The 263,575-nt window shown below is 48.4% G+C and overlaps 12 protein-coding genes and 1 long non-coding RNA gene across 24 annotated transcripts; 3 read left to right on the forward strand and 10 right to left on the reverse strand.

The window, feature by feature from the left end:
- Positions 1-11,647: 11,647 nt before the first annotated feature.
- On the reverse strand, positions 11,648-11,957 carry LOC306804937. The gene is made up of 2 exons (XR_013775073.1): positions 11,880-11,957; positions 11,648-11,788 (listed from the first exon to the last, which is right to left on the reverse strand). It is a non-coding gene; the product is annotated as an uncharacterized lncRNA (long non-coding RNA).
- A 3,743-nt stretch (positions 11,958-15,700) lies between these two features.
- URB1 (URB1 ribosome biogenesis homolog) lies at positions 15,701-55,236 on the reverse strand. Its single transcript, XM_079321237.1, has 39 exons — positions 55,104-55,236; positions 54,765-54,904; positions 53,317-53,468; positions 51,955-52,087; positions 49,978-50,074; positions 48,775-48,860; positions 47,657-47,782; positions 46,847-46,977; positions 46,358-46,553; positions 45,776-45,913; positions 45,228-45,401; positions 44,495-44,630; positions 42,126-42,248; positions 39,936-40,048; positions 39,004-39,123; positions 36,673-36,789; positions 35,905-36,043; positions 35,040-35,210; positions 33,923-34,119; positions 33,154-33,378; positions 32,448-32,627; positions 31,421-32,282; positions 30,332-30,533; positions 29,965-30,142; positions 28,784-28,842; positions 28,446-28,639; positions 26,935-27,045; positions 26,782-26,845; positions 25,832-26,003; positions 25,208-25,310; positions 22,283-22,443; positions 21,797-21,908; positions 21,401-21,507; positions 20,782-20,925; positions 20,049-20,158; positions 19,274-19,450; positions 18,705-18,946; positions 17,103-17,702; positions 15,701-16,515 (listed from the first exon to the last, which is right to left on the reverse strand). The coding sequence occupies exons 1-39, from the start codon at positions 55,231-55,233 to the stop codon at positions 16,304-16,306; spliced, it is 6,834 nt and encodes a 2,277-aa protein (XP_079177363.1). The 5' UTR covers positions 55,234-55,236; the 3' UTR covers positions 15,701-16,303.
- Positions 55,237-63,679: 8,443 nt separating this feature from the next.
- EVA1C (eva-1 homolog C) lies at positions 63,680-81,635 on the forward strand. Of its 6 annotated transcripts, none has more exons than XM_079317425.1 (8): positions 63,680-63,831; positions 68,743-68,966; positions 72,259-72,382; positions 75,160-75,312; positions 78,962-79,105; positions 79,573-79,644; positions 80,264-80,356; positions 81,186-81,635. In XM_079317425.1, exons 2-8 carry the CDS (start codon positions 68,868-68,870, stop codon positions 81,578-81,580), a joined length of 1,080 nt encoding a protein of 359 aa, XP_079173551.1. In that variant the 5' UTR covers positions 63,680-63,831; positions 68,743-68,867; the 3' UTR covers positions 81,581-81,635. The 6 variants fall into 6 exon arrangements, with proteins under 6 accessions (XP_079173551.1, XP_079173549.1, XP_079173550.1 ...); XM_079317420.1 differs by lacking the exon at positions 63,680-63,831 and adding an exon at positions 64,139-64,576; XM_079317421.1 differs by lacking the exon at positions 63,680-63,831 and adding an exon at positions 64,139-64,576 and having other exon boundaries at positions 68,743-68,948.
- Positions 81,636-86,172: 4,537 nt separating this feature from the next.
- Positions 86,173-92,718, reverse strand: LOC306807908 (cilia- and flagella-associated protein 298-like). Of its 2 annotated transcripts, XM_079317946.1 has the most exons (7): positions 92,358-92,718; positions 91,172-91,339; positions 90,023-90,090; positions 88,390-88,548; positions 87,923-88,054; positions 86,521-86,616; positions 86,173-86,432 (listed from the first exon to the last, which is right to left on the reverse strand). In XM_079317946.1, exons 1-7 carry the CDS (start codon positions 92,494-92,496, stop codon positions 86,322-86,324), a joined length of 873 nt encoding a protein of 290 aa, XP_079174072.1. In that variant the 5' UTR covers positions 92,497-92,718; the 3' UTR covers positions 86,173-86,321. The 2 variants fall into 2 exon arrangements, with proteins under 2 accessions (XP_079174072.1, XP_079174073.1); XM_079317947.1 differs by lacking the exons at positions 87,923-88,054; positions 88,390-88,548.
- A 1,088-nt stretch (positions 92,719-93,806) lies between these two features.
- On the reverse strand, positions 93,807-137,656 carry SYNJ1 (synaptojanin 1). Of its 4 annotated transcripts, XM_079321296.1 has the most exons (30): positions 137,511-137,656; positions 131,839-131,925; positions 131,190-131,457; positions 128,714-128,939; positions 127,397-127,480; positions 126,783-126,844; positions 126,401-126,497; positions 125,034-125,203; positions 124,132-124,213; positions 122,824-122,976; positions 119,660-119,825; positions 115,363-115,554; positions 114,874-114,958; positions 113,730-113,870; positions 113,235-113,427; positions 111,939-112,097; positions 110,394-110,550; positions 109,993-110,110; positions 109,669-109,884; positions 108,999-109,077; positions 107,816-107,978; positions 106,972-107,175; positions 106,102-106,212; positions 105,502-105,540; positions 102,502-102,549; positions 101,239-101,277; positions 101,107-101,147; positions 100,093-100,201; positions 98,976-99,187; positions 93,807-95,887 (listed from the first exon to the last, which is right to left on the reverse strand). In XM_079321296.1, exons 1-30 carry the CDS (start codon positions 137,632-137,634, stop codon positions 95,042-95,044), a joined length of 4,671 nt encoding a protein of 1,556 aa, XP_079177422.1. In that variant the 5' UTR covers positions 137,635-137,656; the 3' UTR covers positions 93,807-95,041. The 4 variants fall into 4 exon arrangements, with proteins under 4 accessions (XP_079177422.1, XP_079177425.1, XP_079177423.1 ...); XM_079321299.1 differs by lacking the exons at positions 101,239-101,277; positions 105,502-105,540 and adding an exon at positions 97,382-97,405; XM_079321297.1 differs by lacking the exon at positions 105,502-105,540.
- Positions 137,657-143,761: 6,105 nt separating this feature from the next.
- On the reverse strand, positions 143,762-146,270 carry LOC306800505 (dicarboxylate carrier UCP2-like). Of its 2 annotated transcripts, none has more exons than XM_079302709.1 (7): positions 146,149-146,270; positions 145,733-145,871; positions 145,451-145,661; positions 145,071-145,314; positions 144,829-144,930; positions 144,570-144,750; positions 143,762-144,448 (listed from the first exon to the last, which is right to left on the reverse strand). In XM_079302709.1, the coding sequence occupies exons 1-7, from the start codon at positions 146,244-146,246 to the stop codon at positions 144,170-144,172; spliced, it is 1,254 nt and encodes a 417-aa protein (XP_079158835.1). In that variant the 5' UTR covers positions 146,247-146,270; the 3' UTR covers positions 143,762-144,169. The 2 variants fall into 2 exon arrangements, with proteins under 2 accessions (XP_079158835.1, XP_079158836.1); XM_079302710.1 differs by having other exon boundaries at positions 144,199-144,448; positions 145,071-145,265; positions 146,149-146,269.
- A 2,024-nt stretch (positions 146,271-148,294) lies between these two features.
- On the reverse strand, positions 148,295-182,086 carry C2CD3 (C2 domain containing 3 centriole elongation regulator; the record flags this gene model as incomplete). Its single annotated transcript, XM_079316202.1, has 32 exons — positions 181,707-182,086; positions 181,237-181,394; positions 180,509-180,693; positions 179,997-180,199; positions 179,200-179,332; positions 178,370-178,498; positions 177,128-177,272; positions 176,591-176,745; positions 175,692-175,898; positions 175,122-175,234; positions 173,502-173,620; positions 172,770-172,892; positions 171,665-172,024; positions 171,257-171,408; positions 170,685-170,931; positions 169,802-169,985; positions 168,576-168,756; positions 167,365-167,537; positions 166,684-166,804; positions 165,123-165,391; positions 164,701-164,790; positions 163,314-163,895; positions 162,256-162,561; positions 161,060-161,198; positions 160,314-160,378; positions 159,597-159,775; positions 158,796-158,896; positions 157,826-157,966; positions 156,485-156,693; positions 154,772-155,738; positions 154,032-154,134; positions 148,295-148,423 (listed from the first exon to the last, which is right to left on the reverse strand). The coding sequence occupies exons 1-32, from the start codon at positions 182,053-182,055 to the stop codon at positions 148,295-148,297; spliced, it is 6,717 nt and encodes a 2,238-aa protein (XP_079172328.1). The 5' UTR covers positions 182,056-182,086.
- Positions 182,087-182,252: 166 nt separating this feature from the next.
- Positions 182,253-200,503, forward strand: PPME1 (protein phosphatase methylesterase 1). Its single transcript, XM_079300429.1, has 14 exons — positions 182,253-182,442; positions 187,616-187,709; positions 189,226-189,318; positions 190,301-190,358; positions 190,838-190,889; positions 193,366-193,520; positions 194,124-194,214; positions 194,563-194,628; positions 194,833-194,968; positions 195,399-195,528; positions 195,952-195,996; positions 196,761-196,825; positions 197,866-197,933; positions 198,416-200,503. The coding sequence occupies exons 1-14, from the start codon at positions 182,345-182,347 to the stop codon at positions 198,432-198,434; spliced, it is 1,170 nt and encodes a 389-aa protein (XP_079156555.1). The 5' UTR covers positions 182,253-182,344; the 3' UTR covers positions 198,435-200,503.
- A 3,296-nt stretch (positions 200,504-203,799) lies between these two features.
- P4HA3 (prolyl 4-hydroxylase subunit alpha 3) lies at positions 203,800-208,503 on the reverse strand (the record flags this gene model as incomplete). The annotated part of the gene is made up of 14 exons (XM_079316218.1): positions 203,800-203,887; positions 204,050-204,146; positions 204,350-204,418; positions 204,629-204,691; positions 205,150-205,309; positions 205,401-205,465; positions 205,993-206,169; positions 206,242-206,399; positions 206,589-206,640; positions 206,734-206,883; positions 207,323-207,537; positions 207,788-207,930; positions 208,050-208,306; positions 208,405-208,503. The coding sequence occupies 14 exons, from the start codon at positions 208,501-208,503 to the stop codon at positions 203,817-203,819; spliced, it is 1,776 nt and encodes a 591-aa protein (XP_079172344.1). The 3' UTR covers positions 203,800-203,816.
- Positions 208,504-209,037: 534 nt separating this feature from the next.
- NEU3 (neuraminidase 3) lies at positions 209,038-211,565 on the reverse strand. Of its 2 annotated transcripts, none has more exons than XM_079305172.1 (4): positions 211,509-211,565; positions 210,887-210,942; positions 210,561-210,800; positions 209,038-210,473 (listed from the first exon to the last, which is right to left on the reverse strand). In XM_079305172.1, exons 2-4 carry the CDS (start codon positions 210,911-210,913, stop codon positions 209,502-209,504), a joined length of 1,239 nt encoding a protein of 412 aa, XP_079161298.1. In that variant the 5' UTR covers positions 210,914-210,942; positions 211,509-211,565; the 3' UTR covers positions 209,038-209,501. The 2 variants fall into 2 exon arrangements, with proteins under 2 accessions (XP_079161298.1, XP_079161297.1); XM_079305171.1 differs by having other exon boundaries at positions 210,561-210,803; positions 211,509-211,538.
- Positions 211,566-212,102: 537 nt separating this feature from the next.
- Positions 212,103-215,612, reverse strand: SPCS2 (signal peptidase complex subunit 2). The gene is made up of 5 exons (XM_079302567.1): positions 215,508-215,612; positions 214,703-214,786; positions 214,304-214,464; positions 213,195-213,350; positions 212,103-212,929 (listed from the first exon to the last, which is right to left on the reverse strand). Exons 1-5 carry the CDS (start codon positions 215,544-215,546, stop codon positions 212,743-212,745), a joined length of 627 nt encoding a protein of 208 aa, XP_079158693.1. The 5' UTR covers positions 215,547-215,612; the 3' UTR covers positions 212,103-212,742.
- Positions 215,613-220,419: 4,807 nt separating this feature from the next.
- RNF169 (ring finger protein 169) lies at positions 220,420-235,783 on the reverse strand. Its single transcript, XM_079315426.1, has 6 exons — positions 235,426-235,783; positions 228,525-228,601; positions 224,171-224,317; positions 223,370-223,482; positions 222,632-222,731; positions 220,420-221,781 (listed from the first exon to the last, which is right to left on the reverse strand). The coding sequence occupies exons 1-6, from the start codon at positions 235,757-235,759 to the stop codon at positions 220,591-220,593; spliced, it is 1,962 nt and encodes a 653-aa protein (XP_079171552.1). The 5' UTR covers positions 235,760-235,783; the 3' UTR covers positions 220,420-220,590.
- A 5,384-nt stretch (positions 235,784-241,167) lies between these two features.
- On the forward strand, positions 241,168-257,933 carry CHRDL2 (chordin like 2). The gene is made up of 11 exons (XM_079321723.1): positions 241,168-241,280; positions 246,027-246,139; positions 246,805-246,898; positions 247,768-247,907; positions 248,966-249,059; positions 249,331-249,386; positions 250,180-250,348; positions 251,221-251,415; positions 253,459-253,629; positions 256,282-256,374; positions 257,720-257,933. Exons 1-11 carry the CDS (start codon positions 241,199-241,201, stop codon positions 257,797-257,799), a joined length of 1,287 nt encoding a protein of 428 aa, XP_079177849.1. The 5' UTR covers positions 241,168-241,198; the 3' UTR covers positions 257,800-257,933.
- Positions 257,934-263,575: the final 5,642 nt, after the last annotated feature.

Consider the following 263,575-nt stretch of genomic DNA (forward strand, 5'->3'; position numbering starts at 1 on the left):
GCAATGAAACCCACTTTGCCAGTTTTATTATGTCTATATAGAGGGGGTGACTGACATACAATGCACAGCCAGGGCTCTAAGTGGGGCCAGCTTGCATTTGCCAGACTTGCTGCACTGCTGGGAATTTTAGGAGGAGAAAGTCCAGTCTCAGGCACAAGGCCCTGTACAGGAACACTTTTGCAAAAACACACTCACCCTCCCAGGTTCCTATGAGCAGCTAGAAAGAAGTTGTTGTCACTCCAAATGCAGCCAGCCTTTCTCCTGGTGGCAGCTGGGGTTTTGGAGAAATCCTGAGTTGGTCCTGCTGGAAACAGACAGAGCACATTGTCAGGCGCTGAACCCTGGATACAATCAGAGGGCTATTTGTCTCAGAAATGAAACCCACTTGATCAATATTGTTCTGTCTATTTACAGGTGGTGCTTGGAACTCAAAGAACTGCCAGAGCTCTAAGTGGTGCCAGATTGTACGTGCCAGAGATATTCCACTGTTTGGAATTTTACCAGACAGAGCCCATTCTCAGGTACAGGGCCCTGCACACAGACAGGGGTCTATTGCTCTCTGAAATGAAAACCACCTCACCAGATTAATAATACCAATTATAGGAGGAACTTGGCACTCATAGAACTGCCAGGGCTCTAAGTGGGGCCAGTTTGCATCTGCCAGAGTTCAGGCACTGCTGGGAATTCTAGCAGGAGGAAGCCCAGTCTCAGACACAGGGCCCTGTACAGGAACACTTTTGCAAAACACACTCACCCTTCCATTTTCCTGTGAGCAGGTAGGATGAAGTTGTTGTCACTCCAATTGCAGTCAGCCTACTTCCTGGTGGCAGCTGGGGTTTGGGAGAAATCCTGAGTTGGTCCTGCTGGAAACAGACAGAGCACATTGTCAGCAAAAGGGCCCTGGAAACCATCAGGGGTCTATTTCTATCTGAAATGAAACCCACTTCACCAGTTGTGTGATGTCTATTTAGAGGGGGAGACTGCAACTCAAAGAACAGCCAGGGCTCTAAGTGGGGGCACTTTGTATGTGCCGCAGATCCTACACTGCTTGGAATTTTAGGAGGAGAAAGCCCAGTCTCATAAACAGGGGCCTGGACACAGGCAGGGGTCTATTTCTCTCTGTAATGAAACCCACATGACCAGATTAGTTATATCCATTTATAGGAGGTGATAGGCCCTCAAAGAACTGCCAGGGTTCTAAGTGGTGCCAGTTTGCATTTGCCAGACATGCTGCACTGCTGGGAATTTTAGGAGGAGAAAGTCCAGTCTCACACACAGAACCATCCACAGGAACACTGGCCCCTTTCCTTTTGCATAAAACACTCACCCTCCCAGGTTCCTATGAGCAGCTAGGAAGAAGTTGTTGTCACTCCAAATGCAGCCAGCCGTCTTCCTGGTGGCAGCTTGGGTTTGGGAGATATCCAGAGTTAGTCCTGCTGGAAACAGGCAGAGCGTATTGTCAGCAAAAGGGCCCTGGAAACCATCAGGGGTCTATTTCTACCCGAAATGAAACCCACCTCCCCAGTTTTGTGATGTCTATCTAGAGGAGGCTTTTGGCAGTCAAAAAGAGCCAGGGCACTAAGTGGGGGCAGTTTGTATGTGCCACAAATCCTACACTGCTTGGAATATTAGGAGGAATAAGTCCAGTCTCAGATACAGGGGTTAGACACAGGCAGGGGTCTATTTATCTCTGAAATGAAACCCACCTCAGCTGATTAATAATACCAATTATAGGAGGAACTTGGCACTCATAGAACTGCCAGGGCTCTAAGTGGGGCCAGTTTGGATTTGCCAGAGATCAGGCACTGCTGGGAATTCGAGCAGGAGGAAGCCCAGTCTCAGACACAGGGCCCTGTACAGGAACACTTTTGCAAAAACACACTCACCCTTCCAGTTTCCTATCAGCAGGTAGGATGAAGTTGTTGTCACTCCAAATGCAGCCAGCCTTCTTCCTGGTGGCAGCTGGGGTTTGTGAGAAATCCAGAGTTAGTCCTGCTGGAAACAGGCAGAGCGCATTGTCAGCTACAGGGCCCTGGAAACCATCAGAGGTTTATTTCTACCCGAAATGAAACCCACCTCTCCAGTTTTGTGATGTCTATCTAGAGGAAGCTTTTGGCACTCAAAAACAGCCAGGGCGCTTAGTGGGGGCAGTTTGCTTTTGTCAGACTTGCTGCACTGCTGGGAATTCTAACAGGAGAAAGTCTAGTCTCACACACAGAACCGTCCACAGGGACACTGGCCCCTTTCCTTTTGCATAAAACACTCACCCTCCCAGGTTCCTGTGAGCAGCTAGGAAGAAGTTGTTGTCACTCCAAATGCAGCCAGCCTTCTTCCTGGTGGCAGCTGGGGTTTGGGAGAAATCCTGAGTTGGTCCTGCTGGAAACAGACAGAGCACATTGTCAGCAAAAGGGCCCTGGAAACCATCAGGGGTCTATTTCTATCTGAAATGAAACCCACTTCACCAGTTGTGTGATGTCTGTTTAGAGGGGGAGACTGCAACTCAAAGAACAGCCAGGGCTCTAAGTGGGGGCACTTTGTATGTGCCGCAGATCCTACACTGCTTGGAATTTTAGGAGGAGAAAGTCCAGTCTCAGGCACAAGGCCCTGGACTCTGTCTGTCTATTTCTATCTGAAATTAAACCCACTTTGCCAGTTTTCTTATGTCTATTTAGAGGGGGTGACTGACATACAATGCACAGCCAGGGCTCTAAGTGGGGCCAGTTTGCATTTGCCAGACTTGCTGCACTGCTGGGAATTTTAGGAGGAGAAAGTCCAGCCTCACACACAGAACCATCCACAGGAACACTGGCCCCTTTCCTTTTGCAGAAAACACTCACCCTGCCAGGTTCCTGTGAGCAGTTAGGAAGAAGTTGTTGTCACTCCAAATGCAGCCAGCCTTCTTCCTGGTGGCAGCTGGGGTTTGGGAGAAATCCTGAGTAGGTCCTGCTGGAAACAGACAGAGCACATTGTCAGGAACAGGGCCCTGGACACAGGCAGGGGACTGTTTCCCTCTGATGTCAAAGCCAGTTAATCAGATGAGTTATTGCCATTGACAGGAGGTGATAGGCACTCAAAAACTGCCAGATTTCTAAGTGGGGCCAGACTGTACGTGCCAGAAATATTCCACTGTTTGCAATTTTAGCAGACAGAGCCCATTCTCAGGCACAAGGCCCTGCACACAGACAGGGGTCTATTTCTCTCTGAAATGAAACCCACCTGACCAGATTAATAATACCAATTACAGGAGGGACTTGGCACTCATAGAACTGCCTGGGCTCTAAGTGGGGCCAGTTTGCATGTGCCTAAACCCAGGGCCGTGGTTCTCAGACCATGACTCTGGCTTTGGGATTTTGTGCTCAGCAGTGCTCTAGCAGCTGATGCACTGGACTAATGGAGCTTTAACTCCCACACTGGACTCACTGCAGAACAGGTGGATTCAAGGGGCAGCAGTGGAACCAGTTCAGACTTTGTTTCCTCCCTGAATAAAGCCCTGACTGGGGAGGCTCAGCTGGGACTCTGCCCAACGTGGGCCACACTCCCTGTGCCAGTGACATCTGTTATGCACCAGTGCAGATAAAAGTGATGTCCTGCCACTGAAAGCAGCTTCATCAATAGAATAAAGTCTCTCTGTCACTGGGCAGAATTCTGGAAGGACAGCAAGAATCACCTTGGTTATGGGCACAGCTGAACTTGCACCACTGTCATGGTGAACGTTCCTGGATGGAGGGAACTGCACATTGTTCAACTCATCTCTGTTCTCTGACTGAATTCTTCATCTTTCAAAGCCAAAACCTTTCTCGGAATATGTTCCAAATGTTTGGAACTGTACAAATCACAGCAACTGGGCTGTGATCACCCAGAGGGACAAGCCAAGTCCCAAACAATTCCTCCACAACCCACTCTGGGGGAACACACCCTGTGCCTGCCAGGAGCTCTGACTCTGCTTTTGCCACCTGAGCAGTGTCAGGGCCACCATGAGGGCTTGGAAATCCAGACACACCCCAAATCCCACTCAGTGACTAACACAAATGAAGAACTGCATCGTTGTCATCAGAACTCTGGTATGAGTTCTATGAAAACAGTGTAATGGAGTCCCACTTACCTCATTCATGCTCTTGGTTTCATTCTTGTGTGTTTTCAATTGCTCATCTGGCAGCTTCTGAAACTGATCCAGGAATGCTGAGTGAATGGCATCAGCTGTGCCCAGGGCTCATCATTCACCCAGCCCAAACCAAGAGCAAATGCTGCTAGGGCTTGAAGAACTGCAAGCAACTTGGAAACAAAAGTAATTACCTTTTGCTTCTGCTTCTTCTTTTTTTCTTTCAGCTGCTGCACTTGTCTCTGTGCATGTGTGCTGAGCCCTCGCTGCAGGGGACAGTCAGGCCTGACTGGCTGGGAGTCTGTTCTTCTCACTGGGGAAACAGAAATTATTGTTCATTAGACCACAGAAATGTTTTCTGACCCCTTTCCCCTTCCCTGCCCTTTGCTGGTAAATCTTCTCTTTCTGCCTTTACCTTTACAGCTGTTCCCTGGTGTCATTTCCCCTGCCTGACTTCAGTGCAGCTCCTAGCTGGGCAAAACTGGGATAACTTACAGGGGACACAGGTGAGACTTTTAGCTGGATGTTTCTACTACTTTCTAAGGATACTGAAATTATTTCCAATTGCCCCAGTGAGAACACCAAGTCACAACCGTAACAACTCAAAGCTCAGTTAATTGAGGCAGGTCCAAGGAAAAATCCAGCCGTGCCAGGCTGAGGCTGGAGCCCTCTCATAATTCATTGCTGGTGTCTGCTGCAGTCTAGGAATAGCTCTCCCATTCTTCACTTGCTTCATCTGCTTTTATATCCCTGATGCAAATGGAGTTAGGCAAACTTCACCTTTGCTATCAGGCTGTGAAGAAGCCTATTGGAAGCAGCCTGTGCTTTCCTTAGATGTAAATGTGCCTGCAAAAGAGAAAGAGCTTTGACACTGAGATTTTGTACCCCTGAAGTTCAAGTATTTTATCATTTTAATAACATTCCAGTTTGCTGTTGCACTCATTTTTACAACATCTTTTGCATTAGCTCTGAGTGTTATAATCCCTCCCAAATTCCTGTGGAGGGCACTGTTACCATAACTGTGCAATTGGCTACAGCTGGATGGAATAGAGATGGACACTAAATAGCTTTGCTGGCAGGAGGCAGTGTCTTGTACCCCAGACAGCTTCTTTACTGCTGTCTGCTTTGTTTCTCTGCTTTAGGGAGAATGGGCAACCTTAGATACAAAGAAGAGATTCACAAGTTATAACTGTGCAAGTTTGTTATGCAAAAAGCTGCTGGGGGTTTCTTGTTCCCCCCCCCCCCCCATATCATTATCTTTGTTATCCAGTACTAGAATTTGGTACGATCACCCCAAGGCTTTGTACAAGTGATATTTCCCCAGAGCCAGGATGATCTGGGATGTTTGGGGAGGGATGGAGGAGCTGATTACCTTGTGCACCCTCCCTGCTCTCTTGCTCCTGTGAGACCTGTGCTCCATTCCCTGTTCCTCAGGGCACAGCCAAGGCATCTATTCCCCCAGGATTCAGAAAAGCCAGCACACCATCCAGTGAGGGAAGGATAACAATGCGGAGCCAGGAAACAGACTGGGACTCACCAGGGTTGCTGAGAAGCTCCATGGTTTTCCAGAAGGGAGAAGGAAATCAGAAGTGAGCCTTGCAGTGCATAGGAAAACTTGTTTGAAGCAGGAGTGAAGTCCTGGAGGCTTGGAAAAGTCCAGCTGGAAGTGAAGGATCTGTCAGATCTGGCTGCCCTCCTGCTGTCCCAGAGCAGATTGCAAGATCATCTCGTCTCAGTGCCCAGAGATTGCTGGAGATGACAGCAGGGATGAGCTGCAATCCTCCAAGGGGCTTTGGCTTCTTTCAGGGGGAGTGGCTTGTGTGGGGTTATTCCCTCCTGCATTTTGATGGGAAGCATCACAGTTAGGTAAAGGAAAATTTCTTACCTTTGATTTCACTCCTTTATCTTATTCCTTTTTCTTTTATGACTTGCACACATAGTTCACCTATGTTCCAATTAGAATAGAAATTATTTGTGAGAGTTATGAGGCTCTTAGGATATTATATCATAGAGAAAAAAATACACACTGTGGTTTTACTTAGGCTGTCAAACAAGGAGAAGGAGGAAGGGTGTATTTCAGTTATGGCAGGAATGATGCACAACAATCTACTATTACTGAGAAAGCACTGGTAGAACAAAAACAGCTAGAATAAAAACTATTAGAATGAAAATAAACAGAGGTTTTGAATTAGCTTGTTGTCAACTTGGTTCTGCATTGGTATTTTCAACTAATGAAAACTATCTTTGCTCACTTTTGTGGATTTCTTCTACATTTCAGCCTCAACTCTCATTTTCTCCTTCTCACCTAATTCACAGACAGTCCCCATAGCAGTGTTTTGTTTCAGGCTCTTTCCTCACTGACAGATCTGCATTGCCACACTGAACACTCACAGCCTCTGCTCTCAATCACTGCCCTCCCAGAGCAATGGAAGCATCCTGGCTTAGATGAAAGGATTGGGAAAAGCAGAAAAGTGAATGACATCAACTCTGCAAATAGGGGCAAGGGGGAGGAGAAAAAAACAAGGGGTGAGATTTTGGGTAGACCAACCTTGCCATTGTCCTTGTAAAGCATTCCCCAGGCAACTTTAACTTGTGCCAGCAGCACTCAAGCAGCCTCTCAGCCCAGGGCCCAGTCATCTTGGCACAGGACAGAGGCAGCATTGCACAGCAATGAACAATTTCTCCAGGATATAAGGTAAGCATTCAGCTCCCTCTCTCCCTTTTCACCTCTCTTTAAACTGGGACTAGCACAGCTCCTGTGCACAAGACAATGAAAATCCTTTTTTCTATTATCCCTTTGAACCCTCAGGACAGGAGTGACACCCTCAGAGCTTGAAACAGAGACAGGAGGCACAGAAGGGCTCCTCTTTCTGTCCCCCCATCCCAGCTTTTTTTCCCCCCTCCATGTAGTTTCCCTTGCAAACAAACCCCCCAGTGCCTCCCTAACTCAAAAAATCTTGCAGAGCTTTCCAAGGGTGAGCACGTGCAGGGGGGCCAGGCAGGTGCAGCACCCAGACTCACTTTTTGGATAACACATTTCTGTCTGCTTCAAATGGGACTGGCATTCTAATCCAGGCACCAGGCAACACACCTGGATCTTCAGCAGCTCCAAAGGGTCACAAACCTACAAGCTCTAATCAGGAATTTCACTCCTTGGGCCTGAAATCCAAGAAACAAGCATCTTACCTGCTATTGCTTGGATGATGCAGGTGGGTATGGAAGCCCAGTTCTCTGCCCAAATTCTCTGCACAGCTCTTAGAATGCAACCTCTGGGATTTGCTTGAAGCTCAGTCTTGGAGTAAACTGGAAAGGAGAAAGCAGAGGGAATTCTGGATAAGGAAAGCTGCACCAGCTTTGTTGTGCTGTTACATAAGCAGTCACCTTCTGCAGTTCTAAAATTCCAAACTCAGATCCCATTTCTCTCAGTGGGGCTAGCTCTGCTTTAAACTGGTGTGCAATTTTTTAAGGGGGAAAAAACCCCTAAACATTCAGCAACAAATCTTTTGGCACCTATTAAATAGAAAATAACAATTCAACAAGATTTGATGAACAGATAGTTCACACTTGGTGGACTAAATTCCAAGGAATTGAGGGAAAAAAGCCACCCCCCATGGCCAGTGCCACTGACCAGCACAGCAAGAACATCAGCTGCCCCTCAGTGCTCTGAGCCTTTCTCTGGCCCAGCAGGATTTCTCTCCTCTCTGCTTTTCACCAACACTTTTGCCAAGCTCCCTTTACCTCCTTAGCTGTCTCCTGCCTGTTTCTCCCTTTGCCCCTCTCCTGTTTGCTGTTTTGCACCCTGATTTACAAGGACAGCTGCAAGGAGTGCCTGTTTCCATCCAGCAGGGACTGAATGAAGGGTGACAGCACAGCCACAGAACTCCAGAACTATTCTCATGGAAGGAAAGTGCATCGAGGAGAAGAAAAGAAGCCAAAAAAGGTCAGTGCAATTCAATATTTGGAAGGGAGTTCAGGGAGCTGCTTCTGCAGAGCAGGCCCTTGGCAAGAGCTCTTCCCGTGCATTCTTTGCTGTAGAGAAAGGGAAGCAAACCTGAGCTGGAGCACTAATGAAGCACTTCAAGCATTGATGGTGTGCTGGGCTGAGAATGACAGTGAACAGGTGAAATGTCATTTATTAGAGCTCCTGATTAGCAGCCATCCTGCTAAACCCAGGGCCGTGGTTCTCAGACCATGACGCTGGCTTTGGGATTTTGTGCTCAGCAGTGCTCTAGCAGCTGATGCACTGGACTAATGGAGCTTTAACTCCCACACTGGACTCACTGCAGAACAGGTGGATTCAAGGGGCAGCAGTGGAACCAGTTCAGACTTTGTTTCCTCCCTGAATAAAGCCCTGACTGGGGAGGCTCAGCTGGGACTCTGCCCAACGTGGGCCACACTCCCTGTGCCAGTGACATCTGTTATGCACCAGTGCAGATAAAAGTGATGTCCTGCCACTGAAAGCAGCTTCATCAATAGAATAAAGTCTCTCTGTCACTGGGCAGAATTCTGGAAGGACAGCAAGAATCACCTCGGTTATGGGCACAGCTGAACTTGCACCACTGTCATGGTGAACGTTCCTGGATGGAGGGAACTGCACATTGTTCAACTCATCTCTGTTCTCTGACTGAATTCTTCATCTTTCAAAGCCAAAACCTTTCTCGGAATATAAAACTTGCTGAGCTATTCGTTCCATCCCAAAAGTCCCCGGCTTCTATGATGGTTTTCCTTGTCCAGACCCAAACCAGCCTCTCTTTGTGCAGCCCTGCCAGCTCAAGCCCCTGGGCTGGGGAACTGTGGAGTTAAATGTTTGGAACTGTACAAATCACAGCAACTGGGCTGAGATCACCCAGAGGGACAAGCCAAGTCCCAAACAATTCCTCCACAACCCACTCTGGGGGAACACACCCTGTGCCTGCCAGGAGCTCTGACTCTGGTTTTGAATGTCAGGGCCACCATGAGGGCTTTAAAATCCAGACAGATCCCAAATCCCACTCAGTGACTTATCCAAATGAAGAACTGCATCGTTGTCATCAGAACTCTGGTATGAATTCTATGACAACAATGTAATGGAGTCCCACTTACCTCATTAATGTTCTTGGTTTCATTCTTGTGTGTTTTCAATTGCTCATCTGGCAGCTTCTGAAACTGATCCAGGAATGCTGAGTGAATGGCATCAGCTGTGCCCAGGGCTCATCATTCACCCAGCCCAAACGAAGAGCAAATGCTGCTAGGGCTTGTAGAACTGGAAACAACTTGGAAACAAAAGTAATTACCTTCTGCTTCTGCTTCTTCTTTTTTCTTTCAGCTGCTGCACTTGTCTCTGTGCATGTGTGCTGAGCTCTCGCTGCAGGGGACAGTCAGGCCTGACTGGCTGGGAGTCTGTTCTTCTCACTGGGAAAACAGAAATTATTGTTCATTAGACCACAGAAATGTTTTCTGACCCCTTTCCCCTTCCCTGCCCTTTGCTGGTAAATCTTCTCTTTCTGCCTTTACCTTTACAGCTGTTCCCTGGTGTCATTTCCCCTGCCTGACTTCAGTGCAGCTCCTAGCTGGGCAAAACTGGGATAACTTACAGGGGACACAGGTTTAGCTGGATATTTCTACTACTTTCTAAGGATACTGAAATTATTTCCAATTGCCGCAGTGAGAACACCAAGTCACAACCATAAAAGCTCAAAGCTCAGTTAATTGAGGCAGGTCCAAGGAAAAATCCAGCCGTGCCAGGCTGAGGCTGGAGCCCTCTCATAATTCATTGCTGGTGTCTGCTGCAGTCTAGGAATAGCTCTCCCATTCTTCACTTGCTTCATCTGCTTTTATATCCCTGATGCAAATGGAGTTAGGCAAACTTCACCTTTGCTATCAGGCTGTGAAGAAGCCTATTGGAAGCAGCCTGTGCTTTCCTTAGATGTAAATGTGCCTGCAAAAGAGAAAGAGCTTTGACACTGAGATTTTGTACCCCTGAAGTTCAAGTATTTTATCATTTTAAAAACATTCCAGTTTGCTGTTGCACTCATTTTTACAACATCTTTTGCATTAGCTCTGAGTGTTATAATCCCTCCCAAATTCCTGTGGAGGGCACTGTTACCATAACTGTGCAATTGGCTACAGCTGGATGGAATAGAGATGGACACTAAATAGCTTTGCTGGCAGGAGGCAGTGTCTTGTACCCCAGACAGCTTCTTTACTGCTGCCTGCTTTGTTTCTCTGCTTTAGGGAGAATGGGCAACCTTAGATACAAAGAAGAGATTCACAAGTTATAACTGTACAAGTTTGTTATGCAAAAAGCTGCTGGGGGTTTCTTGTTTCCCCCCCCCCGCCATATCATTATCTTTGTTATCCAGTACTAGAATTTGGTACGATCACCCCAAGGCTTTGTACAAGTGATATTTCCCCAGAGCCAGGATGATCTGGGATGTTTGGGGAGGGATGGAGGAGCTGATTACCTTGTGCACCCTCCCTGCTCTCTTGCTCCTGTGAGACTTGTGCTCCATTCCCTGTTCCTCAGGGCACAGCCAAGGCATCTATTCCCCCAGGATTTAGAAAAGCCAGCACACCATCCAGTGAGGGAAGGATAACAATGTGGAGCCAGGAAACAGACTGGGACTCACCAGGGTTGCTGAGAAGCTCCATGGTTTTCCAGAAGGGAGAAGGAAATCAGAAGTGAGCCTTGCAGTGCATAGGAAAACTTGTTTGAAGCAGGAGTGAAGTCCTGGAGGCTTGGAAAAGTCAAGCTGGAAGTGAAGGATCTGTCAGATCTGGCTGCCCTCCTGCTGTCCCAGAGCAGATTGCAAGATCATCTCGTCTCAGTGCCCAGACATTGCTGGAGATGACAGCAGGGATGAGCTGCAATCCTCCAAGGGGCTTTGGCTTCTTTCAGGGGGTGTGGGTTGTGTGGGGTTATTCCCTCCTGCATTTTCTGGGAAAGAATACAATTTCTATGTATGTTCTAGGAGCCAAGGAATTCATTGATGCCAGGCTTGACAGGATAGCACTTCTGGGTCCTCATGCTCAGACATCCTTCTGTGTATTTGTATCATACTTCACTGCAGCTGTCATCTTTCCAAGCACCATTCCAAACCTGCAATTTCAGTTGTATCACGAATTAGATTCATAACACTTCGCAATTTTTACTTGCAGCATCATCCCCAAAATACAAGCAGCAATATTACAAATAAGTGAAGCTCATTTTAAACTTTCTACTGTTAAAACAAAACACTACATTCCATTTCTATTCTCACCTCAGAATGAGCCAGGACTGTACCAAAGTCTGACTTTACCTGTTCAGAATTATTTCTAAGGGAGTTCAGTTCAGCAGCAACTCCACTATCACAGCTAGCTCTTTTGCTTTTATTCTTGGATTCCTTAGGTGAAAATAACATTTGCTGATAACTACAATGGGCTTTAAGCAGAAGACTTGAGCAATACCCATAACTATAAGCAAGCACAGATGCATTATCTGGCTACCATGGCTTGGGAGGATGCTGATAAAGCCTCCAGATGTGACTAAGGTAACACAGCTGGACACAAACGACAGAACATAGACACAGATTACATAAGAGACGCCAGTTATTTACCCAGAGCTGGAAGGAACTGGAGCAGCCATCAAGTGGAGCATCTCAGAGCCAGAGCTGGAATGAAGAACGTGCCACAGTCAGAGCTGGAGGTTCAGCAAGCTGGGCTGGGAAACACCTGCAAGTGGAACAAGCAGAAGGAACAGAAATCACCTCAGGTATCCTGAGCAGTAAGTGAGCAAGGGTCCAGGAGCAGGAGCTGTGAGAACCAGGAACAGCTCTCGTGCAGAGGCTCCATGGGCTGGAGCTGTAACAGGCACAGGTGTCCCAGAGGGAGAGCTGAGCTCACCTGAGCTGCAGCAGGAACACCTCGAGGCTGGATCTGAAATGAGTGCACCCTGGATTCCGAGCCAGGCGCAGGAGTGGCTGTCCCTAAGCAGGAGCACTGAGCAGCAGGGAGCCCAGCCTCTTCCACTGGGGACTGAAGCCATGCCGAGTGCCACTCACTGTGTGGAGGCGTCTCCCAGTCCCAGCCCTGAGAGCAGAAGGGAGGCAGGGGCTCTCCTGGGGACGTGGTGCAGCAGCATCTCCTCTGTCTCTGCACAAGGGGGTCAGTCAGCATCCCCAGGGTGCACAGCACAGCCCCACATAACCCACAGTAGACGCCTGTCACCCTCCCAGGCAGGGGCAACCCCTTCCCTCCCTGCTGCCCCTCGCTTTGGGCACAGATTGACCAGTGTTGTGCACTGAGGACAGGGAGGGGAGGGAGAAATGACAACAGGAAGGCTCAGTATTCAGCCAAAAAAATGCACGTTTCCAGCCAGAAGAGCAGAGGAGGAGACACAGATTGCTGCACTCCCACAATCATGGGGCACAGCTGAATCCCAGCCCCAGCTCCTGTCCTGATACCCCTGCAGCCAGGGCCCTGTCCAGCAGCACTGCCAGTGCAGCCCCAAACCACACCACAACAGGACAGGCCACACAACCAGAAACCACAAGCACAACCCTTCTGTTCCCGAGGAACAGCCAGGCATAAGGCAGATGCTGGGCACTGCCCCGACCCTGGCCCTGCTGCTGCCTGGCAGTGGCGCCAGCCCCAAACTGGCCCGCAGCAGGGCCAGCACCAGGAGCCACCGGCACAGCGCGTTCTCAGCCACGGCCAGGCACAACTTCCTCAGCTCCTGAGCATCTGGGCATTCCCTCCTCCCTGCCTGATCCTGCCACCTGCCCCAGGCGCACGGCAGAGCTGCCCAGGCCAGAGCACTCACCTGGGCTCACTGTCCCGTGCCAGCCTCTCTTGGTGCCAGGCTGGGGCCGTGCTCCCCACCTGGGCTCATCCTCCCGTGTCAGTGTGCTCAGGGCTGCTCCTGCTGGGGCCGTGTCCCAGCCCGAGCCCCTCGGCCAGTCCCCTGTGCTGCTTCCTGCACGGAGACGGTCCCTGGGGAGGAAGATGCTGCAGCTTTGCCTCTTGGAAGATGAAGCTCCTGCCCCAGCAGGAGCTCCCAACCCTCACCACAGATCCCTGCGGGCAGCAAAAGGCAGTGGTGAAAGCAGACCCTGCTTTTAAGGACTGCAGCCAACCCCTGTGGGCCATTATCCCTGTTCCCTGCAGTGCTGGGTCACACCGCCGAGCTCTGCCCCCACAGGTTGCAGCTTTCCGGGCAAACGAGAGCCCCCGGTGCCTCTCAGAAGCTTCTCCTGGGCAGGCTGGGCCCAGGGCTGGTGGAGAGGCTTAGCCTCCTGTCCTTCCCCCTGCTGTGGCTGCAGGCCGCACCTGCCCCTTTCCAGCCTGACACTTTCCTGGTTCTGCATCCCTCTGGTGAGCCCGGAGAGGGAATGGAGCCCAGGCAGGGCTTCTGGACAGCAAGGCACAGCTTGCTTGGAGACAGGGACAGTCAGGAAACCCCTGCCCAGACTCAGCGAATTTCACAGCAATGGCAGGGGGCTGCACCTGCCCCATCCTCTGTGGGAGCCCAGAGGGGGAGGCCCATTCTGGGGGGCTGTGCTGGGCAGCCTTCTCTGCAGCTTCCCCACAGCCGGATCTCTGCAAACACATGTGGAAAATATTTGTGTAGATTCTAAGTCCCACAGCACTGCCTGGCTCCCTTCTCTACAGTGTCACACTCACCTGGCAGGAGAGGCCCCAGGCTGGGGCCAGCCCTGAGCTCCTGGGCCAAAACAGAGAGCCCCAATCCGAGATGAATGCCCCCAAAAAAGCCCAACCACATCTAAAAAACCCCCCGCCCCTAAACAAAACCCCTTTAGATATAAATTATACCTATTTTTAGTATTTAATTTCTACTCATAATTATATTTGACATTATATATATATTACATATATTAAATATATTTTATACAATTTAGAACATGTACACTACACTTTTATTATATACATAATTTTTATACTACTAAAATTTCTAGTTTATGTACATGTGTATCTTTACATATATTTGTATGTTTCTATTTTTAAATATTATTTATTAAAAAGCTCTGCCTCTAACCAAATAGAAACAAAAAACCCCTTTATTTTAAACTATATTTATATTTCCCTATTTATATTTCTCATATTTATTTCTATTATGTATGATACACTATAATATATATTATTTATATTATATCCTACATATATACTTCTATTTGTTTATCTTTTATATTTAAATATATTTATACATACATATATTTAGAGATGCATATATATTTTTAGTTTTGCTTGTATATATTGTATATTTATATTTTTTTATGTTAATTATATTTATATTATTTATTAAAACCTCTGCCTCTAACCAAGTAAAACCAATAAAACATTTATTGTAAACAGTATTTAGGTATTTTTTATATTTATATTTTCCTGTCTTCTCCACCCAGCCCTCCCTGTGAGTGTCCTGCACCCTCGGGTCCCTCTGGGAGAGGGCACTGGCACGACCCCCCCATTCCCCACTCAGTTGCTCCTTCGCCCAGCGTGGCTCCCTCTGCCAGGACCTTGGGGTGCCCCGAATGACATCGGAGCCCCCGAGTCTCCCCCCAAAGAAGGCACAGAATGGCTCCAGCTGCCCCGGGCAGGAGCACGGGGCTTTATTCGAACCCTTCCCCCGGTCCATCCCCCCAAAAAGGGACTGTGCTCACACAAGGAAGGGGGTACAGCCCCCAGAAGGGCTGAAGTTCCTCCTCAGCCCCGCAGATGCAGGCGAGGAGAGGCAGAAAAAGGGAGTGACAGCAGAGAGGACACAGCAAGAAAATTAAGATCAAGGCGCAGGATGAAATGGAAAAAAATAAAAAAAACAAAAACCAAAAACACCTGGGATGGAGAATGGGCCGTACACAGAAAGGGATTAAAAAGAACAGGGACAACAAATGGGACACGCCCATGAGAACCAACAGCACAGGGAGCTCCACAAAGGCACAGAGAATAAAATAGAAACACGAGTGAGGCACGGAGAACAACGCAGGAAGAGACACAGTGCCAAACACACAGGACTGAGGGATACAGAGACAAAGAGGGAAACAAGAACACACAGAGGAAACTACCACAGCACGTGGGGGGTGGCAGGCAAACACGGCCAAGGAGCAGCACAGGGATGGAGACAGAGGCACGGCCAGCAGGACAGAGGCTCCCCAAGAGAGGGGACAGTCAGGGAGGAGCACTGGCCAGCAGTCAGACTGGGCAGGGCTCCTTTAGCACAGGAATATTTACAGGTAGAAGCAATTCCCTCCTTTGCATCTCCTTTTCATTTAACCCCCCCACAACTCAATTCCTATCACAAGGAATGTGCAGTCCTGCCTTTTCCCTGCACAGTGTTTGTACAGAGGATCTGGGCCCAGCAGGCACCCGTGAGTCATTGAATAAATCCAGGTTTATATTTCAAAGGTTCTCCTTCTGGCACTGCATGTTTGGAGATCTGGGCTGGCATGTTCGACTCCCCTCATGGCCACAGCCAAGAACAATTGATCAGATTTTGCAGAGAATTCCCATTAAAACTGAGGTACAATCATTGAGCAGAAAATCCTTTGGGGTTTAGCTCCATCTCTCACCTGTTCCAAGTGGAGGGAAGATGGCCTTTTGTCACACATCACAGCAGCAGTGACGGATCAGGGCTTTTTTCTTTTTTTTTTTAAATAAAAGGGGAATAAAAATAAACCAGATCTGATATAAATGTCTCCAAAACCTATTAAAGCTTTTTAAACCCAAGGAGGTCACCATGATTCCCGAGTTCAATCTTCCATTAATACTGCTTTTGCTATCATGAAATCAATCAGGTTCTTTTAAGAAATAGTAAATCATCATAACTAAAGCTCTGGCTCCTCGTTATTTGCACTTACAGCCCCTTGTAGAAAGCTCTGCAGCCTTTTTTCCCGTACTACACTGGAGAGAGGATGGACATTAACGACACACATATGCACAAACAGTCTTTCTGGTTTTTCAAGAAGTTAAAAATGCCTGTAATAAAAATGATATAAAGTAATATTGTGTCTCAGACCGTTCAAGAAAAGGGAAATTGAAGCTTTAATGTCCCACTGAAAGATGCTGAATAATATCTCCCCCATGAGTTTCCACACAGTAATAAGTTTTTTTTTCACCAAACAAAAGTAAGATTTTTTTTTTGACCAAACAAGTTAGGTCTGTATGAGAACAGCTCAGGAGGCTTTCAGGGCTCACAGTGAGGATGGCAAAGCACAGAATGTTAACGATGAAGTGTCAGTGTCCTGAATTATTGCTCTGATGCAGCCAAATCTTTTTGCAAAGAGACACAATAGTTTCTTCTGCTTGTTTCCGAGTTCCCAAGCCATCCTGCAATTCATCACCTGCACTAGTGCAGACCAACCTGGCGTGGGTCAGTAACATATCCGGCTCCTGAGCTCCAAGCCACACGTCCCCGATGTAAACAGAAGTCAGGAACACAGAAACAGCTGTAGGAGAAGATGAGAGAAAAATCAGAAGAGCTATTCTTCTACTTCCACACAGAAATACCAAGCCAAGGCTGTTTACCTCCAGGAATACATTTTAAAATAGTTCCCTAACTCTTTTCCTGGGTGGAAAATGTGCAGTACCTTTGCCCATGCAAAGCCAATGATCCTGCCCACAAGAAGGAAAAAAACAGATTCCTATTACATAAAACAGCTTGAAATCTGACCTGTCAGATGCTGCCATGGACCAGCAATGGGGATCAGCATCCAGGCCCATGGGGACTTGTTTTTTGCAGACTATTTTCCCTCTTGGAATTACATTTCTTTCATACCTTTCTTTTCATTATAGTCCTTGAAAGGGAAGTTTCTTAAAGGGAGTGTGAGTGCAGTGTCAGAAAAACTCCCAGTATCAGCATGCTCTGTGCCGCCCCACCCCTGTGCCCATCCCACCAAAGACAGCTTTGTTTTGGGAAGCCATGAGCCTGGGTGGGCAGGGGAAAACTGGTTTACTGGATTAAAAAAGCTGTGGAATTTCCTAGTTCCTCCCACTGCTGCCTCATAACTCGAGTGCTAAGAACAAGACAAGTCACCTCTCCTGTCCTCATCCTCTTCTGTTGTTGCTGATAGGCAAAGGGATTTCACCAGCTCGTGGAAGGTGCTGGACGGGCCCTGCTCCTCCATGAGCTGGAGCATGATGGAAGCCAGCACACCGAGCTCCCTGGAGAGCCCAGCTGAGGAGCTGCTGGCCTGGCAGAGCCGGCTGTAGAGCTTGAAGAGGTTGTTCCTCAGTGTCTCGTCCCCAAGCATCTCCCGCGCGGCCGCCAGCTGCGGCAGGACACGGTTCCGCAGCCACCTCAGCACTGGGGACACGTCCTGCTCCCTGAGGAGGCTCTGCCCAGCCAGGGACCTCACCAGCCACTTAGTAACAACGTGAATGGATGCACAGGTGACAGCCACTGCCTCGCCCCCACCTTCACTGGCCCTCAGGGTCTCCGCTCCCCCTGTGCGGGGCGCTGCTGGAGAAACAGGGTCCCAATGGGCAAGGATGGAATTCAGATGTTCTCTGCACTTCTCCAGCTCGGATGCTTCCATGTCTACAGTAGCGTCATCTTCTTCAACCTCATTCTTTTTCCCAGTGTGACGATGCACACGAGATGAGGCCTGAGGTTTGCTCTTGTTGTTAACATTTTCTGTAAGAAGAAAACCAGCAAAATAACCATCAGATACTCCAAAGGATTTTCCTGGTACAAAACTGTGCAAGTAAGGTGCTCTCCTGTGCTGACCCCATTGTTACAATGGCAAGTACCAGCTGCCTTTAGCAGCCTCATGGAGCCTGCGCCGTTCCAAGGGGCTCTGGGAGCTCCCAGAGACTGCGGGCTGGAATCTTGTTCCAAACTGGATCACCCAGCCTGGAGACGAGAGAAGCTCCTGAAGCCTGGAGCAACACAACCCATACATACAATAAGTTACAGGCATCACTCCTTCATGTCTTCCTGAGGAGTTTGAAAGGGTGAGAGAAACCTTTGAAAAGCTAAAGCTTTTACAGCATCCCTTAAATACAGGACACTTTCTCAACTGATACAAAGCAAAGGTACAGAAGCTTTAATGTGCACCAAAAGCAGTTGCTCCTGCAGGAAACCAGGGTTGTCCCAAGACCTCCCACTCCCAAGTTCCTTGTGCTTTTTGTTCAGTGAACAAGATAAGTTACGCAAGTCCTGATATATTTTTCCTTTCTTCAAAACTGATGACAACAAGAAAAGTAAACTATTTAATTTTCTACTGTTTCATTTATTTATTGGTTTCACTTCCACGTCACTCTAAAACCCCCACCCACATCCAGAATAATTCAAACCTTTGGGCTCAAAGCCTCCAGGCACTGCTTTTTCTTTTAAGGTGTCATTAAACAATACTATTTTGCAAAGCCTGATTGGAGATTTGCAACTAAGTTTCATTTTAAAATGAACCTTTCCCTTTTTAAATTGCGCTTCTCAAAAGCTTACAAGTTGTGTTCAGGTTAGAAATCACAGCAAGGAAGATCTGAAAGATTGCTATTTCTTTGCCTCCTCCCTCCAGCTACACCAGTCTGACAGAAGGTATTACTACTATTTCCAGAGAAGTGTGCGTCACTCCTCCTGTTGGGCTGTAACAGCTGCAACAAAATAATGCCTTTCTTGAAGTATTTTAGCACTTACTGGGCAATTCTGTATTTTGGCACTTCTGGGCCAGGGCCTGCAGCTCCTCCTGCAGCTGCAGGTCTTTGCTGACAAGGCTCCACTTGTGCAGCAGCAGCAGCAGGTCCCTGCTGGACAGGACGCTGTCGTTGGCCGTGAAACGCCTCATCTCCCTAAAAGCCTCCACAACAACAGCACGGTATTCCAGCACAGAGCTGAAGGTGCTGAAGAACTCTGTCAGCTTGGCCACATCTACATTAGTCCTGCCAAAAGAAAACACAAGAGCCATGGACTTTCCTGCATACTAATTAATAAGTGCAATTTTTAATCCTTACTGTCAGAATGGCTAGGAATTAAGGACTTGAAAGCAACTGTGCATCACATTTTTATTTATTCCCCCATGTATTCAAACACCTATACCTTCCTGTCAAAGAAATCTCATCCAAATTCACTGTTCAACAGAAACCAAAGGCAAAAAAAGCCATTCATCTACCAGAGACAAAGAAATCCTCCCAGCCTCAATAAAGTTCCTCATTAAAGTGGATGAAATGCAAAGCGACTGAAACAACAAAAAACAAAACAAGACTTACCCAATATGTTTGATCAACGCGACCAAAACATACAGAAATTCATTTACAAGCTGAATGGGAAGAAGTTTCCTCTTCTCCTGGGATTGATTCTTGTTTTCTCTCTTGTCTCCTAAATTTGTTAGCCACAGTGTATGGAGTAAGGAAATAATTTTATTTATCACCTTGTTTTCCAGAAACCTGAAAAATAAACCAAAACAAGCAAACAAGCAAGTAAACAGAAAAGGAAAGAAAACCGCATTTGGAAGGCAGATCCTCAGCAGCAGCTGGTCCGTCACGTACAGGGGATCATCTTCTAGTGCACTTTGGGTGCACTTGCCTGAATCTGTCAGGGCACTCCAGGCAGAAGAGATATTTTTTTTTGTGTATGTGCATATACGTGAGGGGAGGAGAAATGTTCTAGACAGCTCAAATCCATTCCTGTGCCACTTCCTATGCAGGAGGTCCTGTGACAGGATGTGAACTGAGGGTGCTTAAGATTTAGAAGTAAAGACACCAATACAAGGTGCCATTTTCTTTCTTGGTTTTTCAAGGAAGTGTTTCCCAAAACAACGAGCCCCCCCACCCCCACCACCATCATCCCTCCTACTACAACCTGAAAGCCTCAGTCCTGTTTTACAAACTGCAAGGGACACCTCAGAGATCAGCAAGTTCTGCCAGTACACCCCTTGGTGCCCCTGTGTCCCTGTCTGCCACCCTTGTTTTCAAACTCAGTCACAATTATTCTACTGTGGACAATACAACTGTTCCCATTTCTCCTGTATACTTCTCTGTTCACCTTTTCTCTAAGCTGTGCAGGAGCCACGTGAGGAGGCTATGATCCTGGATCAGCTCATAGGCTGCTCTGGTGACACGGGCAGCACTTTGCAATATCTCCAGAATACGACTCTGAAACAGAAAATGTAACTTGTTCTTTTACAGTCAAGATCTAGTGATCTAACTCAGAATTAGCAGTTTCACTGCTATCTGATCAACTTCCAAGTGAAATGAACACCACATGTTCTCAGCAACTCCAGGGAAGGAGAGACGTGCTCCCTTGAAAGCTTCATGCCACAGCTGCTACTCTTACAGGAACTCCCCAGGTAGGAAGACAATTTTATCTTCCTGTCACAGGTTTTGACAGCTGGAATGCTAAGGGTGGATGCTCCCAAACCTGAGAGCTCCTGGCGCACGAGTTTCCCTCCTGCCGAAGCAGGAGGTAACAAATGTGCTGGCTGGGGAACAGAGACCCCAGAAAAAGAAAAGGCTCTGACCGTAGGAGCAGAACCTCAGCACCTGCATGAGGCTCCATGATGGCAGGAACCTGTTCCAGTTTCAGGGGATAAGGACGGGACTGGTTTAGACACAAGCAATTATTTCCCCCTCCACACATACACAAAGTCAACGAGAAAAAGATTTTCTAGAGGGCAAAGGCAGAGTCAGCTGCTCCTTTCTGTTTTGTACTTGAGATCTCAAAGCCATGCAAACTTCTGTGGTTTGGGGTTTTTGGTGCTTTCTTTTTAAACTCTTACCTGGGAGCCCCCATCACATAAAGGACTGTTGAAAAAGGAAAGAATGATTTGGAAAATCCTCTGGTAGTCATAAAGCTCATAGCAATGCTTGTCACGCAGCCCCTCCCCAAGAAATCTGAGGATCCACTCTCGCTCTGTTTTGTACTGGAAGCCACAAAGAAAAATACCACCATCAGACATTTCGACATTTCCAAGCAATACCTGCTCCTAAGAGCACAAAAAACTGGTTCCCTGTGAGAGTCAGCTCAGGGCTTATCAAAGCTGGACTTCTCCATTTCCTGTCCTATCAAATTCAATCACTAACATCCATCAGGAACAGTCAGCCTGCAGCCCAAATATGCAGTGCAAATGGAATTTTAGAAGTTGCTCCTCCTGAAATACCTCATTTGAACTCAAAGATACTAATCTAAACTCAAAGATGAATGTAGCCTAGCTGGGGCAGAATATTCTGACTACTGTGCTCACAGAGCATACACAGCAGAACTCACCGGGTGTTAATATTAAGAAGACAAAAAAAAAGATGCCGCCACCTTTGGAGGAATGAGATTTCATTGCATTCTTATGGCTCTTTTCTATACATTTCTGAAGAACAAATGGATACCTAAACTGGGACTCTTACCTCAAAATCAAAACTGTAGAAAAGCTGGAAAAAATCCGGTACCTTCCTCAAGTCCAAATACTGGTGTGACAGAAGGAATCTGTTTAACTTTATGTACATGTGCTCCTCTGTGAAGAGAAAAAGCTGGCACCGTGAAAGAGGACAATGTTCCCAATCCACAAGCACAGACAGCAATAAATAGAAGCTGCACTGCACCGAGTTCCCAGCTGGGAGAACAGCCCAGGAACTGCAGAAGGCCTTTGCTCTGAGGCTCATTACATTGCTGGCCATCCCTCCCCTTCTCTTCCCCAGAATGAAAAGCTCAGAGTGCATGAGCACAGAGCAGCTGAGGAGATCAACATTGCCCAGGGCTCCGTTTTCCACCCCAGCAGTGGCACGCGCAGGAAATTCCTGTACCTGGCTTCAGCATCTGCTGTGCCACACGAGCAATGTAGAGGGTCAGGGAGAAGGTGAACCTGAGGTTTGGCTGCCTGATTCCATTCTGCACAGCATCCAAGAGATACAGCAACTGCAAGAGTCCAGGGAGAGAAGCCTGAGCCACAGCCCAAATGAACACAACAGGAGCATGAACGCATCAATCAGCTTCTGGGACATTTCACAGGCCATACAGGTCAAATATCAATTCCATCAGCATTTCCATTCCTACAAAATTCCCAAGAATTTCTACAACACATTTCCCACTTTCTCTGTCCAAAGATTGCACCAGGAGGAAACATGAAGCAGCAGAGGAGAAACAAGGGGAGAGAGCGATGACAAAAAGCTTCTTTTAGCTGTCTCACCACACACACACAGGTGGATGAGCAAGGCAACATCTCTCCTACACAGGTCCGTGACCTATAAGGTCCCACCTCCTGCCAAAGTGGCCACGGAGCTGAGCCTTACCTGGCTCTTCTCTCGAAAGCGAGCCCCTTCCAGATGGGAGCGGAAGGAAGCCAGGACAAAATACGCAGCCGCTCTCATGTTGGGGTCATAGCTGCTCAGGGCAGCCACTGTGAGACCCAGGGCATGGACTTCCACAAACTTGTGACATGCCACCACACACTCTGTGAGGGGACAGGAGAAAAGAAACAGAAAGCACCGGCGTGTGTTAGCACTGCCATGCCCCAGTGTACGCAACAGCACCGTCATCATCCTTAACATTTCTGGGCACGAGCACCCATTTCTGGCTCTATCCCCACAAACTACGACCTCAGTGCACCAAGGCTCCTCCAGCTGGCAAAGGGCTTCAGCAATTCACTCTGAACAGAAATTATTTACCTGGGCTTGTTTTTATTTCTTTATGCAGTATTTATGTGAGACAGAGATGATCCTGCTCGCTAGGCCATGCAAAGCTAGGGGTAAATTCTGTAGACATGGATGCTGAGTACAAAGAACAACAAGAGGGAGAATTCATCTCTCCAGAGCATTTCTGGGTGCCTGAAACACCAGCACTAAATAGCTTCTGTAACAGAAAGGAGCCCATAAATAGCCCATAAACCACGGCAGTTGCCCCTGTGCAGGCACAAGTGACTCTGCTGCTAAAGCCTGTTCTGAGCCAAGTACTCAGCTGCACCCCTGAACCCTTCTGGGTAAAATGAAATCCAGCAATGACCAGAAATCAGCCCAACAGAAAACAGGAAACACACCCTTCAATCTAGCATTTATCTTCCACAGCATTTTGCCATCAGGATTTGGAGTTTCTCCTTAAAGGGTGTGTGTTCTGTGTGTTTTGAAGGGTTGCTGCCATTTCTACCCACCCATGGCTAAAAATGACTTGGCGTGAACCTTCCATCCGACCTGCAGGAATGGAGCACATATATACCACCTTAGTGGTATTTAACAGCTACAAATGCACTATGAATTTAGCAAGAAGATTCCTGTTATTTTCTTGCCACTCACACTGAAGGTCAAGAGGAAGTTTCTAGACACAAGTATTCCTATTTAAGAAGGGGCTGCAACCTTACTGCCAAGTACCTACATTTGGTCCAATGACTTCCTCCCCTAACACTGCCTAGACTAGTGTGTGTGCATGTGTATATATGTGTGTATATATATAATATCATGTTTTTTAAAAATTACAGATTATTTCTGTCCCTGCACCAGCTATTTCTCTCATCTTTTTCTCAACTACTTGAACCAGTAAAACTTTCACACCTGGCAGTTTCTTATTGCCAGCTCTGCTGGTTATGGGCCAGGTAAAGCAGGGTCTCCTCCTCTCCATCAACCACTGCCATTTGTCCCAGAGCCACCACTCTGCTGTCCTTCAGGCAGCAGCTCTGGGGAACTGCTGATGTGCACTAACCATTCACACTGTGGAGTGGTGCCACAGGATGAAATCCAAGGCTCTTGCTTCAGCAGTCCATAGGAAGATTTATTTGGAAAATTTTCCTTAACTGAAAGCATGTAGTGGTAATATTTTCCATCCTGCTGACCCTGGAGAGTGTGTTCAACAACTAACATAAAGTAACAAGCTCTTATTAGAAAAGCATCCTAATTTAATTCTATGTCTGACATACAGCTTGTTTAAATTACCTTGAGAACCAGGATGGAAAAGCTTTCCACAAAATGTTTATCAGAGCTAAAGGCAGATCTGCCCAACCCCAGACTTACTTTTTTCCTCAGTGAGCACTCAACACTGTGCAAGAAGTCCACGTTTATGTATTCTGAGGGCACTGTGCACCCAGGACAAAGAGCAAATAAATAAAGAACTGGGAATTCCAAGAGCAGCTGACATGGTTTACAAGCACCATGGGACTGGGATTCATAAATCACTTGGGCCCTTTAAAAATGCCCCTCTTAGGACACAGATTCTCAGTCTGTGTGGAGAAGCTAAGAGGGCTATTTTCTCCTCTCCAGGTTCAGATTCAGGACAGCCACTGCCTTTACAGCTCCACAAGAACATCATGTACAGCAATTCCCTCAAGCTCGGCGCGTCCCACAGCAGCAGCCAGCGCCTGGCTGCAGTGCTGCTGGGGCTGCCACAGACACCCATCCCTCCCTCCTCGGGGCAATGCCCTTTTTCCAGCTATCAACACTAGGTTCCAAAGATTGACCAGATGCCCATGCTCTTTGCCCCTGTGCACCTCAAATGCCCAGCATCACCTGGATGGTCTAAGAACCCTCCAACTGCAAAATGCCAAACACTTCTGGTACTTTTTCTCCTTAGAGGACTTAAAGACTGCTCTTTTCCTGCTGCCAGGACTACACAGAACAGTTCAAACTATAACTAAGGACAGGCTAAGCACACCCAAACAGGGGCTATACTTGCAGAGGTCTGTCTGGGTGAACAAAGGAGTGTGTGATTGCACTGACACCAACAGCCTGCCAACTGCTTCTAACATTACTGCTGTGGAAAGCCAAATCCAGCTGTAACTACACCATGCTCAACTATAACTAACAGAGAGAGAGAGAGACTGAGAGAGAGCTGGTTAGGAAATCCCTTCGGCTTCTTATCTTCCTTTGACCTCTGAGGGCTCTCTCCACAGAAAGTGTGTCTGTGGAGCACAACAGGAATATGCAAAGTGCATGTGCAAAGCCCAGTCGTGTCAGACAAGAAACTTGTTGACCGTTTACAGCACCAACACACTGGCCTTATGCCCATCTGTCTGGTGGAAAATGAGTTGGCTGAAGATATAACCACAGCCTGTGACAAGCCCCATCTCCAGTCAGGTCACTCACAGCCCTCACAGTAGCTTGTTTCTTCCCTCTAAAGTCAGGCACAAATTCTTTGCAGTACTAGCTCTTGGATCAGGGATAGCAGAGCTCCAGGTGCAGCTTCTGCAGCAGAGCAACCTGACACTACATACCAAAGAAAAACGCTCATTTTACCTGGTCTCATCAGTTCACTGAAGAGCTGAAGTAGAAAACAAGGATCATAGAAGTCATCAAGGCTCTTGACTGTTCCATCTTTATATAGTGACTCTTGTATCCCCTGAAACCAGATCCAAACCAGTATTTGTAAGGAACAGCACCAATTTCAAGCTTGGTTTCAAACTTCCACAACCACCTCATCCCACTACAACCCACTTGATACCACACCTTGTAAAATACGATGCAACACGGGGTGATACAAGCCTGTGTTTAAACCCAGCTTTCACCATGAGACTACATCCACAACTATTTCCCCTGACCAGCACCAAAAGCTACATAAGCATGGCCAGCAAACTGTAAGGAAGGCTGGAGCGCCCATTGCCAGTGGATGCTTGGGCTGCCCAATCCTGGTCTCACATACGTGACAACCTCTGCAACGCACAGTTATCCCTGCTGACAAGACGTGGCCCGTATTTTGCAGTGAATTTTGAAGGGTGCTCCTAGAACTAATTCCAGTCCTCCTATGAATTGAAACTACTCTCCCAATGGAAATAAACCGCATGAATGCAAGAAATGAATGGCTCAAGGCTCTTTCTGTATATCCAAGGAAGGGTAACCATATACAGGCTGAAGCAAAAGCACCTGTGATGGCAGCAGCCGGCGATGCTGAGGGAACGACAGAACCGTCTTCATCATCCTCTCTCGATCCAGCAGACACAGAATCTCCTCCATGCTTGGCTGCTGCCACAGGGACTTCCCCAGACTCCTGCAAGTCTTGTGATGCTCCACAGCAGCTGGACCCCACAGCAGGATCCTTAAACATTATTAAAGGTAACTGCATTAAGCAACAGAGCCAAAAGCAACTACAGAGGAGATCAATTAGTATTGAAATTTTGTCTTCATTTGTTGTTATTACCTTGTGGGACTTGAAATTAGAACTTGTTTCCCTGGCAACACCTTTTCCATCCATCCCAACACTTTTCAAATTTAGTCTGAGGGTCTCTCATTCACTCTGCCCTCCCCCGTCCATCCAAGTCAGAACATACCCACCTAGAGGCACCGATGGAATTAAGCTTTCAGTGCGGGTAAAAATGACAGCAGCTGCATGAAGGGACAGGGATCCAGACCTGCCTCAGCCAGTGCTAGTGCTCTTGCACTGCTTCTGGCCCTTCTGCTGCTACCTCCAGGACAGACAAGCACACGTGAGGAAGGCAGACAAAACCACAGCTGTTGGCAGCAGACTTTCCTGTTGACTGCTTGGGCACAGGAAAGGGAAAAGTCAACTAGTGACTTATGTTTCAGCCTGCCATCTGTGAGGAGACCCCTACAGTGAGTCCTAATTATGGAGAGTGAGTGACTCCAGAAATGAAACATTCCCTCATCTAACCCACAGACACACAGAAGTCTGGGCAACTAAGAGAATTACACTAAAATTAGGAAATAAGTAATAAAAACGTTTACAAATGCAACATTCACCTTTAGGTTTGATCTCATTCACCGTCTCCTTCATCTAAAAATGATACCCTGGAAAAATACCCATTGTGAGACTCTCTCTGTGTAGTTTGCCCAACAAAGTAAGGTGCTCGGCTCACCTGGAGTTTATAAGACTTTGATTATTCTTCTCGTACAACTGAAGCAACAGCAGTATCTTCTGATCTAGAAGCCAAGATTGAACCCAAAGTTAGTTACCGGTGGAGACAAGAACAAGATGTAGAAGGAAGTGCCTTTGCCAGGCTGACACTCACCCACGGTGCTCAGCGTGGCCCCGTAGGCTCCCAGCAGCACTGGGAGGTGACTGCTCCCACAGAGAGAGGGGCTGAGCTGCACAGCTGTCAGCAGAATGTCCACCAGCGCCTCTGGAAGAAGCACAGCTTGAGCCCTGCAGCTCTCAGGCACACAAAGCACAAATAAAGACCCCCCAGACCCACTCCACACAGATGCACGCACAGCACTGGGCATTTTGCATCAGGACCTATCTCTGGAGATACCACAGTCCATTTCCCCAGTACACATAAGGGTGATTATGATGCACTGAATTCAAGGGAACATCTTAAAACAGTACTCCCAAGCTGAATACACAAGCCACTTGGCCAGGTGAGGTCCCCAGTGTGGAACATACCACCCTGCAGAAGCTTTCCCTGCGTCACACGGCTCATGAGCCACAGGAACTCTGTCCTCTGGGGTACAAAAATTATCCACCTCTGCTCTGTAACTAACTGAGAAACAGAAAATAGAACTCATGGGGTTCCTCAAAAGCAAACAGGCTGGCTGTAGCACACTCAAGACTCGACTATGGATTTCTCTGCTTCCAGTATCTGAAAAGGCCTGGGTTTTGACCCTAGTTATGTGCAGGAATAGAAAATGCACGTTAAAACTGAAGAGCTCCTGAAGCACCAGCTTGAGTGAATGCACTTGTGACACCAAGCTTCTGGAATACTGCAGCTGGCCTCAAAGAATCCATCCTGCCGATCCACAGAAATACACTCTAAAGGTAACACGCGTACAGTAAGCAGAGAAATTTATTCCTTATTTTTCATGTCACTAAACTGGTGATTTCACAAGATTTTCTCTTTTCAGGTGTTTTAAAACTTGAAAGCTTGTTTATGTGGTGCTCATCAAACCACAAAATTCGTTATCAACATGCTGCCCTGAGAATTTTTCCCCTTTGTCTTTCAACTACTGCATCTCAAACCCCTGTACAGTGGAGAAAAGATGAGGTCTATGTAGAGTAGATGTGGCTCAAGGTCAGGCAGGATTTCAGCTGCCAGTGAAGAAGAAACCAAGCCACTCCCACAAATGAACTAGCATTCAATTTATATTCCTCGGGAAGGATACTCCTCATGAAAGGTTACAATACGAAATACACATATTTTAAATTGTCATTTCTGATAAAACTTGCAGAATCAAACATCACAGGACCCATGTGCATTTCAGTGATCTTACACCAGCTACCTCAGAGAAACCCAAAGCATCAATCCAAGATTCCAAGTGGGTCAAAAATACCAGAAAAACAAACAAAAACCCAAACCAAAATAAAAACCCAAACCCACCTTTCCAGTAGTTTTAAAAGCAGCATGAAATGAATGTAACATTTGGATCCAAGCAGAGGTAAAATTTAAATGCCAATATTCTGGAACAGTTAATAACTCTGCAAGTATTTACATAAGTGGGTGTGTTGCTGGATGGAGAGATCACAGCCCAGAAAAGACAAGATTGGCTGTATTTAGTATAGGAAGATGATGATATTAAAAAATACCTCTTGTCTGGATCTTCGCACCATCTTCTTCTACTGACCTCAGGATGGTTGACAAAAATAGAGAGTGCTGTGTGACCATCATGTGAAGTTTGGAGAGCCTGACTAAGCTCTGGCTAAGTGAGGACTCTTTCTTGTATAGTAACTGGATGGCAACGTTCAGGACCTTCAGAAATGTTTCATCTCTGTAACGGTACCTTTGGGAGGAGGACCACAGAGAAGTCAGGTCCCAACCAAACCCAAGGAAACCTGCTTGAAATTAAAAGCTGTTTAAGAAATGAGAACTTGGCCAAGAAAAGGAACTCAATAAAACCAAAACAAATGAATACGAAAACACTTACTTGAGTCCTGTCTTCACAAGGCTGCACCAGTCATCTGGGTCCACTTCTTCAACCACACACTGTGTGCAGCAAGGAAAAGCAGGTGTTGGTTCACATTTGGCACACGGAGCCTCTACAGCTCAAGGGACACACTAAGAACATGCAAGCCAAACACTCATATGGGATGACTGGAGGTTAACAGGGAAAAAAACTCTTGGATACAACAATCCTAACTCCTGCTTCAAAGGAAGCTGCAAGCGTTTTGCTGGTCTGGGAGCAGGGGAGCAAATGAGCTGTATGGAACTAGAAAGCAAGCTGGGCTGTAGGTTCCAAAAACCCAGTGGCTCAATACTCTTCAAACTCCCAAAGTGTGAAAGGAACCACAACTTGACAAGTCAAAGCAAGACTGGGTACCAGCTTTTTGTGTGGTTTAACTAACAAAGCTTTGCAGGTGGCAAACAGTGGCTGGGGTAGGTGCTCCTTACAACTAATGAGCTCTGAGGAGCTGGGAACCACAACAAACCAGTCAGGCTGGAGAAGACTGACAGCTGCACATATCAACAGTCCTGGGAATGCAGGTACTGACCTCACCAGGCTGGAAACACCCTCAGGATGGGATGGACACTGTGAGGTGGCCCCAGGACCTGCAGAGTCAGACAGGTCCTATAAGGGAGTCTCAGCAAAAGCCAGTGAGAAGGCAAAGGCATTCACTGCTCAGAGACCTTCAGTATTATGTGTCATAGGGATTTGTGTTTACTGAACTCAAACCAAAAGCACAGTACAGAGGGAGCAATCAAGTAGTGTTCCTCAAGATCTATGTCTGTATTTCTGTTTATGATCAACCACATTTTTGCCCCAGACTTCAGACGGCATGGCAGGTGGGTCTTGGCAGAACTATCTCTATCACCTTTTTTTAATTAAAAAACATAATAAAACGTAATGACTTCTTACTCCTAAATACCTCAAACGCCTGTCCTTAAAGCGGATTCTTACCAGAAAGCCATCATCAAGAGCATGAAACTGCTTCACATAAAAAAAGATTCTCAGGACTAAGTTAACTCTGCAAAAGCTATTAAAAGCCCATGGAGACCAGATTCTCTAAAACACGAAATCAAGCCCAATCTATATTTACAAAGTCTGCAACTGTCCAATCACACATATGCATACAGTCCCACTGTGGCAAAGCAGAGAAGAAGTCTCACCAATAATTCCTCTAGCCTCAACAGCATGGACCTCTCCACTTCTTGCCTGCCTTCATCTCTACTGCTGCTGTACATGGCAACTAATCCCTTCATGCAAGCTGACAAGAGACGTCTCCTCCAGGAAAGCAGCTCCTCTGGGTTTTTAAGCACTCTGGATATGGCATCTGCCACAGCCCAACTGCAGAGAGATAATTATTGATTTTTTTATTAATATTTTAACTTGCTTTTGTGTATGTTAAAGATGTCTTGCTGCCAAAGTGTAAAGCAACAGATCCTCTGAGGAGAGGATGTTGTTACTGCCCCCATTCCCATCACAGTGCTTCCCAGGACAAACGTGCCCTGAGGGAGGCAAGCACACACTTCCCACCTCTCTTCATTCCCTGCTCTCTCCAGAGCAGCAGGAAGCAGGTCCATTAGATTGTGCAGCCCTTTGCTTTCCAAAGGTGGCAACAACTTAGAAAGAACTTGCAGTTTCACGGAGGCCTCGTGTGATGCTGCAGCGTCCTGAACCGCAGTGCAGAGCTCCTTCCACAGGGCTTTCCTCAGGACAGGCGTGACAGCCGAGACAACTGATGGGAGAGCAGAGGGCACAGGTTCCACCAGCTGCAGCTGCTAATCAACAACACACTAATCCCAAATCACTTTCTAATCCAAGCAGTCTACTCAGTTTGTAGGAAACGATGCTACGGCAGCTCCTAATCTGTTACGGAGAAGTGCTCCAGAGAGGCTCACTTCTTTAACATCTGCTACCTCCCAGGCTGCTGACAAGGTCTTATCACTGCTTGACCTTGTAGGTAGAGCTACAGCCCCAGTCAGCCCATTTCCATTGCTATTTACATTTCTGGGCAACAAGAGAAATGAAATTCAAGTGATCCTGTTCTATTTAGTTGAATCCTAACTCATCATTTGCTGGTAGAGAATTTAACACACTTGTACATAGCTGTAATGCTGCTGTGGGTTTAGAAAGTTCTGGACTGCCAGCTTAGCACAGCATTACTGTAGCCAGCCCACTGTTGGATGTTTGTTTTAGAAATAAAATTTTTGGACTCTGCAAAAGTGAAAGCTCAGGTTCTGCAAAAACCATCCGGCTGTGGCATTGCACACTCCAGACACTGTTCTATCCATGCCTGAGCGAGAGGTTTTACCTCCTCTACTGAATGAGGAGAAGCACAATGACAGATTCCCACATTCACTAAGTATTAAATAAGGGCTTTAAAAGAGAAATCTGGGCAGCAGTAACTGTAAGAGCACTTGGCTTCAGTCTAACAGGCAAGCCTCAGAACAGCTCTTCACCTTTAGCGCTGCAGAGGTACGTCCAAGACAGTCACTAGAGGTCAGACATCCAAGTCTTATCACCTTTATCTGTGCTGTGAAGATTGCCAGCCCTTAAGGCCAGCAGATCCTGCACAGGGAATGTGGCTCCTGCATCACTGGCAGGGCTCAGAGGTGCCTTTACCTGCGGAAGGTCGGCTGAAACCATCCAGGTCTCTGCACTGCAAATACACGTGAATGAGCGGAAGAAAGCTCTCCATGTGCTTCCTCAGGTACTTCCCAGTGGCACTGCTCAGACACCAGAGCTCAAACTGCAGCAGGTGAGTCCTGGAGTGCTGGATCAGCATGGCCACAATGGCCAGGGAGGTGTGTGAGCACTGGGCAAGACAGTGAGCCTGCACCTCGACACCAACTGCGAAAGCCAGGACTGGCTCACTCTGGAGAGCCTGAAGGAAAACTCGCTCCAAATCTTTGCTGGCCGATGCTGACATCAATTTCCCCAAAGCCTGAACGTGCTCTGCGGACAGCAGAAGTTCTCCTTGCTGGGGATGTCTTTGGTAGCTGTCTGTAAGGAGCTGCACCAAGATTTGTCCATAGAAACTTAACTGTTTCCCTATTTTAGGGGATTTTTCAGATTTCTGACAAGTCAAGCTGTTCTCAGGAAGTTGCAGCATGGTTAAAGTGATCTCCTTCAGCTGAGCTGCAGTCATGTACATGTGCAGCTCCTCCAGAGCCTGCAGCTGGTGAGACTTCCTGGGATAGACCTGGCTTCTGTTCTGCCCCACAGTCTGCAGCTCTTCCAGGACACTTTTGGTGATGGCTTCGAAATACTTGGACAAGACGTGTCTGTGATCCCTCGTGATGCTCTGCAGGACGGGGGCGCCTGTTTTCAGCAGCTGGAGCACCCCAGAATTGAGGTGAGCTGACAGGAGCTTCACAGTGACAGGGTTCAGACCAGGCTGAGGAATAGAGCGCAGCTCCAATGCCAGGAACCAGCTCTCCAGTGTAGGATGTCTGAAAATCGAAGTGAGTGTATCCTCCAGGGTCTGCAACACACAGAGGTAACAGTGTCACTGAATGGATAATCAGGGTGCAGGGTAAAAAATAAACTCTTTCATCTGCCTATTTTCCACAGTTTATCAGTTACAGTTACTGAACATGAAATTGTCTACTAGCTGGCCAGAGGATAAGAAATACTAATGAATTGGTACCTTGTCATTTGAAGACACTTCTGTCATCAGAGACTCCTCATCCACAAAGAGATCCACATCAGCCTGATGCTCTTCCTGTTCCTGCTGCTGCTCCAGCTTTATTTGATTGGCCCGGCACAACAGAATGCACAGCAGGTCCACACAGAGGTCAACAAGTTGAGGACCCAAAGTTTTACCCAGCTATAAAAATAAAGACATCTTGGAAGTGTAGAAAAGAGGATGGGAGCAGAAGGGCAATTGTACAACAGGAATAGGAGTTTAACTAAGAATTACTTAGATTACAACCTCTTCTGGGAGAGGGAACCACTTCCCTATGTAGAAACCTGATTCTAAGAGGCCTCAGGCTGTCAAATAAATAGTGATAGAATTTCAATTATATTGTGACATTTGGAGGTACACAGGCCAGCGAATTTTACTCTCTGCAAAGGCTTCTTAGGGAGACCCAGGAGCTGGACTAAAATCTCGAGTTTATTTGCACTCACACCGATCAGCAAGGCGACCCATGCAAAGTAAATCCTCAATGATTAGAAACGACATTTGTTTACAAACTAGGTGCAGTTTTGTATGGTGCTGTGTAGCCTCAGAGACAAGTACAGAAAAAAGAGCTACAGAACTGGAACCTAAGTTTTAACAGGCAAGTCATTTGTACCTTCTACATGAAAATAAAGCAAACATAACCATAATATTATTACAGTATTGCTCTTACACTGCTGAAGTTCTCCACTGTGGATTTCAGGTACAACAGCACGTGCTTCACTCCCAACAAAAGCTGGTCAGGTGGGAGCCAGGAAGCCAAGTCTCTCAATTTTGTCTGAACACCACCTTCCAGTAGGGTATTGCTTCCTCTCTCATAGGCTCTCTTTAGCAAAGTGGTAAATACAGAATCCAGGGGCACAGCAGGTTCCTCGTTTACCTCCTCGTGATTTGTAAACTGTTTAAAGTGAAAAAAGCAAAAGAGAAAAACGATGAATATGAAACAAAAATCTCCTCAGCTACCCATGTTTTGAGATGAGCTGTGGGCTGAACCCAGGGCGAAGCTCCAGGAGCGCAAGTGTGCAGTCCTGCTAGAACAGAGCCATCCAGCAGTGCCCCCAGGGAACCTGTAGTGTTCACTGCTGGCCTTAGAGAAAAACACCAAAGCCAGCCCGGGGGGCCTGTGATCCCCAACCCAGCCAGGGGCAACTCCAGGCACTCTGAACTGAGGCCACTGTATGCAGCAGGCTCTGCTGTGCCCGGTGAGGAGCCTGTGTACGACCCACCCCTGAGCCCTGAGCCACCTCCCAAACACCACAGAGACCTCTTGTGTCATCAGAGAAAAGCCCTGCAGCAAATCTGTGTCCCAGCGTGATCAACAAGAAATACAGAATTAGCTCGATATAGAAATGCTCTTTCTGATGGAAATGTGACCTCTATTAGCTGTGAGGGTTTTATAGGAATACTGGCTCAAGAATGCAGTGACTTCAGGTATTCCATACCACAGGTTCCTGAGATTGCTTGGGTATCCAGAGTTTATAGTACTGGTTAAACTGGTAGAGCTGAGGATACTTAGCAGTTTCCAGGGACTCAAGATCTTTATCATAGAGCTGGAACATCAAGCAAAGAGCAAGGGGTTCTCTCTGAGAGTGCAGGAGCTCAGTGAAAACAGCAACAAGGTACTCCACTATGTGTGCTCCTAGAAAAGCAAAAACAAATTTAGCTATTGACCTGAGCAGACACTGGGGCAAGCCTCCTTACCTTGGGCATTGGCAGCAGCCCACAGAGCATCATTCAGAAAAGTACTGAGTAAGATCAAGAAGCGTTTGCAGTGACCTAGACAAGAGTTCCTGACCACTGAGGAATCTGAAAAAGCCTCCACACATTAGTTCATGCTGAAGTAAATAACCCATCCTCACTGTGCTGTGCTAAGCATGCCTGTATTTTAACAGGAAAAGCCCCCTGCCAAGCACCACCTCAGAGAAGAACTGATGTGTCATGGGAGGGCACACACGCCAGTTAACACATACAAGTTTGACAGAATTTTCTTTCAGAACTGGGACTTTCAGTCCATCCCAGGTGCTACTCGACCGCCAAATACACGCAGAGAACTTAGTGAGGTTCTGTGGGGTTGGCAAATCCTGCTCCAAGCCCAACTGATGCCCCTGTGACTTTCTCAAGGAGCTGGTAGAACTTTGCAATATTTGCCACCAGAGCTTCATTGCTGAAGAAGCTTTCTCTGGAAAATGCATCCATTTCCTACTTAACAGCACAGTCCTCACTCCCAGATCTCAGGAAGAGCTGCCCACAGCCACTGAAACCACCTTCCTCTCCTGATCACCTCACTGTCCTAAAAACACTGTGACAGAAGCCAGGTGGTCCATGCAGGAACAGTGTCTCTTCTCTTTAGGGTCAGGGAAAAAGGGCAGAAGCACCTACAGAGCTTCAATGCCTCTTTTGAGGAGGAAACACCATGGATCTGCACCCCCTTCTGCTTGCAGGGAAAATTTCACCTCAGGTAAAAAATTATAAATGGTAACAAAATTACTAAAAATGGGTAAAAACGATGCCCCTTTCACTCCACTGGTAGAAATGACAAGACACCAAAAAAAAGGGTACCTGTTCCATTTTCAGACTGAAGCAACAGTATATTCCTGGCTTCTAATGCAGCAGGGACAACAGCACTGAAGGGAAATGTCTGGATAATCATGTCTTCATTTAAAGAGAACCCAATTTCTTCATCAAAGCCATCACTACCCTCAATCAGGACATCCACCATATCCAGGACATCTAATAAACGAAGAAAAAAAATCTAAACAGAGGATCCAGACTAACAGGAAAAACAGAGGTAGAATGCAACACTGCAGGAATACAAGGTATCTTTTCAATTTCTCAAAAAAGAAAAAAACAAAAAAAGGATGAAAGCCACATTTGTCACACAATACAATGCTAAGTGCAACACAAAAATCACAGCTGAACCTTCACTCTGCCTTTCAATGCTGCTGTCCAGCACAGCACAGAGAAGCTGTGGCTGCTCCTGGACCCCTGGAAGTGTCCAAAGCCAGGCTGGACATGGGCTTTGAGTATCCTGGGCTACTGAAAGGTGCCCCTGTTCATGGCAGGGGATGGAACTGGACGAGCTTTAAGGAGCCTTCCCACCCAAACCATTCTGGGGTTCCATGATTCTGTGAACAGTCCCAGGCAGAAGGACTAAATTTCCATTTTAGTTTGAAAACCCTGCTGCAAGAGCATGAAGAGACACTGTTAAAGTGGCGTGACCACATCAGAAATTACTTTCAGGGGGAAAGCGGCTACTTTGCAATTCTGACTTCTACTTCTGATACCAAGTACAAGTGGAGGGCTGAATCCTGGAGGGTCCTTACTTAACAGGATTCCTACAGTTACCCACCCCCAGTTTGCTGATTAGGGCCAGAAAATGCAGCCTCAAGTGATGGAATTCTGTTGCTGATGGGTTACCACATACCATCAATGTGAGAGACAGGGATGCTGATGTTGTCGGAGTCCTGTTTAAACACAGCCACCTGGAGCACGCTGGCTTCCTGAACCAGGTCTGCTGCCTTATCCGTGTAGGGGTAGGGGTTTGTCACCAGCTTCAGCAGGATCTGTCAGCAGAGGTGGAGACAAAGGTAAGTGCCCCGGCTGGCAAGAGCAGGGGAACCACGCGCTCCTAAGAGTGACCATGTGCTAAAAGGGGTTGGAAGCTGGGCAGCTTTTAGAAGGACAACTTCCTTATCACTTCTGCAGGATTTTGTCTACGGTTCCTGCTCTACACGGGACACTGTAGAAAAAAAACAGTTCACTGCAATTTGGCATCTAGATTGCTACCACCAACTGAGTAACTGGGGAGAGAACACTGGAAGTGAAGCACTGACCAAAGAGTAAACAGGAAGTGTCACCTTTCCTTGTAAAAAAAAAAACATTTACTGAGGTCTGATAATTCTGGCACCTAAAGAGGAGATAAAAGCTACCCACATGTACAACAGTCTACCCTTCCACCAACAATGCTGTAATAACAGCTGATCTTTGGACTTCTTTTTCCTACAAATGATTTTGCTGTCCTCCCATTCAAGACAAGAAGGATGCCACCTCTGCATCAAGAATCCCAAACAAGGCTTTTCTCAGAATTCATTCGCTTGTCTTTGACAGGTTTCTCAACAATAGCAACAAAATCTCTAGTTTCCACTAACACTATTCTTTGCATTGTTTATCCAGTTAATTTGAACACTGTTACCCTTTCCAAAAACTGAATCACTGCTTCCTTTTGGTCTTCTTTTGTCTTATCTAGGTGTTCCAGCCAAACTGAAAGTTCCTTCCACGTGTACTCAAACACTCCACTGTCACGTAAAACCTGTCCAGGAAACAAAGGAGGTGTGCAAATAAACCTCAAAACAGCTAAAAGACAAAACCCCAAGAGATCAGATCTTTTTGTATAGTAACTTCATGATTCCTTCTTTTGGAAAAGAAGAGCAGGTTGATGAAAAGAAGTGTCTGCTACTCTCCTCACCCCCTCAGCTCAAGAGGCCATAAAGGACAACAAAAATCCCACTTCTATAATTTTTGGAAAGCAGGTTATACTGCTTTCAGAGGGTTGTACATATTTATATCATCACAGGCAGTAAAACAAAACAAACAAAAAAAATGGCACCTTAAAATAGCCTGTAGGGGAGTTTTAGAAAACTACTGATCTAACAAAGGAAAATAATTGCTAAATTAAACCTAAATCAGGCTACTTGTACTTAAAACAATCAGGCAGATAGATAAACAGACACATAAATGAGCAGTGGGTTGTGACCACAGCAAGGTCCAGGGAGAACTGCAAGTTGCTGGGGGTGGTGAGGTAGACCCAGAAGTCCCACAGCCAAGAGACAGGCTTTGCCATATCTAGAAGTTTCCCCCCACTTTCCTGCTCTCTAAATTCAGGCCCTGAGCGAAGCACATAAACTTACCGACCCTGAGCTCCAGCTCTACAAGGAAGAAAGGAGGAGGGAGCAGAGGAAGGAATTGTAGTGACACCATGGTTAAACTCCCTGCCCCCAACTCGCAACAAGAGAGGAAACCTTGCCCAGCTTCCTGACTCTGACACCGACTCTGAACGACTGCCCTTACACAGGATGAACCTGTGCCTTTGCTCCTCTCCACACACAAAATTAAAGGAAGCTATCACAACTCGTTTGTTCTACATTTACTCTGTGTACAACACCAGCAGCTCTAAAAATAACTGTTGCTTACAGCAATCTGACAGGGTAATTCATTCAAATGAAGAAAAAATGAAGGAAAAAGGACTCATTATAATGTAAGTGACTATTTTTGGCACAGTCCTGAAATAGAAATGCACTTGCAGCTCTCACAAAAACAGGCAGGAACAGAATGTGAAATCCAAAAACAAACCTTCAATAACATGGCACTGTGCAGAAAAATAAGTCTTTACCATTTATTTTTGGCAGCCTTTCTGCTGACATAACTGCCCTAACTTCCCTGTTCCTGCACTCCCTTCAGCGAAAATGCAAAGGACTGAAGTGGAAAGTGGACAGAAGAACAAGTCAAGCAGTTCACGTTCCCACCTGGCAAAAGAATCCAAAACAACCAGAAAAACAGCACATTTTGAGCAGCTTTTGCTTGAGACATTCAGCACTGGGAGACCAAGTGAACCTGCCTTTAACCCCTTGCAAGGATCAAGGGCAACTAAACCCAAATTCAATCACTGTAACTTTGGTCCGGACTGAGTATTACAATGGCACTCTGTGACTGGAGCTAAATGCAAAGATTCAATGCACAAAGCTGGGTACAAATTTGTGTGCCATGAATACTGCAGGACACTGCATGAGAAGCCCCGTCCAGGGCCAGTTCCCAGTTCTTGGGTTTTCTCTTGGCAGGAAGGTTTGGCTGCATTTATTCCTAATGCAAATCTCTACCCTTTCTGAGATAACTAAAGGATGTCCTCTTTTAATAAGGTGCTAAAAACAGCAGCCTCTGGTGTCTCGTGGACTTGTAGCTGACCAGTTTTTCTGAAAGTCAGATAACTAATTTAAATATACAGAAGGGGATTTTAATTAATTTCTAAGACAAAAGCACTCCTTGCATCAAAGTTTGTATCAGACAGTGACAGAGAAGACTACTCTGCAGGGCCAGAGCAAACTAGGTAAGGCTTATGAAAGGCTGCAGTGCTGAAGCAGAGATTAAATAAACATTGATAAAAAATAAAAAGTAATCTCTTCTTGATCAATGTCAAGACCTTTGCAGGCACAAACTGCACTGATTTATTACAGTATCAGAATTAATTCAGCTTAGGGGGGGTGCACCAACATTAAAGACATTTTCCTTACTCTTCCATCATCTACTGCAGGGAAGACAGTTCACAGCATTTATTTATGTAAAATATTTCATTAATAGCCAGTCATCTGACAGCAAATTCTGACAAAGTCACAGGAAACAGGAAAGGAGACTCTGTTGACCACACAATCCTGCAGCAAAGGTAACTGCTTTAAGAAAAAAATTTACAATCCTGAAATTTCAGACCGGTGGGATACAGTGAATATCCTGATATTTCAATTCAAAATCTTACCTTAATGATTAATTTTTTGGTGGAAATTTTCAGATGAGAATGGCTAGTTGTAACAAACATTTTCATCAGTAAATAGAAGACTGATTTTTCACCAGATATCTTCTCTGTCTCAGAGATATCCTACAAAAAAAAAATTAAATTCTTCTGTTACAGAAACACTGTACAGGACTATGTTGCACTGAGACTGGTATGTAAGATAAGAATGTTATTTTATAGACCTGCCCAAAAATCCCAAGGCCAGAAAGAAATGGGATAATTTGCACTACTCTGCATTCAAGGAGCCAGGATCATTGTACTCACTCGTGACACACTTTCCTGGAAAGTGGAAGAAACCTCAACAACTACAAGGGCCCAAGACAAAGCCACTTCTCTCATCAATCATGTTTTACCCCCCAGTCATTCCACACCTGTCCCTGTTAACTACACTTCATGGGTATTTCCTTCTCCTCAAAGCCAGGTCCACTCCTTTCTCCTGATATATCAAGCAAACTCTTGACAGAGCTCTTATTTTACAAGCCTGCAGTAAAAAGGAGAGCTGGGGTCCTGATGGTTTCTACTAATTATGGAGAATACTAAAAAATGTTGGAGTCTTCCTTGGGAAGAAGTGGGACGGCTCCCATTAGTGGCTCATTTCCCTGGTCTACAACCTCAGGCTTTCCAGAAAAGTGGAAACCAACATATCCTCACTTGTGCTCCTTTCCAGAAACACAAAGAGCCACAGGAACCTTCTCCCGTGTTCATTGGGGAGGCAAAAACTGTTGTCCTTGTTCAACTGAGAAGGGATTTTCACTACTGCTAAAGACTGCAATTCCTGTTGCTTTTACAAAACTGTCACTGCCCAAAATGAGTGGACTAATTTAAAACTAGCCAATACCGGATGGAAAGATTTGAGAACAAGAAGCCAAGGAAACAAACTTGAATCAGTCTCTTACCTGTACTCTGAACCAGGCAAATTTGTTTGCAGGAAGTTCCAAAGCCACTTTCAGGATATGGTGCTGCAGAAGAGGAGGGACCTCCTCCCGCATGCCCTTTTCAGTGACTATACCTGAGGGGTGAAAGCAAGAAACCAACTTCAGTTTGGTCCATCTTCCAGAGAGCAGCAGAGCACTCGTGTTCTATGGTTTAAAACACAACCGTGAGACAAGCTGGCAATTGGCAGATCTTCATATCATGGGATCTCCAGACACACTTCGACCAAGGATGGACAACCCAAGGTGGGAATCCAGCCCTCAGAGGGAGACTGCATCACCTGACCCCAGCAGAAACCATTGGTCCTGCACAGGAACATATAGTCTCTTCTGTCAGTATCAGCAACCCTGAAAAGCTGTGATCTGCAGGCAGCACAAAGGATGTAATAATAAACTGGAGAACAAAATATAGAATTGAAGTCAACAGGAAATCTTAGTACTTTTACCACGACGATATTTGCTCCAGACAACGGAACTTCACACTCATGTCTTTCCCTGCATCACTGTTATCACCAGCACAGGCACAATCACTTCTTTTCTCCTGTCACAGGTGAGGGAGGTCTTGCACTGCAATTCAAACCTGAGCTGCCCACCCATGACCTGCACTGAGTTACACAGGGACATCAGCTGTACAAAGCACTGATGCCTGAGCAGGATCTTTGGGGTCCACATTACAGAAACAACAATTTAATTTTACATTTTAAACAGTCACCACCAAGGCAGTCCAACCTTAAGTAACACCAAACAATAAAATTTCACCAGCTATTTAAAGAACATGTTGCTACAAGGTAGAAAAACATGATGCCTTTGATTCATGTTTCCATCCGAGTGACCAGAAGGAGCAACAGAACTCTTACACTGACACATCTGAGAAAACAAAGCCTCGTGATTCTTTTACACTATAATCATCATCTCTCTTCAAAATCAATACCCAGGCTCACTTCATTTCATTTCGTTGAGAATGACACTTTATATTCCAGCCTGTTCAACTTTATTACTCCATAATGTACCCAACAGACCCACGAAGAGATTTCTGCCTCACAAAAATGTGTCCTGCCTTTTGTCCACCTTGCAGTAAGCAGACAAGTGCAAGAAATAAAGGGATAAACAGGGTATGGGACCTGCTGAGTCACCAAGAACAAAAATGAATTAAGTATGCTTTGACAGAGGGAGAAAAACCTCACATGTGAGGCCGTTGATTTAGAGAGAGATTTTGGTTAAAGTCCCTTTTTCTCTAATTGAAGTTAATTAAGGCATTTACATAAATCCCACCCTTACACATCCCAGGCCCTGCTTAAAACACACAGATGGCTGCTCAAGCCAGGTGGCCCACAAGCCCTGGTGGCCCACAGAGAGCAGTGGTGCCCAAACAACCCTTTGCTTTCTCCCTTGGTCTCAGCTGTACATGGCTGTACCAACTGGACCACAAGCAGCACTGGGGGACCTTCCCAAATTTGTCAGCTTCTTTTTTTTTCCTGTGATTTTGCTCATCACCTCCTTAATCATCCATGGAAGCCTCCTCGCACTTTTTTCCTATTTCTTCCTCTTCAGAACTCACAGCTTGGAGGAGGTGGTCCTTGGATATCAGCCAGCACTCTAAGGCCTCTCTGCCCTCCAAGGCCCTGTCCTATTGGACTCTACCAAGGCCAAATCTCTATTACAAGATTTTCAGAGGACACTGGCAGACTGGGAGGTGCTGTTCTTCACGCCCACTCCCAACTTTCTGTGAGCCATTATGTTCAAAAAACTCTTTATCATTGCAGATAATAAGAGTTTGGAAACAACTTACTGACAGTGGGTTGACAGAGGGGTAGAAGAAACCTCAGTAAGAGCTGAAGATAAGTGCTCCTCAGAAAGATTAGAATTCAAAGTCCATGAAGACCAAACACTTCCAAGACTATGACACACAGAGAGGAAGACTGAAGGGAAACTTAGTGCTGACAGCTGGGTGTGGCAGAGCAGCTATGGAATTTAACAGTGCCAGAGCACCACAGAAACAGCAACAGTAAATGCCAACACAATGGAGAAACTAAAATGGGATACTTTTAGAAAGCAGTTCTTTATCTCTACAGAAAAGCAAACATTCCCTTCTGCTATGGAAGTGGTAAACAGCCAGAGAAAACAGTGGAGGAAATACAAATACCCATCACATACCTTTTAGCAGCTTGCTAAAATCAAAGTTGCTCCTTGCTACCAAGTGGGGCACGACCTTCTGATAAAGACATATGACCTGAAGCAGTGCAGCTTTCAGAAGTAGCTTCTCAGCATCATCTGAACCTAAACAAATTGTTTTCATAATTAGTTTCTTCTCCCTTCACAGCAAGGGTGCACAGTGTGGCACCTCCGTTACCCAGCATGAGAATTACTAACTGCATTTCCAGCAGGCCTGACTAGCAAATGACCTGCTATCTTCCCAACAAGAAGAGAAAGACACCCAGTGCATCTCCAGTTCCCTCCCCCAGCACTCCTGTATGAACGCATTCCAAACTAAATCCACTTACTCAGTGCTTCGACTGAGAGCTGCCGTTTCCAATTTGACTGAGAAGTGCTCAAATGCCTGGAACCCAACCTGAACATCTGAATGCTCCCTGTAAAAACTGCACCAGTCCCGCTGCTGTTTAATTTAAGGCTGAGTAACAGGAAAATGTGAAGGATGCTGCTGATCTCTGGGGACACTACTTTTAGCTAATGTCAGGTAGGCTTAGCTGGGGAAGTGCAGTACAGCTTGTTGCAAATTTATTATTTCAGTTAAAACTTTTTTTTTTCTTTCCTTTTCCCCTTTCAAAATAATACTTTCTCAGTGTAAGCTCTTGGCCAGAGCCAGATAACAGATGATAGCTGTATGAGAGAAAGCTACTTGTTACCCAGTCATTAATGAAAGGAAGCAATGAAAGCACAGGCCAGAACATTTAACACTTCATTTTTTCCTGTTAACTTGGTCTCCCTTTGGGAGTTAGGAAGTAGTGAATGAATACCACGGATAAACTTTGTTTGCCTGAGTCTCAGCTGCCATTAGAAAAGAATTCTCTAGTGGGCACTATGCAAATAAATCTGTAAAAGGTAAACAGGGAGTGACACAGCATTACCACCTCAGAATGCTGAGGAACTACAGCTCCACTCCTACAGAAACTAGCTGCTCCACTGGTTTCCAAGCTTTGGACTGTCAGTGCTGACAACATTTTGCTGCCCAAAGGGAGGCACAGAAGGACATGCACTGAAAAACCTTTTGCTCCAGGAAGTCTCTCTGTGGAATAGACCCTGTGAAGATTTATCTCTAGCCTACAAAGAAACCTTCAAAGGCCATGGGCCAAGATGCAGACAACCCTGAAACTTCCCATTCCCTGCAATGGGACTGTGGAAGCAAGCCCTTCAGGGGGGACACTGGGTTTGAGAGAGGATAAATGAAGCCTACACTACTTCCCTTTCCCCCTCTTCCAAAACTCAAAGCTCCACTACTACCTTACATCAATACATGCATTTGGGTAGCTACAGCAACAAACAGCTAAAAAAATTACCTCCTGGTAAAATAACTTGAACAAAAATCTCTCAAAAAAATTATTTTTCAGGCTTATCAGTCTCCCTGCCAGTTTTTATTTTGTGGCTGCGAAACAACTACTAGCATGGAAAGAACAAGGGCATGAGGGCTGAGTTCTATAAGAGGAACAGCAGAGCCCTGCACCTGGGAAGGAACAGCCCCCTCCACCAGTACATTCTGAGGGCCACCCAAGTGGAGAGCAGATTTCAAGGGAAGGCTCTGAAGGCTCTGGAGTCCTGGTGTCAGGAAGCTGCTATTCCCTTTTTCTCAGCACTGGGGATGCCAAACCAGCAACGCTGTGTTCAGGTCCGGACTCCCCAGAACATGGAGACATTGGATAGAGTCCCAAAAAGGCTCACAAAAATGGTGAGGGGACTGGAACATCTCTCCTGGGTGTTCTCACTGGAGGAATGGCTGAGACAGCTAGGGCTGTTGAGAGGGCTTAGGGGCATCTTATCAACGCCTATGAACACCTGAAGTGAGAGTGCAAAGATGACTGGGCCAGGCTCCACCCAGAAGCACCCGGTGGCAGGAGCAGAGACACTGTCACAAAGTGGAGCACAGGAACACTCTGAGCACCAGGAAACACTTTTTGACAGTGAGGGTGATCGAGCACCCAGGCAAGGGGTCCCAAACAGGTTCTGGAGTCTCCATTCTTGGAGACGTTCAAAAGGTATGGACATGGAACTGGGTAACCAGGTTCAGGCAGAGACGATGTACAGAGATCCCTTCCAACCTCAGCCATTCTGATCCTGGGACATAAAAGTCAAACTGCTAAACCTTCTAGTAGCAGTGGCAGCCTATACGTTAAGCAGTATACTCAGGCAATTCTAGCAGCCTGAAGAACTAAACAAAGAAAAGGTGAGTAGTAAATATGCAAGTGACACCTTGATTCGGCTCAAGTTCGGGGGGGGGGGGGGCGGGGATGAGGGTTTTGCAACCCATTCCCACAGAGATAAGAAGCTGTAACTCCACCTGCTTTGCCTACCATGCTGGTCAGCAACTCCCGCTTCAGTCATGGAGACATCACCTTCCTTTTTCTCTGCTGGGCCATCGGTATGTTCTCTCTTTTGCTTCAGAAGGGACTGCCAGACAGCCACTAGATTATTCATGTCTGGTAAAACCTAAAAGCAGAAACAGTAAATTGCAGCAGCTCTCCTTTGTAAGACAAAGCTCCTGTGATAAATACAGCCCCAAACACCCAACAGGAAGATCTGCTGCTCTTCACAAATGTTGCATACAAGGTCAGTTCCAACCAGGGAATGACCTGAAATCAAGCATTCTATTTCCGCTTCTGCGGAACGCAAGTACTAGAAAGAGCATCTTACTGTAAAGGTTTCCTGTGAAAAACTTGAGTTTTCTTCTTCGTGGTATATTTTCAACTCAAGTGCTCTTTAGTCTAGTAACTTCTGAGTAACCTCTGCTGGCTGCATTGATTTGAACCAGGAAGAAAACTTGCTTCCTGCTCTTGGAAGTAATTTGCAGCACAACAGCCATTAATGTTACTAATCTGCCTCACCACAGAATTTTATTTGCATGCCATCAGACAGACATGTCAGGAAATGTAGGCTCCTACCTCACCATTTAATTCACAGCCTCCCCAGGATACCATCTCCTGGTTCCTGGGCTGGAACCACATGGGGAAAAAGTACAAAGGAGAGCAGTTGCCTACTGCCTGTAAAATGCCTCCTGTCAGCCCCCAATTGTCTCTTTCTTTCTACCTTGCTGACAGCTTCTCTGTACAGCTGCACAAACTCCTGCATTGCTGGTAGCGTGTAGATTTGTGACCTTCGCCAGGTGTCTTCACACAAACAGTGCTCAATGTTCCTCAGGGCTCTTCTCAGCACCATGGATACCAGTGACAGGATGCTGTGCTTCACCACTGTGCTGGGCAACTAAAAGAAGGAAGTGAATTAATGACATTTCAGTGATTCCTGTTATGCTTTGCACAGAATCTGTACTCTCCATGTGTGTTAGAATTGGTCAATGAATTAATTATTTGCTAGATCTTGGCTAGCAGTAAAGAATCCACAGATTACCAGTGTAAACCACTAGGGGACAGTGGCAGAATTGGTGCTTGTGAAAGGCACCTGGAATCAGTACCCATACTCATTTTCCAGTGCTTCCCAAAGCCAGATTTATGCCAGGGCAGACACTAAAAACACAAGCAATTAATCAACTTAAGAAATTTCTTAAACGATCACACACTAAAATCAAACAGTACTAACTGGGATGAAAAAGTCACTGAAATATTATAGATTGCTCGTACATTTAACCCTTTGCTGAGCATTATTTTATTGCACACTGCAGGGACTGTTGTTACCATCACCATAGACAGCAATCTGGGAAGAGGAATAAACTCTGAGCTCTTAAAAGAATTGGAGACATCTGGTTGAGCCTCATAGATCTGAAAGAAAAGAAACAAACATGTAAGCCCCATTGCAACAGCCCTGGAGATGACAGCTTTTTCTGGTGAGCATTTTACAGAAGGATTTGGACTTGTTGGAAGTAATGGCAACACTAGATGACAATTTTTATGCAAAAATGCTACTCAGCATCTGCCAGATCCTACTCAACTCAATGGACTCTCTGTACGCAACCAGCATTCTTTTGCAGGAGATTACAGATCCTACTTGCCCATTTTAAGCTAAACAAAGAGGCAGCGAAACACTCACAAAGGACAAAAGGTTTTTCTACCTGAGCTTTGATGTTGCTGCATCTCAAAAAATATGTCACTGATGTGATGTTTTCCACTGTTTCTTTCACCAACTCCTTCTTTCTCAGTTTAGTTTACATGTCTATAGAGCCTCCTGCTCTGAGCATGGCATTTTACCACCATCCATACTCTTACCTTCTTGAGTAACTTCATGTTGTCCATCCAAGCAGGTGCCACTCTAGGAACAAAGGAGTAATGGGTCTCCTTGAAGTATCTATTCAATAAATCTGGGCATACTTTGAGAATATTCACCAGGAGATCAGCAACCATTTCATCTTCTGTTGCAGTTCTTAAACCGAGCAGGAAGTGCAGAAGTACCACATTTCCTCCCCTGTTGAACACACAAAAAAAATATTTTACATAAGTAATCCTTATTTTGATACTTTATATGAGATGTGAACTCTTCAGATTGTCTAGCTGTTAATTGAAGGCAATGCCTCTCACCCCCCCTGGAATAATTCCAAGTGTATACTCAGAAGTAAGACATTAATTTACCTCCACGTTTTCTGCATGACAAACAGTGAATTACTACCACACATTTCAGGGCAGACACAGTAACTAGTGAGGGCTCTTTTGCTTCTAACAAAAAAATCCACATACAATCCCAGCTGCCCAGTGACTTACTTGCCAGAAGTTCCAAGACTTGGATCATGGAATGTTATGCCATGTTTCAGAGAGCAGCAGAGGTCCATCAAGAAACTATGCACAAGTTCTCGCACCACTGCTTTTCCCACCTCTTCAGAACCTTGAGCTACCTAAAAAATCAACAAGGAGTAAAAAAGTCATTTGAGATTTCCTATCACAGATATCAACTTCACTCTACATTTTATATGGCCCCTCTTAGAGAAATAGTATAAAAAAGTTTGGCTTTTGGTACAGATTAAGAAAAGGAGCTCAGGAATTGAAGGTCCCTTCCAACCCAAACCATTCTGTGATTCTACGGTTCCGTTCACCTTCTAAATCCAGAACAACTCAAGATGTTTATAGATGAGAAGACTCTTGACAGCTGTGGCTGGGAAATCATGAAGCTCATGACTTACAGGGACAGTCAGGAACTCTAAGAACTTAAAGATATTCAGAACTGAAACTCATGCTTAAGAAAGGGGTTTGGAGATTCACACCGCTCTAAGCGGACATGTACTAGATCTAGAAACAGATCTCCTCCAAAGGGTGTACGTCAGGATGGGAGTGGCAAGGTTGTAAGCACCTGGCAGAGGAATACAAGAGGGTAGACACAAAAGTGAAAAATCTGTAGCCAAAACCCAGTGAGAAGCAGTAGAAATTTGGGGGCTCACTTTGAATAGGCTCAGTAGATTCCTCTTTTTGAGCTCATCAAGCTCAGAGCAATTGGGAGCTGTTTCAAAAGCCATTGGCTGCAAGAGGAGGGGGAAAAAAGGCAGCACAAGGACTAAGCAAAGAAAGAAATGAGCAGACCTTTAAATCCTCAGGGCTGACATCAGTAATCCCATTCCAACGGTACAGTGAAGCAATGTGAACCAACACTTCTGCAGTGAAAAAGCGCACCTTCTGAGTTTTGCTGATATTTTTGTTATGAACCACCTGAAAATGAGAAAAAAGCCAACTCTTCTATTCATTGCAAGTTATCACAAAATCATGGCAAAATAGCAACACACTTCATTCTTCTAGTACACACAGAGCTGGGTCTCCTCACCAGGGCAGAAGAAAGGCTCAGACTGTGCTGTCAACACTTCTCATATGCTCCTGGCTCCACCTTGACCCTACACCAACCTCTGCCTACTGCAAATAAATTCTGAATGAAATGGAATAGACAGCGGAGGAAGTTTCTCAAAAGTTCTTCAGCTGTGTTTTACTGCTGGCTTTAATTCTCATTTTTCTTGCTAAGCTGAAAGAGTCATATAGTGTGCTGGGGTCCACCAATAATCTAACAACTCATGATGTATGATGCCCACACAGGAAAAACTTCATTTGAAAAATAAGTTTCAAGGAGGTCTATTTTACATGTAAATGGCAGCTTTTTTATTCTCCTCTTTTTGTGTTATTGCAACAGCAAAATGAAAGGACATTTTTGGCTTTAATTGGTTATTAATGAAAAGCCCGAGCTTGAGGCAGGCTCTAATGGCTACACCCTGAATTTGAAACTATTTTTTCTTCATTCTCTCAACTGTTCATCCAACAGCTTATGCAACATCACTCAGAACAGATATTAAAAAATCATCAATACTGGAGTCTAAAACATTTTAGAAGAAATAAAACAAAATACATCTCAGTTGCAGACACTCTACAAGCAAAAAGTGCATCTCAGGGAAGAGGCCGGGCTCAGAAGGTGACAGAGCACAGGAAAGGCAGCCACCACGACTCCCACACCTTTCAGCAATTCCTGCCTCCCTGTTTTCAATCCTGAGACAGTAACATAGCCAAGCTACCAACCTCCAACACACGTTATCAGTGACAGACACTACAGCAGCACACTGCCAGCAGCCCTAAGAACTGAACAGTGTGTGAGAAATCACTGCAGAACTGTTTCCAGCAGTGAGGAAAACAGAAAACATGAGACAACGGGTGTATCATACCTTAGTTCTCAGTGTGGAAAGTAGAAGATTGACAGTAGAAACTCTGTCTTCCTTTATTTCAGAGCGAAGAATATCTGGAATGAAATCTTAAAGAGGATATTTTAAATTTAAGTCAAAATGTGAAAGCTCTTTTCATACTAAAAGGCTTCAGGGAATTCATACCTATTCTTCTTCCATGTCACACTACTTATCTTGCTGTTATATTCCAGGATGAACCAAAAGGCAGCAGAGTTCAGAAGAATGATGTGCCTGTGACTGTGGTGATGAGCAAGTGATGCTGCCAAACCTACTCTGACCTTGACTGGCTAATTTGCCAACCTGCTGATTAACACTGCTACAGCATCTGTCACCTTTCAATACACTTTGGGCCCTGAAATACCATACTAAAATTCAAGTAAATTCATATTCTTCCCATTGAATTTGTATTTGAATTTGTGAACTTGTATTTGTTTCACTGAGTGATTCCCAAATGTTTGGAGGTTCCATCTCCAACCACATGCATCATCTTTTGGCTCGAACTCGGGGCTCTTACAGGGGAATATAAAAGCCAGCTGTACTGACTGGGCCAGGGTGTGCAATCCACGGCCTGAAAGAACTAAACCATTTCCAGCACCTAACGAAATCAGCAGCCCTGGGACAGCAGGAACTAGAGAAGTAAATAATTACAGCCAGTTCTCAGTCCCCTGCCAAAGGAGAAATGACCTGCTGCCAGTTAATGGCTTAAGGACTTTTCTTTAAGCATTTCTAGATCCCTTCTGAATTCTCTCATAACTTTACCAAGGGTCACAATGCACAGGGCAGAAAGGCAACTGAAGTACACCCTTTCCAAAAGAAAATTAATGCAACATATCCACTGTTAGTGTCTTATGAGCAAGCCTGGAGGCCATTCATTGCCTTTATGTATATTGACTCTATGACCTCAACCTTTTATATTAGATTTACCTTTTTTTAATCTCTTGTCACCAAAAACTTTCTATTTTTGCAAAGTTTTAGCAGATGGCATATTGTTCTCAAGCAGAAGAGGCTCATTTACTACCCTACCAAAGAAGTTCAAAGCTTTTCAGGTAATAAGATGAAAGAGATTGATTTTGCTCCTTATTAGTGGTCTCTACGTGATTTACATTTTTGACTAGGTCTTATTTATTATCACCTATAAATGTCTGTGCCTTAAAAACAAAAACCCAACAAGCAATTATGCAGTACCTTTCAATTCCAGCACCTGTGCCAAGAGTGCATTGTCACCAGCAATGAGAAAGGAGAGAGCGAACTGAATATAGGCCATGCGGACATCTGTACTTCCCTGGAAACAAAAAGGTAAATACAAAAAATGTTGTTAGCACACAGCTTGTGCCCAATTGCAGAATTGATAGCTGCTGATTATCCCTAAGAAACAACTTCCATAAACATGCTGCATGCAGCTATAGACATACATTTACATGTAAGGCATACAGTGTATTCAGCTAAAAAACTTCTTGCATTAAGCAGATCACTTTTACATAAAAGAAAAATATACTAATTCACTTCCCAGTATATGAGATCAGGCCACAAATTTAAGGAAAAAGGAAACACTAACAGCAGTTTCATACAAAATCCTGCATCATTGAACTTCCCTACTTGTGCACTGCTTGGTCAGTTCACAAAACTGCCATAAAAAGAGGCAAATATAAAGCTACCAACTCAGGAAGCAGCAAAAGCCTGCTGTAACAGCACCACAGGATATGAACAGTGAATCACAGAATGGTTTGAGTTGGAATGGATCTTAAGGATAACCTCATTCCGCACCCTGCCATGGGCAGAGTCGCCTTCCACTAACCCAGGTTGCTCCAAGCCCAGTCCAAGCCAGCCTTGGACACTTCCAGGGATGATGGGGCAGTGACAGCTTGTCTGTGCACCCTGTGCTGGACTCTTGTCTCATCACCTTCATGGCCAAGAATCTCCTCCCAATATCTAACGTAAATACACTCTCTTTCAAATAAAAAGTCACCCCTCATCCTATCACTACATTGACACGATTTGCAATTTTTTTTTAAACCTGCTGTGCAAAATTAGGCTGCATGTAAAGAAGCCTGAAAGAAGATTCTGAGTAGGCAAAAGGTAAAGCAGCAGAGACTCACGAAAGGGTTAAAAGAAGAAATAAAGAGAAACAGGATTTTGATGTAAGCTTTGGGCCTGGTATTTTTATGTTGCAAGCTCACCTCTGATAGCCAATTGTGACATAATTTCACTGAAAGCTGTACAACAGTAAGACCCTTTGGATGCTTCCTTCCTTGTACCTTACTCCTGTATTTAAGGAACTTGTGGTGAAAAGACTACACCCAAGCACTTAAAATCAAGAGGGAGCTACTCCTGCAGACAACTCCTGCAGTGAGGTCAAAACCATGGAATCTGACAATTCCGCAACTATAAAAGGCGGTTCCGCAGAAAAAGAGATGTCTTTGGTTTTTTGCCTTTCATTTGATTGCTTTATAAAGAAAACCTCTAAAATTCCATCTGAGATGGCACAAATCCAACACAAACGGACACATTCTCTCTGCAAGTAATCTTTAAAATCCAGAAACGTTGCAATGTCAACATTGCAAACAATACTGGATTTATTATACACTTGCATTTGGAATGATGAATAAATATTCTTGTTCTAAAGACTGATTTGGGTCAATCCTAACTATTTTTAGCAAACTGGGAGGCAACAAGAGATAGTTTCTTCTGGAAAAAGAGGAGTGATCTTTTTCTCCTCACTCATATATTCTCAAGAATTTCCAGCTAGAGATTATTCAGAACTCTTGTTTATGCTTTCAAACACAATTACTCTGTATTAGTATTGGGCAATATACCCTCTCCAACTTCCAACTTATTTCAGTGGGACCAAACTGCAAAAAAGACTGATTAGTTTTCAGGAGCTTACTATCAGTTTCACTATTTTAGACACTAGAAGGACAGTTCACAGAAACTGCACATTTATATTTCTCCACAGCATGCTGGAAATAGATGAGGCATTTTCTGTAACTAGTTAGGAACAATCAAGGACTTCAGCCTGACAAAGGACAGGAAGGGAGAGTTAAGTTCTTGCAGATGTAAATACAGCAAACACCGGCTACAACTTTGTTCTAAGCAGTTAGCTCAAATAGCTGGTGGAGCCATAACATAGCATTTCATGGCATTTCATGCAGGACCTTAATTTACCTTTTTAAATCCTTTTTTCAACAATCCAGGCAGGTATTTGTTATTGAAATCAAAATGACTATATACATCCCTTGCTGAATCTGGGCCCTGAGCCACCATTGCTGACAACAGTGTAAGGCACCCTCGGCTCATCCTAAAAAGACAAAGCAGAGGTAAACCTGCAGGTTATTGCCTTGAGGATGGTTATACAAACCACCAAACCAAGAGATTTAAACTTAAAGAGAGAATAGCAGGGAAGTTAAACGATCCAAGTAACTATTTCAGGGAGTAATAAGAGAAGCTGGGAAAGAGGGGTGAGGCAAGAAGGGAGAAGGAAATGCCTTTTTATCCTCTTCCCCAAAATTAAGCCGTAATGTGAGGCAGAATATTCCCTTTATAAAGTGGTTTAGAAGGGAGAAAGAGCCAAAATTAACAATCGTTGCAGTGGGGTTGGACTAGACAGTTCTTTGTTATTCTCTGATTCTTTGAACTCACAAATTTATAAATGTTTTCCATTTCAACGGGAATGTGTCAGGGCCACTATGCACAGGACCTCCATCATCTGAACAGCCACTACCATGAACAGATTGGAGATTCTCAGTCCAGTTAAAATGCCTGGTGCAATAGGACCAAGTGTACAGTGCAGGAAACACAGCTGTGTGTCTATGAACTGGGAAAGCAGAGAAAGCTTTTCCAATTCTACTCAAAGACTGAAATATTAGTCATTTGCCTTGGACAAGCCAATTTCAGTTTGTTTTTTTCTCTGCTTTCCTCTTCCTCCCAGGTTTGTACTGAAACGTCTCTGGCATTTGCAACTTCTTTCCCCTATACACATGAGCATGAGAAACTGTTTGGTCTGGACTATATAACACAGTTATCTAGCAACCTAAAGTCACCTCAGATTTAAGTGCCTGGAAAAATTAAAGAAGAAAAGCCAGTCTGAAAGAGAAAAATGCATTATAAACATGGAAACCAGACTCCAAAAAAATACAGGGAAATAAAGCACTCAAGAGCAGCTCTTGCCACTACCACAGGAAGACTGTCCAGCCCTGTTCCACACAGTATACTTCACCCAAAAAATCAAGTAGCATTAACATAACAGGACTCAAGGTACCATCCATGTTAGCTCTCAGTAGAGCTGACAGGCACAAGTGATGAAAACTACAGTTTCAGGAAAGTATCCTACAGCACTGGATTGCTTGATGCATCAGAGCTTCCACTTTGCAAAGACTCCCACAGGCAATTATTTTATGGCAAGTGGAAAAGGATTACTAAATGAAAGTGGATTATTAGCAATAAGTCAAGATTAATTTTGCAATGCCTAGCACAATCCCTCCAGACCAACTGACAGAGATTCTCCACCAGAGCACCAAGGAGACTTACCTGTAATTTTCAGAATACAATGCAGCATAGACCAGTTTCATATAGGAATGTATCAACTTTTTGACAATGTTCATTCCCACAACAGAAAAATGTGAGAGGTCGCTGGCTGTCCTCAGTAAAATGGCTTCTAGAGCTTGAAAGATTAACAGCATCTGCAGGATAGAAGAAGAGTAAGTTATTATCTAACTTGAAATTATTAGCTGCACAAACATTAATAATAATCACTAATAAAGAGAGTAACCCCACTCCAAGAGGACAGCGACATCATTAACTTCTAGATTCTCTCCCAAATAAATGCTTCCTCTCCGAAAAAATCACTTCTGAGAGCATGTAGTTTCAAGAAATCAGTGCTTCAAGAGACAACTGCTCCCAAGTGAACAACAAAAAATGAAATGTGCTGGAAAAAAACATTGGGGCTGTTCCAGTCTTGCAGTTAATTCCTTCCAGAAGAATCCAGAATCCATACAGCACTGGGGCTGTGTCCATTACAAACATCAGCCCCTGTCAGCAATGGGATGTTGAGGAAAGGCTGTCACTGCCACTGTCATCACTACACAGACAAAAATGATACTGAAAGGCAGAGAACAGCAAGTGATGGTTAAAAAGCCACACAATGCAATACTGCATTGTAAGCAGTTAGCAATGCTGCACCAGGATTCACAGTGAAAAGCTGTTGAACTCTTTGTTCATTCATCATATTCTGATGAGGATAAATTATGTCCAGATGAAATAAGAAAAAAGAGGTCAATTTTACCAGTGGCTTACTAGAAATACTGATATATTAGAGATATCTAAAAACATTTACTTTCACTAGATTACTTATATTTTGTGTTCTTAACTGCTTCTACTGATCCCCTGATTTCCTAAAAGGTTTTTGATAACATTTAAAGAACCTCAAGAGCTTGATTTGGACAGTACTATTGGTTGTGTGTGTCATTAAATCCAGGAACACCTATAAACTGAAAAAAAGCATCTGCCACTTAGGTGCTTCTGCCACTGCTACTTCCAGGAAAAAAAAAAAAAAAACAAAAAAAAAAAAAAAAAAAAAAAAAAAAAAAAACAAAACCAAACAAAAAAAAAACAAAACAAAACAAAACAAACAAAACAAAACAAAACAAAACCAAAAAAAAAAACCAACCAAACCAGAGTTAAATTATCAGAGTTACTTACACCACAAAACATTTCTTCACCGAGTCACAGAATACACAGAATATCCTGAGCTGGAAGGGACTCAAAAGGATCATCCAGTCCAACCCCTGGCCCTGCACAGACACCCCAACCATAGCACCCTGGGCACCCCTGAGAGCATTGTCCAAACGCTCCTGGAGCTCTGGCAGCCTTGGGGGCTGTGACCATTCCTTGGCGACCTTTTGTTGGTTCTTTTTCAGGGTGGGATTATTGGGATTGTAGCCGCCAGCCCCTGAATTGCAACCCCATGTCCAACTTACTTCACTTTCAGGCTTCCTTTCTCCATCGAGAAGCTTGAATATCTCAGCACACTCCATGGAAATTTTCACGTATCCCTCCACGACATCGTACACTTGGGGCGATGGCAGCGTCTTGGCGACGGCCACGAAGGTCTCCAGCCCTGCAAGGCCACAGCGTCACCCCGGGCACCAGCGCCACGTGTGGGGCCCGCTCCGGGCGGGACCCCGAGGCCAGCGTGCGCCGTTCCCAGCCGTTCCCAGCAGCAGCGCTGCCACCACCGCCATGTGCCTCAGCCCCGGGGAGGGGAACCCGGCCTCAGCCCCCCGGGCAGGGTCTTCCCGCCCTGCAGAGCCCCTCACCCTTGGCGGCGGTCGCGGGGTCCCGCAGCAGCGCTTTGAAGCGGGCGCCATTGAACTCCTCGTCGCGCGGCCCACAGGCGCGCTTGGCCGGCGGCGCCCCGCTCGCCTCCCCGCTCCGCTTGCCGGCCATGCCCGAGGCCGCGCCGCGCCGCGCCGGAAGCGCCGCCTCGCCCGCAGGAAGGGGCGGAGCGGGCCCGGCCCCCGGCAGCGGAAGGACGGCGCGGCGTGCCGGGGAGAGGGGAGACCTGCCTCAGGTACACCCCCCGATCCGGGAGAGGCCTCGCGGTGAGCCAGCTGTGCTGTTCCAGTGCCTGGAGCGGCCCACGGTAAAGGTAGAGGGGGACTGTGTGCAAGGGCAGGAGTGACAGACAAGGGGCGCTGGCTTCCCACTGCCAGAGGCCATGCTGAGATTAATTACAATCGAAGCTCTTCCCTTGCTTTTAGCAAGAGTTATTCCAGGACAAGCATAGTGATAAGGAGGAACGGAAAAAGCCTTATTCCAATAAACTGGTACGTATAGAATGACAACAGTTGAAACAGTAGTGGAAGATAAAGGATACTATTTCAGTAAGAAAAAAATGAAAATAAAGATCTGTCTAAATCCAAACCGAACTTTTAATCATATGTGTAAACAATAAAGGCAACGTTACTATTTTCCTGGGCTTTTTCACACTGGGTTGTTGGTGGTTTTTTTTTAGCAAAATACCCTTAAAAAAAAAAAAAGGCAACATACAGAGCCATTCTAATACGGGATGAACAAATGCTTTAATGCTTTGACATGGATGGAAGACACTGCAATGTTTTGAGAACAGATGGCAGAACAAAATATAAGAAGGTGATGTTAGAAGACAGAAAAGGATAAAATGAGTAAATGAGACTAGGGGGGAAAAAGGAAATGGGAAAATACTAATTGCTACATATTAGGTACAAGGGCTTTTTACAAATAATTTATGAGAACAAAGCTAAAAGCATCTTACTGCTGCTAGTGACACCCTGCCCCAAGCTCTGCTAATAATTCCTATTTCTAGCAATATTTAAATTTAACTCACTACATTCCAACTATTTTTCTGCTTGTTTAGATGGCAGTTCCATTTGGAATACACCTTAGTATAGCAGATTATGCACAAAGGTAGAGACTCTTCAGTTCTTCCATTAAAAATTTTTGGTGTTTCTTCTGGATGATGGGAATCCTTTGTTTTAGCTTTACGGCTTTCTTGAAATTTAAATTTATGCAGGTATCCAAATGTACTTGCCATTCCAGAAATTGGTGGGTGCATAATATGGAAAGTAAATAACATTCTCAAGAGGGAGTTGCTTTGTTACTGAGGGCATGAAAAGAAAGGCTAGAGCTAGTAGAATCACACATGAAAAAAAAAAAAAAAAGGAAATAAAAAAATTAACACACCTTTTAAAAGACTCAAAGTACCCATACTAAGGTCTTCAAGGTAGAAGTCCAGTTACCAGACTTACAGGCCTGATGGTTATCATCACATCATATTTCATACTTCTATTTGTTTTTAAAGTACTGCAGAATGCTACTGAAAATTATTTTGAAGTACAATATTCTCTCCCTCACTGTCTGTGCAGCTGTTAGAGGCGTCCAGGAGGTTGAGGAAGCAGACTGCTGGTTTCACTTCCAGACAGGTCACTTCAGCGTTCTGCTGGAGTGCACTTGAAAGCTCATGTCCTTTCCTTTCTCTATGATATCTGATAACTTTCCTCCCCCACGTCTGTTTTTTGGCAAGGAGCATTTATGGAGGGCCAGTCAAAGACCTCAGGCTCGGACAAAAATCATCTGTTCTGTTGTGCTTATGTGTGCAACAGATGGGAGCAGTGAATGAGTCAAGTACTAACTTCTGAGCTGCCCAGTTTTCAGTAAACCAAAATATTCTTCTATGATTCTTGACAGATGAACATATCATCATATCCAAGTTAGACACTGCCCCTTTGGTATTTTAAAGTCTGAAAAAGAATTCCTGGTCCCTTGCATGACCATTGGCTCTCTGCCTTGTTCAAGGAACAGTTCTGGATACAAGGCTCATTGAGCCAGCCACCCTTTCCTGCCCCAGCTACCTGTAAAGCCTTTACTGCCCCGAACTGGATGCAAACAGCCAAGCCCCAGCCCTGCAGTCCTGCCTAACTTGCTTTTGCCTCCCAAACCTGAACCTTTTCCTCACTCATGCAGTCCTGAAGACAAAAATCTGATTTGGCATATGAGGCCATTTCTAATGCAAAAGCTTCACCAAGGTTTCTCTTCAGACTTCAGCTTTAAACAGTACTGTCCTTCTCAGAGAGAGCCCCTATCTCCAGCCTTTAGCTAGAGATACTTGCTCTTGCATAGCTAATACTTGCCACCCCTCAAGATGAAATCTCTTGATATGCATTTACATCACTCCCTAACCATGTCCTCATGACCCTTCCCAAACTCCATCTGATCTCCAGGCCTACAGCCTCTCCCTGCAGATGAAGGGCTATCCCTGGGTAGGACTGCTGACAGACCTGTGCATGAGCCCAGCTATATAGTCCATGCTAATCCCGGCCCAAATATATCCTTTGAACCCACTGGTATTTGGGTACTGGAGCCCCAGTTACAGTAACCCCTGTGGCAGTTTCACTGTCAGGTCATCTGTGAGTTGTGATCCCCTACCCTACACTACTTTGGTGAGAAATGCATTCATTTCTTAAAATACATTTTTCATTTTATGTCTAAATTAACTATAGAAAGCATTCAGAGGAAACATGCAGTAGTTATGTCAAGACAGACATGACTGGCACCAACACCAGTCTGTTATTAAAAGCTTTGCATACCTTCTCTCAGGCAACTCTGACTCCTTTTCTCACAGGCAGCTCCACACAGCACTGACTCCTTCTCTCCTCTCTACAAGTTTCTTTTTTCCTCCTGCATGACTGGCTAAACCTCATTCTGTCGCTTTCCCGGCTGCCTAACTCTGTCTGTCCCTCACATGAACACATATTCCTTCCTCCTCACAGCACAGCCAGAAGACTCCATCCTGAACTACAGCAAACCCTGCAACTGCAACTCACTCTCACCTAGCTGACCCATGCTCACTGGACAGGCAAGGCTGTTTCCACTCCTGAGTAATCAGTACAGCTGTAACTCATTGGGAAAGATTGCCTTCTGCACTATCCTTACAAACTATTCTCCTACAGAAATGCATTTAATCTAAAATCACATATTCAAAACTGCAGTTCTCAAATGTTCCCTCTTAGTTTATGCAATTATTTCACAGAAAAGTTTCCTCCAGTTTTCCCCAAAATTTCCAGTGTGATTTCAAGCTCTTTGTCAAATCTTCCTGCTTTCCAGCCTTTGATACCCTGAGGCATGGGATCACCGAAGGAGAGAGGGTGGATGGTGCCAAGAGATGGGATATCAGGACCACCTCCTCAGCACAGCCTCCCCAGAAGGGAATATTCCCAACACTACCACTTCTTTGTTATCATGTGTGAATGCCCTGTGGCCCATAGTCCCATGACCCCTGCTTGGATCAGCCCTGTGTGCTATCTCACACGCAGTCATGGCAGAGCTTGAACTCCAGAAGTGTGGCATGGAGAAGTCCAGACGATGTCCAGTATGGGCACAGGAGACGAGTGGGCTGGCAAGGCTGAAGTAAAACCACATTTTTTTTTACTCTAGATCCTGTAAAACAAAATCACTTCTCCACTTCTTCTTCCTCCTCCTCCAATCCCATAGTTACTTCAGCTGGAGTGAAGAGACTGCATTTTAAGCCTGACTAATTGCAATTTATCTTCCTCCCATGAGGAATATTAGAGCCTGTCGATATGGAAGGATGTGCCAGCAAGGCACTATGAGCATCAGGGGTTTGAGTCAGAGCATGGGGCGAGTCTGGAAATGGGTTGCTTGCCCAGGTGATGGAGAAGGGTGGAAAGATCAGAAAAGAAGGGAAGAGGACAGAAAAGTGGGGAGGTGAGTGAGCAGGCTGGGAAGATCTGGAGGAGGCATGTGCTGAAAGCATGTCTGAGTATCTACTGTGATACTGGAAGTATCTTCTGTGTACTGTATCCTTCCCACCTTCTACACATGGAATAATCTTCAAGCATCACCCCACTCTGAGTTAGTGACAGAATTTACCAGGGAGCCCTTACAGTCCTGATGGGAAAAGCAGGAACTTACAAACACTGCAATATTATTTTCAAATTTCGTTATTTGCTTCTAATTTCACAGTGCTCAGGTCTGAGGTCTGGATCTCAAAACTATTAACTTTCACCAATTAGGTATTGATATGGGCTACTCTTTTCTGGAAGACTACCAGTTTTCCATGTCTTTGCTTACCTAACTTGAGAGACCTTGAAGCCTGATTTTTTCAAGGGTCTTGAAAAAGCCACAGTTTTTTCAGTGTTTTGACATTGATTTTGTGGCTTTAAAAAGCTTCAGTCTTGAATTTCAAGTACATAATTATTAGTAATTTTGGAAGATCTTAGCTTAAATACTTAATACTTAAAGGGGAACAGTGACAGCAAGCCATCAAAAGCAGGCTCATAAAACCATAATAGAGCACTTTCACAAAGAGCTTGATTTCCAAGACCATGGTCTACCCAGCAGCTCTGTCCTAATGTCCTTCCTAAACTGAGAGGCAAGACACATAATCTTTCCCAGTGTGTCTTTCAAGCATGATGTCAGGAACTGACCAGGGAGGCAAAGTGAAGAGGACAAGAACAACAAAGTCAAGACCTTTTCCTTGGTGCATTTGTTCTGCCTCCACCTTAGGTCATGTTTTCTCTTGTTTCCAGCAGTAACCTCTGTAAGATGGGACATGCCTCTCTTACTTCATGTCTATACAAGTGCCAGGTGCACTGCTAGAAAAAATAATCTGTGTACAGGAGTTCAGCAAGACTGGCAGCATTCAGGAAGGTGAGGAGTGGGGACTTTCTGTTGTGCCTGGTGAGGAAATGGAGTGAGGTTTCATTCCAAATGAAACATGAGATTGGCTTTGCAAACTTCATGGGTCACATCTTCTGTCTTGTGAAGTGGTCAGGGTCTCTATGGTGTTATGACTAGCTTGTCCAAGGAGCAGCTCATGACCACAAAACTCAAAACTTGTTTAGCTGAGTTTGCTCTCTCTGAAGCGAGTCAATAAATAGCAGAAAACAGCAAATATTTTCCCTCCTTCTAAAGCTGCTAGGTGGAGTACTGCACTCAGTGTTCATTCAAACTTCTGTTTACACACACCAGAATGCTTCCTAACTCTGGCTCACAGAATTGGTCCTCTCAAGTTCAAATTACAGCACACTGGAAGGTCTTGTTAGATCTTACTATCCATAGTACCTTGTGAGAACTTAGAGCATCCAAAACACATAGAGAATTAGAAAAAATATCAAACAGGCTTCTCTACAACTATTTTCAGCTTGTATCCATAGAAAGAGAGGTTGGATTGGGAAAAACACGCTCTGGTTATTTTAAATAATCGCCATATAGTGATTACTGTAAAGTATGTGCTTTGTTTTAACAGGTCTGACACTCATTTCCATAGAAACAGAGGATAGCAACCCACTTGTTTGAACTCACCTGTAGATTATGTCTGTGTCAAAATGCAGGAATAGAAAACTTTTTAAAATGTGGGAAAAGCCCAGGTTTTTTTGGGTTTTTTTTTTGTTTTGTTTTGTTCTTTTTGGTTTTTGGTTTTTTGGTTTTTTTTTTTTGGCTTTTTTTTTTTTTTTGTTTTTTTTGGTTTTTTTTTTTTTTTTTTTGTTGTTTGTTCTGTTTTAATTCTCAAAATCCAAAAAGAACATTAGGGAACTTCTTGGAAACTTTATTCTGGGAGAATAGAATGAAAATGACAAGTATCAGCTCTTGAAAAAATTATAGGGTAGAAAGCAGGAAGAAAAAGCAGTAGGGGGTGTAGTGGGGAGAAATGTACACAGATGTGTGTGTGTGTATGTGTGTGTATGTGTGTGTGTGAAAAAGCATTTCTGAGATCTTTTTCTGATAATTTTTGTTACTGTATAACAGATCTAACTGGTTTTTTCGCTAATAGAAACATTTAGGCCATCTAACTCAACTGTCTATATTATTTCACATTCCTTTTTTCTCAATCACTTTCTTTTATTTCACATTGTTTACTTCTTAACTGGCAACATAAATTTTATTGGAATTTCCATGTACTAAGCCATGATACGAGTTTTGAATTGGCAGTTTGGCTGAAGTTCAGAAGAAAATGAATAATATGGAGAAAAAGAAGTTAAGTGCTCAGATTTTGGCTTTGCTTTTGCAAAGCTTCCATATAACAGCACAATTCTTGCACTTCTGGCACTGAAATTATTTCCTTTCTCCCCGAGTCCAAAAGAGAGAAACTGTCTAAAGCAGATGTGATCTCTCTCCTGGCTTCTAATTTCTGGACTTTCATGTGATTTTTCTCTTTGGGGGAAAAAAAGGAATCTAATTCCTGTTGCCTGTGAGGAAAGGACAAGGCTGAGATTCTGGAATTCTACTTGCTGAACATGTCTGGATCAGTTATATTGTCTTCCAGCAACAGAGCATTGCCAGCTATTAGGAGCTGCTTTCAAGGCTGCAGCAAAGAGACACATTCTGAGCATCATGATAAACACTTTCTCCTTTCCTGCCTTTCTGTTTTACACTACTGTCTCCAAGTTTACTATTTAAGTACTGCCCATCACAGAGAATAATGGAGATTTGCAAGAATACTTTTTATATTTTAGCTTACTTAGTTTTAGGTTAATGTTGAATAGCAAAGTAGCCCCTATTCAGAGGGAAAATTATATATATATATATATATATTAATGCCATTCTACTGAAAGTATGTCATTTACTTGTCAGCCACAGTGTCCATTAAGTTTCCCTCCTCCATAAGAAGGCTTCCCTTGAAGGCAGATGTGTCCAATCAGGAGCACCCAGCTGCCTCTTGTGCTGCCTTTGCCTTTGGGCTATACCTGCAGAGTGCCAAAAGCATACCAGGCTCATTCCTGCACTTGGGGACAGTCTTTTGCTTACAGCACCACCAGGCTAGAAAAAGCTATGTTATCTCATTGGGAAGAGAAGACACACAAGTGCTCATCAGGCAACAGCCCTGGCAGACCTTCTGATCCAGAGCCTTTCGAGCACAGGTATGGGATACTTCCCAGTTATTTTTGATGCTTTATATATTCTTCTGCAGTGATGGTGATTATGACATATTGTCACAGGTCCACTGTCCACTCAGTCACTCACAACAGACTGAGCGATCGTTACTGACATCGATGTTCCAGGGATCAATGAGCAGATGTGAGAGAAGGAGGTGCAACACTTCCCATTAGAGCTGTAGCAGGTGGCCTGAATATGAGTTCTCTCTGTGTTGGCTGTATGGGGAGTGGAGGTTTGGCATCCTGAAGCCACAGATGGTCTAACTGCACTCACCTGAGGTTATGGCAGATACATAATTATGGCAGTTAGGAAGCTGGGATAGAGGCAAGTTCGCCCTAATCAGCTGAACATCATGCTAGAGGATCCAAGTAGGGCTTCCAAATGCTTTCTTTATAAAAGTCTGTGCTACTTGTTCCCCAGCATTCATTTCTGCCTTTGCTGGTACTGACCTGAGACAGCAAGTGCAGGAAGTGTCACATTGAATGACCAGGTAAGGCAGAAGGTAAATGACTGAGGTCAGAGGCAAACACTGTCCTTATCTGAAGCAGCCAGAAGCAAAGGGCTTCACCTGCAGAGCCACTGCTCTCTCTTCCCAACTGTTTGCAGTTGCAGACATTTCAGTGATTTTATACTGTTATTTCGGCATCTTTGATCCCTTTTATCTTTTATATTATTTATATTTGAGTTCGGTAACACTTGATGGAATGTCCCTGACCTCAGACGGTTCAAGCGAAACCTGTTTTGCTCTTATCTCCCCAAGACTAAGGAGATATATATGTTACCCAATTGTTTTTCTGTGTGTGAAGAGGGAGAGGGTGAGGAACAAAAGTGGATTCAGATTCAGACATGAAGACCAAGTTGGTTAAAGTTCAGTGTAACCTCTGAAAACAGGTGCCAAACTTTGGAAATTCAAATCTGGATGCATTCCAACTTCAGTTGGAACAGGAGGAGAGGAATAGGTTTAACACAATTATTTTGGTCCCATCATCCTTCCCCTACTCACTCGTGTTTTGGTTTTTGTTTGTTTTGTTATTTTTTTCTGGAAGAAGATCAGTGTGAACATGCATGGTAGGATGTAAACAGCTGGATATTCATACTTACCCACTTTATGCCCCAGCACAGCCCCAGGAAAAAAGATGTTTCCATGCCCCATTTCCAGTGTTGGTTCTAAGCTCTCTTTACCGAGGACAGCTCTTACTGGGAACTGGGAAATGAGTTTACTGATTTATTCCCTTGAGCCCCTCATACCTTCAAAAAAGCACCAAATTACATTTGAAGGTAGTTTAGCAGGTAGTAATGACAATTCGTTGGAACTTCTCACTGGCTCACTTTTCTATATCACAGAAGATTTCAGGGAACAACTTGAACTCTCTCAAAGTAACCTCAAGAGGTTTCCTCACCTCGCAGTGAAAGGCACGCTGAAGTAGCGTCGTAAAGCTGCTGGGCTGCGGTGAGGCGGCGACACGCACCGCCAGCGTGAGGAAACGGAGAAGGTCCTTTCGCAACATGGCACAGTCGGTGCTTTGCCCACTGAAATCCCGTATGCAGCGATCCTGCCAGGCGTCGGTGCCTGCTGGATTCCCTCAGAGACCCGTGAGCCGAGCTGTGAGGGTAGGAGCGGCTTGGCAGGGTCTGGCCGAGGGCAGAGGGCGTCTGGAGTAGGGAATGCGGGGGAGTTGGGCTGCGGGGCACAGGGAGTGATGGGCAGCACCTCGCACCTGTCTCGGGAAAAACACAAGCGGGGAAATGTGGTCGCGGTCTGTGTGCAAGTCAGTATCAGTCCTCCAACCGCTGCCAAGCAAGACTGAGGAGGGCATTCGGTGACATGGAGCCTCTTGACCAGGAGGGAGGCGCGAACTGCTCGGCGAGGGGTGGGGAGAGCCGGGGAGGGCGGGCGAGGCGCAGCCGGCTGAGTCAGGCCGGCCGCACGATGCGCGCCGAGGGCAGTGCCCGGCACGGCGCCGCCGGGAGCCCGCGTCCCTCCCCGTCCCTTCGCCGCCGCCCCCGCGTCCCGAGCGCCCGCGCCGGCCGGACCCGCTGCCGCCGCGGCCGCTGCCAGGGCTGCTCCGCCCTCTCCCCCTTCTCCTCCTCCTCCTCCAGCCGCGCGGGGCAAGGGCAGCCCCGAGGGCGCCCCGCGGCCCGGGGGGGGCCGCACCGCCGGCCGGGACCGGCTGCGCCATATGAAGCGGCGGGGCTGCCCCCCCGGGCCGAGCCGCCCTCTCCCGCACCATGAGGGACGGGGATGCGGGGCGGCAGCCACGCCGCGCACAGGTAGAGCCCGGGCGGCTCCTCCGCCTGCTGTCCTGCGTGGTTCTTGTGTGCGGGGCGGAGGTCGCGGCTCTCGCCGACTTCTCAGGTAAGGGGCGGGCGCCGAGAGACGGGCTGCCGGGTGCGGCGGGCTGCGGAGCTCCGAGGGGCGGGCGGGGGCGGGCACGCCGCAGGCAGGGGCTGGCGGGGGCTGTCAGCCCCCCGCAGTGCCCCGAGGGGACCCCCGCAGCCTGGGCCGGAGCACCGCCTATTCCCCGCGGCGGGGCCGTGTCCCGGCCCGCGCCCCGCCGAGCGCGGTCCGTGTGCCGTGAAGAAGGCAGCAAGCAGGAGAGAGAGGGTTAAGGGCGTCCAGAGGGGCCGCGTGGGAAGGGACGCGAGGAGCCGAGCTGTCGCTGCGCGGGGGGGACGCGGTGCGTGGATCGGCCAGGGCCTGACCAAAAGTGCGTGGAAGTCCCTGGAAAAGTTCCCACTTCCTCCTGGAGACTTGGAGTCGAGCCCTGAGGGAGCGAACAAGTGCTGCGCTTCTCTGCTGGGAGGCAAGGCTTGTAGCAGCGGGATGAGGGGAGTCCCTTCCCAGGGAGCAGAGGCACCAGCTGTCGCCCAGGAATCACAGCCGTGATCCCGGCAAGGGCGCTGCATCATTGCAAAGTGAAGTGACTGCAGGAACCGGGAAAATATCCTTGTTTCCATCGAGACAGTGAAGCAATCTGTATTCTTTGCTTGTGAAAACTGCACTCTTGTACCTTTTCTAGTGCTCCAGGACATCCCGCTGCTGTTAGACAGTTATTTAGAAGAGCTGTTCCTCTCTTTTCTATGTGTCACAGTGAGCACAGCATATTCCGGGCAGCTGGAAGCTTAAGGAACTGCCTCTAAGGCAGAAAGCAACTTCACCCGTATTGAACAGAGAAGAACTTCCCAAACGCCAGTCGAGTGCACTGGAACAAAGTTAATATATAATTAATAGCCTAAATGTGTTGTTATGCATTTTAATATAGTTCGTGTCGATACAGTTCAGAATGCTGGTCATGGTTCTGTAGAAACTACTTCCTCAGCATCAGAAAAATACAGTTTGTAATTTTAAAAATTGTGTCTGGCTTCACAAGCCTGAAAATTTCTAAGCAAGCAGCCACGAAATATAAAAACCAGAATTTACATACTTGGAAAAGCTACATTTCTCATATTAAATTCCTCTCACATGTAAAAGGCTTTTAAACGCTTGCTGTCTCATTTTTTGGTGGTTTTTTTTTGGGTTTTTTTTTGGTGGTTTGGGATGTTAGTTTTGGAATCACATGGTGGTTCTCCACAATAACATAAAACAAATGTTCAAAATTTACCTATCAACTCACCACTGAGTTAAAAATTATCCCTTTATGTAGGAAAGTTCCTCTCACAAAAGTCCGTTCATTTTTCAAATGTTATTTAGATAAGGCAATCCAAGATTTATTTCAGAAGTACTGCTGCCTTCAGTATTCATTGTGCACTGAGCTTTCCAGGTAGGTAGAATGACCAGAGGAAAAAAGCTATCTCACCCCAGAGACCAGTATTAAACATGACATGCAGATGTTTCAGTAAATAAGATGTAGAAAAGGAGAGCAGATTCCAGAATTCCTACCAGACTGGGAAGTTCTCAGGCCTCAACAAATTCTGATCACATTTTACTTTTAACATGGAGATCTAATCCAGAATGACAGAAAAGACAAAAATGTTACTGTAACCTTAAAAATTAAAAAAAAAAATTCCAGACCATAGGGAAAAGTTTTTAGCTACTTCAAAAGCAGCTGCTGTGGACTAGTAGTTACCAGAGATGAGAGGTGTGAGAGGATGTCGTGTTTCATGTAGAGGACACCCAGCAGTGCCATCCCCAGGCTGTTTAATACTGTTAAAGAATTACAAGCTCCATAACAGAGGCTGTGAGATGAGTTTATGGAGTTGCTGATTTCCCTTATTTGCTCCCTCCCTTGGCAGGAATTCTGGTTGAATCTGCTCCCTCTGGGAAAATGTGTTTCTGGACAGAAGTCAGTACACAATATAGGGATACTCACGGTCTCAAGAAGGTGAAGCTTCTAGCAGGGTGACTACAAGCCACACTTCCCAGGAAAGGAGAAGCAGCAGCAGCAGCTGAGGAAATTGCTGAGTGCAGGGCAGACAGTGCCCAGCTACAAGGAGAGGGCCAGCATAAGGACAGGAAAGAACCTGGAGTTTTTCAGAGAAGGGTAAGAGGACATAATGACTTTTGGAGCAGGAAACCTTCCTCAGCATGGGCTGTGAGCTGCAAAGGACTGACTGTTCCACATGTCTTTGTGTGTAGTAATGAAAAACACAGGTTAACGTGCTCTGCCTTGTGAGATGAGCAATTTAGATACTATGTCACCACTCCTCTTATCAGAGAACATTAGGCTTCAGCAATGTCCATTACTATTTTTATCCTTGATTGTGTGCAAATTCACAAGGATTTTACTAACAGCAGAGTCATGTTTAAGCTGCTTGGAAGGCTGGAGAGCAAGAAAATGAATTATGATTATTTTCACCAGTCCATCTAATGTCATTTTTACAAGCGAACTGTATTGCTCCTACAGAATCAGAGCAGGTATTTTTAATAAAGACATTTTCTTAAAGGATTGAATGGTTGCAATTGTTGGAGAAAGGTGCTTAGATTGTGGATTAGGAATTTACAGGATCAAAGTAGCAGTTAAGATGCCAGGGAACTCATCCAAATCGCAGCATAGCTGATATTCTTTAGGGAATACTGGACTGTTTTGTATACAGCACTCTTGGCCCCAAGTAACTTAAAACCTGCAGAATTGAAATGATGAAGAATGTCGGGTGGTACCTTTGAGGGTCGGGCTGAGTGCTCTGCCACTGTGGCCCTTCAGGAGCCCTGTGCAGCAGTGAACATTGCCAAGTCCCTGGGGTGCAGCCGGGCACTCGGCCTCTCTCGGGAGCGCGCTGGCCCAGGAGCGGCTCTGGCAAGGAACCGCGATAATTTCTGATCTCAATTACAAAGAAAACGTAGGGGATGGACTTGCTCGTGGGCTTGGTTATTCTTTTTAACCTGTGAGAAGTGGTGGGGATTGCTGCTGGACTGGTCTCCTTGAGATCCAGAGTGCAAATGCAGGGCATGACATTTTTTCTGTCCCGGTCCCAGTGCCCGTGCTTGGACTGAGGGCAGTGAGGTGGGGAGCTCACCTGCAGCTCAGCTGTGCTGGAAGGTGCATCTGCCTGACTCCTGTCCTCCCCTGGGCTCTAGACAGGAACAGTAAAGATAACAATGGAGCAAGTGGAGCAGGCTTCTCTGTCCTCCAGGCTTCATAACTGATAGGGAAGCTGATTTCCATTATCCAGATGCACAACTGAAGCTAATAAAGATGCTGGAGAACTGAAATGTTTGACCCATCCCTGGAAGTATTCAAGGCCAGGCTGGGTGGAGAGCTGAGCAACCTGTTCTAGTGGAAGGTGGCAGGAGATGGAACTCGGAGATCTTTAAGGAACTTTCCCTCCCAAGCCGTTCTATGATTATATGATTTTCCTATCTTTTGCTTGGAGTACTAAAGTGTCTATTTAAAAACTTTTTTGAAAACTGCTTGTCTTTGGGGAAAGTTTATGAAGGGCACAAGTGTGAAAATTAAATGTCACACTTTAAATAAAGGGCAAAATTTTCATTAATTGAAAGGAGCAAACTCTTTTTCAATATTTTCTTTGAGAAAACTGTTCTTTGTTTTACTGATACAAAAAAAGCCCCTGATTCAGCCTCAACAAGAAAAAGTTCCCACAAATAAATGTGAGGGGGTTTTTTTCCCTTCATTATACTTACCAGTATGTGAAACACAGTTGCCCACGAGCCCAAAAGTGCATCACATCCTTTTAACCAGATGTATAAGGAATACCTTAGGCAGCTGGAATGCAAGAACCTGGCCCAGAAAAGCCAGTAATACCCTTCTGACTGCTGCAGCCACACCCTGGGATTGTGAGCAGCCACGACTGGCAAGGGCCTGAGACACGTACTGTCTGTCCAACACATCCTGGTGCTGCTGGGCTGCTGGGAGGGCTCGCACTCCCTGCCACGAGACCTCGTGTTTTCCAGCCCTGAGTGCTGTGAGCACGTAAGGGGTGGCCCATTCAGAGACCTGGGTGGCTGCAGGCCAGACGTATAACCTTGACTACAATGCCCTTTCCAGCAACTGACTGTGGCTTTCTTATTATCTAACAAGCTTGTCATTTCCTGTGCTAGTCGTAACAGAGCCGAATATTTTCTAGGTTACCTAACGAAGCTCCTGCAGAATCACACCGCCTATGCCTGCGACGGGCAGCACCTGAGCCTGCACTGCCCTCGGCACTCCACCATCAGCGTGCAGTCAGCATTTTATGGGCAGGACCCCCATATGTGCAGTGCTTGGGAGCCTGAAGCCAGGATGACAGAACCCAGGAACTGCGTGGCACCCACCTCTTTGCAGGTACTGCAGGTTGTAAAGGTCCTTAAGGTACAGAATGGCTTTGATGGTTTCCCTGCCCTTTCTGTGCAACTGTTCTCAGCCTCGAATAAGACGACACTGTACCTATGGTAGTTTACCACCAAAAGTGCTACAGCTGCAAGGGTTTGTCTGGACAGCAGGGTGTTACCAGAGCATTTTGAGAGCTTTAAGATTGCATTCTGTTGTGATGAATCTTGCTTTGGAAACCCCATGCTGAAAGTTCCCTAAAACAGTCTATTCCTTTCCATTCAAAGGCTGGTCATGACTGAATTGACCAGTCAATCTATCATACAGGCCCTCCTTGATCCCAGGGGAGGATACAAGCATTGGACAGAGCAGGGTTAAAAAGCCAGTGAAGGAGATGACACCCTGGTTGGGATTTGGCTTGTTGCATGCCTGTCATCCCTCACTGAAAAGGCACAGCAACAGCTAAACAGCAAATCCCAAGAATCCCTGCAGATACCTGCATTTCTGTGACTACCTGCTTTGTGTCAGCAACATCCCATGGCTTGTTTGCTAGGCCTGCTTCAGTATGGCTTAAAATTATTTACACTTCATCAATTATTACTTTCTGCTTTTGTAACGAGGTCTGACTTACACTGCTGTCAAAGGCTTGTTTCATCTTAGTGAACAATACTCAGTGCTGTTCCAAATTCAGTAAATCATTGCAAAAATGAATAGTGGAGTCTGAACATGTCCTGTTGGTTAAATTTGTAAATGCTCAATGGAAGTTTTGATGGAGTTTGCAATATTTGTGTCTCTAGACCACAGGTTCCTTCTTGACATCAGGGAATATCTGTTCCCACCACTACTGAGTTGAAGGGTATTATGAAGTGGTTTGGCAGTAATATCCTCTCTCTAGAAACAGTATTAGGGCAATTTTAGAAGTGTGACTTGCCCATGATGTACTGCAATTTTTGAGGACATTCCAGACATGACCTATGGGCCATGTGAAAGTACATCTCCCCGCCAAAAACAGCAGGGCAGATGCATCCTTAATGTTTCACTACTGACTGCAGCAAAGCGGCACTGATGATTATTTTGGGCTTGTGAGTGCCTTTGTGAGGTCTCCATGGGCAGGTTTTTTTCCTTGAATATAATAAGCACAGCACAGGGTAACTGTTGTATAAACTACCATCTTCATTTGGGCACTGTGACTGATCAAAGGCATGAAAACATTTTGGCAAGACCATGAATTTGTGTGAGATACAAATGGTCTGCATCTGAGGGAGCTCAAGTTCTGTTAAGGAGAAGGGACACATTTTATAACCTGATTTTTTCTAAAAGAGCACCAGAGACCTCATCCCTCCTCCCGTTCCCTTTGGAAGTGGATCTGCAGTCTGCACAGGCAGGAGAGACAATGCCCTGTAGCTGGGAGGAAGCATCACAGGCACCTATTACAGAGAGCTCCCATCAGGGGGATCACCACAAAGCTGCATCTGGCTAGAGACAGTAACTGCCCGGTGCTATTTTGAGTATTGTTGCTTGCTTTGTGGCTGCGTGCTTTAGCACAGCATCATGACAGAAAATGCAACTGCTGTTTATATTAGGCAGGAGAAAATACAAACAGATGCACAGGAGATGATTCAGCTCAGGTGCAAACAGAAGGTGACTCAGGAGGGGGCAGCTGCCTCTATTTATTAAAGACGTAACTGTTTCGTGGTCCCTTCCAGAACTATCCCAATTAAGGAGGAGTTATTTGTTTGACTTGCAACTCTGTAAAAGGAAAGTTGACTGATAAAATTAAGTCTGCTGTGCTTTCCTTGCCTTTTAAACTCTTCAGAATGCATTTAATGCTCAAAAAGTGTTGGATGCATGTTTGCTTCCCTGCCAATGGGAGCTGTAGGATCACTACAGTGTGCTGCCAATGTGTGTCATTGCTGCTTGGGCACAAGGTTTCCAGTTTCCAGTGATGACAGAGATCCAGCCACTGCCAACTCTCTCAGCCTGGAAACAGGAATGCAGCTTGTGCCACCCCAGTGGTAGATTTGTGATCTGGTATGACTGACACCTCTTCTGATGAGAAACAAAGCAAAAATTCCCATACATTTTGAGGGACTGCCTAAAACTATCAGAATGGTTTATTACAGTCACTCTTGTTAAGAGTGGGGTGACTTGGAGATAACACCCTTCTTTGTCACAGCCTGCTGTGATTTTAAACATCATTTTAAACAACATTTTAAATCATGAATCCTGTGCACAACCACCCAGACTATACAAAAATAGTGTCAGAAAAGCCCTCTCTTAACTGAGTTTTGGAGGTGAATAAGAATTTCCTAAATACACTGCTGCATTTAAACAGGTTACTTTCAGGTGCTTTGGCTTGTGACTGTGTTAAAAACAGGACAGACTGGCCCTGGCAATGTCTTCATATTTTCTGCAGCTACAGTTCCAAGAGCACAGCTGGAGTGGGAGCACCAGTGTGAGCACTCAGGCCTTTTCCAGACTGGGAGAGAGCCCACATAACCCTTTGTGTATAACACTACTGACCTGTTTGTCTTCCTTTGTTGCCACTCCCAGGGAAGCTGCACAGTAAGAACCAGAATAAATTTGGAGTAGATATGCCCTTAGAACCGCATTAAAAAACACCCCACAACACAAGACAAGAAGGCTAAGGATAGACTTGCACATCTGTGGTATCCAATCAAACCAATTCTGACATTCGCTCGTGGCAAGTCAAGTAAATATCTGAAAATGTGAGTAACTGCAAGCGAGAAGGAAGTGTCCCTTAAACAAGAGGTCCTACACATGGCTTAAAGCTCGAGTGGTGCTTGTCATTACTCAGAACTCTTTCAAGAGAAGACTATATACAGAGCATGCTCAGGTACACACAAGCAGACAAGAAGAAGTGGTTAAAAAGACATCTCCTGGACATTGCACTGCCATGAATGTGCTCAGGAGTGTATAAATGCCTCAAGCATATCAGTGAGACAGCTGGGGCTCAGTGTGCTCCCACGTGCCCTGGGCTCTGCACCACCGAGGCTGTGGTGGCACTCAGGGGAATTGGGCCAACCTCCCCAGGCTTCCCCAGGGCCAGAGGGAAAAGGGACAAACAACAGCAAGTTGGTAACATTCTAATTTGCTGTGAGCACGGCTGTGATGCGTTCCCTTAAAGTTGGCCATGACTTCAAGTCCAGTGGAGCTATGGTCTAGATCCAAGGATACAGATGTTTCTTGCATGTTCAAAGCCAAAAAGCTGTGATTTCTCTCCTGTGTAGAACAAAGTGCAAACTAAGTGTTTTCATTGCTGCATAGCTTCATACCTTGTTGTCAAGACTATCCTTTTTGCCCATTGTTCTAGAAAGTACTGGATGAATGCCAAAACCTGAGATCCTGCCAACTCCTTGTCAATAGTCGGGTTTTTGGGCCTGATCTGTGTCCAGGGACCACTAAATTCCTCCTTGTCTCCTTTAAATGCAAACCTAGTAAGTAATCTTTATCAGGCAAATGTGTTTCTCTGCGTGTTTTGTTGCTTGTTTTGGTTAAAATGCCACTGCACAAGGGTTTGCATAAATCCATGTGAAGTTTTGGGGCTCTTGGATTGATAACAAATTGTTCTTTTCTACTTTACCTTAGCTCTCCATTGTGTTTGCAGCTTCAGTGTGCTTGCTGTCAGTTTCATGACCAGTGTAGTTTGGCGGGGGCAGATGTCAGACATCAGACTAGAAAGGAAAAACATTATGGAAATTATTTTTAGTGAGATAGCAATTAAAATGTCCTATTAGAAAGAGCTGAACAGCAAAACCAGGTACTTAGGCTAAGGATCCAAATGAAGAAGATATCCTAGGAAGGAAAGGAGCTGGGCCCAAAGCTTTTAAAGATTCAAAAATACCTCCTGTTTATGGAATAGTGGCCAGAAGATACACGTGCTGACTTGATTAGAGGCTTTCACATTAGAATTACCTGTAGTCTGTGCAGGTGTTCAATGCTGATATGTGAAGGGACAAACCTTGCCTCAAAGAGAATCCACTCGGTAAACATGAGAAAGGGGAAGAATGATGAAGACAGTCCTCATGAGGTTGCCTCTATGGGTGATTTGTAATCATTCTCCTTGTTGCTGTGGTATATGAGAACAAGCTTCTGTAGCTTGGGGGCTCAGCTCTTTAGGCACTGAATTCTCAGAGTGGCTGAAATAGGTCCCAGAGAAGACAGGTGAATGATGATTTATGGGTATGTTCACCAGCCAACACAGAAACATCAACTCACAAGCAAAGGAGAATGCACTAAGATAGACATCAGTGGTAGAACAGGAGTAAGTGGCAAGCAAACTGAAAGGCCAGCTCACACTGGAAAGTGGAAGTCAGAGCAGAGAGATGGACTGGAGTAGGAAGATGTTACCTTTGGTAAAGCACTGATTCAAGAATTCCAGGGAGATACACTGGGCCAATCATTAGGGAAAATGTCTGAAATTGCAAATTTTCATTATCTGTTTTATTAGATCAACAGTTTAATTCTTTTTGCTAATCAAAAGTGGATTGGGATCCACTTTTGGAAGCTACTTAATATTTTTTCCCATGGGAGATGAGCTTCGAGTATATAGTATTTTCTGTGATCTGAATTTTAAAACAGCTGGCAAAAGCATATTCAACAGCAACTGCTGCCTTCAGAATTGAGGAACAGTCCAATTCCACTGCAAATGACATGATTTCTGGTGACAGGAAATTTATATTTGTAGATAAGATACCAATATTGTTAGTCTTGGCAGTGGAAAAACATCCTTACTCAGGAAATCACTTCAGGATAACTCCAAGTATATTTTGCAGTCTCCTTGCCTTCAAGTGAGCACTTAAGCAGTTGCCTAAATCCCTGGTTTTTCATGTATTTAGAATTACTGCTGCCGTACCTTTGCAGAGGTTCATGTTGGGCACTTCTCCTTGTCTGGTACCACTTGGGGTTCAATGTCCTTCCACAGCCTCTCCAGCACAGCCAGGCAGACACAGAGTCCAGCCGCAGGCTCACAGTCCTTGGGCACAGACCCCAGGTTTTTGGCCTATTTATGTGTGCACAGCATGGGAGGTGCTTCAGCAGAAGTCACAACCTGCAGTAGGTTAAGTATTTTTCAAAATGTTTTCAGAAATGTTGTCAAAATATTTTTCAAAATCACTCTTTTTTACACTTAAGCTTGTGACTGTTACCAAGAACATTAACCCATTGTTTTATCTGTTCTGTTTTGAATGAAACAATAATGTTTTCATTCATGAATACATAGGAGGCTTTTCTCTCTCCAGTTCCCGAAGAACTAGCATTTACCCTCCACTCACAGGGACACCACTCATAAACAATAAGGTTTCCCTTTTCTTCTGCTCAGCTCAGGAATCTCCTTCTCCTGTTTTCACATTTTTGAGAACAAAAAAAATGGAGGAGAATAAGCTCTTCTCCCTGGCCTTATCTGCTAGAAAAAGGTTTGGAACTACAGCTCAACCAGGTAAACTTAAAAAGGTAAAAGGCCATGAACAGACCAGCTGCTTAGGCCAGGTGACAGACTTAAAGGACAGATAAGGACATGAAGGACAGATAAGCCATGAAGATGAGCTCAGTGCCTTCCCCACACCTGCTGAGGGAGCTGCCAGGGTGCCTGTGCCAGCTGAGCATGGGAGGGGGGGATTTTTCTCAGACTCCTAGCTCACACCACTTTGCCAGCCAAACTTTCAAAGGAGCCCTTGCTGCATAGTGCTGCCTAGGGAAACCCACTGACCTTGGTGGAGCAATGCAGATGCAGCCGAGAGCGCTGGCTGGCTGGCGTGGGCACCCCGTCCTGCCTTCTGTCCTCCCTTGGTCTGTGCCTCAACCATGGCTGTCACTGAGCGCTGCCAGCCCTGCCCCGGACTGATGAGCGTGCAGAGGCAGCTGGGGCACGTGTAGAAAGCAAAAGTGTCCTGGAGCAGACACAAAAAGGAAGGATGAAGCTTCTCTCACTGAGCAGGAGAGCAGGGAGGCTGTTCAATTGGGAAAGGAGATTGGCAAAATCAGAGTTTTCTATTCTGTTCAAAATGGAGCTATGGACTCTAGACTGTCACTTGGGCACAGTTCATTTGGAAGAAGTACTCTGCTCTTGACTTTGTGTCTGGCTGCACAGATGCTATGCGTCACTTGCAACAGCATTTGCAGGAAAGCTGGTTTCTGTCCTGCTGCTATTTGCTATTAACAGTCCAGCTACTTAAATTGCCTCACGCTATCATATTGCTGTTTGCTTCTACTTCAGCTGAATACAAAACCAAATCAGCATGTGAAAACCAGGAACTGAAGCTCCACTGTCAGGAATCCAAGTTCCTTATCATCTACTCGGCCACCTACGGCAGATGGGCACACGAGGAGAGCGTCTGCTCAACAAAGGTGGAGCACACACCCCCCTTTGGTATGTTTGGGCACCACTGAGGGACCTTCTCTAGGCAGGAGCACAGGGAAGAGAGGACACAGCTGGGGAGAAACTTCAGGTGTAAGAGCAATGGTGTTTTGAAAGCATCAGTGACAGAAATGTCAGAGAGATTATTTCTGAAACTCAAACAAATATTATTTCTCAAACTCAAACATATGCCAAATATGAGGGAGTTATACCCTTTGCCCCAATAAATGTTGTCAAGACAACCCCCTGAATTTTGTCAAGACAAAACTCATGCTTGGAGCATGCTGAGACACACATCAATTCAACCAGTAATGTTTTCTTTACCAACAGTTCAGGGGTTTCTTGCGTCAGTTTTTTCATGCCTCACATTTGTGGAAGGTTTGGAAAAGTACACTTGGCCCTCAAGTCTAGAAAGAGCCAAGGAATTCCTGCCTGTGTACATGCAGGAGCAGGGAATCTGCTTCCTGCTGTCAGGAACTGGAGAGCCACACTTGTCTCTTGCCCCTCGTGTTTGGTGGGATGGATCCCCCCTCTACACATGCATGTGCAAGGAGGAGAGAGAGACCAAGTTTAGGGTGTTTTTTTGTGCAAAAGTGCTGCCGATCACATTGTGTGTTTCTGCTGGAATCAGCAGTCCAAGTGGCCCTTTTCTGATGCATAGGCAGTACCCTGTGTGCCATGCTCTTGCATAAATTACCATAGCAAAGTTCTTTAGGAGTCGGCAGCCTTAGATTGCTCCAAACTCCCATTTCCCCTTGTCAGTTCTTGTCCCCACAGTGGCTATCTGGGCTCCACAAAGCACAAGCCATCCTGATTTGGAGGTGTGAAATCTTTGCTTTCAGCTGATTTTAAAAGCAAGCTCCTTATTCTTCTGTGGGTGGGTGCAGCCCAGAACACATAAAGCAGTAAGAGGCAGTTGGGGATGAAAGCAGCTGGAAACATTTGGAGAGGGTGGGACAGGATGCTGTCCCCAGAACCTGGCACAAGATGCTCCATCACCTACAAGTTTTGTGTGGCAGGCTGGAAAGAAAGGGAGGGAAAGCTCCTCCTGTCTGAATTGAGAAAAGCTTTAAGAAACCAGAAGACAAATTACTTCTCATTAAAGCCATCGTGATTTATGGCATGCTATTTGTATGCCAAAACTTTCCCAAACAAAGCTAATTAGGGAGCTGAAAGAGCCTTTCCTTCAGAAACAAGGCCTTCTACTCCAACTATTAAAGAGCTGCAGTCAGATTGGATAGTTATTACTGCATTAAGAACCTCATCTTGACACCCGTGTCCCTGTGCCATCCATAGCAGTGTCTGGTACAAAAGATCCACCGACAGTCTTGGTGTGTAACAAGCAACTCTGGGAGAAAGGCATGGAGAATGGAGTGTTTTCCCAGCCACACACTGCTGCCTTGTCTGCCACTGCTGGATGCCAGCAGCCTTTTAGCACTCTAGCAATGTGCCTTTCCAGAGACAGGTTACTGGAAACGTGTAGTAGCAGTCTAACAAGCCCTAGGGATATCTCTGTAGACCAAACAGCACTCAGTCAGAAAGAAGCCACATTGCATATTTATGTTCATCTCCCAGTTCATGGTTTCTCTGGGGCCATTCCATGGGATTCCTTTACTCAAACACTGACCTCTCCTCATCCAATTACTGGAAAAAGGTGTTTGACCGGGAGGAGGGTAAGTTATTTGAGTAAAACCCATCATAGCTGCTGGGAGAACTAGTGGGAAGGTAGCAAGGCCACATGTAAACCAGAGAGGATTTTTTTACTGAATCACTAAAGCACAAAATCTTTTCACAGAATGCAAAAAGTTTTAAATAGGGCTTTTTATGTTATATGACCTTCCAGGTACCATCTGTCCTGTCCTGCAGAAGAAACAGGCCACAGTTTGCATTTATTCACCTGTGGCACCAGGAAAGCCTTGGGAGGTTCTCCAAAAACTGGCCTGACAAGAACTTGCAGGCATATGATGACTGGCTCCTCAGGGAGAGGAGTCAAACCCAACATGGATAGAAATGATAAGAAGCTATTAAGTCCCACAGAAACATGAGCAAAGGCAAAATGAAACATAACATTTTTCATGTAGCCATATCCCTGAATATGTAGAAAACCATTAGCACAGCATCCCTCCTGGGAGCTACTCCTCTGAGAGTACCTCCCAGGGCAGGAAATTCTATAGAAAACATAACTCAGTTTGCCAGTTTGCTGTTGTGCTCCCAATCCATTAATTTATGAATCACTTGACAATTCCTCCTGATGCTCTCCAACTGTTTCTGTACTTGCCAAAGTAAGCTATTGGCTGCCTAAAACATCTATCCAATGATATCCTTACTCATCTAGAATTACCAGGGAGAGAAACTACAACTGCTGAGTTACTTAATCAGAACTACCCAATGCTTTAGGTCAGCCCTTCCTTCCATTTCCAGCAGTCTCTCGGACACACAGGTATTGGGATTTTAGGTCTCTGAAAAGTCAAAGAGCTCTCTCCTAAAATCCATGTCCAAAGCAACCCACGAGCCCTTTGCCACACAGATCAGCCCAGTATCTCCTGATGGCTCTGTCCATATATATGACTTATTTAGTGATGGTGTCAGGGAGTTAAGTCTAAAAATCACAAATCTGCCCCATTTTCACACATTAAATGTCAAGAACTCAGTCTCAAACCTCCTCCTTTTTTCAAACAGATTTGGGGAACCTTTGGAGCGTCTTTGCAAACAGTGTTTGTCCTTCATCTAAAGAGGCACAAATGAACTTCAGCAGTTAGGCAGGTGACTGGAGGCTATCCTTCAGACCTCTAGAGCTCCTTTGCCTCACAAGCCTAGAGTGAAACATATCTGTCATACACAGAAAGCTACAGTGTGTAGGGTGATGCAGAAAGATTCAGAGGAGGATTACTTGCTCCTAACTTGTCCTTTCTGCATGCTTTCTGTTTAGAAACCAAAAGTACAGGGTGCTTTTTGCTCTGTGGCTTGGAGTTTAGCACATACGGATACAGAGACCTTAATCACATTTAGAGATGTTCTTTTTTTTCAAAGAAGAGTGTGACTCACACACTTTCCCACTCAAATAATTTCAGCTCCAGTGCAAAACCCATTTTTGGAAACCACATGTTTCCCTGGTTAAATATTGAGCTCATTTTGACCTCTTCATAGTAAATCAAAAGCTACTTTTTAATACCCTCAACTTCCCTGTTGCAACACACAAAAATTGATCTCACCTGACTTGAGCTGAATTTGGAGATCCAGTCGACTCATGCCAGTAACCCGAGGCTGAGAAACAGACTTGGAGAAGCACTTCATCTCTCTTGAGTTGAGATGGAATAGATAGAGAGCTATTTGGATGTGCTTATTTTTTCCCAAGACATCTGAGTGGCACACTGAGACCTTGTATTGGGTTCCTGTTTGCAGCTTAATGAGACTCTTCCTGCACCCTTAGTGTGCACCTGTAAGGCAACATGGGAGAGTTACCTCACTGCAAGTTCACATTTTTATTGCAGCTGACTTCCTTGCATTTACACATCTTAATATTTAACTCTGAAATCCTGCTAAGGCAAAGTTACACCTGAGATCAGGTGCAGATTTGTATCCCTAGTATTTGCATCCAGCAGGTCTCACTTCAGATAGCATCAGGGTGTTGTATATTTATTGTATGTATTTTTTCTTTTAGACTGTTTGTCTTACACAGCGCTGGGAGTGTTATCAAAGAGATGTTACGGGAAACAGAGATGCAAAATCATTGTCACTAGCCGGGATTTTGGAAGTCCATGCCTACCTGGAGTGACAAAATACCTAAATGTCAGCTATGCATGTGGTAAGAGCAAATGCACAGCCATTTTCAAGCCCTCATTTCTTCCTGCAAAGACACATACAAGTCCACATATGGGCACCAAGCTTTCCTAAATGTCACTTCTCTTTAACACAGGAAGTTTGTGACACAGTCATATAAAATATAGGAGTAACCCCCTGGGCACAGCAGGACCATCCACTGGTTGGCACACCCTTGAGGGGTTGAAAACAAGGGGCAGGTTACCAGGCTGCATGGAGATGCACTGATGTTCCTGGAGCAGGCTGGAGTGTGAATCCAGTTACAGGCCCAGAGCTGCCCTGACTTCCCAAAAATCACACAATCACTAAGGTTGGAAAAGACCTCCAAGATCAAGTCCAACCTTCAATACCACTGTCAGAAAGCCAGTTAATAAACCAAGGGTTAGCAGTGGGATTCATAATTAACTGAGGAGAGCGTTCTTAAAACTAACAGAATGCAATTTGTCTTTTCAGTTCCTAAATTTATCCTCACAGCTGTCAACCCCCTGGTCCCTGATAACAAGTCTTCCATCAAACAGAACGATGGTATGTACCACCACAGCCACAGGGTTTGGGAAGAGGTAGTGGAGACCCTGCTGAAAGAGCTGCTCTTCCCTTTGGAAGGCTGGGAGTGGGATGTGAGCACAGTCCTGCACTCACAGCAATGCTGCGGGAAGAATGGCCTGCCCAGCCTGCCCAGAGCCAGCGTGCTGGGAAGAGTAAAAGTCAAAAGTGTAGCTGTTTCAGGGTGAAGAATCTTTTACAATTTATGCCAACACCAGTTATTCTCAAAGGCCACAGAGTTAATTGTGTCCCCAGTAACAAGAGCACACAGCATGGTTGGGCTGGGAAGGCCACTGGAGAACTCTGAAGCTTCATGAAGTAAAACTATTTCAGAAACCCCAATGGGAATAGGCACAAGGGGTTTCACTTAGCAACAGACTCTTTTAAATGAATTTACCATTTTCTAGATGTCTGGTATTTTCAATAATTTGTTAATTATACTTAATTTAACTTACCAGTCATTGTTTGGTGTAGCGTTCTGCAGCTTCTTCAGCACGGCACTGGCCTGCCTGTGTTTTGGGTGGACTTTTGGCTGAGAAGTTACTGGGTGAATATCAGTTTAGTAGCTTCACTGAATTTGCTTTACCTCCTTGTGCCACAGGTGTCGACCTTGATCCAAGGGAATCGAGACTTCCAAAGAAAGATGGAGCTATTGTTAGCTCTAACTACCTGGCTACATTTGCATACATTAGAGGTAGGAAAATGAGGCTGAGATTGTTTGGCTCACCAAACCGTGGCATTGTGGGAAAAGGCAGGATCAACTCTGATTACAACTAGTAATCTCGTGTTTATGGTAATGATATTACAATATAATCACAATCTTGTGGACAATCCCAGCATAAATGATATTTAAGGAATACTCCTTGCCTTGAAGGATTCAAACCCTCTTAGCAACTGCAGCCAAGACATTTTTAAATTTTCTATGGGGACTGTTGGTTGTTCAGTAGCTCTGAAAACCTGGCCCTGACCTGTGATGTGAGAGAGATCACTGGAGCCATCCGTCTTTGGAAATGTTGGGGTGCGTACATACACAGATCATCAAGGAGTAATAAAAAAAAGCCCCAAAAGCCATCCCAAACCCAGCCATCTGTGCTGTGAGACGAAGCAGGTTTTGTGACTTAGCAACACTAAGTGCAAAGGAAGAAAAGTGCTCCCTACGCAGCCTGGCCTGGAGTTGCTGCCGAGGCCCTGCAGAGCCCAGAGCTGCTCTTCTCACGCCCGTTTGCGAGGGCAAGGCTCGTTTTGGCAGGATGGCTGGAAAGACCAAACAAGGTGTGCAGAGTTCTGCTAGCTGGTTGACAACAGCACTGAAGTGCTCATAAAGGGCTGGGGCCACATTGTTATTTTACAGTGTTTTTTAGAGTGGATTTTTGCCCAGCAGTTGAGAGAGGCAGAGCTGGCAGGGGTGGCCTGTGAGTGTCGGGAGGTTTGGGTGCCCTATAGCTACAAGAATGGCAGCTGGGGGTTTGTAACCAGCCTTGGCAGTTAGTAAAGTGATTAAGCCCTGGCTTTCTTACCTGCAGATCACCCTGAGAGAGCTGCTCTCCTGTTTGTGTCCAGCGTTTGTGTGGGACTAATCCTCACACTATGTGCCTTGGTGATCTGCGTGTCATGTCCCAGGGACATCCAGAAACTGCACAAGAAGAGGGATCAGCTGGTGCCAGAAAGTGCCAGAGCCTACCAGACCAGTGAACAGGAGGAAGAAGAGGAGGGGGAGGATTCCTCCCTTTCAAACAGCCAGGATGAGACAGACAGACTTTACAGACCTTCTTACTTGGGTTATAACTCAGCAGAGGCAGCGGAACTGGCCGAAAGGATTGAGCGCAGGGAGCAGATCATACAGGAAATTTGGATGAACAGTGGTTTGGATATGACACCCCCTAGAAATATGAATACATTTTATATTAATGAACAATAAATGGCTTATTTTGGATGACACCTATTACTTTTTAAAAAAAAAGACAAAAAAAGAATGTACCTTCTGTGAAGGAACGTGTATCAATGAATATAATGATTTGTAAAATAAAAAGAAATATATGCAATTAAAAGAGGTTTTCATGTCCTTGACTGTCTACAAATCCTTCTGTGAAAAACACTCTACAGTTTTAACTCATGGTATGGATTACTTTTCACTGTAATTTGGGATCAACTGCCAAATGCATGTTTATGATAATCAAAAAAGAAAAAGTGGAAAATATTTAAGTAGATGTGTTTAACCATCAGAACAGACCTGCTCAAGATGCACTCCTGCTGCCACCTGTGCTGGCAAATCTGTGAAGGACAAGCTCCAAAATGGCTGCTGCTTTCATAAAAGAGTCTTGACATTGCCACATGCTAGGAATACTTTACTTAAGGGAAACACTGTGTTCATTTTTCTGATCCTAAAGCAGGGTTAGAGCTGGCACCTGAATGCAGGTCATAGCCTCAGGATTTTGTATCAGTTCCCAATCTTCACTTGAAAATTGTAAGACTAGTCAGATTGAGTTTCAGTTGGAGAGAAAACAAAATCAGTAATGTGTCTAAGCTGAGACCACAGTCTTCCTGTCTTAAAAATGTCTCCAATATTTTAGCTGCAGCCCACAGGGAATTTACTGAACAAAAGGAGGAAAAATGTCACTTCCTATTGGTAATACTTCATGGGTTCACTGTGCTTCCCCACTCAGATGCTGTGTGTCCAGGTAGAGCATAGTATGAAACACTTGGAAAGAAAACAGTGACATGACTCATCATTTCCTACTGATACAAAGTCAAATTAATTCTGGAAAAACTTTAAAGGGAGGAAGGGAGCTTGCTCAGATGACTAAAGCGCAATCCTCTGTTCAACTGGAAAAATCTCACCAGCAATTACCATCCTATCAGGGGAAGGAAGAGAGGTTAAGGAGATGGACGGAAGGTTGAGGTCGTCCAGACCACTGGGAAACTGCAGGAAAGGCTGTGCACAGCCCAGGAGCCTGGCTGCAATCCCGCGGGGCCACTGCTCTCCCCTTTCCAGCAGGAAGTTGTCACAGCCTGTGCTATGCACAATATTGGTTCATAGCTTTAGGGCTGGACAAGCCCATGCCTTGGTCCTGAGGCTGGAAAAAGGCAAGTTTGCCTTTGGGGAGGGCTCTGGGCCAGAGCTGACTCCCTCCTCTTGACTGATGGGGCAGGTGCCACCCATTTCCCAGTCTGATACAAAGGCACTGATCTACATCCCAACAATTCCTCCTGCTGACAAACCATACCATTGGAAAAAACCTCATCTTCTTTTTACTGGAGCAGTCTGGGTTCTGGCCCACAGGGCTGAGGGCAGGGGCTCCAGGGGCCCCTGCTCTCATGGGCTCCCCAAAACTCTTGAGTCCTGGTGAAACTGCCTTCTGGAGAGCCTGGGGCCAGCTGATCTGTTTTGGAAGTTACCTCTCTGGCAGTTAATGTTAATAGTCACAAAAATTTCTGCATTTTCTTCCCTCATTTTTTAGTGGGAAGCCTCAGTGGGGTTTCAGCACATAAGCTGACATCCTAACAAAAGCCAGGACTTGTCTTTCCTTCAAACTTCATTTTGCTCAAGACTAGGTAAAGTCAGCATGCCCTTTGGGGTGGCCCCCTGGAGCACACCTGCTCCAGCCAAAGGTGGGACTCCACAACCTTTCTGGGCAAACTGTGCCAGGGTTCAGCCACCCCCACAGTGAAAAAGTGCTCCCTGATGTTCAGAGGGACGCTCTTGTGCCTTTGTGCCCATTGCCTTTGCTCCTGGCCACTGGGCACACAGGTCCCTTGCCCACTTTGTCCGCTTCCTCCACACATCCAGCCATCTGACACCCCTTGTTGGGACTGCTAGCTGAAACCAGGCTCTTCATTCCTGGTAGCAAAAGAACTGCAGTGGTAGCAGGTCAGCAGAAACCAGTTTGCAGCTTACAAGTTAGTCCCTTCCTTGGGGCAAAACATTTCTCTTTTCCCAATTCCTAGTCTTCTCCTTGCTTTTACAACCCTAGAGGAAAAAGACCTTCTGTACTAAAACAGCAATTTAACTGATGACCTGAACTCCTTCTGATTTTTCTGCCTCCCATATACTGGCAGGCAGACAGTAAAAAATTCCTGCAGGTGCCACTGAAGTGGCTGCTCCCCAAGATGGAAGCTTTTCATGTGCTTTGAGAGGAGAAAAAGAAAAAAAAAAAAAAAAAGTGCAGCACTTAATAATGCATACCTGTTTAAATGGATTCTCAAACACAGTGACAAACCCTGTCAGGAGCAACTCAGCAGGGCAGGGGAAGCAGCTTTTGCTCCAGGCTGGGAGGTCAAGCCTCACTCAGAAGCTGTTCCTTTGACTGAACTATTTATAGTCTGAATTTTGATTGCTATTTTATTCTTTTTGCATAAACTTTCCAGGTCTAATTGGGGAAAGCCGTCAATCAGTGGTTCACCTCATTTCCAAATGTACACTGCTCGCAGCAGCCTGAGAGTCAGAATGAAGACAAACATGGAAAAACCTTACAAACAGACTTTGAATTATCTGGATCTTTCTGAAACGACATCACAAGTATCCAGTAGACAAAACAGGAAAGTAATGAGGTATGCTCTTAGCTGTCCCAAGCCCTGCTGTCCCAAACAAGCAGCTGAAGTGCCACAGTTGGAACCTCTCCAGGCTGAGGTAGCCACAGGGAGGGTGCCACAACACAGCAGGAGCAATGCTGTGGGAAGGACACTCAGGGCTGGCAGTGGGATGGAGTTTCAGCAGCACAATCCCTGCAATTTCCCAGAAGAGCAGCCTAAGGAGAAAATACTGCAAAGGAGAGCTTGCAAGTTGTTTAGACTACTTGTTTCATGCCCCACACAAGGCCGTGGGCATGACACACATAAAATTGTATGACTCAGCATCAACATCTAAACTTGCTGGAAGGCAACACGCAGTGCCGGCTGTTTGAATGTCACACTCCTGCCTTGAAATTAGCCCCAAGCTTGTTGCCAGGAACACTGGGTGAGGTTGCAGGAAGCAATAAATAAATCCTTCCGAATCCTGGGTGAGGCAGAGAGTGGAGCAATGTGGGAAAGCAAAACCATGAAAAGGAGAAAAGGAATGAAACCAGGCGTGGAAACCATTTCCATTCATCAGGATGCTGATATGAAGATATGCTGATATAAAGAGAAATTTTAGCAATGTTCTGCTGTGTGTCTCCTTTGAGAGAGAACATATTTTTCTCCTTGGCAGGGCATGGCTATTCTCAAACTTCCAGAAATAAGTGGTTTAAAAGAAAGACAAAACGCTTTTGCAAAGTTGCAAACCTATGTCTAGTGTTTCTATCTCATTATCTCTTTGGATAGTTAAATACCCACAGGCTTTCCTGGGTTCCAGTACTCTTCAATCATTTCCCAGTGAGTTCATTCCATTTCAGTCACAATAAATGAATCCAGCAGATCCACAAACACAGTTGGGAGAATTCCAGAAAGATCAATGCTATGGAAAATCTGCTCAGATAAAGAAAAAAATCCACCACCAATTTTAACAGAGAACAGCGGTCAAAGGGGTGCAGAATTTGTGTTAAGTATTTCCTAAGCCTGCTTTTCCCTTGCTTTCAGAGAGGAAATGAGAATATTATAAGTTCCAGGACACCGATTTTCCTCTTAGGAAGTGGTAGAACAAAGTGTTTTGTTAAAAACCTTTTTTGCCATGTGAAATAATTCCAAATAAATTTAAAATAAAAAATATTTTAAGTTTTTCAACTAAAAAATGCCAGTTTGTATTTTTTTTATAGTCACGTTACTGTAAAGCTGAGACTATAGAAAAACTGCCAGACACCAAACTTCTCTAAAAGTAAAAAAATAGGTGATTGAAGTAAAACCATCATTAATAGTTCACTCACTGACACTAATTATCTCTTCTGCATCCAATCTTCATGCTGCAAGTTCAGCAAACACTTGACTTTCAACTTGATCGGTGTCTCTTCAAGCCTACTACTATAGAAATTTTCATGACTTTTTTTACTTCCATCCTAAGACATCTGGTCCTATTAAACCTGGGTTTATCCAATTTACCTGCAAAGGATGCAAATGGTACTGTATACTTTGCGACACTATACACATTACTGGCAACTTCTACATCCCAGCAAGAAAAACTAAACCTGAAGAATGAAAATGAAGCATTTCACGAGGATGTTAATAATGTTTATATAAAAGCCACTTCTTTAAAACAATTGGTAAGAGGTTAACTCATTTCAAAATGACAGTTTGGAAACAGCTATGTTGAAATGTGAACAAGCACACAAAAAACCTAAGTTCTCTCTGGATTAGTTGGGGGAAACTGATTTCCTATAAAATAAATTACCTTCTCCAAGGACACCATCTAATAGTAATGCAAAAATGAGAAGAGAGTATAAAGACCACTCCAAACAACACCAAACATTCCAGTGCATACTTACTACATCTCTTACCTATGAAACAGATTGACATTTCCATATCCAAATTACAAGTTTCTAATAAAATACCAAACTTCAAGAGAATTTGTTCATTTCTTTGCAGAGAAAAGTGCTGCTGCAGTCACAGAGAAATACGAAGATTTATTGAACATCTAAGGCCACAGAAGTGACAATTTCAGCTGCCGTCAGAAGAATCTACCACACACAACACAACTCCTTGCTGCAAACAAGAGCATCAACCGAGCAGCTTAAGAAGGGGCTTGCAGAGCTTCATCTTGGACCCCATTTGATGTCTTTGACACCATGAAATTGCCTTTTCAGAGCATGGTTGTCTGCCCACTCAGCATCTAGAAATGAGTCGTCGTCCTCCTCCTCCAGTTTCTGTGGCAGAGAGGGGAGGGAGGTGGTGAGGGACGCAGCCTGAGCTCTGTTGGAGCAGCCCAGCTCTCGGGCACCACAGAACACCTACCTTCAGCTCCTCCTGCTTCCTGTAGTAGTACAGCATCATCTCTTTTTGCTCTTCGTGACTGATCACGGGCTCCCGCCCCGGAGCTCCTTGGCCTTTCTGAAAGGGAAATTGTAAATGTTGCTGATGGCATTTGTGAGACAAAGGATAAGCTGCTACACAAAGACATCAAAAACCTTTCTTCAGACAACTGGATTAATCGAATTTAATAAGGTCCCTCAGACAGGAAAATAGATGCTGAGAAACTGTGGCTGCATTCATAGAATCACAGAATGGTTTGGGTTGGAAGGGACCTTGAAGATCATTTCATTCCAAGTGCCTGCTGTGGGCAGGGATGCCTTCCACTAGCCCACTATGCTCTAAGCCCCAATGTTCAACCTGGCCTTGGACACTTTCAGGGAACTAGGGGCAGCCACAGCTTCTCTAGGCAGCCTGTGCCAGGGCCTCAGTACCCTCACAGGAAAGTGAGGGTTATTTATTTAAGTGAGGCTTGCTGTTTCATCTCTGTATCTGAATCATGCTGTCAATTTTGTGGACATCGATGGAAGATGCAGAGAGGATCGAGTCTATTTTACCTGAATTTCCACTCTTAAAGACACAGTAAATCTGTTTTAAGACCACTCTAGGTATCTCAGGATGGGCCCATATCTTTAGCTCTCCAATTAATACAGACACAGGATGGCATGGGATTCAGTAAAGCAGGAAAGTAAGGGAGTTACAAACCACTACAAAAGAAAGGAAATTTCTCATCCAGGTAACTGTGCTCCTGGAAGAAATGACGGACAAAGCAGCAAACACCTGCTGTCAGTAACTGCAAACCCAGCATGGAGATGGTGGGTGCTCTCGAGAACAAACTGGGTCTGAGGTGGTTTTGGCAGAGAGGAACCCTTGTACTGCTCTTGCTCTATGAGAAACTCCTTTAAGTAATTAAACAGACAACACTCCTGGGAGCCTACACTTCAGTGGCTATTGACATGCCACAGCACTTCCCAGTGACCGTGAAAGAGAAAGCAAATCTGGTCTTCTAAGAGACAAACACACAAATCACCTGAATTACCCGTCAGAGAAGCACTGCAGAACCCACTGCAGCTGGCAAGATTTTCCATACAACTCTGCAGTTTACATTTCATCTATTCTTTAAATACCTCTTTGCTGCACTTCACAAAAATACTATGGAGCAAGAAATACCAACTACAGTATGCAACTGACAGGCCAAGGAATTACAAAAACCCCCTCAGTGTATAATCCATTTAAACCTTAAAATAAATGCACAGTTTTAAGATGCTCAAGCGGGAACTAGTCTAATCCATTTTATACTCCTATGGCTAGCTGGCTAGCTCTTGTCCACAGAGAACAAACAACCAAGGGTGAGGAACTTGTAGAGCAATCTCCCAGAAACACTCACTTTCTGGATCTTGACAATGATGGTAGTTTTCTCATTTTTGCCTACATAGTCAGAGAGCAACTTTGTTTCTTCCAACTGCTTTCCTGCCCACCATAACTGTGCTTCCGATTCCTTTACAACTTCAATTCCAGCCTGTGACAAAATAAACAAGGTGAAGAGCTGGGGTTGTTTCTCTCTTTTTTTTTTTTTTTTTTTTTTTTTTTCAAAACCAGATTTCTTTCTCTGGGGAAAAAAATAGCTTTCTGGAATTCCTAACATGAAGTGGAATTTTACACTCTACTTCTACATCTTTCTCCTAATCTATGGCATTTTAACGTATATTCCATTCAGTCTTGATCTAATATAAGCACTTTGGACAACAAATTCTTCATACTGGAGGTGAAAACAACCTTCATTGATAAGATGAAGAACAGCACAGCCCATGTTTAACCAAGGACAACATATAATGAGAATACATTACTGCATACATGAGTTCCTGACAAGTCTTCTTTGTCTTCCAACTCCATCCTAATTGGATCATGTGGAGGCAATCCCATTGGATACACAATCATCACAGCCCCTCGGAGCTGCTCCAATGCATCTTTCACCATCTCCATAGTAACACACACATTGGCCTGAATCTGTTTCTGAAATACAGACAGGGATCATTGGCAATACAAGCAAACCTGCAGAAAGATTTTGCTTTGTGGCCAGTTCAAAAGTTAAGTGATGGGACATCTCAGCAGAGCTAAGAGGCTGCACAAAGCTATTAGGAGTGCTAACTTCCTTATTGAAATACTGACTTGGGAGTACACCGCTCACCGTTGGCCCTGCTGTTCAGCCTGCTTACGTGGGGTGGGGGAAGAAACAAAGGGAGACCTCCACTAAACCGTGCAGGAGACAACTGCCTGTGGAACACAGGACTCAAACCAGGACACACATGACCACAGACACCAGACAGGGATGATTTAGCTCCAAGCACTTGTGATTCATGAACATGATTCAAGCCAGCAAAATTCAAGTAAGGGATGGAGAAGGGTCTTAAAACTTGAGAAAAAAATAGAGCACATGTGAGCCAAAGAGTAAAGCTAGGCAAACTTCATAGCTCATGTAGAGATCTGTAAGACCAAGTACTTGGGATCATTTCAAACCCACTTCTGGAAGAAAAGAAATAAACGTCTTCCCCACAGATTTAACACTTTTCTTAAGTACCAAAGTAAGGAAATGCTGCCTCCTTGTGGATGCTCTTGATCTGATTAACTGGCGTGTACAACCTCAAATACACACGGACATTTCTTCTTTTTTGCACTATAAAGTGGTGAATCAAACAAACCACTTCCCAAACTATCCATTCATAAATATCATTAAATTTGTGTTTCAAAGTCATACAAAAGCTGAAACACAACACAGAGCACCGACAGACTTGGCAATGTGAATCTGAATGCCTGAGAGCACCATCCCACCAGAGAAAACCTTGTGCTTGTCTTTAAACACACACACTCAGGACTGAGCATGAGTCCAAGTGCCTGTCAAACCAAGGCCTAATCCCTGCCCCAACCCTGGAAGTGCTCAAGGCCAGGCTGGATTGAGATCTGAGCAACCTGGTCTAGTAGAAGGTGTCCCTGCCCATGGCAGTGGGGTGGGACTGGATGAGCTTCAAGATCCCTTCCAATCTAAACCACCAGTGATTCTGTGATAATCTAAGAGATTAGAACACATTTTTCACTTAATTACACATGAAAGTCAAAAGGCTTCATTAACTCCAAGAATAGCACAGAATGCAGTTAATTTTTCACCAGAAAGCACAACGAGCATTCACCCAAAGAACACATCAATAGCAAATGACAAGGATAAAACTGAATGTGATTTAATCGTTCCACATGGGTTCGGCTGCCAGCATTCCCTTGGAGTTTAGTATCTGGTTCCTTAGCTGTTGAACCACTCGCCAAAATCCTTAAAGAAAATAATTAACCAAAATGTCAGGTATTATTAGACTATTCACATGACTTCATGGCATTTCTCAACAACTGTCAAGCCTCAGACTACAAAAAAAGTCTGATTTTATTTAAGATGCCAAACTCCACAGCACTTACTAGGAAAGCACCACTTAAGGAAACTTACCTTAGAGATTAATGCCTTGGCTTCTTCTATTGTCTTCTTTATAACCTGCTGCATTTTTTCATTTGGAGCTAAAAGTAAGAGACATATTTCATAGTCCATGCTTACTGTAAAGAAACCAAGCACACATCCTGCCCTAACTCTACTATGAGCAAATGAAACAGTATTAAATCATAAAGCAGTAAAAACACACTAAGCTGCAGCCTATTACCAGTCAGACAGGACAAACAAACTTACTTTTCCCAAAGACATGAGTAGTATTTGTCCCATCCCTGGAAGAGTCCTAGGCCAGGTAGGACAGGGCTTGGAGCAATGGGGTCTAGCAGAAGGTGTCCTTGCCCATGGCAGGGGAGTGGAAGTGGATGAGCTTTAATGTCCTCCCAAACCCAAACTAATCTGTGATTCCATGATTCTATGATCTCAAACTTCATTTGGGACAAGGCAACAACCATAATCCCATACCCTCCACAATAAACCAAGGCTCCTTCCCTGCTGGTCTGCTGTGGGCTGTACTGGCAGAAATGCTTTAACTAGGCATCTTGCAGTTTTCTGATTTTTCTTTTCTAATTAAAAATCTCAATCTTACAGTGAAGGCAGTTTTGCAAATACACTGCACATTTCATAGCACAGTTATCTATTTTAATTGCTATAAAAAACCTGTCCTCAAAAACAAAAACCCAGCTAAAGCATACTCATCCAGCTTATGTCCCCCTTGAGTGCAACATTTGATGGTACTTGGCTTGCATACACACACTGTTCAATTCTAACTCTGTCAATATCACAAGGCTTACAAACACACCCTCCGTGAACCTGAGTACCAGTCAATGTGAAAAAAGGAGAAATACTAGAAAAACAACCTGTTAATGGATCTTGGAGTGCCTGGGAAAGAACAGCTCTCAAGTGTACATTTACAAATGGGAAGACTGGAAAAGTAAAACTTGCTCCTGGTGATTGTTTATGTGCTGAAGGGAGATTCTGCTCTTTAGGCTTGCTCATCAGCACTATACCCAGGATTATAACCCAAGACAATTCCTGTGTGTGGAACTTATAGTCTGGCTATTCCATTCCAAAATTAGGGATTTGATGTCCCCTGTTATATTATGGATTGTGTGTGTCTGAATGGAAAGAAACAAGCATTGACATTTGACTTACCGAACCCATTTCTTCGCCCCATTTCATCCTTCCTGAAGATGCTTCCACCGCTTGGGACACACTTCTCTGCCCACTCATCCTTTAACTTCAGCTCTTTGATCTGTTCATCTGTCAGTCCTTGCATATTGTAAGGTAAGGAAATACCATGCTCTGCCAGCTCCTCCATCTCTTTAGAGTGTTTAGAGAACAAGATTAAAAGTCTCTGTTACTATGGCCCATTTACAAAAGTTTTTCACACGACGTACATGCAGGTAAACCTCACCCCTAGCTTTCAGTTTTTAAACAGGTAGGTACAGCAAATAAATAATAAGGGATATAAGCATGCATATATAGATACAGATGGTTCAATTATGTTGAAATTGATACATTTTCCATACCTGTAAAACAACATAACTCATGGCCCCTGCAGGGATGCAAACCCTTAAGGTTACTTGGTGGCCATAAACCTTTTCTTTTTGGTATTTCCCTGGTGTGATTTTTTAAACTTTAGAGCAGCATCACTATGGCCTCAGACAGCCCACAAACACTATGGGTGGGCTGTAGCTCCAGGTCATGCTCACCTGAAAGGAATCTGTGCTCTGACAGCACCACGGTGGAGTGGGTAATGCTTTATAAAGCTGCCTCAGAATTAAAGTCAGCACTAATTCATACATGTCAATGGCTGCACTGCAAGGCAGGGCATGCTGGTGGTGGCCAGGGTAACCTCACACACACGTTGGGGCACTGCTGGTCCCGAGGGAGCACTTCACAGTACCCTGAAGGGCTTTGGACAAGGGCCTAGAGCAACAAGACAAGGGGGAAGAGCTTCCAACCGCCAGAGGGTAGGGCTAGATGGGACTCTGAGGAGAAATGCTTCCCGTGAGGATGGGGAGGCCCTGGCACAGGGTGCCCAGAGAAACTATGGCTGCCCCTGGATCCCTGCAAGTGCCCAAGGCCAGGCTACTCCAAGGACGGCGCTTGGAGCAAGCCGGGCTAGTGGAAGGTGTCCCCGCCCGTGCCTGGGGGTGGAACTGCGCCATCTTTAAGGACCCTCCCACACCAAACCATTGCGCGGTTCCCGGTGGCGACTACCGGCAGACGCAGCGGGAGGCGTCACGGCCGTGCAGTGCCCCCACGGAACGGCAAGGGCGGGCACGGACACGCGGTTGCGCTGCGCCGCCACGGCCCCCGCGGCCCCGAGCGCTACCTGAGCACAGGCGCTGCACCTTCAGCCGCCCATTGTGGATGCGCGCGGCGAGCGGCGCCAGCTCGGCCAGGCGGGCGCTGCCCGGCGCCTCCAGCAGAAACTGGCTCTCGCCGCCGCGCTTGACGTGCAGCCGCACCATGGCCGCGCCGCGCCGGCCCCTCAGCAACGGAGTAGAGTCCCTGGATACCGGCGGCAGGGAGGGAGCGCGGGGGAGCGGCCGCGCCCGGCGCTTCGGGAGGCCCTGAGAGCGCGGGGGAGCCGCTGCCGGCCCCGCCGGTCGCACCCGGATCCTTAGGGACCCGCCGGGACGCTCCGGTGCCGCCGCAACGGCGCCTCCGCCGGACCGCGACCGCCTCCACTTCCGGTCCCCCGTGAGGGCCCGGGAGCCGCTTAAAGGGCCCGCGCACCGCGCGCGGCGCCGGACGCGCTACAGCGCCTAGAGCTGCAGCTAGAGCTTAATAACTCTGAAATTAGTTGTTTTAATTAATCATCACCCACTCGAATATAAATTATAAATAGCGCCAATTCTTGTATTACTCTCAGCCACTATTTAGCGAAGTTGTTATAAGCTACTATTGTGGGCACAGCTTAGGAAAAGTCCTGAAACATTCCGTTTTGATAAGCTAATTCTGATATGTGCAATGAACAAAGCCCAGGAGAGGAATAGGGACTGGTGAGGATGTCCAACCTCACCAACCCCTATTCCTCTCCTGGGCTTTGTTCATTGAACATATCAATCTAGATGCAGAAGTTATGGATCACAAGGACACTCTACAGAAACTACCAGATAAAAACTCACTAATATGCACTGGAAATTCCCTACTAAAGGGAAAGATATAAAAAGACTAAAACTATGGACTAACTAGCACAAGAAATGAGAACTCAATAACCAGTAAATGACAGAACACTAACTAATGAGCAGTCATTACGTAATTTAGAACCAATGAATATGAATATCTTTCCTTAATAAAAATAAATAAGTGAAAAAGTTTTGTATCAGTGTCTGCGTGGATGCTGGAATCTTGTCAGCCACACAGCCCCTGGCCAATAAATTTAAAGAATAAAGCAATGCATGACTTGCTGACACTAAAAGACAGCAGGTTTTGTTTATCCTGACCATTTAGGAGGATTCGGTATTATGGGGGCACAGAGAAAGAATGATCACCCAGACCGTAAGGGCAGAATACTCCACACATACCTGGGTGTCCCGGGGGATACAGCCGTGGACAGGTGACGGAACAGCGGGACAGAACACAGAACCCAGGGACATGGGGGGTGGGTCTCACCTGCATCCTGCTTTGGAGCATCTGCTGCTGCTCACTGCTCCTGCCAGCACGTGGCAGGCCCTTACCACAGCTGTACATATACATACACACACACACAGGAATTTTGGAGCACTCCCTGTGGTCCCCAAAGTCCTGTGAAGTGCAGAGGTGTCACACACCAGCGTACAGTTCAGACAGATAGCTTTTAATCACTGCAATTAAATATTCGACAACATATTTATCACGTGACTCCCACTAGCAAAAGTTCCCCCCCGAATTTGGTTTGCTAATGTAGGGATATTGCAGCACATCAACCACAGAGATGTTTGCAGCAGCAGTGCAGAACAAGGTGACTGACACCGAAACACAAGCGGCAGCACTGCTGTTCCCACGGTACAGCCCGAGGAGCCCAAGGGAAGGAAGCACAAGGGAAAACTCACTATCACCCCTCTAGGCACTGCAGCTCGTGGCTGAGCAGGGGCTGTCCGAAGGAACAGAGAGGATTCAGGGATCATGTTGTGAGAGCATGTCAGGATACTGTGGGATATTACCACTCTAAATACAATCCAAGCGTGGTGTTTCACCCCCTGGCTGGCAGACCACATAGTCTGCAACTGGTAAATACTGCTTTGCATCTCAAAAGCCAAGGGGACTTTTTTCCAGAGGTTGAGGGAAAGCTTGTTGTATCAGCTGTTCCCAATTTGTGGAAAAAGGAAGTACAATTAAAATAGTGATGAATAAATGGATTATATGGAACAATTATTCTGAATAAGTGCTAACGAGTGTATGTCACAATAGGATTTAGTAACTGAAATGTACTGACACAGGATATTAATTGACTATATTAATATGCAAAGCTTTGTTTCTATTTTGAAAGTAAACTATTTTTGTTGTGCCTCAAATTCAAATATAAGCCTTACAAATATCCATAGCCTCTGTTATAAATTAAACGGCTTCTAAACAATACTTGCCAACATTCAAATCTCAAACTTTGGCAGCTCTTTGGTAAATACTTATAAATATCAACTAACAAAACAGTCAAAAGAGAGGGGGGAGGCTACCAGCAGGGAGCCTCTTTTTGTCAAATTCCACAAAGGAGAACAGAAATGAAAGAGCTCCCTAAGCAAAATCTGTGTCCAGGATTGATAGGTTTTAGTGAGACAGTAGCTCACCCTTCCTTCTCTTTTTGGCTACTCAAATACTATTACATTGAGATTTGAATAAAGTTCAGACCATTTTTTGTGCTCTACCATATATACACACTCAAAATTTATACACAAGCAGAAGTGGCTGTTTATGAGCAGAGTTAAGTTTCAGTGCATTTAACCATTAATTATTGCACACAGAATAATCTCAAATGCCCAATTATTCTACTGGGTAAATGTAGCAACAAATATAGCCTTTTGTATCTCTGACCATCTATCTTTCTGTAAAATCAGGAGCTGGTGACACCCTGGGTGCCGGGGAGTGGAAGGGATCTGCAGGGGACCTGTTGCTGGTCGCTCTGGATGGCACGGGGGGTGCAGGTGGTTTTCTTGCTGGCATTGTACAGAAGCAATCCGTTGAACTTTTATTCCAGTCACCAAAGTGAAAGTCTGAACTGAGGAAAGCCTCGTGTTGGGTTCCCAGCAAACCTGGGCATGCAGCTGATTTCCCGGAGCCGAGTTGCTGAAAGTCCGGCACGCTCACAGACGGCTTCAGCTTCGTGCTGAAGTTCTCGTCCTCATCAAACGTCACCCACCCTCTGGGCTGGACCTTTTCTACCTTAAGAGACTGGCCTCGCAAGCAAAACGTGCCTTCAGCTGCACCCAGAGGAAATGCAGGCTGGCTTGTGCTACTGGGGGCAGGTGGAGGAGGGAAGGGGTGGGAAGCAGCAGGTCCTGCCTGTACCTGTGAGGTTACCCTGGACTCCGGCGTTTCCGTCCTAAATGGGTTCCCAGTGCCAGGAGCTCTTTCCGTGAAGGGATTTGAGCAGTTCAGCCCAGTAATAAATGGATTTGGAGAGCTGCGCTGATGTTCCTGGGATGAGTGAAAGGTTGGAATAGGAGGCATTGCTGGCATGCAATTTACAGCACTCAAATTATCAGCATTTCTTTGCCTTGCTGAAGGCAACTGTGCCAATTCCTTCTGGGTTAAGGTTGGAGCAGGCGATGTTCGGACAGACATCTGCATCTTGGACACGAGCAGCTGAAATGACAGGGCTTCGAAAGGGTCACTGCTGAGCTGGGGTTCAGGGTGAGTGTCAGGTGTCCCGTTGGGGTTCAGCTGCAAAAGAAACAATGTGCTCAGCAGCTGTGCCCACCTTACTCCTACTGCCCCCTGCTCACTCCTCCACTGAAACTTCAACCCAGTTCTCTTTTAGCTAGAACATCAACAACAGCCTGCACCCCTGCCTGACAAGCAGCCAGTAGGTCCTTGAACACCACTGCCCCTCCTGACACAGCTGGGAGCTGCCTCCAGCAGGTCACAATCCCAGGAAAAACCAAGTGAGGTTGGGTAAGAACCTGTTTGGAAATGCTACTGTATTCTAAGGGAGGGGTAGCCCAGCACAACTATGAAATGAAAAGCTCCAGGTCACATTGCTTGGGAGTTTATCATACTGATGTTACAAGCAGCATTAAAGCACCACAATGAAAGGAAACATTAGTATCATTAGAATATGCAGGCAGACATTTCTATGTAGACAAGCATCCGTTGGCATCTCCAATATTTTCTGGCGTGGAAAGGGACAATCACTGGTTCCATAATTAAAACAACAAGTTATCCTTGGAGAAAACCATTTTCTCCACAGAATTTCTCAGCTTTTAAAACCAAAATATTCCTGTTTTTATACACTGCTTCAAGCAACAATGCAGCTTTTTTACCTTGTACAAACTGTCCAAAAAGGTGGAGTATCTGCTTTGTTCAGTGTCCACACTGACATAACAGACTTTGGAGCTTCCCCTTACCATATGAATTGAGCTTAAGTTAAAATAGCTTCTAAGAATTCAAATGTCACAAAAAGATTTTATGATTTTAACAAATAGATTTAATATACCCAAACAGCTGAATTGACCGTCATTAATTGAAGTTTTTTGCAGAATAATATTAAAACAAAGGCATTGAGTAACTTAGGGGAAAATGTGAAAAAACTGAACTGTAGAAGGAATAGAAATCAAATGCAGCCAGGCACCAGCTGGTTTAGTCCTGTGGTCATTTAAAAGTGATCCCAGAGATCTCAGAGAAACTATGAATCCAAATTGCTCCTTATTCTAAGTAAAAATTTGCTTTGAGTAATTCTGGAACCAAATGTTTTTAAAATTTTAACAAACAGTTTGTTTTACTTTTGGTCACAGTAAGTTCTCTGCTCCTTGAGAAATGTGATCTGTGGGGTTTATTTTGAAAAAAAAAATTGGCAGTGCAATAGCATCAGGATTTACTTGCACTAAAGAGAACATTTATTGCCAACACTGATCTTTTTTTTCCCTGAACAGACCAAAATCAGGAGGCTCAGCAGTGACTAAGCAACATAGATGAGGGTCCAACTATTTCATGAAAGATGATGATGCAAAATAGTTGCTCTGGCCCTAATAAATGCAGTCTCATTTTTAAATGCACTATGAAAGGAAAAAGCAACCTATGCTATGACAGTCAATCCATGGATGCAGACAGGTGGTTTTTAATGAGGATGGGACTGCAGATGTATGAAAGCAACATTCATACATCTTTTCTGCTTGAATAGATGGAGACCACATACAAGATTGGTAAATAGTCAGATACCTGTTACCCTGATGGTTGCTCCTGCTTGTGAAAAGAGAAACAGACATCAAAGGAAAGAAAATTAGGAAGAAAATCCAAGTAACAAAGCAACCTCACATTAAAAATACTTTCAGAAGTTTTCACAAAGCCATTTTTTGAGCTATGAATACAAACCACAAGTATTTACTACATCCAACACCAAATTTTCAATTTCTGTTTTCTTTTACTGGAAGCTCGACCATTAAGAGTCATAAAAAAACAGCTCAAGTCCATTCTAATGATATTTCCATACGGACACTCATTGTGCAGCTGACTGTGCTACTTTCAGGACATGAATCTGAGCAGGGATGGTGTAATCCTAGTAATCTAATAACAAGAAGAGCCCCATAGCTCTCATTCTGGGAACTCATCTATAGCAATAGTTCTGCAAGCTGAAAAAACCATAATGTCTCCTATTCTGTGGAACTCTAGAATCTCCTTTCCTTGACAGATAAAGAAGATCTATTTACAATAACTAATTCTCGTTTTCAATGTATGAATTGTATAGAGTCCTGAATATTCACACTGTACAAGCAATTATTTTTATAAGGAGAGATTCACTTTCTTGAATATCACAGTCAAGATTTGCATAGAAGGATGAGCTTGGAATTCCCTGCCTCTCAAAAGACCTTGTATTTCTTTAACGACATTTCCTCAGAAAACTGCAGTTTTTGGTCTAAGTTTCCAAAATGAAAAGCAGTTCATAAGAAAAAAAAAAAGGTTCAGGAGAAAGAAAGGAAAAGCGTTTAAAGATTTTTTTTTTTCCCCCCAGTTCAAAAATCAGCTCACTGAGTACTGAATTTGGCTGCTTCACTGTGGTAGAAAACAGGCATTAACTAGTGTAGCAAAAAAGGGCATCAGATACAGGCATAAGGGAAAAACCTGAGCAGCACTGAAAACCTCCTTCTGCATTTTTAAGCAGTACTAAGAAATTATGGCTTTTCCTAGAAAAAGTTGGTTTTTTTTATGATAACAGTCTAAATGGTCCCAGAGAACAGAAAGTTAATGTTACTGTATGAAATTTTCGCATTATGTAGATAGGTTTCTGCATTTTAAGTGACACTGGGGAATGGAGATACCCTATTTCTCTTAAGTATTTCTTAATATATTGCCTTAATTTATTAGCTTATTTATAAATATCATCTCCCTTCAATGAATGATCACCAACATAAAGCACCACATGCAATAGCTATTTAAAACCTGTGCTAGCAACTTACCATACAGCTTGTCATGCACATACCATTATAAAATTAAATTACTTAGATTAAGTGCTTTCCCCTACAAAGTTGCCAAATGACAACATAATTTTAAGAATGAGCTGTCCATAAGTTGTAAGGCCATCAACAGAAATCCTAAATTCAATCTGTGTTTAGTATTTAAGATGTTAGTTATTCATGGCCAATACATAAGCAATTATTACTCTCCTAGAGGCCCGTGACCACTAAATCCAACCTTTGGATCCTTCTTTTAGTTTCTGGGCTTGCTTTAAGGGTTCCCCACAAGTCTGCAGCATCCAGTACAAGCCGTGCTAATTTACACAGTGGGAGGAAGCATCTCCCAGGGTATTTTCACTTACTTGCTGCTGGGAGGGAGCAGGGTCAGAAGGCAAACTGTGAGACGAGCGGCTGCGCGGTGGCGGCTGGGGGGGCTCCAGGCTCTGCGGGGCACTGGCCTGAGATGGATGTGGTGCCACTGGGATCAGGGGCTCCTGCATCCTGAGCACAGGAGTGCTGGGCTGGGCAGGCCCAGCAGCCTGAGGCTTCAGTGGTTCGGGAAGCAATGGCGAGCCTGGAAGTACATTTGCAGTGATTTTCATGGTAAGGGACTGTACCAAATCTTACGGATGGCAGGATGGAGAAGCACGAGAGAGAACTGCAGAGAAGGGGCTGTAAGAACAGCTGGTGATCATGGCAAAGGGACTGAAAACCATCAAAAATTCAGCAAATCTCCATTAAAACTGTTACTTAAGTTTAAGCTGACAGAGGGCAGTGCTAGATGGGATATGGGGCAGGAATTGTTCCCTGGGAGGGTGGGCAGGCCTGGCACAGGGTGCCCGGAGCAGCTGTGGCTGCCCTGAAAATGTCCCAGACCAGGCTGGACACTGGGGCTTAGAGCAATATGGGACAGTTGGAAGGTGGCCCTGCACATAGGCAGGGGCTTGGAATCAAATGGTCTTCAAGGTCCCTTGCAACACAAACCGTCCCGTGGTTCTACCCAAAACACACAACCAGAAGCTACGTCTCTCCTAAATGTGCTTCCATTGTGTTGAAAAGTATTTTGGAAGCCACTATCATAAAATGCATATTTTTATACTTGTAAAGGTCAAGGGGTTTTTCAAACTGTAAGTTCAGGAAGTTGCTTTGAGAGTCAGACAGACACCATTCCAAATCTTGCGATTACAGAAGAACCAATGCACAGAGTGTCCGGTGGTGAACAGCCGGAACGGGACCCACCCGTGTGCACAGACCAAACACAAATTCCTGCACACCTTCTCTGATACCATGAAATCTAGGGGTCAACATTGCATGTGATCTTGAGATTAGTATTGAGAAAGGGTCTGCAATACCTGTGGATGCTTAACACAAACTGCCAAATGCTATCACATCCAGCAATCTTAATTTTAGTGAAAAGTGGAGACGTGTTGAAAACAAAGCATTCAAACCATTTGTGTTCAAGTTCTAAAGCAAACTTACCCCTTGGTGGTTCAGTTGGTTTGGTCTGACTTTCAGGTGCTGCTCTTGCCCCCGAGGGACGGACATGGCTTTGTGGGGCACTGATAACTCCAGCTCGAGGAGGAACAGTCTGACAGCAAAGTGGGAAAAAAAAAAAGCATTTTAGTTCAGCTTTGGGTTTGTAGTCATCTACTGCTAAAAGATCCAGGATAATCAGGATTCTGTGAAAAATAAATCCTTTGATAACAGCCACTGAACTGATTTTTTACACACATGCAGGAACAAAGACTATATTTTTAAAACACGATGTTTCAATTCAAAGGATTTTTACAATAGTTTTCAACTTCATATAAATATTTACCTGTGCGATGATGGTAGAAACAGTGACTATTTTGCTAGTATTAATAAGATAATTTGCCTGAGTCTGTGAATTGCAAGCAACAAAACTAGTTTCAGATTATGAAGAGAAAAAAAGTTCACCTCCACAAATAAAGGAATGAAACACAGTACTAATATTTGCTGCAACAATTAAATGTTTCATTTTTGTAAGACCATTATGAAAATTAGTCTCTAAAACAAGATACAAAACTCCACAATACATCGAGTTATCATGAGATATCAACTGCTTAAATGCATTAATGGCCTGTAAGCAATTAACTGCCATCAAGATTATACTCTAGTACAGAAGATAATGCCATTTATCACACCAAATCAGTAAGGACAGTAAGGACATCTAACACAAAGAGTAACTTTGCAGTTGTTTGCAAGGACATGTAAAATGTGTGTTTGGGAGCCTATTATGGGATTGCAGAGTGCAAAACAATCAAGTCACATCCAGTGTGTATATACATGGTAGGTTTTTTCTCCCCATAGTATTTTTAGTCAATAGACAAGAATTACTGAGATAATTAACTCGTAGAAGTTGTAAACTGACCAGTCAACTATGCAGATCTCATATCTGTTATGACTAGCAGAAACATTGATGCAATAAAAGAGCAGACACTTAGAGGAGAATGATTTTAAAACAATACCTACCGGTCTGGCTGTACTGGCTGAGTGTGGAGGCTGACTGCGAACTGTAACAGACATCAGAGATTACTGACTTAGCACTCATGCCAAAATCAACTTCTGTCTCTATTATAATTACTACATGCATCTATTTATTACCTAAGGTATCTTTTCTTTGTGTTCCAGGGCTTTTTTGTGCTTTGAAGCATGAAAAAAAAACAACATTGTCTGTGTTAGGTAATCCACAAAGGGGTATTAGATGGTGATGTTACATTACTACTACAGAGAATGGAAGCAAGGAGATAGCAACTATTATTTCAAATTTTTTACTATCCACCAGCTGTCACTAACATACTACTACCCCATGGCACACACAAAGCAACTGGACCCTTTTTATTACAAATTATTGAAATCGAATCCTATTTGTTGCAAGCTAAAGACACCCACTTGCACAGGCACCCTGAGTTCTCAATTGTGTTGGAAGCTGATTTGTTCTGTGGTTTATTCTGTAGCTGTTCTACCAGCAGAGGTTAAATAAAGAGAACTAATGTAACAGTTCCTGAGCCCACTCTGCATTTCTGGGATAAACCTGTTAGAGCACCAGCTTCACCACAGCCACACTGATGGCAACCTCAGACAACATTCAAACTGGGTAGTGCAAGAGTTGAGAAAATTATCTTTAACTCAGACAAGTGCACAACTTGCAACAGGTCAGGAGGCTTAGGACCCTGGCTTGAGTTTCTGCTGCTTACTTCCCAGGAAGGCAAAGTTACCTTGTCAGTGACAGTAAGTGGAAGGAACCCTGTGGTGCCTCACACAGCTGATCAAATCAGCTTCCAGCTATCAGGCTGCCCCAGAAGCAGTCAGAATGGGTTTGAGTACTGTTCTCAGTGATGCAGCTCCCAACAGAAATGGCACAAGAGAAATGCTCCTCATAGCTGTGTGTTACACACAGCTGGCTATCAGAAACAAAACACCTACATTGTGCTCTTTAGAAACAGGCAAAATATTCAATTAAACACCAAATGGCTTAAATGGAAGTTTCTCTTCCCAGAATATATGAATATATGCAATCCTTTATGAAAAGGCAGGCTCCCTAGATTCCTGATTTAATTACAGGTATAACAGTCATTCTGATGACCAGACACCTACAGCTTCCTCTGAGGGTCAGCCTTAAAAGCATTCTTAATTAGGGCACTCTAAGTATTTTCACTTTGCTTTTTACAAATGCCTCCTATAGCAATTCCCACCACCACTGAAAACCAGGAAGTAAGCTGACTGTGTGAAAGCTATGCTAAATAAAAGAGAGATCCCAGATGATAAATACCTTCCTGAAGCCACCTTTAGTATCACAAGGGCAATGATATTACTCGGGTGTTAAATTAGAAATCCATTTCTAGAATACAAAAATTGTTCTGTTACCTTCTACTTCTCTCCTAGCTACCCCAGGACTGGGAGGAGCTCCAAGACCTTTTCAGAGAAAGAAGAGAAGCTGTACATTGCATAAGACAAGTAGCAGATTGAGAAAGAAAAAACCAAATAGCCACAAGACAGCTTTACAAAATTTAACTCTGGACTAGACAGATTACAGTCATCTGCAGGAAATAACTGTCTGCAGCAGCATGGGGAACCAGACTGGTGTGAATGACAAATCATTATCTGTAATCACATTTAATAACATCTATTATTTTAATTTTACATTACAGGTGAAAGAGAATTTCATGCCTTCAAAATGTTCACTCTCCACTAACTTTTGGCTATCCATTGTGATCTGACATGCCAGTCTTGAGCCTCTCATGAAGCAGAGCACAGACCTGTACCCAAACACTGGGGAATAAATGAGTGCAGCACTTACACCCTACAACATGAAGCCAGACTCCCAGCACTGGGAACACTGAGCAGTCTGTTTGCCATGGTACATCTCAATAAGAAATGTGATTAAAGCAATGCTTCCCACTTTGTATAAGGTATTGTACCCTGAAGAACTGTATTACTAAGGTGCCTCCACACAGCACTGTGCACTTAGGACAGCTGTACCAATTGGTTTAACAGTTCAGATCAAGATGATTTTTCAATCATGGGTAACCATGTGGAATTATTTTATTCCTGCAATATAATCAAGCATATAATGGGTTCCTAAAACTGTATAGCCAAAACATGGCAGGACACAGACATGATGGAAATACTGAAGGCATCCCTTGGCTATGACACAGCCTCCTGCCTTCTCACCATGTGCCCACGTGTGAGATCTGCCCAGGAGCTCTCTGTGATCCCCAAGTTCTGTCACAGAGTGGGCAGAGTGAAGGCAGCACATGAGGCTGAAAGGGGACCTTCTCCAGAAATGTCAGATCTCTGCTTTGGCTGAACATCTGCTTCAAAGATGCTCAATGCCAGCATGTGCCATCTGCTCTGGCTGAGACCCGGGCTCATTACAAGTTTCTGACTGTTAATGACTCGGTGGGAGGAGCAGCAGTGAAGCTGCACAGGAGTGGGGCACTGCTCAGTAACACTGCACTGCTCCTACTTTGTGCAGGAGGACTGAAAGCAGCTCCTTTCAACAGGAGGGAGACAGGCACATGTTCACGTGCCTGGAAGAGAGAGTAAGGCTCTGGGCATGAGGAACTGGCATGGGAGAGGAATGGCACAGAGGGTAAACACCTGAGATTTCACTGCCTTGGAACACTCCTCAGCACTCAGAAATCAAAATTCTCATGCTGTGATAATGCTATCACAAAGGGCAGCATAACAATATTTTCATCTTATGGACAATGAAGAACAGTTTAAACCAATGGAAAAAGCCTTGGCCGCACCAGTAAAAAAACTCTGACTACTAGTATTACAGGGAAAAAACCCACTAATGTTATTTATTAACTTCAATTGACAATTAGGAGCCTTTCTAGTTTTTAATGTACTCTCAAAATTTAATCTGTAATGTATTAAAAAGATATTGGGTAAACAGAGTGCGACATTTTAATTTTTAACTATAAACAACTGGAGCTTACAGAACCCTCAGTGAAATTCTTTTTGTATGAGCATACAGAAGGTCTACACTTTACCATAAAACCCTGCAAGGAGTACAGAGTCTTGTTCACCTGAATTCTGAGTTCCTTCTGATATAAAATATTACCAAAGTGAAACCCTTAAATGCCCAAATCCTTTTCTCATCTTCAAAGCATACTGAGCCATTAGCAAAAGTGCCATGGCCCTTGAAGGGACTGAAGCACTTTGGGGAAAAAAGGTCAAAAACATGTGAGGGAGAAAAGTAATGTTTAAAAGGCACATTTTAGAGACGTGAACAATATCCCTTTGCATGTACTATGGAAGTCTAAACCCAAAGTCTGATCCCCTTACACACTATACAGGGATGTTTCCACAGAGCTTTAGGAGCTTTCCTCCTGGGGAAGAGAAACGGGTGCCCTTTTCCCACTCAAGTAACACATAAGGACATTCATTTTGGTTCCAGCCCTGTGCTAACTTGCTTGAGCTGAGCTCAGACACCCATGATAAGCACGTGTAGTTATGCTTATACATGGTACACCATGAGTGGAAAATGAAGAGCAGAAAAAAAGTGGAGAGCTTTAGGTAGGAATAATGTAAGAAAAAATATACTATAGTCTCAAATAATTGCATAAAAAGCAAGTTATATGCAAGTTACAGCTCTATGGGAAGCTATGTTGGCAAAGACTAGCCTTGGCACAATTGAGACAAAGCAAACAGGATTGTGTCAGTGCACAGAAAACTACACAGCACTGAAGAACAATGAATTAAATCTCACCTATGTTGAATGTGGTCTATCAGCTGCTTCCTAAAGCTTCTGCACTTAACCCATTTCAAATATTACACACTGGGCATAAAGACTTCCTTGTCTCACCAGTATCTAAGAGCCAAGTACATTTTTGCCCAACACCAAGTTAGCTGATAGTTACAGACTATGTAAAATAGATATTTTCTGAGATTACTCAAAACTTTTGAAGCATTTTGTCAAAACCTCCTCTTTCCTATCCACTGAGGCGCAGTGCCTGGAAGTACCACTAACAATTCTTACCCCCTCTCATGTATTTATGAGCTGATTTAAGTCCAAGCAGCAAAGGACAGCAAAATGTGTGACAGAAGGACGAAGACTACTTTGAAGAATCACTTCACAGAAAAGTTAGCTGGATGTATTCACTCAGGACAAAGTAGTAAAAACCTGGAACAACCTTCACCTCTGACTTTAAAATACTATCTTGTAGAGAAAGACTATTTCACTGAAAAGTCAAATGTAGTTCAGAGGGGGAAGAAAGAAATGAACTACCCAGTTCTATAACTTTGAGAATTGCCCATTTTTATACCTTTGGAAATCATCATGTTAAGCATTGACACAACAGATCCTCACGGCAGTTTTGCTATGCAGTCATATTCAAAAACAATTAAAATCATTACCTCCAAATTCTTTTCTAGCAGGTGCAGGACTCCTACCGCCTGACAGTATTTAAGAAATGAATGCAGCAATAATGAAAAATATCAGTATAGTAGGAAGGAAAAAAAAGAATGAGAAAGTTAAAAATCACAAGGGTCAGTTTGTTACTAACTGTGTTGCCCAAATGCTTCTGAACATCCAGTTTTATTTAGTGCTCAACTGTTCACATCATCAGATGATCCAAATGAAGTCTACATTAGAAGCTTGGACATGATAAAATGCATATATACTGATGCCAAAATTAAAGGAATAGCAGTGAATCAATGAATGTGCATGTTTATTTCTATTCTATTTTAAAACAGATGCTATAGAAAATGAAAATGTTGAGTAAAAACTGCTGTACAATTTCACATTTTTAAAACGAAAATAAGCTTTTGTGAATTTATTCACTAATAATATTTAAATGGTAAAAAAGCTGTTATTGCTTTTAAATGTACCAGTGAAACACTTCAGTTAACAACCAGAGAGCCCCAGGTGCAATATGCAGTGTGGGTTTGCACTTTGAGCTCATGTCACAGACCTGCAGGGCACCGTGGAGAGCCCGTGCCCAGGTGTGCCCTTACCTGAGGGCGGAGGCGGCCGCTGGGGGGGAGCAGGGCGGGCAGGGGGGGCCACGGGGCGGGGGGGCGGGGGGCGCTTCGGCTCCAGGCTCTGCCCACCAGCCTGGGATTCGGCTGAGGGGGCGACAAAAAACAAAAATTAATAAATATCTTGGGTATCCTAATCCCAGCACGGCTTTTCTAACAGCAAGTGTTTCTCACAGGGAGGACAGTCAGAAACCAGCCTTGGAAACAAGGACCCAGGGGTTTCTGAGAGAGGGAAAGCAAGAGGAACGAACCAGTGACTAAAAGAAGCAATTTTCTAAACCAAAACCAATTGACTGGTGTGTTTTAATAAATTCATGTTTCTCATGAAATCCTGAACAATCTTACCAAGAGCAGCATTCCAGATTTTGGGTTTGACCCTTGCCTGTGAACTAAGTTCTGTGGAAGAAAATGCTAGAGAGGGGATTGTCAATGCATCTGAGCAGTTAAACTGAACTGGAAGCCGTTCCAAGTGCCATCGGGCGGGGGCGGTCAGGGACGCTGGGGCTGGGCACTCACCGCGCGCTGCGGCAGGGGCTCGCCCCGGGGCGGGGGCGGTCAGGGACGCTGGGGCTGGGCACTCACCGTGCGCTGCGGCAGGGGCTCGCCCCGGGGCGGGGGCGGTCAGGGACGCTGGGGCTGGGCACTCACCGTGCGCTGCGGCAGGGGCTCGCCCCGGGGCGGGGGCGGTCAGGGACGCTGGGGCTGGGCACTCACCGTGCGCTGCGGCAGGGGCTCGCCCCGGGGCGGGGGCGGTCAGGGACGCTGGGGCTGGGCACTCACCGTGCGCTGCGGCAGGGGCTCGCCCCGGGGCGGGGGCGGTCAGGGACGCTGGGGCTGGGCACTCACCGTGCGCTGCGGCAGGGGCTCGCCCCGGGGCCCGGGCGGGGCGCGCCGGCAGCGGCAGCGCGGGTCCCTCCGGCAGCGTGGGCGACTGGCAGGGGCTGGATCGCGGCGAGGAGCCCGGGGACGCGCCCGGCGCGCAGCCCGGGGCTGCCTGCAGCTGCTGAGGAAGGAACTCCTCTACTTCGGCACTGTAGTCATCGATGTCGCCTACGGAACAAGCCCCGGAGCACAAAGCACGTGAACACTGATTCTCATGCTGGCCGTGGCATTCTATGCGAGACAAGCACCAGAGTTCTAAGGAATTAGCTCAGCAACCAAAGCACAATTCTTGCATCCCAAAATTCCACGTGAAGAACACGTAGGTATTCAAGCCAGTTGAAAATACCTCAAACGAGTAATATATATCATAGATTATATATTAAAGGTTATTTTGACAGCATGGCAACTGGGAACCTGATTAATCTAAGAAACAATTCGCTCTACAGATAATTTTCTTGGTTTGCAACATGGCAAGCTTCACCTGTTCTTCAGAAGGCTGGGCAGGGGATTTCAAGGTATCTGTTATTTGTAATAACTTCTGCTTGGAAAAGGTGCAATGGTTTTTAAAATAAAAGGCTGAACGTGGATGTCCTTCAAAAGAGTAAACTGTCAATTTAGAAAGTACTTGAAAGTACTTAAAACGTAGACGAGAGGGAATCAGATTGTTGAGATACTGTTGGAAATGATGTGATTTCTAATCTGTTTTAGATGGGCATAAACTTGTTATGTATTTGTATATGCATGAAATTAACCACATTATTTAGGACTGTAGGCATTTCAAAGTAAGGAATGCTTTATCTCAACAAACCTTCCATATCATAGTCTGCAGTAACCTCAGCATCTTCACAAAGCAAAGTGGAGCTTGTTGATGAAGGCAGCCCAATATTAATCTTCTCTAGATTCATTTCGTCTTCCAAGCTTCTGATCCAATCTGGATTTTTCAAACTGATGTTTATAATCCTTCCTTGTAGCTGAATTGCCAAAAAAGATATGCACAAAACAGAAGTCATTAAGAGTAGGAATATTAAAGCTCAGCATTTTAGATTTAAAAAGAAAAAAATAATTCCTGAAAGAATCACAAATAAGGTTATTGGAATTTCTGCGACTACACAAAAATTATTCTGATTTTCACTTCATTTTGGTAAGTAACTGCATTTACATAATTTAAACTGTTCATGACAACCATTTAATTTTTATTTTTTTGGTAGTAAAATTAGCAGCTCATGTCCTATAGTTCTTCTTTTCAGTAAATCAGGAAGCTTCTGGTCCCTTTACTATGACAAAACCACTACAATTTAAAAAGAAAAATAGACTTGCTTATAAACTACATGGATGAAGTCATTTTTAGAGGCTGCCACAGAGCAGGTCCTCATGCTGCAAACTGCCATTCTACCAGAGCCCCTTTCCTGTCTGAGTGCCAGTGGCATCTGAGCAGACCCAAGGATCCATCTGTAAACATCACACATTCTAACAGCCACAGACTAGTAACAATCTGAACATTAGAACCTTAATTTTCAAATATTAAATACTGACCCCATAGAAGTCAATACAAGCTCAAATTTTGAGCTTTTTTCAGAGTTTGCACTACAGAAGTGCTAAATTTTTACTAACTGGAGGCTATAAAGATTTTAAACTGGTTAATTCAGGAAACTAAACTCTGCTTCTTAATTTATAAAAAAGCCCAAACCCCTCATTTGGTGAAGATACCTCTCAGTAGGAGATCTTAATTTCTCTAACAATACTCCTCCTAAATAAAATTAAGTTTGATACTTCTTTTATATGGCTTTTTAAACTCAACATACTGGTAAACTGGGTGTCCAAAGGAAAAAAAAAAAAAAAAAAAAAAGAAGATGCAACAGTCTAGTACAGAACAGAAAATACTTGTAAGAAATCATAGACAAAAAAAAAATCCAAGAAGAGTTCACTCAAGAAGACTTTAAAAAAGCTGGATTTTCTCTTGCTGTACAAAGGTTCAGTAATTTCTACATTACCTCAATACCATTCAGATTCATAACATTCAGAGCAGAGCTTCCTTCCAAAAATGTCACCCACATCTTGTCTTCCACAAACCTGCAAAGTTCATTGGAAACAATAACCAGCAAAATACCACAACATGCATTTGTACAATTGCCAGCCTAGTGAAAATGCAACATCATCTTCAGTTCATTTAAAACTACTAACCTAATTCTAGAACACAGAATCTGTATAAAATTCAAAAAAATAATAATATCTGGAAAAATCATGTCTGAAAACAGACCATAGTGGTACATAAAATGAATTCTAAAGACATTTAAGTTGAAATTCATATGTTAAAAATGAAATGGATTCTAACTGAAAGGCTAGATAAGGAAATAATTTTGGACTTGCTCCAGCAGGTCCAAGTTCAGATAGGACCAAGGGGGGAATGGCTTCTCACTGCCAGCAGGTAAGATGGGATACTGGGGAGAAGTTGTTGGGAGGGTGGAAAGACCCTGGCACAGGGTGCCCAGAGCAGCTGTGGCTGCCCCTGGATCCCTGAAAATGTCCAAGGCCAGGCTGGAGCATCCCTGGACAGTGGAAGGTGTCCCCATGGCAGCAAGTGGGACTGGATGATCCCTTTCAACCCAAACAATTCCATGGTTCTATAAGCAGACATTAGAAGCAAGAAGTTTTTGTTTTAACCTTATAAGTATAACTTCACCATAGCTTGCAAATTTTTGAAGAAGATCATCAATCAAGTTATCATCAAAATAGTTTTCTTCTGCTGAAGAACTTCTGATGGAGACCATCACAGTACCATCAGGTGGTCCTTGCATTGCAATCACCTCCTTATACACTTTTTGTCTCTCTTCTGCTTCAATTTCAAATATGTCAATGTCTATCAGTGCAACCACAGGCCTTGGAAAAAATAAGACAAAAAAATCCAGTTAACAGAGTATCTGAACCACCAATTACACAGCATGAATACTAAATTTTAGCAAGTGATGTATAAAATTGAACTGGAACCTATGATCAGATGTTTTCAGCTCTGCTCTTCCATAGTGCAACAAAGTGCCAGGATTCCATGTATAAGGGACATTCGTGTCACTGTGGAAACTCGCATTCAGCAGATCCAGGTCTTCAGCTACAATCAGCAATGAAAACAAGAGGGAAAACAGTGATTGCAAGGATGTACTGTTTGTAAAAAGAAAAAACATAGAAAGTAATTCTGAGTGTCCTACAGACACCCCCTCCCCCTTTTCACTCCCCAGATGTCAGGAACTGGGATCTGATTCGTGTGCCTTTCCTCAGCCTCACTGTTCACCGAGGGTCTGTGACGGGCGCTGTGAGCTCAGCAGCCCTGGCACTGTCAGCATCACTGCACAGCCCCTGTAAGTCCCTAAGGAAGGCTCTGAGAGCCCTCTCACCTGAGCGGTCAAAGGGCCACTTCCTCCTCCTCCAGAGGACGCGGTCGGTCCACGCCGGCGTGCGGCACTTCTCGCTGGTGTCGTAGTCGTCAGAGAACAAATCGTATTTGTACGTGGGGGCAAAATTGATCTTCCCTTCCAGAAACCCCCTAAAAATCTGTGAAAAGCAAGAGACAAACAGATGGGAAACAGCTCCAAACTGATCAGAATTCTCTATTCCAACACTGACGACTTGTATAAACAGCTCCGAACAAACACAGCAAACCAGAACAACCTGTTATTTGTTAAAATGCACTCCTGTCCACATTTTGTCTGCTGAAAACATTTGACACTGACTAAATAGTGACCCAGACAATCATCAGTGAACAGAAGTACACCAGCAGTTTTATCTTTAAGCTCAGGCTTACGAAGAACCTACTGCTCCCTCACTGCCATTATCAACTGGAGGTCACACAGAACACTTGCTGTAACACAGCATTTTAATCTGGTGCTTAGTTATTCCTGTGTCAGCAAAAGTTGGGAATTCTTACGGTCAAATCTGCATCAACTGACAGGTGGACCTGCTTTTCTTGTTGGAAATACAATTTGAAATCCAGTAAAAGTCAATGCCAGAAGACCAATGCCAGAATGCTACAAGCTACACAATTTCTGAGACAATTAATTTGTTTGTAATTATTCAGTAATTATTTTCTAACTTACCTTCATGGAGCAAATTGCTATGTAAACACCTTTCCTGAGCAGCAGGAACAAAGATGAAGCTGCCACAGCTGTAGAGACAGGGCTGGTACCCAGCCAGCAGCTTCTGAATCATGAAATATCACCCCAACAGTGTAATGCTACTCCTGCTCCCCCAGCCAGCAGTTCCTTTTCACATTCTAGCAGTTTCCATGGATCTCTCCAGCTTTATAACTGCTGGACATGCCTCCAACCTCTAGATATTATGTTTTTTAACAGACACTTAGCAGACAATCAATGCTGGCTGCCCATGTGAATGTACATCTTGCTTTCTCTAGGAAACAGCTGTTAAAAAAATAAAATACACTAAAAATACCCAGTGTTTTGCCTCCTGTTCTGGTGCACAAGATAGCAGCACAAATGGAAGGGAACTCTAAATCAGCAAAAGCACTGCTTGTGATCAAAGTGCTGGCAAGCAGAAGGAACCAACAACAGAAGATTGTCTCTCTTTTTACCATACCCAGCCTTCCCACACAGAGCTGCAAAGAGAGAACAAGAAACCCTACAAATCTAAAAAACGTACCTTTCCTCAGCCTTTGCTATTCTGTGTTTTCCTTGCAAATAAAAGAGCTGCCATTTGTACTAATGCTTTTCCCAACAGTAACAGCATTAGACCTATTACAATTTAACTAAACAGTAACATTACCAAACATTAAAAATATTCTTTTTAAATAGTTACATCTGACAAAAAGAAAAATATTATCATTAGTAAACTCCATCCTGAGGATACAGATTTACAGAAGCATCACAGAATTGCTGAAACCAGTAAAAAACCTGAGAATTCTTAAGTATGGTGACCTTTAAACACACCTGTCCTGAGTTTTTCTGATTGATAAGCTGGTCTCCTGCTATGAGGGGATCCCAGTTCTGTTGTCGTATCAGGTCCTTCACCTCTTCATTGGGCAAATCTATTCGATAATTGAAGTCCCCACACCAAAAAATATAGTCATGGGAAAAGAGCATCCTTCCCTGTAAAACAGCAGCACACTGGAGTTAAAAACAACTGAGCAACAAATGTACTCCTTCCAGGTTCAGAAACTCAGTTTTTAGCTGTGAAACATCTGCAGTTTCTGAGTGATGGAGACAACTGACATACATCCTAGTGTTTAGTGTCCATGTGTTAGCACAACATGATCACCAGTGTGGTGTTTACACATGGAACACGAGAGAAGCAACATGTCCTGTGGAGTTTCCATTTGAAAAGAAACACAAATCAAGTGAATTGAATTCTAAAATTCTTCATCTTCCTATCCCTGTTTTAGAAGTCTGCTCAAAGACAATGGCTGCTGCCTGTGTCAGGGGAGAACAAAACACTCCCCTGGGACTTTGTGGCACAGGCTCCTGACAAACTGCAAATTGAGAACTTTATCATTCAGATTTAGTTGAAGACTTTTCAGTTACATCTGATTTTCATCTCTAGAGAGAAAGATAAGGGCTTTATTATTTAAACAAAACCCAGGGCTTAGAGTGAGAACTTTTACTTCCCCCTTTGTTTTGATTTTTCCACTGCTCATAAGTAAAACCAAGCAGATACATTGGCAGGTTGAAAAGCAGCCTTTAGGAAACTGTTGGATATAGAACTTGCTAGGGAAAGTGAAACATGACAGTGGGGACAAATTTTAAAGATAAAAATCCCTATAAAATATGATGTAAGACTCCTGCAGAGTGCCACAGAAAATAACAAATTACAGTCTGATGACAAAACTGAAAACAGCTTTAAGTCTCAAGGAAGCATTTTGTTGCACTGATAACATTTTCAGCTTGGTGTTTGATAATGAGAACATGGTGATGGTTTATGAGAACATGCCATAGAATCATCCCTGTGTAATGAGAACAGTGCTGTTTCCCAGTGATTTTTTTCTCATAGGTGATTGTCTCTCCTGTGCCTACCAAAGTTCTACTGCATATCAGGATCTACAAGATCTTTTTCCCGTGCTAAGTCCTCAATTCCAAATGCAAGTGAGCTATTATCCCCAACCCAAGGAAATCTGACTTCCACAAGAAAGTGGGGAGGGGGAAAAATGTAAGTGCAGCTTTGGGATAACACTGCTGGAGCTCCAAGAGCTTCACTTTTCATTGGTTATGGAATCTGAACAGCATGCTTACCATGGGAAAGCCAAGCTTGCGAGATATTTCTACAAAGTCTTCATTTCTCTCCTTGACTTGGGATTGCCCTGCAGCAAAGTGACTGCACACAAAGCAAAGGCTGGAGGTGTGGAACAGCATCCGAATGGCCACAGCACCCTTGTTCCCAGTGGCTCCTCCCATGCCAGTCTTGACAGTATCCACAGCAACATCCCTGAAACAGTGAAAGAACTATGAAACCTTCCAGGAACCTGGCACAGGCTGCTCTGGGAGGGACACACTGCTCTCCCAGTCACAGCACTGGTTTTAAAAAGTTCCAACAGCCACTGAGCAGTAACAAGGTAAAACCTCGTCTTTCCAAGCTCTCTGGGTGACCACAGGCATTTAAAAGCTCAGATCTAAGGATTTCAACAATTACTTCACCAGAACGTGGAACGGCTGTGAGGATGTTTGGGTGTTACTTTCCATCTCAAGGGAAGGAAGGTGACCCAAACTGGAGCCCCTGGACACACTGACCTGATGAAGGGAGCGTGCTGGGGCCTGATGAACACGAAGAGGCACACACCCACCAGCTGCTCTGAAGCCAGCAGCACGTACTTGTAATCTCTGGAGATGGTCTTCTGCAGCTCAGCAGCCCAGAGCTTCTGATTTGTGGTGCTGGTGGTGAGATTCAAAACACCAGGTTGGAAATAAACCAAACTGAGCAGGATTCTAGCTGGTGACTGAGCTGACTAAACCACATCCAAAAACCTCCAGTAAACCCTGAGGCTGTAAACCAGAGCCAGGTTGGGAATGGTGCTCAAATGCCTCCCAGCAGACACATGCTATCACGACACCACTGCTTCAAATTCAGCCTCTACAGATGCTGCCTCACTTTTCCCAACACCACAGACCACTTCAGCAGCCACGGCTATATTTGCTGCATTTATGAGCCTAGACTAGAGGAGCAAAACCTAAGAATTGTTTTAGAGAGTTACTTCCTAGCCTAGAGCTCAGTCAATACTGGCAAGCAGGTGTTCACACTCTCAGAGGAAGACAAAACAAACCATGGTTTTCAGAACCAGCACCAGACAGGAATGAAAAATACTAGGCCTGGAAACAGCATTAACTGTATCTAGGGTGAAATTAGGGTATGACAAGCTGACACTTGGTATCTAAAAGACAAAAATCTGCACAAAGACTACAGCATTGCAGGCTTTAGGTGCTTTTCCCAATGAGTTCAACCTTCCCTAGCACCAGGAAAACATGCAAAGCAGGCAGAGAAAATGGACAATGGGAATATGGTCCTAGGACTGCACACACACTTATCACTGGCATCACCTACCACTGGGAAAAATTTGTTTCCAAAACCTACACTGCTAGGGGTGCAAACTCCCAACTCCACAGTAATATGCCCGTGCAATACATGGAATGGCAGTGAAAACTAACAGCATGGAAGGAAGGCTTCCTTTACATAGATCACAGCCTGAAACACAGCAGCATAGCAACAACACATGCTTTTGGAAAGATTTTCACAGGGTTTGCTGTTCCTACCAACAGAAGATACAGGAACTAAAAAACACAGTGAAGAAGCACTGGAGAAACCAAAATTTTAAATAACATATGACTTGAAAAAGGTGATAATCAGCCAAACTAGTACTGTGTGGACTGGATCACCCACCTGGCATTCACGATGTTTCCTGCATTTAACTCCACCATTTCTTCAAATCCAATGGCAAATATATCCACAGGTTTGTTTTTGTGATCTTGGAAGTAAATAGGAAAAAGTTATTTCCTGTTTCTAGTTCACTTAAGAATCAAGACCTTATATATATATATATATATATATATATATATATATATATATATATTCATTCATTTTAAGAGAGAAATTCTTCCCTGTGAGCGAGGGGAGGCCCTGGCACAGGTGCCCAGAGCAGCTGTGGCTGTCCCTGGATCCCTGGCAGTGCCCAGGGCCAGGCTGGACACTGGGCTTGGAGCAGCCTGGGATGGTGGAAGGTGTCCCTGCCATGGCAGGGGTGGTACTGGATCTTCACAGTCCCTTCCTACACAGTTCTACACTTCTGTGATACCTTTTCCAATGTTTGTGATCTACTTAGAAAAAAATCAGAGTTTTCAAGCAAAAGTGATGACAGAGCACAAATCCTACCTTGGAATTCATGGATCCCAGCTAACTTAGGTGCATCCAGAAGCCAGTCAGTGAGGGTTTGGTTTCTGAAGGCAATACTCCGAAACTGCTTCCCCCCATTGACATTCCACGTCCCAACACAGACTCGGATCTTTTTCGGCTTTGCATACTTGTAGAAGTTCTCACACATGCTCTTCAGCACTTTCACAGATGCTGCAGAAACATTGGAGAAAATATTACTTTTCTAGCAAATGTTTCAGAAAACCTGGCAGTGAGATCTTTCCAATGTATGTGCACAGCCAGAGTTAAACCCTGAAAGCCCAGGGGAAGGTACCCTTACAGACACAACTAGTGTGGCTAAGAGACTGAAAAACAGCAGCAATTTGTTCAAAATCATATACAGAGAATTCATACACGATGGAAACAACTTCCATGTTTTATAAATATCTGCTGTTCTTTTATCTCACCCAAGACTCTCTAAGGAAACCATCACATTTCATATATATCAACAAGGATATCTTCCTCATTTCCACAGACTTAATTTATGAAATCCCATCTCCATTACAGAACCAATATGCAGATGTATTATTTATACTGTTTTCTGGAAGTGCAAAAGTTGCTGATACACTACAAGTACAAACACAGAAAATGTACATTATTTCATCATATCAGGGTTCATCTATCTAAGCCACAAATCTGAATTATTTTTAGCTCAGTTGAATTCCTGAAGAGCTGCTTTAGTGAGGACAGCAGGCTGGGATTCAGAATAATTAGACTCATTTCCCTGTCCCATCAGCCTTTCCCTGTGCCTTCATCCACCAGATGAAGAAAAATTGCCCATATGTAAAGGACATTGTGAGAAACACAGAAAGAAAAAAGCTGATTCAATGGTCAGGTGCTTTAGCTAAGTTACATTAATTTACCTATTTTGAATGTTCTCATGGTTATCAGATTCCGAAAGAACAATATAAACAACATTAGATGGAATTCTTCCCTTCACTTGTTGCTGTCTTGAAAAGTAAGCCAGCTACTGGGAACAGCATTTTCATTTTAATTCCCCAAATAAGATGATTGGTGAGCTGCTGCTGCCTTTTCAGATATTCTTTTTAAGTTTGTCATCTTGGCCACCTGGTTGGAACAAAAATCAGGTGTTCTCTATCCCTACTGGGTTTGAAAAAAAACTGGAAGCAAAAGAAGAAATTGTGTTTGTTGGCTGCAAATGCTTCCCCTGCTGGACAAATCATACATCCATAAATGGGGCAACCACACAGAGAAGGACACAATGAACTGGTTGGTGTCTCCTGGAGGTGCTCCAAGCACATCACACTTGGCACCTGCTTTCCTCATCAAAATTCAGGGACATGAAGTCTAGAGAACAGCAAGGAGCCACCAGGACACTTGTGCCCTGCAGGAGAGCCAAAGCTCAGGTGTGCCTCTGACCCACAGCCCAGGTGAGTCCAGCCACAGGTCCAGCACACACAGGTGAAGACAGGAGCCACCTCAGCCCCAGCACTGAAGGGAAGCAGTGCCAGGACTGCTGCAGCCACAGCACATCCCAACACCCAGCTCACCCCGTGGGCAGCTGTGCAGAGATGAGTCCCTGCAGCACCCTGAGCAGCTCTGAGGGCACAGCTGCACCTTCCTCCTGCCAGCCTCCACCTTCTGCTTTGCAAAACTTACTGCATTCCAGCTGCACTGCAGTGACTCCAAAGCATTCAGCTGCTGCTGAGCAGCTTCTAAGAACAGCTGCAAAATGTCATTATTTCCTATTCAACTGCTGATGCTCTTATGAGACCGTAATGTGAAAATCCTTACCTGGTTAGACTCTAACTTTAGAGGTGAGCTGACAACAAGCTTATTATAAACAACAAATCTGTATCTTTAAACTAGCAGCCTTCCTAAATTGCAGAATGATTTTTTTTATAAATTAAGAGTATTTAAAAATAAAAATTTCTACTGCTTTCCAAAATACTGAGTGAACCAAGTGCTTTTCAGAGCTCCTGAGACTCTGATTTTCCTGTTTCTATTTATCTTTTCAGTAAAACCATGCCTCACTCTACAACATCAGAACTCCAACCAGTCACATTTTCTGCCCTTTGCAGAAAGATACTTTGACTGTTGTTCTTACTGAGCAAGCAGAAATGTGGAAATCAGCTCCACAAAGGGAGTGTTAATTTAAATTTCTGTTTGGGATACTCGGTACAACTGAGTGGAACTGTTTTACCACAACATCCAAATTCCTGTAGGAATATTTCAACATTCATACCCAGGTGAAGCCCTGCAATTGATTTATAACTCTTTAAAAAAGAGGCATTCTAATAAACAGTAACACTTAGACCTAAGCAATAATAAAACAATGATTTATAAATATATAAAAAGAGTTGGCTCTTGCTCTGTAGTCCTAAGATAGAAGGTAATACCATCAGTGAGAGTGTGACCAGTCACTCCAATAAGCACTTGGTTACACTGACAAAATGCCAGCAAATCACTTAATTACAAAGACTACTTGAGACTCAATTTAATTCTTTAGATACTTTTAACTAAGAGTTAAGTAGGTAGAGTAAAACACACAAAGTTAGCAAATGTAAAGGCCACTCAAATTTGCTCAACACATGGCAAAATCTGAATAGAAGAGCATTATGAACATTTTATTTTAAATAATGGTTTCGAGGAACCAGAATAGGAAGTGCTGAGCAGCTGACAAGTTTCCTGAAAGAACACAAGCATGTGGAGCCTTCCAGCAGCAAATTAGATGAATATATAAATTGTACTGAAGAATTTCACTCTTATCCTAACAAAGCAAAAATACAGAGGCCTCCAAATCAGTTAAAAACGAAAATTCCTTTATAGACAGAGCATGTGCAAAAATAAACCCCTGTGATTTGGTTACCATATTTCCTAACTCATACCAAAGCTCAATTGCAACATTTTTCATCTCTTATATTCTCAGTAGGATTTTAGGGCACAGGAATGCCAGATCCAAACACCACCAGGAAAATGTGAGCCCATAGCCAAATATTACACAGACACAAGAAAAGTCAGAGGACAACAAGAGCTGGGCAGGTATTTACAGCTTATTTTACTATACTATACCTGATTGCAATGATTGCTCTGAAACTACGGATGCAGTAAGAGGGAAACAAGAAAAGATTAGTCAAGTAAGTTAATGCTTTTTAGGATTTTCCAGCAATGTGTGAGAACATACACTGCTAATGCACAATTTATTACACATAACCATTTGCATCAGGCAAAGCACGTGTTTTATGCTGCAAAATCTACCAAGTTTCATAATAGGTTTAGCAAATTCTCTCTTCCTCCTTTCTTAATACATGTTGAAGAACCCCACTGGTTACCTTGTCACCTAGCAGAGGATGCAGAGAGATTTCAGGGAAGAGGGATTAATGCTCCTCAGCTGTCAGAAGCTGCAAACATGGAAAGGACAGCTTGTATTCCCAGAAAAAGCGAGAAGAAATGAAAACAAATTTGAACTAATTTTGAGGTGAGGCCGATTTAGCAGGTTTCAGGTATAAGAAAAGTCACAATATGTGAAACCTTGTTCTAAACAAATGGGACAAGACCACTCTGGACTCCACACTGGATGAAGATGTGGACCCTGGAGATGAAGGCTGCAACTGGCAACAATTTTCTTCTTGAGCCACAGATTTGCACTGAAGCTTTGACATATTTTTCCTCATTCTAGTGTGTGTCCGGGAGAAGGAAAATAAAATGAAAAGGAAAATTTCAGAATATTACTAATCCTTGAAAAATGCAGTGACCCAGAACATTGTTACCTGGGATTTTGGAAGGAAGACTCAAATTCAAGCTCCTTCTTTGCCCAAATCTTGTATTTTTGATGTCCTAGGAGGGGACTGAACACAGCCCTATGACTGACCCACTATTTTCTTGCCCACCAGACCTGTAGAAGATGGGATTGACTGCAGTCCTGGGGACCCCAGAGGCCACCTCTCTTTGGGGATACAGGATGCTGCCTCAGCACCCTGTCCTCATGAGGGGGGGACCACCTTCCCAGTACCAAACCCCCAAGACTCAGGTGGCTGCTCTGCACAAGCAGAGTTTCTTATCCAAATCTCTCTGGTTTTGATGTAGAACTTCACCCACAAATCACAAACAGGCAAAACAATTTCTGCAGCACATTAGTTTGGCATTATTAGTAAAGCAGAAGTAACTTTCATTTTTTAATAAGCCAAGAGAACATAAAATAGCATTTATACTTTCCAACAGTGCTTTGAAAACAAATTCTATACAGCTTTCTTAGACCAAACAGTTATCAGAGATTAAAATCCTGAAAAACACATACCGCGTAAACTGCTGGTGGTTAAGAGAGCCCGTGCTTTATCTGCTAAATCACTATTTAGGGTATTTCCCAATAACAAAACATCAATGGCCTCCTGCTTGGAGCTATCAAAAAAGTTATTTTGGATCGTTCTGGTCACAGAACGAGCACCATCCTTCAGCTTTCCAGCCTGTTAGGGAGGAACACGTATAAAATATTTTATGTTGGACACTGCTCACAAAACATTGGCAATATTCAGTAGATACACATAAACTGTGTTAATGACTTTAAGGGCTAAGGCAACTTTCTTCTTTAATTGTTAAATCAAGTGGTCTGAGCCTACTGTGCTACATGTGCTTTGCCCCCACCCCCAAATACCAAAAACCACAGTAATACCTACAAGGCATATCTAAAAAGCAGCTTTAAATGAAGCTAAATAAAAGAAAGTACTGCAGGGAGGGGAGCAATTTTTTTCCCCCTAAACCCCAGGCCTTTAAAAATTAATTTGATACAGTGCCATGTTTAGACCATGACAGGGATTTTGGGCTTTTCCCCAAATAGTGAGAGATGAACAAGCACTCGAGTCCAAATGTCATGATACATGAATGTCAATGTTTATGCACATAGGAGTTCAGAATTCACATTCTGGAACATCCACAATAAAACCAGAGAAAGCTTTGACTTAAGACCCCCCCCCCCTTAACTTGTAGGAATTCCATGCAAGTGTCATGCAGCATCCCAGAAGGAACACAGGCCCCCCCAGACACTGTCTCTGCACACTTGGGGCTGACTGGGCTGCAGTCTGGAGGAACAGTGTCCCACTAGCTGGGCTAAACAAGAGACAAGGAAAACGTGCTGCTGATGTACCCAGGGTCACACACACCTCAAGGGTAATGCCACTAACACAGAATGCAGCCTGGCACTCCATCCCAAGCCTGGCAGTGTTGATCTGGGCACACAAAAACCTTTGTGATCACATGTGCTGCTGCACCTGCCTTGCCTGAGAGGTGTCTGAGAACACACTGCTGCAGGCACATGAAGTACAGACTGTGATCCATCAGGGATGCTGCAAGGGATTGTGCTATTACTAACAAACACTCCCAAGTTTACAGCTTGCATTGCCCATGAAAGCCCCTTAAATGCATGTGGAAAGAAGGCAAAACCTTGACAAAACCACCGCAGGATTCAGTTCTATGAATTGTACTGGACAGCAAGACAGGAGTTTGTCTTTAAGCAAGTGACTTTGGCAGACAATGGGGATAAGCTGTAGGGAGCACTCTATGGCAACAGGATTGCGACAGGATGCACTCCCTTCCTGGCAGACAACATACAACTGAGGATCCCCAGAACCACACTCACCATTCACATTTCAGGCAATTAATTGAAAGGAACCCCGAGAAAGCAAAAGAAAGAGCAGGTAAGGAGTTAGATGGAACGAGTATTATAATACTTTAAAAAGAACTGGTTTTCAGTATAGAAATGTATATTAACACACTTAAGGTTAAAAGAATTTTCTCCTATGCAAAATTTCTGTATTTTTACTTCTAAGTATTCTCGGGCTTTGAAGAATCAAACTGACAAGAAGTGGAACCATTTCAGGCAATAAAATTGTCATTTGAGAAATGAGAATGCAACTTAAAAACTACATTTTAAAATACATACTCAGAGTACTCAAAAACATACTGAGTCAGGTTTAATTCAAACAGGAGAAAGCATTGTATGGCTTTGGAAGCATTAAAGATTCTCTCTGAATAGATGGGACTCGTGTCAGAGATGTTTGGTTTGATTTACAAGATGTGGTGCTAATTAGAGTTGTCCCAGGGCAGGGATGCAGAATTATACCAGAGACAGCAGAGTAAATGTACTGTTGTGGTTTAACAATCTCAAACCAGGACATCTACTCTGTGTTTTAAACATTAGAAATGGAAATACATTAAATGTATTTTTAAAAGTAAAAAAAAATATATAAACAGCCAAATGAACTACATGAAATAGAAAACTATTCATTTAGGAAAACGAACTAAGAAGGTCAAATGGGAAAGTCAAGACAAGGGGAGACACTCCATAAAATACTCACTGCAGTTTTCTTGGCAGTCTGGGTGATATTTTTGTAAAAACATAAAACTAAACATCTTGAAACAATTTCCACTCTATAGTAAAATACAAGCAATTCCCAAATGAAGAACTCTTGTATGCACCATCAAGGGGCAGAATAAGCAACAAGGTTATTTGATTCTTTTGGTTTTGTGTATTTTGCTGTGACACCTCCTACATGAGCAGAGAAGGACCCTGGCACAATGTGAATGAACAAATGATGGAAGATCCAAAACAGCTGGCTATGGGAAAATATGATGTAACATGGAAGGAGATGCAGCACATTATTTAGCAGAAAGAACAGTGTGAAAAGACATTTTTGCAGGAACTAAGGGCAAAAATTGCTACAGGTCAACATTTGTCTTGACAGGTATGCCTGGCACAGGATTATGGAAACAAAGAGGAAACATTGTGAGAAAAGAAAAATACAGCATTTGAAAATGGGAACAACTCAGGCATCAACCAAGACAAAACCAGATGAAGAGAAACACTACACTGTCATGGAGCATGGAACTGTTCTCACAGCATTAGAAAGCAAGGCAGAAACAAAATTTGGGCTTTTTTTTTTTCAGTAACTGCAAAACTAAAAAGAAAAAGCTGGGCAAACATGCAAACAAAATCCACAAGGCTACAACTAGATTAGTATTAACATTATTAAACACTAAAAACACAACCAACATCCCACCAAACACACTTGAAAAGGAGATACAGTGAATGGGGCTGAAATAATAGCAGGAGAGGTACAGAGAGAAAAGTAAAAATACTCAACTAAACTAAAGCTGATTTGAATATACATTTTTCTGAGCTATGTTCTAAAGAAATGGAAGATTTGAGCCTTATCCTTTCCTACACAATGATGTTATGTGGGCTGCAGGCACACAGCTAGGAAGGGATGTACAGGAACATGACCTGGTTACCAACAGAACCAACCATTTTAAGCTGATTTTTTGGTTGGTTGGGTTTTGTTTGGGATTGTTTTAGGATTACTAAGAGCAAGTTTTTTAGAGAAAATCTATCATTGCTATATATTCATGGCAGAATTCATTAGAACCCATACTGAACACTACCAAAGGATTTGATAAGATGCACTTTACCTTTGCTTTTCCTTCAAGGGCTCCAGTTCCAGCATAAATTTTACTGACAGAATCACCATTCACAGACCACATGGATCGGAAAACCTCCTGAAAGCGAGTGACTAACTGAGGCTTCTCAGCTAATCCCAGCACCTCCAGCTGCTTCGTTAGCATCTGCAACAGGTGAAGGCAGCATCAGCAAAAACCCAAACAAACCAAACCAGAAATCAAAGAACCCCCCAATTTAAAATGGTTTCTTAAAAGGCACATCCTGGTTTTCAGGATATATAAATGAAGCCCCACAAGTCTTGGGTTTCTATGAACCATTCTGAGTAAATCACCAGATCACACTTGATCATACCTGCAATTTACCACCAACACTTCATTTTCCTTTGAAAATAGGTAGTAATAGAGGAAAAAAATTAGGCAGCTGATTTGAAAATGTTTTTTATCTCAAAGTTCACCAAACTGAACACAAAAGCTACTTTCAAGAGCTTTTAAAAATCTTTAAAACCTTAGGGTGCCTGACAGCAAGAAGGAAAAAAATAACAGACACAGAAATAATAGACACAAAATGGAAAAGGCAAAATTCTGAAAGTTGGGCAGGAATCCACAAAAGACACAAAAGGAAACTTGCAAAACAAAACTAAGAAGAAATACACAAGTTTTAAAAATTAGGTGCTTGCTCTTATAATTTTAGGGGGCCATCTAGAGTTCAGTACCTGTTATTTTAAGGACCTACTGTGTTAAATAAAGTAAGAATTCCTATATCTCATTTGATAGCACTTTAAGTAAGCAGTTCTTCAGGATTAACCATTTCCCTTCTTATTAATTAGTTTTATGCTTTTAGCATTCATAGTTTAGCTGAAATCATATTTAATTGCTGAAAAATCTGTCACATCTAGTTTAAAAAAAAAGTTGCATTTATGCAGTTCTTAAAAAGGTATGAAAGCAGAAAAAAGGAGATACAAAGCTAAGTTTGACATATAAGTACTCTACACACCCAGAGTGTAGAAAGATGTTCTTCTGCCACAGAAAACTTGTGCTAAGGCAGCAGCCAAGCATTACTTACTCCAGAATTAGAAATGTCTGTTCTGCAAGCAATGCCTTGGAAGTTCTCACAGGAATTCCTCTTAAAGGAGCATTTGAGCAAAACAGAATTCAGCAAAGAGAAGGCTAATGATTTTGCTAGGTTTGGCCTTACAGCAGCCATCCTGTCCGATTTTCAGGCCCTCCCTCTGGCAGTCAGAGCAGGGCCAGCTCCCCTAGAACCCAGCCAGAAGCTCACCTGGCCAGCCCAGTGCCCGCAGAGGCTGCAGGGGTTCCTACCTCCAAGCCAAAGAAAGCCTGCACGCTGTTTGTCCTGTCCAGACAGTCCAAGCAGTTGGTCCTGACAGTGCCACTCTGGGATCTGCCAAGGACAGCAGAGAGAACAACTGAAATGACCCGTTAACACATCTCCTCGGTGGAGAGCTGAGCCAGGGCAGTGGATCAGGGCACTGGCAGGGGGACCTGCCTGCCCCACCAGGGCACTTATAAACGTGGCAGCAGCAGAGGCTGAGCTTCAAGAGCTCACTGGGCACAGCTCAGGCATTTTCTGCAAATGACATTAGTCCTTCTGCTTCAATTCCTCCCACTCCTCCTTGCTTGCTGAGAGTATTACGCAAGATTAGGGTTTCCCTTCAAACAATTCAACTAACACACTTCCAAAGAACCTCAGACAGAATTAACTCTTAGTTACAAGAACAATAACAACAACAAAGGGGAAAAGTACTGAGACCGTACTTTTGAATTCTATTTAACTAAAAGTAACAAGAACTTGTGATATAACTCAAGCCAATTCCAATGCCCCATTTTGCTCATAAAAATTAAAAACAAGCCTCTCCTTTAGCTCAAGGGATGTTGGAACACTCATCAATTCCATGTGCCTGCCTGCTAGAAAAAGGATTATCAACCATTTCCACTAAATCCTGAGGTCAAAGGCCTGAAATGAATTCTTGCCCCTTGACTGTCTTGCAGAGACTTTCCTCAGAGATTTTTAGAGCCTACACAGAATGAGACAGGACCTTACCAGAGTAAAATAAGTGACTCATACTTCAGCTGTTAAGCATCACCTACACTAAGACCCCACTAACAGAGGCAACATCTTTTTATCTTCTTACTGAGGGGTGAAACACATCCCAGCACCACAATTTAATCTGAGGAAATGTACACAAGTTATGCACACAAACCTTTTCACTTCCTTTCCATCAAAATAAAAAAATCCACACTCTAAGAATTTCTGGACTTGAGGTTTAAGCACACTGTGTAGTTTTTCTGCCTTTCCACCTTTAACCATCTGATGATAGTCGAAGTTCACCATTTTGATATCAGCTGAATGTTCAGATGCTTTCAAATGGCTCTGGCATTGTAAACAGAAAAAAAAAGTATAAATATAGCAGTGCCTGAACATACACAAGTAGGAGCTAAACAAGAGGTGACAAATATTTTAAAACTTGTTTTATTAGCTTTCTTTAAGGTAAAATGAAACAACTTTTATCACAATTGAAACGAATCACTCAGAACTGATTAATATTTCACGTGTATTTTTGTGTGCCTTGTCACAAAGTCAGCTTTTTCCCTTACCACCCCAGAGATCACCAAGGCAGCCCACGGCCTCTTCTGCTGTTCAAATGCTTTCACTTGCAAAAGGTTGTTTCAGTGAAACCCCTTTTCACCAAGGGTCACTGACATGCTGGTCAGCAACAGGGATTGAGTGAGCACTTCACCAGCTGCCACTGACAAAAAGCCCACCCAAATGAGTCAGGCTGCTGTAGAGTGTGGCTTGAGGAAAACTTGCCCTAATATTCCCTGAGGAAGCCCTAAGTGCCCACAGGATGTTTGCTGGCAGAGCCCTGGGAACGCTCCTGCCTACCACCACGAGGGCTGGATGCAGCAAATATCCCAGGGGATGCCCCAAGCCCTTCAACCACAATACAGGGGAAAGGGAGGGGGAAATAACACATGGCTACTGACATGTTCTCTGGCTTCAGACAGAACTCCTCAAATGGTCAGCATTTGGGAACTGCAATGGAGGTTTTATTTTAAACTAACCAGTGGGAAGTAATGAGAGTGGCAACTTATTAGTTAACATCTCCTGCTGATCATTAAGCAGCTCCATATTTAATTTGATAAATTTTATTTTTTAAAGAAAATATTAAGGGATTTATTTATCCATTAATTACAAAAGAAATACCCTTAAAAGAAACACTGCAGCATCAAATACCGTAAAGTATCATGCATTTATTCATCAATTTTAGAGTGTAAGAAAGACTTATATTTTCATTAAGATACTAGTAAGTACAAAATATGAAAATCACTTGAAATCCCTCAATGTTGTCTACACTGCTTTTAGAATTTTCCAGTACAGAATCAAACAGGAATTACGTGAAGAGCTTTTAACAATTCATTTCACATCATCCATCTTAAGCAGTGCTGTTATAAATCCAATTTTAGCTCCCAGAGCACAGCATACCTGGAGGTTTGGTTTCTAGAGGCTATGTAAAAGCAAAAAAGCAAACTCCCAGGATATGCACAGTGAAAGAACTGCCATACTCACCTGGAAAGCTTTGCTGAGCATGTGCTCTCCTTCTTTTGCCCCAAGTAAATTTACAATAATTTGCTTGCCATATAAATTTTTAAGAGTTTGGAAATGCCTGTTAACAGAAGAAAAATTCCACACTCATCTTCTGGCACACAGAAAATTAACAGCAACACCTGCAACACTGGGAAATTGCACAGTATTCAATATAAATTCTAGTCACACTTTCCAACAAAGCATTGAAAGGCATAAGCAATATCCAGGGAGTTGCCAGCATTGCTGAATCCCACATTTGCACAGACAAAGCCTCTTGTACAGAATAATGCATCCCATCTCTGTGATGCAGCAGAACTTGCCAAAGGTTTTCAGTGCATTAGCAAAATCTTCAGATGATTTTTACCTGTCAAAAGCTGGTGCGTTTGCCTCGAAACCCCTTGACATCCTGACACGATGAGATCCCACCTATGACACCAAAGTTACATTAAATTGTCTTGTTTTGAGCAAAAGGCATGTGAACGTTACAGCAACTACACTGCAAAATGCTGGTATGTCTAAAGAACCTAGAGTCCCTGTAAGGCACTAACTTTTTCTAACCTTTCCTGTAAAAAATGTGCCACAGTAATAGTTGCTGAATCAATCCCTCTTTCAAGCAAATTGTGATGAAATCCTGTAACAGTAGCTCTTGATTCTTATTGACCTCTTGAAAAGATGTCTCCTCAAGAACCATTCAGAAGAAAACAGTCTGTTTGGATGCCCTTAGATAACCCATTTCAAAGAGAAAAGAGACAGATCTTCAGAGAAGACACCGAAAAAGAATGGATGTTCAAGTTGTGTGCAAAGCAACTTTTTGACTTGAGAGGAGCAGGCTTGGTGAGTCACAGGAGCACCAACATGCTCCCAAAGGATTGCCTCATCCTCACAGGCAACTGTGAAGAAGAGCCCAAAGGCTAGTAGATGATGTTTAAAAGGACATGAATAAGAATGATCTGCATAATTAATCTACCTCCAGCTTACCTGCAGTCCTGGCTGCTCCCAAAATAATGGAACAGATCCTCGAATCTGTATGAAAGATGACACAGAGTCATCCAAATATATCACCTGTTAAGGAAAGTAAGTAAAGAATAGTATTAATAATTGTCACAGTGTAAGATTTTAGAATTCTCAGCATTAACTAAAACATGGAGCAAAAAACATACATTGATGCATTACAAATTCCACACCACAAGCTCAAATATTGTTTCCAAGACTTCTCTTTATCCGCTCTGAACAATTCCTACAAAAAGTTGGGTTGCTCTCATGCCCCTTTGCAGAATCACAATTCACGATGTGTTAGGAAATGCAGCTTTTATTATTTGGGCTTCAGTAACTTCTGCACTAGGAGTAAGATACTTTAAACAACTCGATAAGACTTTGCTGCAGGAACAGTTAAAAAGAATACCAATGCACAGAAAATCACCATGCAGCCTACTCTGAACACTTGCAGATTTTCTACATCAGAAACCAACATATGACAGTCCATGAAGTATCCAGGAAAGGAAAACATAAATGGAATAATACACCTCAGCCATTCAGTGACCTTGGCATGCCAGGAAACTAAGGCAGAGAAAGCGCAAGAGGAGTGCTGGGACTGAACTCCTGAACCTGGAGGTGTACAAGCAGAGCCCTTCCTACACAAATCCTCCTCCAGCCTCCTGGGCTCTGGGAGGAGCCAGCGACTCAGCCAAACAAACCTGGGAGCAAGAACATGGCTGTAGGAACAACCTCTTGGGAACAGACTACCGTGGAGAGGGAGCCAAGGAAGGCCAGCAAAGAAAGATTGAGCAGGCTCTCACATTTCTGAAGAATGAGGGCAGAGCTATGAAATCCAAGGCAGCAGAATGCCAGTGGCTTTACAAGCCGCCTTTCAGAGAAGCTGTGCTAAGTGGAACGCCTTTATCCTTCCTGAGCCACAAGGTTACCGGTGTTCGGTATTTGCCAGAAATCCCTTTTGCCTGCTTCTATTACTTTAGATTAGCTCAGGCCACAAGTGGCACATGCTGCCATGCAGCTCAAGGGGCTCAGGGGAAGCACAGCCACCCACAGGAGCTCAGCACCTTCTTAAGTTACTGCAACCCAGACCCAGGCATGGCCTGACCATAAGCCACGCTAAAAACCAAGATCATCAAATTACGTAACCTACTTAGCTTCCTAATTTAGCATCAAAGAAACTACTCCAATATCTGCTGCTGACAGACCTGACTTGTGATTTATTCATTTGGAGCAAAAATCTAACCACAGGGGGGGCTTACATTGGCTTGTCAGCCAAGCTATGGGCATTGGAGTGTAACATACCTGCTCTGTTTCAACAAAATTGGCAACGTGACCGTCATCATTTGTTCCGCGGACATTGAATCGCGTGCCGGCCCGTTCACAGCTCAGGCGGGAAATGAGACAAGCCTTTGCCTGCTTGTGAGCTGCATAAATGGTCCTGATCTCCACTCCTCCACACATGAGGCGGAGCAGCCAGTCATCACAGTTGACTCCGTAGTGCTTCAGATGTAAATGCAGTGATTGGTTCCTATCAGGGAGAAAACAACCACCAAATGACCACAAGGAAATACAACTCAGCTCCAACTGTTAAGCTGACTACTGACTCCTTACATCTTACATCTGGTAGCACAAACAGGACCAGGAAAATAGGCATGGTACAGTTTCGTGATCTAACTTTCATTTAAATGTCCCTGAAATGGCAAATAGCACAATAAGAAGGTGGAGCAAAGCTATGAATTTCAACGACCTTAAAATAGTAACCCTTACAGCCTTTGCTCGTCACCTACCAACACTCCAAGCTTGTTTATACCTCTCTGGTGAGCCTTGTTTTGAGAAGCTAGATTACAGACTCTGGGAAATCAAGACAATTCCAATGACAGGATTACTTTTTGTAGTGGATAAAGCAACATTCAATTTCACACCACCCCAAAATAAAGCTAGAAAAGAAATTCTTACCAACATACATTGAATACTTTCATTATATGTCACCCAACCCTATGCCACTCACCAGACAGACTTCCAGGAACACATTGCCAGCCAACTGCTTCTCAAATTTCTTTAAATTTCAGAGTTAAGTGCTGGTACTTTATATACTGCATATATCAGTCTCTAATAGCAATTACTGTTCACAAGAAAGGAGATCTGCAGTTTGAATGTACCTGTGCATTCAGCAGCACTAATCAATGCTGTATTACCTAAGACTAAAGTCTGAGTTTGTGAATCCTTTGTTTGCCTCATTCTAGTGGGGATTGGCTCTTGATCTTCTTCAGAAACATTCACTTGTATAAAAAGGGATCAAAATTTTCTGCACAGCAAAGAAATGCAAACTCCAGGAACATGGCTGTTTGTGTCTCTCCCCAGATAATTCTACTGGAATTGCAAACAGCATGTTTACTATAGTGGTGGAAGCTCCATAATCTTAGTTTTTTCATCCTAAACCTGGAGTATACAGATGCATGATAACAGGACACTGAAAGCAAACAATATTCTTTCCCTGGGCACTCTGAGCCTGGATGTTCAGCACAGAAAAAGCCCCAGGAAGGTCACTCAAGTGCATATGCAGAATATTTCCTGTTCTTGACTTGTAGTGGTTACATTTCTAGATTTTGGAATCTCAACATTCCACCTATGTCCTGTGAGGATTGGTTCTCACTGAAGAAAACAGAATCAGGTAACTTCAGAAGTTTTACAACAGGAGTCAGAATCAGCCCAGCTTATTTGGACGGGGTCAACAGGCACCATTTCTCTAAAGTACTGACTGAATAATGAGAGCCAAACCTTTCTCCAGATGCATCGACAAACACCAAGGTTTCTACAACCTACATCAAGGAAGTAGTGTTTCTGAAGACCTGAGCTTATTAATATTTTTTTTCTTATACTTTACTTTGATCAGATTCCTCTACCTGAGCAAAATAGCAGCTAAGACTAGAGAAGCAATGGCTCATATGCTAGAGCTGGTTTAGTGTATTTTGGCCAGAAGAGGGGATGCATGTACCTTTTCACCTGTTCTAAGTGTGTGTAAAGCCAAGTCCTCAGCACCCTACCAAGACTCCTGAATACACAGAGTGTTTTTAACACAGGCTGAAGGGAACATAAATTCTCACGTGTCAGTGTGCATTACTGGCATTATTTAAGCTGCTGATTGGCACAAACAGCCAATTTGGTGAGAGTATTCCTCTCACCAAAAATTCTTAGTGTCAAAACCTGTACTTTATTCAAAAATATCCAGTAAAAGGATAGTGAGTGCAGCAGCCAAGCAAGGTGCACTTTGTAGCAGAGAATACCTGCTGTCTCAACAAAACCAGCAACATCACAATCTTCTGAGAAACAAAACTTTTGAAGTGCTTTCACACGCTGGTAACCCCCTTGGAATCTATCTATAAACACCACAACATTTTAGAATCCAGAATGTTCTAAAAAATAGTAATTTTTTCTCTTTGAAGCTTCATAACCCCACCCATTCAAAAAACTGTCACAACTGGTGAAGAATTAAGAGGCACCAAAAACAAAACGCAACATCACAGGAGATGTTCAGATGAAAATACATAATAAGCAGTGAACCATCTGTATCTTCCAATGAAGAAACTCCCAAGCAGTCATTAGTAACAGACTTCTGCCCTGAGGTCAAGCAATGCTATTCTATCTCCTCAAGGTTTTTGGGACAAAGTACATGCAGGAGCTGGGAGAGGGGAGGATAAAAACTTGCCAGGCATTAGCGTGCAGAAGAATTGATTGCTGTATGAATTGCTGGGGCCTGCTGAAGCAATTCTGAACTCACCAGAAGAACCTGTTGTCAGTGCTGTGCTCCTGCATGCTGCGGTGAGCACTGAGGCTCAGGTCCAAGCTGGCGCCGGTGGCAGACCACGCAAAATAGAAGTTGCCGGAGTTGAGCACCTTGCGCACTTCGGAAACGCGATCCTCGTCCGCCGGCTCGGCTCGCAGCGACACCAGCTCGGTGCAGGTCACGCGGAACACCTCGGAGTCCTGGATCTTCCCCACAGACATGCACCCCGTCACCAGAACCAGGTAATGCAACAGCGTGTCTCCTGCAGGACGAGGAAGGGCACAGGTAAGGGAAAGGATCTTAGAGAAGGATGCTGATTTGATATGTGCCAAGGCACACCAGCCCACCCTGCTTTGCCTGGAAAAAGTATAGAAAGAAACAATGCCAAGAACACAATCCAAAGTTCTACAGAAGAAAGGGAGAAACTACACTGCAAAGTACACGAATTGTGAAAACACAAGTCATTTTTGTCCACTCCGTCACTTCTGGGAGCAAACTTGTAAGCAACTCTGCAAAGAAAAAACCTACCAAACAAACAAATAGAAAAAATAAGCCCTTTTCCTGTTGCAAAGATCCAGTCTTACAAGAGCAGCACAGTACTCTGCCCTAAATGAAAAATTCCAGTTTTACATTTTTGACTCACCAAGGTTTAATCTTAACACACCCAAGAGCCCATAGGCATCCATGACTTTGGAGTATGTATTCTTGATGGTGTCTTTTTCTGCAGAAGCTGTGGAGAGAAAAAGAAAGATGTAAAAGGCCCAATACTATGCCAGTGAGAATGAGCCACTCCAAACCAAAAAGCTGAGAGATTACAAAAGCAGCGCCTGCAAGATGCTTCTGGAAAGAAACCAAAATGGATGAGCATATGGCACTTGAAAATGGAAAATGAGGGCTTGCTTCTGTGACAAACTATGATCATGCTATGCTCTTAAGCAATAAAAAAAGGACTTGCAGAAACTCCAAGTGATATATTAAAGGAGAACACTGGCATTTTTAACATCATCTATTATAAAAAGCCTGTACAACACAAGAAAAATAATTGCAGAGAATGCTCCCCTGCAATTAAAATTAGTGCCTTTTGTTGCTTTTTTTCATTTAAAAAGAAGTTTCTTTACCTTATTGCACTGATACCTATTACGCTAATATTCCTGTAATACAGATGCAATAAAAAGAGTTTTATAGCAGCATGAGGATTTCTTTCTAAAGTGCTCACCTAGGGCGAGTGTCTAGAACCTGCAGCCAGCCTAAAAACATTTTGTCAGCATCACCAAACTGTGTCTGTCTTAACCAGAAAACCACTGGGCTGGAAAGAACTTCTAAACTTCAGACCCTGCTTCTTTCAACCTGTTTCTAGAAAGGCTTTAATGATACACAAGTAATTTTCTAAACTCAGCTTCCCATAACCAGAAAGCTGCAGTGCTCTTCCTCCACACTGGAAATTATTATGGAAAGATCAGGTTTCCTTTTAAACTTCTTGCAGGATTTTTCTTAAAGGTGCCTCCTGGGATTTAATGACATGTCAGAACAATGATTTTTCTATCTTCTGTGAATTTATTCTCTTATTCCATTGCAGAGAATGCTGGATATCCTTGTTAAGCCTTAGTAAGTAAATGGCCAAAGTAAATTAAGTAACACAGGCTTTGAAAAAGGCCAACAAAGGCTAATAAAGCAGCAAAGAGTTGTAAAACCAACTAATCAAAACCAGAGAAACTTACTGTGGCCAATTATTATTTCCCAAGAACCAACCCAAAGCATTTCATGTCATGTTTTTCATTTACATTGCACCTAATTCAGTGTGAACTCAAAGCTTTTCCACAGTGACCATCTCAGTGTTTCTCTCACACTGCCTGAGCTTTTCCCACCTCAATTTGTCTTTTAAAGGCAAAATACTCATGGGAAAATGTGAAATATAGCATCACTTCCTCCATCCTGCCCTGGTCCATGCTCACTCACCCCAGGCTTCTGCTTTCAAGGCAGTGCCAGTAAAAACTTCCTGTGGTCAGGAGTGTTGCAACATCAAGAAAAAGTACTTGAAGCCTCTGAAAACCAAGAGGAAAACTGGAACACATGGCTTCACCACACTCTTTTCCATTCTCCTTTCCCAAGGGACTTTCATCCAGTCTCCTCAGGCCAAAGTCTGCTCTCCAAAAGCCCAAGGCACCTATCCTTAGCCCTCTAAAAATGCAAAGGTTTTATCCTTTCATCATCACTGTTACGCAGGATCAAGAAACCAAAACCAAACTAACAAAAAGCTCCTCAGAACCACAACACTTACAAAGCAATTTTCAAATCCATTTATCATGAACCTCTGGAGAAAGCCCCATTTGCAGTGTCAAGAGAAAACCAACAAAATTTCAGGTCACCATTTCTTAAGGATTAACAAGTAACAGCATTTCAAAACGTCATCTGCAATAAGCACACCTTATCAATCATGGACTCCTTCAAAAAAGGTGACCAATTCAATTATTTTGAAGGGAATATGTCAGCCCTCCAGTGTTACACACATGGAATGCCACCAACAATCCTGTTTGCAGCACAGTCTGGTTCAACATGCATTCTGCTTCAATCCAGACCCAGAAATTAGTTTCCTGGTTTTAACAATTCAAAGGTTCAGATCACACTGAAAGTCACTATGGAGGCTTTCTAGGGTTGGGTTCTCTGCTTGGTGAGCTCACAGGGTGCCACCTGACAATACATTTCAAGGTAGTGGCTACAGTTTCCAGGTAGAATATGGGACTCACAACCGGGAACAAAAGCACAGTCCTGAAATTAGGCGTATTTCCTTCAGACTCAAGATTTCTAACTTATGTTACATGAGAAAAAGTCCACACAACTGTCACTTTAAAAGGCCTAGAATCTGAAAAATCTGAAAAAATAATCTGAGAAATTTACAAACAAAACTGGGTTTTGATCTTTTAAGACTAAAAGGGTTTTGTCAAATGAGGAGTTACATTTCTGGTATTTAAATTAAAACTAACATCCTATTATTACCACAGGGGTGATATTAAAATCAGACCAGAGTCACCACTTTCACTGATTAAATTAAGTAATCAAATAACTATTTTATTCCTTTTGGTACCCCTTATTGTGGCACAGCCCTAGTACTAGCTCACCTCAGGATGCTGGGGATGAGGAAACGCTGCCAGACTGCTCTGTTGAGGCCCCTTCCTAAGGAGGGCTGTGGGTAGCATGCAGCCAGGGCAGTGAGCAGCTCTGACTCCCTGCAGAGTCCAGCTGGGCCGTGCCTGCTCCTGCCCCAGCGGGCACTGGAGCCCAGGGGGTGTGATGCTCCTGCTCGGGCTGCTCCGTGTCTGCCCAGACACAATGTTCTCCACCAGCACAGGAGTACAGACAGCTCAGCACTGCTCTGGGATGACTCACCCAGAGCAGGCAGAGGGAGAGAATGCACTCCTGCCCAGGCAGGCAGAAAAGCCTCTCCAGATAAGACATCTCAGAGAGCCCTATTGCAATCAATAAATACACAGCCCATGGCACATGGAAAATAAGAAAAACACATCTATGACACCCTCCCACTGAATTTTAATCAAACCAGCAGTGAATCTGCTGACATTTCAACCCAAGTGCTCTCACCAGGCTTTGAGAAGGATCCCCCCCACACTCCAGTGTCTGAGGCTAACCCCATACCAGGGCCTTGATGACCAAAGAGTGTTAAATGTTGCAAGGAAAGAAAAGTATTGCTCAGGTGTTGCAGCCACAGCAACCCGAGTTCATTCACACACACCTCCAGCAGAAGCACGGCCTGGCTGAAATCCCTTCCAGCCTATTCCTTGCTCCCCTCTGCCCTGGCTGCCTGGAGCACACACTGAACACCAGCCAGCACCTGAGCTGTGCTGCATTGCCTGGCCAGGCTCAACTAAAGCCTCTGGATCTCTGGCAGGGCCTCGCCGAGGGCACAGGCAGGAAGGCTCATCTTGCAAAATGGCACATGTGCTTCCTTTGAGATGCCACAGAAAGCACCAGGGAGCTGCCACTCCTTCCTCTTAGCCCATTTCAACCCCAAATTTCTGTACATGGATATTCCAGGAGGTGCACTTCACTAAGGCTTTCAAACTGAACCACATGAATGAGGTTTAAGGCTGAAATGTATTTTACTATGCTGTGCGTGTATTATCCACTCTACATACAGGTAAGAACTATGATCAGGTATAAGACTAAACATGTTACCTAATCTCCAGTATTTATGAAAATATTTGGAAAAATGTCTAACAATCTTGAGGTCAGTACTGTCAACTTTTGTCATCTAAAAAGTGGCAGCACCATCACCAAAACCCAGAAGCTTCTTGCAGTTTAATGTGATGCTGTTCTGGATTTAAATCAATATATACTTGATCAGACCATTCTTCTATCTATTCACACAGATTTTACAAACATGGGAAATCTTCCCCAAGGGACAATACTACTTCATTAACTTGATCAATGCTTGGTACAAATACTTGTAAGTTTGTACAGCTACAGACCGGAATCCTCTGGTTGGATTCTGTTATATGACCAGCAAGATGGAGAAGTGGCACTTCCCAAATCTTCCCAATAACTGTACTCCTTTAAACAGGCATTAAAAAGAACACATACCAGGTGGGAACAGCAAACAGAAAAAGAGAAGAAAAAAACCTGACCTAGGGGACTCCTGGGCTTTTTCTGTTGTCAGTTTAAGACTGTGATCTTCCAACCATTAAGAAAAGTATCAGTACCTAAACAATTTAGGGAATTACATGGAAATAAAATAGAGGGAATTAAAGAAAAATGCCACTGCTAAATATTCAACGGAAAACTATGGCCACGTAGGAGACAGAGAAAGAAAAAGCAGTTTCCTGATTCAGGTTACTGACAACAACACTACTTCCAGCTGAGTATGAACACTTGCAACCTACAATGTAACCTACCAATTAGAATCCCAAGGACAGTGCTTTGCAGATTAAAATGAGCTATCACTAAGAAGAGAATCCAAGAGGAGAGAGGCTTTCCAACTTCCTTCAGGTCTTGCTCTCTCTGCTTGGTAACAACAAGGCAGGGAAGTGGGCAGGAGCTTGGATGTTTTAATTTTTAGGGAAGAACACTTATCCAGGTGCCCACAGTGTATCCAGGGATGAGAAGTGACTCACCAACCATTCTGAGTATAACCTTAAGGAATAAATAATTTTTTCTGGCCCTTAATAAATAATCTGCTGGCCCTTAAGTAGCTCAAGCATGATTATTAAACCCAGGCTAAAACAATCTGTTCCACAAATCTTCAGAACATTCTATGGCTTGCACTAAACCTGTTCATTACCTTTACGATTGGACACTTATTCCCATTCCACACTACAGTGCCTTAAGGATACTGCTACCAAAGTCAAGATTACTCAAATGCAGACTAAGAAGAAACTGTACCAGAAAAACAAAGAATTCCAAAAACAGCAGAAAAGCTCTCACTGTTCACCTGGGCCATCACACAGCTGCAGCAACCATGTAAGGCACTGCCAGGCCTCTAAGAGGTGCTGGCTAAGGAGAAAATTACTTCCATGGAAGGAAAGCTTTCTGTAAAAGTACCAAAAACAAGCTCAGAAACGCTGCACAACCAAGGGCTTTGACTTCCTAAAGAACACAAATATATTTGATAATTTTACAAATTTTAAAAGCCTATGTATAGGCCTTATGGCTCTCTTCTGCACCTCTCAGTTCAGTGCACTCCACCAAAAAATAAAGGGAAGGGGGGGCAAAAATTTAGGGAAATATCTCATGCATTTTTCACTTAAAACACAGGCAAAAATAACTCTGCAGTGCAAGACACCTTGCTGCAAATATTACTCATTTTATCACAAGACAAATCAATACAGAGTCTCAAGACAGGTTAAAAATACAAAATAAAGCTAGAAATCAAAAAGCTATCAAGAATCACATGAGATAAAACCGAATTACAACATAATTGTAATTTATATTTATAATTCTATTTTAAAAATAGAATTTATTGTTATGAAATGCAACATAGAGAATTAGATCAGCAATGAGTTATCATTCGAAATAAGCTCGTTCAGAACCCAAGAAACAAGATGATGTTGGAAGCAATTGTAAGAAAATTTAGTGGACATGAAAGCATAGATGCATAAAGAAATGTAAATCAATGTGTAAAATTCTCTCTCAACAGAGGAAAATAAGAAAATGTCTCTTTTCTCATTTAAATCAGAAGCCTCTCCATCAGCAAACAGAAAAACAGAAGAGTTGCTCTTTACATTCCACAAAGAAATGGCTCACACAATGTCTGTGACAAGCCTGACACCTTTCTAACCCAGCAGTTATCAAAGCAGATGGACTTACAGAGGACAGCCACAGCTCCAGACTCAAACATGAGGCATTCTTCTCTGTTCCTGGCTTCCACCATCACGCTGAAGGGAAGTGGCTCCAGCTTGTGATAGACACGGTATCCTTTACTGAAAGCCATTTTGCCTCAAACACAGGCAGCCCTATGCAACACAAGATGATGTTAGTGAAACCTCCCTGTGCATCCAGACACCTCCTGCAAAACAGCACTGACGCCCTCCTCTCCGAGGGATTTCACACAAAAACAAACAAAACCCCCTGCTCCCTCTCTCTCCCTCACGAGACTTAGTTTATCTCTGTGCAAACACATACAGGGATTTCCTAAAGATGACAAAAGACGATTCAAAACCAGAACTACCCAAAGAAATACCCTTCAAAACACGGATTCTATTGAAAAGCTTCTTCGAGACAACCAGAACGTTACAGAATCCCAGACCGGTTTGTGTTGGAAGGGGCCTTAAAGCTCATCCAGCTCCACTCCTGCCCCGGGCAGGGACACTTTTCCCTGTCCCAGGCTGCTCCCAGCCCCGTCCAGCCTGGCTCGGACCCTGCCAGGGCCTGCCCACCTTCTCAGCGAGCACATCCACATCGAATGCTACTGCCTTCTAGCTGAAAGCCATTTCTCTCCCAATATTTAATAAACAGGCTTCTTCTAAGAGAAATAAAAAAGGTTTTCCAGCTACCAGCAACGTGGAAGAGTAGCAACCACCACAAAGGTAAACTAGTGCCAAAAGCAGAGGGGCAGCCTACAATGTTAACATCTATTTCACTAATTCCGACCTTGTGAAAAGGACAGTATAATTTTCAACACTAAAACAGTCAAGACATTTGAAAGGATCGTACAAAAATGCGAACCTACTTCCGGCTTTTTTTTTCTCCTCCATTTTTTAAAGGAAAGCAGGGTTGGATTTGGATTTAAACCCTGCCCTGCGGCGGCTGAAACATCGCAGTGTCGTGCGGGTGACGCTGCCCGTCAGCCACAGGCGAGTGAGAGCTTTAAAACCCCCCAAACCCTCCCATTGCAGCAAACCATAAACAGGTGCGAGGGCAGCCGAGCTTCCCGTGCTGAGCTGGGGAGCACGGCTGCAACGGAGCACCGGAGCGGGGCTTTTCTATTCCGGGCACCGCCCGCTCCGACCCCTCCGCGCCCGGGCCGCCACACCCGGGCCCAGCGCGGCGGGACACGCCTGGCAGCGCCCGGGCCCGTCCGAGCCGCCCAGCCCGGCCCGGCCCCGCCGCGCTCACCGCCCGCCGCCGGCGGCATCCACCGCACCCCCCGCGACCCGCTTCCTCCCGGCCCCGCCGCGCTCACCGCCCGCCGCCCGGAGCCGGCGGCATCCACCGTGACCCGCGTCCTCCCGGCCCGTCCTTCCGCACTGCCCGCCCGCCCCGGAAGGGAAGGCGACGAGGGGGCGGGCGCTGGGGCCGCGGCGGGACGGAGCCGTGCTTTGAACGAGCCGCCAGCCCCGAGCGCCGCTGCGGGATCGAGACGAGCGGCAAAGCCCAAGGGACAGCCGTGCAGACCGAGCCGCCTACGAGCCTCCGCGCCGGGCGAAGGGCTATGATTCTCACAGCGCCTCGGGTCGGCCGGGAGCCGCCCAAGTCCGGTCTTCCCGACAGCAGTCCCGGAACAGATCCGGGGAATATCCCGGGCTGGAAGTGACCCACAGGGACCAGCCGGTCCCACCCTGTCCCTGCACGGACACCCCAGCAATGCCAGCCCGCGCAGCCCCGGAGGGGCGCCCAAACGCTCCTGCAGCTCGGGCAGCCCCGGGGCCGCGCCCGTTCCCTCCGGGGAAGAGCCTTTCCTGATAACTCAGCCTAAGCCTCCCTTGACACAGCTGCAGCCCTTCCCTGGGACCTACCACTGGTCACGGCGAGCAGAGGCCAGAGCTGCCCCTCGGGAGGAAGCTGCAGAGCCCTCAGGAGTTCTCATCTCCATCCCTTCTCCAGCTGAGCAGGCCCAGCACCCTCAGCCGCTGGCGTGGCTCCTCTACGCCAAGAGCGCGCTCCACGGCTGCCCAAGCCAAGCGGAGTTTCCCCGTTCCCGGCGCAGCTGCGGCGGGACCCAGGCGAGCGCAGGGCAGCGAGCGCGGCTCTGTGGGCGGGGCCGGCACCGTAGCCGCCGGTGCCGCACCCGGCCGGGCCCCGCCCCGCCCCGCCCCGCCCCGCCCGCGGCTCCCGCCCCGCGCCCCGCGCCCCGCCCCGCCCCGCCCCGCCCCGCCCGCGGCTCCCGCCCCGCCCCGCCCCGCCCGCTGGCTGCATTCATCTGCCTTGGTCCGGCGGCGATGGGGCACACAAAACCAGCTCCAGCGTTTCTGGGAATGACACGTGTTAACAACAGTCACTATTGTGAGAAAAATGTTCAAATATTTAGTGGATTTTTCTTTATCAAATGAACAGATGTTTGAGGATACACACTGAAGACTTCTTCAAAGCAAACACATTATGTGTCATAATGAAGCACACCACCTTTTCCATTAATGCTGCTAAACACAACTGAACCCAGTTTGCTTGATTGCTTTTGGTTAATGCACAAATTGTGGAGAGCTTTATAGAGTTAGTATACATAGAAGATGAAACGTTTTCACAGCTTGGGCTAGCAGGGTGTTCTTAGAGTTCCTTATCAGTTCAAACAGGAAAATCTAACTACTGATGGACTAACTATCACAGCAGGCTGTGTAAGATTTAGGCAAACATTTTTTGTGTAGGCACAAAGCTGTCAGAGTGAGCTTAGGAAGCGTTTCAGGAATTTTCATTAAGTATATAAACTCTTTACTGTTAGGAATATGATTTCTACTAGTTCTTAAGTACATTTTAGAGCAGTCATACAAACACCTCCAATATTTGGAAAAATTTTCAACAGGTTAAACTTGTTGAATCCAAAATACTAATATAAAAAATAATTTAATCTACCTGTAGCATACCTTGTGGAGCCTCTAAATAAGTTGTCTTTGTTATTTTTTTCTTTTTTTTTCTAAATAAAGTACAAATCACTTTGTCCTCTTATGAAGTGAAGTTTATCCAATTTCATGGGATATCTCGAGTCGGAAGGGATGGGTAAAGTCAAAAAGAAATATAATTGCAGAACACAGCACTGCCAGCACAGGATGTTGACTCTTACCCCGGTGGGAAATGCACAGTTGTGTGCGTGCTGGGAAGAGCAGGGTTCCTGCTCAGGTTACCTGAATAATTGTTTGTGTAACAAACCTTGAGCAGAAACTCCTGCTCAGATTCCGCAGAGTGTTTGTACAACTGCTGACTAGCCCCACTGAATCTGAAAGCTTTCAGGCTTTTCAAAAGGCTGCAGAAAGCAGTAAACTGTCATGTCTATGTTTTAATCTTCACCAGGCGGCTTTGAGAAGCTGTACCACACAGCTGCTAAAGGCTCATTGCAGTTCTCTTAAAGCTACCAGGTATTTATCATAATGCTTAGCTACTGTGTTAGAAACTCTCATCTCAGAAGTGCCTCAGAAGGATAAAAGATGTTGCCTCTGTGCTTGTTCATAGTTATGGGTATTGCTCAATTCTTTTGCTTACAGCTGATTTCAATTGTAAGTAAATGTTATTTTCAGACAATTTTTAATGAATCCAGGGATAAAAGCAAGAGAGCTAGCTGTTATAGTGGAGTTGCTGCTGAACTGAACTCCCTTAGAAATAATTCTGAAAAGGCAAGAGTAGTGGTTTCCTAGAGTCTCCACAATCATGCAGAAATAATAGAGAAATCGATAAAGATAAATAATTAGTATCTTCCACAGATGTGAATAGTATTTTTAGCCAGACTTTGGTATACTCACGGTTCATTCTAAGGTGAAAATAGAAATGGAATGTAGTATTTTGTTTTAACGGTAGAAAGTTTAAAACTAGCTTCACTGGGTTTCCCTCCCTGCCACTGCTTTGCTTCCAGCTTGGGAAGGATTGTCCTGGGGGCATTTCAGCATCACAAAGGGCTTTTCCAACCTCAGGCACTCCATGGGATGCCCAGTGAGTGACCCAGCTGCACACACAGGCACGGGAAGCTCTCACACACACGAGCCAGAGCACTCCAGGGCATCCTTGAAACAGTGCAGAGAGCAGGACAGACACAGCTGCACCACTGATCCTGCTCTGTGCTTTCCCACTGGGGCATGAACACCCTTTCCTCCCGATCCTGAGAGCTCCAAGGAAAATAAATCACTGTTAAGGTGGCACTGAAGATGGGCAATGAAAGTCCTGAATACCGCTGAAAAGAAAATGCCAAAGCTGCCTACCTGTGCTGGGCGTGCTGCTGAGGCTCTGCGGGTTTGTTTCTGCTCTGTGCGTTACTCGGTTCAGCTGAACTCGGAGCCCTCGCTGCCTTCAGCGGCGCCGGCGTGGTTCGTCTAATCTCGGCTACACTCGGCTGTTCGGCTGAGCTCGGCTGTTCGGCTGAGCTCGGCTGCACTCGGCTGTTCGGCTGAGCTCGGCTGTTCGGCTGAGCTCGGCTGCACTCGGCTGTTCGGCTGAGCTCGGCTGCACTCGGCTGTTCGGCTGAGCTCGGCTGCACTCGGCTGTTCGGCTGAGCTCGGCTGCACTCGGCTGTTCGGCTGAACTCGGCTGCACTCGGCTGTTCGGCTGAACTCGGCTGCACTCGGCTCTTCGGCTGAGCTCGGCTGTTCGGCTGAACTCGGCTGCACTCGGCTCTTCGGCTGAGCTCGGCTGTTCGGCTGAGCTCGGCTACAGTCGGCTGTTCGGCTGAGCTCGGCTGCACTCGGCTGTTCGGCTGAGCTCGGCTGTTCGGCTGAACTCGTCTATTCGCAGCTGAACTCGGCTCGGTTCGGCCGAGCTCGGTGCCGCTCGGTGCGCTCCCCGGAGCCCGCTCGGCTCCCTGAGGGCGCCGCGGGCCGGGCCGAGGCGCCGCACGGGGAAAGCGGGGCCGCCTCACGTTAAATACACAGAGCTCGCTGTTTTCCTGGCACCGGGTCCAGCGGGCGGCCCGGCCACCGCACGGGCACGGACGGGAGCGCGGGGTCGGGCAGGGACTAGCTGGGCAGGGACGGCACTCGCGCTCACCAATGGGCGTGGGAGCAGCGGCCGGGCCGGGCGGAGCTCGGATCGGTCCGGTTAAACACGGCTCAGCTCGGCTGGCAGGCAGGCAGTCCACAAGAAGGACCAGGGTCCTTGATTTCCCGCCCGTTTTTGCCGCCATTGTAGAAAGGTCAATCGCGTCGTGGCCGAGCGGCCATTATGAGAGTGGCATTGCGTCACTTCCGTATACAGAGCCCGCCATCTTTGGTGTGGCAGAAGGCACTTCCGGTTATCGGCCATCTTTGGTGTGGCAGAAGGTACTTCCGGTTGTCCGCCATCTTTGGTGTGGTAGAAGGTACTTCCGGTTGTCCGCCATCTTTAGTGTGGTAGAATGTACTTCCGGTTGTCCGCCATCTTTAGTGTGGCGAACGTCACTTCCGGTTGTCCGCCATATTTAGTGTGGCAGAAGGTACTTCCGGTTGCCCGCCATATTTGATGTGGCGGAAGTCACTTCCGGTTGTCCGCCATATTTAATGTGGCGGAAGTCACTTCCGGTTGTCCGCCTCATTTGATGTGGCAGAAGCCGTTTCCGGTCAGGCGCCAGCTTTGTTGCTGCAAGAGACACTTCCGGCCGCCCGGCCGCCATCTTTGGTGTGGTATATACCATTCCCAGTCCGCTGCCTTGTTTGTTGCGGCGCCCTGCAATCCCCCCGCCCCTAACAACGGCGTCTGTTTCTGCGCTGCCTGAACCCGGCCCGATACCGGCCGACGCCGACCGATCCCGCGCTCTCAGCGGGATAATTCCGCCGCCATTCCTGGCGCCGGGACGCGGGGGTCAGCGGCGGCCGACAGGGACAGGGACTCCCCCTTTTCCCCCTGGATCCTGCGTGGGCCGCCACCTTGAGCGTGGCGACAGTGCGAGCCGGGTCCGGCCCCGCCTGCAGTACCGGGCTGTGAGCACAGGGCGGCAGCACTGCCGCGGGACAGCGCGCTCTGCAGCGGCGCGCCGCGCTCGGGAGCGGCAGCGGGACTCGGGCACCCGCGCCGCTTCCAGCAAGCAAAAACCGCCTTGGCTCTGACAGCTGGAGGCAGTGTTCTGATGGGAGTCCTCAAAATAAAACTGAGTGTCTGTGACAAGTGAGGGTGCTACAGATGGAGTGAGAGCAGAGGAAAGCTCGTTCCTGCCACTTACCCATGGGAATGCAGCAATTCCCAGCTGTCTTATGCTTGAAAAACAGGGAAGGGGAATTCTGTGTCCTCTCCTGCTTAGGATGAACATTTTCACTGCCCAAAAAAGGGACCATTTGAGGCTTTAGAGTGGTTGGCACGGGTCAAGGATCTGCTGCCTTGGCAGGGCAAAAGGTGGAGCTGCTGTTTGTGATTGAGACAGACGTGACTAATTAGAGATCAGTGGGAAATTGCTCAGTGCACGGAAAGTGACAGACAATGTCAGCTTGGCTGGTGTCACACGTAGAGCTGGGACAATGACCCTAAACACCCCAAAGAGGTAAAGAAACCCTGGACCACACCATAATCAGACCCCATAGGGGCGGTTTATTGTAAGGAATAACAGGAATTCCCTGGCCCTCAGCTTGGTCCCATCTGCCCACAGCACTGCCCTTGGGAAGTGCTGTTCCTCCTGGCTGGAAAGCCAACAAACAATTTTTCCTTCATCCCTTAAAAGTCCTCTCTGAAAACCTCCGTTCTCTCACGTCTCTGCTCAAACAGCATCTTCTCTCCTGTCTCTCCGGTCCCTCTCCGAGCGTGCGGCTCCGCTGCTCCAGGGCGCTTTGGCAATTAATGCAATTGCTGAACGACTCTGGCGGCTGCTGTGCCCAGGGGCTCAGGCCAGGCCCGGCCGTGCCAGCGCCATGGCGCGCTGCAGCTGCTCGTAGCACACGAACATCACCACGTTCCAGGAGCCCAGCCGCAGGAAGGACGGGACGAAGCTGTGCCGGCAGAGCAGAGCTGAAGGGGACGTGCAGGGACACCCCCCGCCCCGCAGCGGGTTGGGGTGTCGGGGGTTCTGCCTGTGCGGGCTCGCAGGGGGTTTGCAGGTGCCCAACTCACCCCTTGTAGAGGCCGGCGGGGCCGTCCTGCACGAGCAGGGCCAGGAGGCAGCTCAGGGCGCTGCGGTACTGCCCGGGGCTGGCGTTCATGTACCGCGTCTTCACCACGTCCACCGGGGATGCCACCACCGTGGCACAGAACCCGGCGCCAAAGGCAGCCACGAAGTGGCACGGAACGTTGTCTGAAGGTGGGGAAGAGCTGGGGGTTGGATCTTGCAGGGACAGGGATGGCACCTGGCCACGTTCCCCACGTTCCTCACCTGTCATGAGCCCTGTCCGCAGCAGCGCGTCCTTGAGGAGGTCGTAGGTGACGAGCTCCCCGCAGTTGATGATGGCATTGCGGGCGATGTTGGGCATCGTCCCTGGGCAGGAGGGTGGTGGCATTGGGAACGCTGCTCATGCCTGCAGCATCCTGGGGATGACCCAGGTGACCCAGCCCCGCTGTTCCCATCCTTCCCTTCCTCCTCACCATTTCCATTTCCATTCCCACCTCTCCTCCTACCTCTCCAGAGCCCACGGACGCCCTCCTCCCTGGCGATGGTGCAGTAGGCGTCCATGGTGCTGCTGTACCGGCGGGCGCTGCTCGACAGGGCCCTGGCCTGGAACCGCACCTTGACCACGTCGGTGGGCTGGGCGCAGGCCACGGCCACAGCCCCCGTGGTGCAGCCAGCCAGGAGCCGCGTGCCCGTGCCTGTGCCTGGAGAGGGCAGCTGCTGGGACCCCCGGCCCTGCAGGGACCCCCGGCCCTGCGGGCGCCCCAGGGTGAGCGGCCTGTGGCGCTCCAGCGAGGGCTGTGCCCCCCCAGGGTGGGTTTCTCTCTGGAAGAGGGCTGTGCACCAGGAAGGGGGCGTGCAGGGCAGCCTGGCCTGCCGGGACACTCACTGTCAGCACCCTTGGGGGTGTAGAGCTGCTTCACGGAGTCGTACAGCCCGATGCGGATGGAGGCGAAGCTCATCTGGCGCTGCAGCCCGGCCGCCAGCCCTCTGTAGAGGCTGCGGGCGCCCTCCGTCCTCACCATGGTGCTCAGCGTCCCCACAACGCCCCGGTACTCCACAGAGCCCGTGGTGCGGGGCATCCCCACCTCGCCCTGGATCTGCGGGTGCCAGCTGCGTCACCCCCTCTGCTTGCCCCGGCGCCCCCGCCCGCGGCGCCACTCGACCGTACCTGCAGCCGCACCTTGGCCGTGTCCAGAGGAAAGGTGCACAGGTCAGCGATGCAGCCGGCCAGCCCCGCGCTGACGAACTTCATGGCGGCCGTCGGGGGCACCTCGGGGGGCTTCAGACCCACCATGCTGGCACAGGGGCTGGAAGCAGAGGAGGGGTTATGGGGAGCAGCAGGACAGGGCTTCACACGGAGGTGAGGATGTGCCAGGGTGGCTCTCGATGGCTTTGGTCAATCCCAAAAACCATATCCTGCCCTGTCCCCTCCCTTCTATCCCAGGGAAACTGAGGCACGGGGCTTGCTCAGCATGGGCTCAGCACTGCCCACCGCTCCCTGTCCCACCCCAACCATAACAGGGCCTACTGTCCTGCTGTCCCCCCCAGAGTGACCTGCCCCGAGCTGTCCCTCCCTGGCCTCACCGTAGGGACCTGGGCACAGTGTTCCAGCTCCTGCCTTGCACAGGCAGTGCCCTCAGAGCCCTCGCCCTGGCCCCACCCTTATATAGCACCGAGGACATGCCAGGAGCCAGGCATCGGGTGACAGGAAAACAGTGCTGCCCCAGTGGCATTTCGGCTGATGGGACTGGGTCACCTGCTCCCCTCACAGGGCTCAGGCCTGGGGAGGGGGGTCCTGCCCTGACCCCCTGCATTGGACTGGGGAGCAATGTTGGCTTTTACCCTCAAACCACTCTGGGAAGGATGAGATATAGAAAACCCTCACCCCAAGGCTTTACAAGCAAGTGCTTTGGAGGCAGGGCAGCACTGAGCTCTTTGTGCAGAGCAGGTTGGATCCCTTTGTCCAACAGCTCATGAGCTACAATCCATCCCAGAGAGCTGCCAGCAGGATTACCTCTGCATGGTGGAACGTGTTCCCAGGCTCAGGTGGAGCAGGGTCTGGGTGAGCACCTCGGAGCGATTCACCCTCAAACCCACGAGGCCAGAGTGTGCCCAGGCACTGGGTCTGAGGCTGCTGGGAGGAACAGGGCTCAGGACAAGAGGCTGGAACACAAGGTTTCTCCATTTTTTAAAAGCCCAGTGTGTTTAACCCTTGGTTCTCCCTAGCCCCACAGGCAGAAGGGTCCCTCAGAACGTGCTGCACTCACACCTGAGCTCACCTTGCCCCAGAGGCACCTGGAGTGCTCCCACCACCCTGAAGCCACCTTTGCTCCATCCCTCGGGCTCCAGACGAGGCTGCCTGGCTCTAACACTCCTCTGCAGAGGCTCCTGCCTTGTTTTCCTGCCCGGCTCCAGTGCTGACCTAAACCTGAAGGAAGACTCTGTTTACCTAATGCCCAAGACACAGCTCAGGGGTCAGCGCTGTGACCTCCTCTGCAAAAGTGATCCCAGCCCAGCTGGTATCCTGCCCGAGTTTTTTTTGGGGATGCCACCAGGAGAAAGCAGCCTGCAGTCACTCCTGCCCTTCCAGGGGACACTGGGTGCCTTCACCTCCCATCCCAACCCAGCCAGGGCAGGGGAAGGGGCCACAATCACAGGGCAAGTTGTACCAGCAGTGAATTACACATTCAGGGTGTCCCCTGGGAAAACCAACACTGCACAAGTGGGAGAAAAATGGGGTGCTGATCCTTTGGCTGCTTAAATCCTGAATTCCATGCAGGGTTTGAAAAGCAGCTCGGATTGGAAGCGACTCACCTCACGTGGAGCTACGCTGCACGGTGACACTCAATTCCTTGGCAAAGCAGTGATCTTTCCATGTGCTCCGGGCCACCCCACCTTCCAGCAGCATTGCTCTGACTTGGAAGCTCATCTGGGAGAGACTCCTGTCGCCTGTTGAGGAAAGATTCCTGCCCTGGCATAAGGACACTGCACGGGCTGACTAGAAACCAGGGGAATTTTATTGAAACAAACTCGGGAGAGAACAGTACAAAAATAACTGAGCATTGCTGGCATCAAGCTCTGTTCTCTGAAAGGTGTACAAAAATAATTTAAATATAAATATAAAAGTCTCATATTTCCAGTCACCCTCCTTTGTACACCCACCAGATTTTACAGTGCCCTTGGCCTGTGTTTACACAAGCACTCTGGGCACCTGTGGAAACAGAGAATTGTGTTGCCCACCAATGATTTTTGAAAAGACCATTCCACAGGGATAAATCCTGGAGAGCAGATAACAGGCTGAGGGTTACCCACGGGGGTGCATCTCACAGGGGACCTGCCCCTACAAGATGCAACTCCCTGTGGGTGACCTTTAAGCCCTTCTAAACAGGGGAGTTCAAGTCAGCAATGAGGCCAACCAAACCAGCCTGGGAGCTGTGGCTGAAGGGCTCAGTCTCTGCATGCAGCCAGCTTGGCAAGCGTGCCTGGGGCAGCTCTATTCCTTCGGGGAGAGCTGGGCAGAGAAGATGCTGGTGATTCTCCTGGTGTCCTGCTCCCAGAGCTGGGGCTGGGGCAGGCTGCTCTCTATTCCCTCGGGGACAGGCGTGCAGAGAAGATGCTGGTGATTCTCCTGGTCTCCTGCTCGGGCAGGCTGCTCTCTATTCCCTCGGGGACAGGCGTGCAGAGAAGATGCTGGTGATTCTCCTGGTCTCCTGCTCGGGCAGGCTGCTCTCTATTCCCTCGGGGACAGGCGTGCAGAGAAGATGCTGGCGATTCTCCTGGTCTCCTGCTCCGAGAGCTGGGGGCTGGGGCGGGGGGCTCTCCGGTACGGGATCCCCCCTGGCACGGCTCCACTCCTGCCCTGGGGAGAGAAGGACCTGCTGTCACAGCCCTGCCCTGGCCCTGCTGCCAAGGCAAACCACAGCCTTGTGCTGGAGGTGACAAGCTGGACACAGAGAAAGCCATCCCAGTGAGAAAGAGAACGATCTGAACCCCAGAAAGGGGCTCTGGAGTGTCACCACCCACCCTCAGCCAAAGGAATGACATGGGTACAGCCACTGGGACCTGACTGCATTTTGGCTTTCAGTTATTATTTTGCTTCATAATTTGCAGAACCCTGAAGACCAGATCTCCTCACAGGGGAAAGGCAATGCTCTGTTGCAGCAAATCTTAAGCCTGCTGGCAGGACAAGGCAGGGAATGGGTTGAAACTAAAAGAGGAGAGATTTAGATTAGATATTGGGAAGAAATTCTACCCTATGAGGGTGGGCAGGGCTGGCACAGGTGCCCAGAGCAGCTGTGGCTGCCCCTGGATCCCTGGCAGTGCCCAAGGCCAGGCTGGATGCAGTTTACAACAATCTGGTCTAGTGGAAGCCACGGCAAGGGTTGGGGCAGGACAAGCTTTAAGGTCTCTCCCAGTCCAAACCATCACTGCGATTCCATGATAAATGGGATGGTCCAGGCTCAGCTGCCTGCAGGGTGCCCAGAGAAGCAGCCCAAGAGAGGAAAAGCCCTGGTTTAAACAGAGTCATCCCCTCCCTGCTTTGCCAGCAGCCTCCCAAAGCCTGGCTTTGTCCCTGATGCTACAGCAGCACGAGAAGAGCTGTAATTTCAACACACAAACAAACACATTTCTCCCCAGCTAGCTGTGCCTGTGAAGCACTGAGAAAAGCAATCCTGCTCCAGAAGCCTTCAGGGGAGGAAGTTGCAGGGCCAGGAAGGTCTCTTGGGAAACTGATTCCCCAGTCTGGCCTTTCACCTACATCCCTGGGCTGCTTCTCTGAGCCTTGGGAAAGGTCTCCTGAAGTGCCCAGCTCCCTCCCAAGAGACACAGCACCACGACCCTGTTTTGTGCACTTGGACATGCACCACTGGAGAGGGAAATGGCTTTTCTAGGAATAAGTGAGTCCTCGTGTTTGGTGATCTGTGCACTACAGGCTCAGGTGGCAGCCTGCAGGTAAAATACTTTAAAACACTTCCTGTCTATTGCACTGAAATAACAGACATGGATAATTAGGAGAATCTTTGCTTTGCTCTTCCTTCTTCTAAACAATTCCCCAGTATGAATTTCCCTAAACCAAAATGTAAGGAGCCAAGAGAGATTCAATGCAGACCTGGCCACAGCAGCAGCTTAAAAACCAGCAGAGAGAGCTGCTCACTGGGCAAAGCATTTCCCTTGGACAGGGCTGTGCAGAGACCAGGACAGTAGCTCATTCTTGCCACGCTGTGTTCTGCCCATCTGACAAGGAACAGGTCAGGAGGAGTGGCTGGAGAGGGCTAGTGACTGATCCCTAAGTTCTGCACAGCACCTGAAAGCATCTCTCTAGGAAATTGCCCCAGTCTGCCAATTAACCCTATTTCAAAGGTGCATGAAACTGCATTTCCTGCTTCCCACAGCTCCCTTTTCCCATGTGCCACGTGTCCAGCACAGCCAGGGATGGAGAGCCAACATCTCCCATTTCCAATGCAGGAAACAGAACCCCAGAATGGTTTGGGTGGGCAAGGACCTCAGAGCTCATCCAGTCCCACTCCCTGCTATGGGCAGACACCCCCCACTGTCCCAGATTGCTCCAGCCCCAGTGTCCAGCCTGGCCTTGGGCACTGCCAGGGATCCAGGGGCAGCCACAGCTGTGCCAGCCCTGCCCACCCTCACAGTCAATAATTCCTTCCTGACATCTAATACCCCTGAAACACTCTGTACTCTGAAGCCAAAACACAAGGGCAGGTGCCTGATGATATTTGATGTCACCAAGGCAAAGGAAGCAGTCTGTTTGCTCCCAAAGTCAGGAAACCAGGTGTGCCTGGAAAACACACCACTGGCATGTTGTTTCAGATATGCTCAGCTAAAATACACCTCCTCCCATTTTCCTACCATTGCCCAAAGTCCAGGATGAAGTGGTGTTAGGATGTGTGCATCTATCCTAATGACCTTCCTAAAAATGAGCCTCTGGCTTGAGTTTAGCACCAGCTCTTGCTGCTATTTTACATGGACAAGTGGGACTCAAAATGAGCGAGGTTTGAAAGCAGCATTAGCACTCCCAGCTCAGACAGATGACCAGAATCACAGAACCATGGAGTTACTGAGGTTGGGGAAGACACAGAGGATCATGGAGCTCAACTGCTCCCCCAGCCCTGCCATCACTATCCCATGTCCCCAAGTAGCACATCCACACAGCTCTAAATTCCTACAGAGACAGGGACTCACCACTGTCCTGGGCAGCTGTGCCAGGACTGGACAACCTCTTGGGGTAAGAAATTTTCCCTAATATCCAACCTAAACCTCTCCTGGCACAACTTGAGGCTGTCCTGTCCCTGTTCCCTGGAGCAGAGCCCACCCTCTGCAGTCCCCTCCTGTCAGGAGCTGTGCAGAGCCACAAGGTCCCTCTGAGTCTCCTTTTCTCCTGCCTGAGCCCCTGCCCAGCTCCCTCAGCTTCTCCTGGTGCCCCAGACCCTTCCCCAGCTCCCTTGCTCTTTTTTGGACATCGAACCTCCCTTTGATCCATCTCAGGGGCAGTTTTATCCTCCTGCATAGTTTCCAGAGCACGCATCTGAAATGTGTTTACACCATTCCTCCCCCAGGAACAGGCTCAGGTCAGTGCCCATCCCAGGCTTCTCCCTCTCTGCCTCTGAGACTCTGAGTGTCTGGTGCTGAGCCAGGAAGCACACATGTTCCATGGGGAAGATGCAAGAGGAAAGGGGACTGGAGCACCGAGGATCACACTTCACTCTGCTTTTTATAGGAATGGCAGTGACACTGAAACCAGCTGAGGATTATTGAGTGCCTGGGTGCCAGGGGCTGGACTAAAGCAGATCCATGAGAGGACATGGCCCCTTCCAAGGTCAGAGAGCTCCAGCCTTAGAGAATGTTTCAGCACTGTGGCTCAGCAAGTTTGCTGGCAGTTTTGTTTGCACACAGCAGGGAGGGCAAACAGATCCGTGCTACAACCTGGCACTGGCCTTGCACCCACTCCTGCTTTCCAGGCAGGAAATCAGGCAGACCCAGCAGACCAAGAGGAAACAACACAACCAAGAAAGCATGTTTAGGCTGTTGCTGCCATTGGCCTTTTTGTAACACATAAAGCCTGTTAATCTGCCCAAGGCTGTGTTATTTCCAATTCACACTCAAGGTAAGTCTATGTATACACAAATATGAAATATTCTGAGTAAAACTGGTTTCCACACAAGTTTCTTATCATTTTGGAATATCCCCAGAGGTGAGGGGGAAAAAAAATATCACAGTATTTAGAAAGGGACTTTAGCCAAGGGCCTGGAGTGCCCTTGGAGGACAAGGGGGAATGGCTCCCACTGCCAGAGGACAGGGTCAGATGGGAAGAAATTCCCTGTGAGGGTGGGCAGGGCTGGCACAGGGTGGCTGCCCCTGGATCCCTGGCAGTGCCCAAGGCCAGGCTGGATGGGCCTTGGAGGAACCTGGGATGGTGGAAGGTGTCCCTGCCCATGGCAGGGGGTGGAACAAGAGGAGCTTTGGAGTTCTTTACCACCCAAACCACTCTGGGATCCTGGCATTTTATGGAAAAGCTTATTAAGGCTCTGATTTTTCAAATCTATCCTCTAGCCCACACTGAGAGCAGGTGAGCAGTGTGGAAGACAAGCACTGGGAAGTTCCTCAAGAATGGGAAGTGTTAGTTTGATGCAATGGAGCAAAGAGGTGAAAAACAAAGAGGTTTTGTGAAGGTCTACAGAACTGTGATCCCTGGAAAGTGCTCAGAGCATCCATGCTGAGGCTGAGCTGCTGCAGCAGCTCCTCAGGGCCCCATGCTCTCACAGCAAAAGTTGAGACAACACTTCTGCTCTCAAATGCTGCCAGCTCCTGTGCTGTGACTGCCCAGCTCCACACCTCAGCACTGCCCTGTCACTCCAGGAAGGAAGATGGGAGACCAGGAGTCAGACAAGCCAGGGAGAGGGGGCAGGAGCACTAGGAAGGCCAGGAGAGATGTTTGCCAGCTGCCAAGTGAGTGAGGGCTCTGGTGATGTCCAGAGGACAGCTCAGATTTCAGCCCTGCTTGATGTTTGCTGACCTGTGCAGAACCAAACCAAGTCCAGATTTAGAAACTGATGTCCCCAAGGCCAATTAAAAGCAAAACTATGAGGAAGCACTTTTTTTCTGAACTCTGTATTGGTAGCAGTGAAAAACTGGCTCTGCACAGTGAGAATGTGGTGCACAAGGCATAACTGAATCCTGTCTCAGCACACACTGCAAGTGCTGCAGCAAAGCATTACTGCCAGCTAATCCTCACATTAAGTGCTTTAAGATCAAAATATCCAAACAGCACATTGCTAACATTTTACCTAATTAGTAATAATTTGCAGGGCTGTAGTTCCAGCCACTCAGCTCAGAGCTGCACAGAGGGGATTCAAGTAAAGCTGGTATTAGTATTAAACCACAGGTGCCTATGACTTCAGAGCTACTAGAGCCTGTCTGGGTCTGTTTTGATTCTCCAGGCAAGCTGCTCCCAGTGACATCAATGTTTCTTATAGTGATTGTTTCGTAGGTCATAGGAACAGGAACAAAGGCATCACCTTATCTGGGAGTGGTAAACAAACAGCTGCTGCACACCCCCATCCACATCAGCACCACAGCAGAGCTGGGGCTGGAAAAGGATCCTGGAATTCCAGAATGGTTTGGGTGGGAAGGGACCTTAAAGCTCATCTCATTTCAACCCCTACCATGGGCAGGGACACCTTCCACTAGACCAGGGTGCTCCGAGTCCCATCCCACTTGGCCTGGAACATTCCAGGGATGGAGCAGGGGCAGCTCCTCTTGGCAACTCTGTGCCAGGGCCACCCACCCTCACAGGGAAGAATTTCTTCCCAATATCCAAACTAAACCTCCCCTCTTTCAGTTTACAACTGTGTACCCTCATCCCATCACTATCTGCCTGTGTAAGAAGTCACTCTCTTTTTTATAACCCCTCTTTATGAACTGAAAATAAGATACACATGTAGATGTTGAAACAACCAAACCACAAACCTCTCACAGAGAATAAATCTTCATGACCACAAAAAAAAGCAAATCCTCAGCAAACCAAAGCTTTGGTGCAGGAGGAGCAATCACTCCAGTTATTCTACTATCACAGAACCATTACAAGACTCCCTCATTTCATCCTGATCTAAAAGAGATAAACTGAAGCCATAATTACCATGAGAACTCCTCAGAATTAGCACAAAGAAGTGTGGGTGAGAACCTGCCACTTCCAGTGACCCTGATGGAGCAGCATTTCCTGAGCATACTGAACAACTGGTTGATATAAAGGCATGGGGATGACAGACAACACAGGCATGTTAAAAACCATCCTCACAGAGAGAGGGGCTGTTGGGAGCATTCCCCTGACACAATTTGAAACCCATCACATCTAAGCTGAGTGCTGGCAGGCAAAGGAAGGGACAGGCTTTGTTCCTGCTTTAAGGAGTGGACTAAGTTGGATAATAAAGGAAAGGACATCCCATACTTACTTCTGGAGATGTGGAAGGACGAGAAGAAGTGCTGAGCAGTCTCATGGAGGCTTCCATCTCCTGGGGTGGAAGGAAGAAGTTTGGAACAACAACAGGATCAGATCTGAGCAGAGCTGTTAAGGAACACCCTCTGACAGTATGCTGCATGGAGGTCCAGATGGAAAAAACCTCACCTGTTAACAGGTCCCAGATAGTAAATTTCATTTGTTTTAATCATTATTCCATTGTTCAACACTTGGTTTTCTCACCTGGGCTCGCAGAGCATGGGACACCAACTTGCTTTAAAACAATACCTCACAAATTCATAGAGGACTTCATCCTGCAAAAATTCCAACACTTAATCCAAGATTTGTAATTTGTGCAAGAAACATTAAGAAGTATTTTAAAAGCAAAATAAAGCATGTTTCTTTTAATACAGGAGAAACACAAGAGTTCTAACACATGGGAAAAAAAAAAACAAAACAACCCACTGAGAGAAAATGCAAGAAGACATGTCAGAACTAACCAAAATGAAGTGACTTTCACAAATTACAAAATTTATCAGCTGAAAGTTTTAAGGAAATCACCACCACTGTGAAACAGTGTAATGGGGTCCTCCAACACATTCCCAGACCAGTTCTGGATTCATTTCCCAGAGAAGAGCTTCACATAGCAAATTTATGTCCTGAGGCCAGGAAGATGCTAACTAAGCAGAAGAGTCATCAAATGCAAGCAGTGTTTAAGAAAAGAGTAAAGGATACAAAGGGATTTTTGGTTTGCTGGAGTGTTCTGAGCCTTCCACTGGGTCTTCACTGCTGTCATCAGGGAAGCTCTCACTGTTTCTTTCTGAGCCAGCTTGGGCTGACACACTCTGCACACAGTTCTCATCAGAGCCACTCCCTTCTTTGCTTTGATGATCTGCATCTACAACCTCAGCATTTTCCTCCTCCCCTCTCTCAGTGGCTTTTCCACTGGTCAGACCCCTGTCTCCTGGGAATGGCAGCAGCTCCTGGGAGCCTGGACCCTCGACCCTTCTCCTGATGGGTTCAGTGCTCAGTGCTCTGCTCCAGGGGCTCTGCCCAGCAGGTGCAGGCAGCTCCTCCTCTGCTGCTCCCCTGCTGCTGCTGAAGGTCTGGAAGTCTCCTGCTGCTGCCCAGGGGCTGTTCCCACCTGCCTGGGGGCTCATGGCTGGGCTCAGGGCGCTGAGCACGCTCTGCCTGTTGCCTTGCAGGATGCTGGACAAGGTGCTGCTGCTCCCTCTCTGGGAACAACCTGCATCTGTGGAGTGCTGCTCCTCAGGCCTGGGCTCCAGGGGATGCTGCTGGGCCCCCTGCCCAGTTTCAGAGACCACACTGGACCAGGGGCTCGTCCTGTCTGTCATGGTTGTTATTTCATTAAGAGCTCGTGGTTCTATGATGTCTTCTTCGTATTCTTCCTCACTGTGTGGCTGGATGGCAACAGCACCTTCATCCTCCCGGCTGCAACCCCCTGGATGCTCATCTTCAGGGACAAGGGGCCCCAGCAGCTGGTGCAGCATGTGTCTGTCAAACACAGAGGCCCCAGTGCTGCAGGGCTGCTGTGTGTCACTGGAAACACTGGGAGCATCTCCAGCTCCAGGGCTGGCTCCTGCCTCATTCCACCTGGGCTCATCCACAGCTCCCTGCCTGCTCACGCTCTCCAGATGGGCATCAGAAGCTTCTCTGCTGGTTCTAGTTATAGTCTGCAAGTCTGGTTAACAAAAAACAGCATCAGTAAATGCACGGAGCAACAATTCAGATGAAATCTGATTTATCTGGGGGTTTGGCAGAGAGTCCTCAATGTAATGATGGTTGGGAGCTAAACATGCACAGCTTTGCAAACACTGCTCTGTTTTCCACTGACAAGGCCAGAAGAACAGAAATGCTAGGGAAAAAACCAGAAGCATAAGAGATGAAATTATTGAGAAATTTTACAAATTCTTTAAAAAGCTCCAATCGCTTATTCCTGCTTCCCATTGAGCAGATCCTATTCCTTGCTTGCATCCTCTGAGAATTGAGATCACCAGTATTAGGTACAGTGGCCAACTATCTTGAGGCAAGTCCTGCTCCAAGGGAATGGTGGAGGACATTTGGAAAAGAAGGATTCTGGAGCAGATTGTAGAGGAAGGCATGTAAAAGAGCAGTAGAAACAACTGTTAAGGATGACAAAGGAAATAAAAAGAGCAAAACCCTGGAGAACAGAGAGGAGGGAAAAAGAGAAGATCAAGGTGGCAGGAGAATGGCAAATTCTGGCATAGTAGGGATGTGCCCTTCAACTGTCTCCTGGAAACACTGCTACCCTGTAGGAAGCCATGGGCAGAAAAAGCAGGAAATCACTTTCCAACTGGCAGCAGCTGTAATTCTGGGGTCCAGTTTCTTCTCCATTCTGGTAAGTTATTTTAAAAGCATCAGCAGGGATTTGATTTCCTTGTCATTTTGCTCCTCACAACAACTTACCATTGATTAGGCTGCTGACCTGAGACACCAACTGACTGGATTTTTCCAGAAGATGGCAACCCTTGGGATCCACTTCTCTGCCCATTAAGCCCTGATGGTCCCTCTCCCACTCCTCATGGCTTGGTTTGGATGTGCTGAAGTCAGGGAAAGACCTAGTCAGCTTCTCACTGAAGTATCTTTGAACCTCATCCAGCTCGCTCAAGTTTTTCCTGCAAGCAGTGGAAAAAGGGGAAAATAAGCCTGTGGCAGTTGGGTTTAAGTTGGATCATTTTAGTCAACAACATGTAAATATGCAAATAAAAGCAGATCAGTAGGCAAGAGTTGAAACTGCTCAAAGCAAAAGGATAACACTCCAGAACAAATCCTGACTTGGCTATGAAACAGGCTGGAAGCTAAAAAAGAGCTAGTACTAAACTTACTTAATCAAAGGAGTTGGATTTGAGATGGCCTTCCAGTAAAAGTTAAAGCCAAGGATATTACTTGACTTATGGCTGAGCTTGATAAAAATTTGAGGATTTTTATGTGCTTAAGATCTAGGGATTTTATGATACATCATTTGTGGTAGCACAGGAAGGGATGAAATACCTCAGGAAATCTTCCACTCCTATATTCTTACAGATAATGGATACTGTTCTTCTAAATTTATACCTCATTTAAACCTAGAATCTAGTCAAGAGCACAGTGCTTCTAGCAATAAGAAAGCATCCTGATGGGCAAGGGTGGCCCGTGCACCCCAGGAACGCTCACGCCTTGTCCTCGTACCTGTGGAAGCCACTTGAAGGCACTACTGGCCTCACAGCACCTGTTCTGAGACAGCAGGAGCAGGATGGATACATCCAAGCATTCCCTCCAGCTCTGGAAACACTCCCCTTCCACAGCTCCCCACGCTGCTGCAGCATCACAGTCCTGCATGGAGCCCCCACCCAGCCCCACCTTCCAGCCTCCCCATCAGCTCCTGCAGTTTCCCTTCCATCTCCTCAGGATCCGTCCCTGTGAGCCGTGCCCTGCCCAGGCTGCCTCACCTGAGAGCAGAGAGCAGCCCCTGCTGTCTCACCTGAGAGCAGAGAGCAGCCCCTGCTGTCTCACCTGGGGGCACAGCCCAGCCCCTTTGCCTCAACTGAGGGCACAGAGCAGCCCTGGTGTCTCACCTGGGGGCACAGCGCAGACCCTGCTGTCTCACCTGGGGGCACAGAGCAGCCCAGCCCCTTGTGCCTCACCTGGGGGCACAGCCCAGCCCCTTTGCCTCACCTGGGGGCACAGAGCAGCCCTGCTGTCTCACCTGGGGGCACAGCCCAGCCCCTTTGCCTCACCTGGGGGCACAGCCCAGCCCCTTTGCCTCACCTGAGGGCACAGAGCAGCCCAGCCCCGGGCGCTGGCTCCAGCCCCGCGCTCTGCTCCGCCTGCTGCAGCCCCTCGTGGAACCGGCGCACGTTCCTCGCGTGCTCCTCCTGCCGAGCCCTGCGCACGCCAGGGGGGCTCCTCCTGCCACACACAGCCTGTGGTTACTGCCAACACCCAGGCTGCAAGAACATCCCCCATCCTGAAACCCACTGGAGAGACACCGAGGGTGAAACTAGTCCTTCCAGATGTCCACCGCAATGTCATTCAGTGCTTCAGATTTATACCAAACTCAAGTTAATGGTGAGGCCGGGAGGGAGCTTCCCACACCTGCTGGCAGGTCCCAAGCCAGTTGTTCAAATCCCAGAGTGGTGGCCCACAGTCCCTCTGAACTTCAAAGACACATGGGAAAAGGATCATCTCTGTATTCTAAACAAACAAATTGTGAACTACAACGCTCACTCGTTTGAAGGGACAGAAAGCAGGAAGACTGCAGGGTATCTGACAGTCTTATTCCTGTAGTATGCAACACTACAGCATTTCACCTGCTGTCATTCACTGCTCATGGAAAGCAGTTAAGGCAGAATAGAAGAGATCTATCAGGAATACTCTATCCTAATTTACACTTACTGAGAAAAAAACAAATGCAGACACAACCCTTGTTCTTAATCAGAGCCTGGAGAAAGAACCTGCCTGTTTTAACAATGGCATCATTTAAATCCTAACTTACAAGGGTGCAAATGAAACAAGTCAGGAAGCATCAAAGACAAGGAAAAGAACATCTGGGTTGTGCCAAAAGGATTGCTGCCTCCTGCTCCTCCCTTTCACTGGGAATGCCCACTTATTTTTAAACCCAAACACAGCAGACACACTTTGACAGAGTGTACCACGTTTCCAGCAGAGGCAATTTGCTTTAGAGAGGTCTTTCTGAGACCTGAAAATAATCAAGAAGGTTGTCAGCCTGTGCACTTACAGCTCCAGAGCGGGAGCACTGACTTCCTTTGACGAGGGATTCAACATCTGCTTGGACAAGCTTGCAGAACCACTAGGACATGCTGGAAAGCTGACTTGCACCTAGAATGAAAAGGAAAAAGAATGCTGTACATGAGTCTTTCACAGCAGGAAAATAAGAGAAATTAAGGTATTATCCTGATGATCTAACAAAACCTCAGACTTTCTAAATAGCTTTAAATATTCAAATGATTTCCCAGCACTGAGCCAAAGCAGTATTTCACAACACTTTCATTTCAGACACTTTTGTTAACTCCCTCCATACCAAAGGGTAAAGTGATGGAGAGTAGGATAAGGGCTGCGTTATATATCTATACCACACCCCTGCATACCTGGGAGAATAAAGAAAAAGCCAGAAGAAATGGCAAATATCCCAGGAAAACAGATTCCTGCTGAATTAGATGTTTCCTAACTAACTAAAAGTGGAATCTACTGTATGTTTTTGAGCACCAGCTGTCACCCAAAGCAGCAGATATTGCCATGCTCCCAGACACCCAAAGGCATCGAGTATTCTCCTAAAATTCCTGAACACCCCTGAAGCAACAGCAGAGTGAAGCCAATGGGGCTATTGAGGGTGTAACTGGCACTGCCAGCAGCTACCATGGAGCTGGAGCAGAGTGCCCATGGCATGCCCGGTTTTGGTGCGTTTCCAGTGCCCATTTCCAGGTGAGCCCGAGGGCGGGAGGGGCAGCAGAGTGCCCATGGCATGCCCGGTTTTGGTGCATTTCCAGGTGAGCCCGAGGGCGGGAGGGGCAGCACGTACCCAGGAGCGGCGCTGCCCGCGCAGGTGGGCGACGCTCTGCAGAGGGGACACGGCCACCTTCAGCTGCCCCCGGCAGCGCCCGCCCAGGTCGCTGATGTTGTACCAGCCACACACCAGCGGGAAGCCCGACAGCAGCGCACAAAGGTCCACGGACGCAAATCCTATCACGCGCTCCGACTCTGGGGAGGAGGACACAGCACAGGCACAGTGACCCCGCTGTGTTCAGCGGGGAGAAACACCCCCTGGGAGCTGGCCCGGCACACCCCACCCTGCATACACAGGAGGGTTACTTTGGAGGCAAAAACCAGACGGCTGAACCTCAATATGTAAAAAGAAGGAAATAAAAGTATTTGGTTACAACTGGCTGGCCACACTTCAACCAGCTGCAGCAGCAGCAAAGAGCACGTGAAGGAAGCAGTGTGGAATTGCCTTCAGCAGGAAAACCCAACCTCTAAAGCACTGTCAAAATAAAACCAGAGAGAATATGGATGAACCAAGCCCTGCAAGATGATGAACGGGAAAAAGGAGGATGCCAGAGACCAGGAAATTAACAGGTATTCATCTCTAGCATTCTTCTAGCACAAGGCAAAAGATGGCATTACGATTCTACTCTCCAACTCACTTAACAGAATGCATTTTCCTTGCCTGAAATACAAGCAACCTAAGGAAGGGGAAGCAGGAAACACACTCCTCTTAGTAGTGCACTACAAACTTTACCTGCTTTATGCCACACTTTGAAGACCAAGGTTTGCTGCGGATCCAGGAGAAGCTCTTTGGATAATCTGTCAAGAACAAAAACCAAAGTATTTTATGCAAAGCAAGAAAAAGCAGTAAAATGCTTCTCAAGTTTCCATGCCATTTTATCTACCCAGAGAAATCAGTGTCTTTCTGTATTGATGGGGGCAGGAACAAAACGAACCCCAAAATTACTGAGCCTCAAAGCATAACACATCTCTACATAGTTTGGGATTCTCCTTATTCAAGAAGTACTTCCCTCTCCTCACTCTTGCTGCACATTTAAAAGACAGGACAAAAAGCCATGAAGGAACAGACACACAGTTAATTTCATGACCCATTAACACGGTGACAGCAAAGGACTAGGGTTGTGGTTCAAAGCTGTAATGTTTGAAGTTCATTCCTGGATATTTAAAAAAGAAAAGAAATGAAAAAGGAAAAATGAAAGTGCAAAACGTTGAACAGTTTTTAAGTTGTTTGAAGGGATTCAGATATTAGAAACACTGGAGGAGACACAAGATTGGATCACACAGGTTAATTCCTGAATACTGCCACATATGACTTGATCTGCTGAGGTTCTGCTTGATCCTTGAAGCAGTCAATCCATCTGTTTTAATTTAAGCTCAGATATGCAGGTCTGAGGTAAAAACCTCCAAACAAAACATCCTTTTCACAGCTGGCCTGGCTGTCAGACCAGGGCAGGGTCTGTGTGAACCCCCATATCTCACCTTGCCTGCTGCTGGAAGTCCCAGACTGGTGAGTCTGTATTTTCTACCACTGGAGTGGTTACTGGAGCATCTGCACCAGCAACAGCAAATGACACACAGCTACTGGGGGCTGCCACTTCCCGTTCTGTCAAGGGGCTTCCTGAAACGATACAGAACCAAATACAGATTTCTAAACTAATAACAACAACATCTAAAGGCAGTTCAGCAATTGAAACCACACAATAAGCAAAGAAATGCACCATCTAGAAAACACTCCTTTTTCACTGGTGGAGCTGACAGCACGTTACATTTGCAATGGAAGCAAATATTACACAAACCTTTTAAAGTGCAGAAACTGGAATATTCAAGGGAGAAACAGAAAAACCATTTGCCCAAGATCATCTAAGAAGTCAGAAGTAAAGCTAGGAATAAAACCCATGTCTCAAGGACCCTATTCCAGTGCCTGAGCTACTTTCCATGCTGGATCACCTGCCTGGCAGTTATGAAGAACAAAATTTCTTCTTGAAACCACCTTGTATTTGCTTCAGTGGATCAGCTGCCTCTCAGTTAGTTACTTCTAAAAATCTCCTAAATTTAGGGGTTGAAGACAGAAATATTTAAATATTTCTGCAATACTCAAAAGAAACCTCCTTTGTATCATCAAAAACTTTGCAATAATAAACAAAGTTGCATCAGTTTTTCAAAGACTATGAAACATAGAAGATTCTAGAATCATTATAAAAGTCCTTCTCCAGGGCTCAGAATCTCTTACAATTACATACCCTAAAATCATGGCTTGAACTTGACTCTTAGCTGAGTTATCTTAGATGAGTACAGTGAGCCATTTACAAATCTATTACATGCTAATCTGCAGGAGTCTTTAAGATAGGGGTGTCTTGGGCTTGGTTATTCAGTCAATGCTTAACCTGGAGTTCAGCTATTCAGATAATGCTTAGTTTTAGATTTCAGCTGTCATCTCTAACAGGTAACACAAAGTTACTTATATTTTGAAGTTAATTCATTAAGATAGGCTGAACAGCTCAGCCTCTTGCTTTCCCTGTACTTACAGAGTGAAAGGGGCTGCAACACCACGAAGCGAAGCTCAAAATCCATCCCTGCCATTCACTTGGCTGGAGTGGGAACAGATCTCAGAGGACAACAAAGAAAGAAAGAGAAGAAAGGAAAGAAAGGGTGTGTGGGCCTGTGTGTGATGTCACCTTTTAAACTCAGATGCATTGCTCTTTCCACAAGGATGTTGACAGCAACTGTGTTCTCCAGAAACATCGCGTCTTCTTCCTGTGGCTGGGCGCTGGTGACCCCTGAGCTGCCAGCCTCCACCTGCTGCTTGTCAGAGACCTGCTGGCCCAGAGCAGGGGCTTCCCCTGGGCCTTCCTCCTCGCTGCTGCACTCCTCAGCACAGGGGGCTCTGGGCACAGCAGCTGCAGTGGGGGCAAGGCTGACGTGAACACGCACGGCGGCTCCTGCCAGGTCTGCAGCGTCGCATCTGAACAGCGGATAGACACCTGCAGGGGAATCCACAAACACTGAGCCAAGGGAGAACCAGGAGCTTGGAACACAGCTGGGACAGTTCATAACTGCAGAGATCTCACACGAGCCCAGAGGCATTTTGTTTTCAGTCTAATTTCCATGTGAGTTATCACCCAGAAGAACAAGCTTGGAAACATAAAAAGCCACAAACAACTCCCCAAACTGGGTACTCCTTCATTTTCCCCCAGTAGCTCGGATTAAAGCACATTAACTTCCTGACAGCCCTGGCAACAGCGACTGCATAATTTTATACACGTATATGGAGAATACAACATTTACCCCAAATAAAAATTTAACTCTTGCTCTTTCTTCTGTTCCTGAGTGTATGTAGGAGAGCCAACCAGTCCACAGTTCTGGTGGCTGATGAGTACCATGCATACCACAGAAGCCATAAACTAAAACACGAGCTCCACCTCGGTGTGAGGAAGAGCTTCTTTCCATGGAGGGGCAGAACCCTGGAACAGCTGCTCAGGGAGGGCTTGGAGTCTCCACATCTGGGGACATCCCAAAATCCCAAATTCCCGCGTCAGCTGCCCCAGGTGACCCTGCCTGGGCAGGGTGTGGGACTGGGTGATCTCCAGAGATCCATTCCAGCCCCAGCCAGCCTGGGATTGTGTGCAGGACAGAACAAAGCTGTGAACACTTTGCTCAAAGCGACTAGAGAAGGAACCCCAGGGAATTGCCAATAAGGAGGAACGCAACGTGACCCTGTGCTTCAGGAACTCACCACTCACACTCGGAGGTCCCGGGGATCTCTCTGCCAACGCCGCCAGCTCGACGTAGGCAGATCCAATCAGTCGATCCGCATCCACCTCGCCCTCGCCTTCCCTGCCGCACGCCCACCACACCTGGATCTCCAGCCTCTCCTCCCTGAGGAAGCACAGCAGCCCCTGGCCGGCGCAGAGCGCCACGCTGCAGGGAGAGCTGAAGCTCAGGGCGAGGCTGTGCGCGCCGCGGCTCAGCCTGGGCGGCTGCGGCGCGGTGCGGGCGGCGGGCCGGCCGCGCAGCCGGTAGCGCAGGTGGCAGCGAGCGCCGCGCCGCGCCCGCGGCACGCAGCGCAGCGGCAGCCACAGCCGGGGCGCGCACACGGCCACGGCCGCCGCGCCCCGCGCCCACGCCGCGCCCTCCTCCTCGCCGCCCGGCTCCTCGCCGCTCCAGCCCAGCAGCCTGGCAGCCTCCAGAACGCGCTCCCTGTCCCCCGGACGGGCAAAGGACACCGAGAGCTCCAGCCCTCCCGCGACGGCCGGCGTGGGGCCCGGGCAGCGCGGCGCGGCTCCGGGGAGTGTCACTGGGTACCAGCCCCAAACACCTTTGGGAGGGAGCATCTCATCACGCCTAGCCCGAGACAGACAATTGTGCAATTGTGTATTCTTGTCTCCTCCCTACTCCTTTTCCATTAAAAACAACCCTAAAATTTCAGCCGGAGAAAATGGGAACTTTAATGAAAGTAAAGCAGAAATAACCAAGGCAAAAATAAAAACATCATTATTATAAGGTATAAGAATCCCAAAGTGAATGCTAGATAGAGATCATTAATGGACAGATATGTGAATCTTTTTTTCACAGAATATTCTGAAGTGGAAGGGACCCAAAAGGACCACTGAGACACTTCACACATTGTTTAAGAAACAGGAAAAAAAAAAAAAGTTAGTCTTACTCCTTTCTAATTATCTACGATTTTTGTTCCCAGCTTGGACATCTGATAAGCAGTCACTGGTCCTGCACTAAACACTACAACTCATGGACTTGACATCCTTTTTGGACTTTCTCTCCAGAAAACAAGCAGCAGCAAATAAAATCCTAAGGATTTTAGGTGCTGGTTTTAGCTGGCATGGAGTTAAATTTTTTTCACAGTAGCCCCAGAGTATTCATTCAGCCATTAAACATCCTACACCCTAAAAAACAGATTTTCAAACAACAACCTTTCTGTAATTTTCCAAATACAGAATTTTTACTGAAGGTGTGGGAAACATCTTGAAGAACTTTGGTCCAAAAAACAACCCAGAAAACCCCCTCAAAAACAAAACAACCAGCCAAAACAGGAATGAACATAATTTTAAGGAATTAAAATGGCATTTATACAGAATGTCAGCAGTTTAGCACTGCCGTGTTACCTGATCTTCTTGTCAGCAGGTCTCTGGTTGGAATCCTGACTGTCCCAAGAAGATAATCTCTAGATGTTCCATCAGCCAATTCGTCAGTGGCTGGAAAAGAAATGATTTATAAATTCACAGAACTGGTAGACAAGGTTTAGGAGTGACTGACTGGAGAACAGCTGGTAAGAGGTGATCTTGATCACTGGGAGTCTCAAAAACTCTTTGCACAAGGGGAATAGTCTCCGCCAAAGACAATTTAGATAATTGCATCTGTTAGCAACTGCAGAGTTCCCTGCACAGGGTCCTGCTCGTTAGAGGGGGTTTTTGCAAGTCCCAACCCAAACCATTCCATTATTTTATGAGTATTTTTTTTCTATACTAAAATTACGGGGACTTCCACGCCCCTATTCAATCCCTCCAACCGCGCTTGCAGTCCTTACCTGACTCGGTGCTCTGATGGTAGATGGAGAAGCAAATGCTGCCAGAGTGCAGGATCTCCCCCAGAGAAGAGGCCTGCCCAGTGCTGCTGTGCGTGACGAGCTGGCAGAGGAACTGGAGGTGGTGCTGGAACTGGGGGCAGAAGGAGCGGGGCACGGCCGGCGTGCGGCGCGCCCGCGCGCGGGGCAGGAAGGACGGCAGCACGCGCACGAAGGCACAGACCCCTGCCCCTGCCCAGGGCTGCACAACGGGCTGCTGCTGTGCCACGGCCCTGTGACACACAAAACAGGGAGAGAAAACGGGAGAGAATGTGTTAGTGCATGGGCTGCTGCTGTGCCACGGCCCCGTGACACACAAAACAGGGAGAGAAAACAGGGGACAGAATGTGTTAGTGCATGGGAATGCTGTGCCACGGCCCTGCGACACACAGGGAGACAAAATAAGGGAGAGAAGGTGTTTAGTGCACAGGAATGGAGGGAAAACATGCTTCAGAGAAAAGTGAAATGATGGACTAACAGAGTTCTCAGCCAAAATGTACATGGGGCTCTGGCTGCACAGCGTTCCCATCTTTGCTTTCCATCTGAACACACTAGGAACAGATAGGCAATGGTGAGAGGGACTCACGAGTCCATCACTGGTGGCTGTGCTCTTATCTGTGGTTGAGAAAGTACTCAGCATCTTTATGGATACACTACTTTGCAGAATAACTTCCCAGAGAAAGGCTCCAGAAAGAAGCCAAAGGCCAAGCCAATTATTTTTACAGACTGGTACTGACGAGCAAAAGCAGGTGAAATTAGCAAATGGGATAATTTACAAGTAAACCAGACCCAGGCATTACTCAGGTCATGCACCTGAAGGATGAGAGGCCTGAGATCATTCCATTCCCTTGACTTCTCCAAGCACCATATGAAAATGATCCTCACCTTTCAGGGTCTGCTTGAATTGAGATGGACCAGGGGCTTACAGCAATACTGAGAAATGACCATGGCTCTGGAATGATAGGAGCCATCCTTCCCTTGTGGAAAGGACTCCCTCTATTCTAGCCCTCTCCTAACTCTTGAAAATCAAATATTCTGGAACTGGTCCAGCTGATACGACGCCTTTGGAGCAGAAGCCTTCAGGTGGAAAGGAACATGCTTCATTTCCTAGTTAGTTTATTGAGGTTTTCACAGTGAATAGCAAGAAAACAACCTCAGCTAGCTTTTAAATAGCACCAGCAACACCAGGATCCAATGCCCCAACAGGGACCATATTACATCAGCCAATTTTTATATCAGTCATTGGGGTAGAAAAATGTGGAAACATAAGAAAACATGCCCTTCCAACCTGCATTCTTCTGCAGAACAAAATGCTACCTCCCTTTACTGCAGCTTCAGGGAGCAGAATAGCTGCTGATGGTCTTTATAAAGTTATTTAGTCTTTGGAGCAGAACCCATTTAAATGTTGGTCTCTGCAGTTGGAAAATTGGCCAATAAGAATTTGTTCTACTGTCATGGCTCAGCCTGCTGCCTCCAGATAAAGCTGTTCAAAGTGAAAAATGGTCCTTTTTGAATTAGGCTTTACCTGGCTGCTGCTTGCAAACCAGCTGCCCTGTGTATTTGTACAGAAAGTGACACAGCTTCAGCAGTTATTCCAGCTGCTGGTTTCACTGACCGGTGGTACCTCACACTCACATCCAGCAGACCTGGATTAATCAGAGGAAAAGAAGGGAAGAAATGGTCAGCTCTTAGTGCAGGTACATCCAACACAAACAATATTGAGAGTTTGAGGGTTTCTCCCATCTAATCACTGATTTTTTCCTCACTATGGTGTTAGTGAAAGCTGGGAAGAAAACCACTCCTGGTTGGTTTCAGCTGCCAACACTGATATGGATAAAATCCATATTTTCATTTGTCCTGGAGGCATTTTTATAGAACTTGACAGAATTTTACAGGAAAGGACCACAAAAAAAAAAGCCCAACCATTCCTCCAGCACTGCCAAGGCCACCACTCTCCCATGTGCCCAAGTGCCACGTCCACACAGCTGTAAAATCCTGCCAGTGATGGGGACTCCACCACAGCCTGAGCAGCTGTGCCAGGACTGGACCTTTGCGGGGAGAAATCTTCCCTCATATCCAGCCTAAACCTCCCTGGCACAGTTTGAGGGCGTTTCCTTCATCCTTGCTAGCACAGCAGCAGGCACTGCTGTCCTGCTCAGGGGTCTCCACTGAGCCTGGCTTTAGCCCAAGCCCAGGAGCCCCTCACCTGCAGGGTGCGGATGGAACTCCCCCGAGCAGCCAGCGCGGGGAACCAAGGGGAGATTAAAGGTCTGTACCCCCATTTCTTCACGATGCTGCAGAGTCACCATGGCACAGAGCCGTGACAAAGGCAAGGCCCCTCTGGCCACCAGCTGGTCCCTGACATTTGGGTAGTAATACCTGGAGAGACACAAAAGAACAGCACCCACATTTCTCTCACAACTGCACAGAAGTCAGCTTTGAGTGTCTCCAAAGCCTAACCAGCTTTGAATCTAATATCTGAATAATCTCCCCAGCTAAGGGAGAACTCAAGCAAACATATTTCCACTGAAAGAAAGAATCACTAAGTGCTAAAGCAGATAATGCTACAAATATATATTTACACTAGTCCTAACGAGTCAATTAGCAGAAGTACACTAAAAATTGGGATCCCAGAGGAAAACAAGAGAAGGATCTGGTACCAAATATTCTCTACTCTCACTTCCAGTTAATAAATAAAAATACCTCTCTTGCAGAACAGATTTGTAGAACCAGTTTGTAAGTATTAAAAAATACTCTAAACCTTTTCTTAGTGCGTTACTTGGCTTCAGCTTCATCTTAAAAATAAAAATAATCTGGCACTGTATCTTACAAACAGCCCATAGTAATCCTCATACCACTTTACAAATGTTAAAAAGTCTGACTTGTTTACTTCAGAATGAACAGGTTATTATAATTTTCTAAAGCCATTTGTCTTCATGGCTTCCATTCTCCATTATTACTAACAATTGGCTTCAGTAGCCAAAGAAGCATTTTGAACTTACAAAACACTTTCTATTATTTCTCTTGTACTCGTGACCTGTATGAGGGAAAAAAGCAAACCCAGCACAATGAAATTATACTTTCAGCATGCTAGTAAGTAAAATTTCGACGTGTCAAGCATTCAAGCACTAATTTTAGATTGCTATGCTGATTAAAAGATGGAAGAAAGCAAACTAAGAACACACACACTTTAAGTAAGTTGTAAAAAGGAGTAATTAGGACTCTTGGTGGAGAAAAAGGTTCACAGGCTTTAAGTGCAGGTACTATCACCAAACATTGGTGAGCTTACTGTTCTTTCTAGCTATTACTAAATAGTATTACAGAATATCCATCCCAGAGCTGGAGATTTTTCAAGATCAGATCTACCTCTACCTGTATTGCTGTGCCATCTACAAAGAACAGGACCTGGTTCTGTACCTGCACCAGACTTCAAACTGGATTCCTCCACCTGCTGCTCCTGGTGCCATAAATGCACTGACCAGGAGCCTCTGGACTGGGACATCAGCAGGAACCGACAGGGAATGATGATGTTCCTCATTAAAGATGGGATCAGGGACACACAGAGTGGTGGCTGTTCTAAATGGCTTTAATGGGATGCCTAGAAGTCAAGCAGAGCTGGTTAAAAATGGTAGCAACTGCAGCTTTCAACCTCTTCTGCCTGCAGCCCTTCAGGAGGCAGGACCCACAGACAGGGAGTGAAATGCTCTCCTGAGCTTCATTTCACAAAGCTGTACAAGCAACCCATGCAGCCCCATGGCTGTGAGCCACAGGCTGGGAGCTACTGCTAAAAAGGCAGCACAAAAACCCCACAGGACTCAAAACAGAACCATTTCACTGCCTGTCATTTCTCAGTGGGAATACATGTTAGTGATGCAAAGCACACGACACTGTGTTCTTTCCTGCAATTACAACTATTCAAATATTCTTTTATAATCTGAAGAATAGTGAGTTTAGATGGGATACTGGGAAGCAATTCTTCCCTGTGAGGGTGGGCAGGCCCATGTACAGGGTACCCAGAGCAGCTGGATGAGATTTAAAGTCCCTCCCACCTAAACCATTCTATGTTAATCCTAGTGATCTAAACCAAGCAACTCTTCTGTTGGTGCATCCATGAAAATCAGAGAACTGTTAAGGTTGGAAAAGCCCTCCAAGATCATCAGCCCTGCCAAGGCCACCAGTAAATCACCTATCCAAGTGACACATCCAAACATTTTTTGAACATTTCTAGGGATGGTGACTCCAACACTGCCCTGGGCAGCAGTGGAGAGCAAAATGTGCACCCTGAAAGGCTTGTGCATGTAAAGCCTTTGCTGAATTTCACGGTGTACAACCTTGCTGCTCCCTGCAGACTCATCTCTGCATTCTTGTTGGATCAGCTGGCACAGCCCTCTAGCACCTTCAACAACATGTACCATGTGAACAGATTCAGAATTGGGTCTCTTTTTCTCCACTGGGAACTTGCCACCAGCCTCAGACAAACAAAGTTTTTAGTCCAATGACACAGCCCAAGTCCAGTTTTTCCAAGAAAACAAGCACTGTCAGCATGAAAGCTCAGAAAAACACGTTCCCTCTTACTCAGGCAGGAGTCTAAAACAATATTGAATTAAAGCAATGCTCTAAATAAGGGAAAATGACAAACTTACCATCCTGATGCCCTCCAGGTGCCTGCAGTGCCCCACAGGCAGGCTCCTGAACTGGGAAGTGGTACTGGACGTAGCAGTCAGCCTCTCCCCAGACTGTGGACTGTAAGGGAGTGAGTCCCTTCACACCCTCCACGTGGATCTCAAACACATGCTCCACCAAGTCCTCCCCTTCTGGGTCCACCTGCTCACAAAAAACAGGGAAGCCATACAGAAAGGATGACTTTAGGACACGGGGAATATTTCAACAAGCTGCCCAGGGAAGTGGTTGAGTCATCCCTGGAGGAATTTAAAAGCCATGCGGATGTAACATTTGGGGACATGGTTTAATGGTGGCCTTGGCAGGGCTAGGTTAGTGGCTGGATTCAATGAGCATAAAGGTCCTTTCCAACCTAAGCAATTACATGTGATAAGGATCTAAGAAGCCTGAGATGGGGGACAGAAAAATTATCTACCATTTTCCTTCTAAATTTCACAAACACCGAAAGCCTGAAAGAAAATATTTTTTTTCTTGCAAAGCACATAAAAAGCATAAAATCCCTACCTATCCAACTCCAAGGTAGTGGCAAAACCTCCACTGTGAGGAGGCTGTGAGAACTTAGATCTTCTATAATTTTGCTGGTTTTTTTGTTTTTACTGGACTTGTGAAGACAGAAGCAGTGGATATGCAAGGCAGCAAAAAGGGCAATAATATCAAGACTGGTGGGAGCAAGCCAGTGAAAAAAAAGAGTATAAACAATACAATTCTGTGCATAATTTGGAGAATATAACAAAATTGGTTACAGCTTCAAGAAGAGATGGGGGATCATTCATCTGTTAGTGAACTCAGTGCTAAACCCTCTTGACAAGTCCCTAACAACGAGAACAGGGTTCACTGGATAAATACCATTGTGGGTTTCGTGGAGGGTGGATGGTCCAGGGAGTGGGGAGGACGCTGTGTGACTGGAGGCACCATTCCTTCTTCAGTCTTGAGCCTTTGCAGGGCCACTACCTGCTGAGCTGAGCCCATGGCCAGGGTGACCCTGAGGCTGCCGCTGGTGCTGCCGCTGAAAACATCGACCACGGGCACGTGGCCATCCACGGCCACCACTGGGTACTGGGCCTGCAGCAGCAGCTGGGAAACCCTGGGATCCCTAAGAGCAAACCACAACAACAGACAGCCCCAGCACGAGCCACCAGAGTTGTACCCTGCCACAGGAGCACGAGCTAGGCAGGCACCAACCCCCACTCAGCACAGTGACTTTATTTCTCCCACCCTACCTGTGCTTCTGGACAAGGCCAGGGTAACTCACACCCTGCTGGCTGCAGCCAAGGCCTGCAGGGAGCTTGGCAGGGCAAAAACACCTTTTGCTAGGAAGTGCAACTAAGAACCTTCCCACACAACCCCCACACACCATCACCAAGCTTCAGTTAGGATATTTCCCAGCCCAATAAAAAATAGGGAAAAAACAAGCTTACTTGAATGAGATGTAAAACTGATGCAGAGGGAGCTTCACTAATCCCAGCAACTTGTCACAGCCAGGGCTCCCCAGCTTGTTCCATGCTTCAATAATCATCACATTGTTCTTCAGCCGCTCCAAGTGTTTGGGAGTCAATGAAAAAGGCATCACCTGGAAGGTTGAAAGCAGAATTAGCACACAGAATACACTGGAAAGTATTGGCTAAGTACAGAGCACTCCGGTAAGTCTATTTTATTGCACTCTACAGAATTGTGCATTTTAGAGAGGGGAGTTAAAAACCAAAGGTGTATTCAACAGAGCCAAGCAGAGATGTTTCTAGGCATATAAAAGTAACTGAACTATGAAATGTTTGTCAGTGGGGAACACCACCTTTCCCCCAGGGTGAAATGGAGAACATGTGACTTACCTGAGAAAAATTAAAGGCAGGCTGTGCTGTGCCCCAGATGACAGCAGACCTCGTGGCCTCCTCCATGCTGAGCAGCTTGCAGATCAAATACACATTGCAGGAGCTGGGCAGCCCAGAGGCTGCAGCAGTGAAATCCCTTCCATCAGGCACCATGAGCAGCACGTGCAGCAGCAGCCCCTGCTCCTGAGCTGGGGCTGTGCCTGTGGCCACCTCCTGGCACTGCCCAGGGCTCCTTCTGGGCCACACAGGCCTTTCTGCACTTGTACTGGTCCTGCTGGGCTCCTGCAGCCCCCGCTGGGCACTCCCAGCTGTGCCTGACCTGGCTGAGCCCTTGCTGCTGGCCAGGAGCTGCAGGGACACCTGCAAGGCAAGGGACAGCTGGCCAGGTGTGCCCATCCAGAGACCAGGGATGCAACACAAACTCTGCAAAGCACATCACACCCGTGCTCCAGAACTCACCCTAAGCCATTCTGCTGGCTGCAAGCTACAGCTGCTGCTGTAAAATAAACTACACGTGGCTTTATGAGATAAAGTCCAGACTGGAGTGCAAAGCCACACAATCACAGATCAATCACTGCATGGTCTGGATTGGAAGGGACCTTAAAGATCACCCCATTCTCAACCCTTCACCTGCTAATACAGAGAGCTGTTCATCCTCAGAACTGTCAAACCTCTCAAACTGTCAATGCTTCTCAACCAGAAGCTGAGCAGCCTGGTAGAAATCCTGGCTGGAGAAGACAATTCCTGAAGTGACAAGGACAAGGGGCACCAGGCCCCCATGGCAGGAGAGACCTCAGCCCATGTCACATGAAAAGAAGCAACAAAAGCTCCAAGCCCTGAATATGTGCCACTCAAAATCTGCCTGTGGAGTGGTTTCTGTATTCAAGTCCCAGCATATTGACAATATTCCTAGACATGCAAGAGTTTCACAATATTTCTTCAAAACCCTAAGGAACAAAAACTGTTCATGTTATTTTTTATACTGGTCTCACAAACCTTTTATCTGAGACCTGGTACATTGAAACAAGGAGAAAAGAGGAGTTAACAGTAACAGTGTGCAGCCAAAACTAGTAACAATTCCAGCTTGAGATGGTAAAACACATACCTTCAGTGGCCCAACTTGTGTGTGATCTCCCTCTTTTTCCACAGGTATTTCCAAGCTGACACTGAGCAGCTCAGACTCAATCACCCTGCGGAGCTGAAGAGCTGCTGAGCCAATGGCCACAGGCTGAGGGGAGGCAAAGAATTAATTCTGCAAGATTGCTATCAGATTTAAAGAACTTTTGTGAAATAAAAGCTTTCTGGGAAGCCATGAACAGTCACACCCCCTCCCACTCCCACCATCAGTTGTACCAACAGGGATTTGGGGAATCTCCTTCACTTCCAATTTCAAGTCTCACTAGAACAGTAAGACAAATTTTTCCAGAACCTATTTTAAACAATTCCAGATTAATGCAAAAATTGAATAACCTGAGTCCTAGTAAATGAGCAAGATTTCTATACTGAAAGAATCAATTTATTCCCCCAATTAAAAGAAAAGCAGATATCATTGGTGTTGATTAAAACAATGTAAACTGAGTTAACCCCTCTCACCATCTTCATCACAGGCAGATGGCTATGCAAATAATCTGGGTGGGATTGTTGGGGTGTCTGTGCAGGGCCAAGGGCTGGACTGGATGATCCTGTGGGTCCCTCAGAATATTCTGTGGTTCTGGGAAGACTGACCATTTCCCCTCCTAATATCTGACTGTCTGCACTGAGTGCCAGTGGGAAACTGAAAGGCAAAGAATTCCTTTGCTTTTCAATACACAAAGGAGGAACAACTTCCAGTGAGTACCTTTTTCTGTGTGCTTTTCCTCATGTAGATTTTAAAAGCCAGGTCAGAGCCCCACCAGTGCTCGATCATCGTTCCTCCAAACCACACAGGGAACACAGACTGCTGCTGGAATTTCACCACTGGAAGGAAGAGAGGAGCAACAAATACCCAAAATTACATGACATAAATCAACCTTGCCCTGAAGAGCACTCTGTTACACACACAACCATTTAATTCTGCATTATTTGTTAACACCATGGCTGAAGTAAACTGGTTTTCATTTTTGAAGGCCAGCGGACAAAATTAAGATTACAAATTCACAAATAATTAATAAATTATTAAATACATTAATATAAACCAACATTATAACAGTGTTTAAAGACTTCAGGTGACACCAAGTCTCTGCCATTCTAGCATGCAGTAAGACCTGCCCTTCTCCAGTGGGAGAACCCTGCCTCATTTTAACTAACAGAGTTCAAGACGGTTCTTGAGAGACTCAAAGCTGAGCTGGAAATAAAATCACAGCTTCAGGAGAACAGGAGTGTCTGCAAGCAGAGACAGAATCAATTGGCACTCAGTCTGGAAAAGAGTACAAGGAGTACAGTGACAGTATTCACAAGGGACAAGAATGTATTCTAGTGATGACAGAAATGCAGGTTTACACACAGGGAAATTTCCAATGGGATGCCCAGCATTTCTCCACCTTGTCTGGGATGGCTGTGAATCTTTCCCATTAGGCATCTTTAATAAAGGACATAAACAACTCTCAGGAAGGATAATGCCACAGTGGATTGAAGTCTTCCTCAAATTACTTTCAATCCCATCTATTTTTCTGGGTCTCCAAAGAGCTGGACTCCACACAAGGCAAAGAGCAGGAGGATGGAGGAGTTCCAGATTACAAAGGCTGTATTACAGAAGTTCAGAAGAAACATGTTTTCTCTGGCCTCAAATGGAGAATACCCAAGAGAACTCAGAGTATCTCAAGTGCCACTCAGAAAGCTGCAAAGCCAATTAATGATCACGTGGGAGAGTCACCCTGGCATTCCAGTTTCTGGGAAGACTGGGCAGAGAGCACCTTGCTCATCCAGCATTCTCTGCTCAGTGGAACAGACACAGAAATTGTTCTCAGGGACACAAGCACTGGTGACTCTCAGTACAAAGATTAATGTCTGCTGATCTGAGCACAGGAATCCAGTGTCCTTGGATCCAGCAGATCATGTGAGCTACTGGAGATATATATGACAGACTGCAACATCTGGGAAATTATTTATTTGAACTATAAGTATCTTTGATATTTCTAAAAGCACTTGATCATCCTCCCACTATTGCAGAAAGAATATTGGCTTTATGTTCAAGTGAAGGAATGGGATTAATAACTTATTCTTTCCCTAGAAAAAGAAATTTGAAAATCCCAGTATGAACACTTCTTCCAAGAAAACAGTAATTAAAAAATCCCCTGGCTTCCTTCTCCCTGAGAGGATCATTCTTCCACCTGCAGCACAGCAACTCTTTGGGCAGAGGTGCCACTAATCACATTGTGACTTTCAGGCAGCAAAGCAAGTATGTGGAAAACACTAGTAAATAACTTCTAAGAGATGGAGTCAACAAAACTAAATCCAAGTGGGAAAATGATGCCCTTACCATCATCTGTGATTTTACTTGAGGCTACTCGAACTGCTTCTGTTGTTATGGAGACCTGTCCTTGACCATCCTTGGAGGCTCTCACGGGAAAGTGGTACTCCACAAAGAAGGTACTGTGAATAAAAGAGTGCAGGGAGACCACAATCCATCAAGAATCTGGTGAGAGTCATGAAACTGAACACAGCAGGCAAGTTCCAGACTCACTGCTTACTCTAACAGTTGTTTTAGGGTGATTGAAACACCTATTCTGTGAATTCCTTCCACAGGTCATAGATATGCCAGATTCTCCTCCACCAAACCCCCTTTTGTTTTCAGTGCACTGCCAGGCACAAAGTACACCTGTACCTCCCCAAAACCCTGGGAAAGGCACAGCCTGAAGCAAGCACCCCACCAGGATAAATTGTCACATCTCTAACTTCCCTGAGTTTGTGGGATACAACTTTCTGAGAGGAGCAGAGGAATAGCAAGGTCTCAGAAGCCTGGAGAGCTTAGGGAGGCTGGACTGCACAAGAGAGCTCAGGGAAATCCCCCCTGAAGGCACAGCAAGCAAAGCAGGAGCAATCCTCTCACCACCTGTGCACAGCCATGGGCCCTGGAGGCTTCCCCAGTACACCTCTCCTGCCTGGGGACACCTGGATGCTCTCAGGAGGGATCCTCAGGCTCTCAGTGGTGACTCTGGCCAGGTGTACCTGCTGCAGCAATGCCAGCCTGTCTGCACCCAGGGCTGTGACAAGAGCCAGGTCCCTGGGGTCCTCTCCAGGAGCACTGGGAGAGCAGCTGCAGAGGCAAAACTCAGGTTCAGGACTGCAGAAACCTTCTTGGCAAGAACACACAAAGGTGGCATGTTACTAAAAAACTGCCCAAGGGTCACTAAAATATACTTATTTATATTTTTAACATATTTTTACAACAAATTTGTTGCAAATTTGTAATTCTCTGTAAAAAAAACCCAACAAATCTTACAGTATCTGTGGTCCATAACTGAAAAAAAAATCAACTCAGAAAGTACATGTTCTACATTGTTGATCTGAAAGTATCTTATCCCAACTCTCCAAAAAGAAAAGCTTCCTTTAATGCCATGTACAGAAGGAGAGAGGTGATATACACAAGGACAAGTCTCTGCTGCAGAGGAAAAGCAACAGGATTTTTGCCATAATTTCAAATCTCATTTGTGCAATTTGCAAGACTTGAATTGCAAATGATTCTGTGTTGGTTCTTCTGGGGATATTAATTTTACCTGATGTAAAAAAAGCAGTGTTAGTCAGAAAAAAATCAGAAATAATTTTTGGAGCCAAATTAAAAAAAAAAAAAAAAAAGAAAAAAGGGCGACAAAACCTTGACATTAACTGTATTGTACAAAATAAGCTTGATAATGGGATCTTTAGGGATACTTTTATTGCCTCCATAATAAAAAAAAAAGGGGAATGCAATTTAGATGAGGTCAGAACCAAAGTCACTGGTGTAACTACCTGGGTTTGGTTTCAGTCACATTCTGATCAAAGGCAGGAAAATCCTTTTGTGGATCCACTGAACCTGCTTTTCCAAGGGTTTCTGTCTTGGATGCTTTTTTTGAGGATTTAACATCATCATCACTGAGGAAATCACTCAAACTGGAATCAGATTTCTAAAGCAGAAATAATGCACATAAAGAAGAAGTTAATTATCCTTGTACAGAGAGTTCCATAATGGTGGCAATACAAAAATGGAAAACAACTTGTGCATTGCATCATTTGAAACAAATAAAATGGTATCACAATTTCAAGGGTTTAAAAAACAAAAAGCCTCAAAATCCCAGCAATTTCCAAACTCGATGCTTGACTTTGCAGTCTCAGCAATATTTTTTTAATACTAATTTTAAGCAATGCACAAATGTATTCACAAGCTTGTGCATGACACCTAATGCCTGTTCAGCTTTAAAGCACTGCAATCTGTAGCTTTACTGATGGTGCAAACTTGAGTTTTTCTGCACGTTAGGGAATGCTCTCCTTGCTCTGGACCCCACTTACAGAAGCTGTGTAGAACAGCCTCTCCAGCAGGCTCTGGTCATAGTGGGGATCACCCAGCTCACTGCTGTCCAGCTCACTGCCCAGGGACAGAGAATCCCACAGGGAGCCTGTCTGATCCCAGAGGTGCCCCGCAGAGAAATCAGCCCTGTGGATACAAGAGAGAGAGAGAGACACAGCTCAGTGCTCCAGCTGGGCAGCCAGCCTTGAGGGATGTGCCACAAAAGCCATTTGAGCCTGGCTTTGGGCTCTGCTGGCTGCAGACAGGCCAGGGTGCTCAGCCCCAGCATGACAGCAGGTGCACACAGGGACAGCCTGGCTTACAGCAGCTCTCTTGGGTCACTCAGCCCAGCCCCTGCTCACAGGGAAGGCATGCTAACAAAAATCTGTCCAGCTGCATCTGGGGGACCTTGACAGCTGCAGGTTCCACTTGGGCAATCCACTCCAGACCCTGGTGACTTTTGTCATAAAATACACCTACAAACATCTACCTCTGACTTTTACCTTCCCTGCTTTACAACTTCTGTAATGCTTGAAGATACCAGTTTACTTTGATTAAAAAAAAACAAAAAACAACCCAAGGGACATCTGAGTAGGTGTAAATACAAGTGTCTTCAGATACAAGCTGGGGTTAGTCTGGTTTAAGGGTTTCCTCTGTGCTGTGAGTTTAAAATCATTTTATGATCAGCTGTCACACTACAGTGTTATCCATTGACAAATCAGAGTAAATAAGTGCAGGGCACAAGAAACACAAACTGAAATGTGAACCACATCTGACCCAGAAGGTGTTCAGGGTGCAGATGTGGACACAAGGGAAACACCATCTATTCTCCTGCTACACAAAAGGAGAGGAAAAGAACCACTTCATATCTGGAGAAAGGTTTAAAACAGCTTTTGTTTCTCATGAATTTTAATTTACAGAGTGTTTCCTCCTCAAAGAAACATGGGATTCACTCTATGTACTTACTTTGTGTAATATTTTAGGCCATAGCAGTTACAACTATTAAATAACTTAGTTTTATCCAAGATTATAGTTAATCTTTCTGATGTCACTTTTACACCAAGTGACTTGGAGCTGTCCAGGCTGTCACACATTAAAGCTGAGCTATAAAACACCTCCATTACCTGCACATGAACCACTGGTTACACTCCCAAAAATGTGGACAACTTGAAGAGTCAAGAGACATTTTTCAGAACGGTGAGATAAGGAGAATTTTGCAGAAGCCCCCAGTGCATCACACTCACCTGCCCAGCAGTAACTGGATTGCTCTTTCTTCAGAGCTTAGGCCAAACTGCTGGCCTGAAACTTCAGACCCAAGGTGATGGGAATCTTCAGGAGTGGGCACAAAACTGGACTTCAAGCCTTTTGGGCTCCTGGGTAACAGTGATGGAAGCATGGACAGCAGTAAAATAAAAAAATAAAGATATCAGGGCACACTCAAGATTAATCTGTTAACTGGACTATCATTTTTTTCTGGGAAGTCAAAAATAATCTACTTTAACACAAATACACACAGTTTCTGCAGAAATAAATTAAATGGTTTCCAATAGCATCATTGACTATCAAAGACAATGGCACTGCATTCTGGTTATCACAGAATAACATAACAGGCAATATTCATGTTTTCTCAAAGAAAAACCAAGAAATCTAAGTTTCTTTTCTCCTAAGAAACAAACCCTGCATTTGGGTCACCAATTATTTATACTTCCCTGAAAATCTGTTCTTTGTGATACAGTGTCATTTCACTTGCACCTTCTTGAACTACTCTTACTCCCTACCAACACTTAATTTTTTCTTGTCAAATAACTTTGAACTAAATACAAACATACTAAGAAGGGATATTAAAAGCAATTACTGAAATCAAGGCTTACTACATGAAGATTGAAATGAATTCACAAGATTTAGGCACTGATTCACAGGCAGAAATTAACTTCCCATTTGAATCATGTGCTGCTTTCACCCTAAATGAATCCTAAAACACATCCTATGAATCTCAGTGTCTGCAGTTTTCTAGACAAAGCCTCAAAATTTATGATTTAGAGCTTGAATCTCACTTCCCCCAGTTCAAACTCACTTTGTTGGTGCTTTAAAATCATCTGTCTCTATAAAATGAGACATTTTATTCAGTTTAATCTCCATGTCTGGGCTGGACTTCATTGCAGAAACAACCATGGCATCACGGAGTTTAGTGCCTTGATCCAAGAGAGCTGGGAATGAGCAGAGGGTGACATTTCAGCACTCAAACAAAATTAAAAGCAACGTGTAAACGTGATAAATGTGTCAGCTACAGTCAGGAAACTTCTGTTTTCTGCTGTTGAAAAGAGATCTTGATGCACTGGGGATTAAATATGTTTTATGAGCTGAGAGTGAGGGTGATCCTCAATCAGTCTCCCCCACAGCTGTACAAGGAACCTGTCTGCACACCTCAGGTGTTGGAAGGGCATTATTAGGATACAGAAGCAGGACTGATTTAGGGAAGAGTAGCTTGCCACTTTAGGATATCTAATTTTTGTTCTTTTCTGTAAACATGAAACTCAAAAGACAGCACATATGCAAACCTGCCCTACTCCAATGCTTGTTTCAGACTAGCCCAGGCAACAGTGGGTTTTAAGTAAAAATTTAAATAATTTAAAATTTTAACTTAAAGAGCTTGAATAATTATATATATATATATATAATGATTATTGTTGCAATAATTTTGATTTTAGTCTTAATTAAAATAATGTAAAATTTTAAACACTTTTTTTTGTTTTTAATTTGGTGTGATGCAACAAGAGGGTATGTCTCTCTCTCCCTTCAGACAGGCACATGAAATATCACCATGAGTTATTTGCAATGAAATCTAAAAGCTGGAGCCAGCTGCACACACACCTGAGAGCAGGTCCTTTGGAGCTGGGCTGTGCATGGAGAACACCTGTGCCTTCCTTCTGGGAAGAGCCTGGGGGCTGGTGCTGCTGGGATCTGAAGGACTCAGCCTCAAATGTCCATCTGGTAAAACCCCACGGGCATGAGGAGCAGAGAAGGGCTCCTGCATGTCTTCAGAGTTCTCTTGGTAGAACAAATGGTCCTTTCCTCTAGTGAAAAAAAGAACAGAATTTCAGCAACAACTCAAGTGGGAGGGTGAGAGGATTCAGAACTCTCCAAAATCTCCCTTCAGGACATGCTCCAAAAGGAAACATGACATTTTATTTTAATGATTACTTCCCTGCCACTGAGACCATCAGAGAGAACAACCCAAGCTGCAAGTAACAGACTTTTTCATGTAAAATGTACTTCTGAAAAGATCAAGCATCCTGTAACCCACAAGTGTACTACCACTAATAAAGAATTCTGCGTGAACTGCAAAAAAACCCACAATTTTGTCAAGAGGGAAAAAAAGGTACCTGATGGCTTTGCTGCTGTCATCAGGCCCCTGCTCAGCTGCCAGCTGTGTGTGCCTGGGCTGGGATGGGGCAGGAGGCTGGGGCTGGCTGCTTCCCTCAGCAGCAGCTTCTGAAGCTCCTTCTGCACTTGGCACAGAGCTGCTGGTGCCATACAGCTCTGGCAGAGGCTCCAGAACCAGTGAGACCTGAAAGACAAAATACAAAAATATGACTTGGTTCTTTCCTTAATCCAGTGCAGCAAATACTGCATCTACCTTCAATTGCTGTGCAGTGGAAAACTGTTGCTTTTCCACATAATGCAATATTTTTATTACACAGCTATGCCACATATTTACAACTACCTGTTTCTCTTCCAGGTCTTTAAATCCCACTCAATTATCTTTCATAATCAATTTTCCACAGCCAGGGCTGCAAGACAGAACTTTCTTAATTCCAGATGTCAAAATTTTCTATTAGTCCAGCCCAGTGAAGTGTAAGAACCAAACGCCTACTTTTAAATTCACTGTTCATACCCACTCTCAGTGTAGAGATGACCACGTTTCTTATTATGCTCAACTACCCCCCATCCCTCTAAACAAAATAAAGCCAACACTGCCAGAATTTGTTTTTTCATTAGCTCAGAAATGCCCTGGCCAGAGCAGTGTGGCATGTACAGCCTGATCCTGCACCCGATTACAGCGGGGTCACAGCACAGAGCCTATAATAACGAGCAGGGACATCCAGACTACCTGCAGCTCCCCGAGCTTTTGCGACGCGGGCGACAGCACAGCAAAAGAGCCTCTGATGGGACGGCTGGGAGACAGCTGGGGCAGCTCGGTGATCTGCGCTCGGCCAAGGGGCAGGTGGTCCTCTTTGGTCAGAACCTCCAGCACAAGAACGCCCATATCTGCAAAATTCCATATTCGGGTCAGTTTCACGGTCACAACGCGCGCTATTTGGCTGAGATGCCAGAAACTCACAGATAAACATCCCGCAGTACCAGCAAGTTACGGTAACGAGGCAGCAGGTAAAGAAGAGTCTGTGCAGACACCGCCGCTGGCCATAAATAACGCTGATCAGGACAGGATTACCAGCGGGGAAACGCTTCGGCAGGGCAGAGGGAAATAAACGGCTGCTGGGGTAACCCCAAACCCGACCGGAGCCCGCGTCCCGCCCCAGGGTCCCGGCGCTGTCCCGGCGCTATCCCGGGGCCCCGTACCTGCCAGGTACGCGGCGAGCTGGCGCGGCCCGCAGCGCACGGCGAAGCGGGCGCTGGTCCTGCCCGCGGGCTGCCCGGCCCGGCCGGCGGGCTGCAGCACGGTGCCGCCGGAGCTCTCGCCCCACCACCGCAGGCGCACCACGGCGGGGGGCTGCGGGGCCGCCCACCGCACGCGCGGCACGGTGCAGCGCAGGAAGCAGCGCGGCGGGCCCCGCACCAGCGGCGGCAGGCTGGCGGCGGCGGCGGCGCCGGGGTCGCCGGCACCTGCGGGCACAGGCGGCGTCAGCGGCCCGCGCATCGCCCGCGTCGCCTCCCGTCCCACCGCGGCTCGCTCCCTTCCCGCCCGCATCCCGCCGCGGCCCCGCTCCGCCGCCCGTCCCTCCCCGCACCTCCCCGCCGCCGCATCCCGCCCGCGCCGCCCGCCCGCCAACGGCCGCCGCGGCGGGGAACTACAGCTCCCGTCGCGCCCCGGGCCCCGCAGGGCGCGGCGGCCACGCGGACTCCGTTTCCCGTGGAGGGGTGCGCTGGGAGCCGCGTGGCGGCGCTGTTGGGGGAGCCGCTTCCGGCGGGGCGGGGCGGGGCGGGGGCGGCTCGGGGGTCCCGGTGTTCCCGGTGCTCCCGGTGCGTCCCTGGCTGTCATGTCGGCCCTGGAGAAGCAGCTGCATCTGGGCCGCCTCCCGCCTCGGCCCCCGCTGCCCGGCGGCGGCGGCCAGTCCGGGTCCAAGATGCGCATGGGGTAGGCGGAGGAAGGGCAGGGGCGGATGCGGAGATCGGGGGGGAGACCGGGGGGAAAGGTTACAACGGAGCGGAGGATCTGGAGGGAGGGGGCTCGTGTTGGGGGATCTGGGCTGGGAATGGTCATTACTGCGGGATCTGGGCTGGGAATGGTCATTACTGGGGGATCTGGACAGGAATTGGTCACTATCGGGGGATCTGGACAGGGAATGGTCATTACTGGGGGATCTGGACAGGGATGGGTCACTGTCGGGGGATCTGGGCTGGGAATGGTCATTACTGGGGTATATGGACAGGGAATGGTCACTATCGGGGGATCTGGGCTGGGAATGGTCACTGTCGGGGGATATGGACAGGGAATGGTCATTACTGGGGGATATGGACAGCGGGATGGTCACTATCGGGGGATCTGGGCTGGGAATGGTCACTGTCGGGGGATCTGGACAGGGAATGGTCATTACTGGGGGATATGGACAGGGAATGGTCACTATCGGGGGATCTGGGCTGGGAATGGTCATTACTGGGGGATATGGACAGCGGGATGGTCACTATCGGGGGATATGGACAGGGAATGGTCATTACTGGGGTATATGGACAGGGAATGGTCACTATCGGGGGATCTGGGCTGGGAATGGTCACTGTCGGGGGATATGGACAGGGAATGGTCATTACTGGGGTATATGGACAGGGAATGGTCACTATCGGGGGATCTGGGCTGGGAATGGTCACTGTCGGGGGATCTGGACAGGGAATGGTCATTACTGGGGGATATGGACAGGGAATGGTCACTATCGGGGGATCTGGGCTGGGAATGGTCATTACTGGGGGATATGGACAGCGGGATGGTCACTATCGGGGGATATGGACAGGGAATGGTCATTACTGGGGGATATGGACAGGGAATGGTCACTATCGGGGGATCTGGGCTGGGAATGGTCACTATCGGGGGATATGGACAGGGAATGGTCATTACTGGGGGATATGGACAGGGAATGGTCACTATCGGGGGATCTGGGCTGGGAATGGTCATTACTGGGGGATGTATGCAGGGAATCATCCAGAGGGGCTTGGGGCTTCTGTGAAAAGAAGACAAGACGAAGAGGGATAGAAAGTTCAGCTTAAGCTGAATTTATCCTTATCAAAGTTCAGTTCAGTACAAACAAGTGCAAGATTCCCCCTGAAGAGAATTCTACCAAAAGAGAATGGGATTAGTTGTGCAAGGAAAACACAGTGTGATTTGCAGTGCTGGCAGATGTGCAGAGCTGCACTGAATCCTTCAGAGTTCAAACTTTTACAGGGAACACAAATAACTAAACTTAGGAACACAATTTTTTGCTGCATTAAGCATCTCGCATTTGTAAATGCGATTTATTTCTGTGCTTTCAATTTCTTGAATTGCAAGCCAGGCTATTAAAAAAATGGGTTTAAACTTAACATCCAAGAGCACCAGCAACTTGATTTTTCCATGGCTGAATCCTCTGCCTGGTGTGTTGGGCACTTTCTTTTTATTCCTTTTTTTTTTTCCACCATGCAGGTCATCTTAATGTGACTGTGGTGTGGCTGAAAGCAGACCTTGAGAAGCAGGGGGTGTCAAGCATGTGAGATTGCTACAGAAAAATAGGATTTACTGAGGACTTCCTAACCAAAATAAAGCCTTACCATTTTTGGTAATATGCTGTTAAAAGGTTAATACATGTTCCAGTAGCTCATTAAAAAATGGCAGCTGTTGCTGCATTTCAATACTTGAAAATAAACTTGTTTCTAGCTTTTTCTTTTTTTGCTGTTTTTCAGTACAAACACTTCCTAATGTCTCTCTGTGGGAGAGTCTCATTTGAGAAGTCAAACTGGCCAAAGCAAATTGAATCATGGAATTTTTCAGGTTGGAAAAGCCCTCTAAGATCTTGCAGTCCAGCTGTTTCCCCAGCACTACCAAGGTCACCAGCACTGTCCCACGTCCCCAAGTGCCACATCCACCTTTCAGTCCCTGCAGGGAGGGGATTCACCACTGCCCTGGGCAGGTTTTTTTTGATAGTGCCTCATTCAGAGCCAAGCACCCACGTAGGATTTCAAAGTGAAAGTCAGTCTGCTTTTCCTTTCCAGTGTATGTGTAAAAATCATGTAAAATCTCTGAAGATCTTTTAATTATCTAGGAGGGCATGATTGGATCAGATCTGTGTAATTCAGTTGTGGAAATTCCAACTCATTTTTTCCTTTGGAATCCATTTTTTCCGCTTGGAGTCCTTTTAATAAAAAAAAAAAAAAAAAAAACACTTATGTATTCAGCATCTCTGAGGCAGAACTTAAGATACTGTCCTTGTCAATTTTTAGAATTTCTAAATACAACTTGTCAGCCATGGCAGTAGATGATGTTTGATTTGGTTGGGTTCAAATATGATGCGAGAATGAAATCTCTTGATTCATGCACTTGTTCTATATTTGCTTTAGCAGTTTTAAATAGGGAGTCTCAACAGAAAAAGGACTTTCTGAAAATGGTTCTTTCTACTTGGTGCAGCCTGTTTTTTTTTTTTTTCATTTTAGGAAAATACCTGAAAGAAAACCCCCTTCCAAAATTGGGGAGAGATTTGCTAAGCCATGTGGGCATCTTAGGGATTGAGGACGTGATAAAGAGGACAAACTGCACAATAAGATAAAACATCTGCAGAGGGTGCCCAGAATTTGTTTTGTAATTCCAGTTTAATATGATGGATGGATGGATGGATGGATGGATGGATGGATGGATGGATGGATGGATGGATGGATGGATGGCTTGGAGTTTAAGGATCATTCTAGAAAAGTTATTATGTCAGATCCATTTCTGTTTTGGTTTGCTGGATACTTTAAAAAGCTGTAATTAGTTCTGTCAGCTTAAATATTGGTCAGCAAAATACAGCTTCAGCATAGGAAGGTGCAAAACCACAGCTGCTGTTTATTGGGCACACTTCTAATTTTGAATGCATGTTAATGCTTCACTAAAAAAAGCAGCTCTAGAAAAACTCAAAATCAAAGATTCTTTTCTTTGGAGAAATGTTTTTGCTCAACCCTCTGTGGTCACCTGGAATTTTGTGGAAAACTGCACATTTATTCTGCCCTTTTGGGGGCTCAGTGTTAAAGTGAGGTCACTCATGTTTCCTCAGTGAGTATTTTGTTTTAAATCATGATCAACACGTATTTGCATCAGAGGTGGTGATAGTTTTTAATTCCCAGCTCCTCTTCACTTTCTGCTCCAATTCCCTTGCAAACATAGGAGTTCTGCTGTATGTTTTTCCCAGATACTTCGTGCATGACACAACTACTGACATTTTCTCTGGAGGTGTTTGCTCTTGTTAATTGGGATCATTGCAAAATGCATCCGTGTGGCAAGCTCCTGGGGTTCCATGGATTCCTCTTGCAGTTCTGAGATACTCTCCATGGATCTGCCTTGGATCCTCATCTGCCTGCCCCTTGCATGACAATTCTAGCGTTGGATCTCTGCTGTCAGAAATGCACTTGAAGGAGACACAAAAATACTCCTCCCGGGAATACTCCTCCAAGGCCAGGCAGGATGGGGCTTGGAGCAGCCTGGTCTGGTGAAAGGTGGTTCCCTGGCAGCAGCCAGGAGGCTGCTGTGTTCCCCTGGGGGACACTGTCCATCCTGTAGCCCTCCTTCCACAGAGTGGGTTGGTTTGGCACACAGCCCTGCTCTTCATCTTGGCACAGCCAGCCCCTTCCCCCTGCTCTGCCTCCCCTGCAAGTGAGAGAGTTCCCTTGCAGACTCCTGGTGCCACAGCAGTGCAGGGGCTGGGCTCCCAGGGAGTTCCTGCTGCTCACCACATCCATGGCTTATGTGGGAGGGGGTGTAGCCAGGCAGATGGCAATATTTACTGATCACCTGGAATTGCTCAGGGCAATGGAACCCAAAAGTGACATGCTGTGCAAAAGTCTGGCTGCAGTTGAAATGCTGCATTTTGAAAGGGTGATGGAGTTTATTTTTGCTAACTGCACATCCTACCTGTTCAAAAACTGGAGGAGGGAAACCATCCAAGCTGTGGGCAGTTCCCTCCATCTCCAGAAAGAGCCAGAACTGGTATGGAGAGAGCATGTGACCAGGGCTGGGCTGGCTTCCAGGGAGAAATTAAGCTTTGAATGTGATATTTCTTTCCTTGATCAGAGAGTGAGATTAAGCTGAGGCAGTAAAAGAGATTAATATTTTCTGGATTTTTGTAGGTGTGTGACATCTCATTTTATTTAACTGAGATTTGACAAGAAGTCTGGAAACCCACAGGAGGGAATTTGGTCCAGGGGGTGGCTGTTTATGTTTCATATCCTAGAAACACGAGGGGAAACAGAAATTTTGGTTCTACAGAATTAAAAAGCTGCTTTGTCTGTTATTTTCTATTTCTTTAGGAAGCCAAGGCTTCAGGAGAAACTTCTTCAGCAGGGATTTTTCTGCTGTGAAGGTCTTTCACCCCTCACGCCCATGCTTGATTTTAATATTCTGTGCTGCCTGCCTGCCTCCCCCAGAAGAGTTGAAGTGCAAAAAAACATGGTTAAAATGGTGCACTGTTACTCATCCTGTATCCTGGGCTCGAATTGAGGCTAATTATGCCACTTCCAAAATTAAGCACTACTCGTTTAGCCTTACCGAGTAAATACCAGCCCGAGAAATAAATTCTGCATCAACTGAGTCATCAGGAAAATTCTGATTGCAGAGCCTTTTGTCAGTAATGGGGGTACAAGAACAGGGCACAGCTGCACCTTTTGAAGGAAGCAGAGCATGTGTTGGTTTGTCAGCTGGGCACCTTTTGCCCATGGGTCACTGCAAACTCAGAGGTTGTACTGGGGCAGTATCACCGTTCTGTTTATTTTCCCTTGGCTTGGGTCTGGGTAGTCTAAATCACCATTGTTCAGTCTTCCCTGGAATTACTTGATGAGGAAACTACTCTATTTCTGTTTCCACTACATTTCCTCTATAGGAGCAACAATTAGGGAGGGGAAAGGGGGAGGACTTCTTCACTGACAATAAAATTCTGGATATTGTGGTTGTATATGGGAATTTCACTGATGCGCCGTTTGCTTCCAGTCTGAACTGTTGTGTAACATCGGCATGTTCTCTTCAGTGAGAGGAGCCTGGATGCCAATTTCAGTGGAAGACTTTAAAAATAACTCTTCCTTATGGAATTTTTCCTGTTTTGCAGCCCTGGAAGAAAGCGTGATTTTTCACCAGTGCTTTGGAGCCAGTACTTTGAGTCCATGGAGGACGTTGTGGTAGAAAATGACACTGGCAAGGATATATCCTTTTTATTCCCTGTTGAATTTGTCATAATCTCAGAGACTGGGGAGGTAGCACATTTTGTTTAGTTTTTTTGGGGTTTTTCAGCTTTTTTGTGTGTCCCTTCTCATCTTCCATTATGCCTCTTGCAGTCACTAGAACTATCCCTTCTAGACTGACAGTTAAACTGTACCTAGCAAGGCCAATTTGTGATACTGCTGCTTTAGTATTCATTAATTTTAAAAAGTGTTTCCAACAGTTCAATAGCATATTTTGCAGAGAAGCACTCATCGGGTTCTCATAATTCAAACCATGTTGGGACCAAAGCTGTTCATTGATTTTTATTAACTACAGTTAGTTAAGTGGCAATCAGTGAACTGTCTGCTCAGGATTAATAGCAGCAGTACAACAGATAAACCTCAACAGAAACCTATGGATGTGAATAAATACTTCCAGATTTCTGGCCAAGGCAGAGGTTGTGATGCCATCAGTGTCTTCTGGCTGTGCCAGACAGAGATTTTTGAGCAACTGTTTCCTCTCTTAGATAGGAATGCCATTAGGAAAACCAAACTTCCAAGTTACTCCTCTCCACACACGCTGGGAGCTGTGTGGAGATCTCTGTTCAGTGCCTAAAACTGTGACCAGCACATGAGACAAGTAGTTTCATCAGCTGGGGTTTGTACACAAAGGGGGTGGGCTGGAGCTCTGACCAGGTCCTGGGGCAGAGCAGTGGGCACCAACCCAGGCATTAATTCAGCTGCTTCCACAGTTCACATCTGTCCAAGCCTTTCATGTGGGATCTCAAGCTTCTGCTGAAGGGAGCAGAATATGTCCCAAACAGCTAAGATTTGCTTGAATTTGGGATGCTTCTATACACAACCTATCAAAATGGATCTATTACGCTTTTTATTTTATATTAAACCCCTGGGGGAGTGCACAGCCCTTCATCACATGTGGACGAGGTGCCCCTCATGAATCATGGAGTCAACAGAGCCTGGTTTGGGTGGGGAGGGACCTTAAAGCTCACTCCCTGCCATGGGCAGGGACTCCTTCCAGTGTCCCATGGCTCCAGCCCAGTGTCCAGCCTGGCCTTGGGCACTGCCAGGGATCCAGGGGCAGCCACAGCTGCTCTGGGCACCCTGTGCCAGCCCTGCCCACCCTCACAGGGAACAATTGCTTATGAACATTTAACCTAAATCTCCCTTCTTCTAGTTTAAAACCATTCCCTTGTCCTCTTCTTATCTTGCCTGTCTAAAAAATAACTACCTTTTTTACTAATGGATTTCTAGTTTTTTCTGTTGTGCCCAGGGAGAAAAGGACAGGGGATGAGGGAATTACAGGAGGGGAGAAAACCTGGGCAGCAGAAATACAATTCTTGAAGCTTAAATTGAACTACATTTTTGTCCAGGTAATGCTTGAACATTCCTGTTGGTCAGAGAAATGAAGGGTAGAAATAAAATACTGTTGGGTATTGCAAGTTCCAGAATTCATTCTAGGGCCTTGCAGTAACTGTGAAATGTCCTTAACTGTTCATACACTTTTCGAATTTACAAAAGTGGGATGGAGGGACCTGTCCTGCTGCTGTTACACGGTGGAGGCCACTCTGCTCTGTCCTGGGCTGTGTTTACTGTAAGTAAAGCTGCTCTCTAGAAATAAATGTGTGTCAGTGGAGCTCTCTGAGCGTGGAAGGCAGTTATCCCTTCACCTCTGGGAAACCAGGAAAACAGTACTCTAAAAGATAACAATATTATCTCTGTGGGGTTGGGCTTATTGCTTAGGACATGGCACCTTGCAGATGGAATGTTTGGGCTGTCTTTAGGGGCTGGAAAATACCAATCTGTGGATTCAGTGGGTTTGGGGAAAGCAACTGCTTCAGTCATTTAAGAATTGAATAGCTGAAAAGCCAAAATAAGAGGACTGGGTAGCTTTGAGGTTTGGGTAGCTTTTGCCAAATGTGTAGGTGGTTCTATTGAGAATCCCTACTTCTGCTGGGCTGTTATTTCAATAATCAATGATTTCCTTAACACAGAAGTCTTCCCATCAACAAAACATGCCACTTCTCTGTGATGCCTGAAATAACTTCGTTAAATGGATCTGTCAGGGACAAATAGACCATAATTGTGTTGCAATTGTTATGTTCTGCCTTACCTTAAAAAGATTCCTTGGCTGTTCCTCCTGACCTCTTTGGGATAATCAATTTTTATACATTTCAGCCTGTAAAATTCTATTATTTGAAAGCAAACTGAACAGGCACTGCAAAGCAGCTGCTTCACCTACGTGTCAGCCATGGAGCCAAGAGTAATTTTGTACCATGTGGGGCTTCAAAAGCAAGGGAGTCCCTTTATTGTCCATAATCCCACTGCTGTTCCAGTTTTCAGAGGTGCTGTAGGGCCTGAATTTGTGATCCCAGGAAATCCATGTCATGTCTTATGCACAGTGAAATAACTGTCCTCATTAACAGTGGCCACTGATGGGGTTTTGGCCCTTTAAGAACAGTCTTATGGAATATTTGTCCTTGTGCTCTGTAACACCCCATCCAGTCCAGGTTCAGCCATTTTGGTGGCCATGGATCCCACTTTGCAAACCATATTCTCTCTGTTTCTCCTTGCAGTCTGCAATCATTAGCAGGATCCAGTGTAGGATTGTGGCTTTAGATCTCCGAGGCCATGGTAAGTCAAAGAAGTAAATCAGGACTCACATCAGCGTGCTCACATTTTTTAAAGGAGATGCAATGAATTCCTCACAGGATGACTAGGAAAACATCCTTAAGGAATTCCAATTTTGATTCAAAAGCAGGCATAGAAGACTGGCTTCTGTCAGAAGCTCAGACCTCCTGAACTTCTGTGTGGGTGGACTACTCCTTTCACCAAGCTCTCTTCCATATTTCCATAACCTATAGGTGGCATTTGCCATGAGAAATAAGGACTGTTCTTTCTTTTTAAGATCCATAAAGAACAGTTATGGGCAGTGTTCCCTACCCATAGTACCAAGTGTTCCTGTTAATTCTGTGTTTCTTAATTATTCATGTTCATTGCAGTAGGCTTGCTCTTTATATCTAAAAGCTTTGTACCATTCACTGCTGTAAGTCCTGAGGGGGCCTGAAGTCTTTCAACTTAAGTGAACTTAACTTGGGTTGGGTTTTTTTCAGGAGAAACAAAAGTAAGGAATCCTGAAGATCTGTCTGCAGAGACTATGTCAAAGTAAGGAAACTTATTCTCATTTCCCTTTTCACAAGCCTCCCTCCATTTTCTTCCCTTGGCTGAACAATAAACTACAGGAGTGCACACAGCCTTCATTCAAAGGAGCTGGAAGATAGTTTAATTTCACATGATTCTGGTAGTTACCCCTTCTTTCCTGCCATTCTGGGACAGTTTGAAATGATGTCTCTCCCAGCTGAGTCAGATTCCAAGAACTGGAGTTGTTCTCAGAGTACCCTGAGTTTTTAAAGGGAGCACTTTAAACCTGCAACATGCTGAAAAGTTCCTAGTGGAGGTGGAATGCTTTCCCTAGACACCTGTGGGTATTTTAGCCTGAAGTCACCAGTCTGACCCTTCCTCAGCCCTTGGAGTGAGTGTTCAGAGCAGGCCCACATTGGCTGGTAACACCCCCCAAGTCTGGGTCACAGACAGGATTTTCAAGCATAGAATTGCATTTTCAAACTGTCATGACCTGCTTTGGCATGCAAATCCATCCCCCCTCCACAAAACTGTAAGAAAAGCAAATACTCACTGCTAAGCACATTATGTTCTGCCCATATTTAGTACAAAGAGGCTCTTTGCTGTGACTACAACTAAACGATGAAAGATTTTGTAACCTTCCCATGGACAAATCCATTTGGTTTGTTGAGGGCAGGCCATGTGTGAAATGCATTCTGACTTCCATTGTATACCTTATTCCTGCTGCTTATGCCTTGTCAGATCCTGATGTGTAACTGTCCTGAGGAGATGCTGGATTAAATAATTAGAATATTTTAGATCTGGAGCAGCACTGCTGTGGGGGGAAAGCAAGTTCCTTTTGTTTTGAAACCTTCCCCTCATCTTAGCAATGAGCTTCAAACTTAGTCCTGAATATCTTTTAAATAAGAGCCTTAAGTTATAGCCGATGTTCCTGTTTGTTCTTTTAAATCAAATCCTCAAGAATTTCCTCTAGCAGAGGAAACAAGTTGGTCAACCTGTTCATTTTTATCACTTGTTTTCCATTTTCAGTGCTGCTCAGTTTTTGGGTTCCTCTGAATGGTTGTGATCAGCAAAGCCAGTTGGAAGGGGTGTCTTTAACCTGCTCTGCAGTAGATTTCAGTTGTTAGCTGTGCTGCTGTTTTGGGGTTTGAGAACCATACCAGCCAGCTTTCCCATCCTGGGAAAAGTGCCAAGAAGTGACAGCTTCAGTTTAGCAGTGGGTGCCCTATGGGAAGGATGGGGAAATTGTCCTTTGCCTTGTGGCATCTGTGCTCATAGAGAGTCTCAGTCTTTTTGCTCGTGCTCAGTGTTGTTCATCTTTGCCATAGTCAGTAGGACCCAGTTATTTTTCTCTCTAATTTCTCTAATTTTCTCTCTAATTTTTCTTCTTTTAAGAATGATTAATTTCTTGGTTTGTGCTTCCATGCAAGATGATTTGACAGCTTTTTCTCACCTTTTATTTAACATTTCCACCAGCAAGTGTCAGCCTAAAATGTCTTCTACAAGGAATCACAGAATCTGGGCTGGAAGGGACTATAAATTTCATCCACATGGGCAGGGACACCTTCCACTAGACCAGATCTTTTCAATTAGTATCCTTCAAATGAGAATTCTGTTAATAACAAGAGAAAGTTCATGGATGTTCAGGAAAGCGTTGGCTTGCAGGGTTTCCTGCTTTGGTGCTGAGATGCAGCAGTGACAGGAGAATAAAGGTGTCAGTTGCCTGCAGGTTTGGGGAGGCTTTGGGGTCACACACCTGTGGCCTGTGTGGGGGGGTCCCTGGCCCTGCCCAGGGTGAGGGGCATGCAGCTGTGCTGTCAGAGCCGTGCTGTCCCCCTGCAGGGATGTGGGCAGCGTGGTGGAGGCGCTGTACGGGGACCTGCCCATCATGGGGCTCTGGGGCCATGCAGCCCATGCTGTCAGGGGCTCTGGGGCCATGCAGGCTGTGCTGTCAGGGGCTCTGGGGCCATGCAGCTGTGCTGTCAGGGGCTCTGGGGCCATGCAGGCTGTGCTGTCAGGGGCTCTGGGGCCATGCAGCCGTGCTGTCAGGGGCTCTGGGGCCATGCAGCCCATGCTGTCAGGGGCTCTGGGGCCATGCAGCCCCTGCATACAGGGGCTCTGGGGCCATGCAGCCCATGCTGTCAGGGGCTCTGGGGCCATGCAGCCCATGCTGTCAGGGGCTCTGGGGCCATGCAGGCTGTGCTGTCAGGGGCTCTGGGGCCATGCAGCCGTGCTGTCAGGGGCTCTGGGGCCATGCAGGCTGTGCTGTCAGGGGCTCTGGGGCCATGCAGCCCATGCTGTCAGGGGCTCTGGGGCCATGCAGCCCGTGCTGTCAGGGGCTCTGGGGCCATGCAGCTGTGCAGTCAGGGGCTCTGGGGCCATGCAGCCCATGCTGTCAGGGGCTCTGGGGCCATGCAGCCCGTGCTGTCAGGGGCTCTGGGGCCATGCAGCCGTGCTGTCAGGGGCTCTGGGGCCATGCAGCCGTGCTGTCCCCCTGCAGGGACGTGGGCAGCGTGGTGGAGGCGCTGTACGGGGACCTGCCGCCGCCCATCATGCTGATCGGGCACAGCATGGGCGGCGCCATCGCCGTGCACACGGCCGTCGCCAACCTGGTGCCCAGCCTGCTGGGGCTCTGCATGATCGACGTCGTGGAAGGTGAGTCTGGGGGCCCTCCTGCCCCTCATCTGGCCTCCTGCCTTCACCTCTTCTCTTAGCCCCCGGTCCCTGCATACAGAAGGCTTTGGCCCATTTATAAACCAACTCCATCCTCCTAGCAGATCGTACGCATGCAAAAATCTTTTCCGTGTGACCCCTCCTTTTCCCTTTCCCGGGTCTACTCCCTCTTTGCTTTTTTCCTGCTAATTTCACAGAATCAGAGACTCAGCTGGGTTGGAAAAGACCTTTGAGATCATTGAGTCAAACCCCTGACCGTACACCACCTTGTCAACTAGACCGTAGCACTGACTTCTTTGAAACGCTTTCTTGATGGGGAAGAGGGTGGGTTTTGGTGTAATACTGGGTGCTAATAAATGATTGCTGCTTGCTCTTACCGTCTGAACATCCTACCTATTCAAATAGCAATTGTCCACTATGACAGTTGGCTTGGAAATACTAGTCTGTACATTCCTTAGCAGCATTAAATCACTGGGGAACTCCAGCTCTCTCTGAGGGTGTTGCAGCCAGTTTTGTACACAGGGATGTGACAATAAATTCATCAGATGCCATGAGGTTGATAAAGATTATGCCATTTGCCTTTAGGTACAGCCATGGATGCCTTGAACAGCATGCAGAACTTCCTAAGGAGTCGGCCCAAAACATTCAAGTCACTTGAGAACGCCATCGAGTGGAGGTACAGCTTGGGCTCAGTGTCTCCATCACTTGTCTTTGTAGCTTGACTCCCAAAGGAAACAAAAGTTTTTATAATTTGGCTGTTCACAAGCCCCCTCCCTGCCCTGGATTTAACCATGTTTCACTGTTTCTCCACCAGCACTTCTCCCTCTTTCTCACAGTTACAGGGACAGCAGCAGGTTCACCTAGGTTTAGCAGGAGCCACTCTGTTCAGTCTGAGAGCAGGAGCTTTGGGAATAGTTTGGGGAAATCCTGCGCTGTAGAGGAGTTTAACTCCTGTTTCTGGGCCTGCTGATTATTGAATCTCTTCAGTAAATATTTCTGTCTTCTGGTTATTTTTTTTTCCTAGTGTAAAAAGTGGACAGATAAGAAATCTCGAATCTGCCAGAGTTTCTATGGTCGGTCAAGTCAAACAGTAGGTGGCCTTTGGTTTATTTTATTTATTATTTTAAATATTTTTTTTTGTTGTTTTACAATACCACTGCTATATAAGTGCACTTGAAAATGAAAATTTCTTCAACCAAAACTGATGAACACGTATTGGTTTAATCCTGGATGGTGTTCTGGTTTGGAGTTTGTTCTTTATACAGGGAATCAGTTTCTGATTTTATTTTCACAGGTGCGAAGGGGCTGCCAGTCCTGAATGCCCTAAAGCCATAGTAGAGGGAATTATTGAGGAAGAGGAGGAGGAGGAGGAGGAGGATGAGGAAGGGGGAGGCTCTGTCAACAAAAGGAAGAAAGAGGATGACACAGAGGTAAGGAATTTGTTGCTGTGTTTTCAGCTTCCCTGCAAGAGCTGTCACCTGTGGTTATCCAAGTCACTCTGACATGAAAGGGAGCCACTCCAGGGAGAGAAAACTGGATCACAGCCAAGCCCAAATGCTCAGACAATTTGTGAGCTATTTGTGTCAGTAAAAAATAGCAAATTGATTGCCCTGAATCCTTTGGTCTTCTCCTGAAGGCTCTTCTCCTCTTGGTGTAGCTGTTGTTGATTTTCTTGTTCCTACTCATATGCTTTGATTTGGAGAGAGATTCAGAAGCAAGGAGGATCATCCCTGGAAGCGTGTAATCCACCAGAGGGAGCCAGTAGTTTTAAATGTTGATATATCTATATATTTATGCATTTCAAAGTGGCTCCCTGAGTTTTGCTGGTCTCTAACGCAGAGCTCTCTCTCCTCCCTGCAGACAAAGAAGGAGCATTTATACACGTGGCGAATCGAACTGGCCAAGACAGAGAAGTACTGGGATGGCTGGTTCAGGGGTTTATCCAACCTCTTCCTCAGCTGTCCGACTCCAAAGCTTTTGCTTTTAGCTGGTACGTGTCTCTTGCAGTCCTGGTGGGCACTTCAGTGATGTCACACGTGTATTTCAGAGAACAGGGTCAGCACTGGGCTCCTGTATTTCCTGGGAATATCTGGCCTTCTCTGTGTCTCTTAAAGTAGCCTGGTGTGATGTGAACTCAAGTGAAATACAGCTTTAAGCCCTTTTTGCAGGAAATACAGCGTGTAAATATCCTTTCAAGTTGTAGGGAGGGCTGTGCTCTTCCATTTTTTAGCTGTGTTTCTTTCCTGTCACTTTACTCTCTCAAGGTGCAGCAGTGAAATGTCCTTGTTGTGGGTGTCAGAGGTGTTTATTTTCTGTTTTTCAAGCTAATGTCTCTTTTAAAATACAGAGTAAAGCCTGGCTCAGAGAGTTGTGTTCTCTCTGGCTGTTCTCCAGTTTGTTTATTTGATTGCAGGTGTTGACAGGCTGGATAAAGATCTGACCATTGGACAGATGCAAGGTAAGTATTTAATATTGTTACTCCAGCCTTACTGTAATGCTCTTTTTGCATGACAGCTCACTGCTATGTGTACAATCAATATCCAAACAAATGGGCATTAAGGAATTAGTCCATCCCAGTGTTCTCCTACTGTGGTCAAGGAAATGTGGGGAAAATGAGGAGGGAAAGGTTCCATTTGAAGGGCTGTTGCCATGGGTTTTGTTCAATCCAGTGTTCAGTGCTCCCAGTGGTGGAGCTGCCACACTTCTCTTGGATCAGAATCAGTGTCTGTGAGGGTTTCTTTCTAATCCACTTTTTCCCTTTCTAGCTACTACATTCCTGATGTTCCTAGCTAGAACACTTGGAGCCATTCAAAATTGTCCCATCTCCCACTGGTTCTAACAGACACCAGACCAAGATGAAGGACCTTCATTCATGTTTTGGGTTTGGGTTGGGTTTTTCCCCCCCATCCTGGCTCTCTAGAGCAACCAGTACAGGAAAGTAGTGTTGGATAGCAGGATGTTACCTTAAGGTAAATCCAGTAAGAGTTCCAACTCTGACACTTGCCTGCATTGAGAAGCTCTGAGAAGCTCAGCTTCATTTTAACTCCTAGTTACACCTGGAAAAGGTGCATTAAGCAGCTGGTCCATGCTTTCTTTGGACACTGTGGGCTGTGCATGGTGTGGAGCCTGCCAAGCCTTCCTGCCATCCCTGGGGCCTCTTTTGCAGCTTGCTGAGGTTAGTTGCTCCAGTGAGGTCTGTGTGCTGACTCTGTCACTCCACAGGGAAGTTCCAGATGCAGGTCCTCCCGCAGTGTGGCCACGCAGTCCATGAAGATGCTCCAGACAAGGTGAGCCCCACCTTGGGGTGAAGCTCCAGGCTGTGATCTGGAATACAGGAAGGGATCTGCTCCTCACCATGGAGCACAGATCACGCTTCAGGGGCACTCTCTGGCACAACAGCTGGCTTTCACAAGCAGCTTGGAGTTTTTAGCTGTCCGGAAAGCCCTGGCTAAGATGTTACATGCCACAGGGCTGGGCCATGGATTTAACTCTCAGGCTCATGGTGATGTACCTAATTCCAGCCATGTGGAGTGTGGATTTCTCCTCCCCTCCTTTCCTCACGCAGTTCCCCACCATCCCTTGCATAAGCTGCAGCTTTAGGGGCTGCTCTGTGTTTTGTTGCATTGGGTGGCTCACATTTTCCAAATAGAAACCAAATGTTCCTGAAGGAGCTTTGACAGAGCAGTGCTGCTTCTGGGCACTGCTGGAGTTTGTCCAGATGGAAGCAGGAATGCGGTGCAGCCAGTGGAGCCTGTGGTTGGGAGCACATCTGGTTTTAAAGCTCATTCTGCACTGACAGCTGTGTTAAAACTCAGCCTTTCTGTGCTTCTCTTTAACCAGTCTGAAATAGGTGTTTTTGTCTAAACATTCTGAGTTCTTAAGTTGTTACTCCTTTTTTATGTATTCTAAGTTATTGGCCAGGCAGGACGGGGCTTGGAGCAGCCTGGTCTAGTGGAAGGTGTCTCTGCCCATGGCAAGGGTGGGAACTGTATGAGCTTTAATGTTCATCCCAAGCCAAACCATTTCAGGTTACTGTCCTGCATCCTGAATTTACGTTTTCTCCCTGCTAAAGTTAGACATTGTTTTAAGAATTACTGAAATGAGTGGAGAAAAAGTTTGGTCACTTCTTGATGGCAGCCTCAGTGTTGGAATAAAGCTGGAACTGTGTTACACAGAGCTCTTGTTTTAAAGGAGCAAACGTTTCAGCAAGAGAATCCTGAGGACGTGAAGTGTTGTTGGAAATCCTGCAGGCTTTGAAAACTGGGAGGGTTTTGTGTTCTCTTTCTGTCCCTTTAAATGCTGAGCTATTTTTTTTCCCTTCTCTCAGGTTGCTGAAGCTGTTGCAACGTTCCTGATCCGTCACAGGTTTACAGAGCCCATTGGTGGATTCCAGTGGTAAGGCTCCACGGAGCTGTGTCCCTGAGCAGAGCTCCTGTGCTCACTGCCTGTTTGACTCTCAAGGTGGGAGGTCGGAATTTTAGCCTGCTGCTAAAAACCACAGATAAACAAATAGCTCTGAATCACAGCCAGGAATGCATTTGGTGTTTGTGTTCCTTTTAAATTTCTCAGGTATTTACATGTGCTGATGGAACCTCCTTCCTTGGAAGGGAGGAATAAAACAGGTTTCTTTCTTTAGAGCCTGCCAGAAAGCAAAAAGACAAATTTTATGGCATTTAGCTTAAATAATATTCCATTAAGTAACCAAGGCCCTGTGTTGTGGAAACAATTTGCATCACACTGCCTTGTGGTGTGTAAATAGGGAGAGAGGGAGAGGACCTAAGGGTTTTACAGCTAAATTTTGGTTGTCATAGAGTTTGCAGAGAATACCTTAATGCTAATATGGGGTCTTTCTTCCATTCTCTTTTTTTGCCTCCTAGTGTGTTTCCTGCTTGTTAATATCCTGGTGTTCTCCAGCACTGATTCCCATTGTAAATAAACTGCACCAGAGGCCACTGTGATGTATCCATATCCTCTCATCTCCCAGTCCAGCAGCAGTGAGAAGTTGGTGTGAGATTCATCCCCTAGAACTAGTTCTCCAGAATATCTAAATTCTTAGGGACTTCTTTGCTGGGAAACAGCTTCTACTGAAGACCATGAAAAGCTCTTCAGGCCCTTGGAAGTGGGATCCTCTTCTCTGCTGCCACAAGGAAAGGCCTCCTGGAATCCCATGTAGTCGATCATACCAAAATCTCCATCAATTCTCAGGCTTTCTTGGACCCAACTGCAGAAGGGCTGTTGGCAGTCCAGATCCACTGAGGGCATTGCAACGCAGGCAAAGGCTTCAGGATTTCTTTGTGGAGTCGTAGAATCATCACTTGCAAGTGCCCCTTAGGTTTGGGTTTTCTACATACACTTTTCTTTCCCCCTCAAGAGACGAGGAACCGGCTTCATGGGAGCTCAGGTTTCATCTCACCAGCGCCAGCCTTGGGGGTTCAGCTGTGGGGAAAGCCTGGAGTCTGCCTTCCTGGCAGAGCTGGATGGGATTGTAAATCAAACAGGCGAGGAGGGGGCTGCGAGCTCCATTTCAGAGTCTTGCAGTGTTTCTGCCGCTTGTTTCAAGTCCTCTCTACGAAGAAAAGCCTGGATAACTCCATCTGCTACAGACACATCCCAGGCCAGAGGACTCTGAACCTGCATTTATGGGGAAGACCCAAGAGCAGCAGGGACAATGTGGTCAACAGGTAGTTTGGCTGTTTTCTGCCCCTGGAATGTGTTTGTTCTTCCCTCCTTGTAGCTGCCACACACAGCTGAGCAGAGATCAGCGCCTTTGGGATGGAAAAATACGGAATGGGCTATAGGAAAAACCCTGGGAGAGCTTGGAGTCAGTCCTGCTGATGTTGATGCAGAGGTGTAGGCAGCTGTTCTCCCCAGTCCTGAAGGAAGGACCTTGTTTCCACTGTTGCTTCCTAGATCGTTTTGCTGCCTGCCCTCCAGAATTCCATGAGCACAGAGAGCTTTTGTTCAGGGTTCAGTTATCCACAGAGGGCTGGGCTTGCTGGGCTTGCTTTCACCTAAGAGTCACTTTTGAGTGTAAGACCAGACATGTTTTGGAGCAGTTTTCCTCACCATTTTGCTGGGGGATGTCTGAAATACCTTTTTTTTTTTGCCTGGTGTCCATAACCCCTTGCTGCTGTCCGATGATTTTAACCCTGCTCTGCCGAGGCAAAGTTCTGTGGGGATTTGGGAGCTGCCCTGTGCATGCCGTGACAAGAGCCATCAGGAATTCTTGGCATTTGAGAGGTGCAGATGGGGCAAAGTGTTTAACCATGGCCTTGGGCCTGGTGGGCATCCACTTAGCTGTGATTCACCGTGGCCTTGCTCCGTGTGCCCTCCCTGACACATCAGGTGGGGAAGCACCTGGATTAGAGACAGGAAAGCCTCTTTCCAGAGAGGAATGCCCTCCTGGCACTTTGGCCATCAGCACTCGGGTGTTACAAGAGCAGCTGCTCCTTCTCTGCGCTTCCCTCTGTGAGTCACAATGTCAGTGCATTAATTTGGTGTAGCGTCCACCCTGGTTCAGTTCCTGATGGATTCAATGGATCTTCAGTAGTCGAGATGCAAAATAGTTCTTTCCCCAGCCGTGTCCCCGAAATGGCCAAAATTCTCTTTCGCAGGCGACTCTCTTTGTTCAGATTGCTAGGGATTAAATAATCCAGCGTGTAGATCCAGAGCCTCACTTCCCAGGATCGTACTCATGGATGATCGTGGTGAAGTCACATTCCTCCCTGGTGAAGTCACGTGGAGAGTCTGACTTGGAGTGATTCCTCGCGTCATCCCTTTGATTTGTGAGCTTGTAAAAAAGCCCAACCAAACAGAACCCTCCGTGGAAAGCAAATCAGTTTTGTATTCTGTAGAAGCACCACTGGGAAAGGAATGATTTCTGAAATCCTGTGGGCTCCCTGGGATTCTGTTTCGTTGTTAATACATTGAGTGAGTGAAAAGAAAATAAATATTTCAAGAGTCTATTGAATTGAATGGTGCGTCGCTCCGTGCCAGCTCCCAGCCCTGCCTTGGCGGGAGAGGTGGCTGTCCAGGGACTCGTGTGGTACTGGATTTAAAAAAACAGATTCCAGGGGCAGCAGCAGCACTGTGGGAGTGGGTGGAAGGGAAATTCCTTTTGGCTCTGTCAAGCCACATACATTTCTGAGGCTGTACTTTTGTCTGAGAAATATTAATGCTCCTGGCTGCAGTTTCCAGAGGCTGCAGACTGAGATAAATGGCATTTGGTGAAGGATACACAGGCTGTGGTAAATGTAACTGCAGAGAGAAGGAATCTTGGCTCATGAGAAACAGGGACACAGAGAAATCCCCACCCCAAAATTCCCAACTTTGCATCCCTTCCCTGCACCCCAGTATGGAGAGGAGGGGGGAATTTAGCCACACTTTTATTTTTCCCTCTCCTTTCCATGAGCAACGCCTCCCATGTGTACAGAATCATCTGGATGTAATAAACCCGGCTGGTGAGTAAGCTGTGCTCCGTGCAGCCTTCTCCGAGTCCCGCCGTGGTTGTTCCTGACTGAAAAGCAGGGAGAAGCTGGGAATCTTGGGGCTGTTTGTCACTCGGGCAGTTTGACAGCTCCAAAGGGCTGCTGGAGCCCGTTCCGTGCCGCAGCTCCTGCCGTCCTGCCTAAACGCTCCTTGCAACCCTGGGGAGCACAGCCGAGGAGTGCCGACCGCGCATTTCGGAGTGAAAACCCGCATTTTGCAACCAAAGCAACCACCAGAGCCCTGGGAGAGCTCTGCCTCCCGCTTCTATCCCCTCCCCGGTTTTTGTCCTTTTCCTTCCGGCTGGGAAGGAGGCCGGGAGCTGACACGGGCACCTGCAGCTCCCTGGGAAGCTCCCTGGGTTTCCATCCTGGAGGATTTAAATCTCATCCGAAAGACACTGAGATGAGTGTCTCGGTTTAGAGACAAAACGCTGTGGAAGGAGTGTTTCCTCTAAAGAAAGGATTCCAACAATCCCCATCTGTCTGCAAGTGGTTAGCAGCAGTGAACGAAAGTGAAAAAAACCCCAATCGTTTATTGCCAGAGAGCCCACACGGCAAGAAAGAAAAAGAAAATTAATAAATGCTAGATATTGATTTGTCCGACCTTAACATCACTCCCCCACCCCCTCACACTCGGATAAAAACAAAACAAAACAAAAACCCCCAAAAACCAAAAAACAAAATGCCAAGGAAAGAAAAAAAAACCAAACCAAAACCGCAACGGCCGCAACGTGAGGGGAGGGAAAAAAATGGCGCCGGCTCCAGTGTCGGGGAAGGGAAAACAAGGGGGACACGGGCAAAACAAATGGGAACCTGGAGAATTTCTGGCGTGGGTCCCCTGCTCGCAGCGGATGAAGCTGGTGGATTTCATCTCCTTTCTCCCGCTGGCTCGGCTGTCCCGAGGTCTGCGGCCGGTTCCAGGCCGCTGCTCCGCCCGCCGCCTTTCCGATCTTGGACCGAAACCAAACCGAACCGCTCAGGCGAAAAAAAAAAAATAAAATCCGCCGAAGTATTGCTCACTCAGTTTCCAAGGCCAGGGAAAGGGAAAAAAATAAAACGTCTTGCCTCAGCTAACAAAACCCAAGGGAGCTAAGCGCCCTGAGGGTGCGCACGGCTCCGCGGCCGCCGGGCACTGAGGGTGTGAGGGCCCCGGGAGCAGCGCCCGGGGCCGCGGCGGCACGGAGCGACGGGCAGGGAGCAGAACCTGCAGCACAGAGCAGAGGGCAGGGAACGCAAACCCCCCAGACAATGAGCTGGATGGGCCTGGGAGCTGCTGTGCCCCCGTGCCGCCCAGCCCGACCCTCGGTTCCCGTGGGGAGCCGGTCTCCTGCCCGGGCTCCGTGCCCGCCGTGATCCCGGTGCCTGCTCTTTCCCTGCCGTGCCCCGGTTCCTGCTCTTTCCCTGCCGTGATCCCGGTTCCTGCTCTTTCCCTGCCGTGCCCCGGTTCCTGCTCTTTCCCTGCCGTGCCCCCCGTGCCTGCTCTTTCCCTGCCGTACCCCGGTTCCTGCTGTTTCCCTGCCGTACCCCGGTTCCTGCTCTTTCCCTGCCGTGCCCCGGTTCCTGCTCTTTCCCTGCCGTGCCCCGGTTCCTGCTCTTTCCCTGCCGTGCCCCGGTTCCTGCTGTTTCCCTGCCGTACCCCGGTTCCTGCTCTTTCCCTGCCGTGCCCCGGTTCCTGCTCTTTCCCTGCCGTGCCCGGTTCCTGCTCTTTCCCTGCCGTGCCCCGGTTCCTGCTGTTTCCCTGCCGTACCCCGGTTCCTGCTCTTTCCCTGCCGTACCCCGGTTCCTGCTCTTTCCCTGCCGTGCCCCGGTTCCTGCTCTTTCCCTGCCGTGCCCCGGTTCCTGCTCTTTCCCTGCCGTGCCCCGGTTCCTGCTGTTTCCCTGCCGTACCCCGGTTCCTGCTCTTTCCCTGCCGTGCCCCGGTTCCTGCTCTTTCCCTGCCGTACCCCGGTTCCTGCTCTTTCCCTGCCGTGCCCCCCGTGCCTGCTCTTTCCCTGCCGTACCCCGGTTCCTGCTGTTTCCCTGCCGTACCCCGGTTCCTGCTGTTTCCCTGCCGTACCCCGGTTCCTGCTCTTTCCCTGCCGTGCCCCGGTTCCTGCTCTTTCCCTGCCGTGCCCCGGTTCCTGCTCTTTCCCTGCCGTGCCCCCCGTGCCTGCTCTTTCCCTGCCGTACCCCGGTTCCTGCTGTTTCCCTGCCGTACCCCGGTTCCTGCTCTTTCCCTGCCGTGCCCCGGTTCCTGCTCTTTCCCTGCCGTACCCCGGTTCCTGCTCTTTCCCTGCCGTGCCCCCCGTGCCTGCTCTTTCCCTGCCGTACCCCGGTTCCTGCTGTTTCCCTGCCGTACCCCGGTTCCTGCTCTTTCCCTGCCGTGCCCCCCGTGCCTGCTCTGTGCCTTCCCGTCTCGTCAGAGCTGCGGTCGGGCGGAGAAAGGGAATTTGGTGTCGGCAGGCGGGGGCCAGGACGGCTGGAAGGAGCTGCCTTCTCCCCGAGACTGGATTTTGGCATTCCAAAACAGATGGGAGCCCCGGGGATCGGGCTTGGCATCCCAGAACACGCCCCGGTTTCGTGTCTTTTGACTTTATTTCCACCCGATTTGGCCGCGGATGAGCAAGGGCCCCTCCCGATCGCCGCCTGCCCCGCTGCTGCCCCTTCCCTCGCTCGGGGACACGCCGTGCCGGGCTGGCACAGGGCTGGCACGGGGCTGGCACAGGGCTGGCACGGGGCTGGCACGGGGGTGGCACGGGGGTGGCACGGGGGTGGCCGTGTCCCTGCAGATCCCCCTGTGATCCCACGGCGCTCAGTCCTGCGGGTCAGCGCTGCACGGCCGCCGAAACTCCTGCCCGTGTTCATGGATCCACTTATTCGCCACTGGAATGTACAAGGACACGGACCCTGACTGTTCCCGTCCCTCTGCACCCTTCTCTACCCCCGCGCTGGTACTGGGCATCCTTTTCCCTGTTATCCAGGGTATTGGTGCGTTCCCAGCCCCTCTTGCCTCCCTCCAAGGGTGACACCGGGAGTGTCTCTCACCCCACTTGTCCCCGGCCAGGACAGGGCAGCCAGCATGGAGGGTGTCCCCGTCACCACTGCCGTTCCTCCGCAGGTTCCACCAGAAAAGAGCCGCGTTCTGCGGGGCACAGACGGGTTTGGTACCCTGAAACAGAGCTGGGATCTCCGAGACTGAATTTTGGCACCTCAAAATAGATTGGGGAGCCCCGGGGCTGGGGTTTGGCATCAGGAGAGGCTTAACCACAACTCCCCGTGAGAGCTGAGATACAGAGAGCAGCATCCTCCCTTCCCCGCTCCCAGGGATTCCACAGGACCCCTCACCTTGACCACGGGCACGCTGAAGTTGGCATAGATGAAAGCAGTGGAGCCTCCAGCCTCCACTGCACTCAGCTGGAAAAGGAGCAAAAACAGGAGCCATGGATCCCCCCTTCCCTGTGATGCTCCTTTGCACAGGGAAACTGAGGCACAAAACTTCCTTGGGCCCCAGCTCTGTTCTCATGGGCTCCTGAGTACTCGGCAGACCTTGGCACTTCCCACCCACCGCAGTGTCCCACGCCCTGAGGACCGTGTCTCCAGGCTCGGAAATGAGGGAGGACTCACGTAGATCATGATGGTGGCGATCCTGTTGCCCGACTTCATCCTGTACAGGGGGCTCTTCCTGGACTGCTCCAACAGGGAAGGTGGGATGGTCAATGCCGTGGGGATGGTCAGTCCTGCACTGACACAGCTCAGCTCACAGGCCCCTCACACCCCAGCAGCTCTAAGTGCCCCACACTGTTCCCCCCCAGAAAATCCCTCCCTCTCCCTTCTTTTTCCTCCCTCCTTCCCTCCCTTCCCAGGAATACCCCAGACACCCACCCAGAGATCACTGTCCTGGGACCATCCATCCTACCCGTGCCCGGGGCCATCCCAGGGTGCATCACTAGGAACATTTCGGGGATTAACCTAGGGATCATTACGGGGACTCCACAGGGATCATTCGGGGTCCATCCCAGCAGCATCAAGAGCAGCATCCCAGGGCCCATCCCCAGGAATATCTGAGGGACCAGGGTACCCAGGAGCACCAGAGAAGCCCCCAGCGTCGCCCCCGTGCCCCCGGCCGTCCCCGGCGGCTCGCTGACCGTGGCGTGGTCGAAGTGTGGCTCGTAGTGGCCCCCCAGGCCGTAGTTGACCACCTGCAGGTGCTCGGCGTAGGGCGGGCGCGGGTCCAGCCCGGTGACGGCGGCGATGCGCGTGTCCAGCGCCCGCACCACGGGGTCGGCCGTGTCCTTGAGCCAGGCGCTGCGGGACCCCACGTCAGCCCCACTTGATGGGGGCAGCTGCCCCTGGGGCCAGGGGCGCCCGTGGCTGCAGGGAGAGGGGGTGCTGTTACCTCTTGCTTATCCGGTACTCGGCTTTCTGCTGCTTCTCCCCAGAGGCAACCACGGATCTCTGCAGCTGCGGGACACACGGGGGATGCACCTTGCCACTCGTGGCACCCTCACACCAAGCAGGGTCCAAGTGGGTGGGTTTGTGCCAGCTGGGGCCAAACAGCCCACCCCGAGGTGCCTCACTGGGGTGAGGGAAGCAGTGACAGCAGGTGCAGCCAATGCAGGAGGGTGTCACCAAGGTTGGGAGGTGGTTCAGGTGCGTCTGTGGTGGACCTTGTTTCTCCCAAGTAATCTTTTGGGGGGCTCAGATGGAACTGAGGTCATCACCCCCAGGGCCTCATCTAATCCTAGAGTGGTTTGGATTAGAGTAGATCTAATCCAAGATCATCCAGTTCCACCGTCTCCCCGCCCCACAGGCAGGGACTCCCTCCACCAGACCAGATTGCTCCAAGGCCCATCCCATCTCAACTCCCAGGAGGAGGCTTTAGCCTTAAAACCCCTCCTATCTCATTGCATTGCATTCACCCTGGATCATCACCTCCTGGGACACCCTGCTGCAGGAAAGGGACATCCCTGGAGACAGGGATGGCTCACCCAGGGCCCTGCCAACCCCTTGATAGTCTCAGCCTCGGCATCGGTGACGAAATCATGGTACAGAACCACATAGGGCTGGATCCGGACCAGCTCCTTCTTGGCAGGCTGCAGGAGCAGGTAGGGGCTGCTGTTGGTCTCGTAGGAGCAGCTGAGCTGCAGGAGCTGCTCTGGGGCTGCCTGGGGAGGAAGAGGAAGGACCATGAGGCGGGGCAGCGGTGGTGGGGGCCATGGCACCCCTGCCAGTCCCACCTGCCCCCCGGGGCGCTGGCACAGCTCCTCGTAGGCGTCGCGGCTCTGCAGGCGGGTGCTGTTGGGGCGCTGCAGGGGGCTGGCACTTGCCCCCGTCCCCATCTCCAGCAGCTTCTTGTACTTGGCCACGTTCCTCGACACCCTTTGGTTGCTGGGATCTGCGGGGAAGGTGGTGTCACCCAGACTGCCCCATCCCCATCAACCCCCTTCCCTGGCATCGGTCTCTGGAGAATGACCCCAGATGGGGGCAAGAAATGGGGTGAGGGAGGCTATTGCCAGGCAGAGGTGAGGGGGACATCCCAGAATCTTTTCCCTCTTCTTGCTGTATCCAGGGCTGTCCCACATACCGTAGCGGAGGAACTCCCTGGAGAGGCTCAAGGCATGAGAGATGTTTCCAGCCTGGATGGAGAAGTGGAGACCCCATGAGCATCCATGTTCCCACCTGTGGTTTGGCTCTACAGGGGAGATGGGGATGGGGACTCATGGCTGTACCATGAAGTAGGAGAAGGCCAGATGGTCCAGAGCATCCTCCAGGCTGCTCCCATCCTCCAGGTTCCAGCTGCCATAGGAGAGGCGGAAGAGGCTGGCAGCCTCCTCCAGCCACGCAATGGAGTGGTAATAGTCACCTGTGTCATAGGCCACCTGTGGGGCAGCACAGCACCTGCACCTGCTGGGCCAGCCTGGCCTGCATCCCATCCCATCCCATCCCATCCCATCCCATCCCATCCCATCCCATCCCATCCCATCCCATCCCATCCCATCCCATCCCATCCCCATGCCATGCCATGCCATGCCATGCCATGCCATCCCATCCCATGGATCCCATCCCATCCTGTACCATTGCATCTGTTGCTTTCCTGTTGCTATCTCCATCCCCATTCCCTCCCACATCATCCCCATCCTGTCCCTTCCCTTCCTGTTCCATCCCCATCTCAATCTCCACTCCCATTTGCACCTGCACTTCCATCTCATCCCACGTAAAGAAACCCCAGTGCCCATCCCGGGATAAAGAAGCTCTGTGGAGCCCGTGGGGCCCTGTGGAGCCCGTGGGGCCCTGTGGAGGCCGTGGGGCTCTCCTCACCTTTCCCACGTGGAAGCAGTCGTCGGCAGAGAGGGGCACGCGCCGGCCGGGGCTGTAGAGGGGCGGCTGCCCGGCTCTCTGGAAGACGCCGCTGGCCAAGCCCTTGACGCTGAGTGCGTAGACATCCTGCAGCCTCATCAGCGCCCTGGCTGCCCCATCCAGGTCCTCAGCTCCAGGCAGCTCCTGCTCCACCTCCCCAAGGCCGGCATGGAGTGCTGCAGGGTGGGGAATAAATGAAATCAGGAGGTACAGTCACTCTTATCAGCTCTTTTCTCTGGGCACCCCACATCCTGCTCCTCCATCCATTCTGCTCCTCTACCCATTGACCCTTCCCCTCCATCTGTCCTCCTGTTCTTCCAGGTGTTCCTCTCTTCCATCCGTTCTCCTGCCCCCCATCCTCTCCCCACCACCTCCTGGCTCTGCCCCGGTGGCAGAGGGGACACAGGGGGAACCCCTTCCCCGTACCCTGGGTGTTCCTGGTGGCCTCCTCGCTGTAGACGACGTTGGGCCAGTCGGAGTGGAGGCGCTTGATGAGGCTGAAGGCCAGCAAGGGGTTGTCCACCGAGGCCTTGGGGTCCTGGTGCAGCGCCTGGACCTTCTCGTAGAACCTACAAGGCACCACTGGAGGACACTGGGCTGCTCCTCAGGCATCAGGGAATCAGGCACGCCCGGGGCTGGAACGGGCGGCTGGCGGGCAGCGATGCCGCGGGGTTTGTGGCGCCGGTACCTGCGGAGGCGGCGCAGGCGGGAGCTCTCGTCCCGCAGGTAGGAGCGGAGCCGGCGGAGCAGGCGGCGCTCGGCGCCCAGCGCTCCCCGCACGCTCAGCATCGCGGAGAACGTCTCGGCCGGGGCGGGGGGCGGCAGCAGCGCCAGCAGCGCCCACAGCCCCCCCAGCGCCCCCAGTGCTCCCAGCGCCCCCAGTGCTCCAGGAATCCCCGGCACACAGTGCCTCCAGAACACCCCGTGTCCCGGGCGCTCGCAGCGCTCCAGGCACCCACAGCGTCTCCAGTCCCAGCAGCGCCACCAGCACCGCCAGTGCTCCCAGTATCCCCAGTGCCCCCAGCAGTGGCCCCGGTACCCACAGTATCCCCAGTGCCCCCCGTATCCTCAGCAGGAGCCCCAGCACCGCAGTGCCCGCCGCAGTCCCCGTCCCAGCCGTGCCCCAGCCGCAGCGCCAGCATCCGGCCCCGCCGCCGGGAGAACCGGGGGAAAAGGGGCGGAGAGGCCCCGCCTTTGGGGGAAAAGGGGTGGGGGTGCCCCGGATCCGCCACGCTGGCTGGGGAGGGCTGGTCCCGGTCCTGCTTGTCCCCCTCTTATCGGTCCACGTCCTGCCCCAGCCTCATCCAGCCTGTCCCTGCCCCTTTCTCCGTTCTGTCCTGGCCCCATCCTGCCTGTCCTCATTCCATCTTGGCCCCATCCTGCCCGTCCCTGTCCACATCCTGCCTGTGCCCGTCTCGACTGGATCTTTGCTCATCCTGCCTGCCCCATCCCGCCTCTCCACACACAAACCACAGCACCAGCATGGAGCCGTCCTGCATCTTTCTGGGGTAGGGTCAGCCCCGTTGGGGTTCTCCCTGTATCGACCGGATTTCAGGTGCTTTGGGAGAATTTTATTTGACAGCAGCACGGGAATGTGAGGTCACTGTCACTGTCGGGATGCTACAACCTGTTCCCCATGGAGCAGAATGAAGCACCCCCCAACAGTCCCCTCCCTCCCACCCCTCCTCCCCAAATTAGAATGACTTTTCCCAGGAGGTAGGGAGAAACTCAGCCTAAGCAGGCAAGTGAAGAAAACAGGATAAAAACCGGTAAAAACTGGGAATTCTCTGCCACCTGCAGGAACACAGGAACTGAAACATTTTTAACGGAACCAAGATTTTTGGGCACTTTTTCCTCATTGAATCAGCTGCTATTGCTGGTACCTCCTGCTTTTGAGCTGCTACCAGGTGAAAAATACTGATTTTTGGGGAAGCAGCGGCATTTCCTATGCTGGGCTGGCATCCCCCCTCGGCCAAGCCGGAGCACATCCCCCACTGCCGCAGGTCCCAGACAGCATCTGATGGGCGATTAAAAAAGACATTAATAAATAAAAGGTACATGATGCTGAACCTGGTGAGGTCCCGGCACTGCCGTGCTGACTGGACTCGGTAGTGACTGCGCTGCCTAGGACGGGTCGGTTTTAGGAAGCCTTCGGGTCCTGCTCGCCGGGGAGGTCCAGGGTGAAGAGGCAGAAGGCGATTTGCTCGCAGGCGCTGCTGGCGCCGCACTCGAACAAGCAGGCGAAGACGGGTCCGGGGCTCAGGGCCAGGTCGGAGTAGCCGGCGGGGCCCGCATGCAGCAGCCAGGGCCGCCGCCAGCCCGCCCCGTCCAGCGGCGACGGGTTCACGTAGAGGCCGAGGTCGCGGCGGCCGCGGCGGTCGGTGGGGTGCGAGTAGAGCAGCCAGGGGCTGCCGGCGTGGGCGAAGCTGAGCACGCTGCCCTGGCAGCCCCGCGGGGGCTCGCCCAGCGCCGGGCAGGGCGCGGGTCGCTGGAAGCGCAGCCCCTGGTCGGCGCTGAGCGCCACGGCGCGGCAGCCGCGCGGGGCACGGGCGCTGCAGTACAGCACCGGGGGCTGCGCGTCCCGAATCTCGGACACCTGGCACTCTTTGGGCTGCGCGCCCCGAATCTCGGCCACCTGGCACTCGCCGGTGCGCTCCCCGCCCAGCAGCTCGCCCCGGTGCCAGCGGCGCCCGCCGTCGTCGCTGAAGAAGACGAGGGAGTGCTGGCGGGTGAAGCAGGGCAGGCGCAGCGCCCCGCACACTAAGCCGTGCACGTAGTAGGCGTAGGCCGGCACCACGAGCCGGCCCGAGCCCAGCTGCACGCCGTGGCCCGGCCCCACGGCGAAGGTGGCCCAGCGGGCCAGGTCGGCGCCGATGGCCTCGCCCGTCACGTCGCGCAGCGCGCTCCAGCCGCGGCCGCCGTCGGCGCTGCTGGCGAAGCAGAGCCGCGCCGCGCTGCAGCCGCTCCAGAGCTGGTGCCGCTCCGTCTTGCCCTGCTCCACGCAGATGCAGAAGAGGAACACGGTGCCGCTCCTGGCGTCGTAGAGGGGACAGGGGTTCATGGTGCGGTGGCGGGGCAGCGTCAGGGCCGACAGCTCCTCCACGGGACCCCACTGCCGGCAAGGAGGAAAGCGGGCTTAGCCGCGGGCTCGCCGCACCCGGCGGCCGCCCCCTCGTTCCTACGGCCCGGGGGATTTTACCTTGACCGAGCAGCCGTGCCGGCGGCCCCGCCGCAGCACCAGGTACTTGGCATCCTCGTCCCGGGCCGAGGAGCGCTTCTCGGCAAAGGCCAGGAAGGAATCATCCGGGGGCACGTAGAGCAGAGCCGGGATGCGGTAGGTGACCCCACCTGCCTGCCGGAACAGCGTCTCCGGAGGGAAAATGTGTGGCGATCCCGGTGGTGGTGGCAGCGCTGAGGGGCTCTCCCCGCCATCCCCCTGCTGCTGGAAAGTCAGATGGCAAGGGTTAAATCCCGCAAAAGGAGGGGGTGGCCTGTACGGGGGGGCGGATAGGCGTGAAGGCTCACCTTGAGGCAGGTGGTGGCCTGGGACATGGTGGCCGCCCTGAGGTTCCCGCTGGGACCTGAGCAGGGTGGGAGAGTGGGGTGAGAGCAGAGCCCCTCCCGGGGGTCACACCCGCCCTCCTGCCCGCGCTGCTCCGCTGTGCTGCTAACAGTCCCTGCTCCACCCCCGGGCCGCCTCCAGGCTGCTCCCAAGGGCTGTGCCCCTCCTGCGTGCACCGGGACCCCCAGGCCCCCCAGCGCCCCAGAGCCCCTCTGCACGTGCACCCCCCGTTCCCCGTGCACCTCCCATTCCCGTGCACCCCCCGTTCCCCGTGCACCACTCCATTCCCCGTGCACGCCCCGTTCCCCGTGCACCTCCCATTCCCCGTGAACCCCCAGTTCCCCATGCACCCCTCCCATTCCCGTGCACCCCTCCATTTCCCATGCACCCCCGTTGCCCACGCATCCCAGCCACCTCGATCCCACCCTGCACTCCTGTGTCCCTACGCTGGCCCAAACAGCACAAACCCCCCGGGAGCCCCCAGTCCCAGCCCCCTGCACCCCCAAGCACCGACCCCCATCCCCTCCGTGCTGTCACTCCCCCATCCCGCACTCCTCCGTTTCCCGCATCTCCGCATTTCCGCACCTCCGCATCCCGCACAGCCCGCTCCTCCCTCGGCCCCGCTCCGCCTCTTCCTGCGGCTCCGGGCCGGATCAGCGCTCGGCCGAGCGCGGAAGCGGGCGGGGACCCGGCTGTGCGCTCCCCGGAGCCCGGCGCGGAGGCAGCGGGGACCGTACCTGCGCAGGTGTGGCGGTGATGGATGCGCTCCTCCGCCGGCGCTCCCACGGTGCACCTGCAGGAGACTGACCGTGCAGCCGCTGCCGAGAGGTGCCCGCAGGCAGGAGGGGAGCCGGGAGAGCGATGGAGGCAGCACCCTGCTCGGGCTGCCAGGAGGATCCCTTCCTGCTGGCCCTTGCCTTCCCAGGTGCCTCTCCGGAACAGGTTGGAGAGGGAGGGCTGGAAAATCACGCAGGTTCCGTCTGGGAGTTCCCTGAGGTGAGGCAGCCAAGTCCAACCAGCTCTACGAGATAAAAGAGGAGCCTTCTTAATCATCACGTGGCACCTGGGGACGAGGTTGAGGTGACAAGGCTGTGGTGGTGCCACGGGAATGCCAGGACTCTTCCAGCCTTGAGGATTTTGTGTACTGGGATTTCCTCCCCAGAGATGCTCCAAGACACGTTTGATGTCTGTTCTTCCATTTTATTGAAAAAGCAATCTCAAAAATCTCTCTCTTAAAAAAAGCCCATTTATAGAAGGGACTCATGGAACAGGGGAAGTCACAAGGGAACCGCAGGACAGACACAGCTTGGAAAATCTCTCACACTTTCTGGAAGTGGTTTCGTGGCTGAGCACACAGAAGTAGCACGTTTGATTCTCCCCCCCAATTTTTTAATATAAAAACAATCCACTAGCCCCAGTTAGATAAATACAAAAATAAAGCAAACTCGTTTGGGAGGGGATGGTTGTTTCACAGAAAGGTTTTGTCCTGAACTCCTGACAGAAAACAGAACGATGGAATTGGTAAAACCCCCTGGACACAGAGCACTGCCAGGTAAAGGTGGGCAGCACAGGTGATGTTTCCCCTCCTGAGGGTGCCCAGAATGCATTTCTGGGGTCTGCCTCAGAGCCTGGAAGGCAGGCCCACGGACCAAGCTTAGCCATGAGCTCCAACAAATCTCGGGTCCAAGATTAAAAATTGCTGCTCATTCCAAAGGCAGTAGGACTTCAGGACAAAAACAGAGGCCATGATTTGCTTTCTTTGCCATGTGACTTTATTGGTGTCAATTCACAGGCTGAGGGAGGCGGGCGGGCTCGGGGATCACTTTGTTTTCCTCTCCAGGGCCAGGCTGTCGTGCAGCTTGGACACCTCTGGCTCGTAGGCCTCCATGACCAGCGTGCCATTGTTATCGAAGAACTTGGCGATGGATTTGGTGAACTCGGCTTCCCTCTGCTGTTTGGTTTTGCCGCTGATGAACGTCAGCTTCAGGGTGTACTTGTCATCAAACCTGTGGGGTCAGACACAGCTCAGAGCAGGGCCCCAGGGGGACAGGACAGAACCCCTCCTGCTCAGGGGAAAGCCCCTGGGATGGCCACAACACAACTGCAGGCCTTGCAGCCCGCTTTAGAGAGGAGCCAGACACGGGGCACTGCTGGCCGCACACCCTGGAGCAGGAGGGGGGCTGGGTGAGCACGGGGGTCTGTGGGTCTCAGAGCAAGGGCAGTGTGTGGGTGACTCTGGCGAGGGAGGGGCAGCTGCCCGGGCACTCGTACCGTTTGAGGCTGGAGGAGAGCTGCCACACGTCGTCAGGATCCATCCCTGCTGGGTCCTTCCTGTGGGCCACCAGGAAAATACTCTTCTCTTTGTATGAGGTGTAGATGGTCAGGATTCCCATCATCACGAAATACGTGCAGAGCAAGTCAAGGGAACTGAGAGGGTGCAGGGAGAAGCAGGAACCGGGCAGAGAAGCCCCTCAGACACTGGTGTTCAACCACCTCACTTTAATTCCAAACAGGGTGTTTGGCTGATGCTTCATTAGCATGAGAAATTAAGCAATAAATAGAGACTTTAGTAATTTACTGTTCACTCCTGGGAAGTGTCCAAGGCCAGGCTGGATGGGGCTTGGAGCACCCTGGTCTAGTGGAAATGTCCCTGCCCATGGCAGGGGTGGACCCGGATGAGCTTCAAGGTCCCTTCCCACCCAAACCAGACTGGGACTCTGACATTTGCTGGGAGATGGTGGGAAAACTTGAGACTGAACAAGCCCCAGGAGGAGTTGCTGGGCATTCCTCCTGAGCACAGACAAAGAAATTCCTCTTTCCCATTTTCAGAATAAAGTAATTTCAAGTGCTGCAATACAAATCCCCCATTTGTTCTGAAAGCCACCAGAGCAGCCTGGAATGATGAGATTCCTTAGGATCACAGAATTGTTCAGGCTGGAAAATGTGTCTGATCCCATTGAATCCAACTATTCCCCCAGCCCATCCCTCCTGCCAGGGCCACCCAATCCTTTGCACTGCTGAACCTCACGGGGTGAGCTCAGCCCATGGATCCACATCCCTCTGCAGAGGGCTGCTGACAAGAATTTCCTCTTTCCTCTCTCAGTGTCTGACCTGTGGTATTAGGGAAAAGCAAACGTGTCTGTAAGCAGACTGTGGATAGAATAAAAGGAGAGATCTGCCTCAGACTGCCCATATCTGGGGCATTTCACCCACACAGGCAGGAATTTCCCCATCACATGAAAACTGTCTGATTGTCAGCTGAGCCCCACATGATGGGAAGTGCAATTCCCACAGGCCTGAAAACAGGAATATCCAGAAGGGTTTTGCTGGTGTGGAAAGTCCACCCCCTGTGGATAACCAGGACAAGATGTAAAGGATATGAGATAACACAAAAGGCAAGAACGGGTTTGGACTCGGGAAAAGGGTGCAGGTAATCCCAAATCAAAGCCACAATGGCAAAGAGACAAGAGATGGTGCAGATGATGAGGCGGCCGTCGATCAAGCGGAAATTCTCCACGTACTTGTACTTCTCCAGGAGCACCTGCGGGAGAAACAGGCAGCCAGACTGACACAGTGTTTCAGGGAAGGGAATGTCCCGGAGGGAAGCTGGCAGACAGCTGGTGGGGAGCTCCTGTCTGCATCAGGCATCCTGATCCTGGATCCCACTGGGCACAGACACGTGGGAATCGCAGGAGATGCCACAGATGGACATGGGCACAACCAACCCCTAAAGCAGGAAAGAAAATCAGAGTTTCCCAAGAGGGACAGAGACAGAACACCCTTTTTGGCAGAGTCATCAAGGAATTTTTCACAGCTGAACCATCCCATTTGTCAATTTTCACTGGCTTGTCATCAATCTTCCACTGCAATGGAACGGTGTGGAGTGAGGGGAATTTCATCCCAATGTGCTTGGTCCTGCTGTGAGCAGCAGGACAGGAGGCCCACTCCTGGGCAGGCTTAGCTTACACAGCCCATCACAGGCTGGCAGTGGCTCTGAGAGCAGATTTCGTTTTGCTGCTACAACTGCTGCACAAAGGCAATGGCCATAAAGGATCCAAAAATCATGGAGAGCTGGACAGAGCTCTCACATCAGTGTATGGTACCAAATATTTTAAGTGGCTCCTTTTTGAAGCATTTTCTTCCAGGGTAATTAGCACACATGTTAATTGGAAGCCAAAGCCCTTTGCTGTTTGAGAAGAGGGTCGAATTCTTTCCACTATTTATTTTTCCTTATACAAGCATCTACAGCAGTTGGAAGGGCGTGACCAGGGCCGAAGGGAGGATGCTCTGGGATGGGGATGCCCAGGAATTAGGAAGGATTCTCAGGATGGGGATGCTCAGGGATGCGAATGCCAGGGGTGAGGGGGATGCTCAGGAATGGGATGCTCAGGGCTGAGGGGGTGCTCTGGGATGAGGGGGATGCTCAGGGATAAGGATGCCCAGGGCTGGCGGAGATGCTCAGGGGTGAAGGATGGACGCCCGGGGCTGAGGGAGGGATGCCCAGGAGTGGAAGGCGGGATCCCGGGCCCGGCGGGGCGCTGCCCGGGGCCGCTCGGGGCGGCTCGGGAGCCCCGTTCGCCGTACCTTGTCCAGGAGTCCGTTCCGGCCGCTCTTGGCCGCCATCTTCTCGCCGCCTCCGCCCCCGCCCCGCCCGCGACACCTGGGGGCCGCTGATTGGCCGCGCCGCAGGAAGTCCGGCCCCCGCGCCGCGCGGCACGCCGGGAAATGTAGTCCCCGTGACGTGGGGGCGCTCTCATCATGGAGTCGCGTTCGGGTGGGGAGCGACCTCAAAACCCGTCCAGTGCCACCCCTGCCAGGGCCAGGGCAACCTTTCACTGGATGAGCTTGCTCCAATTCCCGTCCGACCCCAAAAGGTTGTCCAGCCCTGGCACAGCTGCGCAGGGTAGTGGTGAGTCCCCATCCCCGCAGGGATTTGGGGACACGGGTCAGTGGTGGCCCTGCAGTGCTGGGGGACTCGATGACCTTTTCCAGCCCTAACTATTCCATGGTTCTATGATCTCCAACGCGACACAGCACCCTGCTGTGTGGCTGAGCCATGTGAGCAGGATGCTGCTCATTCCTCCTTCTGAGACCCTTGACGCACAGCCCCGCTGCCGGGACAAGGAAGCTCCTGTTCCCATGGCGGGAGCTGCGATGCTCAGCTACACAGCCATGTGGACCGAGACAATCGAGCTGCTTTGCTGGAGGATGTCAGTTTCGTGTTTAAACCATCAACAGCAGCCCCCGTCCGGGCTCCCGGCAGATGCAGCTCCCTGCAGCGAGAGCAAGTGATGGGTTTTCACCTGTCTTTGCTCGAGCCTGTTATTAATGAATCTCCCAGTACCTCCGCTCCTTTTGGTGGGAATCTGCTCTGGCTCGTTGTCCTGGCTGAGCCCAGGCGTTCCCGGAGGAAAGCGCCCATTGTGCTCTGTTTGTGAGAGCAGGGGGGCGGGAGCGGAGCAGGCACAGGTCCTCGGGCAGCCTCTGGCAGCATTCCCGGTCACACGGAGGTGCCAGAGCAGCTGGAAGGGGAGAAAGGACAGCTCGAGAGGGCTCAGCTCTGCCAGGGTGCCACACGGACTCTGCTGGGCTCCCTGGGGTCCACAGATGGACTAACCCCAGCCCAAACCCAGCTGCTGGGGGAGCAGCCTCGGATTAAAATGGGTTTGTCCCGAGAGGAAGCAGAACTTGAGTCTCTGAGCTTTTCCAACCGAACGATTCTGTGGTTCTACAATTACTCCACAACCTCCTTCAGAGGGAGGCAAGCATCACTGTCTGGGCCAAGCAGCAGTAGGATCCTGCTTGCTTCCAAGCACAGCAAGAAGCAGGGAGTTTCACTGTCAGAACCTGGTTTTATTCTGTTTGAACCTCGGCCTTTGCCCTGCAGTTCAAGTCCCGGTTGCTGTTAACACAAACACTGTTATTTGTACACATTTGTTGGCATATTTCTGGTTTGTGACAATTGTTTCACAAGCAGGATTTACTCTGTTTCAAACAACAGAAGCCACAGCATGACAGATGCCCGCATGTCATTCCACTCACACATTTCACACATGCAAGTCGGCGGTCCTTGGGTGCCTTCACGGCTTTCTAACACTCGGGCGGAGCCGCGGGGCTCAGCGGGGCCGGAGCAGAGTCTGCGGCCAGCCGGTGCTCTGCTGGCGAGCGGAGAACACGAAAGCACAACCACTTAAAGCGTTACTGGAGGGAAGTGTAGCGACATCGAGATTGGTTTGCAGTTCAGAGCAAAGCTCCCGCCCGTGACCAGCCCGAGGCTTTCCCGTTTGCATAGTGAGGAGCGAGCCGCGGAGCGGGTGCGCGGCGCCGCTCCGGACACGGGAGGGGACAGGGCGCTGCCAGCAGCGGGTGGCAGGAGGGACCATGCCAGCCCCGTGCCAGACCCGTGCTGGCTCCATCCCGGGCAGCTGCTCTCCCGTGTCCCCACCGCTGGGCTCTGCCGGCCTCTCGCTGCACAGCCGGGACACAGGACAGCGCTGCGAGCCCTGCCCTCGGAGCATTGCTAAAGGCTTGTTTGCTAAAGTCACTGAGAGTCTTTAAGGCTTCGATCTCCCCCTTTGCTTGCACTGAGAAAATACAAAGAAGCGCTTGTTCAAGCTACACTTCATGACTACTGTGCACCGCATGTACAATAGCATTGGAAGAGAAATACTGACAATACAGAACAACGTCATACAATCACCTGGCGTGATCCCTTTTGGCACTTTTCCTTCATTTAGCTCGTCCCGCTGACTCCAAACACGGACCCTTCTGTGCGGCTTTTCCCGGGCAGAGAGCTCCAGAGGGTCAGCGAGCAACTTCCTGGGAGTCGGTGGCATCTTTGGCAGGCACAGTCCTTCTGTCACGGAACCAACCCCAGCCCCTCCGGATGAGACAGCTTCGCATTTTGGGAGGACACTTCCCGTGCCCGTGCTGTCCACAGCCAGCAAGGAACGCCTTCCTCCCGGAGGGAAGGCAGCCGAGGCTTACAAAGGACTGTCACAGAGTGTGAATAAATACTGGGTTTGGTCTCGTGCTGCATCCATTGTCAGCAGGAGGCATTCTCCTTCTCAGCTGGCACGATCTCTGGCAAAGGTGGTGCCATTCCTGACCTTTCCAGGGGAGAGGCTGGGTACTCCTGCTCTTTGGGGTGCAATTATTTACAATTTTTGTTGTTTTTTGCAAGCTCACACAAACGTCAAGAGTGTTAAATTAATAAAACATTCATGCTGGCTTTGCATCACCACAACCCTTCCCTGGCATGATTGTGATTCCACATCCAAAGGTCTCCTTCAGCAGGGATGCCATGGCCCGTGCATGATGCTTGGGAATTGGGATCTCTTTTTTGGGGGCAGCCTGGAGCTGGTCCCATCAAGCTCTTCTGGCTGGGGACAAGCTCCAGCTCAGGCACTGCCTCCTACACTTGTGCCCAGCTTGGATTCGGGATCAGGAAATTAACGCACAAACCCCTAAATATTTATAAAATCTTTTTAAAAGAAGGTAGTAAGTCACTGGCCTAGTGCATTGGGCTGTGAAATCTGTTTTAAGAGGGGAAAGTAAAGATACATTCAGCATGTAAATCTATTTTTTTGTGGTGTAAGCAGCCCAGGCCCAGCTGAGCCCCCCCACAAACACCACGAGAAAAAAGGAAACTGTTTAGGGAAGTCTGTTTGGGGCTCCAGGGATGAGCCGCAGAAAGGGGGCCTGTAAAAATAATTCTAAATCCAAATGCACCTGGGACGTGCACGCTGCAGCTCAAACTGTTGGGAAAAGCAGCACGGATTCCCAGTTAAAGCTGTGGCTTCCCCTCCTGAGCTCCGAGGGCAGATCCAGGCCAGCACTACTTCTCTCTGTGCTGCTCCTCTAGGTCCAGTCAAGGCTCCAAGTCCTTAATTCCCTTCTAATTCACAGCTGGACAGAGGAGCAGGTTTTGGTTTGGGTCAAAAGCTTCAAGCAGCACCTGGCGAGGCTGCAGTGCAGGAGAGGCCCAGAGTGCTGGGAAGGCAGAGCAGGCCAGCTCTCACCAGCCCAGGAACAACTTCAACCATCCAGTAGCTTGTGTGGCGAGGAGATACAGAGATAGAGATATATATTATGGAATCATTGCTATAAGATTTCTCAAAACAAAAGGGTCGATCTGTTGAAATATAGTATTTAAAATATATAAATTTTACCCAATAAAATATAAGATTTCTCTTTTCTTTTTTTTTTTTTTTTTTTTTTTTAATCCAGTTCAATTAGGAAAAAAAAGAAGCTGCCAGGGTCCTTACAGCGAAAAAGAAAACCAGTTCCTGTTTTCTTTTTGACTGTTTAAGATGGAGGGAGAAAATTCAGCTGTTTTTAGATAGAGGAAATTGGGCAATGCAGTTGTGTTAGATCAGATCTGCCTATTTGTGTGCACAGGATCCATTGGGAAGTTTGCCCCTGCCCTGTGCTCATCCCAAAAACACCCCTGGCACACGGGGCAGGACTGGAAATGTCACAAGCCCTGCCTCAGACAAAGGTGCCCGTGGGGCTGGAGGGTCCTCGTGAATACTCTGCAAGGCAGCTGCCAAGGACGAGCTGGAAGGGCACCCTGTGAGCTGCCTTACTGGGAATAATCCATGGAAATAACCCATGGGAGAGGGCTGGAAACGCCCAGAGGTGGCTGCCACATCTGGCAGAGAACAGGTGCTCCACCAAGGGCAGGCTCCAGCCAGCCCTTTCAGTCTGCAGCTGAGGCCAGGGGGCTGCAGAGGGCAGGGCAGCCCTTGGCACAGGCAGGCTCCTGTCACAGTGGCTGCCTGGCTGGACCCCTGGGATGCTCCTCTGCAGTGCAAGCACACGCCCTAGGTGCACTGAGAGAGCTCTGAACCGAGCAAGGGACGTGGCAGCTGGCAGCACGTCCCTCCACAAACTCCCTGGCCACCATCTCCCTTTCTTCAGTTCTGCAGGGAAGAACAGGAAATCCTCTTGGTTTGGAAAAGACAGTGCTCAGCGTGTGGGTGCTCCACCTGAGCTCTCTCCCCTGTCACAAACACGAAATTATAAATCCCTATCAGGTTTTCCAGTAAAATCCTTATTTTAGGTCTTTCTTTTCACTGCATTTGGCTTTCTGCTTCAAGAAAGTGATGAATGATCTGTGCTGCTGCTGCAGACAGTGAGATACATTCACTGGAAGTACTATGGGGGGACTCTGTTTAGGGCTCCCCAGGAGAAATACGGAGCATGGGCTGCTCCCCACAGAGGCTGACCCCACGACCAGAGGCAGCCTGAGGGAGAAAATGGGGCAGGCAGAGAGGAGAAGATAATTTTCTCAGATAATTTCCATGAGCAGAGCTCAGACTTCTCTTGGCAAGGGATGGTTCTCATAGCCCACGTCCCCTGCTAGCTGGGGATCTCAGGGGTGCCCACTGCGTGTGGAAGCCTTGCAGTGTATTCACAGGGATCACAGACAATTCCTTCAGGCCAACGGACCAGAGAGGACCGGAAGGCTTCTTTCTCATTCTCTCTCTCTATGTTTTTAAAATCTGAAAGGACGCTGGCTTCTCTCTGAACTGGACCTAGAAATGTCTTACCACCGAAATGAAAAAACAACAGCGTGGGTGGAAGCAGGGCAAAAAATAGTTTTGCTATAAGGTAATCTGATAACCCTCAGGGTCCCACAGAAAGGCAACATGGTCCAGCGGCGCTACTTGGCCCCCAGCGTGCTCTTGGAGCGCAGCAGGTAGCGATCGGCGCGGGCTTTCCGCCTGTCCACCGTCCTGTTCTCGCTGTCGAAGATGCTCTGCAGGTGCAGGGCCAGCCTCCTGTCCTCCTCCTCCTGCTGCAGCTTCTGCTGCGGGTTGCGGGGCTCGGGGGGGGCCGTGTCCGCCGCCGCGTGTCTCAGTCTTTTGGCGGAGCCCTTGTGCTCCAGGTGCTTGGTCTTGCAGCGCCGCTTGCGGCCCCGGCGCAGCAGCGGCGGCGGCTCCCCGAGGATGTTCTCCACGCAGCTGCAGGTGCTGTTCTGCACGTTGACCAGCTCGCTGTTGTTCAGGTACTTCAGCTGCTTCTTCCCCGACGCCTTGATGGGCACTCCCAGCGGGCTGTTGTCGGGCAGCGACGCGCTGACGCCCACGAGTCTCCTGCCCAGCATTTTCGGGCCGAGGCTAAGACAGGATTTGTCCATGAACGCATTCACTTTTAGGTCAGGGGCTTCAGCCACTCGCGCGTTTAGGGAGGCTGCGTTTGATCGCACGTCTGGTTCAGCAGCAGCGGCGTCGGCGCTTGAGGCCTGTGACCCTCTGCTCCTCTCAGTCCCTCTTCCCAGCTTCACTTCACTGACAGAAGGGAAGAAATCCAGCTCGGGGCGAGGCTCTCCCGCTGTGTCAGGTGGGAGGGGATCACCCTGCACTTGCTCTTTAGTGCAGCTGCTGGAGTTGGCGATGTCAGGAACCACGATGTCTTCCCCGGGCTCCGAAGCCAAGGACGTAAGGGTCGCTTTAGACAGAGTCTTTTTGATCTGACGCTCCTGAAATATCTGCTCCCACTTTTTCAGTATTCTAGGACTGGCCTCGTAGGTGGTTGGCTTCTGCAGGCTGCGGTTGAGGTTCCTGGGGGTGGATTTGATGATGAGGGGGCTCAGCACCCTGCCGTCGGGGAGCCGCTTCGGGGGCGTGCACGGGGAGCAGACGATGGGCTTGAAGTGGTTGAGCTCCTCGGAGATGCTGTCGTTGCTCTCGGGGCTGACGGAGCGCTCGGGCCGGTGCAGGGCGGGCAGCGAGCACACGGCGCCCAGCAGCAGGCGCCGCTCGGCCGTCAGCTCGGGCGCCGACAGGCAGCGGTGGTTCTGCGAGCACGCCAGCACCCCCAGCAGCGGCGCCGGCCCCGCCGCGGGCAGCACCTGCGGGGCAAGGCAAGGCTGGAGGGGCTGGGGCTGGGCAGGGACAGGGACTGGGGCTGGGACAGGGACGGGGACGGGGACGGGGACGGGGACAGGCACGGGGACGGGGACGGGGATGGGGACAGGCACAGGGACAGGCACAGGGACAGGGATAGGCACAGGGACAGGCACGGGGACAGGGACAGGGATAGGCACAGGGACAGGGACAGGGACAGCCAGGGCAGAACGGCACAACGCATGGCTGCTGTGCACAGCTGTCCCCAACACCCTCTGCTGCTCACAGCACTGCCACGGCTGACGTGGGACGTGAGAAGGTCTCCCTGCCCAGGGCAGGGCGCTGGATGACCTTTAAGCTCCCTTCCAACCCAAACCATTCTCTGATCCTATGGAGATCAGGCCTTTGGATTTTCTATAGTATGGAAGCGCCAATGTACCCTCATGTCAGGAAAGCAATGGGTTTTGCTGTTTAAACAGCTTTGGAGAGAAAGGTAAAGGAAGAGAACGTTATTTTCCTAAACTTCTAAAAGATTTTTCTTCCAGAAAAAGAAAAGGCTGGGGATTTAACCTTGTAAAGAAAATTAATTACCGAACAAAAGCCTAATGAAAACCCTTTCCATTTCCAATTAGCCTTTCCAATTAGCCTCCACAAGAAGCCTGACAGCTGTCTGCTTTTCTGTTTAGCAGTTCCTAACCCAGCAGGTTTTATTGGGAGCCGCAAGGAAGTGATTGGCCCTGTGGTGATAACACAGTGCCACAAAGCTCATATTTTATATCTCCAGATTACTGCTGCTGTGTAACCTCAGATAAGAACATTTACATGCAGGAACCTGTTTCCAGATGCTGCCTGTACCTTTGTTTTGGTGGCTGGGGCTGATCTCTGCCTGCTCTTGGATCTCTCCTGAATGGTGTCGTTGCAGCTCCGACTCCTCTCCACCTTGGAGGTTAAATTCCTGAAAAGCAGAGGGGTGAGAACAGGATTCCTAAGGTTTGTGACCTTAGGAACAGCCAGCTCAACAGCCCTGGCAGTTGCTGCCTGTGGGAGAGGCATCAGCCTTGGCAGCACTGGGCTGGCAGACACCCCCGTGCCTCGGGGAACAGGGATCCAGGAGTGCTGGATCTCTGCAGAGCCCTGGTCTGTGCTCACCTCTGCCCACGGCCCACCACGGCCTGAGCCCAGCCCCAGCGAGGAGCTGGAACCCCTTTGCCTCTCATGTGGAAACACACCTGCCCCTTCAGCTGCTTCCACTGCCTCAAGCAACAGCTTCCCAGGGAAAAAGCTGCTTGGGGCTGATGCTATCCCTTCATATCTCTGCTGGAGAAGGAACCAGCACTCTGGAGTTCACCCTACAGAATTTTGATTTCTGACTAATAGTTTAAATCTACTGGCAATGATTTTTCTCCTTCCTGGGATGAACATTAACTTCCAGGTAGAAAGTAATCAGACAGATACCACATTCTACCAACGAGTCTGCTCTGAAATTCCAGAAAAAAAACCAGCTTCTTTTATAATGGAACCATCATTTGATTAGAGCATCACAGGTGGGAAGAACATCTTTAAGGGACATTAAACAAAGCCTCAGCATCTTACCCTGAAAGGAAAGCAAAGGAGTAGGCACTGGTCTTGGAAACAAAAGCTGAGCGATGGGTTGGCCGGCCCTGGAATGGTTCCTCGTTCTCGGAGTCCGAGAGACGCTCCGGAAACTGAAGCCAATCAAGGGAGAGTTAGCTGACATGCACAACAGAAAGAGTAACTTGGAAAATAAAGCTCCTGCAAAAGGGTTAAAGATCCCCACGTCCCCCATTTCTGATTATACTGACAGGACATAAGGCATAAATAATACAAATATAAGCACACAGCTCCTATATATAGCTGTTAGTCATCAAATAAAGTGATTTATTGATCAAGAAAATGTGGGGAAATTCTACAGTACAGGTTACTACAGGGTGTTGGTTACTCAGCCCCCATGGACCAGCCTATCAAGTGGAAATTTTAAGAACATTTCCTGCAGAGCCTCCCAAATGAAATGGGCAGAAGTCAGCATAAAGAATGTGTTGAACTTCAGTTGTAAAAGTTCACTGTAGAAGATTCATGGAGAAATGTTCGTGGAAATGCACACAAGGCTGAAGACCAAGGACATCCCCAAAGCTGAGGGGATCTGCTGTGTTAGGAAGAGTCACACAGGAGAGGGTAAAACAGGGGACAAAAACCTCTAGAAGAACATCTGCAGACATAACAGACCTTAGAAGACAGTTCTCATTAACAAGGATCTTTATAATCTGCCAGCTCATACCCTTCATGAGCTATTTAAACTCAATCAAGGAATCCTGGAAAGCCAAAGAATGAAAATTTTGTTATGTGGATGGGAAGGAGAAGCATGAGCTCACTTACAGAGTCTTGGTTCCCTTTCAACACTATAGATTCATCTTTTTTCTGCTGTTCCTCCATTTTTCTTTTCCCTATGTCCATGTCATCTAGAATGAACTTGTGAATCAGATCCTCAGACGTCTTTTCTTCTTGTAGTTTCTCTTCTCTCAGCTGGAAATAATGATAATAGAGGTAGAGTAGTTATAATTTTAAGTCATACACTTACAGATTGGCAAGACAAGAGGTTGGTCACATCATTTAATTTCATGCCTTCATTTCTCTACTCCAGGGTAGAGCCACTGCCTCTCTCACAGTAATGAGAAGACTGGTTTGCTCCTACACCACATTTGTGTTTTATACACAAGTACCATGTATTTTATCTTCTTTGCAGAACAACAAAGCAGTGTGAGGCCCAGGGCTGGAGAAAGCCTTCTCTGCAACTGTATTTTCTAAAATAGACAGACAAAAGCTTTTCTCTACTTGTAGGTAGAGAAAATAAAAAGGTGCAAAATTAGTTTCAAGCAAGCTGTGATATTTCAGTTTTAGCCTTCCAGTGGCCTGACATGCAGCACACAGAGTTTGGCAGACACATAAGCAGCATCATCTGAAATAAAAGGTGAGATGCAGCAATTCCCAACTGAAAGCTACACGAGAGGTGAAATGCCATTGTTTCACCAATGTTGGGATGGAGAGGATCCAGAGAGGCACCTTGCCCCTGAGAGCTGACTCCAAGCTTGAATTCAGTTTCAGACACAGAGAAGTGCAAGGGAATGCCAGGATCTGGGACACAAGGTGCACGGACTCTGACTCTGCTGCACTATTTTGCTCCTCACCTAAGGAATCAAACTCCCCTTTTCTGCCAGGACTTTTTTGGGGTTTTTTGGGTTTTATTTGCAGACATGCTATCAAAACCAACACCACTCCTTTTCTCCTTGTTTCCACCACCTGAGCAGCTTGGCAGAACACAAGAGAACACCACCTGATTGTCCCTGCCCCTCTCCCTCCACCACTCAGCCACTGTTCCAGCTTGTGTCTTGCCTCTGCCTCAACTCAGACACAGCCCAGGAATACTCTACAAGGATCTGCATAGGGAACAATCCTCCCTCCTTCCTCCAGCCACCCCCCATGCAGAAGTTACCTGGACCTGTGACTGACACATCTTCACCCTGCTCATGAATCACAGGAATTCATATCCCTGGGTTTTTCCTCATATTTGGGCACAGGCATCTCAGGTGCTTCAGGAGATCCCTAACTCAAAAAGGCACTGTGGGATGATGCAACAATTCCTCATTCTGCCAAAAATATTTAGTGTTTTTCTTCCCTGCTGCAGGAGGGGGAAAACCCTAAAAGTATGGACATAAGGATGGTAAAGAAAACAGAGCTCAGGAGGCATTACAGGAAAAGCACATTGTGATTTTCAAACTGGAGAGACCCGAATCCTACTGAATCCAAGCTCCCAGAGATAAGGAACAGAGAATCAAGGAGGAAAACAATGAGGAAACAAGGCAGAAACCAGGAAAAACTCCACTGTCTGGCTGATTGTGGGTGTTCAGCAAATACTTTCAAAGACTGGTTTGACTCCTTGCTTAGAGTTGTTTTAAGATGTATCTTTAAATTCCTCATCTATTAATAATCTCAAGCAATAACTACAACAGTGTCTGACTAACATAGATTGTGACCACATGATGCAGACATGATGAATAGTCTGCTCTAAGTCAACAGCATTGCTGCCTTTTTTGAAGCATCTGAAAAACAAATTCACATCAAGATTTATCATAAAGTGTTTTTTGTTTTTTTCTTTTGGCTGACTGAAATACTACCCAGCACTACTGAATTTCTCATGTGGAAGAAAGTTATACAGAAAAATTCACTGGCTAAATTATAAATCCAAAGACACAAGAACAAGTAACAACACACAGGAATATTTAAGGATTTTGGGGAATCCATGGCACACTTAGTGTGAGGTACTGACAACGAAGCCAATAAAGCAACAACATTAATCCTAATTAATAGGATAGAAAAAAGAATTTAGATCCAGAACTAAGGTTGAAAAAAAAAAATCAAAATTTAATTATAAAATCTGTACTAATTACAAAAATAATAATTTGAAGTAGCCTTAATGCAAATTGTCTCCCAGAGAATTTCCTCCCAGGCATGGCAATGCTGTGCTGGGACAGGAGAACAAGAGTCTGACAGAATGAACCCTGGGATAACTCATGATAACTCTGATAACTCATGTTATCAGAGCAGCACCTCTGAAATGCTAGATGCAGGACCAACAGCTGCTGTGACCAGCACAGTTAGCAGAAAATGCATTTGAGTCCTTTGGATACTGTAACTGCAGGGGAAATGAAATGCTGCACAAGCAATTGATAAATGGCCACTCAAGAAAAGCCCACTTCAGAACCACCTCTCCTGACAGGAACATGCATGTGCAGCAGTGTGGCCAGCTCACACAGTTTGGGATCCTGTCTGCCCTGCACTGTGCTGCCTCTGGGAGGATGCATGTCAGCACATGCCTCAGGTGGGAGTCTCCCTCCCACTCTGAGTGCTCACAGGCAACAGACTTGCTGTGATAGGAAGACAGCTGGACAGGATGAGTTAGGGTTTTAGCACACAGAAAAACATAAAATGCAAGAGCATCGAGGGCACTAAAGAGGAAAACACCACCTCTCTGTCCTGCACAGACAGCAAATATCTAGCTCATTCTGAAAGCCAGTGGAGAAAAATCAGCTGTGAGATAATCCACCTCAAATAAAATCTCTTCAGTACATAATTATGGTACCACTTTGTTTTCAACTGCAAGAAGTGGGGAAGCAGGTCGAGAGTTCAGATACGTAAACCAGGTCACATCTAGGGGATGGAAAAAGGTTTGGCAAGGCTCCTCTCCCCTCCTCAGGAGGGAAGCCCAGGTCATCCCCACTGCACAGGCAGGGCAGCTGGGATTAAACCCTGTGTCTTGAGACATGGAAGGAAACCCAATCATATACGAGCTTAGACTCCCAAACCCGAGCTCCTGTCTCCTCCTGCCTACCTCAGAAGCTCAGGGATACCAAGAAACTCTTGGTGAGTAGCAACAGTCACAGTTTTGCTTCCCTACAGGAGGGTAGAGCCAGATGAGCCAGTCTCGCAGCCAGGTAACAAGTGACAGGACAAGATGTAACAGCACCAAGATGCACCAGGGGAAGTTTAGGCTGGGTATCAGTCTAATGGTGAATTCCTTCCCTGAAAGGGTAGCCAGTCATTGGCACAGCAGCCCAGTGGAGTCACCCTTCCTGGAGGGATTGAAAAGCCATGTGGCTGTGGCACAGAGGGGGACATGGGATGCTGGTGGCCCTGGCAGTGCTGGGGGAACAGTCAGGCTCCATTTCAGAGGGCTTTTCCCATCTAAACGATTCTGTGGTTCTGTGCTGATTCTACCAATAAGGAAACACTGTGACTGCATCATCAGCTGTCATTTTTACCAGCAGAATTTCAGTGCCATTTGCTGTAGGATGACGATTCACAGAATCTCCTCCCACCCAGCTCTTTCAGCTGAGCTTCACATAAAGCAAGTTTGAGCTGGCAGGGGGAAGAAACCCATCTCCCATCTGGCAGGGAGCAAGAAGGGGAAGGCAGCAGGCTGAACAAGAACAGGACAGAAACACACCCAAATGCCAGAAACATGATAAAGTATTTCCCTGTGACTGGATGGGCAGTGAGAAGTGTTTGCATTGGGCTGTACACGGTATCTTTTTGCTGAAGTCAAACTTTACATGTAAAAAACTTTTCAGCTGCAGCCTAACCATGCTGCAAATATATTTCCTTAAACCTGACAGAGAATTGCTGTTGAAAATGCCACAAGTGCTACGACTTTGCACACAGTGTCCCTGCCTTCCTGGCAAGGCACATCAGCTGAAGAAGAGTATGCAATTCCTAAGATCAGTTAATGAAATAGCCAGCCAAAGCTATCACAGTAACCTGCAGTGACACCGCCCATCAGTAAAAACAGACAGCTCTAGTTTGGAATAGTTTGGTTTTGTTTTGTTTTTGCTTGGCTTTTTTTTTTTTTTTTTTTTTTGAGGAAGAGGATGATTGAGGAAAAGGAGATGCCTTATGCTGCAAAAGCCTTTATGGAATTACATCCACAACCAAACAGTCACTCCAAAGAAGGTGCACTTCCATGTTCTGGAAGGCAGACTAAGACAGCAACACTTTGCTTCTACATGCTCAGTTACAGCCATTTCCTGAACTGGCTGAACAGTATAAAGAGAATAAATGACCTTTGTTATAAAACAGGAAAAAAAAGCCCTTCAGGCTTCCCTACAGGTAGGATGGCATTCCTGCAGGAAATCCAACTTATTCTGGAAGAAAAACCACAATTACTCAAAATACTGACCTTCCTTAGCTGGTTTTCATATTCTTCTCGGAGTTCTCCCGTTTTGCTTAATTTAATGGGTGCTCTGAATATAAAATCTAGAAAGGGAAGAAAAAGGAAATACTTTTCAGCGCAGGATAACCGGTGTGGGCCATTATTTCCCAAAAAGGGTGAGATCTCCACAGGCGGCACAAGAGCCTCTGCAGCACTTTTCTGAACCCCAGATGTTTATATTCCTGCAGTGCTATCACAGCTCTGTTTAACATACAGGAACATCGGGAGGAGGATGGCCGAGCAATCCCACTTTGCACTTCCCGAGTTCCCTTTGAGACTCTCAAGAGTCCTTGACAAGCAGTTAAGCAATCAGGGAGCACTGGGAGGATGTAAACACAGGGGTGAAGTAACGGCCCGGAGATGTCACAGGGAACCCGAGCCCCGGGAATGAAGCCAGGCTTTAGGCACAGGGAATTGGAGTCCCGGGAATGAAGCCAGGCTTTAGGTCCTGCTGCAGGCGGACACCCGGGCTCAGAGGCGGCAGCAGCAGCAGCGGCACAGCCCGGTCTGCCAGCCCTGCCCTGCCCTGCCCTGCCCTGCCCTGCCCTGCCCTGCCGCGTCCCCAGCGCCTCCCCCGCATCCCTCCCCGAGCCGGAGCCAGCACCGCCTTGCCGGGCACTCCCGGACACTGCTCTGACAGCGGGCAGCATGCTCTGCCCGGCAGAAATTCCCTGCCCTGCTCCCACTCCCTCCCTCTCCCTCGGGAACTCAGAGAGCAGACTGGCACAGGATCATGGCTTAGCTTCCATCCCCGGAGTCTGTTATTCCCGAAGGAGTCCCTTGCTTCCATCAGCCTCAAAGCTCTCTCCCACTTCTGTGCAGTGCAAGTCTGGGCAAGCTGCACTTCAGCTGGAGGAGCCTGGAGGGAAAAGGAAACAACCACAACAAAACAACAACCCCTGGACAACCATCCCGGCTCAATCCATATCAGTATTCCAGGCAGGGTGCAGCACAGTTCATCATCCAACGTGCTACGGTCAGGATGGGACAGGTTCGAGCAAGGAGCAAACATCAGGGGCACTTCCTTTTCCCACCCTGCTGAAATTAAAGGATATAAACCAGCAGCTCCACCACGTTTTCACAGAATCCCAAGATTATTTAGGCTGGGAAAGACATCTGAGACCATGGAGCGCAATCTGTGCCCAACCCCATCCTGTCATCATCCCAGAGCACTGAGTGCCCATCCAGTCGTTCCTTGGACACCTCCAGGTGTTCCTCGGGACACCTCTGGAGGCATCCCCAGCCATGCCTGACACCCTTTCAGAGAAGGAATTCCTCCTGCTTCCCAAAGCGAGCCTCCCCTGGCTTTACAGACTGGTGAAACCCTGTTAGCAGCTGTCCTGTTTTCCCCTGGCTTCCCTTTCAAAGTTCTAGGGAGCCCTGTATCTTCCTCTGGCCAGTGAGGGCAGTGCAAACTCGCAGCCCCTGAAGCTGGGAACAGGCAATGCTGCCAATGCCAGAGCTGCACAAATCACAAAGCATTTCTTTAATATTCGCTCAGAGGGAGAAAAATCATCTCATGTAAGCAAACGTTAAGCATGCAGGTTATAAAGCCTTTTTTCTCATAAAAGAGCTGCTATTTCCTCTCACTCACATGCCTGCACGAGCCAGGCTTGTTTTTAAAGGAAACCATCTCAAGTGTCCCTACACGTGTGACAAAAATCCCAGGCAGGGTTGATGCTGGGGAGGTCAGGCTGCATTCCCTGCTCCTGCTCCCGCAGCCAGCCACGCTGGAAACCTTCCACTGGCTTCCCAAAGTGTTTTTTCAATTGTGTCCTTGAGCGGTTCCAGCTCTTTGTGAACTTTATCAAGCCGAATTTCCACTGAGACGGTCCGAGAGCAGCAGCACTCTGTAACTCGCCTGCAGCAAATTGCAATTACTTCTCAATGTTTAAGGCTTGTCTCCAGAGCTGGAAAGGTGGAGCTCTCCCCTGCAGGGCATGAGCTAACCCAAGGGAAACACGCACCAGGAAAGATGAGCCACGTCAACTCCCTCATTTCTCACTTGGGTTCAGCAAGCCGGAAGAAATCTTAAATAATGGAGTAACATTTGTGTGTAAGTTGCAGTGGTTGAACTAAAGGGGTCCAACATCAAGTGGAGGCAACTTTAATAACAGTATCTTTATGTATCAACTTGTACATTTTACAGGTGGGTCAAAAAGAGATGATACCCCGAATTTCCAACTCTGTACAGAAGAGATGAAACCAAAAATGTATGTATATCTGCATTTCACAGAACTCCAGATGGGTCAGGCTGGAAGGAACTGCTGTGGGTACCCCGGTGCCACCTCCCTGCTCCAGCAGCACCATCCCAGAGCACAGGATTGTGCCAGAGGGCTTTGGAATACCTCCAGTGAGGGAGACTCTGCAGAGGGCAGGAGTTCTCCCTCCTCCCAGGCTGCAGCTGGGATGCTCCTTGCACACCTGGTGAGAGCACTGAAACAGTCACAGTGGCAGGATCAAACCCAGCATCCTGCTTTTTTATGCTGGCAGACAAGAGTTGCATCCTATTGTGCTCAGTCTTGGAAAAACAACTGATTTCTGCACTATTTGAGGGGACAAAAGATTTTCTAATTATTTAACGCTGGTTTTCTTTACAAGAGGCATCTGACTGGCAGCCTCCATGCCCTGGAATGATTCCATCCTTCCACGCCAGCTCGGAAGTGTGCCTTACCCCATGGAGCCACACACTTTACACTCACTGCCAAAAGACTCAGGAACCTCCATCTGGTGAATTCAGCAACACTAAAAGTAAAGCTGAACTGGGTTCAGCACCCTCCTGCTCTGTCTGTCCTTCAGAGGCTCCTGGGCTTTGCCAAACCGATGCCTCCAGCAGCAGCGAATCCCCCTCGCCCCCACATTCCATGGAAACTTTCAACAGGCTTTGCAGCTTCCATCTCCTTTGAGCTTTTGACTACTTTTCCTTTTAACTCCTGGCAGTTAACACTTGCAGCTGAAGATGAAATCTTTAATGTTTTCAAAACATAAAACAAGAAGTTAGGAATTTCCTGACCCTAGCACAGGTGTAACCACTACTCAACTGGAAAATTATTTTCCAAGAGTTAATGATTCACTGCATGACTCTTACACTGACCACTGGGGCTAGCTCTGGGTCTGGTCCTAATCACTCTCTTCATTAATGGCCTGAATGGCAGATTTAAAACAATTTAAGTATTGTGGAGTGCTGGAGAGAGGGCAATGAGGAGAGATGGAGGTGCGAGCCCTCTGACAGCCTCGTGGCACAGCTACCACCCCCAGAGAGGCACCCTGTCCTACCTGTCTAGGAAATCTTAGATTCAACCCATCCCACTAGCAATACAACACTGTGACTAGGAGGAGAGAAGAGACGGTGTCAGTTTTAGTCAGTTTGATGTGGAGAGCAAATCACTGCTTTTCCCGAGACAGGGAAAGGCTTCTTCAGGAGTGCCACTTCCCAAGCTGCAGCACTGTGGTCCTGAGACAAAAACCAACTAGTGACAGGCTACAGAACAACAGAAATGACAGGAACTGAAGGAATCATCAGGAAATGCTCAAGAACTAGACTGGTTTGGTCCAGCGGGGAAAGGGGAAAACCACTGCCAAAAAAAGACTGGGAGGAAGGAGGGGGAAGTCATTTTACGAGTCTGGCAAAAACACGCCACACCTCTTACAAGAGCACCACTTATTGATTGTTATGAATTGCTACTGGGCACGGGAGAAACAAAAGAAATCTGACTTCTGAAATGTGGATGTGCTTATTCTCTCACAAGGCTGAGCACCTCACTGCAAACATATTCTGCTCCTTCTGGGCCCACCGAATCCTCAAACACACACCCGCAGTCTCCAGGACTCCCATCTGCTGCTCCTCTCTGTCTTCCAACAATTGCAACATGCAACTGTTTTAATAGAAGAAACCTCACTTACCAAAGCAAGGCTTGGACTTTATACCTCTTGGGACAGCTAGTGCAGAATCCCCAGCTCCAGCCAAGGTCTGAGAGCTCCTCAAACCCACTATTATGGAAGAATCCCAAAGGGAATCACAAGAACTGGGACAGGAAACCACGATTAATTAGCTGGTTTAAGCTAGAATAAACAAGGTATGTCAAGTGATCATACAGAGTAGTTTTAAAGATTCTGCACATTTTAAGTGATTTAATTAAACACTCGAGCCACAGTTTCTCTGAGCAGCGTCTGCCAGGGCCTTAGCACCTTTACAGGGAAGAATTTCATCCCAATATCCCATCTAAACCTGCCCTCTGGCAGAGGGAAGCCAACCCCCTTTGTCCCACACACATCTCACAACTCAGGACAAGCAGAGAATCCAGTCAATTCTACTTTAAGAAGCCCAGCTAAGACACTGCAGAGGCATTCCTGTGTTGTGGCTGGATGCTCTGATCGCAGCTCAGCTGGGCCATGTGAGCCCATTCAGCAGAGTGGCAGCTCTGCCCTGGAGCCCAGACTGGGGAGTTCCCTCCTCCGGAGCAGCTGCTCCCAGCGCTCAGCTCTGCTCCCTCTGGACTGCCCATCTGTTCACTGAGTCAGCAAATCCTGAAGGCTGCCTAAAGCTCTTCCAGGTTAGTGGGGTTAGTGCAAACCACCAATTTAAGCTGTTTAAGCTCATCCTGCCAATTCTTCCCACAGCCAATTAGAGGGTGCTGACACAAGCATGAACCGGGAGACCAGGAACACGCTGGGAAAGGAACGGGCTGGGCTGAAAGGATGTTTATCTGGAGCTTAAATCCTTGCTTGCTCTACAGGGCTCCCCTCAGCGCTGCTGTGCTGCTGGATGGGCACTGCTGCAACACCTCTCCAACCAACAGATTCCAGTGCATCCCGAGTTCTGGCAGCAGCAAGGTGGGCATCTCCAGCAGCTCCCACCGGGAAAGAGAAATGCCACTGTCTCACACAAGGATTGATTTTGAAGGGAACACGGGGAGCAGTTTCCTAGGAGTTGAGGAAGACACCAAGCTTTGGAGGCAGGGAGGAAACGTGCCATAAAAAGCCATGAACACAGGGATGAAGAACTTTATGTCAACAAAGGACTAGGACTTGCCATGGTGCAAAACCCTTCCTGTCTTGATGCAGCACAACCTGCCCAACTCCTGGCAGCGCTGTTGGAACTGTTCACTATCAGGGCAGGGTTATCATAAAAACACCCGAGGAACAGGGGAAACATCCCCAGCCGGGCATCCCCTCCAAGGGATGATGCTATCCATCCCTCCACCTCCTGATGGCACAGAGCAGCCCCAGTGCCCCCTCCCGGCTTGGGCTGAGACCCCAAACTCATTGCAAAACCCGAACTGGCCAAATCCCCTGGGCTGAGCCCTGAACTCATTCATGGCTACATCCCCTAAAGCTGAGCCCTGAATCACCACACGTCCCCTAAAGCTGAGCCCTGAATCACCGCACATCCCCTAAAGCTGAGCCCTGGACCCATAGCACGTCCCCTAAAGCTGAGCCCTGAATCACCGCACATCCCCTAAAGCTGAGCCCTGGACCCATCGCACATCCCCTAAAGCTGAGCCCTGATCCCATTGCACATCCCCTAAAGCTGAGCCCTGGACCCATCGCACATCCCCTAAAGCTGAGCCCTGGACCCATCGCACATCCCCTAAAGCTGAGCCCTGATCCCATCGCACATCCCCTAAAGCTGAGCCCTGGACCCATCGCACATCCCCTAAAGCTGAGCCCTGATCCCATCGCACGTCCCCTAAAGCTGAGCCCTGGACCCATCGCACGTCCCCTAAAGCTGAGCCCTGATCCCATCGCACATCCCCTAAAGCTGAGCCCTGGACCCATCGCACATCCCCTAAAGCTGAGCCCTGGACCCATCGCACATCCCCTAAAGCTGAGCCCTGGACCCATCGCACATCCCCTAAAGCTGAGCCCTGGACCCATCGCACATCCCCTAAAGCTGAGCCCTGGACCCATCGCACATCCCCTAAAGCTGAGCCCTGATCCCATCGCACGTCCCCTAAAGCTGAGCCCTGGACCCATCGCACATCCCCTAAAGCTGAGCCCTGGACCCATCGCACATCCCCTAAAGCTGAGCCCTGAATCACCGCACATCCCCTAAAGCTGAGCCCTGGACCCATCGCACATCCCCTAAAGCTGAGCCCTGGACCCATCGCACATCCCCTAAAACTGAGCCCTGGACCCATCGCACATCCCCTAAAGCTGAGCCGTGATCCCATCGCACATCCCCTAAAGCTGAGCCCTGGACCCATCGCACATCCCCTAAAGCTGAGCCCTGGACCCATCGCACATCCCCTAAAGCTGAGCCCTGGACCCATCGCACATCCCCTAAAGCTGAGCCCTGAATCACCGCACATCCCCTAAAGCTGAGCCCTGATCCCATCGCACATCCCCTAAAGCTGAGCCCTGGACCCATCGCACATCCCCTAAAGCTGAGCCCTGGACCCATCGCACATCCCCTAAAGCTGAGCCCTGGACCCATCGCACGTCCCCTAAAGCTGAGCCCTGATCCCATCGCACGTCCCCTAAAGCTGAGCCCTGTATCACCGCACATCCCCTAAAGCTGAGCCCTGGATCCATCGCACATCCCCTAAAGCTGAGCCCTGATCCCATCGCACGTCCCCTAAAGCTGAGCCCTGGACCCATCGCACATCCCCTAAAGCTGAGCCCTGGACCCATCGCACATCCCCTAAAGCTGAGCCCTGGACCCATCGCACGTCCCCTAAAGCTGAGCCCTGATCCCATCGCACGTCCCCTAAAGCTGAGCCCTGTATCACCGCACATCCCCTAAAGCTGAGCCCTGGACCCATGGCACGTCCCGCCGTGGCCCCGCCCGCGGCCCCGCCCCGGCCCGCGCCCCCCGCCCCTCCCGGTCCGTGATGGGGGCCCGCAGGTGCCGCCGCCGCAGCCGCACCTTGGTCCGGCGGCCGCTGCTCCCCGGCTGCTGCTCCGGCGGCCGCGGTGGCTGCGGGCTCGGGCTGCCGCCGCCGGGCCCGTGTGGAGAGGCGGCTGCGGCACAGCGGGCAGCAGAGGCCCGGGCCCTGCGGGCAGCGCTGGAAGCAGGAGAGGCAGAGCGAGTGGCGGCAGGGCGGCGTCACCGCCTCCGCCGGCGCCTGCCGGCACACCGGGCACTCGGCCACCGACAGCACCGCCGCGTCCTGCTGCTCCTCGGCCGCGGGCCGGCCCCGCCGCCGCCGCCCCCGCACCGCGGCCCGGCCGCCGGCACCCGCCGCCGCCGCCGCCGCCATCTTCCCACACTTTGAAGGGCCGCGGCGGCCCCGCCTACCCACATAATTCATGAGGGAACGCCCCCCGCGGGGCGGAGTAACGGGCGCCGCGCGCGCCGCCGCCGCCACGCCCCTCATGAATATCCATGAGGCGGGAGGCAGCGCCCCCTGGCGGCCGGCGCTCCTCGGTGGGACGGGCAGATCGGGGAATCGCAGATGGGATACAGGGATGGGATACAAAGACACAGGGATACAGGATACAGGGATGGAATACAGGGATACAGGGATACAGGGATACAGGGATACAGGATACAGGGATGGGATACAGGGATGTGATGGGATACAGGGATACAGGGATACAGGGATACAGGATACAGGGATTCAGGGACACAGGGATACAGGGATACAGGGATGGATTCGGTAGGGTTCGGTTGCATTGGGAGCTCCCTAAAGATTCCCCATTCCACCCCTGCCATGGTCAGGGACACCTCCCACTGTCCCAGGTGCTCTAATCTCTGTCCAGCCTGGCCTTGGACACTTCAGGGATCGATCCAGGGGCACCCTGTGCCAGGGCTTTTCCATCCTCACAGAATTCCTGCCCAGTATCCCATCCAGCCCTGGCCTCTGGCAGTGGGAGCCATTCCCTGTGTCCTGTCCCTCCATGCCTTGTCCCCAGCCCCTCTCCCTTTTGGCACTGGCAGGGCTCTGGGTGTTCCTGCTGCCCTCTCCTCTCCAGGTGAGCACCCCCAGCTCTGCCAGCCCGTGACTGCAGCGGGTCCCGGTCTCTCCATCCTTCTCCTAACCCACGAGCCTTTTGTTCAGCCTTCCCTCGGCTGTGCAGCTGAGGAGGGCAGTGATGGAGCAGCTTTGGTGGGTGCTCGGTGTCCAGCCAGAGTTAAACCACCATGGAAGGTGACTCAGAGCAATCCAGGGGAGGCTGAGCCTCTGCACCAGTTGCTATGGAAATCTCTTGCACTTCTCTTCTGCTTTTCCTTTCTTTGCTGGGGCACCAAACCGATTTGTCTTTTCATCATATTTTAGCAGCCTCTCAGCTGCTTTGGGCTGGCAGAAGAGAAAATGTGGCTGCAGAGACAGAGGTGAAGCCCTGCACCTTTGAGCCTCCCTGAGAGGCTGCTGTCTCCATGGCTGGGGAGAGGAAAGGATTGTCCATGCCCAAGGAACAGCCTCTGCACGTGTGCCAGGAACTTGCTGGGGGATATCATTAACTTTCCATCTCACCCACACTTCTATCTTTAGTTGTCTCTGGCTGTTGAATGACTAAAAGGATTCCAGCATGTGGATCCCTGCTGCTGTGGGCTCCACGAAATTCAGTTGACAAAAAAGTTCCTTCTCATGAAACAAAAAACCCACACTGGCTGGATTAAGATGATTGATGGCAGTGGTTTGGGACTGGCCTTATCCCAGCAGTTGTGTGTCTGTCCCCTGGATGCTGCTGCTGGCCAGAGGCAGAGGCAGTGTGTTATTCCCACAGAGCTGCTGCTGCTGGGAGCTGGGCACTGGGGAGGGACAGAGAACGGGGGGCAGGAGGCACTTCCCCACCACAGCTCCCTGCAGGACAGAGCTGTGCACAGCTTCAGCTCTCTGCAGAGTCCCAGGCTCATCGGAGTTGGAAAGGGATCTCTGCCAGCTGTCCTCCCAAATTGTTCTGCACATCCAGCCTGCCCTGGACAGAACTCGGTTTCTGTGTCTCCAGCTTACCCTCCAACCCAGAGCCCACGAGGGACAATGGCCCTACACTGCCAGGGGGCAGGGTTACATGGAGCACTGGGAGGAAATAATTTATGATAAGAATAATTAAAACGTGGCCCAGGCTGGCAGAGAAGCTGTGGCTGCCCCGTCCCTGACGTGTTCAGGATGAGGCTTGGGGCAGCCTGGGCAGGGCAGTGTCCCTGCCAGGGCACTGCCCGAGCTTTGAGGCTCTCTCTGCCTCGGTGGCTCTGCAGCTCGGGATGTGGAGCTCAGGGCTGGCCTGCAGAGGGAATCCTAATCCCGTGCAAGGCTCCAGCCTCCCATCCTGCCGGCCCCAGCGCTGCAGGCTTCCCTCTGGGTGTCCCACCGCTGACAGCCCTCTCCTGTGCCCTGCTCCTCGCCCACGCTGGATCAAATGTCAGGCACCGGGGCTGCCAAGGGAAGGTGGGGTGTGCAGCCAGCTCCTCCCGCCTGGCCAGCTCACCTCCAGCCACAGCGGGATGGTATCGCAGCCCAGGCTGTTTACTCGGTACTTTGCAGGAGATTCTGCTTTCATTCGCATTAAAAAAACAAATAAACAAAACAAACAAAAACCGAGGGAATTGTCTTCTTGATTACCCAGAAAACACAAAGTGAGTTTGACCTAAAGACTCGGGAACCAGAAGACAAACAGAACACACCCCTGTTTTATTATTTGCAGGCAAATGCCACGGTTTTTGGAGCCTGATTCATGATCACAGATGGATTGATGTTGGCAGTATTGAACTGTCAGACAGATTCCTTCACAGATGAAGATAAAGAGCCCTGCTTTTGCCAAAGGGTGAATGTATTCTTTATGAGACCCAACAGAGATGTAACACAGCACCTTGCTCCTGACAAGGCTGGCCTTTATTTCCTGGGTCTGCACTTAGGACATGCCTGAACTTTCCCATAAGTTTTAGCCCTGATGTGGGGCCAGGATCCACAGTTCTGAGTTCAGCTGTTGCTGTTGCAGCAGAGGCACAAAATAACTTCATTGACTTGGACTTTGTGTCCCCATTTTTCTAAGTACTTTCATAATTTGCCCACAGACTTGTGCTACAAATGGGCTTTTCAAGTCAGCCCTGTGCAAGGGAAGAGCTGGGAGAGGAGGTACCAGCTTTTCCTGGTGGGAGCTGGAAGGAGCCTGCTGTTTACCCAAACCCCTTCAAACATCTTTATCGAGGCAGGAGGGGGAAAGAGAGGGGCATTGCTAGAAAAGCTTGCAGAGAGCTGGAAATGAGAGGAGCAGTGAAAAAGGAGAAGTGGCGTTAGGGAGGGATAACTTTAAGCTCTGGGTCCAACAGCAGAGGGACGTGGAGCTGCTGGAGAGGGTCCAGAGGAGGCACAGAGCTGCTCCAGGGCTGGATCCAGGCTGGGAGAGCTGGGGGAGCTCACCTGGAGAGGAGAAGGATCCAGGGACACCTCAGAGCCCTGCCAGGGCTAAAGGGACTCCAGGAGAGCTGCAGAGGGACTGGGGACAGGGATGGAGGGTCAGGACACAGGGAATGGCTTCAAATTGCCAGAGGGCTGGGATGGGCATAGGGAAGAGATTCTCCCTCGTGAGAATTCCCATTTGTGGTTGGCCATGGAAAGTGACAGCACAGCTTGTGCTTTCCATGGAGGGTCGGTGGCAGATGATGTGCAAGGTGTCCCTGGATTCTGGGCTCCTAAATCCCCTGGAGTTCCCGGGTCCTTCAGCAGTCACACTCGCCACTCCCAGAGGATGGCATCGAGTGCTAAAATCGTTGTTAGAGGTGGTGAACAGCAGATTGTGACCGTCCCTGCAGGTGTCCCTGCTCTGTCCTCTGCTCTGCACACTGGGCTGTGCTCTTGGAGGGTCGCAGGTGTTCCCGGGGAGAGAGTCAAGCTGGGGTGAAGATTCACCTGCATTGCATCACTGGGATTCTGTGTTTCCCACTTCCTTCCCAGAATACATGTCCAGCCCGTGTGGGCAAAGAAATGCATCTTGATTTCTTTTGCTGGCAGCTTAAAGAGAAAATAACAAACCTGGTGATTTAAAGGGTTATTAAAACCTTTCCCATTACAAAGATTTCCCTCATATCCAGCTCCAGGAACAGGCACCTGCAAACATGGTTTGGTGCAATGGAAAGTGTTGGAACGTGGTAGAGTTAGATCAAATAGGGGGATGGATGGAAAGAAGAGGTTTTTTTCTGCAGAAGTTGCCCTTGATTTCTTTAATCTCTGCCAGAAATGGGCCTTGTGGTTGGTATGACCTGGATAAGAGGTTTGGGGATGCTGTGGCAAATCAGTGGCTTGGTGCCACTCCCAGTGTGGGATGGCAGCAGGCACAAAGACCTCACACCCTGGAAAGCCCAATCCCGAGCTGGAATTAAGAGAAAAAAATGAATGCCTTGGCTGATGGAGGAGATCTCCTGCCACCAAAGGGATCACAGGTGGTGACAGCTCCTCCTGGCTGGTGCTGGGAGAAAGCTGAAGGAGATGATGGGGAGAGAGAGGCCGTGTGCTGCAGACATGAAGGCATTTGCAAAGAACAGTCCCAGCAGTCCTGCAGGGTCTGGGAGCTCCATCCAAGCCTTCCCCGTGGTGGAACACGAATGTGTTCATTGCTGCATTGGAGCCTGTGTGCCCTGTGCTAATGAATCGTCTTGAAGGTGGAACAGGAGGAATGGGTAAAAACCCACACAAAATCTGGTCTGAAGCTGCAGAAAATCACCTGCATCACGAACTGGTGGCCCTGGCTTATCCTGGCAGGGGACACAGCTGAGGGGACACGGCTGCTCGGGGAGGATCCAGTGCTGCCCGGCTGCTCTGTGAGGATCCTGGGGAGCAGAAAGCTGAGCACGCAGCAGAGATGGGCTGTCAGCCCGAGCTGGACCACTCTGTGCAGGACCTGGGGAGCAGAGGAACAGGAGCAACCTTGTGTGGAGGCCAGGTGGCTTCTGCAGGGCTGACGGCATGAGCAGTGGTTTTCCAGGGAGGTGTCGGTGCCCGTCGGACGGCAGCGGGGTGGGAGCGCTGCTCTCGGGGAGCGGGAGGAGGTTTGGGACTGCGGGCTGGGGCCGGGGGGGCTGGAGGCAGGGGCCACTCTGCCCATGAAGCGAAGGGAACTTCAAGCAGCTGGGTGTCCAGGTGGCGTTTGACAGCGACAAGGGGAGCAGCCGGGCCGTGTTCGGGGGGTGATGCACCCCGCCAATGTCACCTCTTGGCTCGCAGCCCCAGGGAGAGCTGCAGCCCGGCGGAGCTCGGGCCGGGCCCAGGGCTGCAGGGGTTAACCCTGCGGCTCCCGCACCACCTCCCCGCCCGCCCGCCTCCTCCCGCCCGCCGCCGAGGAATTTCCTAAAACACCCCCCCAAAAAAGCGCCAATATAACAATCATAAAAAAAATTAAAATACCCACCCTGCGGATCCCCCCTCCCGCTTCCCTCTCCGCCTTTAATACCAACAAACAACTCCTCCACTCTCCCTAAAGGAGGCGCCTTTGATAGGAGCGAGACGAGCCCCGCCGGGCACCGGCACCCCTGACACCGGCACCGGCACCTCTGGGCGTCTACAACTCCGGGCACCGCACCGGCACCGGCACCGGCACCGCGATCGCCGGGCACCGGCACCGCCGGCACCGACACCCCTGACACCGGCACCGGCAGCCCCGGTCCGGCACCGCACGGTTCTCCGAGCAGCCCGGCTCCGAACCGAGACCGCGGCACCGGCACCGGGACCGCAGCCCCAGGGCACCAGCGCCGGGCTGCGATGCTTCCCGGGGCGGGTCCCCTCGCCTTCCTCCTGCGGTGCCTCCTGCTGCTCCTCGCCTCCGGGAGCCGAGCCCGGGCTCGTAAGTCTGACCCGCTCTTGTCCCGGCTGCGCTCTGCGCTCCGTGCCTCAGTTTCCCCGCGCCGGGTCCCCAGGAACGCGCGGGGTGCTTCGGGGCACGGTCAGGACACGGGAGGCTCCTGTCCCCGGCAGGTGTGGATCTCCCGGTAGGTGTGGTTCTCCCGGCCGGGATGTCCGTGCGAGCGGCCAGGTGTCCTGTCCTGCCCTGCTGGGGACAGGGCTGTGTCCCCTGTGCCCGTTGCTGTCCCCGCTGCTCTGCGGGCTCTCAGAGCACCGAGCTCTGCACTGGCGGGGGCTGGAGGAAGGTCTGGGACCCCCTTGGGCGGGCTGGAAATGCCACAGAGCAGGAGGTTGTCCTACAGATCTTCCTCTGCTCAGGTCCCACCCTGCACGAGTGCATTTCCTCCCGAGGCTGGACGGGGACAGGGGCGATGCCTCCCCCGCCCCAAACGAAGCTGGGGGCTTCCCTCCATCTCCATCCATTGTCCATCTCCGTGTCCAGCCCCCAGACTCTCCTACTTTTGCTCCCAGCCGGCTGACTGAGGCACAGAAGGTTTGGGATAAGGGAGGGAGGTTAGGCACTTCCCACAGAAAGGCTTGAAGGACTTGGCCGGAGCTGGTCGGGAGCTTGGAGTGTGCTGGATGTGTTAACTGGGGCCAGGAGGTGGGCTTGGCTTGGGAGAGCCCTGGGACCCTACCAGCGGGTGCTCAGCACCCCTGAACTTCGCAGAGCCGCCAGGGCTCTGAGCAAATTGAGCCGGACCTGCCGCGTCCCTACATTTATTGCTCCCCTGGATCCCCTGGAATCCCAGCGGAGGCTGCCGGTGGCTCCGTCAGGGTGATTTACAACCCGCCCGCTGCCAGCAGTGCATCAGGCACTCAAACAATCATCCTGCCGGAGCGTGGACCCAAAATCTGAGCGCTGCACTGCTCACCCCGGCTGTGCGCTGCGCTGGGGGAACGGGGCTTTGCAAAGCCCCGGAGAACAAAATGCGGGCGAATCCAGCTCCTCTGCCCTCCCCGGGCTCACCCGAAGCTGCCGGACCCAGCCCACAGCGTCTGTTCCTTGAGCCAGGGCTGTGGGTCTGCTCCCTGTCCTGGTGGGGAAGGACACAGACAGCCCCGAAGGTGAACAGGTGCTGGGTGAGGTGTTTGCCCTCTCCAAGTGGGAACAGTCCGTAAACAGGGCAGAAACTGTGCTGGATGGGGGCAGCAAGGGTCTATCCGATTTGGGAGGAAGGCTCTTTTGCAGGATTTACAGTGTTGGTAAAGGGCTGTGACTGTGGCACTGAAGCAGGGCTGGGGCAGGCAGCTCCAGGGTCGCTCTGAAACGCTTCAGCTTTGCCGCAGGGAGTACGACACGATGGGGAGATGGGGAGGGCTTGGCAGGGCTTGCCCCCAGGTCAGGGGCAGGGTGGTTCGGGTGGCAGAGTCATCATCAAGCTGTGGATTCTCCCCACCGCTGCAGCCTCGCACTTCTCGGGGCTGAGTGCTCAGGGAGAGTGAAGACAGGAATAAATTAGTTACGAGCAGGCTCATCAGCCAAGGGACCTACAGTGTCGTGGCTAAAAATAGGTGAGAAGCAGAAATGCTCGGGCTTGAAGGCAAGTCAGAAAAGAAGAATTTGCCCACAGAAACAGGCTATTTTAGGGGATTTGCACTCCAGCTGAAAAAAAATCAGAGGCACAGGTTACTGGGACGAGTGTGCTGCATTCTGAGTAATTCAGGGGCAATGGTTGAAGCACGATGTTTTGGCTGGAGGCATTTGAACGCCAGCATCTTTGGAGGGCACGGGGCTGTGGCTTTCCCCAGGAGCTTGGAAGCTGCTGTTTTGTTTCTCTTTAATGTGGCTGCTGGAGAAAAGGGGGTTCCTGAGATCCCTGTGTCCCACGGGTTTGCATCCAGCAGGGATGAGATGGGAAGGACCATGATGGAGAGCAAGTGCCACCAGGTCCATGGCAAGGGGGAGGCGGGGGCTGCACGCCCTGCCAAAGGAAGGGAGCACTGTCCTGGGAAGGACTGGGGAGAGGCAGAACCCTGTCTGCCTGGCTGCTCCACTCTGGAGAACTCAGAGGTGCTTCACGAGGCTGCATTTTAGAGCTACAGAGTTTTCTGGGTTCCCAAAGCCCCAAGGAGATATTTCCAGCGCAGGGCTGAGGGAGGCGAGCCTGTAGGAATTGATCTGGATGTGAGAGGAGTCTTTAGGATGCCACATGTCAAGGGCCCAATGTGTTTTAACCAGTGCCCTCTCAGCTAAGTTGCATTTTAAGCCTTTCATAAATACAAGGCTGTCATAGGAGCGCCTGGACTCTGTGTACCAGACAGTGCTCTTTACACTTTATTTATGGCTGCTCTTAAAACTTACAAACTGGTTTGCATGAACTGCCTCCCTCATGGCCAGCACAGTGCTGCCTGGCAGGTGTGTGACCTCCAGAAAAACTGCTGGAGCCGGGAGCTCAGCTCAGACATGGAGACAACTCCAAAGGTGCCACCTGGGGATGCAGGACTGCCCTTCCCCCTCAGCCTGGGGATGAAACGGGAGAAGAGGAGTGAGGGGAGACCCCACAACCTCCTGTCGAGCCATCAAATGGCTCAGGACACTCCCAGAGGCAGAATCACAGAACCACACGTGGCTTGGGTTGGAAAGGACACCAAAGATTTAGGAGAGGTACTGTGGCAGGCTTTCCAGCTCCCAGGAAACTGAAACCTCACAAGAGGCTGAAGCTCTGAGCAGCATCTTCCCAAGATTCAGAAACACCAATCCACAGTGACAGACTGAATGGTGTGGAGAATCCCACCCTGGGCTGCATCCCTCGCTCCTCGAGAAGGGAATGTCTCCTTAGGGTGTGTCTCAACAGCCTCAGACACCAGCCACCAACAAGATGCCACCCCACAACTTCTTGACCTGCTCTAGATCCAGTGAGAAGTAAACCCACATGACTTTTCTGAGTGTGCTGCTGCTGCTGAAGGGGCAGTGAGTGAGATCATCTTACTGATCAGCACTGCCACAACGGCTTTTCACTCCAAGTAATTAGGATGGTATCCAAAGTGTGACCTCTGAAAATGAAATTATTAGCCTGGCATGGGAAAAAGTGGTCCAGAGCCTCCAGCTTTTAAGCCTCCATCCATCCATCCATCCATCCATCCATCCATCCATCCATCCATCCATCCATCCATCCATCCATCCATCCATCCCCATCTTGCTTTTGCCCAAACGTGCTGGTACCTCTTGGCTTAATCACAGCTCTACTGAGATGCCAGAGGTGTCTCTAGCTCTGCCAGGCAGCTGTAATTTTACCAGCAGGCCCTTTGCAGACATGAATCAGGCTGCTTTCGAGGGCTGGAGCGGAGCAGGGCTCCAGTTTGAGTGCTGGAAGGAGCAGCCAGCTGGCACAGGAGCCTGGCAGCTCCTGCTCCTCACCCTCGGCACAACCCACGAGGGTGCTGCAAGCAGGGGGAGATGAAGTCATTTTCTCACCCTTTTGCAAAACTAGGAGTTTTTTTTCTCTTGTTTAGTTTTTGTTTTGCGGGGTTTCTTTGTTTGGTTGGTTTTGTTTTTTAGTTTTGTGGAGGTTTTTTCCTCTCTCCTCTGGGTTTCCCCATGCTCAGTTCTGTGTGGTTTGCTGTCAGCCTGTGACCTGCATGGGCAGGAACAGGGAGTTGCTGACTTGTCAAGGGCTATGGGGACAATGTGACGTCCTGATCAGGGAAAAGGAAGGAAAATACCTCAGCCTGTCCCTCTGGTGACATCCTCTCCAAAGCTGTTGCAAACCTCCCCATCCTCAGGTGCCCCACGCTGCTGGGTGTGAACATTAAGGGTGACTGACCTGGGCCCTTGGACAAAGCCCTGAGGGGTTTGCTGGTGATCCTGGCCATGCCCTGTCCCTGCTGCTGCCTGCTGCCAGGTCCTGCCAGGGGACTGGCTTGCAACTGTGGGCTTGGGATGAAGGAGGTGGACAAGGACCTGATAAAATATGGGCAGGGCAGAGATCTCTACCACAGGGATCTCCCCACTGCTGGTGCTGGGCACCATCCCATCCCTGTGCCATGGTGAGGTTAAACCCATGCCAGGGGATCATTTCTGGGACAGACACCTCCAGTTCAGGAGCACAGCTGGAAACTGGCTCTTCTCAGGATAACAGGACCAAAAAGGAAGAGAAAACCCCATGTGTTTATGCTTTTGGGGATGGAAAGTGGGTGAGGTAGACTTGCTATCCCCCTGTACAGCCCCGTCAATGAAAAAGCAGCCACTCAGTCAGACCAGTGCTGCATCAAGCCAGGAAAAGCCAAAGGGCTGAGACCCAGTGGGATGGCACCAGCAGCCCAGTCCTGCTTGCCCATGGATCCTTGAGAGAATGAGCTGCAGCTCTTAGAGGGAGCAAATGGGTTTTTCCCCAGAATTTGTTTTTTACCCATATTTTTTTGGTTTGTTATTTTCTCCCCCTTTCTTATTTTTGTGGGGTTTTTTTGGTAGCAGTGAAAATGTCCCCTAAATTCAGGGTCTCTGTCACCACTCCCAACCATTCTGATCTCACTGGGGGAAATTCCATCCCATAGCATCACCGTGTCCATCTTCCAGAGAGCAGGATGCACTCAGAAAAGTGAACCTGTGGGGAGCACGGTGTGGTTTGTGCGGGATGTGGCCGCGGGCTGCTGGTGGGGAGCAGCGTGGGGGCTGCCCCTGCTCTCACACAGAGTCTGCAGAGCCAGCCCCTTTCCTCACCCAGCCTCTCCCGTTGCCTTGCAGGGCCAGAGGCGTTCTGCGACTTCAACGGCAGGAAATACAGCCCGGGGGAGAGCTGGCACCCGTACCTGGAGCCCCAGGGGCTGCTCTACTGCGTCCGCTGCAGCTGCTCCGAGGCACGTCCCGGGCTCTGGGCTGGCAGGGGTGCTGCAGGGATGCTGTGCTGCATGGCTGCCGTGCTGCAGGGATGCTGTGCTGCAGGGATGCTTTGCTGCATGGCTGCTGTGCTGTGTCCGCTGCAGCTGCCCCGAGGCACGTCCCGGGGCACGGGGGAGCCTCTGGGTGCTCCCAGGCAGCTTGTGAAAAAGATGGAGAGTTACCTGTCATGTGGGCAGAGTGACAGGACAGGGAAGGGTTTTAAACTGGGAGAGGGGAGGTTTAAATTGTTCCCAAGGAGTTGTTCCCTGGGAGGGCGGGCAGGGTGCCCAGAGATGCTGTGGCTGCCCCTGGCAGTGCCCAAGGCCAGGCTGCAGCAATCTGGGATAGTGGAAGCTGTCCCTGCCCGTACCAGGGGTGGAACAAGGTCCTTAAGGCTCCCCACAGCTAAATCACTGTGTGACTGCAGGGCTCTGTAGCACGGTGGGTGTGGGTGGAGGTGGCTCAGGCTGCTGCCAGTGATGGGTGCCCTTTGCTGCTGAGGGACCATGAGCTGGCTGGTGACATCCCTGGTGAGTTAGAGCCAGCACGATTGGCTGTGGTGATGTCGTGCTCCTCCTCCAGCAGGGGTGAGCCACGAGCTGAAGGCTCCCCTGGACTAACAGCCCCACCTTTGTGTCCCCAGAACACCAACATCAGGTGCTCCCGGATCCAGTGCCCGGCTGTGCCGTGTGCCAGCCCCATCACCGAGCCCCAGCAGTGCTGCCCACGCTGCCCTGGTAGGTGACACTCCTGGGGCTGGGGGACAGCTGCCCCAGGTGCCTCCTCTGTGCCCCCTCTGCTGGGTGCTGGGCCTGCCCTGCCCACAGAGCTCCCTCCAAAAACCTCCTTTGGGTGGGAAAGGGCTCTCTGCCAGGCCACCTTCTGCCCCCCATCCCAACAGCTTTGTGGGGACAAAATGTCAGTTCACACTTCAGGGGCAAAACAGAAGCTGGCAATTTATTCTGATCATTTGCCAGCAAAGTGTCCCGGATTTGAAAAAAAAAAAAAATTAAAAAAACCTAATTTTTTTAACAACTTCCCTCTCTGCACTGGAGACTATCTCAAGTTTTAGCCCCAAAACTTTTCCTACCTTACCACTACTGATCACCTCATTTTACCTGAATATGTTAATTCTCACCCCCACAGATTACCTCAAGATTTAATCCCAGCACCTTCCCTACGTGAGTGCTGGCAGAGCTAGTCAGAAACCATCACTGACTTGAGAAATTAGAAAAAAATAAAGTAGGAAAAGAACTCATTAATTTTCACTTGTTGCTAATTACCCATGAGACAGGCCCTTTTTCCCTCCATCTGAATTCAGCAATCACTTCAACCAGGGGCGGGGAAAACCCAATAATTTTGCAGGGACACCGGTGCGGTGGGGCTGGCGGGTGTCCCTGTGTGCTGAGCCCGGGCAGTCCGGGCAGCCCCGCTCCGGGGGCTCTGGGACACCCGACCCCAGCCCTGTGTGCGGCTCCGGTCCCCGGGGGCTCTGGGACCCCAGCCCTGTGCGGCTCCGGTCCCCGGGGGCTCTGGGACCCCAGCCCTGTGCGGCTCCGGTCCTGGGCAGCCAGGGCAGCCCCCACCGCCCCCTCCTCTCTTGCAGAGCCGCCCGGGCCGTCGGGGCTGCGCGCCGCCCGCTCCTGCCAGCACAACGGCACCACGTACCAGCAGGGAGAGATGTTCAGCGGCAGCGAGCTCTTCCCCGGCCGCCAGCCCAACCAGTGTGTGCAGTGCAGCTGCTCCGTAAGCACCGCCCGCCCCTCCTGCCCGAACGCACCCGGCACCGCCGGCGCTGGCACCGCGCTGCGGGTCAGCGCGGGGAGACCACCGGCACCAGCCCTTCCCAGGGTCGGGATCCTGTGGAAATCCCTCAAAGCACAGCTCTGGCACCCTGCTCGGGAGCTGTGGGGCAGCTGAGAGGGGATGGGAAGGTGTGTGGATTCCAGGAATCCCTCCCGCTGTCACCGGGGCTCTGTCCCCCGCCAGGGCAGTGCCTCGGGGACAAAGGGGCAATAAAGGGCTGGCTCAAAGCCCTCAAGGGGGATGTCCCCGGGCTGTGCCCGACGCTGCCAGCTGCTGGAACAGCTGCGTGAGCAGCTGGTCTGACCCTCTGAACCTGCCTCTGGGATAACTCCTGCTTTCTGTGGCACTGGCTCTTCCCTGCCTGGGGCAGTCACTGCTGACAGCTGCTGGGCAGAAGGAGGAGGAAGGAAGAGGCAGGTCTGGAGTCCCCAGGTGGAGAGCAGGATTGGGTGTGCAGTGACCTCTGCCGGGTCCTGTCAGCCCCAAACTTCCCTCACCCTCTTCACCTCCCTCACACAGCAGTTTGGCTTCCTTGTGGGAGCAGAGGCAGCTGTGGTTTGGTTTTCCAAGGATGTCCTTGGCTGACCTCTTGGTCTTGGTTGACTGGGAGCTTGTGGATACCCCAGAGAAAATTGCTGCATGGAGGAGACAGCCTTGCTGTCGAGGTCTGGCTGCCAAGCACCCTATTTTACCCTGCAGCAAAAACTGATTCCTGCAACAAACTGGTGCAAATCTGGAAAAAATTTTGGCTTGCGTTTGGAAGGGACCTTAAAGCTCCTTCAGTCCCACCTGGGCAGGGACACCTCCCACTGCCCCAGGTGGCTCCAGCCTGGCCTGGGACACTTCCAGGGATGGAGCAGCCACAGCTGGGGCTCACGGGGAAGAACTTCTTCCCTGACTGATGGTAAATCTGCAGTCTGAGGTGCTGGCAGCCCTGCATGGGGGACACAGAGCTCTGTGTGACACTGACAATGGATTTTTCCCTCCTGCCCTCCTAGGAAGGCCAGATTTACTGTGGCCTGGTGACCTGCCCCGAGCTGCTGTGCTCCTCTCCCTTAACCGTGCCAGACTCCTGCTGCCAGGTCTGCAAAGGTAATGGGCTGGGGCTGAGGGCTGGAGACTCCACCTGACTGCAGGAGCCTTTTCAAGCCACTCCAGCAGGGGTTTGGAAGCCTGGGCTCTGAATCAGGCCACTTGATACCTCCTGGCTGCAGCAGGAAGCAAAAGCTGAGGGCTTGGGTGTTCCCTGGATAATGTGAATTGCGTGTGCAAAGCTCCTGTCCCTCCAGAGCTGCTTTCAGCCACAGAGAGCAGACCTCCACTCAGCCCCCAGCAGCTGAGGGACAATGCTTTTCCCTTGCAGATGGCTCCTTGGAGAAGCCCACGGAGGAGGAACCCCTGCAGTTAAACAGAGGTGTTGTACGTGACATTTGCATTTCAAAACTCGGCTTCTTGCTTCCAGCACAGCTCCCTGCACAGCTCCCTTGCACATTGCAGAGAAATCAGCCCCAGCAGCTCCAGGAGGACACTCAGGTCCTTGCAGAACCATGGGCACCTGGCTTGCAGGTGAATCGTGCCATGGAGTTGAATCTAGCTGAGAGATCAGCCTAGGAGAGACCTCAGGGCAGCAGGGAAAGACTCGGCAGCATCTCAGGGATGTGGTTTAGGGGGGAACTGGCACTGGCTGAGGCTCCTCCACAGCCACATTTGGGAGCTGGGCAGCCCCTGCCAGCTCTGTGGGGTTAGGTCACTGAGCTCCTGGCTCTGCCTTCTCCACACTGCTGCACCACCTCTGAAACCTCCAAAACAGACACAGGGGGACCCTTTGTGCTGTGTCTGTCCCAGCACTCTGCTCTTGGAGCCTGGGGTGTTCCTGGGATGCTCCTGGGGTGTTCCTGGGATGTTCCTGAGATGTTCCTGGGATGCTCCTGGGATGCTCCTGGGGTGTTCCTGGCATTCCAGTCCTGCTGGCTGGCAGCCCCATGCCGATTCCCCTGGTGCCTACCAGGATGGTTGGGCTCCATGAACTCAGAGGAATTTTCCAACCTTAATATTTCTGTGATTTACATGGCTGGTGGGTCATTGCTCATCCCTGTGGTCTCTGCCCTTGCACTCCTGATGGAAGGTGTGCAGGACACTGCATGGCTTTTTCCAGCTTGCTTTGGAGAGAGAACCATCAGCTGCTGGGTCTGAACCCCCTCTTTGCTCACAGAGGCACTCACAGGACCAGTGCTTGGGAGAGGTGGTGGGGAGGAAGGCACCTGGAGCCACCGTGTCCACTGCTCTCAGCTCTTCCCTGGAGCTAATTCCCAGGAACTTCAAACCCAAGGGAACAGGAGGCACCACCGTGAAGATCGTCTTGAAAGAGAAGCACAAGAAAGGTAAGGAAGGGATGGAGAGGCCAGGCAGGCTGTATGTGGCCTAAAGTGGCTTCTCCAGAGCTTGGAACTCTCCAGGGGATCTGATTCAGAGGCAGGTTTCCATCAGCAAGTCCTCTCCCCACGCTTGCTCAGCCAGCCTGGAGCAGGAATCTCAGTCCTCATGGCCACAGTCTCCTGACTGCTCCAACCTGCCACTTTCCAAAATGGGCTGGAAAACACTGCTCCTTGGAATGTGTTGGAGATTTGGGACTTGGGAAGGAAGGAGCTCAGCTGGAAGACTCCACATGGACCTTCCAGGGCAGTGCCACAGTAGGACAGGACATTCCTCCTGGAGGAGAGAGCAGCAGAGTGAGATGGGAGGCAAGCCCTTGATCCAAATTGGGAATAGCAGGTCCTTTCTCCTCTTGGCTGCTCTCCCTCCATTGTGCCTGGGAAGGGCTCTTTCCAGTCCAGGAGGCAATTTTGGGAGCTCCAGAAATTTCCGTGGAGGAGTCAGCAGGTGGCACTCTTCACTGTGCTTCATTCCTGCCACAGCCTGGCGGGGACCCTGTGCGACCGGGGCTGGGAGGCACGAGAGGCGCTGCCCACGCTCGCCCCTGGGCCCAGCAGGGTGGCCCAGCCTGGGGCTGTCCCCTGTCCCATGGCTCCTTGGCTCCTCCTGTCACACCCCAGTGCCTGTCCCTGTCCCATGTCTCCTCCTGTCACATCCCAGTGCCTGTCCCCTGTCCCCTCGCTCCTCCTGTCCCATCCCAGTGCTGCCAGAGGAGCTCGTTCCTCGCCAGAGGAGCAGCCGTGCCTGGGGCTGGGAGCAGGGGCTCAGCAGGGTTTGCAGAGGGGAGGAGGATGGGTTCCCACCCCCTGCCTCTCCCCAGCCTGTGTGTACAACGGCAAGACCTACTCGCACGGGGAGGTGTGGCACCCCGTGTTCCGGCTCTACGGCCGCCTGCCCTGCATCCTCTGCACCTGCAGCGACGGCGTGCAGGACTGCCACAAGCTCTCGTGCCCCAAGGAGTACCCCTGCCAGCATCCAGAGAGAGTGGAGGGCAAGTGCTGCAAAGTGTGTCCAGGTAGGTGGGTTCTGCCTGCTCCTGCAGCTGCCCCCAGTTCCTGCCTCAGCCTTGGCTCAGAGCCTCAGGCTGGCAGATGTGCAGGGATTCAACTGCTGGAGTTCACACCAGGCACCTTCAGCAGGGGGTCTGATGGAAGGGTTGGCTTGTCTTGGGGGGCAGCAGGACTCTGCCGAGGTGAGGAAGGTGCACTGACCCCAAAAAGGTCCCCTCTGTTGGGAGGATGAAGTCTGGAGAGGGAGAGGACACAGGCTGTTCTCCAAACCTCCAGGTGGGACAAAAAGCAGAGGGTTAAATTGTGGCAGCTGAGGTGCAGGTGTGAAGGGAGGAGCGAGGACACTTCCCAGGAGAGGGGCTGTCTGTGGTACCCATGGTTGTTGGAATTAATTCTATGACTCCACGGTGGAGAATACCTCTTTTCCTTTTCTGTTCAGTGTGTTTTGGGTCTCTGAGCTCCCTGGTCTTTGTAAGCTGTTTGCCTGAAGCCACAGTCCTGGCAAATTGTGGCAGGGAGTGACATCTCCTGTTCCCAGTGGAGAATGTTCGGTGGCTGACAGATAGCTCTGTGTGCTGACATTTATCAGCTGCTCAGCTGGTGGAGCACCCACGGCTGCCCTGGGGGGACTGGAGGTGCCTGAATGTCCCTGGGCCCGCTGCAGGTGCAGCAGGTGCTGGGGGATCCCCTCTGATCCCCACCTTCCAGGGGTCTCTGTGCAGGGCTCTCACCAGGAGAACAAGCCAAGGGCACTGCCAGCTTCTGGAATGGCTGCAAAGTCATCTGAGCTGAGACCTTCAAGGTTTCCCAGCCCCTGAGTGGAGAGATTCTGGGATGGCCTCCCCAGGGGAGCGAAGGGCAGAAGCTCAGCTTGTTTTAATAAGGTTTTTGATATGTTTATGAGCAGGATTTATGATGTGGTGCCTGTGGGAATGGGATGTGATGACTGAGCAGAACCCTTCCAGTTTTGTTTCCCACTCTGGTGGGTCTCTCTGGTTTAAATCCCACAGCTTTCCCTGCCCACATCTCTTTGCTGTTCAGACTTCATTTTCTTTCCAATTAAGCACCCTGATGCAGCCAAAATGATTTTTTTCCTGCTTTCCAGTCCTCTCAGATAGTGATCACACACACACACTGCTCAGCCAAGCTGCACCCTTGCCCTCTCCCTCACTGCATGGAGGCTTTGCCAGGCTCTTTTCTGGGTGCATTCTGTGACTGTCCTTATCTTCCTCCTGTACCCAGCAATTGAGCAATGCTCAGTGATTCTGCTACAGGATCCTGATCCTGGGAATTGCTGCACTTAAAGGGCTTTTTTTCTTGAAGGGCTTTTCAGCCTTAACACATCCACACTTCTGTGCATGCCCTGGAGCAGGTGAAGCTTGAGGTTCAGAGGCTCCCCTGCTCCCTGGCCCCTCGCTGGGACAGGTGAGGCTGCTGGGCTCTGCTCATCCCCCTCTGCCTCACACTGAGCTGCAGAACTGAGCACCTGTGCTCTGGTTTGCTTCCCGGTAACTTGGGATCCCCTCTCAGAGAAGAAGAGCTCAGGACCACCTCAGAAAGCCTGGGGGAGAGCAGAATCAGGCACTTAAAATAGCTGTCTCACTAAAATAAACCCCAGGCATCTATTTATAGCCCAGCTTTCTCTCGAGTAGTGTAAAAAGCTTCAGCATCCAAATTGACTGGGAGAACAAGGCTAAATTCAGCAGAGCTGGGCTCCTCTGCATTCCAAGGACCACAACCAAAGGCAATAAATCTCCTTCCAAAACCACTGGGGATTCTTAATTACTCCAGATACACTCGAGAAAAGAGGGGAAAATTAGCAGCTCTTCTTCAACAAGAATGCTGGAGGAGTCACGTAGGACCCAGAGTGGATGCCCCGTGTGGGGAGGGTGTGGGGTGCTGAGCCCACCTGTGGGGCTGAGCTGGGCACAGCTCCCCGCTGCCCCGAGTGATGGACTGGGGGCTGCTCCCCGCTGCCCCCTGTGCCCCTGCCCCTGTGCCCCTGCCCGTGTCTCCCTGCCCCTGTGACCCTGTCCTCGCTGTCGCAGAGGGCACAGCCCAGCCCACGGGCGCGGCCGCGCCGCGCTGCCCCGGCCGTGTCCTGCTGTACGCGTTTGTGCCGCCGCGCTCCGAGCCCTCCAGGGACCTCCTCAGGACCATGGCCATCGAGAGGGAGCTGGCCGAAGAGGTGGAAATCTACAGCTGGAAGCTGGTTAAAGGTGAGCACCTTCATGAAGGCAGCCAGCAGAGCAGGAGGTGTGTGTGGAAACTGATGCTTTCCAAGCTTTGTTCAATTTCTCTGGCTTTTCTCGAGGTGCGCCACCCCTTGCGTTATGAATCGAAACCTGCTGACAGCAGGCTGGCTTTTCTGACTCCCCATTTCACACTCTCTTCCTGCATTCCATGCACACCAGGGGCTGGAAACCACTTTTGGCCCCACTGTCCTCACCATGAGCTGCAACACCATCCCGAGGCACGGGGGCAAGCACGACAAGGGCCCGGGGGCTGCTTCTCCAAACTCCCTGCTCTCATGCCAAATGCACATGGAAAGCAAACAAAGCAATTGCTCTGGTCACTCTGGTTTTGCTCTTGCCCTTCTTTCACACCTGCAGCTGCTGCCCAGGTGTGTGCAAGGGGCATGAACTGTCTCCAGCGCACTTTTTGGATGGGTGGATTGGGATGCTCCTGCACAACAAACGCTCTGTCAGGTGGCTCTGATCTCTTCTTGCTCTCTCCCCACATCTTCAGCTTTCCTCCCATGGACCAGAGGAGTCCAGCAACACCCTGTCCAGCAGATATTTGTGCTGTGTTTCTCTGTGGCCCAGGGAAGCATCCCAGTGCCCCGTTCCCATTGGATATGCTCTACCCCAAAGAGCTGGAATGCTTGAGGTTGGTCCTGCCTTTCCTGTAGATGCAGTGACCCTCAGCCTCTGTCTGCTGGACATGTCCAGGATTCACTCCCTAGGGAGACCTCAGCCAGCTGCTGAGGTTGGGCACACCTGGAGGCAGCCTGAGAAATTAGCCACAGAGCTGGAGCCCGGGTTGCCACGGTGGTTCTCTCTCTGTGGTGGCCGTGCCCCTGGCTGTGCCCTGTGCTGGCTCAGGAGCAGCCTGTGCCTGAGCCCTGCTGGCTGTGCCCTGCTCCTTGGCATGGGCAGCACCCAAACCCTCTCGGCACCTCCCGGGCCAAAACCTGCAGCTCCCCAGCCCTGCCAGCCAGGGACAGGGGAGGCCCTTGTCCCCCAGGCCAAGACAGCTCTTTTGCTTGGCAGAGCACAGTGTTATTATTGGGAAAGAGCATGAGCTCACTCTCACATGGATTCCACCTCTCCGTGGTCTATCACTCCACCGACAGAGCAGCGTGTGTGGGTACAGAGGCTGCAAGTCACCCTGGAGCTCGTCCATCTGCCTTTGCATGGGCTCATGATACCTATGTGGCCTCATGTGTTTCTGGGCCACGATGGTTTCCTCCATGGAGCAGGACCTGGGAGGAGAAACCAGCACCAAAAGTTTTACCCAGTTGGCCTCCAGAGGAGTTGCAGTGCAGGCTTCCCCATCCTTTTAGGGGTCTGAGCATCACCAGCAGTTTTGAAAGGCGACTTTCTGATGCTTGTGACCTGCTGTCCTCTAGCTATCCCCATCCTTTGTCCAAATCCCCTCTAAAGCAGCAATGAGAGCCCCAGCAGCTCTCCCCATCTCTTCCCAGACTCTGCCAGGAGTGCTCCTGCCTGCTGGAGGGGATGTGAGTGCCAGGACTGGCACTGCTGTGCCAGCTCCATCCATCCTCTCCTCTGCTGGCTGCTGCTGGAGCCTGGCTGTGCTCTGTGCTGCTCCCCAGCATCCCAACGGGGCTGGGCCAAAGGTCCCAGCCAGCTCTCACAGCACTATCTAGGTCGTTGATTAAAAGATGTTTATCTCTTGTAGGTCTTGTTTAAAATACCCTCTTGGTTACTAATGTGCTGGAAAGTGCTCCATCAGCCCCGGGGACTGTAAGCACACCCTCCTGCTCCTTTCTAAGTATAGACCAGAGGGATTTATTGAACACTTGTGCCTTTCTTGCGTCAATAGCAGTTTTATTGCCTCCATCCAGCATTTTCTTTTGTTACTGGTAGGACTTCTTCACCCAACCCTGGGTTGGAAGAACTAGTATATAGTCCAAATATCCATCTATTTCTCTCCGTGCCTTTGACTTCCTGTACTAATTTTCCACAGCTGATAACATCTCATTTATATGGATGGTGAGGCAATTCCCCTTCATTACATAGTCTTTTTATGTGTAATTGCTGCTGGGAATCAGGGAAAGTCTCTTAACCAAATAAGGGGGACCAGTTGCCTCTCCCATCTGATGGATGAGGGAGAGGTGGGAAGGATGTTCCAGACATACCTGCCTGCTTTGTCATGCCGTGCAGGAGAACAGGAATATCATAACCTCAATCCCACAGGAAGGTCACCTCCACTGCTAACTGCAGGTTCTGGTTTGCACAGGTCAAATGTCTGAGTCAGGCATCCCCACTAAGGGGACAGTGCTGGCAGGGGCAGAAATACCAATCTCTGCTGAGGTCACTTGTGTTTTTTCCTGTCCTGGAGCAATTTCAGCGCTGCTGACGAAGAGATAGAAACCTTTGGTGCCTGGCTGCTTCCAGGAGAGGAAACCATCTGAGCATGGAGGGGTCTCTGCAGCCCTTGGGCACTGCCAGGGACCCAGGGGCAGCCACAGCTTCTCTGGGCACCCTGTGCCAGGGCCTCACCACCCTCACAGGGAAGAATTTCCTCCCAGTACCAGATCTGACATTTAAATGAGATGTCTCCTGGCAGTGGCCAGCCTCGGGTTGGGCATTGCAGAATCTGGTGCTCTGTATCCCCCTCTGCAGGAATATTCCATCTGATCCAGACCAAGAAGATCAGCAAACAAGAATTCAAGCAAGAAGCACAAAACTTCAGGCTGATCACCAGGACAAACGAAGGTAGGGAGAGAAAACCCCCATTTCCTCACTCCTCCAGCACTCCCTGCCCCAAACCACCCCCCAGTTTCTGCCCCATTCCAGGCCATTCCAAACAGGCTGTGTAAATCCCAGCATGGTGGGGAGCTGAACCTCAGGGAAAACACTTGTGCAAGTGTGGCTGGGCTGACCTGTCCTCACACCCACACACAACACTCCTGCCTAGCAGCCACACTTCCACTTCATGGTGCTGGAAAGGGCAGCCAGATTTCTAAAAGTGGATGCACTCTTGTGAAATCCAGGGGTTTTGTCTCTCCAGAGCCTGTAAAACTGTTTGATTTTTATATCTAATCCATCTGGTGCCCCTGGGAGCATGGGGAGAGTAAAAAAAAGGGTGCAAGGGATTAGCAAAAAAATAAACTATTGGAATATTTTGGAAGCCATTCTGGGTGTTCAGGGATGTGGGTGAACATGACAAAGAGCAGGAATGCTGGTGTGTGCCTGCACGGAGCAGAACTGCCACTGCTGGCTGGGATGGGGTTCAGTGGGATGGGGAGGGATCATTGGCTGGAATGGGGTTCAGTGGGATGGGGTGGGATCAGAGGCAGCAGTGCCCAGCCCCGTGGTTATGGAGTCACTGGGAGCAGCCTGCAGCCCAGGGTTTCTGAGCTTTGCTTCACCCCAGTCCCTCTGAGACAGCCTCTCCACCAAACCCCGGGGCATTCCCAGCCCCTGCTCCAGGCTGGGCTCACACCCTGCTGGAGTCTCTGGCATGTGCCCCCTTCTTCTTGCCTCAGTTTCCCCTGACAATTAACCCTGCTGTGAAACCACCCCGCTGCCGTGGCTGCCAGTCCTAGGAAAGCTCTGACCAATGATTTCCTCACAGCAGAAGATTAATTCAAGTGGAAAATCCACTTGGGGTTTTGAGCAATGCACCCCAAACAAACGGGTCTGACAGAAGGGAGGAGAGAACCACACCTGTCCATTGCCCATGAAACTGAAATTTTGGCTTTCTGAGGTTGGGACAGAAGACGAGCAAAATGCTTCTTCCCCTGAGAGGCAGAAAGTCAGCCCAAACCTGAGACGCCAGGGAGGACAGGGACCTACCACCACATCAAAGCACCCTTTAGAGAGGAGGAGAGGGAGATTTACCCCTGTTCAGCCTGAGCCCCTTTTCTTTCCAGTCTGTGCAAGTGTTTTCCACCAAAAATTGCATTTCAGGGTAAGAGCCCCTCCCAGTCCACAGCCATTGTCACGGCGAGGCTACAGACCTGGCTGGGGTCCCGGGGAGCTGCTCAGATGGGGCACAGCTCTCCTGCAGCTCCTGCAGTGCTCCAGGCTGCTGCAGTGTGTGTCTCTGCTCGCCCAGGTCACTGGAGCATCTTCCGAGCGCAGGCGGCGGAGCTGAGGATGACAGAAAGCCCGGAGGGGGAAACTGAGAGCTCGTAAAGCAAAGAGCTTTGCTCTGCCTATTGATCTGCTCCACACAGACACACCTACACGTATATATGGCCTCCAGAGCTGCATTATCGAATAGACTGGCACTGCAGTACAGGTTACACTAGTGGAAATTCCAGCAGCTCCAGAGATGCCAGCCCATTGGCAGGGAAGCACAGCCGTGCGGGATGATCCTTTCCCCTCTCTGCAGGTCACTTGACAGTGTGGGTTTGGGAGGGTCTGAGACCCTGGGCACTGCACTAAGGTCGCTACTCAGCATTTATTGTGCTACATATTTATATCTATGCTATATAATATCTACGGGGCTGTACTCACAGGAGGGGCATCTCCCAAAGGGCAAACAGGATCACTGATGCAGCACGGGGAGGAGGGGGTGCAGCAGCATCACCTTCCCCTGTCTGGAAACAGCTTTGGGGGATTTTCTGGTTGTTTTGGTACATCTATTTATCCTGGATTCTTATTTTATTCTGTTTTGATATATCTATTTATTTGGAGATCCAACTCTGTCTGACAAATCTGATTAAAATTCTTCTTGATTCAGCTAGCTGTGCTGCTTCTCCTTTCCCTGTAGGGTCTGTATCAGGGCTTGGGGGCCCTGGTGGGGTCATGCATTCACTCAGGCCACATCCTCAGGGCTGGGATGCAGAGAAATCCCACAGATGCTTTGCTCCTCCTTTGGGCATCACCCCTTCCCATTTGCTCGTGGTCTGCTCGTGGCTCTGGGCTGAAAACAGAGCTCAGGGCTTGGGCACTGAGCTGGCACTGCCCACCAGGGCCACACAATGGGGCTGAGCTGCCCAAGTTCATCCAGGAAAAAATCCCTGTGAGGCTTTGAGCATGAGGGGGCTCCCCATGAGGCGGAGGGAGAGGGGCCAAGGCACCTCCCTGCCCTGCATGGGCAGGATGCTGCCACCCTGGGGCACAGCCTGCCCCTCTCATCAGCCTAATCAGCTGCCCTCGTGTGATGCAACTGGAGCTGAGCCAAGGGCCAGTTTCAGCTCATTAACAGAAGTGGAGTGTTGGGAATGAAGCTGCAAGGGACCATGCTGCTGGAGTGCTGGGGACAGGCTGGGGATAGGCACAGGGGCTGGTGGCCAGGCTGGGGACAGGCACAGGGGCTGTGGACAGGCTGGGGACAGGCACAGGGGCTGGTGGCCAGGCTGTGTCTCAGCACTGCAGGCAGGGCACAGGGACAGGCTGCAGGCACTGAGCGATCCCCGCAGGGGTGTCAGTGATTCCCAGGCTGCCCAGGAGCCTGTCCCAGCGGGGCTCCCCGGGATTAACCCCTGTAATTGGATCAGGAGCCCCAGGGCAGCAGCCAACACCTCCGGGTCGGTGGCACCGCCCGCTGGCCCGGCCCCCTGAGACCCCGAGCTGTGAACGCGGGGTTGGTCTGGGGACAGGGTGACACCGTGCCCTGGCACCTTCATCTCACAGCACTGCTGTGCCTGCAACCCATGAGCTGGGGCTGCAGAGATGCTCAGGGAAGCGTGGAGCTGTTTGGGCTAGGAAAGATCTTTCCACCCTCTCCAACTCCCAGCCAAGTGGGGTCGGGCTCTGCTCCCGGGGAACAAGTGACAGGACAAAGGAAATGGCCCTCAGCTGTGCTAGGGGAGGTTCAGGTTGGATATTTGGGGAAATTTCTTCCCCTGAAAGGTTGCCCAGCTGTGGCACAGCTGCCCAGGGCAGTGGTGAAGTCCCCACTTTCTCCTGGAGAGGTTCAAAGGCAGGTGGATGTGGCACTTGGGGACAAGGGTCGGTGGCAGCCTTGGCAGTGCTGGTGCACATTTGGACTCACTGAGTTAAAGGTCCTTTCCAGCTTCAGTGATTCTGTGGTAAGCTCAGTGATGGATGGTTTGAGACAAAAATTGAGACAAACCTTTGAATTTTTAGGCATCTCCCAACGAATTGGGATGTCCGTTGTCCTATGTCCTTCCCCCTGTCAAAGGGAGGGATTTCTCCCCAAAAGGACAGGAGTGCCCTTAAATTCTCTCCACAGAGACCCACACATAGCACTGGGCAAACGTTTCCCCCACATCTGCTCTCCTCTGCACATCCTTTTCCTGGGGTGAGAAATGGAGAAACCAGAGGACTGTCAGTGCTGCAGGGCTCACAGGCTGTTCTCGTGCCACCACAGGCCTGTCTCCTCTCCAGACTAAACAGTCCTAATATTTCCTGTCTCTTCTCACACAGAAATGTCTCTGTAATCACTCTTTTCTTCTGTTCCTTCACCTTTTTGGATGCAGGAGCAGCTCAGGATGTACCTAATCTGGCAGGTTGTCCGAGCTCTGCTGGGGAAATGGGATCACATTCCCTGTCTCCAACTTCATCAAAGCTTGACACCCCCACAGGCAGGAAACAAAGAAGCCCCTGCAGAGGGGAGCTTTGCCAGCCAGTCAGGACTGGCTGAAAAGCAGGGAAATCCTTGGAGATGGCAGCTGGAGCCCAAGGAGGGATGGAGGAAATGTGAGCAGGGCAGCCCTTTCTCCTGCAGGCTGCCTGTCCATTCCAGAGGCAGCAGGACAGACCCACGGCACAAAGGGGCTGGTGGATGCTCCCGTGCCTCTCCTGCCCCTGGGATGAGGGGATCCACTGCCACTGCTCTGACTGACCCCTGCTCCCATTCTGTGTGTGAGATCCCTGTTTGTACAGGCTGGATAAATCCAAAGGGAACTGCTTACGAGTCCTTCTCACCAGTCTTGCCAAAAGTCCGTGATTCAGCGCCACTTTTTGGGGCAGAAATTAATTAGTTCAGCCCCATCACAATTATCTAATTCAAGGAGCTCGACAATAACCCACTGTCCAATGGTCCTTCATGGCCATTTAGCACCATCTGGGCCGTCTGATCAGGGGCTTTGCAAACAGTTGAAAATGAAGTAAGAAGGATTGCTTGGCCCAGACACCTCCTTTTGCCTCCCAGCTGCAGGGACAGTGCACATAATCCTGGTGGGCCCGTGAGACACGGGGAGGGCACTGCAGAGCAAACACCAGCCCAGGGCCCCCCCAGCTCTCTGAGGCTGTGTCCCCAAGTGGAAGGTGGTCCCTGCTGGGAGAGATGGGACCTTGGGAAGCAGATGCTGCTTCCTGGGTGTTTTTTTCCCCCTGTAGTGAGTTTTGAAGTTGCCAGCCACCGGCCACGGCACTGCTCAGACTAACGGAGTGTGTGTGAGGGGATGCCCCTTCCTCGGGCTGCACCCTGGGAATTATTTCCCTGGGGAAGGGAAGGGGGTGCAGTGGCCCACGGTGGCCATCCCAGCCAGCCCCTGCAGCCCCTCCCTGGGAGCCTGGCCAGGACCAGAAGCCAGCTCCATAGTCAGGGAGTATAATAAAATTAAAGCTCATTAAGCACTTAGAAAAGGGTCTGCATTGAGGGGGAGTGGGCGGGGGGCCGGGGGGCTGTGCATCTCAATACTGGGCTATTTAGAAGGGAGAATTTAATAACAGGGGGGTTTGGTTTTTATGGCAATAGATTTATTCCACCTGGGCTAAGAAATACATTCCACATCTGCCGAGCCGTGTAAGCAGACTCTAATTAAAATGGTGTGCCAAGGAGGGCCTGGCTGTAAAACACAAAGCTGGCTTTTAGAGCGGCTGGAGCGCGGCCCGGGGCGGCGGGACGGGCACGGGGCCGGGCGCGGCTGTGCCACCGCTCGGCGTCCCAGCCGGGAGCCAGGGCTGGCTGCGGGGACACGGGGACACCCACGCGCGGGACGGACCCTGGGATGCTGGAGGAGGCAGAGCCCTGGGGACACCCCCGGGGTGGGGACAGTGTGACAGCGCCGCGTGTCCGACAGGGGACATCCCCCTTGCCACAGCGGCCACGAAGAAAGGGTGGGTGACATCGGTGCGTTCGGGGCGGGGTGACACCCCCCCACCCCGGGGGACGGGTGTGAGCCCTGCTCTGTCCCCGGGCACAGGGCTGACACGGCTCGACACGGGGCTTTCACAGCCCCGAACAAACAGCGGCTGTGTCTCGGTTTAACAGCCCGGCCCGCAGACAGCGGCCAGCTCCGACGGAGAGACTAATGAAACCTTCCAAACAGTGTGTACGGGAGTAGTGAAGCGAGAAAAAAACCCAGAGCGCTCGCTGCCAAGGAAAATACACTTACCTAGTAAAGCATGAGTAATAAGTGGCACTTTTTACAGCGTGAAGATATAACTTTTCATGAAAACACCAAATAAGGCTCCGTGCGAAAAGTGGCCGGCCTTTCTAGTTGCTTTTTTTGCTTTCCCTCTCTTTCTTCCTTCTCCTTTGGTTCTCCAGGCACACGTGTGTTTTCCCCAGTGCCCCTTTGCAGGAGCCTGTTTACGGGGCCGCCTCCTCACCACCCCTGGCGCTGCCCGGCCCGGGTTCCGGCGCCCTGAGATGAAATGAGAAGGGAATGGAAAAACAGGAGCCGCTGCTCGGCGAGACTTTCTATTTTTAACAGGTTAAAAATACCCATTTGGAGACACCAGCCCAGGAAGCGCTGGGGGGACGGAGCAGTAAACAGCGCCGGGACGTGCCGGGCGGCTCGGGAGCTGCACTCGGGATGCTCCTGGGAGGTGCTCAGCCCCTGGGGACACACCCAGCCCCTGGGGACACGGCCAGCCCCTGGGGACACGCCCAGCCCCTGGGGACACGCCCAGCCCCTGGGGACACGCTCAGCCCCTGGGGACACGCCCAGCCCCTGGGGACACGCTCAGCCCCTGGGGACACGCTCAGCCCCTGGGGACACGGCCAGCCCCTGGGGACACGCTCAGCCCCTGGGGACACGCTCAGCCCCTGGGGACACGCCCAGCCCCTGGGGACACGCTCAGCCCCTGGGGACACGCCCAGCCCCTGGGGACACACCCAGCCCCTGGGGACACGGCCAGCCCCTGGGGACACACCCAGCCCCTGGGGACACGCTCAGCCCCTGGGGACACGGCCAGCCCCTGGGGACACACCCAGCCCCTGGGGACACACCCAGCCCCTGGGGACACGCTCAGCCCCTGGGGACACGCCCAGCCCCTGGGGACACGCTCAGCCCCTGGGGGCACGCTCAGCCCCTGGGGACACACCCAGCCCCTGGGGACACGCCCAGCCCCTGGGGACACACCCAGCCCCTGGGGACACGCTCAGCCCCTGGGGACACGCTCAGCCCCTGGGGACACACCCAGCCCCTGGGGACACGCTCACCACCCAGGCAGGATGGTTTACCTTCCCCAGCACTGCCCTGGTGGGATGGGATGCCCCAGGAGACTGGGATGTGGTGCCCACTGTGGGAGGAAGGATGGGGAAAAGCCGTCTCCAAAACCCCAGGGATGCTTTTCCACCTTGGGCTGTGCAGCTCCACTCCCCTCTCCTCTCTGCCCAGGCCAAGGTGCTGGTGATGCTCCTGGGCTGGCTCCCTGCCGTGCCCTCCTGCTCATCCCTTGGCTCCACCTGGGCAGGAGCCTCTGCACCTCCTGTGCACCACATTCCCCAGGCAGGGAGAACCAGCAGCGCTCCAGGCTGGGGCACAGTGGCTGGAATGCTGCAGAAGGTCCTGGGGGTGCTGGTGCCAGCAGCTGGACACGAGCCCAGGTGAGCCCAGGTGAGAAAGAGGCCAGTGGCCCCTGGGCTGTGCTGGGGCACCTCTGGCACTGGGGCAGCTCTGGAGAGACCTGGAGGGGCTGCAGCGTGTCCAGGGCAGGAAACAGAGCTGGGGAAGGGGCTGGAGCCCCAGGAGGGGCTGAGGGAGCTGGAAAGGGGCTCAGCCTGGAGAAAAGGAGGCTCAGGGGGCCCTTGTGGCTCTGCACAGCT

This window comes from Erithacus rubecula, assembly GCF_903797595.1.
Source record: "Erithacus rubecula genome assembly, chromosome: 1".
Classification (NCBI taxonomy): Eukaryota; Metazoa; Chordata; class Aves; order Passeriformes; family Muscicapidae; genus Erithacus; species Erithacus rubecula.

Coding starts and splice junctions, on each gene's coding strand:
- CHRDL2 (XM_079321723.1), top strand. CDS start 241,199: ATGCTTCCCGGGGCGGGTCCCCTCGCCTTCCTCCTGCGGTGCCTCCTG. Junction 250,349..251,220: donor GAAAGAGAAGCACAAGAAAG/GTAAGGAAGGGA, acceptor GCCTCTCCCCAG/CCTGTGTGTACAACGGCAAG. Junction 251,416..253,458: donor GTGCTGCAAAGTGTGTCCAG/GTAGGTGGGTTC, acceptor TCGCTGTCGCAG/AGGGCACAGCCCAGCCCACG.
- SPCS2 (XM_079302567.1), bottom strand. CDS start 215,546: ATGGCGGCCAAGAGCGGCCGGAACGGACTCCTGGACAAG. Junction 214,465..214,702: donor TGATGACTCTGCCAAAAAGG/GTGTTCTGTCTC, acceptor TTTCTCCCGCAG/GTGCTCCTGGAGAAGTACAA. Junction 213,351..214,303: donor CTTGCCTTTTGTGTTATCTC/ATATCCTTTACA, acceptor GCACCCTCTCAG/TTCCCTTGACTTGCTCTGCA.
- URB1 (XM_079321237.1), bottom strand. CDS start 55,233: ATGGCCGGCAAGCGGAGCGGGGAGGCGAGCGGGGCGCCGCCGGCCAAG. Junction 53,469..54,764: donor AAAGGAAGCCTGAAAGTGAA/GTAAGTTGGACA, acceptor TCTATCCTGCAG/ATGCTGTTAATCTTTCAAGC. Junction 50,075..51,954: donor TGAAAAAAGGATTTAAAAAG/GTAAATTAAGGT, acceptor TTTTGTTTCCAG/GGAAGTACAGATGTCCGCAT.
- NEU3 (XM_079305171.1), bottom strand. CDS start 210,913: ATGTCCCAGGCCACCACCTGCCTCAAG. Junction 210,804..210,886: donor AGGCCACCACCTGCCTCAAG/GTGAGCCTTCAC, acceptor CTGACTTTCCAG/CAGCAGGGGGATGGCGGGGA. Junction 210,474..210,560: donor GGCACGGCTGCTCGGTCAAG/GTAAAATCCCCC, acceptor CCTTGCCGGCAG/TGGGGTCCCGTGGAGGAGCT.
- RNF169 (XM_079315426.1), bottom strand. CDS start 235,759: ATGGCGGCGGCGGCGGCGGCGGGTGCCGGCGGCCGGGCCGCGGTGCGG. Junction 224,318..228,524: donor ATGAAAACCAGCTAAGGAAG/GTCAGTATTTTG, acceptor CATTATTTCCAG/CTGAGAGAAGAGAAACTACA. Junction 222,732..223,369: donor TCCTTTGCTTTCCTTTCAGG/GTAAGATGCTGA, acceptor TCTGCTTTTCAG/GAATTTAACCTCCAAGGTGG.
- EVA1C (XM_079317420.1), top strand. CDS start 64,450: ATGAGGGACGGGGATGCGGGGCGGCAGCCACGCCGCGCACAGGTAGAG. Junction 68,967..72,258: donor AGGTTGTAAAGGTCCTTAAG/GTACAGAATGGC, acceptor CCATTGTTCTAG/AAAGTACTGGATGAATGCCA. Junction 75,313..78,961: donor GGAGCACACACCCCCCTTTG/GTATGTTTGGGC, acceptor TTTTTCTTTTAG/ACTGTTTGTCTTACACAGCG.
- SYNJ1 (XM_079321296.1), bottom strand. CDS start 137,634: ATGGCTTTCAGTAAAGGATACCGTGTCTATCACAAGCTGGAGCCACTT. Junction 119,826..122,823: donor CCCTTGAAGGAAAAGCAAAG/GTAAAGTGCATC, acceptor CCTCCCTAACAG/GCTGGAAAGCTGAAGGATGG. Junction 113,871..114,873: donor GGAAACATCGTGAATGCCAG/GTGGGTGATCCA, acceptor TCTCACCACCAG/CACCACAAATCAGAAGCTCT.
- LOC306800505 (XM_079302709.1), bottom strand. CDS start 146,246: ATGTCCTCGGTGCTATATAAGGGTGGGGCCAGGGCGAGGGCTCTGAGG. Junction 145,662..145,732: donor CGGCCAAGGTGCGGCTGCAG/GTACGGTCGAGT, acceptor TGGCACCCGCAG/ATCCAGGGCGAGGTGGGGAT. Junction 145,315..145,450: donor CACCCCCAAGGGTGCTGACA/GTGAGTGTCCCG, acceptor GGGCGCCCGCAG/GGCCGGGGGTCCCTGCAGGG.
- PPME1 (XM_079300429.1), top strand. CDS start 182,345: ATGTCGGCCCTGGAGAAGCAGCTGCATCTGGGCCGCCTCCCGCCTCGG. Junction 189,319..190,300: donor TGTCCTGGGCTGTGTTTACT/GTAAGTAAAGCT, acceptor TTCTCCTTGCAG/TCTGCAATCATTAGCAGGAT. Junction 196,826..197,865: donor ATGAAGATGCTCCAGACAAG/GTGAGCCCCACC, acceptor CCCTTCTCTCAG/GTTGCTGAAGCTGTTGCAAC.
- LOC306807908 (XM_079317946.1), bottom strand. CDS start 92,496: ATGGTGCGGCTGCACGTCAAGCGCGGCGGCGAGAGCCAGTTTCTGCTG. Junction 91,340..92,357: donor GGTGCAGCGCCTGTGCTCAG/GTAGCGCTCGGG, acceptor AACACTCTAAAG/AGATGGAGGAGCTGGCAGAG. Junction 90,091..91,171: donor GGGGCGAAGAAATGGGTTCG/GTAAGTCAAATG, acceptor TCTTACTTTTAG/CTCCAAATGAAAAAATGCAG.